This window comes from Hippoglossus stenolepis, chromosome 24, assembly GCF_022539355.2.
Source record: "Hippoglossus stenolepis isolate QCI-W04-F060 chromosome 24, HSTE1.2, whole genome shotgun sequence".
In the NCBI taxonomy this organism is placed as follows: domain Eukaryota; kingdom Metazoa; phylum Chordata; class Actinopteri; order Pleuronectiformes; family Pleuronectidae; genus Hippoglossus; species Hippoglossus stenolepis.
In genome coordinates, this window is record NC_061506.1 from 2,299,454 (window position 1) to 2,580,762 (window position 281,309).

Below are 281,309 nucleotides of genomic sequence, written 5' to 3' on the forward strand. Positions count from 1 at the left end.
TGTTAAACCATAGCATAAAATATATATATCTCTGTACAGCGTCCCTGAGCAGACGCAGATGGTCGAGTCGTGTATTGTGTTACTTTTCAACCCTTCAACACAGGCAGGGCTCAAACGAAACTTTGATTTAACTTACAAAACAAATCCTTTGCACAGTAGTCTGCATAATACTGTATAATTTACCATGGCAGTTCAATTTAGTGTGAAAAAACTAAATAATATAGTGAGGCATACAATATTTTTATAAGTATAGACTAAGTCAAAGTATAAAGTATATTATAGTAAAACATAAAAGGGTGCTAGTAAAGTAAAATATTATAATGTGATTGTATAGTAAAACCTAAAAACATGAAATATTAGTTTAAATACTGCATTTAAAACCCTCACAGTTTTGGATATTACTCTGATTGAACAATACTTGAAATCCTTCTCCCCTCAGACGACTATCGGACTCTCTGCAGGCACAGACGCATCTTTACTCGTCTGTATTTGTCTGTGGAAACACAGCACATATTTGAATTGGGCATCATGTGCAAAGTAAAGTCTGATGAGTGACGGCTGGGATTACTTTATGTTGCTAGGCTACTGTGGTTTGTCGTGCAAGTGCATACTATATATTTGCTAGATAAGTCAACACCTCTGAATGTCACCTAATGGCAAAAATCTTTTTCGAGTTTCAAAATTCTCATTATTTATCTCATAGCCGACATTCCTGCACGCTGTGTCTGAAACACTTCATTTGAGCTCTTTTGATTTGTCACAATCACAACATTTCCCCTTCAGGAGGTGAGCATGTTGCACGTTTTAGAGAAAAAGCCAGAGATGCAAACGAGGCGTTAGGAAGTGAGCAGAACTTTCACAAGCAGAAACAGCTGTGACACACAAACGGAAAGGGAAAAACCAAAAAGCACGAATCAAGCACTGACGAGGTCATTTGATAGTGTGTCCTTAAAGTTTGTGTGTATTTGTATATGCATGTTTCTCTGTGTTTAGACAGGTTGTGATTGTGTTGAGCTGCTGTTACTGTAGCTACAACGATTAAGTCAAATTATCTCACAACGGTGTGCGAGGCCAAGTTATACAAGTATCAACACGTTCCCTCGAATGATCCAGTGCAGTGGAGCCTGGTTTGGTCTCATTTGCCTCAAGAAAAGTTTGATGACCCACATTATGAAGAAACCTGTGGAACTTGCTCTGGATCCACAAAAATACCCATTTTTGGGAAATATTGCAGAAACAAATGCTCCACCTGTGGAAGGTCTATGTCCGTTTCTACAAAGTCCTCCTTCATCCTACTTGGGACAGTCTGGACGTTTATAGTCACACATGCAGCCACTCCGGAGAATGTCCAGAGGTTTCCTGGAGTTCAGTGCAAGTCAGAAAACAGGGAAAGTGCCTTGAGACATGCTGCTGTCCATAATGGGGACACATGGCGTGGCTGCCCACTCCACTGAAGATCAGGTGTTGTTCAAGTTCTCTGTGCTGCTTAAGAACATGCATTATCTAGTAACAACAGTGGTTAAGCCAAATGTCATAGGTAAGATACCTGGAGGGGTTTAGGGAATATCAAAGAGTTAAGTGGGGGTTTCTGCAACGTCTTCAAAGAAAGAATGACTCTTGTTTGGTTGCCCCTCCTCTCCTCATGCCACCTCTTCCAGGGAAAGTATTTGCACATAAAGATTCAAATGCACAACAACAACAAAATCACCTTATTGCTCCTTATTGATTGTCTTTTAATGGCGTGTGCAGCTTCTCAGAACGTCACTGTTTGGGTCATTTATTCCCACATACTCACTGATTGAATATCACAGACTCACTGTGGCGTCTGGCCTGTTAACTCCCACAATGCAGTAGGGCCAACGTGTGGACTCATTATTTCAGAATTAGAGAGTTAGATAAGTTGTGTTTTTTGGCCGTGATCATTTCACCTACGTCCCACTGCAGACTAGATCAAAACAGACACAAGGTTAAGATAAATATAACATATTGTTCTTGCTTTGCTTAATCAACAGGCCACATGAAGGAGAGGGAGCTGAACCGGGTCTAAGCTGCTCCATCTTTCACTGGGAGCATTCTTGACTGACAGCTCACCTGCCCTCGCTTTCAGTAACGCAGCAGGCAGTAAAAACACACATTGTCATCCCTGTTGTAGAGTTATGTGATTCCATCTCCAGCTTTTATGGTTGCAGACCATCTCACGGGAGTTTAGGGCTCCTCTGATTCAGGGCTACAGGAATGATAATGATAAGAAAAAGGAGTTATGAGGCTTTTCTTTGGTGCTAAAAAAGGAAACGCACCAGGTTTCAATAAACAGTGGACTGATTCAAAAGGAACGCACGGTTACAACCTGTTACATCCGCCTTTGAGGAAAAGAAACTTCACCTCGTGTTAATGTTCAGAATCTGACTTCAGGTGGACAGGATATAAAATAAACACATTCTGGGCAGATGCCTGATCTCCGAGCAACATGACTGGATGAACAAAATGTAAGAATTCCATTCAAATGTCTGTATTTGGCTGTAAATGCTCCGGTGGCACTAACACGAACAGCATCTGTAATGTTTACAGTAAATCAGTGAACAAATAACAAGTGGCTGCTCTGGTTGTTTTCACAGGTGAATCATGGAATGCAGCTCTTGCAAGGTGTGTTGCCTCAAGGTATGAAATCTCCAATCCAACGTTTTCCGTGTGTCTGGATCACTCTGAGGGCAAAGCCAAAAAGACACTGATGTGTAATGTGAACAGTGTTTGTAGTGATGCACCCACAGAGATGCTTTATCACCCACTTGGCTGGACTGCAGAGTCATGGCCTGCTTCAGCTCATTATGGCCCATAACTATATCTGTTTTTAGCCAAAAGAAAACGCTCAAGCTGCCCTGCACCAAACAGCAGAGCAGCAGTTCACAGGAGCCAGATATTTGGTGCAGAACAAAGAGAGATAAGAACAATCCACATGAATGTTGCTGCATATCGTCAGTGTTGATTTCACAGCTTGTTACTGTTGCCCCCAAGTGGCAAAGTTCACAAGTCTACCTGCAGGAAAACGAGCTGCCAGGCAGAGATACAACCAGGAGCTGAAATCCGGAGGTGATTGACTTACACATTGTTCAGGAGCTTGTGTTTTCATTGCTTCCTTGTAGCAGGATTACACAGAACTGATTTTCTTGAAACTTGGTGGAAAGATGGGACATGGGCCAAGGAAGAAGTAATTAAAGTTTGGCACATTCTGTAACATTAATTGCATGAAAGCTTTTTTGCCAGGTAATAATTCATGGATCTTGATGAAAATAAAGGAGGACAGATATGAATTTGTTCACTTTGTTGCAGCTGGACCTTGGCGGAGAGATATGCACTCAACTGAATTATCTGCATAAAGTCTGAGGTGGTTAGCTTAGCTTAGTGTAAAGGAAAGCAGGGGAACGAGCCGGACTCGGCCTTATATTCAAAAACCACAGAACAACACAAGGAAGGAAAAGGCTCTGCTCACTTCCTTTCCACCTGATCTCTTGAATCCTTGCAGGTGCTACCAGCTGATTGAGCTCACACTGAGTGGATCCCAAATGAGTGAACACATCTTGTTTATTTCATTTATATTTGCACAGAAATATAAGAATAATTTCAGGTGTAGTTGCTGTGACTCTCTCAGGTTCCAGCCTGTGTCAATCAGTGAAACCAGGGTTTTGGTCTCTGCAGGATTCTGGCAGCGACTCGCTGGTGTGCCTGGCTGCTGTTCATGAGGAAATTGTTGGAGCTGTTTTATCTGTGTCCAGAAGAACACAGTTCAGATAGATTTTATGACCTCCTCTACGTACGGAGGAATGCGTTCATTGCCATTTGTCTGGCTGTTTGCAGGATTATGCAGGTGCGGGATTTCTTTTCACTTTCTTTAACATTTTTCGACAATTCAAACAATAATATCTATGAACAGGTGAAATTTGGTGCAGATCTGGATGATGATCTGTATGAATCTGATCTCAATACAAACTGTAAATATGCAATATGGTGATAAAGTGCCCAACAAAGGTTTTGAGTGTGTGTGTGTGTGTGTGTGTGTGTGTGTGTGTGTTGAGGGCTCTGTCTTCTCAAGTGATTTCTCCCACACTCTGCCCCAAAATGGGAGTGATCTTTAAAAAGGGCTGGCCTTCCTTTCGTTTACTGCGAGCGCAGAATGGCTCCACTTATGAGAACCAGGATCCAGCCCAAACCTCTGACTCCGCTCTGCTGCTGCTGCCTCCTCCACTGAGCAGCCTCTTCCCTTGACCTCACACTCTCGATGACTTTGACGCTCGGCACATGGAAGCAAACTAACTTTGAATGAAGAGCCTCGCCTGCCTGTTTGCACTTTCTGTCTGAATCCCTTCACAGCCAGGAGAGCTGTTCAGAGCTGATCACATTGGAGACCTAAGTCAGCAACATTGTGAGTTATGCATGCCTGAGTCTCCAATACGCAAGCTTGTTAAAGCTTGTTCTCTGAGTAGGTGCAGGTTTTGCAGAGGGTAATAAAATGTGAGGACTTGTCTGGGTATTTTTTTTAATCCATCTCTGTCTTTTCTTTATCTCTTAGGGGAATCATGGTCCCCTCACTGCTCTGGCTCCTGATGCTGGGGGGACTTCAGGGTCTTTGGGCACAGGACTATGATGAAGACTATGAAGAAGAGGTGGTGACCATCAAGAAAAAGAACAAACTATATCCATCCAACTCCATACCAGAAAAATCCAAAAGTAAGTCTGAAATACTCTATTTTTAACATATGATTCTCTGCAGAACCTTAAAGTTGTTGTGTTGTTATTTAGAAAAAGTGCAGAATTTCAATCTGTGTAAAAAAGGTGAATAAGTAGAACATGAAACTCAACAAGGACTGAAAGATGCACGTGGACTGATCGTATCTCTCAGGCTTCTCAGAACCATTCATCTCCTGTGTGACTGCTCAGCGCTCTGCTACCCAAATGTTACACTCGCTCAGAATCCTGTTTCCCCAGGCACATTCTCCCTGGGACATATTTCCGTGAAGATTAATGTGATTTATCCTCAGCCTATATTAGATCTGCAACCTCCTTCCATTACTGAAGGTTGCTGCAGCAAGTTCAGTTACTTTTATTCCCACTTCAAAATGATATGTCACATTCATGAAAGCCTAAGTGGTCAGTAAATCACCTTTAGCTCCTCTGCAGAGAAAATGTCCCCCTGACTGAGAACATATGTTTGGCTATGATGCTATGAGTTGGGTCTTTGTGTTTCGCTGGATATGAGAGTAATGGTTTCCTATTATATCAGTTTAGCAACAGAAGATTGTGTGCAGTGAACTCATCAGTTAGTCAGATGTGTGGATGGAAACCAGTCTCATGCCAGAAGGTTTAAGTGATCACAAATGTGCAACTCCTCTTTCCTCTCAAGCGCTCAATGATGAGAACTGCGGATTGGAGTTAGCCTTCCTGATTGACAGCTCAGAGAGCGCCAAGGACAACCATGCCCAGGAGAAGGACTTCGCCTTGGAGGTGATGAACCGACTGCAGGGCCTCCGGCTGCAGACCGGCCGCAGCCTCACGTCCCGTGCGGCGCTCCTTCAGTACAGCAGCCATGTTATCATAGAGCAGACCTTTAAACAGTGGAGAGGAATCGAGGACTTCAAGGCCCGACTCGCTCCAATTGCGTACATCGGTCATGGCACCTACACGACCTACGCTATCACCAACCTCACCCGCATCTACCTGGAGGAGTCGGACGTCAGCAGCATCAAGGTGGCCATCCTGCTCTTCGACGGCGTCTCAAACCCCAGGAATCCAGACATATTTTCAGCTGTGGCTGATGCCAAGAACCAGGGCGTGCGTTTCTTCACCATAGGCATCACACCCGAAGCCAATGAGGCAGCCAACATAGCTCAGCTGCGGCTGGTTGCTAGCTCCCCCGCCTCCCGCTACCTTCACAACCTGCAGGACAGCGGCATCGTGGAGAAAGTCATTAAGGAGATCGTGAGTAAAAACAAACTTTGGTGTCAAATTGCATGTAAGAGTAGAGGTAGTGGCAGTTGTGTCTTGGATGCCCGACAAAGTTTGGTGTTCTAGATGTACTCTCTAAATACATTTTCATTGAAGGTAGATGACAGCGATAAATATACATTTTTTGGTGAACGTCACATGTTCAGACATGAATTCTGTATAATCATTTTTCTCGCATTAATGTGTCTACATTTGTTCGGCAGAGGAATTCCATGTATGTTTGATAATTGCTTTTTACCTGAGGATAGAAATTTATGACAGGAAGCTTCCAAAACGTTATTATGGAGACAGATATCTGTCAAATGATTCTTTGACCTCTCCATGCACCCCACTGGGCCAAAGGGTTAGTGAAGCTCTCATCACCCAAATCAACACAAGAATCGAATGTAAAGATATGAAATTCTTCTTCAGCCGCACACAGAGAGTGACGAAGACTAATGTAATTGTTATTTTCAATTCTTCCTCTCTACTGGTAATAAATTTCCCCCAAGACAACTCGAACATGTGCTGCACACACAACCGAGCACACAACACATGCTTTGAATTTAAACTCTTGTGTGTGAAAATTGGGTGCATTAAGTACATGAATCCAAGGAGAACATGTATGCACGCTACACTGTGTGGGCAGCAAGTTGAAAGTCAGGCTTCATGTTGACACAGGTGGTACAAACCTACGTGATAAGGGAAAACTTAATAGAAAACCACCACTGCAGCAGACAGACTGCACTGTGCTGGCATGCAGGACCCCAGCCGCGGCAGCTTCACTCAGACGTTCATCATTCCTTTGTACAGGCAGCATCTGTATGTCATAAGCACGAGTCTCCGTCCCTGAGACGAGGAAGCTGTCTTTTATCTTCGGTCGTAGCCCTCGACTGCGTTTCTCCATCCTCCAGGAATGGACAGACTGTCTGTTGTCTTCAGACACCCCAGGATGCTCAGGCTATTTTACTGAACATTGCATGTGGTTTGTATTTAGTCTCAGTGGAACATTCCCCCTTGTGTAAAGAATGTGGTCCGCTTTGAAGAGGAAAGCAACCACCGGGGTAAAAACCAGGGCTCCGGCGAGATCCGTCTGCTACAAGAGTTAGTGCAGGATCCCCGTCCATTCGCACAAGGCCATTTGATTTAGCGTCGCAGTGAACAAGTTTGATTGGGTGTATGTTTAGCAGCTCTATTCCAAATCGTGTAACTTTCACATCACAATAAAAGATGGGCTCACGTCATGTTTCTGTTCATCAACAATATGGAGCTTGACGTTGTTGTGTCTCTTGCTCTACAGACGGCGCTGGCAGATGAAGGGGTAAGTCTCAAGACTGCTGTCTCTCCGCACATATCTGGATTTGTGTCTCTGTGAGGCCTGTCTGACTCTCACCTGTGTTTTGAAGTGTCCCCTGGCCCTGAGCACGTGTGCGTGCGACAAGGGAGAGAGGGGCCCCGGCGGCCCTCCTGTAAGTATTTGTCTTACCCAGAATTCATATGTTCACTGGTAAACAGGAAAGAGATAAGTTAGAGGAAGTTATAAATCGTCCCCTGCCTCATAAGACAGGAAGTTCAGCTGATACCACATTGAGCCAGTTAGCTGACACATCAACTACACACAGTGACAACAGAGCACTTTAGTTACTGGATTATTCTCCATTTTAAAATAAATGATTATTGATAAATGATGAATGACTGAATGAGTAAAAAATAAGCGATTCAATTCAAATTCAGCAGTTGAATTGTAAATATCGTTTCACTTCCCTGCAGCAATGAAAGTAAAGCAAATGCCTCACATTCCTGGAACAGTTCAGTGAGAGCAGGCCTTAACACACACAGGATTTACATGGGCAATCAGCAGAATCATGAGACAACCCACTGGGGATTGTGTGAGGACGCATGCAGAAGAAGAAGAAGTTACATGCATGACTTTCTTCGCCTGCCAATGCCTTGTCGTGACTGAGAAGCTCGAGCACAATTAGACGTAGCGGTTTAGCTTTGATGTATTTTCGCTGGATGAGAGGCGAGTAATTACCCCCGTGAACCTAATGCTCTGAACAAAAGCTGTTTCCCATCAGGGGCAGCAGTGACGGAAGCAGCGGATGCAGACAGACATGCAGAGAGGGGCTTACTTGAAAGATGAGAACATTCACAGTCCACACCACACATGCATGAAAACAGAGAAGAGCCAGACGGCTGCTCGGGCTCCCAGACTCTGTGGCCTTTATCCAAGATGGACGTCAGATATATTGTTTTCATGATGCATGGGGAACAAGAGGAGCTCTTTCACTGCCGAGCACGAAGCAGCTGAGCTTACTGAAAAGAGTAGTTTGACATTTTGGGATATATTCACTGTCTTGCATCTCAGAACCAGGCTGTAAGTTGCATTTTAGCATCACACTGTTCAAAGACATTGTGAATCCGCTGCCGCTCCGGTTTGCACCTTCCACTGGCTCCTTCTCCATGGCAACGGCTTATGTTCGACTCCTCACCGCGTGGAGTCAAAACTGACTGAAACCGAGGAGGCTTATTGGACTGAGGTTGTATTTGAGGCTCATATTATCAAGGTTATCTACGTGAGCTGTTTTATTTACCCAACTAAACTGAAGAAGGTACAAATTCCCCAAAGCATCAGTCGGATGTGCTTCTTAATGTTTCATAACTTCAATCCTTCTCCTCACAGGGGAAGAAGGGCCGTCCTGGAGAAGACGGAAGTAATGGTTCAAAAGGACAGAAGGTGATGCCTGCTCATTAACCACCAGTTATTGTTAAATCAAACTGCATAATTCAAATCTGCTGCCAGATATATAATATATTTCCTGATTAAACTAGAATCCCTGTTTTTCTTAGGGTGAGGGTGGTCTCAGTGGACTTCCAGGTCGTGAAGGAACAGAGGTGAGATCGAGCGGTTGATAAGTTGTCAAGTGCAGAATAATACAAATTAAAAAATCATGTTCCACAGACAGGTCTCATGTGGTCTGTGTTTTGGTTGCTGCTTGTCTCCTCCTGACTTAACACGACTGTTTTGTACTCACAGGGGAAATCAGGATACAAAGGAGAGCAGGTATCGTATGGACTCTACTGTACATTCTCTCGATATCTGCTGAGGATTTGTCAAAGTGTAGAGTTCCCACGCTGAAGCTGGGAGAGAAAATGAAGAATTATTATGTTTTCCAGATGCTATGATAGAGATTAAACACACAATCATCACAGCAGCTTGTTCTCCTTCTTACATCTGTTTATAATGAACTACAAGTATCTCTAGGTTCTTTCCCTTTGAAGGAATTTAACCCTCAAGATCTGTATTACATGAATCCTATGTTAGTCTTGGCTAACCAGATCCTTCCTGGGATATTAAAACTCATTACTCCAAGATAACCAGTTGGAAATTGCACGCTGGTGTAAACTGGTAATTAGAAAGTATGAAACTATATTTATAACGTGTTTTTGTTCTCTTACAGGGGGAGAGAGGGGAGTGTGGGACACCTGGAATTAAAGGAGACAGAGTACGTGACCCTTTAACCCTGTTTTATGTTGACTTGAGTTTTATTTCATAATAAATAAATACACAATAAGACATTATAAGGTGATAACATTTATTTATGAAGTGAAATATTGTTTTATGACTAAAGTTAATCCTCCATACCATTTCAATCTATATCTGTGTTGATCACATTATCACCAAACCCTAAGAGAACCACTTAAAGATGAAAGTGTTGTTTGTGATCAACATGGACTCAATTTAATTTCTTCTCCTTTCCAGGGTCCTGAAGGAAATGTTGGCCCGAGAGGAAACCGTGGTCCTCAGGTGAAATCTACCTTCCATTTAGCATCAATTCCCGTTGACTGACATTTGACACCTGTCAGGCTTTCCATTCTAGCAGGGCACATAAACAGTTCACAATAAGATTCAGTTACTGAACTTTTTTTAAACAATGCGTGAGTGATTCATCGATTTTCACAACTGAAATGGCAGCTGGCACAAGCAGACTTTGGCAGATGTTTTTCCCTTTAAGTGGCCGTAATACTACAATAAACACGGCTGCAGCCTGCAAAGACATGTTTGACTGATTGACAGACCTGCTGTGGTTAGGAAGCTGTGATTGTACAGCCGCTGTGGGGGGGCACAGCATCATTTGTGCCAGTTTCATTTCAAATACTTGCTCTGCGTGTAACACTTGTTTACACTTCAGGGTTTGCCTGGTCCACATGGTGATATCGGACCTGAAGGAGTGATGGGTAAAAAAGTAAGTATTCCTCTGTTTGATGCTTTTGAAGTCAGTGTTGAATATGTATGAGGTGCGTACAAAAGATAGTGAGTCAGAGTTTCCTACGTGTGTTTCCCCTTCTCCTGTCCAAGTCCGTTGATGAAAGCCGACCTCCAACCTCCAAACCAGATGCATATCTGAAGGATATTGGGTTTTTGTTGGATGCAACTCTTTTCCAGTCTGGGTTGAATTAAGTCTCTTTTATAGCTGTGTGGAAAAAAAGTAAAAATCTCAAAGATAATGAAAACCACTGGCACCTGAGAGAGGTGACGAATTAAAAGTGTGGAATTAAAGTGGTAAAAAATACCTGTGACACATTAAAGTGTTCTCTCTGCTCTGGAGAGTTTTTCTCACAATAACATTACTCACGAAGTCGACATTTAAAATGAGTCGATCTATCACATAAATAATATCACAAATGTTAAGTAGCCCTACAAACTAATTGCTTGACCATATATTTAAACACATACTTGTGAGTTATGATCCATCCCCAGTGAAACATTTTGAAACCTTTCTGAAGTACCTCATCTGTTATTACCCTGTCAGCCTATTTGTCTGGCCCTACGTTTTCAGCCCCTTCTCCCGTCTTATAGCTGCCAATTCCGCCATGAGCGCACACTCCCCACCAAGTGTTCCCTCCTTAATTATTTTGGAAGAATGTTCACGTTGATTGTCTGGCTGTCATCCTATATCACTTGAATGGCAGACTAATGTCTGGCTTTAAACATTGTCCCAACCTGCCTGAAAGGGCAAGGGAAAGAGAAAAAACGTGTCGGTATGCACCTACGAACAATTCCACGCCCTCTCTGCGTGTCTTAAAGTGCCCGACTGCTGCTGTGATTTATAGCTTCTCTGGAAATAATTGCATTTTTTAACAATAAAGCCTTGAAGGAATGAAAAGGACCTATATTACGTTTCCAACCACCTTTAAAAATAGCTGAAAATTACAGGAAGGAACAGTAGTTTATGTAAGTGTGGAGCGGAGGAAAGTAGAAGAACCGGGGCAATTCTAATGTTGTCACCTATATCAAAATGAAGCCAAGAATCAGATGAACACAGCTACTGCTGCTCTCCATGCGTCTCTGTGTGTGTACTTGCCCACGTCTGTCCCTGCCTGTCTTTATAGGGGGAAAGGGGACTTCTTGGGCCACCTGGAATCCAAGGGGAAACTGGGATCGGCCTTCCGGGATCCAAGGTGAACTCTGCCACCCTTTTTGTTTTGGAAAATTATGTCATGAAAACATAATAATCCACCTCACACACGGTTGTGCAACCCTCTCATTCTCTCTGCTCCACAGGGTGATGTTGGTTTCCAGGGGCCACTAGGGCTCCCCGGTCCTCCAGGGCTCGGCGAGTTGGGACCACCGGTGAGTAAGATGAGCAGGGAGACTGAGGGTAATGCTGCAGGTGCCAGGCAACGTCCTCGTCTTCCGTGTAGAAGACACTGGAGCAGTGTTGTTGTTGTGCTGCACTGGGTGAAGCTAGTTAGTTTTTCTATGTTCCCCATTATTGATTTATATATCTTTTGTTTTAAATCAGGGACCTCAAGGGCAACAGGGAGTCCAAGGTGAGAGAGGATCACTGGGAGAAGGTCTCCCTGGCCCAAAGGTGAGTTAGGGTTCATGTCTTTTATGCCTCATGCTCATGCACTAAAACCTTTGAGCCCCCTTGACCCCATTTTCATGCATTACATTCTCACTTCACCCACCAACCCACTGACCTGCTCAAAGGCCTCATCTGGGCTCCAGATTGCAAGGTCGTCATGAAAGGAAATGGACAACGTGTACGGTTACATCGGCTGACAAGGTTTCATAAATTCACATAGAGCAGTGCAGCACGGCTCCCATTACCTCATGGGGTGACCTGGTCCATTGATCGTCCCCAGTAGAGGACACGAGCACAGACCAGCGCTGAGTGGATGTGGCAACAATGCAGGAAAAGAGCCAGGACACCTCGAGACATGACAGAGAGGGAGTGACTCAGAAAGAGAGGAAAGAATGAGTTTGTGCGTCTGTGTCTTCTCAGGATGTACACACACACACACACACACACACACACACACAGGTGCACATGGGCAGAGGGTCCAGAGATGAGACTGGAAACACAAGTGCAGTTTCCATTCTGCAATTAGGACACAATCCTTCCCCATCAAAGTGTCATTTGTTTTCGTGAAGAGGTTCTGAAACAAACATTCATGTGGGTTATCACACAGTTACATCAATTAATAATGAAATTAATTAAATCTATAACTTCTTTGTGGGTGGCGTCACAGAGCGAAGACAGATTACTTTGTAGGTTTTTATCAGCATCATCTGTAAATCAGACAAAACCCTTGTGTTGTTTGATCAACGCAGACGGTAAATGAAGTGTGATTAAGTCGGTGGAATTCCTTTAGGTCATGAGGAACCTAATCACTTGCTGGCTTTCTGACAGTATCAACAGATAGACGCAGTAACTTGAATTCAGGTTCCATCCTTATTCTCTCCACTCGCTCCAGGCCGTCATCCAATTTATCATTTCTCGACTTTCCTCGTGGGGATGGTAACAGCTCGTTTTCACCCTTGAACAGGCGGAGGTGCATCCCCCCCCTCCCCCTGTTAAAGATTGGCCTCGGGGGTGCTCGTTTTTTCCCTCAGCAGGAAATCTGACCGCAGATGGCGTTCTTGCTCCAAAGCAGCGTTCCTCGCATGACGTGTGTCGACAAGCTCCGGACTAACAGGAGCTCGTCAGCAGTATTATCCTTGTTTCCACATCATTAGCACCTGGGTGTGTGAGCCAAAGTGAGGCATCACAGAGTGAGCACAATACATCTATAGTTTGTGAAGAGAAGAAACAAACTCCTGTGTCTGACGCTGAATTTCTGTCGTCCTTGTGTGACCTCAGAAGACGGGGGGATTTTCTTCAGGGACATGAGACGTCTCTGCATTTTTTATTCTACTTACTGTCAACTGATCTAATTCCTCGCTGTATTTCCATACCTGCTTTTTATGTTTTCTATTCTGTGGATCCTCTCCAGACACTTGAAGACAGATGCAGTGTGAAACTTTGCCTGGAATCATATTTTAATAATTATTCTCTTTATTATGAATTCATGAATTAGTCAATAAAGCACTGAGAACACCCCCGCTACTTGTTCTCCCTCTGTACAAAAACTATCATGCAGATATAAATATGCTTCAGGCTTTTGGCCCAGTTACACACACGTAACAACCACACACCTACAGCGAGACCGAGTTCAAACCAGAGACTGTAAATAACGATGACAGTTTCCCAAAAGTGAAGCCTAAACATCCCCATTGACATCTGGTGGCAGCCTCCTCCGTGTTAGTGCATGGGACGTGGACCAAACCTTATTGCTGTTTGCTGCGTAATGTGAATTAAACTTCCTCATCCGTGAACACGCTTTGCACCGAAGTCCTAATACTGATTGTTGCTGATTCCTCACCTTTCTCCAGTGATGCTGTGACTGTGATTACATTCTTAAATTCAGTATCTTCTGATTTTCTTCTCTTCCAATTGGTGAAACCTTTCTGTGTCTTCACAGGGAGAGCGAGGCCTGGACGGGCCACGAGGGCCCAGAGGACAGCCGGGCGCTGGAATTAAAGGAGACAAGGTAGAACAGAGTGGCTGTGAAAAAGACGCCTCGCTGAAAGAAGGCCAAACATTTGGCAGAATCACCAACGAACGCTTTCAGCTCTGTGTTATATAGGAGGTCACAATCTACAGGTGATGAATCAAGGTTCGAGCTCGGGTGGTGTAGGAGGAGTGAGGCTTCCTGGTGTGTACTGATGAATGTGGGAACGTTTGCAGTGGCAGTCTGCAGCTGTATTCTCTCCATCGCTCAGATCTTTGTAGACATCTGGGAATCTTCCAGCTGACAGGGACTTGACTGGGAGAGTTAAAAATGAGTTTTTAAGTTTCGTCATTCATCTAAAGTCACTGGAAGATGACGTGAACATTGAGAAGTGAATGAATCCGTCTCCCAGAGAAAATATGGGTCTGTTAAAATAGTGTTGTGATGACAGTTTTATCGTAGCTGCGAGTGGAAGTTCATCGGGATAATTGCAATGTTTTCACGTGGTAATGACAAACCACGTTTTTTTCTGTGCGTTAGCAAAATGCATTTACAATGTCGCTGCTGCTTGTGACAGATGCAAGTATTGAAACACGCAAATTGAGTTATGTGTATATAAAGATTTTACTGCGTGAAAGTACTCATGCTGTGCAATAAACAGCACATATTCATTACTGAGCCATAAGGAAACGCACAGGATGTTGGCAAAGGAAACAGGTGCTTTCCACACGCAGTAAATCACTGGAATGTGAGTACCATTCTCTGTCAAGCTTTCAACATTAACGTGCAGTTGTTATTATTATCTATTCTTTTATCTAAAGGGGGATTTTGGATCTCCAGGTCTTCCAGGACCCCGCGGACTTCCGGGCCTGGGCATACAGGGTGAGAAGGCAAGTACTTTCCTCATAAAGTGGCTCCTGCTGCTCGTTATTACTAAACTCCTTCAACCTATTGGACTTTTCACTTCACTGCAGCTTATATGAAGCAGAACTCTTTTGGTCGCTAAAAACTGTAACGATTTTCATATGGATTCTTTCAATAGATGCTTTTTTCTTTTATTAGAAATAATATTTTATTCATCACTTCATCTGTTTATCCTTCCAGGGGGTAGAAGGACCAAGGGGGCCACTAGGAGGCAGGGGCCCACAAGGAGAGGGCATGCCTGGATCCAAGGTGTGTACACACATTAAATAATACTGTTTCAGGGGCTCCTGGAAATTGTCACCACTCCCCTGAGCCCATTGTGAAATATATAATAAGTATTTTGTCTTCTGAACAGGGAGACCAAGGGTTGCCAGGCGAAGTTGGCGCTCCAGGGGAGAGAGGGTCTGGAGACCCAGGAGCTAAGGTCGGTCAAAGCACTGTGGCTAAATTTAGCATCAGCAACAATCGTCGATACTTTTTTTAGACCTAAAAATGTCAACGTATCCACAAATGTGTCCCCAGGGTGAGCCGGGATCGACAGGGACGTCGGGTCTGCCCGGGCTGCCAGGAGAGGACGGGGCCCCTGGACAGAAAGTAGTTTGGACGTTGTTACCTCCAATATGAAGCCTGTATAAGTGAACTCAAGTCAGTCCAGTGAATGCATACGTGTGTTTCTGTCGTCAGGGGGAGCCAGGAGCTTCAGGTCTCAGGGGCCTAGAGGGGGCAACTGGGATCGGCACTCAGGGGGAAAAGGTACAAAATACACAAGGGACATTCCCTGCACACTGTTTTGCTCGTCTTGCAGGAAACCTTTGCTGCTCTATGCAGGATAAGTGAAGCCACTGCTGACAGAGCACTGATTGTGTTCCATCTTTTAAGGGTGACCAAGGCCAAAGAGGAATAAGAGGTTTGACGGGTCCACCTGGCATCGCTGGACCCTCAGGACCAAAGGTGAGATGCCACTGAGACCCTGTTCTGTGTCTGTTGGAATATAAATGGTTCAGTTAATAAGTTTAACAACTTGACTTCCATCCTTCTTCCTCAGGGAGAACCAGGAACACAAGGCAGGGGGGGTCCTCCTGGTCCACAAGGACGTTTCGTTGTTGGACCCAAGGTGACTACGATCGGAGCGTCTCCAGGGACTTTAGGAAACAGGCTCCCTGTTACATGCACATTTCATATTTCTAAGAGTTGGCATGTTCATTGTTTATTTCTTGAAACAGTTTAAATTCATATGGAACTGTTGTATTTAATGGCATTAGCAACAATTTCCATCCATTACAGTGTGTAATTGCAGGATAATTAAAATGAACGCGTGTGAATGGGTGAATGTTCATTTACCATTTCACTTAATTTGGCTCTTCCTTGTGATGAATAAATGTAAACTGTGTTCCAGGGGGATCTCGGCCCCAATGGTCCTGCTGGTCCGGTTGGGGAAAATGGCTATGGACTTCCTGGTCCGAAGGTGAAGCTCATTATAAACAACAATGAAAACACACACTTGAAGTTTTCATTTTCAACCAACAAGTCCAAGCATGTTGTCATAGCCTGTGTTTGGAAAATCTATTATCCAGTGAAACGTAATGAGCGGCAGGTCTAGCAGCACATGTGTGCAATTTTCACCCCTGAGTTCATTTCCCACGAGAACAGAGACGATGACAAAAAGGATCAAAAAGGATCGTAAACGTGAAGTTACATCCTGTGTTTCTATTTTTCGTTAATTACGCTGACGCACACAAAATGGCAAAAACAGCACTTGTACTTGTCACAATGTCTTTGTGTTTGTTTTGTTGTCAAATGATGGACTCCTCTGTGTCTGTGTGCTGCAGGGGGACCGTGGAGATTCAGGCCCTGCAGGTCCATTTGGTCCCAAAGGAGACGGCTACCCCGGCCCCACAGTGAGGAAGCGATCCAGTCACTCACTGTCCACTCCTAAATCTCGACATATTTAGATGAATACTCTGATGGCTGTGTTCTAACGTCGTGTCCTGTGTTCTTTAGGGCCCTCCTGGTCTGCCTGGACTCACAGGAGAACCTGGCCAAGAAGGAGTGGGCGTCCCGGGACCAAAGGTGACGTCTTAGTTCGGAGCATGGTGGTGGCAGAAAGTGATGCTTTTCATTTTCATTGTGTTTCATGTGAGGCCAAAAGTAGAATCCAGTGTGTTCCAACTGGAACCTGAGCCAAACCAAATGTCAGATACTGTAAGATCAATTAGAAAGCTCCTATGAAAGGTTTGGTCATTTGTTAGAGGAAAGTAATTAAAGGAAACCAGATTTATAGGAGTTCATTTGGCTGATGGATTGTGCCGCGTGGAGGTGGTGATATATCTTCTGTGTTCCTTCCTCTTTGCAGGGGGATATTGGTTTCCGGGGGCTGCCTGGTTTACCAGGACCTCCGGGCGAAGGACTCCAAGGACCTCTGGTACTTGATACAGATTTTTCTTGTGTCTAAAATGATTTCAGTTTCGACTTTTCATTTATGTTTGTAACTCGTGAAAAACAGTATATTCTGTTTCTGCAAACACAAAGACAATATTCACAGGGAAGCCTTCAGTCATTTCATCTGACACGCGAGCAGATGGTCGTGATTGAGTCATACTCTCTGCAGAAATGTGTTTTAGCTGCAGTCAGAGTGAAAAACGGTTCTTCATCTGCTGTTTGAACATGCCCACCACAGGGGCCTTATATTCAAAGGCTGCCACTGCATTCGCTCCGGGTATTTATCATGATTTTCCCGCAGCACTCTGACACATCGGTGCAGAGTGAGAATCTCCACAGACATATGTGTCTGATGAGAAGCACTTGGCCTAACGGGTCGAAACGAGGCGACTCTCAGCGCCCATATGTCCACAGATATCACATCCACATTCCCTGCAGGCTTCAGACCAGCGTCTCTGCAGGACCGAGCCCTGTCACAGCCGGGCAGCAGCAGGCAGGATTTAATTGAGGACTCAACTGATGACGTAATATGAGGCAAAATGAAAAAAGCTGAGAAAACGGTGGTGTCAGAAATGACTCAGTATTATACACGAGGGGTAATCATCACCTCGTAAATGATATTCTCTAGAAAAGGCTTTTCAAAGATTTATTTTACATCTGTCCACACCTCTCACGTCGCCTGGGGCAGGTTTGCTCATGGGCCCCTGAGTCGGAAACCAAACCATGGAGGAGCACCAGCCAGGTTTCATCCACATAATGAATCTGAAAAAACGTCTTTTAAATCAAGGCAGAAGGATATTTATTCATATTCTCTTTCATTTTATTTATTTTCAAATCCTGTTCATGTCAGTGTTTGTGGTGCTGTACAGTTAAACTCGTGTTTCCTTGCAGGGTAACCCTGGGCGACCTGGGCCATCGGGGCCAATGGGGCCACATGGACAAGGAGTTCAAGGGCCAAAGGTTTGTTTATAATAATCAATGAATAATAATGGAGTTTATCAGAGTCTCATTTTCTCATATTGCTGTCAGTCATTAGATATATTAGCATTCTGCTGTATCTCTGTGTTTCTGTCCCTGATATAGTTGAACTGTGTTTGATTCAGGGGGAACACGGGCCCCAGGGCGTGACCGGGCCGAGGGGGCTGCCTGGAGAGGGCTTTCCTGGAGCTAAAGTGAGTTTTAGACTTTTGAACGTGGGGTTGTGTGTACGGATTCATCTCTGATCACTGACATGTCGCCACGCAGGGGGACCGTGGCTCGGCCGGGGAGAGAGGGTTGAAGGGAATCGGAGGTGATATGGGAGATCCTGGAACCCCGGGGCAAACAGTGAGTGATGCTTTTATCTGTAGATTGACTGTGAGCTGCTTTGTGAGCAGCAGAAACAGGTTCAAATGTAAGAGAATAATGTTCTGACACTCGTTATCACTCGTTTGAGCAAATACCTGTCTGTTAAATTGAGAAATGTTGGAAGATTGCTCTTGTTTCTTTTTTAAATATCTGTTTCTAGGGCCGATCTGGTATCAAAGGTGAAGCTGGACTCACCGTGAGTCTTCTCATATGTTCATACACATTTTCATTCATTTTCATGTTTATCAATGTGCTCATAGCATGTTGCTGTGTTGGTTTCAGAGAGAGGACATCATCCGAATGATCAAAGAGATCTGTGGTAAGGCGTCTTCTGCACTGTTCATTGACTGAGCCGCTGTCTCATGTTATCTGTGGATCACTGGATCAGATTCCACAGGCTGAACCTTGTCAAAGTGACATTTCACTCATGATCTCATTGTGTGGTTCCAGGATGTGGGATCAAGTGTAAGGAGAGGCCCATGGAGCTGGTGTTCGTCATCGACAGCTCAGAGAGCGTGGGCCCAGAGAACTTTGAGATCATCAAGAACTTTGTGAGCGCGCTAGTCGACCGGGTCACGGTGGGACGCAACGCCACCAGGATCGGCCTGGTGCTGTACAGCCTGGAGGCGAAGCTGATGTTCAACCTGGCTCGCTACGTCTCCAAACAGGACATCAAGCAGGCCATCGGAACCATCCCGTACATGGGAGAGGGCACAAACACGGGCACGGCCATTCGTAAGGCCACACAGGAAGCCTTCTACAGTTCGCGTGCGGGAGTCAGCAAAGTGGCCATTGTGATTACTGACGGCCAGACGGACAAACGGGAGCCGGTCAAGCTGGATATCGCGGTTCGAGAAGCACACGCCGCCAATATTGAGATGTTTGCTCTGGGGATAGTGAACACCACAGACCCAACACAGGCCGAGTTCCTCAGAGAGCTGAACCTGATCGCGTCTGACCCGGACGCCGAGCACATGTTCCCCATCGACGACTTCAACACTCTGCCAGGTGAGACGACTTCTCTACAGTCGGTGTTTATCATTACCACACCCCCCCTTGTTCAAATGACTGTATAAAAAGTGACAGGCCGACTAAACATAAAGTGTATTTGAGGCTAATGGGAAAGTCCCATTCAGAGACCCCACAGGAATCCTGCAGCTTTGACCTCTGACCTCTCTCTGTGTCTGTGTGTCTCAGCTCTGGAATCCAAGCTGGTCAGCCGGTTCTGTGAGGACGAGAACGGAGCCCTGATATACAACAGAATAACGAACGGCTACAACGGCTATGGAAACAACGGCTACAACGGCAACAGGAATGGCATTAATGGGAAGTTCGCCAACGGCGGCTATGGAAACCGGCCTGTGACCGAGGAGGGAGCAGCGAGCGGCCGACAGACTGGCACCGGCAGCCACAGCCATGGAGGCGGAGTGGACAGCACACGACACGGCATTAAAGGATCCAGCACAGCACATGTACGGAAGATAAGAATGTACATTCATTTAATATTATATCTGTTAAAAGGGACAAAGAGTTTCACAGTGTTGTCTTGTTTCAGGGCGGAGGAGGAGGAGGAGGAGGAAGAGGGCAGCATGTGCACACTGAAACAACAAACAGGGGAACAGAGCGTGGGGACACATTTAACCGTGAAACAATAGATCCTTCCGGAGGGGACTCCACCAGGAGGCGAGGATCATCTTCATCATCGTCGTCTTCTACAAACGTAACCACATCATCCTCAGGTGGATCTGTATCTGCCCCAAGGCCGGCGCTCCCCAAAGGTACAGAAACTCTATCATACTTCTATACTTGTTTTCTTTTTAACAGCCGACCTGAAACACGCTCCGACATGAAACACTTACAAATCCATTCCAGCCACAACAGAGAGTTTCATCAGTCAAGAGAAACACCATCAATTAAAGAAAATGAACGAGTGAAGCTGTTGCCAAATGATGCAGAAGCTTCCGAGGCTACAGACACAAAACCACTCGAACCTCAGGGATTTAATTAAATCAGTAAAAGAATTTGTGTTTCATTACTGCACCTGCACGGAGGTCAGGACATTTTCTTGAAATGTTACAGGGGGCTGTGCGAAGATCTGAGTCTGACATTTTCTGAAACTTGTCCTGCCAGACTCTTGAAAAATGTCCAAACTCTGGAAGATGTCCACACAAGTTCGGGTCTGAGGTCGTTGCCTCTGATTAGAGATGGAAAAAGAAATGATATCATGAGGAGTTAACATCCCAGTGACAAGTGTCGACAGTGAAGATCCATGGAAAGAAACTTATTTTAACCCTTGAGATGCACGATCCTTCCATGATTAGTCAAAATCTGAACACGCTAAAGTGAAGGTGTGTTGGGATGAACACCTTCATTCCTTCAAACGTGGAGGAGCTTCCTGCAGCAGCCCCAGTGAAGGAGTGTGAATCTTCTGCCTCCAGGTTTGTGATGAGTGCTTCGTGATTGACAGGCTCTGTAATGAGGTCACGTAGGTGAGGAGCAGCGAGGCCAATTATTTCTGATGCCGTGTGGATGATTTGATAGAATGTGCTCCTTCCTCAGAGCGCTGTCAGGGAACAGGTGTAGCCTCAAAAGAGAACAACTTAGCAGCGCCACTATTTGGACGTTTTTTTCATTTGTTTCCCCATCGTCCTCCTGCAGAGACCGTCCCCTTGGACCCCCGCTGTGGCCTGGCTCTGGACCAGGGCACGTGTCGGGATTATAACATCCGCTGGTACTACGACAAGCAAGCCAACGCCTGCGCCCAGTTCTGGTACGGAGGCTGCAACGGCAACAAGAACCGCTTCGACACGGAGGAGGAGTGCAAGAGGACGTGCGTGATCCCCAGATCCACCGGTACGCTCTCGTGACTCATCCCCGCCATATTTTCATTATGTCATTCACACCTACCGTGTCCGCCAGCAGGTCTGACATCACCTCTTCATTTCCTCCTCTCAGCTTTAGAGTTGTTTCTTGTGTTTGTGTCTTCCAGGCGGCTGAGAGGAAGCGTCTGCTGTAGATACCTCACGGAGGAGCAGCTAAAACCAGCCTTTCTCGCTGGGTTATGTAAAGTTCTTGCATCACTGATGTTCCATATCACCACCACGTAATCGTTCCTGTCGTGTCCTCCTGTCAGATCCGATGAAGCGACGCTTCGTTTGATAGATACCTCCATTGTTTTTATTGTTTAATATTAGCAAATACTGCAGGAGAAACTCCATCGCTCTTTTCTCAGGAATACAGATGATCAGTGTGTTTCCAAATCTCCAGGGATCACACACAGTGCATCAATCTATCAATCAACAAACCGTTTCTTTACTCGTCACTGTCGGATCGGTCGCTGCTCAAGCGTGAATCACAAGAACCAATTAGACACGGCTGAGACTGAGCCTCTCATCACGTAAATCAATACAATATACTTACTGTAAGTTACTGACGCTCTTTGGGATCATTTTGTGCATTTGAATGTTTTGTTTTTCGTGTTTACATCGTTTCACTTGTTTCCTCCTCTACATGTCTACACACACACACACACACACACACACACACACACACACACACACACACACACACACACACACACACACACACACACACACACTGCCCTCTACTGGCCAACACATCCTGTGAACTGAACCAAGCTGTACTGACTGGATGAATTCATATTGTGTTGTTTTTTTCACGTGGTCAATAGATCAACTATTTGTAATAAATGGGATCCAAACTAATATGTGATTATTATATTATGTATTATTAGAATGAATATACTTTATGCATTAACTTCAAATTAAGGGACTGTATGAAAACCCAAGCAAACAGACGTGTGTGTAAATCCGCTCATTAGTCGAAGGAGTTGAACCAAAGCAACAATATTATTAATGTAATATCACTTTTAAAAAATAAAGAGGAGAGAAAGGAGGTGTTTATGTTTTTAAGGAGGATAAAATATGAATAACTCAGAGGTTTCCTTTTTTTAACTAGTCCCAAGCTTCCTGAAAATGTTCAAATTCCACTAAAACACGAATATAGTTGAGCTTTGCTTCATTTATCAGCTTCAGGGAAGTGGCAGAGCTGCTCTCCTGCTTAAATTAGATGTTAGACGCTCCTCCACAAGTGGGATCTATCTTTAGAGACGTGAGCTAACTCTACACACTCCTCACACTTCACCAGCAGCCAGACTCAACAATATAAACTCTGATTCATCTGCATACATCAGTCATGGCCTTTTCCTGATGGACAGTTTCAACATCTTGCATTGAAACGCTCGGCCGTAGAAAACGTTAAACCGTAAGAAGGAGGAAAACGTTTAGTGACGGGAGTGAACGTTTTAAAATGCAGACAAACACACACACACACGTACACACACACACACGCACACAGAAGCAGCTGGGCTATGATCCATCCAGCAGGGAGGAGCGTTCTGATTGGTGGAGAGAGCTGCTCGTAGCGGTGGTCGTCACCTGTTTCTTCAGACAGCTGCTGCGTTCAAACTTTACTACGTTTCTACGACCACTTTTAGTGCAAAGTGATTTTGTGTCTCATTTCAGTAACAATAAGATAAGATCAAATAGATTAGAATTAGAATTAAATAGGTAGAATGATTAAAGACAGAATTCGTGTCACAGAAATAGAAGAAATCAAATATTCCTTGGACTTTAAAAGTTAAAACACAATAGATTTTCTCGAGGGTTATTCGCTGGAATCCATATTTGAGCTAAAGACCAGATCTATAGGATGAAAGTGACTGAGGTGATAAAAGTGAATGAGAGTATGTTCTAAATGAAAAGATGATCTGCAGCCGCAGCTCTAAATACACCATCATTGGTTCAGAAGCTATTTGAGGACGTTGACAGCATTGTCTCCGTCCCCCTCCTGCCACATGACACTGTGTGAGCTGAATCATGGTGGCTCCTCTCCGGGCCCAGCGGCCAGTTGCTTCCTTCAGTCTGTGGCAGCAGCTGCTCCAGTCGAGGCCTGCGCTGTGATTCGGCCCAGTCGGATTCCTCCGGAGCTGCAGCGGGCAGGGGGCTATATTTAGAGCGGGACAGGATTAAATGTCAGGGTCTTCACACCGGGAACCTTTTCTCTGCTCTCCCTTTTCCAGCCAGGACCGACTGCCAGCAGGACCTGTGGCCGTCACCTCCTTCCTCTCTCCACAGACCCCTCGTTCGCCTGCCGTGTCCCCTCCTGACGCACCATGGACCCCAACGCCATCAAGGAGGAGCTGCGCCTGTTTCAGAGCACGCTGCTCCAGGACGGGCTGAAGGAGCTGCTGAATGAGAACAAGTTTGTGGACTGCACCCTGAAGGTGGGCGACCGCAGCTTCCCCTGCCACCGGCTGATCATGGCCGCCTGTAGCCCCTACTTCAGGGAGCTCTTCTTCACAGAGGACGGCAAGGAAGTGGAGAACACCAAGGAGGTGGTCCTGGAAGACGTCAACCCCTCCATCCTGGACATGATCGTCCAGTACCTCTACTCGGCCGAGATCGATCTCACAGACGACAACGTTCAGGATATAATCGCTATGGCGAACAGGTTCCAGATCCCTTCTGTGTTCACCGTGTGCGTGAACTACCTCCAGAAGAAGATGTCCCTGATCAACTGCATGGCCATTTTCAGGATGGGCCTGGTGCTCAACTGTCCCAGGCTCGCCGTGGCCGCACGCAATTACATCGCTGACCGCTTCGAGGCCCTCTACAAAGACCAGGAGTTCCTCAGGCTCGCCCCCCATGAACTCTTCGCCATCATCGGTGGCGACTCGCTGAACGTGGAGAAGGAGGAGCTGGTGTTCGAGGCCGTCATGGCCTGGGTCCGCCACGAAAAAGACAAGCGCATCAATGTCCTGAAGGACGCTTTTGACTGCATCCGCTTCCGTCTGCTCCCGGAGAAGTACTTCAAAGACCGAGTGGAGACGGATGACATCATCAAGGCCGACCCGGAGCTGCAGAAGACGATCCAGGTCATCAGGGACGCCTTCAAGGGGAAGCTCCCGGAGAAACCCCTGAAGAAGGAAGGGGAGGAGGGAGCCGACAAGGAGGAAGGTGAGGAGGAGGACAGCCCGTTCCCCGGGTTCCTGAATGAAAACCGCAGACATGGCATGTTTACCCGTGACTTCATCGTCATGATCAACGACGCGGCGGCGGTGGCGTATGATGTCAACGAGAACGAGTGCTTCCTGGCGGCCATGTCAGAGCAGGTGCCTCGTAACCACGTGAGCCTGGCGTCACAGAAGAACCAGCTCTACATCATCGGCGGACTGTTTGTGGACGAGGAGAACAAGGACGTGCCTCTGCAGTGTTACTTCTACTTGGTGAGCAGCTCCTTCGTCCAAACTCTGGAGAAGAAGCTGAAGAAGACTTCGGCAAATCTTGATGAGAAGATAGAGATCACTCTCGTATCTTAAATTAACCATCACACGTACCTTTAATACGAAGCTGTCGTCATTGGATAGACCCTTTCAAACATTGGGAATATAAAGCATTTACGAAAAAGAAGCAGGGTGAACGCGAAAAGTGTGTGTGATTATTTATTCACCACACAACTCACAGCAGTTATTTTAAACTAAATTAAATATAAACCCAGTGCAGTAAAAGGTCTGAGGCGTCATCATCAACTGATCAGCAAAACCGACAAGCAACCAAAATCTGAGATTCTTCAGGATGCATCTAATTCTCAATAAAACTGAATCTTAGTTTTTCTATTATTAAGAAATGTCCCAACATGTTTCTCCTCTTAAGTGAACATGAAACTAGTAGGTCTGTCTCAAAGATGTGTGAGAATAATCTTTCATCCTTTATTTCGGACGATTCTCCTACGAGAATAATTGGATATTTCTTTAGTATTTAACAGCCTGATCAATAAGTTGATAGCATGTAGGACGGTGATTCACTTCCTTCCTTACGAGGACACAAAGAGCTAATGGCCACTAAGAGGGTGTTTTATTGTGTTTCTTATTATCGTCTCTCTCTCTCTCTCCAGTTGGACCAGCTCACCTCTGACTGGGTCGCTCTGCCGCCCATGCCCTCCCCCAGGTGCCTCTTCAACATCGGAGAGAGCGAGAACCTGCTGTTCGCCGTGGCTGGAAAAGACCTGCAGACCAACGAGTCTCTGGATTCTGTCATGTGCTACGATGTGGAGTCAGTGTTCTCTCCTCCCTCCTTCCATGCTTCTTACTTTCTGTCTGAGTCAGCCGATAATTAACTGCAGGAAGAGTCTTCAAAAAGTAAAGATGTGTAGTTCAGGTTTAATGAACCATGATGTGATCTCAGCTGCTGTGGTTGTTTGTTCAGTCATTATCGACACATTCAGATTGATTTGGCTCATGATCACATGTATGAAGCATGTTCCAGACTAAAGAGCCTCTAGTGACGGTGTGACCTCCTTTCTTCAGGAAGATGAGGTGGAGTGAGAGCAAGAAACTTCCTCTGAAGATCCACGGCCACGCTGTCCTCTCCCACGGAGGACTGGTCTACTGCATCGGAGGAAAGACGGACGACAAGTGAGTGTGTGTGTGTGTGTGTGTGTGTGTGTGTGTGTGTGTGTGTGTGTGTGTGTGTGTGTGTGTGTGTGTGTGTGTGTGTGTGTGTGTGTGTGTGTGCAGCAGCTGTTTGTCGTATATCACAATTCCACTGCTGCCGTCCATGATGATCTGACATGTTACTACCAGGGACTTTTAAAGATGGAGGACGCCTCCTCCGTGTTAGTGAATGGGACATGGACCAAATGTCAAATATGTTATATTGAAGAGTTGTTATTCTTCTTCTCCGCAGCAAAGCTCTCAATAAGATGTTTGTGTACAACCACAAACAGTCGGAGTGGAGGGAGCAGGCGGCCATGAAGACGCCCAGAGCCATGTTCGGAGCCGTCGTCCATGACGGCAGGATCGTGGTCGCCGGGGGGGTCAACGAGGAAGGACTCACTGCGACGTGTGAAGCCTACGACTTCGCAACAAACAAGTAGGATTCTGCTTCCAACTTTCTTTTCTCTTCTTAGTCTGGTTAGGACATTTTATTTGGTAAACCAGTTATTTAATAATCATGTTTCCTGTTGTACCTTTTATGATGAAAAGTTATTCTATAAAGTATTTCGATAAAGTTTTATAATAAAACAAATTCTTTATAATGAAATATATAGTGTATATAATGAAAAAGACTGTTTCAGCATTAAATCATTATGTCTTATTTATTTATTCAATATAACCTTGGTCGCTTTGAGCCTCCGTATTTTGTGTCTCATCCACTAAATATAAAAGGCTGAATTTCAGTGAATACACCAAAGTTCAAAAGACGCAGTGAAGGCTCCATCTTCCACTTGACCTTCTCTGAATGCCACCTCTCCTCAGGTGGGAGACCTTCACAGAGTTTCCCCAGGACCGGAGCTCCGTCAACCTGGTGAGCACCGGTGGCGCTCTGTTCGCGGTGGGCGGCTTCGCCATGATCCAGATGGAGAACAAGGAGGTGGCTCCCACAGAGGTCACTGACGTCTGGCAGTAAGTCTGAGTTCTGGGTCTGATGTCTCCTCTGTGTCGTTGTGCTGGATCTGACTCTGCTGTGTCTGTCCTCAGGTACGAGGACGATAAGAAGCAGTGGAGCGGGATGCTGAGGGAGATGCGTTACGCTGCCGGCTCCTCCTGCGCCTCCATGCGCCTCAACGCCGCCAGGATGGCCAAGCTGTAAACAGAGTCGCTGCAGAAACCTCCTCCTCCTCCTCCTCCTCCTCCTCCTCTTCCTCCTCCTCTCTCCTTCCATCTTATCCCTGTCAAGTTGACCTTTGACACTGAACTCAAACATTTCTTATCTGCACTGTAAACACTCGGCTCTGCACCGTCCCCACAGTATCAGAAGAGAAGCCCCAGTTTAGATGAAACCTCGCAGCTCTGTTTACGTCCTTTCTAGCTCTTCTTTTGTAAAATAAACTTCTTTGATTGTTTTGATTTCGTCTCATCTATAAAAATCATAAAAATCATAAAACACACCTGCACTGTGTAGATTCTTTGTCCTTTTAGGTAAACAAGGAAGTGGGTTTACAGCAGGTTTACTCTCTGTATTTTAAACCCAGGTTGATAATATTCAAACACGTCACACACTCATTCATGTGTGTGTAAACAACTCTGCAGGTCGTAGAGAGAGGAGTGAGCTAACTCGCTGCACTTTTAACTTCACTGTGTTTTCATTGGTGCTAAAAGTGAATAATTAGGGTTAAAAAGGAGAAGCAAGTTGTTATTTGATGCACGATTCTGGATCCTGATCCAACATCATGATCCAGGATGTGGCCGCAGCAGCAAATCTAGATCTGCACCATAAATCACAAGTGTATTTTGTGAGACATTAATGTGATGAAGAGGAAGAGGAGGAAGGAGAAGCTCCATGTGTTGTTGTTGAGCCCCATGAGACAAACTGTGATTTGTGAATCTCGGCTACACAAATAAAGTTTATATGTTTCATACGTGTCTAATATAAGATAAATTCTGTCACCAGTTCTTTCACATAACTAAGAACAAGTCCAGAACAATACGCTGCGTCGGGACGAACATGACGGATCCCCAGAATATCTTCTGTCTTGTAGGATCCTTGTAGGTAAATGTGACAGCAAAGGAATTTGATTGAAAATGGGTGGATTCCTAGTTGAAGAACATACGTCTGTGTTCAGGGTTTAAAACACTTCATGACACGATGTGTAATCTGAAACCAGGGCCTGTCTGTGCCAGATTCAGGTAATGACCTGGTGAATCTGTTACTGGACTTCACCTCAAACCAGATCTGAGCAGAATCTTTCAAAACACAGAACCGACCCTTGCACTTTATTGGCTCATGCATGACACCAGGAAGTCGGAACAATGGGCTTTCACAGTGAAATGAGCTGGAGTTCCCCCCTGGGTGTGGAAACTGGCTGAGTGGGAGGAGGAGTGACGGAGGAATGGATCTGGACAAGAGACCAGGAGACGCAGAAGGTTTGGACTGAAGACGCTGTCACTCACAGTGAGTAGAAAATGATTTTTTAACTTTATCTTTATCTTATGATGCTTTTTATGTTTACAGGTGAAATTGTTTGAAGGGGAACAAGCTCCCACAGAGTGTAAATGTCACCTCACATCCATAATGAGAGCAGCACTGACAGCTGAGGATGCCAGAGGTGCTGTCATATCCACATTCTGTTTGTTTCTTTCCCACTGAGTTCGCTTGATTGTTTGTTTCTGTGCTCGTCTGCTCGCCTCCGGGTTGTTTCCTCCTTCCTGCAGCAGTAATCACCTCCGACAGTCATGAGGGAGGTGAGGGGGAGAGGGAAGGAGGATTCGCTTGAAGCCTCCTTGTTATCTCATATATTCTTCCACTCAAAACTTCCATTATGAAAAAGCACAAATACAGAATTTGTTCATTATACTTGAAAATGCAAATGAATATTCTGAAATCTACAAATTCCACCAAGGTCTGTCTGTCTGTCTGTTTGTCTCCTGAACCTCTTTTCTTCACACTCAACATATTCCCAGACACTTCAGCCACATGTGTGAACCTAAAGTTCCCACTTGTGGCCCAAAAAGCACAAAACAAACTCGGGCCGCCCCTGGTAGCTTTGGCTGACCTGCGGTTTAGTTATGGCCCAGATCTGGATAACGTCATTCCACTCAGCATGTGGGTCAAACAAAGTTTGCTATTTGTGTTTAATGTTTAATGATCTAGCTCCAAAAAGCTTAGTTATTCTACAGAGATTTAAAAAATACTTACATTCAGCAATAGGACGTGTTTTCTATTTGTATTTTTTATAAAGAATTCAATGTGATTTAAATGTCAAGGCCATTAAGCAATTTGAATAAAATCTATAATTTCCTGTTCTATTAATCTTCAGATTGTATTTTATTGTAAATTTAAAAAATGTCATAATGTGTTTGAGTTTATAATCTGTTTGAAAATGAATCAGTTAAATTGTTTTAGTAAAAACGTTTTAAATCATTTTAGTGAAATTGTTTTTCAAACAGGGCTCCAGAATGGCGACCAGCCTCTACTATGGAGACGACCACAACTGCACGTTTGTGGACCGACTGTTGACACGTTATTTCCTGCCCGTCTCCTACTCCGTCATCTTCATCGTGGGCCTGGTGGGAAACGTGACCTCCATCGGCATCTACCTGACGAAGCTGCGTCCCTGGAAGAGCAGCAGCATCATCATGGTCAACCTGGCGCTGACCGACCTCCTGTACGTCCTCAGCATGCCCTTCCTGGTTTACTACTACAGCAACGGGGACTCGTGGACGCTCGGCGACCTCATGTGCCGCTTTGTGCGCTTCGGGTTTCACTTCAACTTGTACGGCAGCATCCTCTTCCTCACGTGTCACGCAGTTTTCCGCTACGTGGTGGTGACGAGGCCTTTGAGGGCCGCGCAGGTGCAGCAGACGTGTTGGGGAATCGTTGCGTGTTCGTCTGTTTGGATCATCACCGCCGCTGAGATAACCCCCATGTTGACGATGAAAATGTTGGAGGAACACGACAACAAGACGTACTGTATGGACTTCGCGAGCGCCATACGTGATAGCGTGGGCTCTTCTGATCAGCGCTGGTATAGCTGGCTGCTCACTACGCTCGGATTTTTACTCCCCCTAGTGGTGGTGTTCATCTGTTACATCGGTATCGTGAGAAAGCTCGCAGAAGGGCCCGGCGCGAGCACTTCCAGTCGGATGCGAGCGAGTCGTGTGACCGTGCTGATCCTGGTGGTGTTCGTTGTGTGTTTCCTGCCGTACCACATCTTGCGTGTGTTGCGAATAGAAAGTCGAGGTACGTCAGAGACACCGTGCATGGTGGAGCGGGTCATCCACGCCGCGTACATCATCTCCAGGCCTCTGGCTGGACTCAACACGTGTTTTAACCTGGCTCTGTACACTCTGTCAGGTGACAAGTTCAAGGGAGCTTTCCTCAGCACGTTCCACTGGAAGGGTTGGCTGACCAAGGCCCGGCCGCTGCTGCACAAGGCCTTCGTCAGCAGAGCAGGCGCTGACACGGCTGCTGTGTGAGCAACAACTGTCCAACACCTGATTCACTCCAGCTGCTGTCAGACAGGAGGTTCTGCAGACTTTCTCCACTTGGCTATAAAAAAAAAAGAAAATCTAGAGGAGCCGATGTGAGAATGAACACGTTACATCTTACGCTCTGGAGATTTCTGTGTTGGTGTGAACGCGTCTCAGCGGAGAATCTCCTGCTGCGTTGTTCAAGTGAGAAAGACAAACTCTGTCCTGAAACTAGTTCTGCTGAGGTCATGTCTCAATGCGGCTTCAGTGGACAAACAGTGACTCACTCTGATGTGTGGAATCACAGATTGTAAATAAACTGACCTATTAGTGTCGGGCAGAAAGCGTGTGTCAACCCCTACGTGGAAATATACATAAAGGTAAAAGTTTGCATGTTAGATTAGACTCTGTCTTTAACTGTCAGAGTGATTTACCTGAATATGATGATAATCTTCTGTTTCCTATTCTAATCAATAAAGTAAAGTTGTGCTGGTTTTGATGACTAAACTTTTAATGATCCCTCTTGACGTATAATGTGTGTATGTCCTTTGCATATAGAGGCAATATCCTAGGTTATACTTTATTGTTTGTGTGAATAAAGTGATAACAGAGCTATAACCTGGGCCGAGCTGCGTAAATATAGAAACAACAGTTTTTTTCTTGTGACGCGATGCAAACTGATGGAAATCCTCATTGACTCCAACCCATAAATATCTGTGTCTCACCTGTCGTGTGGAACAATGAGCGGATTCAGCACATTTACGATTCAGACATTCAAACAGCTGCAAACAAATAAACTAAGAAAAACAATACACAAGACCCATATAAAGTAGCATTGTTTCTTATTGATGAACCTCAAATTATTCCTTTTTAACTTGTGAAGCACCTTCTTACTGTATTTTTAAAGCTGCGATATAAATAAAGTTTATTTTAGAAGGTTTTTTATACGGTGGAAAATATGTTGTTCATACTGAGGCCACTAGGTGTCACTGTGGCCCCTGTATGAAGAAATGGCGCGGGACACAGCCGGAAATGGAAAATCAAACCCGGAAGTGTAGAACCGCCCCTTTCTACTAATGGAGCTGGATGTTTTCTAAATGGGTAAATATGCTTTAAAACGTGATTATTAATAATAATGATAGTAATTAAAAGTGTAAAATGTGAACTGTTTGCTTCCTCTCTGTTTTCAGATCCAGAACATGTTCAGTGAATAAACTGGAGAAACTTTTACCGTCTGAAAACATTGTAAGTTCACTTTTAAGACTTTGTTATTGTTCCTGTTGTAGAACTTTCTCTAATAGAAGCTAAGTTCATGTGCTGAGATTTAACAGTTCCATGAACCAAGTACTGAGGTCAGTTTGTTTTTAAAATGAAACTTTAGTTTCTGTACTCTTGTGACAACTACACATTTATTTCAGCTTCATTTTCAAAAACATATGTAACTTTGGCCACTAGGGGTCGCTGAGCAGCGGTTAAGCAGCGTGGGATCATGGGAGTTGTTGTCTTCACCACCACTGCCCAGAAAATCCACCAGCAAACGCCAATGAATGTTCATGTATCTGAGAAGCTTGGTTTTAATTAGTTAATTGATGATATAAAAACAGAACGAATCCTCATGATTGACAGCTGAGTCTGACTCGTGATTGGTCGAGGGCCAGTATCAGTGGGACCTTGCCACTGCGCAGGTTCCCAAGATGGCAGCGTTTTATATTCTGGCCTCATTATGGATAGTGGGAGGAAGTGGAGACATGTCGTCCATCTTGATCTGCAGTGTGATGTTGCATCAGATGTTACTTTCTTGAATTTAGAATTAATCATGTCTCACATTGTGAATTTCCTTCATTCAAAATCCTCTGGAAACAGGTGGAAGCTCAGAAGCAGCAGTGTGATTAAACATCTCCTGCAGCTACTGGTCTGTGGAACAGTCTGAGCTTGTGTCGAAGCACTTAGCTGCGTTTCTCTGTGCAAATGGATTTATCTTCCCCATGAACTAACATTTCTCATTTCCAAAGCCGACATGTGCTGACAACTCAGGAACCAGTGGGTTAGAATCCGACTTGATGGCTTCGATACTGCGATGTACGAATCTTAGTGAAACAGCCATTTGAAACCTCCTGGAACAAAGTCTCCCTGTCAACACAGACACATCCCGCGGAGATAACGGAAGCTTTTACGTTATTTGTCTTTCACTGGCTGCTTCATCCTTGATTACGGAAGTTTCTGCTGCGCCGACTTCTCCTGGTTTATGGCTGCGATCAAATCAAATATGAAGCTGTGTCAAATAACAAAGATGGAATTGGCGTAACATTTAAGGAGTTTGTGTCCAGAGAGTCGTTATCGCAGGCTCATATAATTCTAATCTTTATCTGTTCCATGTTGTGCAAGTAGAATGTCGACTGCAGCTGGGGATAGAAAGGCTATTTCAGTCTGTGGACATCACCGTTTCCCTTTCTGCCCCTGATCTCATCGTCACGAACCAAACGTCAGGTGGAAGAAACAATTCTTTAATGTTCTCCAGTGTCTGTGGGAATGTGTTGAAACAGATTGCTTTTCTACTCGAGTGCAAATGGAAGCGTCAGTCGAGCTGCGTACTGTATGTTTGTGGGATTATGAGAGTAGAAGGCATTCAGCCAGCCACCGGGCTGCTTCTGTTCTCTGCTGCACCAGAGTCACGGTCAATTGAACTTTAAACGATCAATTTGTGAGCGAAGAGCCTGTGATCAATGTCCTAATGGTGGAAATACCAATGTTCCATCACAGTGATGTAAGAGCGCTGGAGCTGGCTCTGACAGGCTGTCTTTCAGGCCTGCGGCGCTGCTCTCCTCCAGAGCAAGCCTCCGTGTGTGTCAGTGTGTGCGTGTGTGCGTGGTTATGGGAAGAAGTTGTCACACTGTGTGAGGATTTCAGATTTTTATGGTGAGAACATGCTGTGAAAAAAGGAGCAAAGCAAGAACATGTGCATGTACACTTGCGTACCACAGAGGCGGTCAGGGACAAATTTACATCACTGGATACTGCATGTTTTTTATTTTTACAACACATTTCCTGCAAGAAATCGACGCCTTGATTGTTTCTGCAGCTTCGTCAGTCAGAAAGAAAAACACAGCGCAGACTATAGCGCCAAGTTTGTGCTTTGATATTCTTATGAAGCCAAACACCACAGAGCAACTACAAGATTCCACTGCTCGACACGGCGCTAGATCACAGACATGACACAGATCATCCAAAGAGTCCTTCGCCATTTTGATAAGATACTAAATCTGCCCTTCGTCATGAGACACCTTATTTTTTTCAGTTATTTCTTAGCGAAATTTAGGAAACATTCTCGCTGCTTTGAGAACATTCAAAGCACTGGCTAACAAATAAATAAATACATTTCACAACTGCACTGCCAGAACAAAGAAACCAAATACAAAATGTTTATGTTGCCATGACAAATACATCCATCATAAATATTAAGACACCATTGGGCAGTCCAACAAAGCGTCATGAGAGCAGGAGGTTTGGCAGATTTACAGCAGAGGTGAGACAAGGAGACGGAGGGAGGAGCACGATGAATCAGACAGCGACCAGTCAGCGCCTCTGTGGTTTTAGTTCTGTGTTCTCCTCACCACTGCACCACCTGGCTGCTGTAATCCTCTGTGGTGGCCGCATTTTCAAGCACCTTCACCACGTCCTGCTCCTCGTCTTCCTCCTCTCCTCCTCCTCCTCCTCCTAGTCTCCAGAGCTCAGCCAGATAAGTCCTGTGCAGCTTCTGCCTGTGCTGCCTCTCCTGCCTCCTCCTCAGCCGCTCCTCCTGGTGCTGCCTCTGGCGGTTGTACTGGTAGCGCCGCAGGAACAGCTCCTTGGCGTACTCGTACAGCTCCATGTCGAGGGCGTTCAGCCCCTCGATGCGCCAACGCACCTTCTCACTGATTCCCACGCTGGCCGCGCGCGTGCTGTTGATCTGCGTGAAGGCCCGGATGAAGCGCAGGCCAAACGTCCGCTCGAAGAGGTACTGCGTCTTGCGCTGGAACTCCGTCAGGCCATAGAAAGCCATGTTGCGCAGGTTGGCCTTGGCGCTGGCGAGCAGCACGTGGCCTCGCTCCAGCTCGCTCATGGAGGACATGTTGTAGCAGCCCACCAGGCTGAGGTCGGCCAGCATGCGGACCTGGCGGTTGTTGGCGAGGTTAGACGGGCAGTTCATGAAGTCTGCCAGAGGCACGCCGGTCCAGTCGTCGCCATTGTAGCACGCGGGGAGCTCCTCCTGAGTGGGCGCGTGGCCATCACACATGTGGAGAGCTGTTTTCCAAGTGGCCCCACGCTGCACGTGCTTCCACTCACTGAGGTAGCGGGACACGGGGTCACGTAGCATGGTGATGTAGTAGAAATTCCTGCAGAGACAAATAAAGAGATACATAAGATGAGATGTCCAGCATGCACTGGTGGGGTCAGTGGTTCTATTCCTGACAATTGGGCAAGGCATTAAACCCTGAACTATGGGATAAGTGAGTGATGGACAAAGCACCATGTATGAATGTGGAGTGGGAATGGGTGAAGCTGATCTGTAATGTGATGCACTTTTAGTGCGTGTGAAGCGAGAAAAACACTTCCACCCGGTGAAGGAGGATGAAACTATACATCAAATATCTCATATCCTGCTGCAGTTAAAACCGAAATACAGAGCAGAAGAAATATCACAACCCTGGAGGTATATGGAGCGACTGAAAGTGTGATTAGGGTTTAAATGAAAAACATCGTCGAGTGCGTCTGTGGGTGTTAGAGAGCAATGCAGAACAAGCGTGTATGTCATTTAATATCCTGCAGATGTGAAATTATTTTCGTTTTTGTCTCACCCATTTTCTCCTGTCTACCTCTGGTAATATGTTTTTTCCCCTCTCCATCTCCAGCACCTTTCGTGTTTCTGAGTCACTCTGATCTGCCTCAAACGGCGCCTCACAAATTGCTGTAACGCAGCCGCATGGAAACCTTTCAGCTAACAAACAGCTTTCTGCTCTCATCTATTGAGTTCAGTGATGACCGGCAGCGCGGCGAGGTGACTGAAGGAGTCGGCGGCGGTAGAATAAAAAAAAAAAAGAAAAGTTTTTCAAAAATGAAAACAACATGGATGAAAGGGAAATTGAAAAGGTTCATCTCGTGTGCAAAGATCACCACGACCTCACGGCGTCAGACAGAAACCAGATATTAAGTTCACATGAAAAGCCAAACATTTGATTTCTTTCGGGTTTACTTTCTGCGAGCTTTCAGTTAACAGCTAAATAAAGAATTTGGATTCAAGGACGTTTTGCTGCAATGCTGCTGTGGAAGCTTCTCTTATAAACCCTATTCCATGAATGCTCAGTGCATGATGCAGTCTCCTTCCCACTTGTTACCAGTATAAAGCAACACGGTGAAGTTCGTGATAACAGATCAAAATTAATCAACTTCCTGTGTTTATTCTCAGTCTATTATCGAGTGTATCAAGTGTTTCTCTTTATTCTAGTTCACGCTGAGATGTCGCTGTAACCAGAGTTCCCAGCAGATATCAGCGTTTTTTTCCTCAGAACTGTAGATGCAGATGGACAATGTTGGGTTCAGTGCAGCCAGACAAAGAACAGATGTCCGAGGTGTATTGAACTGTTGAGTACAGGCCGTGGATGAGGGAGAGTTCGGACTGTCGGTGTTGACAAAATCTGGATATTTACAAAACGGAGGATAAAAAGGAGCGGCTGTTGTGGTAAAATACATCGATCTCTATAAGTTAAATCTTCCATTTCTAAATCTGACGTGTATTAGATGTAAAAAGCATCAACCATGAAACCCGGAGCTTTTACAATGAGAGCATCAATGCATCAGCTTTTCAGGTTCGCTGCTAAACTGAGAAATTAGATTTATTGAGGGAGTTGTGTTGGTGAGGAAAGCCTGCACCACCAAACAGCCGTAAAAGCTCCATAATTCAGCAATTATCGGCAGGCGGCAGATATCAATCAGCTGTGATGTTTACTCAAGTGAGTGGCATGATGATATCATGGCAGAGCTCGTCCGCAGACAGGCACACCACCCACAGATAATGGCCTTCAGCAGTGGAAGCTAAGTGAATTACCCTGCCATCTTCGCTGGCTTGAATGGACAGCACGAGATGGATGGATGCACACGAGCGCCTCACAAAGCGGCCTTTGTTGTACTTCCTGGAAAACAGCTCACCCTCTTCCTCCTCCCGTGCCTATCGTCTATCTGTGCAGCTCATCGCCAGACAGCCAGATCAATAAATGTCCGTGCAGCCCCACCTCTCTGCGTCTGCGCTTTCATTGACAAAGAGCAGCAAATGTCAGGGACAGAGGCAGGGTCAGATTATGAAGGTCAGCAATAATTACTCAGTGGAGGAATTGCTGAGGGTAAAGCAGTGCTTTGCCTTTTGCCTGAAACAGTTTGTGAGTTGAGGAGGATTTCCTGAGCTAAAACAACTCCCACCATGCATCTCTCTTAAACATTATGTGTCACCCGTCCCACTTTATTCCACGCCGGTGCCTCAGCTCTTTGCTCGTCTGCTAAATGGCTTCTAAGTCGTTTAGGCCTGATAAGGACAAAGTGGGAACGTTTTCTGCGTTCTCGTATACCTGATCGATCGAGCCCAAATCCCATGTTCTCTGGCAGACCAGCAGCGTCTCCGTCATCGCACACCCATGCATGTGTATGTGATCATGCAAAGCTGTTCCCTGAAGGTAAAGTTAAATCAGCTTGTCGCATTCTGCCACCGATCAATCCCGAGGCCTCGTTCGTGCCCTTCTCCCCGTCAGTCACCTTTCTCCACACGGCAAACCTGCAAACAATATTGATCGCCCTCTCTCCGTCTCTCTGCCTGATTGTCTCTCTCTCACTCTCTAAATCACCATCAGAAAGCTACAGAGGAAACTCGCTGCGAAAGATCGATATCTGCCTTGTTAATTCACTCACTAGCATCAAGGACATTGCCAGTCTCGTGATAAAAGCCCTGATGGAAACTATTTATGCTGCTGAAGCCGCCCATACAAAAAGTCTGTGGATCGACAACAATCTCATTCATCTTATCCTTGTGAAAAATGAAAGTACATCATGTTGCTTTTAGTTGTTTCTGAGGAGCAGTTTCACGGCTCCGGCTTTTCCAATGAGACTCGTCAATGAAGTTTCTCTAAGTATCACATCTCAAGGCTTTTCTAGCAGCCAAGTCCCAAGAAGAAACAACTTTGAGAACAAGCACAGGACTGCACATGGATTTCACACCAAAGTCAGGGTGTTGATAACTGGCACAGTTGGAGCAAATCCATTATAAAGGTGTTTCTGTGCCCAAGAGGGATCCCTTAACCACTCCCTACTGTCAATACAAGGAAAATCTAAACCCCTCAGTCATTAACGCTTCAGGCTTATCTCCCTAAAATCTCTTTTTAATGTCCTGTTGGTTGTGATAATGATGGATTTGCTAAATGTTTTATTATGTGAGTCAGAACAATTCAGGGAGCGCACTTAATAATTCTGTATGAAATACTAACGTCCTGTCGTCATCAGCTACGTGTGCTGCGTCTTTTATCTGTCCATAGTTCAGGCTCCCATCCTAAACGTTACCCAGTTGTGAGCAATATTATCAGCTCACAATACTAGATTAAATATACAGAGAGTGAGGAGAGGAGCGATGAGCACCGAGACCGGCACTGTGATCTTCATCGGTCGCACATATGAGATGCTATTTTGGGCAAATAAAGGAAAGCCCCAGGGATGCTGGTGCGGAGACGAGGGAGCAGAGAACGCTTGCAGAAGGATGAAGTGTCCAGGCATGCACGGTGTGAAGCTGTGGTTTCACTGACAACTAGGTGACAGACTGTGTTCCGGCTGTAGCCAGCAAACACTTCAACAAATTGAATTATGCAGAGTATTTCAGGGTTCAAAACAAAGTGAGGTATCATCTTTGCATCTTCCTCTGGAGACGGAATCATCCATCTGTATTTATTCCCTTTTGGCTGCCTTTCAGGTAGAGACGTTCTCCAAGAGTTCCTGGAGTTCATTTGGTTTTCAAACACACCCACGGCGAGCGCAGCGCGGAGGACGTCCACGCACACAACAACCTGGCGTGTGCAGCTTTAGTAGCTTTGGCGTCTTAGCCTTAACCTTTGCTTGACATCTTAATCTTTGCAGCTTTGTGAAGTGTCAGTCCTCTAGGTCCGTGCAGCGATGGAAAGGATAAATGGGAGACCGAGCTCTGCAAAGGTCACTTCAACCCATACAAACTGTATTTCTGAAAGGCAATCCTCAGTTTAGAAATACCTGAAGGCTGCGTCCAACCGTGTGCTGTTTGTTTGACATTGACGCTTTGAAAGTGATTTACAGCTTTCATCCTTCCAATAACTCTGTAAAATCACAAAAAATAAGATTCTCATCACACAGCAGCTGATATCATACATTTATATAAGACGTACTTGGTCAATAACAACCTAGAAATCCAGTGGAATAAATGAGTTTCCTCTCATTCAATTCAACAGTTCTATAATAATCTATCATCCGTGCAGTAACTCGGCCCAAGATAGAAACCGTGAGGCCTTTTGATTGATGGCACATATTGATCTGTCCAACAGAAATTGTTTTCTTGTCTTCAACCAAAACTAACACGATGTTCTGTATTTTAAAAAGAAAGGAATTTTCCATTCAGCCGACAGGTTTTGTACAAATCTGGAGTTGTGGATTAATCGCCCCCTTCCTCCACCCTTGTGTAATAAAACCTGTCTTCAACTGCCCCTAATCCCCCCAGGGACTGTGGAGATTACCCAGATCCTCAGAATATCTCACATTTCTCAATGCCAGACGTTCCTCACTGTCATGAGGGAGAGAGGGTTTGATTTACCTCTTTATCTAATTCCTCTAACTCCATCCAATATCCCACCACAATGAACCACCTCTGCAGAAGGTGATTGAAGACGTTCTTCAATGATTTCAATAGTATCTTTCATTCCTGCTCGTTTCTGCCCCAAAAACTTAAATGATTGTTGATTGTATTTTCCCGTCATATAAGGTATTTAAAACATAATCTCTTACTCTTATCTACAGACTTTCTTGAAGAGGTGATGATAGTTTGAAAGCATTAAAGGTCAAAATAACAATATCATAGTTTAGTATATAATTGTCATCAATAGCAATATTACAAGGTTCAAGGTTGTTGTGGTTACTGGGAGGATTTGAGGGAATTTCCGTTCCCACATCTCACCAGTGTGTCAACAGCAGCAGTACAAATAAAAATAGTTAGTGCTGGCAGAGCCAGGCTTTATCAGTTCATTATCGTATTCACACACGTCTCCACACTCTGGTCTGTTGTTTGAAATGTGTCTGATCCAATTACTTGTACTGTAAACAGGAAGGATATGCTGTGTCTTCAGATGGGGCTTTAACACTGACAAATGATTCAGTTGCCAGAAGCCATGACACCAAAGCAACGTGTCAGTGTCGTGTGACAATTATTGTCAGAGGATGTGTTTCATTGCTTTCTGCAGTTAGAAACAAACATAAATTAATACCATATTGAAGAGAAGCAGAAGAGAGTCGTCGTATCACAAGAAGACTATAAACTCCATAAAATCTACAAAACACAAACTCCCTTCTTCCTGTCCCCCCCTACAGGAAGTTCAGAGGTCATTCAACGATGGATGACGCGTCTCTTTTCTACAGATATCCAGAGATGCAGCCAAAACATCCCGGATACGAACGCTGCCATCTTGCCCACTTGGAGCCAGAGTCTGTGCAGCAGCGTGTTGAGGATCATGGAGCTGCGGTATCCAGATCCCACTGATACATGTGCTCGGCCATCAGTGAGTCAATTAAGATGTTTATATCATCAAATATCTAATAACCAAAGTTATCAGGAACATGAAACCGATTAGAATAAAGATCTATCTAATTTATGACCTATACTGCAGCCAGCCACCAGGGGCCGCTCCAGAGGCCATATATATATCATCCATCTTTATATATCGGCGTATATTTATTAATATTATTCTCATGCTGCTGTAAATCATGAGATGGAGGTGCTCGCTTTAATACTGACACAGTTAAATAACCAAAGGTCAAGTCATGCAGGCTGATATTTCTGATGCAGTCGGACTTCATCAACAGGCCGATGAAGATTTACTGTTGCATGAGTGTGAAGTGACGTACTGCAGCACCCCCGATTGAGCACGCTGAACATCCACACCTCATGAGCAACATGCAATGTCCCGCCTTCTTCACAGAGGTAAACCTGGGTCGTGTAACCATGAGAAATATTGACCAAAATCTAAAAGTATTCTCCACCTGAGGAGAGTTTTCAGATTTATCAGCCCACAGTATATCACAACATCAGGCTGCAGCACAGGCTCCCTCCAAGGACCCGTACATTCACTCCCCGCTAAAAATAAAACCCTGGTGTCAGGTACTGTACATACTCCCACAAGAAGTGACGAATCAGAACTGTCTCCTAATGCAAGACAAGGATCTAATTCACCAGCTTCACATCTTCAGGAGAAGATTACATGATTGTTACAGCAGCACTTCGTCAAACTGAGGTGATGACAAGATGGAATAGATTAAAAATAGACAAGAAAATACAGAGAACATGTACAGATTCACTGCAGACAGAATATTATGTGAGGAGAGAGAAGTACAGGAGGATTGCACGAGGATAAACGCATTTATATTTATATATACTGATTCAAGTACACACTGCACTAGCCATACCAGACACCAGAGTGTTTTAAATAGAGCCGCGGTACATTTACTGCAGAGTCATTCAACTTTTCCTTGCTCGGAGTAAGAAGGTGTTATTTACAGTCTGATTTGAAGGCATCAGATCCACAGGGAGCAGTTCCTTTGACTTCTGGTCACCGAGGGTCACATTATTCACACAATCACTGTTCTTGTCACTTGTAGTTTCAACAATACTGTGCGGTTGTCAGCAGCATAAAAACAACCCATGTGTAAGCTGAGAGTCTGACTCCACAGTCAAAAGAAACGGTGACAGCACCGCGGCAGCATTACGCCCAGAGCATTAAGAAATTCTCTCTGCTTCTAACACGTTTTCTCAATTACATACATCCCTTTCTGAAATCTCTGCATATGTCTCTCTGAAGCCGAGGATTTAAAGTGACTCACAGAAACTGCAAAGGCAGATTAACGTCAGAAAGTTGCAACCAGACTTTTTCTTTCCAATGGTCTGATGTGAATTTCAGAGAAAAATGGAGGAAACAGAAAATCAAATATCTCGAGAACTGCGTTTAGATAAAACCGTGTTTTTTTTATCATATTTCCTCCCTGTTTTACTACTGAAGCTGCTTATTTCTGCATATTTTCAGGCCCATTATACCATTATCATCATTAGTAACAGGGAACCGTCGCCAAATTAATAGCAGGACCCATTTTGACTGTGCCCAGAATGAACTGAGCTAATTGGACTGGTCCTGAGGCGTGTTTCGGCCGGCCTGCGTTCTCTGCCCTAATCTGAAATAATGAGGTCAGTAATAAGGTTACACTCTCTGACTGCACAGTGTGAGACCAGCTGCCAAGGACGAACAGCGCAGACCGGCAATTGAAGCAGGTTTGACGTCTGGCCTTACAGCAATTTTGTAGCCCGCTGCGATGTGAATGCTGTAGCCACATGCTGCGAGCAAAGCCCTGCAGGAGCCTCTGACCAGTGGCGTGCCAATCAAAAGCTACTTGAACCGGCCACGTATTTTCTTAGAGTTTCGGGGGAATCTGCCAGACGTGTGATTGAATGCAGCATGTGCTTCTTATGTTAGTCAGTCCGTTTTAACAAAATTAAAACTGGTTGCTATGCGAACTCGTTTGGTTTCCAAGGAGCTTAGTGCTGATCGTCCTCTCATTTTCTTTCTTGGTGGAAGTTTCTAAGACACATTTACCCACAATCATGACACAAGTATTGTACAATTAAAGAAAATGACATTGCAACTAATGCCGTGTTTTTGCACTATCATGCTCCACTTAGTGTAATTGTGTATTTGTGTTACTAGTTGTTACACTGGCAGGGTGTGTAGCAGAGAGGTGAAAACTATTGATCCAGGTAAAAGTCATTATTTGTTACTGATACACTGATCATGCAGGAGGACAGATGTTCTTTACAGAGCACAGATGCAGATTGTTAGAAGCCTTTGTAATATTCTGCACATTCAGTGCACACACGACCTGATCTCACAACGGGCTGAGACGCAGATCTATTTCATCTGGGGACAGAAAGTAGTGGACTGAGGCAGAGGCAGCCAGCTACAGTGAGGGGGTTCAGTGGACGATAAATACAGTCTCACTAAGGGTAATTACACACCTGAACGTCCCGAGCAGTGTCCGGCCCACAGCTTAATGCTTGTTATACTGTTTACATTCAGTTTCACATTGTCATTTAGGGAGCGCACTAAAGAATTGTGTAGACATACGTGCCACCTGTCGTCATCACCACGTGGGCTGCGTCTGCCGATACTTGACTCTGACGTTCTCTACAGAAATGTAATCAGTCAACTTAAGTTAAGTAAAAACTGTGCTGTTAGTTCAAGAGGGATTTTTAGGAATTCCAAATGTTATATCTTGTGCCGGAGAGTTAAATATCCCAGTGAAGAGTCTGAGGGCTGAGATAAGACTCTGGAACACGTCACACCCTGCTGCATGTAGCCTGAAGGTGAGCGTGGGCGTCTTCCAGTCCCATGATGTTTTATCCCTGACTGTCTGCACTCCTGTTGCTATATGTGACTCGTATCAGACGAGTCAGTGTCGCCATGCTATTACTAAGTTGGATTGTCTTTGGGAGTCAAACTAGGAACAAATGTTATGAGCACTTTTTGAAAAACACTTTGAACGATTATGTCTTAACCTCAGGTACCGAGTATAAAACAATCTGGATTATAAATATATAAAAAACTCTCTCAAGAGCAGTGGGATCAGGGCTGAAATCCAAACAAGCGACTTTTAAATGGTCGATCGGAGAAGAATTAAATATTGTATTAAGCTGAGCTGTAGCGTAAGTTGATAAAACTCACTGATGTGCACAACAAGCACAGACTCAGCTCCATCACTGCCTCGTGTGCGTCACAGTCCATCATGGTGGGGCCAGTGACGACAACCAGGTCGGACAGAACTGCAGCATGAATAAACTGCTAGAATGAAACTAAAACTAAAGGAGGGTCCAGTCAGCGCAGCGTCATGGACCCCTGATCATTTTCTTAAGTAAACAGACAGAAAATCCACAAAGCATTGGGATGAGAACACTTAATGTGACAGATCTGTGGCTGTTGAACAAGTTATGACTCACAACTCGTGTGATAAATGCATGGGGACAGAGTGAGTTGTGACTCAGGGGGCGTTTGGCTCCAATTGAGCCATTTCTTGAGCCTTTCCTCTAAAATATATAAACCTAGCATCTGGTCACATGTGAAGACTTCACTTGTAAAAGCTGTAAGTACTTATGAGTCATCACAGACGAAATATTTCCTTTATGTTAGAAGGATTTAAATGACGACATCACAGCCTGTGTGGTCAGACAGAGCAGATAGAGAATCGTCCCTGATCGAGGACGACCCTGACCTCTGTGTAGAAAGAGCACTGCCCGGATCAATGAAGTATCACGTTATCAGGGAGTACTTTTCAAGATGGCCCGGTGCAGTATCGTATTATATCAGATCTGTCTGTGCTGCGGTAAGCCACAGACGCGTCCTTCTCGGTAAACACCTACAGGAGTTTATACGGCTCTCATTAGCTCAGTGAATGGAAACACGAGTCTGTAATTGACGTTTTATAGCAGGGAATTTGGTGCAGAGCCCAGATTTGGTCCCATGTTTAGAAATGACGCCAGCCCATGTCAGCAAAGTGCCGATGTTACTGACCGCTGATTTCTCACTAACTATTATATTGAGTTGACAAGTGGTGACTGGAGTGTTGTCGATTCTCTCACAGTGCTGACACGGCTCCGAGGCGCCTCTTCAAAACGATTTAAAAGTGTTAAATTAAGTCTGATGGCTGCCGTTAATGGACTGGAAGGATTCTTGAAGGCACTCCCGCTCCGTGTCGACCCCCTTAATGCTCTCGGTAACATATGGAGATTTGCTCTCTGAACCGACTCCGAGGCAAATTGGCTTCAACACGCGGGCGGCACACCTCGGAGGACCCTGCCCTTCTTAAGTGATTTACTCACTTAAGCTTAGCTCTGCTGGTTCTGTAATTACAGGAAATTGAATCAGACCTTCAGGCGAGGAAACGCTCTGTCTGCTGGCTGCTTCCACATGCCAGGTGGCGAGCATGTTAACACCACGGCTTTAACACCCTCTGCACCCTGCATTACATATAATTAAGAGGAACTCGCATGTGTGGCAGAGCCCTGAGGAAACAGAAAGACCAGGAGAGACGGTTCCACAGAGATACCTCTGGTTTCATGTTGACAGAAGAAACCCTCAGTTACATGAGTTCTAACAATGATCACTGTCCATCACTTGTTCCTCAACACATCAGAGAACTGTGAACAATGCCCAAGGTTGTGTCGTCAAAGAGCTTTTGTCAAACCAACAACCCAGAACCTAAAGTGTGTGTGTGTGTGTGTGTGTGTGTGTGTGTGTGTGTGTGTGTGTGTGTGTGTGTGTGTGTGTGTGTGTGTGTGTGTGTGTGTGTGTGTGTGTGTGTGTGTGTGTGTGTGTGTGTGTGTGTGTGTGTGTGTGTGTGAAATTCAGTGAGTGAACAGGTGAAGGAGATGGTTTCCTCCAGTCTCATGTCCTTCATTGACGAAGGTGAAGTGTATGAATGAATGAAGGTGCAGGGGACACCTCACCTCTTCCTCCTCTGAGCGCTCTTCTTGTCCCTCTTGTTCATCACCACCGGGACACAGCTCGTCAGCTCGGTCCAGTCTGCGTGCAGCCCGCAGCTCCAGCCGGTGGAGAACCGGGAGAAGAGCCACGACTCGGCCTTCCCGGGCCGGTGGCAGGTGCACTTCCTCTGGCCGGGCATGCAGTCGCAGGGCTGCTCCAGCTGGATGTTCTTCACCAGGTGCCGCCCGAACGTGGTGCCGCCGGTCTTCTGGATGTGGAGGAACACCATCACGTCGTCTCCTCGGATGTTGAAGTCGACGTGTCGGTCCAGGTCTCGCTCCGTGAAGTTGAATCTGGCGGTGATTTTCGAGGGCAGGTCCTCGTCCGCCTCCAGCTCCGGGTAAACTAACTCGAACCCGGACGAGTAGCGCTGGAACAGCCCCTGGTCCTCGCTCCTGAAGTAGCAGGTGTTGGAGTCCGCCGGGCACACGTACTGGTACCCGATCATGAGGAAGAGCACCGCCGCGATGGGGATGAAGATGAGTCGGTTGAACTTCTCCTCCATGGTGGGAAACTGTGAATCACGAAGACGGTGATGTGATGTCCGAGTCGTGCTCCTCTTCCCCGCGTCTCATCCTGCGCGCCCGCTCCTCTCCAGACGCGCGGAGCTCCGGTTCGTGTCCCGCACTCCGGCCTCGTCCTGCACCGCAACACGTCCACTTTCCAAACTTCAGCTGCCTCTGAACACTCACCTACTCCGTGGAGGGTGAAGACATCTTGTTTTGAACCGGGTCACTCAGAAGTCGCCTGCGTAAACACAACCACCAGAGGCGTCGGTGCGTAACGGAGCATCCCCCCCGAGCGGTGCGTTCGGGCTCGGCTGTCCTGTCAGACACAACCGCTGATCGGTATCTGAGCCCGGAGCGCCCCCCACAAGCAGAGTAGAGCCAACACACCGCGACTTCCTGTCCTCACTGTCAGAATAAAACACAAGCATGTGGAAATAGGGTCAATCCAGGGGCGGATCTAGAGGATCACTGGCCCCATCTGAAATCTGACTGGCCCCTGAAATGCCCTCGTTCTGTCATTAGTCAGAGATTTTAATCAACTAGTCACTTAAGCTGTTTTCAGACATGCCCTGAACTCTGGGGAATCTCCTGACGTTCTCCAAAGGGGCTGCATGTGTGAACGCAAACGTCCAAGGGAGACTTTCTCCGGCCAGCCCCCCCCAGTAAAAACCCCAGAATGTCCGAAGGAGGCGATGTGAGAACACAGCTGGAGAAAGGAAATAAAAAGAAAGTCTAGTTTAAGGCTGAAGCAAAGAGAAATGTTTAAAGTTTAAAGAAAAACACATTTTACGGAATGTGGACTAATACTAACCTTTACTTTACTGGTCTAATCAACCAGAGTGATGCACCCCAAGTCTATACTTGGCTCTGGACAAGCTCAGTGTCTTCAACCTATGAAGTCCGATTGAAGTCAGGCGTGCTTTTATTTTGATGACCAGGTAGCCTCATGTTTTATTCTGGGCAGCTTGATTCTGCATCCACCAGTCAGCTGTCCTGGCAGCCTCATCCTCAAACACACACACACACACACACACACACACACACACACACACACACACACACACACACACACACACACACACACACACACACACACACAGAGGTAATTATTAGAGTGGCCTGGAACAAGTGGTGGAAGAAAATTACAACAGCATTACAACAGTATAGGAAATTAAAAGAACCACGAAATGACATAAACAGGTATTATTAATGATTTTTAAATTCTTATTATTGGGGCATCAGGACTAAAAGAGCTCTATATTGATACAGACCATTTACCTTTCAATTGTTATGAATTATTTTTAATATATAATTAGTTACTTGCAAATATAAAAGAGTGACTTTAGAGTAGGAGATGTACTGTTACAGCGGTGTTATTTCCTTAGTGTTATATTTATATTGCTTTATACAGGTGGTTGTTTGTCGATCATTAATAGAGAGGAGAGTGATTTCAGCACCACGGACAGTGATCAGGGACAGATTCCACAGATTCCAGAGGTGTGTGTGTGTGTGTGTGTGTGTGTGTGTGTGTGTGTGTGTGTGTGTGTGTGCGTGTGCGGACGTCGACACTAACAGACCTGAACACGTGATGCAGTACAGTTGAATTTACAGCAGACACTACAGGCTACAACTAAAGGCATGTGAGCTCCAGTAATGGACGTCCTTTAAGCCTGCTCTCATCAAAAGCTTTTGTTATTTTGCTTTAAGATGCCCCCCCCCCCCATCAAGGGATTTAACCAGGGTGTGCTTTGGAATGTATTCTGTTCAATCCTCTTTCAGCACTCTGACAACACATTCCTCTGTCTCGAGTTTAGTCCGCGGCTCACCTCTCTTTATGTGTGAGGGGACTCGGCATCCCTCATCCTAAGAGAGGGTGAGGGGGGGTGAGAGGACTCTGTGTCATGACAAGAAATATCTCATTTTCAAAAGGTCGTGCACATGTGGACACAATGTTTTTAGGCTCAGTGATGATAACGTCCTGTGTCAGCCTGCTCTTTCCCTGTAAGGCCTCTTCCACATACGATACGATGCAGTCAAAAAACAATCCATCCCTACAAATGGCATGTGGATTCAAATATGAGCAGAATCCCTGATGGGAAAGAACCTGCATTAATATTTTGTGCAGTGAAGCAAGACTTGTGTTGTACTGGCTGTGCGGCTGGGATATTTATGAGGTCCCTGACGCTCACTACACAAGCCTTGTGAGAAATAACCCCGGGAAAGTGCTGATTCAGCCGGTGGAGCAGTGTACAGGCCTCGCATTCATGGAGCTGAAGCTACCTGGAAATAATGATTGGATTGGTTTGTGATTTCTCTTCATCGGGTTTTGTCTTTTTCATTTTCAGCGAGGCCCGTGTGACGCGGCCACAAATGCGTGTATGTATTTTGTGGTTATTGGAATAAGTAATGATTTTATAATGAAGTTTAGAGACTTTCCGACAGTTCACTTTTGGACTCTTGCAGTGGGACTGCCGGTGAGCGGAGAGTTTCTGAGCATTTCTCTCAAATGAGCAGCCTGAGACATTATTAATGAAAGCAAGTGGAATGTAAAGCTGCTGCACAAGAAAACTTGAGGAAAATCTTAAGTATGAAAGAGAACATCCTGTTCTGCTGCTGCAGATTCATTCTGTAGTAGAGCATGAAAACTGATCCTAAACTTTACAGTCTCGTAGCATCAAGAACCCATCTTGTATGAGACTGTCCTGTCTTCTTATGACCCATATGTTTAGCAACATGTTGTAGTCGTGTTAGGCATCTTCAGTCTAATAAGCCGATGGTAGATGTTGATTTCTCAGCCTCATTCTCAGCCAAATTTGTGTTCACAAGAAAGAGACGGACGGACAACCTGAAGCATTATAATAAACATCATGATGCCGTGTTGGAATTAACAAACAGAAGCAGCAAACTGTCTGGATAAGTGTTTTATGATTTATATATGACTTGAATTATTGATGAGTCAAAATATTTTGAACTGATTTGATTTGAAAAAGGCCAAATCCAAAATATAAACCATCTTTCAACTCCTCTGTTAAAAAAGCTCTTATCTCTTTGCAAATATTAATATTTAATATAATAAGTGTTTCATGGAGAAACTCTTCACCTTTGTTGACCGTCCTCTAATTAGACATCACATTAAATAGTAACATCTTGACATCAGTAGAGATCTGTCCCTGTTGTTGCTGGATCTGAGAGGAGTTAACTTAACTTCACCTTGAAGTCTGTTCAAAAGGGTTTTCAGTACTTTCCTGTTTAGAAAGATGAGATGCTGTGTGTTTACGACCTTCATCTGATAATTGTTGTTCACATTGAAAAGAAACACCTTGGCCGTCGGGGCTCATTGGCAGAAATGTACTTTCTTTATTTCCAGGATGGAACGTTTTGCTTGTAAGTCCCATTACTAGATGCCATGCAGCACTTTTGGCCGTTTTCCTTGGCTGCATGCGGAGCGAGTGTCTGAAGAAGTGTGAACTCTCCACCGCAGGGATCCACCAGCAGTCCCCAACACCTGCAGCGTGGTGTCGGCCCCATGCCAACCTGTGCCGGGCTCTCACCACAGCCTCATCCAAAAACACTTAATCAAAAGGGACACGCTCTGCACTTGGTCCAACATAAAAAGGAAGCTGCTGTCCCACACTGTGCACTTTGGCAGCTCGACAGAGAATAACCCAGATTGGTGTGCTATCCACTACGCTGCGAGGACATGGGAGAGGAGGCCGGCGATACAATCTGCGTTTTGGAGCAGGTAATTGAAGCCTTGGGGACACATTTGATAGTGATGTGTCGTGCCGTGGCCTAATCAGCCTTCCTGTCTCCACCATCAGCACTGATGGATGTTTATTGCCTGCTCCAACACAGCCTGCATGTCACTTCCTGCAGAAGTTGATACGAGCCCCTGAATGAATGTCAGCGGTAGAATTACTGTAATTTCTCTCATCAAGCTTTATTGCTTGTACCCCAATATTAAGGTCACCTTTCTCTGCCTTTGCTGATTCATTCAGAAACTGCTGTGCAAGTTCACTACCACTACTAAAAGGATTGTATTTATATAGTGCATAGTTCATACAGCACTTCTATATGAAGCACTTCTCTATCACGCGTCTTTAGCACTCCTACACTCCTGCGGAGGATCCCTGGAGATTTAGGTCCGGACTGTCTCCGCAGTTTGTCTTTCACACATAAACAACGCAGCGGGACGTTCAGGTGAGGTGAGGGGGGGGGTAGAGACAGGATGTAACGGAGATCAGGTGGTTTAGTTTACAGCACATCGACACCGGTGTCGGCTCTTGACATCTTTGTCGGTGTTAGGCTCCACTTTTTTTCCTTTACTCGCTGATATTAATTAATATAAAATGTAAAAATATCTCTATGCTTGCTTTCATAATGAGAGTTCAATTGAAAGACATTAATTTCTCACATTAACTGAATAAATGTGGCTGATTCAGGAGGAGGCTTTAATGCTGACAGTCCCAAGGACAGAATAAATGTGTGGAGTGAGATTTAAAGGATCCAACGAGGCAGCAAACAGAAAAATAATTAGGGAAGATCAAAATGAACCACCTCGCAATGAAATGACCTCAGTGTGACTTTTATTAAGAGCAAACAGAGCGTTTCATTCATGTCATTGTTCTTTTATCGGAAAGTAATCAGATTTAGACCAAAGGAATAAGATAATAAGGGCAAGAATCTCACCTCAACCTCGCCTGTAAATATCTATTAATTAACATTCCGTCTTCATTCTTGAGAAAACCTTTCAAACACGCTTCTCGTGCTGCAGGATATAAAAGCCTTCAAAGTGAAATCCTGAAGTTATTGATGTGTGAACTCGGTTTGTGATCAAGACCAACAAATCATAAAGGAATCATATGGAATATCTGACAGCCACCAAGGCTTTGTTATCTCTTATTTATCTTCCTATTTTTGTTCACATGTACCTTCAGTAAGTTGTCATGTAAAACGGGATCAGCAGGTTAAACTAGCGTGAACGGTGCTTTTCTCTTTGAACTTAACTGCGTCTAAAAGCTGTTCAATGTTAAAAAGACCAATCTGTGAAGTGAAGTATTCTTTTGAAGGGAAGAAAGTGTTTATATAGATTCAGCTCCATGTGGGGAGAGCATGAGAGAATTCACTCATTTTGTCAGTGTGGAAATACAAAGGCGGACTGTCCATCCATCCATCCATCCATAACCAGAAAGATAAGTTGATTATCAAGTTGGGTGATGTTTTTGTCTTCTTTATATTAATTACATTATTAAGCACCAGATCGTCATCGCTTGGTATTGATTCCATCTTTCTTTTCCCAATGCTCGTTTTTTTGTTCTGTCCCTATAATTTATTCGCTAAATCACGTTGAGGTTAAAGTGAATGGTCAGCCGTGTTGAAATTCACCTCTGAATCATTTGCAATTTTTTACTGTTTAAATTCAAAGGTCTTTACACTGCACAGCTCCCTGGCTGCTGCACAGCTACCTGGCAGCCAGAGAGATTGAATTAGTAATGTATGGCCTTGTCTGCGCAGTTATAATTTATTTCATGTCACAACAGTTGCAAGTAAGTAAGAGTAAGCAAGTAATATATATTTTTTAAAGTGCTGCAGTCTTTGGGTAAAGTGTGAATTGAATTAAGTCATTATCTACAGAAAACACCTTCACGAGAGGCAGCGAGGAAACGCTTCAAAAGGAGGCTTCATTGTCACAGACACATAGGAGAAGCGTGCAGGGAGAATCTCTGAGAGGCCGGTTACAGCAAACTGCTTAGGTAACTGCATTAGACACCAAACATCAAAGCCGTAAATATTCAAGGAGCCACGCAAAGGCAAGAGAAGTAAAAATGGATTATTCCTCAAGTGAACACACAGAATATCAGAGCGAGAAAGAGCTTCTTCGAGGCAGCGTTTGGAAAACTCAAGTGGTCCCTGATGACGGCAAATGGTCAAATGTGATGGGAGAAATAAAAATGAATGTGTTTCCGAGACAAGAGGGGATTTCACCGCTGTACAAACACGTTTCTCCACTTGCTCGTACCAGTAAGATGAATTCAGCTCCTCACAATATCCCACCGTCACTAACACTGTGATGCTTGTCGTACTCTCTTACCACTTTAGGTGTCATTCCTAAGGAAACTAATCAACAAGGCTGTGACGAGGCATAAAACCCCGGGCCCATGGAAGCAAGTGACCGTCTCTGAGACAAATGGAAAAAACGAGTGGAGGTGTGGAAGATCTGCGGACGGGTAGGATGTCTTGTGACGAACAGCTGACCTTGTTTCCAAAGCTCCCGTGTAGGTGCTTCATCACTATGCACACACACATCAAACTCACTGCCTGATGTATTGGAGGCAATCGCCGTCGCTGGACCTTTTGTGCACATATAAACATGCTTCTATAGACTGTGTAAAGAAAGATGCATTCGCGAGATTGATGAACGCGTCGTATTTGAATTGCAAAATACTGAGATGCTTGTTTTTGATTTAAATCTGTTTTGATGGTGGCAACATTCTCTCTAATCCAAACTGATTCCACACAGAAATGATGATTGATGAGTTCAGTCTCAGTATGCACACCAGAAGATTGACCTTTCTTCACCTGTTAAATATTCATGCTGTCTTGTTGTGGGGGTCCCTTCAGGATGAACCCACATCAATAACAGATACTTAGTCTTGTATTAATGGAAAGGAGATTTCACAAATTATTCAGGGAGTGAGATTCTTCAAAAAAAGAAAAGGCTTTGAATCACAGTCGTGATGTGTATTATGACCATCTGGTTAAGATTCAAAATCCCAGAAAGCTTGTGTCGCCCACCTGCTAAAATTCAGTCTGTGGCCGAGTCTTTAAAATGCACCGTGCATGTGTGGATTTCTTCTGAGGATAACAGCGGCCCTAATGTACAATCTAAGAAGATTGCTCTGTAAGCCCTCTGTGAGATCATATCTGATAGAAACCAGATTAAACCATTTCAGACAAAGCTTCAGAACTGGTGCAAGAGGTGCAGGACCAGAGGCTGGAGGGTTATTCTCTTATCTTTGTGGCCAAAGCTCTCTGGTAAAGCACCCTTCCTGGCATTTAAAACACATGTCTGCGATAACATCATCGCTTCTTTTCTCCCCCCCTCTGGCCTCCGGAGAGAATCTCTGAGCGTCTCTAAATGTCACGTTAAGTGCTTCTCTTGTCCCGCGCTGACACAAAAACCAGTCGCCCCCTGAATACAAAGGAGGCCGTGCGATAGCTCAAAGAGAGCGACAGTTATCTGCTCTCCTCGTTCCTGCTCTCGTCCTCATCTGTTCAAACTGTCAAGCGTAACATTTAGTCTCTAATATGGCAAAGACCTCTAACTGCATTTAGGTGCTGGACTAGGCATTGTTTACACTGAGTTAGATTCAAGGTGCTGTAAAGGGACATTGAAAACAACACAGAGACGAGTATAACAAGAGGTGCAAGAAAATCGAAAGAATAAATCTGAATCAAAATTTCAAAATAAGCTGTTATTTAGTTATTAAATAGTTTCACTTTGACTCTATATTTCTGAAAATAAGGGATGATCGCAGAGAGGAAATGTGCAGTTTGGTAATGATGCAGACACCAGTAGGAGTTTATTCTGTCTTACAATAAAGTCTGAGTTTAGTTTTATACCCACGAGCACATTCATCATACATTACTCTCCCTCTATATTTTATATATCTATTACCTGTGTTCTCTCCAAAAGATCCACCACTGCTGCTGTGGCTAATTTGCCCTGTAGAGCCCGGGCCTCCTCGCCCAGTGGGAGGATGAGAAACAGATCGGTGCAGACCTCATCGTTTGTCTCTATATATAATTCTTCAGTGCTGGTACATCTTCTGACCTGTGCAACATTCATATGGGACAATGAAAGGAAACGGTGGGATGCTTCTCTCCTTCTCCCCTCCCCAGTGCTGCACTCTCTCATCTCTCCTTCCCACAAGGCTGATTCACCACTTGTGACCCCTGCGGCAGCCTCGTTGAAAATAGACAACAAAGTGTCTGAGATGAAAACCAGTGGGCAGTTGCAGGCGAGATTGCCGTTTGGCTTCCAGTTGCTTGGGCAGTGCAGAGCTCTTGCTGAGCTGACACTTCCAATCGTCTGGATTTTAGTCATAAACGGGAGCAGGCTGGCACCGCGAGGCCCCCCCACTGCAAGCACGCCCTAAAACCAACAACCAACCAATCGGGAGTCAGTCTCAGCTGTCAATCGTGACGTCTCATAGCAACAAGTAACTCATTAATACCGAACTTGTTAGACAACGAGCAAGCTGGTGACGCAATAAGGAGACCAGACTGTCTCATTTCGGTTTGTCAGACGTGGTCTATGGCTGCGTCCTTCATCTGCTGCGTGAGGATGCACCCCCCCGAAATGAGAGCAATCATTCATTTACCTATGAAGAAGGTCAAAGAGGAAGTACCTATACCAGGTAGACACTTTAAATCTTCCATATTTTCCCCCTTGTCACAAACGCTCATGCGCTTTTAAGAAAGTTGTTTTTACTGTGATGTCAGTCACTCTAGCAAACTCCTTTAAATTGCTTTGAAAACTAAAAATCCCCATTTGAATTTATAAATTTCATCTACACTCATACGCACAGACAGAGAAGTAATTAATGTCTCTTTTCACCTCTCTATCATCTGATTCTTCGAAACATCTCAAGACGCTTATCAGAGAGCAGCAGTACAGTCACTGTAACTGTACACATCATTTCAGCATATGTCTGAATCCTTCTGGTCCTCTGCAGCGGAAGATAAGAACCTCCTTCATGAATAAAGATGTTTAGGCGTCCGCTCCGCTCTGTGTTCAATGTGTACTTGTTACAGAGGCCATTATTTATAGTCCCACGAAGGCCCGGAGTTGTGCGAGTGGGTCTCATGGGGGATTGGGAAGTGGAGCCACTGCTACCTATAGTCGGAGAGATATACCACCTCACCCCCGCTGAGAACTTGGAGCAGGAAATGAACTCATAAATCAAGCAGTAAATTGAGTGTAGAGCTGTGCTTACTCATCTCAAGAGGTCTGCTCCTCTTCCTCCACATACCCCTGCTCCTTTTTACTGCCTGACTAATGCAGCGCCGCCACTTCTCTGCCCCGCATGGGTGTCTCTCCCTCTGCTATCCACAAAGTGTTATTTTCAAGTAAGCGCCACAACTTCAGCCTGGAGGCTCCAGGAGAAACACTGCAGGGAGATGAGAGTGAGGCTGGGATTTGAGCTCCAGAAACAAGCACATCAGCATCTTGTCCTACAGCTGAACTTCACAGCCTCATTGTGATGCCACTGGCAGGAGTCTTTACTGCGGGCACAGCTTGTGAGGAGCGTCTCTCCTGCTCGCCCCAGGCTATCCCGACAGTTACAGACCCTGTCCGCAGGAATTAAAGTCTCTATTTATCAGAAGTCGACTGACGTTGTCTGGGGACTGGCCGGGGAAATGGCACGCCGTCAGCCTCCTCCAGCAGTGGGACGCTGATGGAGAGGTCCACATGCTGGGATGTGCACATACAGGGTTTCTTAACAGGATGTGTAATGTTGAAACACACACACACACACACACACACACACACACACACACACACACACACACACACACACACTTATGCATCACACTTTATGTCACCTTGTTCTATTGCTGCAGCAATGTCCAAAATGTGAATCATCCTTTTATCTTGTGCTTAAAAGAAACTATGTGAGACTGATCCTGGAATACAGACACTATGCATGCATATATACCTGTGTGTGTGTGTGTGTGTGTGTGTGTGTGTGTGTGTGTGTGTGTGTGTGTGTGTGTGTGTCCTCCTGCAGCTGCTTTCCATCACAGCAGCATTTCCTCTAACCATCATCTCTCCTCAACAGTAAAACCACAGGGTCTGCAAAGCTGAGCTACACTGACCTCTGCTGGTAGAATCATCATCTACATGTTTGTACGGCTGCCTCAATAATCCACTGAATCATAAAGACGTAGTCCAGCATAGATTGTAATAGTTTTCAAACTTCTCTACAAACCTTCACTTGTGTCCCTGCAGCTGCGTTCATGGTTATTTCAGTTATTCAACATGTTCATTACTTCAAACAACTTCATGATGTTTTAAGCTATTTAACTTACAACTGTAGCCTGATAGAGATCTGGACAACCTCACTCCTTCATTCCTGTTTCCATGTTCCCCTGTTTCAATGAGCAGTGGTGTGCTCCCCCTCATTCCAAAGTGTCTCCCTCACCACAATAACACAAGAAGTGCAGGGATTGTCCTTTCAGAATTAAAGCTGCTCGGTGGTAGTGTTCCACTCCGAGCATTTCATCATTTTAAATTGTTCATGTCAAATAAGATGAAATTATATCCTGATGGAATCATTGCAATAAAGTAACCAGATTGAAAAAGGGAGGGAAATAGATGAGGCATAAATTATACAGCAACAAATGGAGAACGTTAGGGATTTCTGAACATTTTTTAATAGATACAAATATTCTAATATATGCAAAATGGCAATATCACAAAACTCCATAATATAAGGGCATTGAAAAAGCAATGTGGCTACAGTTATGTAAATGAGTTCACTTCTGCAAAAAACGATTCCATTGTAAAGAATCCCAGTGTTTGCAGAATGAGGTCTCATTTTCACCCATAGTTTAGAAATACATACAGGAGAAGATACTTCATTCCACTACAGGGACATTTGCCAGGTTACAGTAGCAAAGAGGACAGTGCAAATAAATAGGTCACATGCATTATGCTAACAAGCAATATTAATATTAATAATAATAAATAAATTGTATTTGTATAGCACCATTCATACAAGAAATGCAGCTCAAAGTGCTTCACATACAATATCATTCTAATGTAATTCGTATTTCCTGCAGGTTTACTTTATTACTTCTTACTAAATACTCAGGGTTTTTTCTCACTGTCCTCTTTGCTGTTTGATTTTAACCCTTTGATTCACAACATGGGTCATAAAGTTTTTATTTAATATATCTTTGCAGTGAATGAATTTCATCATTCAGTATTTCAGGTATCCACCAATTCACTTGTTTTTGAACATCACAAATCTTATTTAAATGTTTCCTTTGTTACTTTCATCTTTGTATCACTTCCCTTCTAATGCACAACATGGGTCAAAAATGACCCGTATTCATTTCCTGCCATTCCATGCTTTTAATAATCTTCTATATCATCAGAGGAGCCTTCGATGAAATAGAAGACTCATCTTCTATTCATCAGAGGCTCCTTCGATGACTCCTCCAGGACTGCAGCAGTGTCAGAGGTGGATCAGTGAATCAGTCTGTGATTATGTCTGTTATCGTCTCTCTCGAGGAGAGGCTGGAGGCGGCGAGCATATATAGGTGCTGTAAAGGGACATTGAAAACAACACAGAGACGAGTATAACAAGAGGTGCAAGAAAATCTAAAGAATAAATCTGAATCAAAATTTCAAAATAAGCTGTTATTTAGTTATTAGTGATGTTGGAAAGGTTCTCTTACTTCTTGAAGTTTCACTTTGACTCTATATTTCTGAAAATAAGGGATGATCGCAGAGAGGAAATGTGCAGTTTGGTAATGATGCAGACACAAGTAGGAGTTTATTCTGTCTTACAAGAAAGTCTGAGTTTAGTTTTATACCCACGAGCACATTCATCATACATTACTCTCCCTCTATATTTTATATATCTATTACCTGTGTTCTCTCCAAAAGATCCACCACTGCTGCTGTGGCTAATTTGCCCTGTAGAGCCCGGGCCTCCTCGCCCAGTGGGAGGATGAGAAACAGATCGGTGCAGACCTCATCGTTTGTCTCTATATATAATTCTTCAGTGCTGGTACATCTTCTGACCTGTGCAACATTCATATGGGACAATGAAAGGAAACGGTGGGATGCTTCTCTCCTTCTCCCCTCCCCAGTGCTGCACTCTCTCATCTCTCCTTCCCACAAGGCTGATTCACCACTTGTGACCCCTGCGGCAGCCTCGTTGAAAATAGACAACAAAGTGTCTGAGATGAAAACCAGTGGGCAGTTGCAGGCGAGATTGCCGTTTGGCTTCCAGTTGCTTGGGCAGTGCAGAGCTCTTGCTGAGCTGACACTTCCAATCGTCTGGATTTTAGTCAGGCTGGCACTGTGAGGCCCCCCCACTGCAAGCACGCCCTAAAACCAACAACCAACCAATCGGGAGTCAGTCTCAGCTGTCAATCATGACGTCTCATAGCAACAAGTAACTCATTAATACCGAACTTGTTAGACAACGAGCATTTCGGTTTGTCAGACGTGGTCTATGGCTGCGTCCTTCATCTGCTGCGTAAGGATGCACCCCCCCCGAAATGAGACAAATCATTCATTTACCTATGAAGAAGGTCAAAGAGGAAGTACCTATACCAGGTAGACACTTTACATCTTCCATATTTTCCCCCTTGTCACAAACGCTCATGCGCTTTTTAGAAAGTTGTCTTTACTGTTTTTAGTGTGTCCTCTCTTACTGTGAAGGTCCTGACCGGAAGCGTAGCCTTGGTTACTCTCCTCCCTCAGGAATGTGGAGTCGTTACCCCTGAACCTCCTGGAGCCCCGTCGACTGGAAACACAACACAACACAACACAACACCGCCACGACACAACACGGACCCCCGCAGTGAGTAGCTGTGTGTCCGCGCTGCGGCTTCAAACTTCATATGTAACTGTTCCACTGGTTTGTCGGTGGATTAAACTGGTTTTCTTTAAGTTTTCATCCCAGACGATGAGTTAAGAAACTCCGTTAGCTAGCGGACCTTAGCCTCCTGAGCTAGCTGGCCCCGGGGCTACATGTTGTGTTTCACTCGTTAACACGTTCAAACATGTGCGCCATTGTTTCTTTTAGGGGATTAACTTCCCGCCCTAACTTGAAATGGCTGTTTCTGGAAACGAGACACCGACGCACGAGCGGTTGTGTTGTTGTCTGAGAGTCAACCAGTGGTAAACGTTTTAAAACGTGTCCCCTCTCCCCAGGGACGCTGGCCCGGGTCTCCATGGTAACGTGGCCGACGCACAGCCGCGACCAGGGGGCGGAACCAGAGAGCAGCAGCCGCTCATCGATCCCCTTCTCCCGGTAGAGGCGCAGGAATCCGCCGGAGATGGTAAGAGGAGCTCCAGGGCTGCAGCAGTCTGCTTCACTCTCTGTCTGTGACTCACATTATGTCTGTTGTCGTCTCTCTCTTGTCTTTGTTGCAGCCATTTCACAACGACGACTACTACCCCTACAGGAGTGACACCCAAGGGACCCACTCATCAGCGGGGATCCAGTCCCTCCTGAACTCCCCGCTCAGCCACTACTCTGTACCCGCAGCGGGGATGACTCCTTCCAGGGGCACCTCCACCGTCCACCTCCCCTTCAAATTCCGCCGTCGCAGGGAGACGGTGGACTGGCAGCGGATCAACGCGGTGGACATAAACCTGGTGATGAGCCAGCTGGACATAAACGCCCTCCAGGATCACATCAGCACAGTGACGTTCTGCAACCTGGACGGGGAGCGGTGCCAGCAGTGCCGGAGCCCTGTGGACCCGGGTCTGCTCAAGCTCCTGCAGCTGGCGCAGCTCACCGTGGAGTGGCTGCTCCACTGCCAGGAATTCCTCAGCCTCAACCTGCATGCGTTGGAGGAGAGGTTGGAGGCGGCGAGCAAGGAGCACAAGCAGCTGCTGGAGCAGCAGAGCGAGCAGGAGGAGAAGGTGAAGGCGCTGAAAGAAGCGCTCCTGCTGAAGGGGAAGGAGGTGCACGACCTGCAGTCCAAGCTGCTCCTCAGTAGCCATAAGGTACAGCTGACACAGCGATATTGGTCACCACTGGCATGTCACACATGCATCTCCATCACCCCCGCACCTCCCCTCACTCCTCCTCCTCAGGGACCCCCGCTCCTTCATTGTTCCCAAGATCTATTCACAGCTCCGGCTTTGTGCGTTTCAGAGCAGGGTTCGGAGAGAAAAGGGGAAAGCGACGAAGGCTTTTATCAGAGCTTGACAAAACGTTTCCCTCAAACCGATTACGATGCGTACTATGAAACCATGGGTTCTAATAAGCTTTGTTTTCAGACCGAAAGAATAGGATTTAGAGCCCGAGAGCAGATGGTGGTGATTAGTTTTATTAATCCAAGAGCATTCATCATGGTGACTGGCTCCCACCCTCATATACTGGCTCTGTGTCCTTGTCCAGCATTTTGTCCTTCGACTCTGCTGCTGAAGACGTTTCTGTATCTGCCTGTTAATGTTGTGGAGGTAGGCAGTGCTGCTCAGTTGCCATTAGGTTATTTATAGCACAAATCAAAAATCTACCCCCCTGTTCTTTGAGTGTATGGCTGCCGCTGACCTGGCCAAGCGGTTGCCAGGGCAACAGATATAGTGTGTCATGACAGCGTGTGGTTGCTAGGTGTGCGCTACCAGCTCAGCTAACAGAGGTGGCTCAATAATTGATAGAGAGGGTTTGTGTTTGGCATTTGTTGCTCGTCCACACGTCTACAAGGCAAACACACGCTGCTTTCTTCAACTTCTCTGTTGCACCAAAGCAGACGTGTAATTGTGTCTCACTCACCTTTCAATCTTTGCTACCGTACGGTGTGGCAAGATATCAGCAGCAGCAGTCTGAACTTTTGAGTGAAGTCAAGTGCACAATGAGCGGCAGGCTCAGACGCAGCGTGTAATATGTGTGGAGAAGAAGCAGCATCTCTCCCGGTTGTGAAGCGACAGTGAGCTGCAGCGTGTTGACGCCTGCCGCACGGAGCAAATCAACATCGCTCTCGCCAAGTGTTTAGTAACAAACGCCTGAACTCAGAGGATGCTCCTGTTGTCAGCTGCATCGCCATGGGATGTGTTTAAAACTTCATTTACTATTCCCCATGTAAAAGACTCTCAGTAGTTTACTCCACAACTAGAGCACGGCAGATATATTTGGTTTTATTGTTTAACGATGTGAGTTGATGAATTTCTTCATCTTAAAGTTCTATATATTATTATCTGTTTCTTATTTATTTGACAGGGAAAGTGCTTATTAATCAACAGACTAAATACTGTGAGGAGTTAGCTGAATCATCTTATTTTCATCTGTTGTCCCTCTAGCCAGTTTTTACAAGGCAACCTTTAATAAACCCAAGACACAGCCCTGAGTTAACTGATTGCGTTTTGATCAATAAACTAGTTGTGCAAAGATTTTATATATACATTTTATGAAAATACTGTATGATGCCATCTTTAATAAGTATAAATAATCATCAGGTTCAGACCGAAGCCTGATCTAAACTGTCCTGTTTCCTCAGTAATGGGAGTTGCCTCATACAATGTAATAAATAATGTTTTCTCTTTCTTTCTTTTAGTGTCAAATTTGTAAAAAAGGCTTCCTTACTCCCCAATTCCTCCAGAGTCACATGCAACGCCGTCATCCTGAGGACCACGAGAGCCGTAAGTCAACCTGACACAGAGAGAGAGAGAGGAACAGAAGTAAAGTCAGATACACGTAACGTTGCGTCTTCTACCTCAACATGATGAGGTAGAAGACAGAGCCCTTGGCTTTCTGCTGCTAAAAGACTGAATGTTGTAGTTATTATAGTTTTTGTTTTGGACCGATTTGAACACCATCATGTAAACAACAATCCCTTGTGGGCAGATGAGGGAAATCCCTCTGGTGCCACCACCTGTTGTTGCCACTGCATGTAACGTAATGACGTGATCATGAGCATAATGAGGTCAAATACAGACGTCTTAGCTTTCTGGTACAAAAATAATGTATCTTCTAGCTGTTAAAGTTTTTATTTAAGATGGATTTAAACAGGATCAAGCAAACAACGATCTCCTGTGGCCACTTAGGGGCGGCCCGCGGGACGTCTGCTTTCAAAAGGGTTCAGAACAGAGTCTTGTCTTTCACCTGTAGATGAACGTTTAATTAATGCAAGTGATCTGACTCTTATTCTTTCCTCCAGAGCTGCAGTCGGACAGTGAAAAGAAATGCCAGATTGAAATTCTCAAGATGGAGATCAGCGGCCTGAGGGAGCAGAACGTTCAACTGCAGCAGAACCTGCAGCTCAAAACAGCTCAGGTAAGAAAAGCAGAACATGTACAGAGATAGATACCAACTCATCTGAAGTGAGGTGGATCAGATAGTTTACATTTTGAAAACTGATGTTGGTAACTAAACTTGTTGAAGCTTCCTCTGTTATAACAGGCTCTTGTGATTTCACTGTTTTTTTGTGTAATTCCAGGAGAAGGAGCTGCTGTCCACCCACAAAGACCTTCAGAGAGAGCTGGACCGTTTTAAAGCTGAGGAGATGACTCGGATGGAAAGAAAAATCGAAGACACCAAGGACGGCATGCGTAGAGAGATGGAATCTATGTACAACCGAAATGTTCAGGCTGTCAATGTACGGAAAGGATACGTGGATGTTGTTTATACACATTATTTATTTGCTCCTCAGGATATCTTCATAATCATACCATGTATATTCCCATTCATAGGCATTGAATCAGAATCAGATATCCAAGCTTGAAACCTCAGCCGACTCTGCTCACTCGCAGAAACAAATCATCCAAAAGCTGGAGCAGCAGCTGAAGAAGCAGGTCAGTGGCGCAGGGAGCTGATATTTTACAACCTAGAAACGAGTGAAGTGTTGGGGTAACCCAAAATGCTAAAAATATTTCTCTCCAGGATAAAATGTGGGAATCCATGCTGCAAAAAAACAAGGAACAACACGAGTCTGAAAAGAATCAGGTACGGTTCTGTCAGAGTTGGCACATGTGAAATATTAAACAAGCAGTCTAGGGACGGCCCTGTTGTAAAACACATCCTCTTCATGTTCTCCAGCTGCTGGACGAGCTGAGCAGAACTCAGTCGTCTGTGTCCGAGCAGCAGGAGCGAAGCCAGCAGCTGCAGCAGGAGATGGGACGGAGGCTGCAGGAGAAGCAGCAAACCATCAAGGCTCAGAGGGAGCAGGTTAATAACACACACTCTCACTCTCAGTCACCGCTGCCCAGTGCGATTATGTCGGGAGAGGAAGTGAGGCGGAGGTTCAGGCCTTGTTCAGGATTTCCTGTATTTGCTGCACTGGCTCAGATTGAGTTGCACTGATGTGATGATACGGCCGAGTCTCTTGCTGTCATGAAAATCTCAAAGATTGTTTATCTTTTTCATGCATGATCGTGAGGTATAACTTGTGATTATTTGTTCCACTTGCAGATAAGAAATATTTCCTCAAATACACCCACCAAAGTAGTGGAGGTACCAGGTATGGATCCATCTCACATGTCTTCTTCAGAACAGAAACTGCACATATGATCCTGATGCATTCATCTCATTGTGTTTTCCAGTGGTGGTCAGCGCACCAGCACCAGAGCCCAAACCAAAGAGGGTTGTTCTTGGTGAGTAAATCCTCAAACTAAAATGAGAACATTAAAACATGGTCACTCCCAGACAGGCTGAGCATGTGCTTCCCTGCATGAAGGATTTAATGCAGTTTAACAGCTGCACTGTTACCACATCCCTCCCCTCTCTGTTAACGCCTCCTGTTTTATCTGACTCCCTCACTCCCACTGACCTCACGTGCCCGGCCAATTAGAGGAGCCAGTCTTTGCTCTTAACCTGGAGCCTATACAGGAGCTGTCAGAAGAGGAGAAAGGTAAAACAGACAATACAAGCAGCCGAGCCGGTTCACTGCCTGCATGGATGCATCGGCCTGTTGTTGGCAGCCTTTTCTTTTACCAGACTGAGATCGTCTTATTGCACCCTGACATGAAAAGGCCTCACGATGAGCTTATCACATAGAAGCTTTGTGAAAGCCAGCTCATGGTCTGTGATATTCCATCATGCCTGCCACATCAGTTCAGTGATCATTACGTCCGTCTGTCTTCCTGCAGCCGTCACATCCACGCAACTCAACCTGTGGCATGGATCTTGCTTTGAAAATTGCCAAATGCATGCTCATTTTATTTAATTTTATTTTGGCATTTACTGTATAACGCCCAACACGTGTGATTGTCAACACAAGACTGACCGAGTGAGGTTTCTTTTACAGACTCGAGCAGCGCCTCTGAGAGGAGGCCCGCGGAGAGGAGGCCCGCGGAGAGGAGGCCTGAGCCGGTTCCAGAGAAAAAACCGAGTCCGAGCGTGACGGCCACTGCTCTGAAGAGGAACCCCAGCATCAAGAAGGCGATGCGACGAGAGCTGGAGCAGGCCGTCATAAAGAAGCTGGAGGACCTGGGGGTCAAGCCCGTATGGACTCACTATTAACGCCTCCTCTCCACACTGTTTGGTTTTCGTGTCCGCGATTCTGTTTCATATACGGACTACACCCTATGAGTATCAGGATAAAGTCACAATATTAGGAGAACAAAATCGTTATTTAATGAGAAAAAGTAGCCTCTATTCCTCACCTCCGGTTGACTTGCATACGGACACAGGGCTGCGTGGAAATGATCTATGAAAAAATAATAATAATCTATGAAGAAACTCTTTCTCTAGACCTTCTTCCTTCTGCTTCTTCTCAGAATCAAAGAGGTCTGACGAACAGGGAGCTCACTTCCATCATGGCCAAGGTGCATTCAGAGCGGGACCGAGTTGCAAAGGGGATGCCTGAATACTGGCGCTGTCGGGAGGAGATCACCCGCAGCGTGGACGAGAAGATGAGCGATCAGACGAGAGAAGCTCCTCCAGAGACTCCGGCTCGACCCAGACACTCGGTTCGAGGTGCTTCCTCAGACTTCGTCATCAGAAATCCTCTTTTAATTCTTATTCTGCTCACAGACCAATTTAAACCACACCACACTGGACTTTCTATCTCCACTCATGGCCTTTCATGACTGATTTGAAATGAAATATTAGTTTCATTTTGATAAAGTGTAATTGGTTTTGACTGTGTATATCCAACACTCTCAGTCTGATCTGTAAAAGCTTGTTTGCCGTCACACAAGCGGATTAAGGCTCCGACACACTGTCAGTGACTCATCCGCTAATTGTGGCGTTTGTGTGAAGTGTTTGTGTCTGGACCTGCAGGCAGACAGTCCAAGACCCCCCAGCCAGCGCCGAGGGCCAAGAGCACCACCCAACCCAAGACGTCCACGCCCAACAGCAAGGCTGCTCCGAGGACCTTCACACTCAAGTAAAAATACAAAACACACTGTGTTATTTAGAGATTCATTATCACTCATACATCCCACTCTCATGGGCAATTTGGGCTTCAGTGTCCTGCCTGAGGAGGAATTTAACCACTGGATAAATCAATTCTAGTAGGTTTGAGGAACACTAACAAACAAACTACTTTTCCCATTATGCATTTCACCTTTCCTGCAAGTATTTCAGCGAATCACAATGTACATGTCTTGAAAATGATAACATCAAAAGTGTTTCAAATGGAATGATGATGGTTTTAAAACACGACGTTTCTGTGATTTTGAAGGACTCCTCCTTTCAGCTCCGATGAGGACTCTGAAGAGGAGGACACGGAGGAGAAACAGCCCCCGAAACACCAGAGGGGCAGATCACCACCGACCAGAATGAACCAGGCGACTCCGGTCCACATCAGAGCCGGCAAAGCCAGTCCGGTCCAGGCCAGGCAGGCCGTTACCAGGCAGACGTTCTCCTCCAGCACCCAGCCGCCGTGGGGGTCAGTGGGGGTGGTGACCAAGACGGCAGTGAAAAAGATGGAGAGTGACGATGATGAAGATGAAGATGAAGATGATGATGATAAGGAGGAGTGGTCTGAAGTCAGCGAGCTGCAGGAGATCGACTCCAAACAGCTGCAGGGATACAGAGACCAGAACGGCAACGTGGATAAGAGGAACTTCAAGAAAGGTTCGTGCTCAGTTTCCTGAACTGCAAAGAAGTGAGATGATTCTCTTCAGCCATGAAACTTCATCTGATAACAGTGAAAACATTTGTTTGAAATGATTTACATGTCGATGTTAGTCACAGAAGCTGTGTTGTTTATATTCAAGGCGCCAACAAGTTATTTTAAAAGTCTCAAATGTTATTTTTAAAATGAAACGTTTTTAATCAGGTTAGGTCTTAAATATGATGCACTCACCGCGTGTGTCAATATGATCTGCGCTGTTTGTTTCTAGATAAGAAAATCACTGTCCTGGCCAGAAAGGTGGAGCAGAAGTTTGCAGCGAGAACAGCAAAGAGACCAGCAGGGGGCGTCAGCATTTTGACAGAGAGGAGAGACGAGGTGCAGGAGCTGACGGTGAGAGGAGGAGGAGGAGGAGGAGGAGGAGGAGGAGGAGGAGGAGGAGGACGGGACCTCGGTGCATAGAGTCGCCAGTTCATTGATATAATTATTACTCTAAAAAGAAAGTTGAAATGTTTGTCTTGTTTGTGTGTGGGGACAGTACACAGATCTGGAGGAGAGCCAGGATTGGTTGGTCTCCTCCTTAGAGGACGGACAGGAAGTGTCTAAACCAGCTCAGGGCTCTGGACCAATGAGGAAGAGTCTGGACTCATCCAGCACCAGCGTGTGGGGGACCTCCACAGGAAAGGCTCCCAGATCAGGTCAGTTCAAGGAGACGTTGGGAAGAACTTTCTCGTTTGTTCCACAGAACCCAGCGGTGTCATCAAACCTCCTTTTAAGGTGTAAGATGTAAATGCGTCTGTCTGGTTCCCAGCAGGTCTGACTGAAGCCGGGACAGGAAGCACCCTGAAGAGCAGCCTGTGCTCCCTCGGCGACTTCAGCGACTCCGAGGACACGAGCAATAAACCCAGTGGACGCTACAGCTGATCAGGTGCCGTAACGCTCCGCCAGCACCGGTGCAAAGACCTCAGTCTCCTCTGACGTCTGCAGCCGACGCCAGAACAGCCATATTTTATACTTCTGCTTATAGAGACATGAGCAGTACGTCACAAACACAAGTTCAGATTTTTTCTATCATCATCTAGAAAATATAACAGTTTCATAGACTTTTCTTGTTTTTAAGTCCCACTTCATATCTTGTGCCAAGTGTTTGTTCGCCTCGCACCTTTAAATCCATCCTGACTCCTCCCACACTCCGTGAGGTAGTGGATGTAGTTTGTGTAAAAGCATGTGTACTTCAGATTTTATATTGTTCCTTCTTATGTGGTTTTGTATCGAAAATATTTATACCAGCAATAAAAGACCCCCCAGGTTCTTGACTTCACTTTCTTTCTGTCTTTCTTCAACCGAACCGAGACCTCAGAGCTTTTCTGACACCAGAGAGTCACCTTGTTGTTTCCCACAAGCTTCAGACTCGTCAGGGTTCAACACAGACTGTGTTTCTGTTTTATTCCAACTGGTGCATGTGAGGACGTCCCAGTGAGAAGAGCCTCCGCAGAGTCTCACTGAGAGAATGGAAACAAAGGAAGGACCCGTTCTAAAGGAAACCACTTTGTTTTAATCATTAAAAACACAAAACCAAACCAGAAACTGTACAAAGAAAAGCTAACAGTCATAATGAGACGAGGAGAATGTGGCTCACAGGGAAGGAGGGAAAGGAAAAGCATCAAATCAAAGAACATTAACGTTTTGTAAGATTTCAAAAAAGATCCATCCAGTTTCTTCTTCTTTCAAATATGTAAACACGAGGAAAACTTTGACATTCAGGGAAAATACACGTATGACTGTGGTGAATATGAGTAATGAGCTTCTGTGGGACGATAACAAACTCCACCCGACTGAAGACCTGCTCTCATCACTGCTGTTTGGGGTCTGATGAGGGTTTCATCTCCTCGTCTCTCGTTCAGAGAACCAGTCAGAGACTCTCCCAGAAGGTCAAACTGTTCCTGTGAAGTCCCTCAGGTCCCCCTGTGAGCTCAGGACTTCCTGTGGGACTCAGACGAAGCTGTCCCTGCTGAAGGTGCGGCCCCCCCTCGACGCCGTGGCCCCGGCCCCTCGGCTCTTCCTGCCCTCGTAGAACAGCGGCGGCCCCAGCGTGAGTCTGGAGGACGTGGCCGGCAGCATGTAGGTCCGTCGGGTCCGGGCCGTGGCGTACGTGCCGGGTCTCAGGGGCCGTTTAGGGGAACTGGTATTTAGATACAAGAGGGAACATGGTCAGTATCACTGGTTGTACAAACACATAAAAGTACATATAGATATATTTGTGTGTATATATCATTATATATGTACATAGTAAATGGTATATTTGTATTTCTATGGGTTGTATATACTCATATAGCCCTGTACCTTGATGGCAGACCTTCTTTTCCAGAGAAGTAGCTCTGCACCGTGCCTCCACTCAGCAGGAGCACGGATCCCCCCCAGCCAATGAAGATCGCAGCTCCCAGTTCAAACCTGCACAGTGAATATTCAGGTTTGTTACTCATCCCACTCTTTATGAACTACTTTCATATCATGTTATATATGTTGTAATACTTTAAAAAGTACTCACTTCTGAGCCCTGAAATGTGGATCCAAGTATTCTCGGATGACTTTGTTGGCCCACCACGAGTAGGTGATCATCCCGCAGCATCCTGACAGAACACACGTTGGACTTTGGACTCACTTCACACATTGATCAGACTCTTCTGTGGTTCTTACCTGACACCAGGTACGTGATCCCGCCGGCGAAGGTCACTCTGGCGTTGGCGATCTCTGAGCCTCCGATCTTAGTGCACTTCATCCCAACGAGGGTGAGGACGCCTCCGAAGAAGCCGGTGATGACGGAGCAGACCGCCAGCGCCCTGCAGGCGTGGAGGAACACTGAGGGACGACAGGTGGAGGGTTATCTATAACTTCAGATTATCTTACCACAGGATTCTTACGTTACAGTTTGATATTTGCAACATGACCTGTGACCTTGTGACTAAAGCTTCATATAACTGTAATTCCCATTTAAATATATCTAATATACATCTCAGTGGACTTGTTTGTCCCTAAACCAGAGCTCAACCCACTGGGACCAGTTTGACAGCTGTTTTCAGACGGGCGTACCCGGCAGGCCCAGCATGGAGGGGTAGTCCTTGCAGTCGGACACCCCCGTGGTGTCGGAGATGCAGTCCTTCCACAGGTTGGAGTAGTAGTTGGAGGTGGTCAGCACGATGCTGCCCACCTCGGAGAAGGTCCAGTACTCCGTCGGCAGCGTGGAGCACACCAGGATCCAGCCGAACAGACAGGACACGAAGCAGCCGATCTCCAGGTACATCACCACCGTCCGGTACGTCATGGTGAGTCAGTCCGAGCCGTGGTGAGAGCTGCGAGGCGAAGGGACCTGGACGAGCTCCCTGCTGATCTGGAGGCGTCACACCAGCACTTTGGGTGTTTGTCTCATCTTATCTTTTCAGGAGGTTTTGCCAACTCAGCATCCTTCATGTTCCCAGGACTCAGGCGAGTGAGTCATTCCACCAGATTCAGATTTCACCTCCTCCTCCTCCTCCTCCTCCTCCTCTCTGCTCCTTCCTCTTTAGATCCCAAAGTGCAGAGAAGTCATGAGACTGATTTTCCTCTGTGAGATGAAAAATACAGAAATTACAATCAAGCAGGGGCCAAAATATTTTATTATATAAGACAAATATAAATCTTTTCCTCGTTAATTATCCTGCAGATTATTTTCCCAGATGCAGCGCCGCTCCAGTTTCCTGTCTGAGGAGCTGATCAGATGCATTGAGCCACATGTTATTTGTTGGTGACGTTATTCAAAGGATGAAAGTGGACGGATCTGTTTCCTGTGAAGAGAAGCTGCCGACACAGTGTTGATGTGTAAACAAGCAGCCGCATGAGGGAGAGCCGTGGAAAACCAGTCTGTGAGAACCAGTTTGAACCCAGTGAAGCCAAAGGGCCTCGATCGCCAACTGGTGGCTGGATGCGGTACAGGTCTGAAACCCGGCCTCCTCCATGTTAGTTCCCTGGGACTCAGGCTACATCCACATTATTACATTTTGTCCTCAGCTCTGCTTCCGATTCGCCGGCGTCCTCACAGCAGCTGAGACGTTTGGAAACTATGACGCAGACTTTACGAGGCCTCCGCTGATTCGTCAGATTCTCATCACATGACCCCTCCAGCATCAGCCTCACTTTCCAGAGCAGAATTACAAGAAGGTTTATAAGACCTTTACTATTCAGCTTTTATTTGTATTATCCAGCAGTTGATCCTCACAGCCGAGGATTCTTCTGTCTCCTCGTCCTGACAGACCTTTTACCTTCGCTGTGATGAAGATAGTGATGAAGAGTAGAAGTAACCAAACATTAATCTGTTGCACTATCTGAGGTTCCAGTGTAGAGAGACGACTCACAGCTCATTTCACTGATAAACGACTTTATTACGAGACACGTCTCAGGAATGAACGAAACAGACAGAAGATTTAACACATTTATTCTTTTTAAAACACAGGATTTCATCAGTTTTTATTCACACGAAACATCCAGTTGAATTTAAAGCTTCATGAACTGTCCAGTTTGTTTCTCCTCAGATAAAAGAGTTTCTGATGAACGGCGTCGTCTCGCTCCTCGAGCTGCTGGACAGAGACGAGACCGTCTGGCTGCTGCTGCTGCTCCTCGACTCGGACAGAGTCGGAATGCTGGACCTCAACGAGAGGCCGGACTCTGACCCCTCCCCCGACCCCGACCCTGACCCCGACCCTGACCCTGACCCCGACCCTGACCCCGACCCCAGCCCCGACCCTGCAGACTTAATACTTCGCCCTGTCTTCGTCGACCGTCCTGACTTGGCCGTGCGTCTTGATTTGGACGTGCGCTCTGATCTTGAGGAGATGGCCGACACGTCTGAGCGCTCGGACCTGGACGACAGCTCAGAGACGGACGACACTTTGGTCTTAGACGTGATCTCTGACACTGAAGACAGAGCCGTGGTGGACTTGTTTTGTTCTGGGTCGGCTATTGGCTGAATGTTGATTACCCTGGACAGAGAGAGATGCATTATGGTCAAATGTGACAGAATAGACACAAATGGAATAGGATAGAATATAATATTATTCTATTCTATTCTATTCTATTCTATTCTATTTTGTTCTATTCTATTCTATTCTATAATACTCTAATCTATCAGTTCAATTTATTGTATTCTATTATACTCTATTCTATTAATTCTATCCTGTTCTCTTATTTTATTATATTATACTCTTTTCTATTCTATCTTATTCTATTCTATCTTTTTCTATTCTACCTTATTCTATTCTATATCATTCAATTCATTCTATTATACTCTATTCTATAATACTCTATTCTATCCTATTCTATCTTGTCCTATTCTATCTTGTTCTATTCTATCTTGTTCTATTCTATAATGCTCTAAACTATTATATTCTATTATACTCTATTCTATAACACTCTATTCTATCCTATTCTATCTTGTTCTATTCTATAATATTATAGAATAGAGTATAATAGAATAGAATGATATCTTATTCGATTCAATCTATTCTATCTTGTTCTATTCTATAATATTATAGAATAGAGTTAAATATAATAGATTTAGAGTTTAGTTTAGAGTATTATAGAATAGAACAAGATAGAATAGGATAGTTTAGAGCATTATAGAATAGAACAAGATAGAATAGGATAGAATAGAGCATTATAGAATAGAACAAGATAGAATAGGATAGAATAGAGTATTATAGAATAGAACAAGATAGAACAGAATAGTTTAGAGCATTATAGAATAGAATAAGATAGAATAGAGTATTATAGAATAGAACAAGATAGAACAGAATAGTTTAGAGCATTATAGAATAGAACAAGATAGAATAGGATAGAATAGAGTATTATAGAATAGAACAAGATAGAATAGGATAGTTTAGAGCATTATAGAATAGAACAAGATAGAATAGGATAAAATAGAGTATTATAGAATAGAACAAGATAGAATAGAATAGTTTAGAGCATTATAGAATAGAACAAGATAGAATAGGATAGAATAGAGTATTATAGAATAGAACAAGATAGAATAGAATAGTTTAGAGCATTATAGAATAGAACAAGAGAGAATGGGATAGAATAGAGTATTATAGAATAGAACAAGATAGAATAGGATAGAATAGAGCATTATAGAATAGAACAAGATAGAACAGAATAGTTTAGAGCATTATAGAATAGAACAAGATAGAATAGGATAGAATAGAGCATTATAGAATAGAACAAGATAGAATAGAATAGTTTAGAGCATTATAGAATAGAACAAGATAGAACAGAATAGTTTAGAGCATTATAGAATAGAACAAGATAGAATAGGATAGAATAGAGCATTATAGAATAGAACAAGATAGAACAGAATAGTTTAGAGCATTATAGAATAGAACAAGATAGAATAGGATAGTTTAGAGTATTATAGAATAGAACAAGATAGAATAGGATAAAATAGAGTATTATAGAATAGAACAAGATAGAATAGGATAAAATAGAGTATTATAGAATAGAACAAGATAGAATAGAATAGTTTAGAGCATTATAGAATAGAACAAGATAGAATAGGATAGTTTAGAGCATTATAGAATAGAACAAGATAGAATAGTACACGTCTGTACTCACGTGTTTGTTCCTCCACAGAGCGGCGTGCACACAGACCACAGATAGAAAAACCCTCCGGTCATGTGGAAAGCTGAGCCGACCCAGCCCAGGAACAGAGGAGTGCCCAGGTCGTACCTGTGGAGCAGAGAAATGATTCAGGTTTCATTAAGTCTCTTTGTAGCTGATACACAATGTGTGAGGTTGAACTTACTTCAGTCCATCAAAGTCGGGGTTGAAGTATTCGACTGAAACATACTGAGCGTAAACAGCGTAGCCGCAGACAGACAGAGAACCTGCAGACAAAGATGTTACAGAAACAAACTTATTCAGTTTGACACGATTCAAATGAGATTCAAAATAAAATATTGTATTTTTCAGTGAACGATATTGTGGCTAAAGTTCACTGGAGACTTTAAAAAGTCTCTAGAAAGAATCTAAAAATATTTATATGCAAGAATGTTTTTTAAGAAACTTCAAATTCAAATATTCTGCTGTCAAACTTTTTATTTAAATGTTTTCAGTAGAAAATAACCATGAAATATTTGATGACAGGAGAAAATAGAAGATATTTGATATTTTGATTTTGAGAATAAGTTGTAATATTAGGACATTTACCACCGACGATGTGGCAGCACCCTCCAGCGTAGATCTTCTTGTACTTGGAACGGTCTTTTCCTCCGAGGAAGGTGCACTCCATCCCCAGCAGACTGAGCACGAAGCCCAGCATCCCCAGGCTGAGAGCCGCCATCAGCAGGCCCCTCACGATCTGGATGTAACCTGCAGGGACACAGAAGATGGTGGAAGGGTTCTGGGTCGGTGAGACGCAGCAGAGGACGAGTGGGACCTACCCTCCACAGACCACAGCACCGGGTAGTCGTAACAGTTACTGACGGCAGTGGAGTCGGTGAAACAGGATCTCCACAGGCTGGACCAGTACCAGGCCACCTTGATGATGGAGGAGCCCCCCATGCCCCCGATGGAGGTGATCTTCCAGCCCTCCATGGCCATCGTGCACGCCACAAAGATCCAGCCCAGCACCGTCAGCAGGAAACCCCAGATCTGGATCACACGGGTCTGCATCTCAGGGCCTCAGTCGCCTCAGATCCAAGGAAGCTGTCGTTTTTATCATAAATCACGTTTCCACTGTGGAACTCTGACGATTTCCCTTTGCTTTGTTTTCAGTTTGAATCAAGAGGGTGAAGCTTTAATCCTAAAACATGAGGCCGAGGCGTCGCTGCTCGTCTCAGAAGAAGAAGACTGATCCCAGGAAAAGAGAGGGGGGGGGGGCACATGTGGCTGAGAGGAAAGTGTCTCTTTGGTTCCCACAGGTGAAAGTTGTCTGACTCCAGATCTGCTGACCTCAGTGTGTCTCAGGTTACAGGTGAGCTCATCACACTGTCACTGAGTCAGTTTCATCAAATCATCTGTTTATCTGCGTTCACAGCGAAATGTCCAGAAAACTAGAAACTGACCAACACAATAAGATCTTAGTTAAAGGGACATTCCACCAGTAACACAGAGAGAGACCAGTAACACAGAGAGAGACCAGTAACACAGAGAGAGACCAGTAACACAGAGAGAGACCAGTAACACAGAGAGAGACCAGTAACCCTGACTCACATGTTCTCTGGTACTGTGAGTTTAGACTGTGAGAGTTTTGTCTGTTCAGTAGTTTTACCATCGTACGACCTGATTTGCAGGTCTGACCTCTGCAGGTGAAATGTGTAATAACCAGGACAGAAGCTGCTGGACGCCGCCTGCGGCTCTAAGCTGCTGCTTATGAGTCAGTTCACTGAGGGTCTCATAATAACATCTCTTGTAATTAGACTTAAATCTGAGGTAATGAGATTTACTGGGAGTGATGAATGTTCTCTGGGATGAAAGAGCTTCTCTTTGTCCTCTGGGCTTAGGACTCACTTATTGGTGGTGGTGGTGGTGGGGACGTACTGGTGCAGCACCGGGGCCTTCATTTGTTTAGTGAAAAGAAAAAGGAAGAACAAAGACATGCTTTTGTTAGGCTGACCTGTTTTTAAATAACTTAACTCATCTTATCTTAACTTATCTTATCTTAACGGCAAATGACTTATCTGAATTATTACTGTATTTAGTTTTCTCTCTTATCTGTGACATGTTGTGCAGCGTCTGCAGATCCGCTGAGTGTGGAGGAATGCTGCTCTCTGGTGGTTACACTCATGGACGGAGGGACGGAGGGATGGAGGGATGAAGGGATGGATGGATGGATGGAGAGAGAGATGGATGAAGGGATGGCTCAGGCTTCATCCTTTTTCTGCACCCTTTTCCCAACAGAGGTCAATAAAAGGTCAGTCGTTCCCAACGTTTTCACTCATGACCCCGTCTTCTTGTATCTATCCATCTATCTATCTATCTATCTATCTATCTATCCATCTATCTATCTATCTATCTATCTATCCATCTATCTATCTATCCATCCATCCATCTATCCATCTATCTATCTATCCATCTATCCATCTATCCATCTATCCATCTATCCATCTATCCATCTATCCATCTATCCATCTATCTATCTCTTCTTACAACATCTCATTTGGAGGTGATTCACACTTGCACACATTTTATTAACTAGTTTTATTAAGTTATTGTCAATACACACAGTACACACAGTACTCACAGTACTCACAGTACTCACAGTACTCACAGTAAACACATGGACATTCCAGGTATTTATGTGCAGTATCTCTCCTTCTTTTCTTTATTAAAACTTTGCAGTATTTCTCCACAGTAGCAGAAACAGCCGGATGCAGTTCCCTCTCCGGCCACTAGAAGGTCAAATCCTCACAATGAAACATTTGAATCAATTAGAATTGTTTTTAAAATATTCATGTTCCCAGATGATGCTAAAGTAAAACTACACAGAATTAGAAAATGTAAACGTTATGTGGTCAAGCACAATATATAATTACACTCATTGTAACCTGGATTTAAATTTAACTTCTGTGTCGATCCGGTTGAATTATTCTTTAAAAAAAAGAAAATATAGAGACAGTTGGTTTACATGTGTGTTTTAATGATCTCTGATAAGGAAGTCATGCAGACACAATACTAGCTTTATATCAGGGAGCGTCACCTGACACTTCTTCACGACGCAGCGCCGAGCGACTCTCTGCCAGCTCCCGGCTGCAGCCGCTGTAACTTAGCCTGAGGTCCCTGGTGATGATAATTCCCAGGTGGAGACGGATGGCTGATGTGAGGGAAACCTCCGGCCTCCAGCTCCGTCTCAGGTCAGATGGGATGTAGTGACCCTCAGATCCTGAGAAATATTAATGTTCCCTTTGAAGCGATCAGAGAAGATCAACTGCAATCACCGCTGATCAACTGAGAGCAAGTTTAAAATCTTTTAATTACTTCATTTGGTCACATTTGCACAATTTTTTAGTTTACAAAACAAGTGTCTAATAATAAAAAAAACATTGGAAAAGTCTGAGCTGCTATAAATTATTTACAAACCCTTTTCTCCTCTAGTTATAAAGAAATAAATGATTTAAAATCTACTTCCCTGACTAAAGAATTATTAAATACAGATTTAAAGGGGAGGCCGGCTTGTTGAAGGTGACCTCAGAGTTTTGGAGCCAAATCAAATGTCCTGCCCCAAAAGAAAAACAAGTTTATCTCTTGCTTACGGAAGGATTTCCCCAGAGTTCCCAGAGTTCCTGCCCAAAGTTCCTAAAGTGAACGTCTGTGTTTTACTGGTGAGTTTCTCGCGACCACAGAATATTGAAATAAATATCACAACCATCGATGTAACTGTAATTGAATAAAGTCCAATTTCACACGTAGGCGTTTCTTCCAAACTGCCTGGACGGCTCCACTGGTTCCTTGTGAAGGCCAGTGGCTGTCGGGCCGCTGGCTGTCGGGCCGCTGGTGGTTTTGCTGCACTTGTTGCGCGCTGTGACCAGTGACGCTGGTCCTCTGTAGGAATATTCAGCTCTGCAAAAAAACAGTTTGATTTAGAGCAGGAATAAACCATCATCTTTTTTTAGTGTTGCCTTTTATTACATTTGCTCATCGGTAAATATTGGGAATCATCAGAGTTTATTACAGTTCATCCTCTGGGGACAGAAACGTCTTGATAATCCATCAGAGACACTTTAGAGACAGAGTTACTTTTTAAAAGATGAGGGACATGACAAAGTGATCTTTTCAAATCATGTTCTTTATCTTTCTTGCTTCATCCAGAATCTAAAGATATTCAGAGTTTTCTCAGCCTGTCTGATGTAGCTGCTCTCAGTCAAGGTGACTTTCATTTCCTCAAGTCCTTATTGTAACAAAGGAAACATTGAGTCGTTAACTTATCAAAAGGACAATCACACGATTTGTCCTGTAGGTTAAACAATCACGAGACAAGATGTTGACAAAGATAAGTGGATGTTTTTCCAGCGTCTCGCTCTCCGTTGCTCTTCAAGTCATTATTTCAATTGCATGCGTTTGCAGCTCAGTGCAGTTTAGTTAAGTCCTTGACGCCGATGACAGATGTGGGATCACGTGTCGGAAACCAAGCTACTTGCCTCATATTGAATCCTTCAGACAGCGAGAGGCAGAACACAAGTCCTCCCAGGATGCACAGCACGGATCCGGCCCAGCCGATGAAGAGAGCTGCCCCGAGCTCAAACCTGCACAGAATACAGAGTTGTGACCGGACTTCATTTGGTCTGATGTGCCTTCACACAATCATTTTAATCCTGAAGACTTACTTCTGGGCCACGAAGAAGGGATCAAAGAAGTCACTTGTGACCCTGTGAGCGTATATGGAGCATGCCGTCATGCAGCACAGGCCTACGGAGGGAAAAAGAAGATTTCTACTTCAAGTTGGGCCTGAAATCCAAACGTGCTGATAATACGATGTAGCTTCGAGGTGTCAGATTCCTAAAAGGCAGATATTACCGCCGAGGATGAAGTGGAAGCCCGACAGGACGGTCAGACGAGCTTTGGTCGTCTCTGAGCCCCCGATTTTCGTGCACTTCATCCCCACGAGAGCGAGAATGGCGCCAAAGAAACCCAGACACACGGCGGCGATCATCAGGCCCCGACACACCTGGATATAGGCTTCATGACAGGAGGAGAGAGCTTGAACCAGCGGCTACAAACATTTTTGATTTACACATTTGTGATATAAAGCAAAAGAAGAAAGAGAATCTGGTAATACACAAGATAACGAAATAAATAATCCAAAATGATGACGTCTGGTGACCCCTGGGATTCGTCTGAGAATTACTGCTTTGAAAACCACAGATTTAAACATTTTGAAGAAGGCCTTTAAGTTTGAGTCATACAGTGAAAAGCCTCGATAGAAATTAGTGCCATTAGATTTCCAATCCCTCAGCACATTTGAGAATTGTGCTCTTCTAAAGACGGATGGTGGCCTGTTTGTCCCGAGCAGGAAATGGGAAGTGACCACTGCATGACTGTGTGACTTTCTCAGATTGCTTCTTCTGGACACATTAGGACACCGATCGGCCTCTGGTGGCCTTTAGCTTTAAAAGTGGCCGTTGTTGACGGCCTGGAGTCGGAGTCCGAAAGAGGAAAGATCGAGTTGCTAAATGCATTTGATTACAATGGTTGTCATTCATCCAGAAACAACAGGTATCCATCTTCAGTCAGATGGATTTTCACGAAAAGAAAGATGCTCTCAGCAGCGTTCACCACAATCCCACAACTCACCATCCAGAGCCAGCATTGAAGGAAAGTCTTTGCAGTTTGACACGCCAGTGGAATCAGTGACGCAGGTTTTCCAGAGGTTGGACCAGAAGGTGGCTGTGGTAATAACCGTCCCATCCACGGAGGACACCTTCCAGTAGTCTGTCGGCAGGGTGGACGACACCAGGATCCACCCAGAGATGGTCAGGAGGAAGGCAACGATCTCTGTTGCCATGTTGCCCATTTTCCCTCTGGCTCGGAGGTCCGGGCTGGGAGAGGGTAGAAGTGTCAGGGAGGAGGTGGGAGGGTCGATGCCGGACAGGTACGTCAGCAGTGGCAGCTCTGCACAGTTCTGCTTCTCTTTTACCTGCTCAGCCAAGCATCTCAGTCCGGGAGCCAACACTTTTCAATGCACATCATTCACTGACACACAATCAGTTGTTGTGTGTTGTGTTTGTGCGGTGGGAGGGTGAAGGCGCACACACACACACACACACACACACACACACACACACACACACACACACACACACACACACACACACACACACACACACACGGGTCATCACTCTGCACGGTGTCCATGGGGTCTGCAAGGAGATCTGCAGGAGCAGGAAGTCTTTAATTGAAAGGATCTGAAAAGTCTTTGACAGAAGAGGAAGACAAGATGGGAGAGATTGTGAATGAATGACTGACGTGTGCACGTTTCCCACTTTTGTCCTCGGCACCAATGAGTGCAGCTTTTGCAAAAAGTTAGAATGCAGTTTGATTCTACCTGAACTGGAGTCACACTGCTACAGCGCTATCAAGTGGCAGGAAGGAGGAACTGCTTGTGTTTAAATTTATTAAAGCCATTCGTGGTCCCCAGAGGATGAAACTCTGCTGGCTTTGGCGATTCCCTTATTGTCGATACTGAAGTGGGAGAACAAAGTGTGAATCCTTTCTTACAGTTAATTCTGTTCTTGTTCTCAGGGAACTTTGATCTATTTGGTTTTATCAGTGTTTCTGTTCTGTGGCGTTTTAAGTCAGAACACACACTTTGTGATTAGCTTGTTCCTTTAGGATCACAGGAGTCATTTGGCTGTGAAGTAGCCGGAGCTAAAAATCACATTTAGTGGAGAGACAAGCTAATCAGAGACTCTAACAGCAGCAGAGACAGAGAAAGAGCAGAACACTGTGAACACAATGAGGCAGGTGGGTAAGTAATAATTAAATCAATTCACAACCTTTATACTGACAAACTGGCTTGCCCTGTCTTGGTACAGGTATTTTTCAAACAAGGATTAGATCTAATCGCTGTGGAGAACGAGGGATAGTTTCCAGAGGAAATAATTACCAGAAGGATTTTCTGAACCGTCCAGGTTGAGCCTTTGCTTGCCCCCACTGACCCTGTACCTGGGCTCGTAAACCTGTTCACAGGTTAAGTGTTCACATCGTCAGCATTCCAGCAAATCTAAACAGGGTGTTTTACTGTTAGCAGCAGCGAGACGATGCTGAGAGCACTGCTCCGTAAATCCCTGGGTAGTTGAAGCCTGGATGTCGTGTTCCCATGGCTGCTGTTGCTGAGTAAACTCAGAGGGGATCCTCATCCTGGAAGTCTGCTAATGACTGAGGCAGCTGGAGCAGGCTGTTGTCTATGTCAACCTGTTGATGAAACCCCATTAAGGCCGAGAATATGATGATCTGGTGATTTTCCTCCTTGGCTGGGAAAACACCGCCTGGTAATGGCATCACAGCTGCTTTTGCTTGACTGTGATGTGCATTATTTTAGAGGAAAAAGATGGTTAATTAACTCTAAGACTCAACTCTTTCTGTCTCTTTAGGACTTTATTTGTATAATGTTATTACTGTCTTCTTAATAACACTATATTATTGTAATTGTTGTTTTCAATATGTCCCTCATACTTGTGTACAAACTAGGCAGCACTCTAAATTTCATTATGAAGTGTTAAAAGTCCGTCTGTGTCCTCTTGACCTCTCCTGTAACTTTTAATGTTTGCAATTTAAAAAAGGAACTTTACTCTGTCACGTGTTTCCTCACTTATTCACACATGAAGAGCGTTTAATCAAACTGACAAATGTACAACACGTGGCAGCTTTTCACAGAACAATAACACATGCAACCTGGATCTTGACTGAAAGTTGAACAAAGGAAGCACTTCCTCTCTAGTTCTCTGTGTGAGGAGAAAACAGGCCTCTGCAGGTTTAACATGGGAAAGGTCTGTTGATCCCCCACAGTCCGATTCCTGGTATTGGGCTGAGTTCAGCTGCCTGTAATAATCTCCTGCTGGCTTCTCTCCTTCAGCCCTTCTCCCCCTCGGTGCTGGCTGAACATCAACAGGAGGATAACGTGCAGGGTGAGAGGGCAGAAGACCATCCAGTGTGTTATCATTAGATTGTTGGTCTCGGGATAATATTTCATCTTCTTTACATGTGACTGGATTTCTCTCCAACTCGCCTTGGACGTGGAAAAGAGAGGAGGAGGCTTCAGGTCTTTTATGTCATTTCAGGAAACACCTGTGGTGCCGGAGGGCGTCTGTCATCGAACACACAGGGTTTATTTATAGTGAGTTATCACATGTGTCTGTTTGTGTAAGAGACCAGAAAGACAAAAGCACAAAGAAAACTTAACTTGACAGGATATTTTATGTTAAGACTCAGAAAACCTCCTCGTTTCAGGCCTGGAACTTTAGAATCCCTCTTATCACGGCACTGTCGTAACATGAATGAGTCAGTGACTATATTTCCAAACATGAGTGTGAGCGTGTGAAATAAACTGACTCACGCAAAAACAGGAAGCTGGCGATTTCGCTGTGTAATAGTGACAAGTTTACCAAAGGTCACATGTCCCTCATACCTGAGTTCACTTTGACACCGTTGGACCGTTTGAATGTTTGGTCAAATGTTTCACTTTGAGATAACCATCTTTTAGAGAATTGTATTGACGTGTACCGTTACTTTTTATTTTGTTCCATCCACTAACATGAAGGAGGCAGGATTTATAACCTGCACTGCAGCCAGCCACCAGGGGGCAATCAAGACACCTTGGCTTCATGTTGGGGAGCTGTTGTGTCATCTGTCTTTATTTCTGCGATTTGAACACACGTTTAATTTTGTATTTTCAATAACACTTGAATACATTAAGTGAAATTGAAACTAAAATGTCAGCTGTTTTTTTTGTTTTTTTGAACTTCCTTCTTACTTGTGGGACAGAGTTTATATATATATATATATATATATGTGTGTATGTAAATCTTATAGAGGAAGGAGAGGTTGAGAAAATGTTTAGTTAATACCTCAACTGTAAATCTATGACCATTGTGTCATATTCCCCTGATGAACTGGATCCCTCTGGTTACATGTATTATTGATAAGGAGACACACTTCAAGATATATGTATTTATTGTATTTGTATATATATATATATTTGTTTTATTCTATATCTTTTGTATAGTTTTTAATCCTATTTGTACATCCTGTTTGGTGTGTTGTGTGTCTTGTTTGTTTGCGCTTCCCGACCAGGACCAATAGCGACGGCCCATAAATTCTGAGCCAATCCCGTGAAAGACGAGTAGAGGGCTGAGCCAATCAGGTGGGGAGAGCGGGTGCCGTCCCGGCCAATCGGGTGTGAGGGGCGTGTCTCCAGGTCCAGCGGTGCCTCCACCTCGCGTGTTCTGAGAAACACGTAACACACCTTGAAGGTTCCGACCTCCGGGTACCACCGATGTGAGAGACCGGGAGCAGCAGCCGCGAGACGGGCACCGAAGAGAAGAGAGTCCGCTGCCACCGGAGGAGCCACCATGGAGAAAGTCGGCAAAGAAGCCAAGACCAACCCGATGGTGACGGCGGGGGTTTGGTCGAAGATGTTGTTCTGGTGAGTTCCTGGATATCACGTTAGCTGGAGTTAGCGGGGGATTTCAAACCGGGAGGAACCCACCGACCCAAGGTGACCACTGCCCCCCCCCCTCTGACACACGGGCTGCGTGGGAACCGGCAAGAGGAACCACCAGCTGGTTCCACACCGATCAACACGTGGAAACATCTGGATTCAGCCACTGGGTTTATGTAACCTCAGTTTCCGGTTGAATCACCGACTCTGCCCGGTCCAGACTGGTGATTGAGTTTTAGAAGGAGCACGTGCGGCACCAGAACTTCCCCCTGCACCAGAGCAACAACCAAGACACACTCTGGTTCTGTTCAAATGTGTGAAGAGGAGTCCAGAGCTGAGAGGAACTCTTCTTATAAACGATCTGTGAAGAGGACAGATCACAGATAAACTTCAGTAAAAGTTCTGTTCAGTCAACATGTGTGTTTCTAATAGTTCTGTCCAGGCTTCTTAACGTGCAGCAGTGATATCTGTACATGTGTTGGGTGCATGAGAGCAAGTGGCACCACATGCATAACTGTGTTTATAGCTGCAGGTAAGATATGATGAGATGTTGAAATGCTGGACAAACGCTGCACAGATCCTCCACGTCTACTGAATACCTTCTGTTTACACTGGTTATATCATCTCTGTTGCATTTGTATTGGGATGTTTCCTCGCGTTTATATCGCAGGTTTACTTATTATTACATTTGTTGGTGCTATAACACAGAAATAGGAAAATATCCCCTTTCTGGGAATAATACATTATTGTCTATTAACTACTTGCACTCCATATATGCCAGTTATATTATTATATCATAATAACCCATATTGACACAAGGTCCTTTTCTCCTTCTTCTTCTCCAAACCTCCCTCCAACCTCCTCGTCCAGGTGGCTCAACCCTCTGTTCCGCACTGGATACAAACGCAGGCTGGAGGAGAAGGACATGTTCCGAGTGATACCAGAGGACAGCTCGGAGACACTGGGTCAGGAAATGCAGAGGTATGGACCGGACTTATTTAAACGTCCCAGTCAGTTGGTGGGACAGTTTGCACAGTTTCCGATATCCCCACTCAACTTAGTGCAGTGTAAGTCCTGACTCGTCATAGATGAGAGACACTTGATTCCTTGTGGTTAGAGATATTTACATGATTGCTATATACATGGAGTTCTCATGACTGAACTCTGTTGTAGATTTCAGAGTCGTTGTTTATCAGGAGACTAAAGACGTGTCCTAATCAGTGGATATCTCAACCGGCGAACAAAATGAAACACGCAGTCACCAAACACAAATTCCTTGAAGATTAGCTCCCTTCAATTCACAGCACGTCCATGCAGTTGTTGGCAGAACAGCCGCTTCCATTACGAAAAACAAAACTGCCCTTATCTGTAAAGCAAGGCATCACAGCACTACGATGCAGAAGGAAAGGTCGCTTTTGATCAATGAAAACATACTTACACATTATTTTCTGTCGTATGTGAGAAGTGAAACATCAGATTGATGTTTGTGACTTGTTATAGATACTTTACACCACCTGATTTTCCAACACCTGGTTTTGGAAAATCACTTTTTACAGATGTTATGGACTTTAAGGCTCGTTTTTGTTGGAAGTTTCCCTTAAAGCTTTTGGTCAGAGCAGAGCCCTCATCCTTGAATCCCTTTCTGAATATATGCGCTTGTCTTTATCCTGCCACACTTTCACAATATTAACATTTTCTACACAACATATACGATCTTTAACTTGGTGTTTTGCACCATTGGTTCATTGTGTCGCCGTGTGCAGCGCTCTTTGCCCCACTGCTCTCTCTCTCTCTCTCTCTCAGACAAACACTCACAACATTTATGACCCATAATTCTTTTACCGACCAGATTCTGCGTAAATTCACAAGATACCCCGAGATATTCTCCCAAGTCAAAACAGTTTGTTTAGAATCCGTCTATGTGAGAACTAAACCATGCGTGGAACTTGACGATCAGGGGAATGTTGGGTCCTGGAGAAGATCCACGCTTCGCTGAGTGTCATTCTAGTTCTCATTTGAAATTAGATTCATTCACTGTTCCCTGGGAAAATATTGAAAGTGTCCCAAGTCCCAGGAAGCATAGCCTTATATGATGTTCTGGGGGCTTGAGGTTGGTGTTGAAGAAGTGGTTGAACTGGTTTGCTCCCACCACCTGCTGTGCTGCTGTTCTTCTCCTTGCAGATGGGATGGTTTTCACCCCTTCCCAGACCTCGTGTGGTTCTCCTGAAGCTTCTGCCTACTCTCTGTATGACTCCTCTGTCTCGGTCGGACCTAGATTTCCCCCCTGCAGGCGCTTCAGCCCAATCTCCACCTTTTAACACCCTCTCATTCCTATTGAGGAGATGCTTGACTTCAGTGCTGATCCCAGGCTTATTAGGAAAGCAGTGCACGGTTTTAATGGGAACAACAACATCCATGCAGAGGTGAAGATAGTCAGTGGTGTGACCCCCTCCAATGTCCTGACCGTGGGGATCCACTCAGTCGACCCCCCGAGCTGCCTCAGCCTCCTCTGCCTCAGGAGGCCAGGGCTGCTTTGGTAGCCTTGGCTTGTGCTGAGACAGAAGAAGGAGCAGATTGTGGTCCGGTTGCTCCCGGCGGGCGCAGAGTTCTGGTGCTGAATGCTTCCCTCACGTCAACAAACAGGAGATCTATTGTCATGTTCTTCCTGGTAAAAAAGTCTGAGAGGGTCGAGTCTAACTTTGCGTGAAAGGCGGCCTCAGGGAGTTTGTAACCTCTGCATGTGGAGGCGCCATTTCATGTCAGAAATAGTTCTGTGTGGTTCTTTCCTCTTCCAATGTGATCGTATTATTTATATTTCCCTATTCATCAATGCGTCAGGGTGGTGAGGGGCTGGGGGCTTGTTTATTCATGCATTAGAACGGAATCTGAAAATAATCAGAAAAGTAGAAGAGCGCTCGGAGAGTTCCTACCTCCTGCGTTAATGCCCAATCTCAGAAAGATCCTGGATCCATCCGTTTATATGGACCAGCTCCAAAATGTAATGAGTTCTAACTGGAGTCTGCAGACAGCAATGAAAACACAACCTCCTTGGCAGAGGTAACCTGTTCTCGCTAACGCAGCTTCCTCCTTCCTTTCATTTACCGGCCCGCCCCTGACCTTTGCTGCTCTTTCACTCTCTTATGTTAGTAAGAGAGTGAAAGAGTTTAGTTTTTAGTTTTTTCTCTCCCCTGTTGTCATCAGAATATTTAGAGGCCTGAAGACGCATGACAACCTAAGTTAATATTTTTTTTTTTTTTTTAAAACAAGAAGCAAACAAAAGGGGCCAGTGTCTTCGCTGGTTTCACACCACAAAGGTTAACCCTTTACACTCATCAACTACACCGGTGTAGATGTCTTATCTCTAAACTCTGTACAACCTAAGATAAAATGTTATGAAAGTCAGTAAAGAGTAATAAACGATCAAAGTAAAGTTTTTTGAAGGGCCAGACTAAAGCTATAATAGTCTTTTATTTGAGATGGATTTAAAACGGATCATGTAAATCTCCTGCAGCTGAATAAGGGACGGCCTGTGGCACCGTAGGCACCCGTCCAAGCCAACATGGTCGGTTGGTCTCTAAATGAAGCGGAAAGCAATTGTGTTGTTTCTGAAAAGTTGGTCAAAAGGCGTCGCAGTGATGTTTTATCTAATGGTGAACTAGCAGCAGTGGATTTGGGAACATCTTCACTGCACTTTGACCCTGAGCTGCACGCTTTGCTCTTACATGGGGAAAATAGAGCCACTGTAGTTGAACAGAGCAAGCACACAATTCCAACCTCATGACTAAGCACAATTGAAGTTTAACTTCACTAATAAAGAACAAGTGGAAAACAGTGTCAGAGTAAATGTGTAACTCTGGAGCTGCTAACAGGAACAGACACTGGAGAGAGTGTGTCATAATATCAGTGTAAACTCTGGGTCTCTACATAGATATGCACTGGTTGTGTCTTCCAGGAAACACTTGTTGGCTCATTGTTCACTTTAGAACTGAGAGAGTAGAGTTTTCCACACACCTTCCGATACAGGGCTGTTTCATGTGTCTATCAGTGGTCGTGTGGCCGCTTATCATCATCCGTTAAATTGACTTTATCTGTGGAATGAGCATGAAATCCTGTATTTAAGCGTCTCAGCTCAGTTAGTCACCAGTCAAGTGGCTTTTGGTTTCTCCCGTGTTGGAAAGAGCTGAGATAAGATTTCTTCTGGGTCACTCTTGAAAAAGGAGTAAGCAGTCGTGGTGTTTCCCACATTTATGGAAACCATACCTCCGCTGAGCAGTTGTGAAGCTTGGGATCTTAAACAATAACTTAGTGCACTTCTGGTGTGTTGTTATTTTATAGTTTTTACGTGTCAGTTATTTCATGACTGGATCCTTGATGCTACCTCAGGAGGAACAGCAGCTTTTCCAAACTTCTCCGTTTCAGGCGTTGATACGTTCTCTGCTATTAAGTGAAAGGGAAGCCTCTCTTTGATTCCGACTCCCCTGGATGCAAGGCTTGACTTCTTATGACTGGTTTTTACACGACAGATACTGGGACCATGAGATCCAGAAGGCCTCCAAAGAGATGCGGACTCCGAACCTCGGGAAAGCCATCATCCTTTGCCACTGGAAACCATACGCCCTGCTGGGACTCTTTACTGTCGTTGAGGTCAGTATTCAGCCTGTGAAGTGAAGCTTGGTCCGTCAGTGAGGGGATGTAAGAGCCTGATAGATGAATACAACTCAGGTTATTGTAGGAGTATTGTAGTTCTCTTCAGTAATGAATCTTATTGTTTCTTATACTTTCTGCTCTCCCACATCACAGGAGACCATCAAAGTGACCCAGCCCATCCTCTTGGGGAAGATGATTCAGTACTTTGAATTTTACGACCCAAACGACAGCCGGGCTTTGCACGAAGCCCTCGGCTACGCATCTGGTTTGTCTCTGTTCGCCATCATCCTGGCGGTGCTCCATCACTACTACTTCTACCAGCTCCAGAGAGTGGGCAGTAAGATCCGAGTGGCCCTGTGTCACATGATCTTCAAGAAGGTCAGCAGCTCCTTCTTGATGAATATTCAGTTCTGCTTGGTTGTCATTGAACGCTGCTCATTTTGCATATCAAGGGTACAAAGGGGCATTCTTGTGCTTTTACTTTACTTTGATGATTTGTATTTAATGTATAACTGAATGATGGGATAGTGTTTGTGAGGTTTAAGATGTAGATGTTGCTTCACTGATGATGATCCTGCTCTTTTTCCAGGCTCTGTGTCTCAATAACCATGCCATGGGAAAGACCACCACGGGCCAGATTGTCAACCTCCTTTCCAATGACGTCAACAAGTTTGATGATGTACGTGAACTTTGACAAGCACACAGGTTATTTTTGCTGCAGGGGCAAGGCAGTGCAAAATAGCTGGCTGACGGTTTTATAAACCCCACAGTGCATTCCTCTCCCTTACAAAAATGTTGAAATAATTACAACTTAAAGTGTAATCAGATAGATCAAAGATGAGTAAATGGAGAGCTATGTGCCTCCTCTTTGCTTTTTCATTCTCACACAACTGAGAGCAGCTTGAGTGAGGACACGGATTGTTATCTCTCCTCTGGATCTTACAGGGCACACAAGTTGATGGGAGTAATCTGATCTCTCTAGATCCTGTCAGAACTTGCATTGCAGCATTTTGCATTAACTGAAGGCTTTTCACAGACTGATCATAAAGAATTACAATAATCCAGTCTAGAGCTAACAAATACGTGGACTAGTTTCCCAGCACCCTTTGAGACAGGAGGTTTCTAATTTATAATATTCTGCAGGTGTCCTGGTGAACTGTAAGGTTCAAAAGTAACTATATGATCAAGTGTTTAGTGCAGGTACTTCAGTTTACAGGTCATCAGGCCGTGACTGCCTGAGTACTTTCCTTTGTCTTTATAGATGATCGCAGCCGAGTGGTGTCTCTGTGGAAGTACATCGGTCACAGCACTGAATTCTCTGGAGTACAGTAACTAACTTGAGTGTGCACAGAAGAGTCATTGTTAATGTGAACGTGTGTGTGACTAAAGCTAGTGTGGTTCCTTTTAATCCCAACAACATTCATCGTGAGATCTTGCAGAACGAGTACAAACGTCTCTCCACTGACGCTGTGATAAGATGCCAATCACCTGTTTCTTAGCTATGATGTACTGAAAATCTTCAGACATTTTAATTTCGTTTAATTTATTGTATGAAAAGAACGACTCGTGATTTAAACCCAAGGAATGCATCGGACCTCATTTTGCAAGTCAGCGCCGATGAAGCGTTTAAATTCTTGGCCCGATTCAGGTGTGACTTGCTCTCCTAATTTTTCCAGAGAAACTGGCTGTGCTCTCTTCGCCTGAGTTCAGACTTGATTGGCCCTGAGCCTTCCTGGCACCGGCCCCAGTTTGTCTCTTTGGGGTTTTGGGTTTCAGTTATATCAGTAGGTCCGAGCCTGCTGTGAAAACTCCTGAGCTGATAATTACCCAGTGCTGGTTTGGATTGAAGCCTTTAGAAAGTTCCTGTTGAGAGACTCTGCCGCTCATACCGGTCTAATGCTCGATGACAGGGATGAGGCACCGGCCCCCGAGGAAAACACTTTGATCACTGGGACACATATCTATGTTGATAAATTGTGTCCTGCACCTCCATGTTCTTTTATGGCTTGTTCATTGTACATTCTCTCCAACAGATGACCATCTTCTTGCACTTCCTTTGGGTTGGGCCCCTCCAGGCAGCTGTGGTTGTCGGGCTGCTGTGGGTGGAGATTGGTCCGTCGTGCTTGGCAGGCATGGTGGTCCTCTTGTTCCTGATGCCCGTGCAGTCTCTGTTTGGAAGGTTCTTTGCGAAGTACAGGTAATTACACACTGGCGTCGACCCTTATCACCAAAAACTCTCTTGACGAGTAAATATTTGTTTTCTTTTTGTTATTTAAATGTTGAGTCAGACGCCCTAAGTGACTCCTGAGAAGGATCTCCTGCTGTCTTCTCACATGGGGGCTGACCCAATAAACACATCAGAAAGTCCGGAGGTTCCCACTTGGACATTCGTGTTCTCACATACGTCCGCTCCTGTAAAATGTCCGCAGGTTCTCCAGAGTTCAGTGCAGGTCTGGAAGCAGCTCATTTCAAACTAACTGAGGATTAGTGTCCAGCCCTCACAGGAGGAGCCGGATAACTGAGGAATGGACCATTACCCAACTAAACGAAAGAAGGAGGGATTAAAGGTTTTTTGATTATTCCATTAAATGACGTGGAAACACTCATTTGAATTCAAATACGTTCAGAAAACATTGTTTCACAAATTACATGGTTACCAGCTGTTTTACATAATGGCTACATTCATGCTAAAAGACTCCGGTTACAGGTCTCCTGTTTCAGATTGCAGCCTTTGTACAAAGTCAATGAACCCATTGTGTCATGCACAGGTTATACTGGACAAGGTTCAAGTTACAGGGTTGTAAATCTGCCTGAATCCTTCGTTATGAACGACTCACAACACAAACAGCCTGGAGCTGTCTGGTTACAGACTGCAGTCTCAAATCCAAAGGGATTTCACTTGTCTATAAAGCCTGAAGAAGAAATAATTTCACATTTGCATCCACATAAAAACTAAATATGAATGATATGAAGCTTGTGTTTGTGTTCGACTTTATGCAACCTGCAGTAGTTAATCACTGTGAATGTTCTCCTCTCTTTACAGGACTCTGACAGCAGCTCTGACCGACAGCAGAATCCGTACCATGAATGAAGTGGTGTCTGGAATGAGGATCATCAAAATGTACGCCTGGGAGAAACCATTTGCTGCTCTGGTCTCTGAGGTCAGAAGGTAAAAACATCTCATCGTTTTAACGCTCTGCGATGTTTGATAAAGGAATTTGAAAGTGCTCAAATCAAAAGTCAACAAATCTTGGAGGCCAACTCTTTAACTAGTAGTTTGGATTATTAGTTACCGAGCTCAGTTACAGCATCTCTATTATTTACTGTTGGTTCTGGTATACTGTGGGCTGTTGAAGAGATAAACTGACAGTTGCTGACCTCATGCAAATATTCATTCAGGCAGAGGATGTGTCCTTCAAGTCCTTTACACTGCTGCTGCTGGCTGGAAACCTACGGAAAGCCACGGCGCAGTGGAGGAAGAAAAGGCAGTTTCATTCTCAGGAAAACCAAAACATGGACAGTTTGAGCCCTAAGGGCCTGCCCCCCAGCGCGCGTCACAGCAGGTGTCAGTGTTGACAATTATCATGATAAAGTGGAGATAGGCTTCAGGCCACAAACAGAAAGCAGAGAATGAGTTGCAGGAACAGTCGTCAGAAGGAAATGCTGAGTCATCATGCAGCAGAGTTATGTTTATTATTTTCTACGCTTCCTTATCTATATTAACGTTGATAATATTGAGAAAACTTTCTATAAATGTTCTGTGTTTCTACCTCATTGTGGTTTGTCGACATGTTGCTGCACTGGCAGAGGGAACAAACAGTTGTAAAGGAGAGGGTTGTTGCTGAAGCCCAGGAGTGTCAGTAGAAAGTAGCTTATGTGTCTCAAGGGTCGTTTTCTTGTTCTTTTTCTAAGATACAAAGGGAAGAAAAGGGATATATGTCTTGAGTGCAACGTTTAACCAGAAATGGTTATAAAACACACATGTGCCAGTGACAGCCAGTGGTTGAAGGAATTCCGTTCTCGGGTTGTGTGTCAGGGTTGATTCCGCTGTGGTTCTTCACTGCTGAAGATGATGAAGAGTTTTATTCAGGTAATTCATTAATCAGTGAAATGAAGACTTCTAATAAAGCCCCATTTAAATTAGTTCCTCTTCATTATTATGAGGACATTTCGCTGCACACGTTGGTCACCATCAGCCTTTTCCCACACACAGTGTTCAGTGGCAGCCTGACACAATCTGTTTCTACCTAAATCTGCATACGATGCACTTATGGGACATTGGTAAATGGCAGACACCTTCCCTCGTTACAGGCACATCAGTCCCACAGGAACTCTGAGTGCTCGCAGACAAATCAGATTGATGTGATTGGTGCAACTGTTGTTTTTAGGAAGGAGATCTCCACGATCCTGAGCAGCTCCTACCTGCGAGGTCTCAACATGGCCTCCTTCTTCTGCGCCAACAAGGTCATCCTCTTCTGCACCTTCACCGTCTACGTGCTCCTGGGAAACACCATGTCGGCCACGCGTGTGTTTGTGACGGTGTCGCTCTACACCGCTGTGCGGCTCAACGTCACGCTCTTCTTCCCCGCAGCCATCGAGCGGCTGTTTGAGGCCCGTGTCAGCATCTCCAGGATCCAGGTACTTTTTAACACAGCCTGATATGGATGTTTGGTGCCTGAAATCCATATTAGGGATTGAAACATTTACCATATATGATATATATATACATATATACATATATTTAATATGAAATTGCAATATATTGAATGACAGCAGGAATATATGGATTAAACCTTAAATAAACATTGATTATATGGATTAAACCTTGAATTTCTGGAGTAAAACGTTTGAAAATCTAGAATAAACCTTTGAATGTATGGAATGAACTTTCAATATATAAAATGAATTTTATGATGAATGAAATATTTGAATACACGGAATGAAATCTGACGTCATCAGACAGAGAGAGAGGAAACCGAGCACACACATGCTCCTCTATAGTCAAACGTCCCGTGTAATCGGTGACATGGTGTTGTCATGGATGTCTTTCCACGCCGCCGCTCCCCTAGTTACTTTAATTCAGTCACAGGTTCATCAAGCAGATCAGAGTTGGCAGCGTGTGACTGCATTCAGTTCTGCTGCTGATATTACAGATTTGGCTGCTAGTGACTTATCTCTTATTGTCAGAGTTGCTCTATCACATGGCAACAGTTGTAATGTCTGGTTCTGTAAAGGCACCACCTCCATCTTTTGTCTCCTAAAGAAATGTAGCAGAAGCAAATGTGCTGCATAATGCATGTGGAGACAGTAGTGGAAACAATTTCACTTCATGACTCTCATGCTCTCTGTATTTTTTTGTCCAGGTGTTCTTGATGCTCGGTGAGATCGAGAGACGCAGCGTTGCTCTGCCACAGGAGGAGAAGAAGGACGGATCTGTTGAAATCCAGGATCTGTTCTGCTACTGGGACAAGGTCACATAGTTTGTTCTCGCTCGTTCACATACTCGCAATAGTTGTTTTTATTTCCTTTTATGGACATTGGCTCCTGGGTTAATGTTTGAATCCGTTTTGTGCCTCCTACAGAGTCTGGATTCTCCATCTCTGCAGAACGTCTCTTTCAATCTGAATTCAAATCAGCTGTTGGCTGTAATCGGACCAGTAGGAGCTGGAAAGGTCAGTTATCACATGTCATGGTTTCAGGCAGAGGGGAGACACGGTGGTGACTTGTAGGAAAATGATGGAGTTTGAGTATATTAGCTCATGTGTTTCCTCTTCATGTCTCATTCAGTCGTCCCTGCTGTGCTCCATCCTGGGAGAGCTGCCCGTTGAAAAGGGTTTGCTGAAGGTCAACGGTAAGCTGACGTACGCTTCTCAGCAGCCCTGGGTGTTTCCTGGAACCATCCGCAGCAACATCCTGTTTGGGAAAGAGATAAACCCTCAGAAGTATGAGAGAGTCCTGAAAGCCTGCGCTCTAAAGAGGGTGAGACACGGTTTGTTTACTGTCTTCGAATAGATGAAGAATTGACTCATACGTAGAAATAAAAAGGTTCTAATATGATTTCACACTTCAGACAAATGACAGATGGTTGAACAAATAACACAAGAGATATAAATACAGAACATCTGGTGACCAGAGGGAGAGTTTTTAATTACAAACACGGAACACCACAGAATATAGATAAGACATGTTTCTACAAGCCGTCTCATTGTGCAACAGTAGTGACAACGTCAACACATAGCAGCGTGTTAAATGAGATAAGATAAAGTCAAGGGTTTCCTTCAAATGCTTTCATTGCAGCCATAAACAGTCATGATTCAGTGGGTGAAAAGTTTCAAACACAGAGAGAGTGGTGTGTGAGATTCGGTGCTCTGTAGCGTTTTATGGTTCAGGTGTGGGAAACATTCCTCCTGCACAGCTACACATGAACCAAATGATTCACAAGTAACTCATTGACTGAAGAGATGCTGAGAGTTCAGTGAAATCACAATTCTATCAGGATTCTTGTATTTTATGTTGAGCAACTAACGTCACATGAACCAAACTGGATCAAATAAAACTCAGTCATACACTATAAACCTGGTGCATTTTTTATATGCCGTCATAACGTGGGCCTCTATCAGCAACAACATTCTCATCATGATATCAATACTGTCCATATGGATATAAATATGGATTATATAAATATTCTGAGCATAAGCTACTTACACTTCTCTCTTCTTTCTGTATGTGACACTTTCTCGTGCAGATGTTACTCAAAGTCGTGCCTTTTATTTTGTGTTTACACTTTTTTTTAGACATGTTCCTCCACGAGCACCACTGTCATACGTGCTAACAGCTACAGAGGTAATGTGTAATATTCTGCAGTTCAGTATGATCACTCCTCTGTTTCTGTGCTGCTCTGATGTGCAGGACCTGGAGCTGCTTCCAGACGGAGACCTGACGCTGATCGGAGACCGAGGAGCCACGCTCAGCGGGGGGCAGAAGGCTCGAGTCAACCTGGCGAGGTAAGAGAGCGGTCACCTGGAGGTCTGACCAATGACAGATCTCATTTTGATTCACTTACAGAAAGGTCTGCTCCTGTGTTTCAATGAAGGTGTTGTTCGGGGGAGCCTTATTTTCCAGTAGCACTGCGAACATGTCACATCCCATCAACTTAATGTCACCAAATGTGTGCCTCGTCCGTATGCTTGTTGAAATCACTGTGACTGAAATGTCCCTGGTTGTGAGTCGCTGATAGAACGTTTGTTTTCAGGGCCGTGTATCAGGAGGCGGATGTTTACCTCCTGGACGATCCGTTAAGTGCTGTGGATGCTGAGGTCGGGAGACACCTCTTTGAACAGTGAGTGACCTCAGAAGTAAACTCTGTGTTTTCAGGAATAAACTCTTCCTCTCTCCAGGCCAACAGTTCTGAAGGGGGCGTATCTGCAGGGTTACTGTTTATGTTTTTAGCTTTGTAGTTTACACTGCACTCAGCCGTGTATATCAGCCGTGGTTCAGCTTTTGACTCAAGTGAGTCCGAGCTGAAGGAAAGTTTAAGAACTGAGCCAGGAAGAGGTGCGGTGCTGCTGGGGTCAGACAATTCAACTTGGTCCCTTTCTTCCTGTCACTGTTCCTCTGGATAACACAGCCCGTTACATAACAGCCGTAATAAGGACTTGAAAGGTTCACTGAGTTTTGTGAGGGTTTTTTATGCCCTTTCATGTTCTCAGGTTTAACATTTGTCCTGTGTTTGTAAAAACGATATCTCCAGATATCTCCTTTAGGGCATTTCTGTACTGATGCTGAGACATGCAACCACAGGTGTGTAGTTCTGACATCCTCTTTCCTCTGTGTCCATGAATCAGGTGCATCTGTGGCCTGCTGAAGAACAAGCCCCGGATCCTGGTCACCCACCAGCTGCAGTACCTGCAGAAAGCTGATGAGATCCTGGTCCTCAAGGAGGTTTGTGTCTCTACACATTACGTTACACACTCACAAAAACAGGCAACAAGTGGACAGCACATTTAAAATACCTTTTAATTTGTGTATTAACAGTTAAACAATAAAATACATACTTTACACTTGTATCACATGAATACATTTTTAGTTTAGAATATTCCACAATAATCAACTGAAATATTTTTTTTAAATTATTTTGGCTTTACAACTTATTTGCTTTTATAGAAGACTCTCTCTCTCCAACAGCTGCGTCAGGGTCTTTATTCAGGTCTGTTTCCGGGGGAACTTCTTTGTTGTAACACCTGTCAGTGTAACCTCATCTGCTGTATAAAGTCTCATCCTTCCTGTGACTGTCTCATCCCCCCCGACCACCTTCATAAAGAATCTTTGTTTTTCCATTTAGCTGATCCCTCCTCCTCTGTTGTTGTCGTCCTGAAGCCCTGAACTCATGACGCATCATCACACTCTCTTATCATTGTCTTTAGTAACTAATACAACTGGCAGTGATTCATTATCAATTATTAAGATTTAAATTAAAACGATATCTCCTCAGCATTTGCTTAATTTGGCATCTGGACTTGCTTTAAGACTTTTTCCCTCATTCCAGATGTTTCTTTTCTCTGGCAAGGTTGTCTTGAACTTTGATTGGATTTTAATGGAGCTTTCCTATAGCGCCATCCTCAGGTCAATTGGTGACATTTCACATATTTCATTAAGAGATAAATGGGCAGGGTTTTTATTTATTCCAGTGAAATAAAACCCTTACTGCTTTTAGGATTTCCTTATTTTCACCCACAGGACAAATGCAGAACTTTTTGTAGAGAAGTCACCAAAATAATGGACATTACACCTTGTACATGTTATCAGGAGGTTTTTAGTGTGTTCTTACTGTGTGTGTACGTGTGTGTGTGTGTGTGTGTGTGTGTGTCAGGGTTTCATGGTGGCCAAAGGGACGTACACAGAGCTGCAGCAGTCTGGAGTGGACTTCACCTCCCTGCTGAATAATGAGGAGGAGGAGCAGCAGGCTCCTCAAGACGTCCACAGCAGGATCAGAACTCTGTCCCAGAACTCTGCGGTCTCTCGCACCTCCTCTATGCATTCGATCAAAGATGGCGACCAGTTACCGGTTTGTTACATCGTCTCTTCTCTAGAAACTTATAGACAAATATTCTGCGTTTGTTTCTCCCGAGCATGGCTGTGTTTGACGGTTTATTATGGAGATGCAGTCAGGGAAGGAATTTCATGGCCGTCATTGCTGTAATGACCCAGAGACCATACAACCCGCACAGAGATGAGTTGTCTTCAGCCTTCTCACTCTCTCTGTGGCTGATTAAAACATCCACATATGTCTCACCGTCCTCTGGATTCAGGATTCAGTACGAACTCTGCACCGCTTTTGTGCTTCTTTCTGTGACGACTAAAAACCATCCTTCATGGGGCCCGTCTTCTAAAACATGCTGTGTCATCTCTGGAACTGTGCACGTTGATCACGATGTTTGTCCAAATCCTCCCGACAGGCAGAGGCTGTGCAGACCATGGCAGAGGAGAGTCGATCTCAGGGAACCATTGCAGTGAGCCTGTACGTCAACTATCTTAAAGCTGGAGCCCACACCGTGTTTGTAGTTTTTATCCTAGGGATCAACATTTTGGCTCAGGTACAGTTTTATTTCACCTCGTACATATTTGTGCAGATTATTATTTAATGTAGCTGTGCACATAAAATCACTGCCTGTGTCTCCTAGGTAGCGTACATTATGCAGGACTGGTGGCTGGCATACTGGTCAGTATACATACAAAAATCTCACAAGTCCTTTCGTGCTTGTTTTTTTGCACTTGTTTAATTTGCACCATTTCTTCTGATCAGGGCTGATGAGCAAGATAAGCTCAAAACTAACAGCACGATCATCATAAACGGACAGAACGTCACGGCAGAGCTGGATATCAATTTCTACCTGGGCATTTATGCAGGTAAAAAACAACGTGTTGCTCTTCACTGGGCTCGACATGTGTCCTGCACTGTGGCCGCTGCGTGATTCCTCAGTGAGGTGAAGGGCAATGTGCTGCTGCGTTCACAGGTCTGACTGCAACCACCATCATCCTCGGCTTCGCCAGGAACATTTTCATGTTCAACGTGCTGGTGAGGTGTGCCCAGGCTCTGCACGACAAAATGTTCAGGTCCATACTGCGAGCGCCTGTGCGCTTCTTTGACACGAATCCCATCGGTGAGTGAAAACGTCGTTAAATTTAGCAGAAAAGCAAAGAAATGTGAGAAAATACTAACTTTTCTGTTCTCACTCTAATGATGGGCCTTGCTTTTCCTCTGTGACATCATTTGTGCATTTCTCATGTCTGTGATGTTTGACTTGTGTCCTCAGGAAGAGTTCTGAACAGGTTTACAAAGGACATGGGTCAGCTGGACTCCAACATGCCCTGGACTTTTGTGGATTTTACTCAGGTGAGGACAGATGTCATCGCAATGTCTTCTGTCCCGCTACAGTATTTTTACACTTCTGGGTGCCGACTCATTGATTTATATGTGGCCGCCACAACACAGTGACTTCATATGATTCTCGAAGAATTCTGTAAATTGCAAATGTGAAAACGTTGATTCTACTTATTTTTTCTTCAAATGAGTAAAATCTTTCATTGTAAAACTGTGCTCTTTAATTCACTGAGCCCCCACCTCATGGTTTAAAAACCCCAAAGTGATATTACATGAACATCTTCACTTGATTAAAAGCAGTTTGAGTGTCGGTGGTTCAGATGTGGCGGTAGCTGCTCTCTCTGACGCCCTCTGCTGGACGCCTCCTGTGGCACGTTTACACAAGAGAATGGCAGAAAGACGACGATGAAAAGCAGAAATGTTTCATGTCTTTAATATTTCAGTGACTTCATGTGAATGATTGTGCTTCATCTCGGAGCAGGTGTTCTTGCAGATTCTCGGGGTGATCTGTGTGGCGGTGGCGGTGCTCCCCTGGATCCTCATCCCTGTGGTGCTCCTGCTGATCGTCTTCTTCTACCTCCGCCGCTACTTCCTGCAGACCTCCAGAGACATCAAACGCCTCGAGGCCACCAGTGAGTGTCCCACAATGCAACAGTGTGTGCAGCACAGCTCAAAGACTTCTTTAGTTTCCACTTAAACTATAAACTCAGGCTCCCTCTGTTGTCTGTCCTGCAGCTCGGAGTCCCGTCTTCTCCCATCTGTCCTCGTCTCTCAATGGTCTATGGACGATCCGAGCCTTTGGAGCTGAGCAGAGGTTCCAGGATGTGTTTGACGCCCATCAGGACCTCCACTCAGGTTTCCCTCAACACTTTTCATCAGTGAGAAGCTCTCGTGTGTCTCCAGCGTCTGTAACATATCTATCCTCATCCTGAACAGAGTCCTGGTTCCTGTTCCTGACCATCTCTCGCTGGTTCGCTGTCCGTCTCGACGGCATTTGCTCCGTCTTTGTTATCATGGTCCTGTTTGGCTGCTTGCTGCTCAGAGACCGTAAGGCACATTTCTTACCTTCTAACACTAAACAGTGGTTTTGTACTGTCATCCACCAAAGGCCTAATGTGGGCTAATGTGCAGATGTTGACTGAATAGAAATAAAAAGTGATTTCCTTCGTCATAGAGCTGGACGCTGGCTCTGTGGGTTTGGTTCTGACGTACTCGGTCACACTGATCGGCATGTTCCAGTGGGGGATCAGGCAGAGTACAGAGGTGGAGAACATGGTAAGATATTCACTTTCTTTCCTTTTTATTTAGGGGAGATACTTAAAACATATATACATTTGATTTATTGAGTTGAATGTGTCTCACATGAGAGAAAATGTGTATTTTATGGACACTACCACCAGCAGAGAGTATTGGAGGAGAGACAGTTAGGATTGAGCTGAAGTTCACTTATGTACACATACATATGTATGAATATAGTACGTATACGTATGTATGTCTATTTCTATTCTAAAGACAGCGGTGAGTGTTGATTTGATGTCCTGGTTACTTGCTTCAGTCTAAGTTTTCATATACATGTGACCTATTCCTGTCTTCAGATGACGTCAGTGGAGAGAGCAATGGAGTACACTGAACTGGAGAGTGAAGCACCCTGGGAAACCCAGAAGCGACCTCCTCCCGATTGGCCGAAAAAAGGGCTGGTGACCTTTGACCAGGTCAGCTTCTCCTATGGCGGCGACGGACCGAAGGTGCTGCAGGACCTGAAAGTGATGTTCAGACCCAAAGAGAAGGTCCGACATGTTTGTCATCAAATAGAGATTTTACATGAGTTTTCTTTATTTATTCTTAAAGCTAAGCTGATGTGTTTCCTGGGTGTCAGGTTGGTATCGTTGGGAGAACAGGTGCTGGGAAAAGCTCCCTGGTCTCGGCTCTGTTCCGTCTGGCAGAGCCTGAGGGAGAGATCTACATCGATGGGGTTCTCACCTCTGAGATCGGCCTCCATGACCTGCGCCAGAAGATGTCCATCATTCCTCAGGTAAAGAAAAGGATACGTTCACTTTGCCACGATTCAACCAGATTCAAAAAAATCACTCAACACATACACAACAGATCTGTAAGGATCCATTTATACAGTGAGAAGTGGGTTCTAAAAGCTGAGGTGTGTTGTGGTTGGCCAGTCTGAAATAATTCGGCCTCTCCTCCGTGTTGTTTTCCAGGACCCGGTGCTGTTCACTGGCTCCATGAGAAAGAACCTGGACCCTTTTAACCAACATGAAGACGAGGAGCTGTGGTGCGCTCTGGAAGAGGTCAGTGACCACAACAGTGTTTACAACAAACTCAGGAGGACATTATGTTACACACAATGAAGAGAAACATGATGTAATAATCAGTTAAAACGTTGCAGAGATCATCTGGATTCTTTAGTCTCCAAGTTTACTCCTCATGACACGGAGCAGTAGATATTTATTGTAGGAGACGTGTTCACATGAACAGTACAACAGTCAGAACGTGTCAATCTGATTCTCTCTCTCCGTGTTTTTCCAGGTGCAGCTGAAGTCAGTGGTGGAGGACCTGCCTGGTAAGTTGGAGATGGTTCTGGCTGAGTCGGGCTCTAACTTCAGTGTGGGTCAGAGGCAGCTGGTGTGTCTGGCCCGAGCGCTGCTGAGGAAGAACCGCATCCTCATCGTCGACGAGGCCACGGCCAACGTGGACCCCAGGTACTAAACCACCACCCTGCATCACACGTCTACACATCTCTGGCGGGAGTTTTCTAAACATGATGTCTTCTCTCTTGTTGCCGTCGTCCTGCAGGACAGATGAACTGATCCAACAGACCATACGAGACAAGTTCAGAGAATGCACCGTGCTCACCATCGCTCATCGACTCAACACCATCATAGACAGCGACCGGATACTGGTGAGTCCTGCTGCTGCTATTTTCTGATCAGTAAAAGCTTAAGATTGTCTCTCTATTATTTACTATATCACTCTAGTTTCCAGGGTAATAATCCCAAACGTGATTTTGCCTCCAGGTTCTAGATGCAGGGAAGGTCCACGCCTACGACGAACCCTACACTCTCCTTCAAGATCCTCAGGGCATCTTCTCTAAAATGGTGCAGCAGACTGGTAAACAGGAGGCAGCAGCTCTACTGGAGGCTGCTAAATTGGTGAGTTTCTCTCCCAGTGTACGTCATATACTGTGAGAAGCTTCTCTTTGTATGTAACGTTGAACTGACACTTGGTGGTTGATGTACTTTCAGGCATATGAGAACAGAAACCGCACCAGCATACCGAACGGACACGAAGATAGTTTGGTCATCTGTGAGACGGCCATGTGAGCTCAGGGAGAAAAGCCAGAGAACTTCACAAAGTGCCTGAGCCAGTACATGGTGCTGTTTCCTTCAAGCTGGGAGCCTTGAAACCACTGCTGTAAAAACTTGATATAGACACTATTTATTTTCTATGCCTCCTATTTATATGTAAACAAATTGAGGCTTCAGAGAAACTGCTGTAAAATGGCCTCGTAATCCTTTTTAAATACTATACAAGATATTGTACATGTTAATGTTGACATATAACTGTTCGAAGTTGCCTTTGTAAATATGAGTGATCGCACAGGATTAATGAACAGATCTGAATTTACAAAGGTGGAAACAGCTGCTACGACGGAGCTGGAGTGTGTTGAATTATCCTCGTTGTTGTTCAAATTGACACTTTTAGTTTGTCAGTGTTTTTACACGTGTTTCGACGATCTGACATGTTTGTGCTTTGTTGTTTCAAATGCTACATAAACACATACATGTCCTTCTTTTAATCAGAGTGTACTGCGTTTATATTTACTCTGCTTCTTCTTACTGAGATTTGACTTAAGAGCCATTTTCAGACAGCGGGAGATTCTCCCAACAGCACAGAAACATCTGGAGCTAAAGCTTTTTTCTGATAACAGATTAAAAAAAACACGGTTTCAATGAGACAGGAACTCAGTTGTACATGAAAAACTTTATCAAAACTAAAGAGGATATGTGACAGTTTTGATCACAAGGTCGTGTTTAAAACAAAATATTTAATAAAACAGTGTCAGGTAGATCAGTTGTTCTCTGGTACTTCTTTCATCTGGAGTGTGTTGGTTTAAAATCTGCTGTCAGGTTGTCAGGATGGCTTTGATGCCTGGAAACAGATGAAAACAAAACCTTTAATATTCAACACTTGTGTGAAGACATTGAGTTAAAGACGGGAACACGTGGACCTCACCTGTCTGGCTGACTCCAGCAGGGCGGCTGCCTCAGTCGGACCCATCTGCTGCACCATTCTGTAAAGAGCCCCCTCTTTGTTTTGAAGCAGTGTGAAGGGCCGGTCTAATTCCTGGATGGTGCCGCTGTTGAGAACCTTAGAGCAGAAAAAATCAACAACAATTAAAATGTATCACTAAACACTAAAATATTTATCTTGATATCTCAAACACATGGGGGACTCACCAGTATCCGGTCGCTGTCTATGATGGTGTTGAGTCGATGAGCGATGGTGAGCACGGTGCATTCTCTGAACTTGTCTCGTATGGTCTGTTGGATCAGTTCATCTGTCCTGCAGGACGACGGCAACAAGAGAGAAGACATCATGTTTAGAAAACTCCCGCCAGAGATGTGTAGACGTGTGATGCAGGGTGGTGGTTTAGTACCTGGGGTCCACGTTGGCCGTGGCCTCGTCGACGATGAGGATGCGGTTCTTCCTCAGCAGCGCTCGGGCCAGACACACCAGCTGCCTCTGACCCACACTGAAGTTAGAGCCCGACTCAGCCAGAACCATCTCCAACTTACCAGGCAGCCGCTCCACCACGGACTTCAGCTGCACCTGCACACAACACAGAGACGTGAACATGAGCAACAACGACTAACGCATCTCTTGAAGCAGCTGATTGGACACTTGCCTCCTCCAGAGCCGTCCACAGGTCTTCATCAGTGTGCTGGTTGAAAGGGTCCAGGTTTTTCCTCACGGTGTCTGTAAACAGCACTGGGTCCTGAAGCACAGAGCAGAGTCATCATTTATTCAGTTGTTATTCGGTATTTCTAAATTTCTGAAACATACGATTTTACCAGGGGTGTTTCTCATGGGTCCAACAATTTGTTGAGTGATTTTTTTGAAGATGGTTGAATCGTGGCAAAGTGAACGTATCCTTTTCTTTACCTGAGGAATGATGGACATCTTCTGGCGCAGGTCATGGAGGCCGATCTCAGAGGTGAGAACCCCATCGATGTAGATCTCTCCCTCAGGCTCTGCCAGACGGAACAGAGCCGAGACCAGGGAGCTTTTCCCAGCACCTGTTCTCCCAACGATACCAACCTGACACCCAGGAAACACAGAAAAGCAATCATCTCCCAGCGTGTGCAGTGTAAAAACAGATTGTGGCTTGATGCAGACTCGCACATCTCACCTTCTCGTTGGGTTGGAAGGTGATGCTGATGTCTTTGAGGACCACTGGTCCGTCGCAGCTGTAGGAGAAGTTTAACTTGTTGAAGGTCACCATTCCTTGACTCGGCCAATCGGATGGAAGTTGCTTTTGGGTTTCCCAGGATGCTTCACTCTTTAGCTGTGTATACTCTACCACCCTCTCCACTGATGTCATCTGAGGAGAGGAAAGATTTCACACTTCCAGCCTCTTTGTAATTTGTGTCTATCTAATTCCCTCTCCCCACCATACAGGTTCTTCCACAAAAACCCTGACATGCAAGCTTGGATCTGTTAGGATAATTCTGTCTGACCTCAACACTGAGCCTGATGCACAAACAGCAGGTTCTTACCATGTTCTCCACCTCAGCACTTTGCCTCACGGTCCACTGGAAGTTTCCCGTTAGCGTCACAACATAAGTGAGCACCAGGCCCACTGCTCCAGCCTCAAGCCCTTTTGAACAACACAAAACATAATGAAAATGAGATGCTGCATTTGGATAATCTTCTACTACAAACAAACAAAATGATTCAACGGCTGACTACTAGTCAGGGTGTGTAGTTTTTGCGAAATCAATTTTCAACGTTGGTAGCCAATGCAAAAAATCAAATGCTCTAAAAAAGAGCAAACGTCTGTTAGAATAGTTCAGACAGTAAGAGTCTCACCTCAGGTGTTGGGACATGGGTTCAACTCTTACAAAGTACAATTAATGTATTTATTTTTTAGGTTCTAGGTTCATATCCAATCAGAAACCTCTTTGCTGCCTTTTTTCTGAAGTGAACATTCACTGGATCTTGATCTTTGTGCTTCTCCCAGAGAACTTTATTCCTCCCCCGCGAGTCCACCTGACTTGGTATAGTCCAAGTCCCCCCCTCCTTCTCCATATATCCCATTGGACTCCTCCAGAGAACAGATTACTAAAATATTGTAATTTTCAGTTAGTTGAATAGGCTATTCTCAAAGCCTTGTTCCAGCAGGAGACACATTGTTGGACTCACCTTTGCATGGAGACTGGTGAGGGCTGGGTTCTTTCATACAACTATGCATCATCCACCTGCTCCCCTACACTCAACATTTGACACCCTGCTCCAAAGCCAAAGCCAAGGCCAGTTTGGCTCTGGTCAGATTTGAACCAAGAACCTTCAGGAGCCAAGTCCTGCAGCATCTCCTCTAGGCTAGTGGAGGTCTCCTTTAGTCCTTTGAACAGATGTTCTATTTGTCTTGTTCATTTGTATCATGTTAACAATACAAAATTGCCCCCGAATGGATTTGAATGGGAGAATGGAAAACACACGTCTCTTTCTTTGGCTTCTCAAGTCTTTCATGTGTATAATTTCATAATTTCACTGAGTGTCAGTGAGTTGGACTTGAGAACTTTTCAGATATTTTAGATGACACTGTACTATGACATTTTTAACAAATATTAGACCATATCGTTTTCTATCAGAATCAGAATCGAAGTTCACCATCATCGACTTTGGCAGGTTGAACGTCTTCAACTGCAAAGTGCTCCCTCTGCTGGGCTTTTCTGGTGAAGGATCCAGTGTTCAGTTCCCACTTCAGGTCCTGGGTGATGAAGGTGCCCAGGAGACAGTTACTCCATGCATAAGACATGATTTTAAAAAGGGTTAGACTTAGGGGTAGGTTAGTATGTCGTCTGAAAACTGGTAAAAAAGTCCTGCTCCAACAGACTGAGCTACTTGACCAGACACCTGCTGTTTCCTTCTTAGAAGCTTCTTCTCTAAAGTCCAGCTCCCAATGCAAACACCCAATGATCTGTTGAAGTCCAACGCTCAGATTAAAGACTTGAGGACCCAAAGAGAAAGGATTGTCTGTCTGGTCAAGTAGCTCAGTCCTATAGAGGATGGACTTGCAACTGAAAGTCATGAGTTCGATTCTTATGAAAGTCCATCCTTTAAAAAACTGAGCTACTTGACCAGAGACACACAAGCCTCCTTCTTTGAGTTCTCAAGTCCAACTCACTGACACTCAGTGAAATTATGAAGTTATACACATGAAAGACTTTAGAACCCAAAGAAGGAGACTTGTGAGTCTCTGGTCAATAACTCAGCTTCTTAGAAGACGGACTCTCATAAGAATCGAACCCACCACTTCAGACTGCTTAGTCCATCCTCAATCAGACTGAGCAACTTGGTGAGGATAAAGAATGTTCTGGGTCCAACGCTCATTAAACTCGTTCTCTCAAGTGAAAACGCACTGTACATATAGAACATCCGTTAAAAACATTCCATCATCCTCCTGTAGCGTAGAGGAAAGGCTGCAGGTCTTGCTAGCAGAATGTTCTTGGTTCAAAACCCGCTTAGGTTAGTTTTAAGTTCTCTTGTGAAAATGCACTATACATATAGAACGTCCGTTAAAATTATTCTGTTGTCCTTCTGTAGCGTAGAGGAGAGGCTACAGGTCTTGATGGCAGAAGGTTCTTGGTTCAAATCCCACTGAGTTTAGCTTTAAGTTCTCTTGTGTAGATGTACTCTTCATATAGTACGTCCGTTCATTTAAAACCATCATCCTCCTGCAGTGTAGTGGGAAGGCTACAGGTCTTGATAGCAGAAGGTTCCTGGTTCAAAACCTACAGTGAGCTTTAAGAGCTTTAAGATCTCTTGTGAAAATTGTACTCTACACATAGAATGTTTGTTAAAGTAATGTCATTGTCCTTCTGTAATGTGGAGGTAATGCTACAGGTCTTTGGATCTGAAGGTTCTTGGTTCAAATCTGACAAAAGACACTTTACCATTCTCCCATGATCCATGCAATTTAAAAGAAGTAATTAAAATAAAATATACAAAAAGTGACTTAATTAAACTTAAAAATAAAAAAAAGACTTAATTATACTCTGTCTTTATTGCACTCTGAACAATACTTATAATACTTATATTACTAAAAATATATATTGCATTCTCCCATGCTTCGCATGGGAGAATGCTTTTAAGCTAGTTGAATAGTTGCATTCTCCCATGCTTCGCATGCTGCGCATGCGAAGCATGTGGAGAATGCAACTATTCAACTAGTCATGGGAGCCTTGTTCCTTGTTGCCTTGTTCTGGCAGGAGACACATTGTTGGACTCACCCATCATTGTGAGGACTGGGTTCATTCATACAGCTATGCATCATCCACCTGCTCCCCTGGATCATCCACCTGCTCCCCTACACTCAACACTCGACACCCTGCTCCAAAGCCAAAGCCAAAGCCAAAGCCAAGGCCAGTTTGGCTCTGGTCAGATTTGAACCAAGAACCTTCAGGATCCAAGTCCTGCAGCATCTCCTCTAGGCTAGCGGAGGTCTCCTTTAGTCCTTTGAACAGATGTTCTATTTGTCTTGTTCATTTGTATCATGTTAACAATACAAAATTGCCTCCGAATGGATTTGAATGGGAGAACGGAAAACTGTCTGTGTCCAGATTTGAACCAAGAACCTTCTGGTTGTAAGACCTGTAGCGTTTCCTCAACACTGCAGAAGGACGATGGAATAATCTTACCGGACGTTCTATATGTATAGTGCATTTTCACAAGAGAACTTAAAACTAACCTAAGCAGGTTTTGAACCAAGAACATTCTGCTAGCGAGACCTGCAGCCTTTCCTCTACGCTACAGGAGGACGATGGAATGTTTTAACGGATGTTCTATATGTACAGTGCGTTTTCACTTGACGAGTTTAATGAGCGTTGGACCCAGAACATTCTTTATCCTGACCAAGTTGCTCAGTCTGATAGAGGATGGACTAAGCAGTCTGAAGTGGTGGGTTCGATTCTTATGAGAGTCCATCTTCTAAGAAGCTGAGTTATTGACCAGAGACACACAAGTCTCCTTCTTTGGGTTCTAAAGTCTTTCATGTGTATAACTTCATAATTTCACTGAGTGTCAGTGAGTTGGACTTGAGAACTCAAGAAGGAGGCTTGTGTGTCTCTGGTCAAGCTCTGTTTTTAAGGATGGACTTTCATAAGAATCGAACTCATGACTTTCAGTTGCAAGTCCATCCTCTATAGGACTGAGCTGCAACCAGACAGACAATCCTTTCTCTTTGGGTCCTCAAGTCTTTAATCTGAGCGTTGGACTTCAACAGATCATTGGGTGTTTGCATTGGGAGCTGGACTTTAGAGGAAGCTTCAAGAAGGAAACAGCAGTGTCTGGTCAAGTAGCTCAGTCTGTTGGAGCAGGACTTTACCAGTTTTCAGACGACATACTAACCTACCCCTAAGTCTAACCCTTTTTCAATATGTCTTATGCATGGAGTAACTGTCTCCTGGGCACCTTCATCACCCAGGACCTGAAGTGGGAACTGAACACTGGATCCTTCACCAGAAAAGCCCAGCAGAGGGAGCACTTTGCAGTTGAAGACGTTCAACCTGCCAAAGTCGATGATGGTGAACTTCAATTCTGAGTCTGATAGAAAACTATGTGCTCTAAAATGTGATTTAAAAAGTCACAGTATAGTATGTGGTCTAAAACCTCTCCAGGACCTGAACGTCTCCAGGACCTGAACGTCTCCGGGACTCTGAGGTGCAGGTCAGATTGGGGCCGACCCCTCCCTCCCTGCTCATGGACTCTGGCAGGAGGCTGCAGGTCATCAGAACCACAAGCTCCCACCACAAAACCAGTTTGTTCCTCGGCTGCTCATCAACAAGACCTGAGACCTTATCACTGGACTGGTGATGACACTGTACTATGACATTTTTAACAAATATTAGACCATATCGTTTTCTATCAGAATCAGAATCGAAGTTCACCATCATCGTCTTTGGCAGGTTGAACGTCTTCAGCTGCAAAGTGCCCTCTGCTGGGCTTTGTGGTGAAGGATCCAGTGTTCAGTTCCCACTTCAGGTCCTGGGTGATGAAGGTGCCCAGGAGACAGTTACTCCATGCATAAGACATGATTTAAAAAGGGTTAGGGTAGGGGTAGGTTAGTATGTCGTGGAAACTGGTAAAAGTCCTGCTCCAACAGACTGAGCTACTTGACCAGACACCTGCTGTTTCCTTCTTAAACTTCTTCTCAAAGTCCAGCTCCCAATGCAAACATGGTCTGTTGAAGTCCAACGCTCAGATTAAAGACTTGAGGACCCAAAGAGAAAGGATTGGCTGTCTGGTCAAGTAGCTCAGTCCTATAGAGGATGGACTTGCAACTGAAAGTCATGAGTTCGATTCTTATGAAAGTCCATCCTTTAAAAACTGAGCTACTTGACCAGAGACACACAAGCCTCTTTCTTTGAGTTCTCAAGTCCAACTCACTGACACTCAGTGAAATTATGAAGTACACATGAAAGACTTTAGAACCCAAAGAGAGAGACTTGTGTGTCTCTGGTCAATAACTCAGCTTCTTAGAAGATGGACTCTCATAAGAATCGAACCCACCACTTCAGACTGCTTAGTCCATCCTCTATCACACTGAGCAACTTGGTGAGGATAAAGAATGTTCTGGGTCCAACGCTCATTAAACTCGTTCTCTCAAGTGAAAACGCACTGTACATATAGAACATCCGTTAAAACAATTCCATCATTCTCCTGCAGTGCAGAGGAAAGGCCATAGGTCTCGATAGCAGATTGTTGGTTCAATACCCACTGAGGTTTGGTTTTAAGTTCTCTTGTGAAAATGTACTCAACATATAGAACGTCCGTTAAAAGTATTCCGTTGTCCTTCTGTAGCGTAGAGGAGAGGTTACAGGTCTTAATAGCAGAATGTTCTTGGTTCAAAACCCGCTGTTGTTAGCTTTAAGTTCTCTTGTGAAAATGCACTATACATATAGAACGTCCGGTAAAATTATTCCATCGTCCTTCTGCAGTGTTGAGGAAACGCTACAGGTCTTACAACCAGAAGGTTCTTGGTTCAAATCTGGCCACAGACAGTTTTCCATTCTCCCATTCAAATCCATTCGGGGGCAATTTTGTATTGTTAACATGATACAAATGAACAAGACAAATAGAACATCTGTTCAAAGGACTAAAGGAGACCTCCGCTAGCCTAGAGGAGATGCTGCAGGACTTGGCTCCTGAAGGTTCTTGGTTCAAATCTGACCAGAGCCAAACTGGCCTTGGCTTTGGCTTTGGAGAGCAGGGTGTCAGGTGTCGAGTGTTGAGTGTAGGGGAGCAGGTGGATGATGCATAGCTGTATGAATGAACCCAGTCCTCACCAGTCTCCGTGCGAAGCACGGAGTCTGGGTGAGTCCAACAATGTGTCTCCTGCCAGAACAAGGCAACAAGGAACAAGGCTCCCATGACTAGTTGAATAGTTGCATTCTCCACATGCTTCGCATGCGCAGCATGCGAAGCATGGGAGAATGCAACTATTCAACTAGCTTAAAAGCATTCTCCCATGCGAAGCATGGGAGAATGCAATATATACTTTTAGTAATATAAGTATTATAAGTATTGTGCAGAGTGCAATAAAGACAGAGTATAATTAAGTCTTTTTTTATTTTTAAGTTTAATTAAGTCACTTTTTGTATATTTTATTTTAATTAATTCTTTTAAATTGCATGGATCATGGGAGAATGGTAAAGTGTCTTTTGTCAGATTTGAACCAAGAACCTTCTGGTCCAAAGACCTGTAGCATTACCTCCACACTACAGAAGCACAATGACATTACTTTAACAGACGTTCTATATGTAGAGTACAATTTTCACAAGAGATCTTAAAGCTCACCATAGCAGGTTTTGAACCAAGAACCTTCTGCTATCAAGACCTGTAGCCTTTCCACTACACTGCAGGAGGATGATGGCTTTAAATGAACGGACGTACTATATGAAGAGTGCATCTACACAAGAGAACCTAAAGCTAAACTCAGTGGGATTTGAACCAAGAACCTTCTGCCATCAAGACCTGTAGCCTTTCCTCTACGCTACAGGATGATGGCAAAGTTTTAACGGACGTTCTATATGTATAGAGCGTTGGACTTAAACAGATCATTGGGTGTTTGCATTGGGGCTGGACTTTAAAGAAAACCTTCTAAGAAGGAATCAGCAGGTGTCTGACCAAGTAGCTCAGTCTGTTGGAGCAGGACTTAGACCTCTGAGGTTGCTGGTTCGATTCTTATGAGTCCAACTTCTAAGAGGCTGAGCTACTTGACCAGAGACACACAAGTCTCTTTCTTTGGCTTCTCAAGTCTTTCATGTGTATAACTTCTTAATTTCACTGAGTGTCAGTGAGTTGGACTTGAGAACTCAAAGAAAGAGGCTTGTGTGTCTCTGGTCAAGTAGCTCAGCCTCAGATTGTAATAAGAATCGAACCAGCGACCTCAGGTGTAGCAGTGTATCCTTTAACAGACTGAGCTACTTGGTCAGACACCTGTCATTTCTTTTAGAAGCTTCTTCTTCTATGTCCAGCCCCAATGCAAACACTCAGAGCTGGTGAAGTCCTCCACTCACATTAAAGAGCCAAGAACCCAGAGACAGAGGCTGAAGTGTGTCTGGTCAAGTATCTCAGTCTGTTAGAGGAAGGACTTGCAGACCTGGAGTCGTGGGTTCAATTCTTATGGGACCCAGTGAATTTATGAAGTCAAACAGTCTGATGAGACAGTTGAAAGCTTCATGAGAGGAACTTTGTTTGTGTTGGGTCAAGTAGCTCAGTCAGATGACAGTAGTCTGGTGATTCTGTAGCTGTGAGTTCAAGTCTTGTTCATGGAAACAGAACAAGACTGAGGTTTGATTCTTATGCTCTGGGAGATTGAAGTGAAAGATAAAGACGCCACGAAGGTTGGTGAACGCAAAGGGGACTCGGTGGGTGGTGGATTGGTTCACATCTGCAAGGATGTACCTGTAGGAGCTGGTTCGAATCCTCACCGTGGCTGATAACAGCAGCGTGTGTTGTGTGTGTGTCTGTCTGTATGTGGGTGTTGGTAACGGGTGTGTTTGTGTGTCTGTATGCATGTGGGTGTTGGTAACGGTGGCACTGGTGGTGGGGGTGAGTACCAGGGGGAGGCCGTGTCTCCCCCGGCCCTCCAGAGAATCAGGAACAAGTGGTTATCGAAGGAAACACAGAAACCGGCTGAATTTTACTGAAACATTTATTTAATATTATTATCTGTAAACCGCATACACAGAAAAAAGGTTTGTGGGGTCTCCTCTCGGTAACTACCACCTGAAATAGCAACCCATTGATTAGATCTTCTGATTGTTTGATGAGTCACAGCAGTTTCCACTATTAACATGTTAACAATGAAAAAGCTGCGGCGACACGTCAAACACGCAGAAGATCCAATAAATGTGTTGATATTTTAAGCAGTAGTCACCAAATGATGGGTCCATGGGCTCCGGCGGCTCCAGCGGCTCTGGCTCCCTCTACCTCCATCTCTGGCTAATGACAGTAGCAAACAAAACAAACTAATGAGACGAGTTTTCCTCAACAACACATGTTAACAATGAAAAAGCTGCAGAAACACATGAACACACAGAATATCTAATAAATGTTGAGCTATTTTATGCAATAGTCACCTCATGGTGGCCCCGGCAGCAGCTCCGGCTCCTGGTGGCTCCGTGGGGGGGGGGGGTCTCCTCTCTGTAACTGCTGCCTAAAATAACAAACCATTGATTTGAGATTATTATTAACTGACTTTTCATGCTTCAGATAATCTAACAATCTCACATACAATTAGAATCATACAATTAGAATATAATTCAAATCCAAATGTTACAGTTGAATTTTACTTTTACAAGCAAACACAAATCAACATAATGTATATGCATTGTTCAAACACAGTGAGGACGAATATCACATCATTGATCTGCATCAGATTTGTGTTTGTCGTTCTCTGCTCATAAAGAAGAACTAATATAAAACTGTCTCAATGATTTGCTCTGTTGATGGAAACAGAAGAAACAATAAACCAGAAAGTCAGGGAGACAATTGTTGCTTCAGTTTGTCAACTGTGATGTTTATTATGATCATTATTATCTATATCTATAGATATATTGGTATTTATGATGGTAAATTATATATATTATGGGTTTGGTAGGGCTGGGTGATAAAACACTATCAATGCAATGTGTAGACTTTAGTGACATCTAGTGGTGAAGTTGCATATTGCAGCCTCCACTTCCAAACTTCAGCTTCAGTTGTCCTAGAAACTCAAAAGATGTTTAGTTTGTCCAGTCTGGGCTACTGTAAAAAAAAATTCTAATAGATCCTTTCAGCTGAATCTTACACACTGAACCTTTAATTGTCGTCACTAGCAATATAACAAAGGTTCTGCTCTCGAGTTCATACAGATTTCTTGAAATAGAATCATCTATTCAGAGTTTTACTTTGGTTGTACAACCGGAGGTGGAAAGTGGAGCAGCCTACAGATGAGTTGACTTAGTCAATTGAATGAATTGAATGGATCCTGTGTTATTTCTCCTCACTGAGTTCACACAATACAAATCTATTAAATCAACATGTATTGAACTTGTTACTTTGATATTGATGAAAATTAAAAGCTGATCATTATTGTCACAGTTTTGTTTCCCAGCCTGAAGATAAATATCCAGATGTTTCAAGTCAAAGTCAACTGGACGTACTTTAGCTCGTTTAGGACAAAACAAGTGATCAAGTCTTTGACATGAGAATTTAAAACACGCTCAGTTTTCTCGGTTCATGTTTAAAAGGTGAAAACTTTAGAAACAGCTTCTTTCTGCTCCAGACACAAGTTTCTCTCTTTTACTTCCCATGGCTGAACAACTGGTGCCAGGTGAGGTTAGCTTGTGATGCTAGCTTAGCTTAGCATTCCCATTAGAAACTAACGAGACGAGTTTTCCTTTCAAACACAAGTTAACAATGAAGAATGTGCAGCGACACGTCCAACACACAGAAGATGTAATAAATGTGTTGATGTTTTAAACAGTATTCACCTCATGATGGATCTATGGGTCCGGATCCTGCATCTCCGGCTCCATGCGGAAGTACCGACTGGCAAACCGGAAGTAGAGGAGTCCAATGGGATATATGGAGAGGGGGGACTTGGACTATACCAAGTCAGGTGGACTCGCGGGGGAGGAGTTTGTATATGTCGTTATAAGTAATTATATCTAAGATTTGAATGAGTGATTTGTCAGTTTGAAGATGTTTTTTAAATAAAATTAAAACCACACTAGATATACTAAGATGTTTTTACGTAATTTTGGATATCATACTATACTATGACATTTTCATGATGACTATGAGCATTTGATACTATATTCAATCAGAATAGATTAAATATTATTTTATATTTCAGTTACTGTCATCCCCTTTTTTAAACATTAGCATGTAATATTAAAATTATTTTAGGAATAAACTTCTAAAGTGAAGTTCTCTGAAGCACAAAGATCAAGAGAACGAACGTGGATTCTGTATGCTCCAGTGAATGTTCACTTAAGAAAACAAAACATAGATGTTTCATGTTGGATTCGAACCAAAAACCTTCTGTTTTGTAAAGCTCAGTGGTACAATAGATGAACTGTACTGTCTGTGTGCATATAGAGGATCCTCACCATCTCTGAGGAAGATGCAAGCAAATGCTGTGCAAGTGATAAATATGGCACAAATGCTGTCAAGGCAAAGTGCAAACCAGCGGGAGGTCATCAGGAATAAAAACCATGCCTCTAAGAACAGGAGAAAAGAGCATATGCATAAACAGCATAGAAACACTGTGCACCATGTGCCAATGTTACCGGACACAGCAGAGCCTTGCTGCGGTCACACTTTCCTTTGCCAACTGCAGTCAAGCTTTAAATCAGCTTAAACGTCAAAACAGCAACTCAAACAGTAAAGGTGAACCTGAATGCAGGTCCTGATGAGCATCGAAGGCTTTCTTCAACCTGTCCTCAGCTCTGAAGGCTCGAATTGTCCACAGGCCTTGAAGAGACGTAGACAGATGGGACATGCAGGGACATACTTGTAGACTCCAGACGTTTGACGTCTCGTGATGTGCTGAGGTAGAAACGCCTCAAGTACAAGAAGAGAAGAATCAGTGGGATGATGGGGATCAGGATGAGAGGGATGACCGAGGCTGCCACCGCCACCACGCCAGTATTCTGCAGAAATAACTGAAAGCAACAAAGTGAGGGATGATGAAAAGGTTCTGAAAAATAAGACGGCCAATAAAAACAGTCTAATGGTGCATGTACAGTGGTCTACATGAAGAAGTTCTAAAAGCTCACCTGATAGAAGTCCACAAAGGTGATGGGTAACATCGAGTCCATCTGGCTGATGTCTTTGGAAAACCTGTTAAGAATTCTTCCTACAACGAAGACAAAGTCAGTTACGAGTTCCTCTCACACACTCACTGCTCTGGTTCAGCCATAATTAACTAAACAGACTCTCAGTTATTAAGAGATATGACAGGAAGTGAATTCTGAGTGGGGATCACCTATAGGGTTGATGTCAAAGAAGTGAACCGGCGTGCGGAGGACAGCGTGGAACATGCTGTTGTGCAGCGTCTGAGCCGATCTCACCAGCCCATGAAAGATCACCAAACTCCTGGCATAGCCAAAGACCACGGCAGCTGCTGTCAGACCTGAAAACACAAGCAACAGGGCCACAGAATATAAGGGCCATGTTGAAGAAAACAAATCTGGTAACATTAAGACTTTATCCTTTTAATATGGAGATTTTATTCTTATAATATTACTTTATTCTCCTTATATTTCGACTTTATTGGTAATATTATGACTTTATTTACAGTAATCTTACCTGAGTAAATGCTGAGGTAAAACGTGAGTGTGAACTGTTGATCTGTGTGAGTCATGTTGATTCCATTTGAGAAGCTAACAGTGGCTGTGCTGTTCAAACACGTGGCTCTCGCCCTGTCAGGGGACAAGATAAACACATCAGACCAACAGCAAATGATGAAACTGTAAAATCGACATCTGATGAAGTACTCACCAGTACACGAGCCACCAGTCCTGAAGAATGTATGCAACCTGTTATGGGAAACAAAGTTCAGTTGGCTTCTCGTTGGACATTTTGTAGCTGAGACACAAACTGTGGTTGAAAGGTTTAAGGCTTGGAAGTTTGTTCAGGTACGAGTGTGAATGTCCGAGGCCTCTGAGCCACATCTCACCTCAGCTATGACACTGAGCAGGACTACGACCAGAAGGACCAGGAGGTTGGAGCCTGCAGTGAAGTACTTGAGATAGATGTGGCCACTGACGTCTCCTTCTTCTCGTGTTTCCTCGGCCATGGTGCCAACTGTTTCAGCCTGAAAAACAAGTCATTACTGATCCGCATTTTAAACCATCATTCAGTGAATTACTCAAATCACATACTAACTGATTGGAATGGTGGTAAAACAATGCTGGATTACTTTTGGACGTTCAGACTTTATTTAGAAAATGTACCTACAGGAAGTTGGTCTGTCCAGTTGCTCTCTGGCGGCAGGAGGCTGCTGTGAGAGCAGTTTGTCGTCTGGCTGCGCAGCGACAGTTTGTCTGAGTCACCTGACTGGGGCCATTGCTCGTGCTCCTCGTCGCTCCTCATCAGCGACGTCATGTCCAGACCAGTCGAATGCAGCTCCTTGTAGGTTCCCTGCGCCATGACATGACCCTGAGAGACACACACAAATGTGTTGTGTTAAACGTCTGAATAAAGTAGAATTATAGTAAATAAACTGCACAAGGTGGGCTCATCCGTTACCTCTTCAACAGAGGTTATGTTTTCACACGTTTCATTTTGGTGCAGATGTGGATCACGAGGCTGGATTTTTTCAATATTTTTGTTGGTTTCGAGATTTCCAACCCATTTCTCCTCTCACACTAAAAGCACTGTCTCTTGATTTATTTCCATGTGTTGGGGCACAAACCTCTTTAAGGACCAGAACCTGGTCATTTGGCTTGAGATGCTGCAGCTGGTGGGTGACCAGGACACGAGACTTGTTCTTCAGCAGGCCACAGATGCACCTGATGTGTGGACACATTTAAAATAGCACTAATATTCCATCGGTGCATCACAACATGTACATCTGTTATTCTTCACTTAACAATTTGAACAATCTGGTGGAGACTCACTGCTCGAAAAGATGTTTCCCAACCTCAGCATCCACGGCACTTAGGGGGTCGTCCAGGAGGTAGATATCTGCATCCTGATACACAGCCCTGAAAATAAAACACACACATTCAAGAGGAGACAGCGGCTGTGACACACACCAAACTGACAGGGTGACAAACATGCTTTAGGTCTAATAAATGTTCCCTCTCCACATTGTGACTGAACCTCGCCAGGTTGATTCGAGCTTTCTGCCCCCCGCTGAGTGTGGCTCCTCGGTCCCCGATCAGAGTCAGGTCTCCATCCGGGAGCAGCTCCAGGTCCTGCACGCAAACACAATGAAACCTTACAAAGACGCGTGCTTGCAAGAACGTGAGATCTTGATAATTGTGTTTTGGATTGGTTAACAACTCAGAATAATGTTTGACGTCTGTTCGATGTCGGAAAACGAGTCAGTGGTTGTGCAGCAGTTGCTATTTCTCACCTTCTTCAGAGCACAGGCCCTGATGACTCTCTCATACTTCTGGGGGTTGAGTTCTCCCCCAAACAGGATGTTGCTGCGGATGGTTCCCGGGAACACCCAGGGCTGCTGGGATACGTAGGTCAGCTGACCTTTGACCTGCAGCGTCCCGGTGTAGCGAGGCAGCTCTCTCAGGATCGCACTCAGCAGGGATGACTGGTGGAAACATGGGACTCATGAACATGTGACACAGTGAATAGAGAACTTTGTTGTTGAAGCTCAGCTACTTCACACTTCATATTTTTCTCCACTCAGGTTTTCTCCTGGTTTGTTCCTCATCTTATTCAGAGTTACTGACCTTTCCAGAACCCACTGGTCCAATTACAGTCAGGAGTTGGTGCGACTTCACAGTGACGGAGACATTCTGGAGCGATGGAGCGTCCAAACTCTGACAGGAAGCAAACAAACCCTATGTTGTATCATGTCAAATCCCAAACTGGTCATTCTCAGCCTGAGCCTTTGAAAACAATGTTTAACACCTATTACTAATCCAGTTTAATAGTATATAAAAGCACGTATTCACCTTATCCCAGTGGCAGGTCATCTTCTTAATCTCAATGGAGATCGGATTCTTTTCATCCAGAGGCAGCCCAGAGCTTTTTCTCTCAACCTCTTCGAGCAGAAGGAAATTCTGGGAGGAGGAGAATCACAAACATCAACACTGAACCCCCGTTTACAGCCGTTTGGTTTGAACTTAACTACAACGCCAAATAAATCTTGAAAATAACATTTATAATATCAATGAAATGTTTGTCATGTTATCACTGATTTGACTCAACTGAAACTGACATTCCAACCAAGTATGGCCAGACAATGAAGACATTATGCCACCGGCCACCAGGTGTCACTGGCGTGCAGCATAAACATGATGGAAGGTACCGACATGTAACAGCAGCATTTTCAAATCAATGTTTGACACAGTCCCGTAACCAGTCGCTCAGAAGTTTGATCATTAAACGCATCAGCTCGCTAATGTCACGCGAACTCCTTCGTTCCTGAAAGTTCTAAACTATGACACCGTCTTGTGGTTATGGGATTTTTCTTGGGAGCTCCAGCAATTACCACGCTTGAGTAGACACAGCTCAGAGAACAGCTTCAGCAACTTCTAGGAAAGAATCATCAAGAGTGTTCGAAATTCCTGGAGAGATGTTTAAATGACAAATGGAGTCAGTGGAGTTTCATTTTTAACTGAAATACCTGGATCCTCCGGATGCTGACTATCGTCTCTGACAGCTTCTCCACAGCCAGAGGGAAGAACAGCGTGACTGTGAGCTTGATTGTTCCGTAGAAGGACACGGTGACGAACACACTGCTGGCTGTGATGGTGTTTCCCAGCAGGACGTAGACCGTGAAGGTGACGAAGACGATGATCTTGCTGCTGGCAAAGAAGGACGCCATGTTGATTCCTCGTAGATAAGAGCTCTTCAGTATCTGACTGATTTCTTTCCTGGGAACAGAAGACAACAAATGGAGAGAAGTGGTGACTTCCAGTTGCAGGAGGTTTCTGATTCTGCAGTGGTTCATTCTACAGGAAGTTTGTATCCAGACTCATGAGGTCACTGTGGCCTTCCACCCCTGACATCTAATTAGTTCACCTTTGAGCCCAAATTTGAAGAAATGTCATTTTCCCAATTTGGAAGAATACAAATTCCTTCAGGTTTATTCCCTGTGCAGTGGAGACAACATCACAGCAGAGCAACACAGTTCTGTCTCCTGCTCGACAGCCAGGAGAGTTCAAACCATCACATTAATGGTAAATCAGCAGTTGTGGATTGGGCTAAAACCACCAAAAGGTGAATGCAAGGTCCAGGACAAACTGATTTACATTGAAAGGGTCTGCCAGTAACACATGAGGTCTCCTCGCCCTCGGCCGACCTGATGTCTCTGCTCCGGGGTCTACTGCATACACACAGACAAGTCGACACATTATCTACCGACTAATTCCAAAGAGCTCATCTTATCGGCCTCACACTTGGCACATGTGGGTTGTAACTTGGGTTTGGTGATTTGGACACGTGATACTTTAAACATTAATGAAAACTGATGTGACCAGCGCCTATGTGACTTGACCTAGGGTGAATGATTTCTTAGAAAGGAGGTGTTGTGTAACTGGGGATATCTTGACAGGTGTGTTACAGACACACTATCTTTCATTTCCCTATTTCCACCCCTCTGCACGTTAAAATGCTGTGAAAAGGTTTTTAAAAAGTCACAGTTTAACCAAAACAAAGATGAGACTTCAGGCAGAGCCTCTGTCCTCGGAGAAAAGCCAAAACACAAAAGTTTAAATAAAGTGTCATTTTTAAAGAGGTTTCATAGTTTAGATCGGTTTAAGATTTTGGATCCAGAAGGAGAAAAACTCCGGAAAACACAGATTCTCTTCCTTGCTTATTCCCTTTTTATAAATTGAATTAGGAGTTAATTCTCATAATATAATGACTTTTCTTGAACTATTCTGAATTGTATCTAATTGATTTAATTGACTTCTGGACTTTGGATGCAGAGGCCATCGCTTTCTCCAACATGGCCCTTCTAGATATCTTATATTTTACAGCAGAGGTATTTCTTCTTACCTTCTGACTTCAGTAACCAGAGCAGAGAAAGGTTTCTCCCAGGCGTACATCTTGATGATCCTGATGCCAGACACCACTTCGTTCATGATACGAATTCTGTTGTCGGTGAGGACGATCGTTCTGCTCCTGCAAAGGTTGAAAAATGTGCACGTCATATTTTTCATCATTATTCTGTTTGGCAGCATGAGAAATCCTTCCCTCTGCCAGGGAGGTGTTTTAATTGCTGTTTGTCTGTCAGCATGATTACGCAAAAACTTCTGACTCAATTATATTGGAACTTGCTGGAAAGATGGGACATGGGCCAAGGAAGTACTTTCACTTTGGCACAGATCTACTCTCCCAGTGCCCTTTTAGTTTCCTCTGCTAGGAGGTTATGTGTTCATCTGGTTGTCTGTTCATTTGCAGGATTATGCAAAATCTACACGAAGGATTTCCATGAAACTTGTGATATGTGTCTTATTACCTTCTTTAACATTGCGAGAGGTTTTTTTTTGGCCATAGTTTGATTTAGTTCTCTGTGTCGTGGTTGTTATTTCCTACCTGAAGATGCCAAAGAGTTTTCCAAACACGGTCTGCACAGGCAGCATGAGGGCGACGACTGCGACGCCTGCCAGACACGACTGGCCGATCTCATACCAAAGGAAAACGATGATCACCATCGCCTGCAGAGGTCCCACCCACAGGTAGTGCAGATTGAGTGTTATCTACAGAAACAACAGTTCATCATCAGTGCTCGAAAAACTTTAAATATTGTCTTTTACATACAAACAGACAAAAACTATGACTACTAGACTAAAGTCTGCAGAATGTCTGAATGAGCCGAGGAAACCACAGGAGATCCTCCGCAGGATTCACAGTGAGCGTGTGGGTGGGTTGGTGATAATTCTGACACGGGAAAGACGCAAAAATTAAAAAAGAAAAAAATATCTCTACATGACCAAAGCGGGGTCATAAGTCAAAAGAGTTTTTGGAGATTAGAGCCGATTAAAAGCTGATAAAATGCCTTCTGCTCATTCAGATTTCTATTTGTTGTTGTAGCTCTCGTTACCTCATCGAGGCGATTGGCATCATTTGAAATGAGGTTGACGATTTGTCCAGTGGTGGTTTGTCCCATGGATTCACTGCTGAGACTCAGAGCCTGAGGAGAGAGATGAAACCTGTCGACATATTTCCACGTCGTTAAATCCACAGAATCTGAATCTCCACCCACCTTCCTGTATATCATGTGACATGTGGCCACTCGCATCTTCATGCCCTCGATCTGGACGCAGTAGTAGTAGATGTGTTGGAGGACAGTCAGTCCAAAGCTGGAGAGGCACATTCCAGCGGCGTAACAACACACCAGGTACAGACTCCTGCTGTCGTCTGGGTTGTAATTCTCAAAGTAAAGGATTATTTTCCCCAGGAGAAGTGGCTGGATCACTTTAATGGCCTCCTTTATGACAAAGAGATAGAAATACACACATTACTGATGCTGCACCCGGGAAAAACTGCATTAGACACAAAACTTGCTGCAAATTCTCGTAAAAAGAAAATACAACAAGGTCTTAAACGTGGCCAAGGTTGAAATTCATCATAAAAGAATCCTGCAGCTCACAGGATCCAACGTAAACACAAACAATGACTAACTTTTATTAAATTTATTAAAATGTATATTCTTATTCTTTATTATTAGGCTGTCGTCTAAAACGTCTATATCAGGGTGGGAGACATCCTGCCTTCATGTCTCTGTGGTAGACCCCTAGAGTGAGACCCCAGATGTGAGATCCCAACCATTTGCTCAGAGACAACATAAAGTTCAGGCTTCAATTTAAAGTCCCTGAGCAATAATCGTAAACCTAAAGTTAAACCTAAAGTTAAACCTAAAGTTGCCCTTTTAGATAAACAATCTGGTCAATCATCAATCTTCGTCTGTTCATGCAACATCATTACACAAATGCAAAATTTCCATTCCACCACTGATTCCAGTGCAATGTGCTAATCTGACAAAGTAGCGACAACATACCATTGAAAATGCAATCGCCCCAACCAGAGCAAACGACTTCCCGTAGCACTGAGTCAGGATCCTGGTGAAGTTCGGTTTCCTAAGTTCCTTCGTAGCTTTTCTGACTTCATGATCCCACAACCTGTGACGGAGACCACGTGAGTGACAGTCACTGTCAAACCATAACTGCTTAGTGGTGTTTCCATGACAACTAGGTTTAATATCATTAAAATGTTAATTACAAGTCAATTCATTTGAAAACATTAAATGTTTTAACTAGTGCATTTATAGAATTTATACTATTTTTCTCCTTTTTCAAACTTTTGTGCGTCTGGAGACATGGGCCATGTTTTCACTTCACTACCATCACAACAGAACTGTGACGCTTCATTAAAAAACAAAAGTGGTTTTCCAGTTGAACGGATGAAACGAATGAAGGCTTTGTTATCATTGTACAAGACGATACAACGAGTGCTACGTCTAATGAGGTCAGTTTCAAACAATGAATGATATAACAATAGTTTTCTAGATCTGACAGGCCCCTGGATGAAAACTGCTCTAGAGTTCTAACAGTACTGATCACTTCTGCTTTAGAACACACTGTAACTCAGTAACACAGTTATTGTAACATGGGATTTGAATGATCAGCTGCCATGGAAACATCAAGACGTAGAACTGTGTAAACGTGTGTGATTGAACATGTATAGATGTGTCAGTACCTCTGCAGCGTCTCTCCGAGGGCCTCAGACCGGAGCTCTGGCAGAAGGTCGTACATGTCACTCTCCTCCAGCCTGCGTTTGCGGCCGAGGCGCAGCAGGGGGGTCAACCAGCTGGAGCACACAGTAAGAGATGCAGTTAGTGAGCATGTGTCAGAGCAACAGCAATTTATTGTCTTTTTGTCATTGTGAGAGATGGAGAGGCAAACCCCAACAATAACTGTGGGGGGTGGGGGGCATCCTTCTGAAGGCTTGGAATGGGAGAACCAGGTCAGTCATGCAGACTGCGCCCCCTGCAGACCACCAGCCTGTCACTAACAGGAGGACCTCTCAACACAACATCCCTCCAATCGGATCACACAACTCCTGTGCACACTGGACAACCTGCAGACCCCACTGACCACACACGGCATCTACATTACACACAAAGGACAAATCTCAAAGTTTACAGTGCAGGACAAATATGTCCAAAAGTAATCGGTATGGAGCAGGAAGCATTTGAAGGGAGTTTGGGGTCCCAGAGCAAAAGGCCCCTGGGCTCTCTACATGGCACAGCAACAAAGAGGATCTCCTCACTTTGGTTTTCATTGAGTTTGATCAAGTTTTGGGACGTCCAGCTTTTTATTACACAAACACAAGATAAAAGGCCTTATATCTTTTAAATAAGTACCTCTTAAACTACTTGTACAAATACTATGAAGTACTTTAATTGTGTAGTTTTGGAGTAATCTACTGCCAAAATCCCTTCTATTGAACAAAATTCACTTTGTCTAATTATGATGTGGAATAAAAAGTATTTCCTACGTTTGTGAGCCTTGTAGCCTTGACAGTTAATCAATAAATCAATCAATTAAATGTTATTTGTATAGCCCATATTCACAAATCACAGTTTGTCTCATAGGGCTTTAACAAGAGTCAGGAAAAACTACTAAACTCCCTCTAACAGGGTAAAAAGAAGGTAGAAACCTCAGAGAGAGACAGATGTGAGGGTCCCCCAGGACGGACAGAAGTGCAACAGATGTCCCGTGTAAAGGAGAACATCCGCCAGATAAGGGTTTCATCAGCATTGATAAGAATACACAACACAGTAGAACACTCTGGGTCACACGGTGTCCTCTCTGGATTGGTCCCATTCAAACTTCACTGTAATGAAAGCAAATGGACCCGCAGCGGCAGCGGGACTTACCACAAGAAGAGCCGGGGCAGGAAGCCGGCAGCGGCCATGGGGTTGAGTCTGTGCCCGGTGTCTGCGGACATGTCTGCGGATGTGTGTCTTCAGGTGTCCCGGCGCTTCACTCACACTGGATCTACTCCGCGAGGAGTTAGATCACAGCGAGGAAACCTGAAACTCGACCAATGGCAGAGTCGGAGCTGGGGGGGTCGGTGTGGAGCTGTGTGCAGGTGTTGCAGCTGCTGCAGAGGAGACTCCATATACTCTGTAAATACTCACTTTATATATAACAACAACACATGCACAAGTATCTCAGTGTACAAGTATTTAGTGTTTAGACAAGCTACTTTGAAGGTTGTTCTGCAAAGCCCTAAAGTACCCTGAGTACCTGCACTCCCATTACAACCGTCCCTGATAGTATCAGTGTTATTGATCAATCATTGTTTACTATGGTTGTGTAACGTTCAGGTACAGTCGGATCTCAGGCGTTTCTTCTGTGATCTCAGCGTCCACCTTTCAATCTCACAGAAAACTGTCGCGCGCCTGAGTGAGAAGAGATTCGAATCCCGAGTGTCGTTATGAAAACAGGTATAAACCAGTTCAAACGAAACCGGTTGAGCAGAAGTTTAAAGTGTACTTCACCCGCAGCTTCCTGAAGTGTGGTGTTTCCAGAGCTGTCCGTGAAGGCACCACCACGTGCATGCGCAGAGGTCTTAAGATATAGACCCGCGGGGGGGTTCTATAGAGTCTATAGAGTTCATTCAGCCTCTGTTCTCGTTCCGCACATGTCACATGTTAGCACCATACACTACTTCTATAGATGATGGAGAACAGGACCACATTCAGCCTCACGTTGCGTCACTGTTCACATGTTTGATTCCCCAGCAACACTAGCGCTGACTGTAAGAGCAACAAGGGCCGACGACAGCGTCTCTTCTCAAGTGTTGGCTCCTGTTTTCTATTATATTCGTTATTGGTATTTTAGACACTTTTTTAAAACCACACAGATAAATCAAGTATCATGTTCTCAGAACATGTCTTCTTATTCAAAGTACATCTGCAGTTGCACAAAGCCACCAGTAGAGGGTGTCATTGTGCATTAATCTAGTTCTGGTGATACTGACTGCTTTTTTATTATTTCATGTTTTATTGTATTTTATTCACTCTTTTCTCATCTGTAACTTTTTATTTGTGCTCTAATGTTGTGTGATCTTCAAATAGCCTTTCATTGTAACACTTTGTAATTGTGTTTTGTTATTACAACAACTTGTACTTGTATTACTGATAATATGCTTACATTTGTATTCTTTTATTTGTGAAGCACTTTGTAACTGCTATATAAATAAACTATTATTATTATAATGAGAAAATGAACAGAAAAACTGTTTCCCTGTCCAAATGTTGTGGTTCTTCTCTTTTTATGATTTGATCTTTTAAAATGTCTTCCACACAGGAAGGGACACACACACAGCCACAGTCCCAATGTGATTGAACAGCTCCAGTGTGGACCTGCAGCAGCTCACAACTCAAACACTAGCTTCAGGGGGAAATAACCAATGTGTTTACCTGAAGTAATCACTGCACAAGCTGAGCCCCATTTCCTCCGAGCCTTTCTATTGGCCGTCCATCTGCGCGTCAGCAGTCACTGCTGCATCCGAGGCCGCAGCTGCTGCTGTGTCACATCTTGTTTACACCAGGGGCCACGGCTTTGTTTGACCTAGTTGCTGAAAAGCCCAAGAGGCAAAGTCAAAAGCAAACTACACATTGACGGACACGGGGAAAAGAAAGAAGCCGTTTTCTAAACAGACGAGGTTTGACATTTGTTGGTTTAATATCAAAAACAACAACATGATACATATCAGTTATTGTTCCAGTTACTTTTGCTCGTTTTCATTTTTGTCTTGAGTTAGAAATGTCACATCAACGTGAGGCTTTACCGGAGAAACCAGAGAAAGCTGGGAGTATCTCAGTGGGACATTTGTGTCTCTCTCCAGAGAACGTCCAGAGGTTCAGTTATACAGGTGAGGACAGTGTAAGTGAAGCACGATCACACTGGGACAGAGTTGCCTTGATAATCGTTTAATAAGAAGATCACGTTCACTTTTCTTGGAGCAAAGACTGAAAACAAGCTGAGAACTTCAAGCGAGAAGAAACTTCATGTAGAGACGAACAGACAGTGAAACAAGGCGTGTTTGTCTCTGAGTCAATAAGTGCAGAAGCTCAACGTCACTGAATCCTGTACGAACATGAATATCATGTCTGTCAGGAATCCACAGTCTAATATGACAGAATGACACAATCTAAACAGTTTCTGTGTTTTACAAATGAGTTCTTCCCTCTCAACTTTCCTGAGCAGCTCACTGATGCTACTCGAGGACCCTTGACAGTGTGAAGAGCAGCAGTGTCTTTTCATTTCAGCGTGAATCCGGTTCCGTTCTGCTGGAGTAACGCTGAGTGACGGAGTCCAGGCGAAGCAGTGACCTGTTTATCCTCAGAGTTGGATTTAGTCCCACCTCAACGTCCTGCGGAGCACAGGCGGCTCCTGTCATTGGCTGCTTGAGTCCTGAGCCACGTCCTTGTTCTGTGGTGAACTGAGCAGCTCCTGAATCCTCTGCATGTCCTTATTGGTTTCCTCTGCCTGACAGCTGACGTTCAGATCTCCAATCAGCTCGTCCGTCAACTGCAAACGGGCCGCCCTGGTGATTTGAGAGGAGGAGGAGGAGTTAACCAAACAAAAAGAAACTTCACTGTCTCCTTTTCATTATTCTTGGTGAATGATCCTGTGAGATAACGTCATTAAAAATCTTCTTTAAATTACCATTCTGCCAGTTTGAGCTCGTACAGCTCCCTGCGCTCTCTCCTCCTCCTCTCTCGGACCGTCTCTCCAGCCAGAGACTGCATGCTGACGATCAGAGCCCCAGTGGGAATCCTGAACACAAGTTGTACATTATAAACATAGTCCTGTATATTTACACATTTCGAGAGGATCCGTCCAGTAGTTTTTGTGGAATCTTCGCTAACAAACATGAAAACTGAACTTCCTTGGCGAAGGTAATAAAATAGACCAGTTAACACTCAACACTTTACTATCACATATAATCTGTTGTTTATTTGCCTCGTTGGCACAAGCACATTCTGCTCCAGAAGCTGCTTCAGCTGTTTTAACCTTCCCTCTCTGACTGAGTCCGGCTCCAGCTCCCTGTCACACCACCACGTGCAGGACGAGGGGACGATTGGGAGGTGAGATCTGGAGCGTGATGTGCTTTTCCGATTTGCTGCCTTCTTTCATTTCAACCCCGTCTGCCCCAACTGCACCTGGCACAGCCGGGGCCGGGGCTGTTTGCACACATCAAACGCTCCAGGTGGCCGGTCACTGAGGCAGACAGCGAGGGGGGGAGCAGAAGGAGGAGGCGACGCTAGTGTGGAGCCAAGAGGAGAGGAGACGAGGGCCGAGCCAACACGGAGCTGATGATCTCACATAATCCAAACCGGCCCCTCCGGTCCGCTACGCCCATCAAACACCTCGCACTCAATCTCCATCATACGATCAAAATCTGCTCTTGGCTCCGCGCACTCGGTTGAAAGTGGCCACAGGAAGGAGTGAAAAGTGGAACGGAGGAGAGGAGTGAGGAGCGAGGAGCGAGAGTGGAGCACAAGAGCAGATCAGACGTGGTCGATGGAGATCAGAGGCTGGAATCACAGCAGTGGTGTAAAATGGAGAGGGGCAGTTGCCGTCTTGGCCTGGCTCCTCGCTCTAGTACCCAAAACACGGCCCTCTGTGCTGCACATGAATCCCATTGGCACCGTGAACAGGGCTGAGGGGCTCAGCTGGGCGACAGAGGGTAGCTGGGAGGGGTGCAGCTGGCTGCCAGAGTGCTCACTGCTCTGGAGCACACAGGCACCAATGTGGACACACATGAGCGAATGTGCACAAGGAAGAATATATACCTAGCGGTTCCTGACGACATAACTCCGACCAAGATTCTTCTCTGAGATCAGTTACGATAAAACGTTAGTTACGATGACCAGTGGATGTTTGCACAAGCAGAACTTTACCCCAGCACGGCTCCGATGATCGTCCCCGCCACCAGCCCACCCAGGCCCAGGTTGAGTCTGAAGAGGCCTCCAGTGACAGCTGCTCTCACACACACACACACACAGACAGACACAGACACACACAGAGTTTTATTAACATCATAGAACGAAATGAAGTGTCCCAGTGCTACAGATAATAACATAACTCACAGACAAGTCGACACATTATCTACCGACTAATTCCAAAGAGCTCATCTTATCGGCCTCACACTTGGCACATGTGGGTTGTAACTTGGGTTTGGTGATTTGGACACGTGATACTTTAAACATTAATGAAAACTGATGTGACCAGCGCTCTGTAGAAGTCAGTGGGGGCGGGGCAGCGGGCTAAGAGTCAGTCTGAGGATGAAGTTGATCAACTGGTGCAGTGTGGAGTGTGATGCGGAGCCCTCAGTATAAAGGCTGGCTTGTGAGTGTGACGCAGACTTGTTGTGACACGGTGTCGGGCTCAGCTGACGTCCGCTGGATAAATAAAGAGGAAATAAAAAGGTGTGACTCACCTCCAGCTGCAGCGTAATGACTGAGTGTGTATTTGTCTCGGTACACAGACAGACCCGTGCTGACGGAACTACAGAGGGAAACACACACATGTGATTTAACACATTTCATTTAAGTACGAGCTGCTTTCAGATCTAGTCAGCAACTAATGATCCAACATCATTGTTGTTTTATATTTACTTGAACAAGGTGACGAACGCGGCGACTCTCCAGCTCCACCTCCATCCATATCTCACAAAACCACGGATAGCAGCGTTGTGGGCCGAGCGCTGAGTCCAACACAAAGACACAGAGACAAGGACTTTTCTATGGGAATTAAATCTTCTCGTATGAGGTTGTGTCTCAATTACAGCCCAACTGATATAATAACAATAACTTAATTTGTATCATTTCTATTTCTCTCTTATGTTTTCTAAATCCTCTCCATGTATTCACATATCAAACAAACAGAGACGACAGACTTCACTCACCACTGCTTCCACTCGACTAGTATAGATTTCCGCCTGGCTGTTTTGGATGTAGCGCTGCCTGGCGTGGCGTGCAGCTGGCAGGCCTCCGTAGATCAAGCCTGCGAATGCGGCCACCGCGCCGCTCTTTATCACGTTGGTCAGCTCCTCTGGGTACCGCTGTGTCACGCTGCCGGGACACGAGAGGGATGAAGCACAGCTCATTCAACAACACACAGAGATATGTTTAGAAGAAATATAAAACAATGGATGGGTGGTTTGTTCTAGTTTTATTTTACAAGCCACTGATTGTTATTTGATCACATCTCACAAAGGTGAGGTTCACTTACAAGGTGGATGATTTACAAAAAAATATCACAATTCAGGGAGATGTGGGCTAATGAAACTAAAGACAGACGAGTAAGAGACAAACACTAACTTTCTGTCAAAGAGGTCCTTGATGCGATCCCATCCTGTGTCTGGGAATTCTGGCTTTCCCAAGTTGCTTGGCATAGAGCGTGAAGATGAGCTGGGTGCAGGAGCAGGGCTGGTTGAGGAGGAGGAGGAGGAGGAGGAGGAGGAGAGCATCTGTGGCGGCTGGGCAGCAGCCACATCAGCTGCGTGGACCCTGGGGAGCAGGAAGCAGAAGGATGGAGGCCTGGCTCTCTGGATGAAGCCCTGCAGTAGGCCGGTGCTCAGCATGCCCCGGGGTGCTGAACACGCCTGCCATCTCTGTGGGGTGATGCCTGTTGTGTGTGGCTCTGGATGCATCACTCTTCATCTGGCGTCGGACTGCAGAGCAGAGGCAGAGACACATGGCCATGAGTTGGGATGTTGCACTCGCTGCCTCGACTTGAGCTCCAGCCCCAAAACAAATAGCCCGAGGGCAGATGAAGCCCTGGCAGGGCTGCACGGGCTGCCAGATGCAGCAGCTGTTAAATGGTGCAGTCTCACCAACACACACAAGCAGATTCTGTCTTTCTCTACTTCAAACTAATCACAAAGCTTCCAACGCGCTGCAGGGACCCGCAGGTCGTCTGAGCAGGTGAAGAGGTGAAGAAACAGACCTGAGATCTGATCACAAGTGGACAGCTGTATCCGTCTGTCTGTCTGTCTATCTGTCTATCTGTCTGTCTGTCTGTCTGTCTGTCTGTCTGTCTGTCTATCTATTCATCCATGCATCTATCTGAAGATGCAGTGAACGTCATTGGACTCATGTTAATGCTGCAGCACAAACACAATCACAGTCATATTACATGTTAATTCCATGTGCAGGTCCTCATCAGACTAATGTCACACAGCTACATTAGCTTAGCCTGTCTCTTCCCGTGCTAAGCTAAGCTAACGTCTCGCTCCTGCACACGAATAACCAACTGCTTTACTTTTAATCTCTATGTTCGCAGAACGTGAATAATGTGTTTGTGAGTCGTCCGTCCGACAATGGGTGCATTAGCGCTAGCAGTTAGCATTAGCCAGTAGCCTGTGTAAGTCAGTGGAGAAAAGCAGGTTAGCATCTGACAACAGTTTGTGTAGTGAGCGAGTGAAGCTCTGGATCATTAACGATCATCACAAACACTGTAAACACGTCAGCTTGTTGTTGTTGTTGTTGTTTCACTGATGCTGTTTGTTTCTGTTTCTCTGTTTCTGATGCTCACCTTCAGCTGCCGGTGTCCTGACCTCTGCAGAGATAACAGCGCCACTACACAACAGCGCCACCCAGCGGTGTGGAGGACTGGACATGAGAGAGAGAGAGAGAGAGAGAGAGAGAGAGAGAGAGAGAGAGAGAGAGAGAGAGAGAGAGAGAGAGAGAGAGAGAGAGAGAGAGAGAGAGAGAGAGAGAGAGAGAGAGCCACTCCTGACCAACAACAACAGTGGAGTGATAACAATCTCTCCTCGACACAGTGAGTGAAAGAAGCTTCTTGTACAGAAACAGACATCATCCCTTCTTTAATAAATCAGATATTTTGTTATAATTATATAAACTGTAGCTTGTGATGAGAGTGGTCGGGAGTTTATGAGTTTAGGGGGCTTTTTGGTAAATAGGAGACAAATGAAAGCATGTAAAAATGAAGACGAAGGGGGGACGAGGTGCCGTTTATGAGACCACACGCATGAACGCAGAGAAAGAGAGATTAATGAGTTTCCAGTCGTCCAGCCTACCTAACTTGGCCAGAAGAATAATATATTAATAAATAAAAAAGAAGTTACACATTAATGACAAAGCAATGACAGGAAACATCTGATTGAATATAAATTGCAGGTGAAGCAAAGGTTGGACTGGATACAACAGAGATCAGTTAAAACGTGTAGGTTTAGGAAACGTCACAGTAATAATAAAAAACTTCAGCAGGACATTTTGAGAACCAAACAGTTTATTGGCACAAAAACAAAACTGCAACACAACAACATGGACGTCACGTGATCACAGCGTGTTGGTCAACATTGGCACGTACCGTCTTTACCACACGTCTGTACAAAAGGACACAGACTTCTGCTGGTTCACAGAACAACGTGAATACTACAACATATTCACCCCTGTCCTGTGTCATTCACACGTCATCTCTCAACACACACAAAGATTCTGTATAAAAGGCCACATTTCAAAATAAAAGACTTCTTCTGTGACTGTTGACACTTTGTGTGGAATGTCACATTCCTTTGTGCTTTCAAGTTATGAACCAAGTTGTGTCAGAGCCACTTTAATAATAGACAGTGACATTGGTATTGCATCGTTTGCATAAATAACATTTATGCAGTGTAAGGATGTGATGGTGACAGTTGTCTGCAGTGTCTCCAGTTGTCCAGCAGAGGGGGACGTTGCATCAAGTAAAGATATATAGGCCTTAAACACTCACCAGAACAAATTCAACAGGCAGAAATCAACTTATCAAGACTTTTACTAACTTTAAAAGTGGAATCCTGCATTTCCCATAATGTAACTGTTGTTTTTTCATTCGACTCCTACTGCCACATATTTCACACCTTCCACTCCGAGTTTATAAATACACTCTGCAGTAAAAAGAGTACTGTAGAGTATTTTCTCCTCCTCCAGAGCCACAGAAAACATATAACTGTTTTACTGTCTTACACGAGAAGTAAACTGCCTTAAATCGACTGGTAAAATTGGTGGAATGTTCCTTTAACGTGGACGTTTCTTTGCTGGTGACAGTCGACAGAAAAACAACCAGAAAAACGGTCGATGAAGTTTTGGCAAAAGAGTGGCACTTGAAGGTAAACTCAGTAAACTACATTCACGACATCTATGAGACTAAAACACTGACGTCATCAGAAATAAATGTGTCTAAAAATACTGTAGTGTGATTTCATTCAATCATATGTTGTGCTGGAGGAATTACATTCACTATCTGGAGATTCTCTCTGCAGAACCTCACAGCTCCGTCCTCCTGGGTCTGTGGACGATCTGGTTGTAGTCGCTCTTTCTCTTGGGTTTGTAGGTGAGAAGACGGCTGAACTCGGTGAGAAGTTTCTCCCAGTAGCAGGAAACATCCTCCATCCGCAGATGGTTGAGGATGAATTCTTTACCCCTGTAGGGAGGAGGAGAAACAGATTCAGACACAGATTGGATTTGTGACAGGAGCTTAAGTAGATGTAGCTCCAGGAGGAGAATATGCTTCAGTAAAGCCTTTATCAGACATGAACTCTGGAGGAGCTCATTTCTGAAAGCAGCAACAATCCATCAAAACCCTTTCATTAAATATGATGTGTTACCTTGAGGCGATCTCCTGTGCGATGGCATCGTTCTCTCTGACAAACTGTAGAAGCTCCCTGAGGACACAGATCATGGAAATACACATCACACCTTCAGTATTGATTACATTCATCCAAATACTACATTTCTTTATGAATTTAATGAAGTGCCTGTTTAACTGAGACGAGTCGAGGTACCTGACATCTGAGAGGTCCTGCTTGACGGGGATGTAGTGAACCCAGGGCTTGAGCTGAGCGTAAAAAAACTCCTGCCACTCATCCCCCACGTGAAACACCAGAGAACCACAGAGGAAGAGATGTTTGAGGCGGAAGCTGGCTGCCACGCCGCGGAAGTTGAATAAATACCTGAGAGACGTGGAAAGAAGCTGCGTCATATCGTTGATTCTTCACAAAGCTACACAAACATTTCAGCAGGTAACATGTTGTGTTTAGAAATTCCTGCTTTACAACGTGGTCACTTACTTGTATTTGCAGTGATCGACCAATGGGATTTCTTTGGCTGCAGGACTCCCTAGTGTGTCCTATGGCAGAGAGGCAACATGATGAGTGAACTATCAGCGCTGATCGCCTGTGACATCCTATAGCTTTATAACTAATATGACTGTATTTGGCCTCAGTGTAGTTTCAGTGTGTCTGACCTTCTCAGACTTCCAGGCCTGGTTCTTCGTGTACTCTGCATCCACCAGGTCTGGAGCGTCTCTGGACAGGAGGATCAGCGGGTCTCGCTCTGGACTGGTCCTGTCAACGAGACAGAAAGAAGACAAATCAGCTCGGAAAACACAAATGGTAGAAAACCTCAGATAACTGACACAAACTAGTGAATTTCCAGGACTGACCGGGAGCCTCTGAAGAATCCTTTAGACTCTTTCTTCGTCCACGGCCACTGAGCTGCTGACCTGGAAATGCACAACATTTTAATTAAGCAAAACCCAAAAATATTCTTTTAATAACTAAATCTCATATATATATATATATATATATGTAGATATCCAAATAAAATTTAACATATTACCTAAAAAACTACTTGGCAATTATTCTGCCAAATAATTGATCTTCTAATTAATTAACCTGTGAGATCATCTGTCTCTAAAATGCAGAAGTTGGTGATAAATGTCCATCACATTTGTTTTGTTTGATTATTAATCCAAACACAAAGAAAACTTGCACACACTGATTCTGTTATCTACTTCATTGGCATATTCATTTTTCTGGTCGTCTCCTTGATAAGTGATGAATCTTACTTTTTGAGGTCGTCCCTCATCAGGTCCCACCTCCCCAGACCTGTGGGGTATATGGGCCACACGGCAGGTCCGCCCTCCCAAAACGTCCACGCAGGATACATGATGTCCTGGTAGTCGGAGGTCTACTCACATCAAACATACACATGAGCAGTTACTGCATCTAGTCAATAAATATTCCTGAATACGTGCATGTAAGTACTGTTCCAGTCTGACCTTACTGAAAGAGAAGACAGGCAGGGTCGGCTGCACCCACTTGGGGACTTGAGGGTAATCTCTGACGTTTACCACCATCTCTAAATCAGGTAACCTATCGATCAGCTCCAGGATGAAATGCTCCACTCCACTGCACCTGAACACCATGAGCACACACATGTACACATGTAGAAGAGCTGCTGGTCTGAAAACAGCATTTAAGTAGGTTTTAACAAATTGGAAGTACGTCTGTTTAATTTAAACTTGATCTTTACCTGGCGGGGAACATGCAGTTGTGTTCCCTGTACAACTTGTGGTCGATGATCTGGTAGTGTGTGCCCACTCCTCTCTGGACAGTCGCAGCCATGAAGTCCTCAGAGATGCGTCCTTTAAAGGGCCGCAGGTCCTGCTGTAGGACACTGGAACAGAAACCACAGACACGTGTCCCGGATCACAATCAAGGGAAACATGGGCTGATGAGGTGTGAAGGGAGGATTCCGGAGGTTTCCCATGTGACCAAACCAGCAGGAAAATGATATTAATATATCTGTGTCTGTGCAAAACAAAAGTGTGGTGACTTGACAGGTAATGACCACTTTGCTTTACAGACTTATTGGTAGTTCTTGTTTCGTTGTGATTAGAAGAACCTAAGTGTGAAGTCCTGTAATGGATGATAACAGCCTGATTATTAACATTGAGCTGGACACTCACGTCAGGTGGCAGCTGCAGTTCACAGGGCTGCAGGCAGCGAATCCTCCCACAGCCTCAGATACGGTTTCTCTCATCTTCCTCCACTCTTTGCCTGAGACAGTAACAAACACACGTGAGCGGAGGTTTTCAAATGGTACCAACACTGATCCGGATCCACTTTCTATTCTAATGTCTTCCTGTATCCTGCCTGCCTCATGTCATCTTTAAGAAACGAAACAACACGAACACAAATCTCATTTTCTCTGCTGCTTTTAGCGGAAGCTCCAACTTTTTCCCACAACTTAGCTCGCAGGCTAGCTAGCATGTTAGCTCGCAGGCTAGCTGGTGAGCCCGTAGAGTGGAGTTATCTCGGGGGGGAACAGTCCAACACAGCGCGGCGGAGTCTCGCTGTTCCTGTGAACGTGTTGACGAGTTGTTCACGTGTTCGTTACCTGCAGCAGCGACCGAGAATAAACCGTAAATCAGCCACAGCGTTGAAAAGCTGCACAGCCAAACCCGCTCCATGTTTCTGTTGATCCTCTACTTCTGTCTGAGGAGCAGGACGAAACCTGCCATCTGCGATCTGTCAGTTCTGCCTGGAGCCGTCAGTACGGTAATGCGCAACAAAATTAATTTACCGTAATCTTTATATATGTTTCTGTTTTTTTCTATCTCTCCCTTTTCATCACTATTGAACACTGACTTGTTCTTGTGATGAATGCAGTGAATGCAGGACCATCTTCTCTGGTCTGTTGAGTATTAAACACACTCATGTGTATTTAAATGAATACATGTGGAACTAAAAGATGTGCAACTGTATTGAACTTTATTTTTATGAATAATTCTGAGCCCCTGCCCCCCACAATGTCTGTGCAAAGCATAAAACATCATTTCCCACTGCCCAGCCAAAGATCCTAATTATTCTCCCTGATAGACACTGACACTGCTGATGAAACAGCTGATTCCAAAGCTTCTCTCATTTCTGAAATGATTTCAGGGCACGAGCCTCATGAAGGAGCGTCCTTTAAACGTTCTCGAGAAAAAGAGGCGATGGAGTCTCCTGAGATTTGTCCAGTGATGGTGTGTGACGGAGAGAGGAGGAGACAGGCGACAGGTGGAGGAGAAATGATGTCAAAGGAGCAAGAGAGAGAGAAACTATGAGAGAGGGTATTTCATGTTTGATAAAGAGATAGTGGAGATCAAACCTGAGGGAAGATTTCAACTTGGATCTTTTCAAGTTCCACAGCTTCTTTGATTTCTCCATCTTACAAACACCTGGATCAACAATGCTGCACATCTGGCTTCTTCTCCTCTCCGGCCTCTGCCTCCACCAGTTCTTCCTCTGCAGGGCCGAGGAAGGTCTGGAGTTCCCCAACTTCGACGGGAAGGACAGAGTGCTGGACGTGAGCGAGCGCAACTACAAGAAGGCTCTGAAGAGGTTCGACCTGCTGTGTCTGTTCTACCACGAGCCGCTGCCGGCCAACAAGGGTCTGCAGAAGAGGTTCCAGATGACGGAGCTGGTGCTGGAGGTAAGAGGAGAATCCTTTCCAACGAGTCCCCCTTTATATATTATTATTATAAGTAGTATCTAACTTTATATATGATGAATTAATCATGTACTGATGTTTTAAAGATCAATTAATGAAGTTAAAGAGTTAAATTCAGTCCAGGAACCAGGTCAAGCTGACGTATACCTTGTCAACAATGTTCCCTTTGTCTTAGATTCTTCCAGCCATCTTTTTCCTACAGACATTCCATTCATCCTCCCTCCCTCCCTCAACTCTTCATCCCTTATCCTAACCCTCATCCCTTCATCCTCCCTCCCTCCCTCCCTCCCTCATCCATTCATCCCACCTCACTCAACTCTTCATCCCTTACTTTAACCCTCATCCCTTCATCCTCCCTCCCTCATCCCTGTCACAACTGCCATGATAAAGGCAACCTTTAATGTCACAGATAATCTATAACACTCAGATACAACTCTAACTTGTCATAAGTCATTTTGTTTTCATTTGTTTTCTCATTGTTCGTTTCACAGAGTCAGTGTTTTACCTTCACACTCTCTGAAACTGCAGCAGTGGTTTTATTCCCATTATTCTCGCTCCTCTGTGGTTCACAAACATCCAGGGATATGGATTCTAGGTCAATCTGTTAATTAGAGCTCGACATCCATCAAGGATGTCAAAGACTAGTTTCTGTGGATCAGTGTATTAAACAAGATAATATTTATGGCTCAGTTTGTTAATCGCTCTGACGTTTTTCTGTGTGAACAACAGCTCACAGCTCAGGTCCTGGAGAACAAGGACATCGGTTTTGGGATGGTCGACTCCCAGAGGGACGCCAAGGTCGCCAGAAAACTGGGTATGAGTAGAACTCGGTCTCTATTCTACGACAAAAACTTTTATCATTATGGCAGTAACATCTTTCTTAAAGACTCAGACGTCTCCTGTCTTTAGGTCTGGAGGAGGTGGGCAGCTTGTACATTTTCAAGGACGACCGCGTCATTGAGTTCGACGGCGAGCTCTCAGCAGACACACTGGTGGAGTTCCTGTTGGATGTGAGTGGAGAATGGATTCTCTCATGAAGTGAAGGAATCCTCAGGCAGTTAAGAGCTGCAGCCTCATTAAATACTTATAAATGATGTAATTCACAGTAACTCAACTTCCAGCAGGAAAAACATTCATGTTCTTTTACCCAAAAAAGAAGATCTGACATTTCATACAAGTAAAGAAATGGTTGCCCAGAGGTAGACTGGTAGGCTGGACTCTTTGCTGCCCTCTAGTGGATGTGTTGCTTAACAACCATGCCAGCGTAAAGGACGTATAAAGATATTTTCATTTGTAAAGGTAAAAATTAGTCTTTAGCAGTTTCCTGCTGTTTCATTTTGCTAAACCGATTGAAATCGCTCCTGGTTGGGGCTTCACACATGGGAGCGGTGTTACTTCCGTCAAGAACACAAATATACGTGTATTTCCCAAAATGTGGAACCATTGCTTTGAGCCTTACTGTGTTTCTTCTGCATACATCCTACCTGTGTTGTACTGCCCCCCAGGTGCTGGAGGACCCGGTGGAAATGATCAACAATGCCATGGAGCTGCGAGCCTTTGAGAGAATGGAGGAGGACATCCGCCTCATCGGCTACTTTAAGGGAGAAGACTCATGTTAGTTTATCTCCATGTGGTGTGTGTCTCGAGCTGTGTCTCAGTTCGGAGACGGTGACTCCGATCATGGAAATCCTCCGGACCGTCTCATTTGGGCCTTAGCGGTCTATATGGGCTGGGTAGACCGCGTCCTCCACAGGATGCAGCCCCTGAATCGAGACCCTGCAAACGAGTAAATTAATGCACTTGTGTTTGCATTTCCACAGACGGAGAACGTGTAATGGATCAGAAATACATCTCGCTCTCCACTAAAGTCGCCTCCATTGCTTCCCTCGGCTCTAATGGGGTCTGGAGGCTAATGCGGCTCCATCAGCCTCTAGATGGCCATTAGTGCCATGTATCCTAACTGGGTACTAAAGGGAAACCTGATTCCAGACTCTCGCTCGGCCCCATGAGAAGCTCTAAATAGCTCCTGCCTAGTGGGTCAAACTGCAATTATAGCTCCTCTCAAAAAAAGGTAGAAAAAGTGAGATTCTGTGCAGGACGATGTTATCTGGTCCAATATGACAGAGGCATGAAGTTTCATTAGGGAGCCTATCTCTGCCCTGTGATAGGTCGGCCCTTGGCGGTGACCTTGTTGAGCCACGAGCGAGTTACCAGCGTATAAAACTGTATTGAGGGAGACTTTGTTACAAGGGTGACGACAGTTCAATCATGACGGGAAATTGAATGAAAAGAGTTCCCCTCCCTGATAATACTGGAGATTCTGTGAAGAACGCGAGCAGAATGTGAATGAACGTGTTTCTCACTGAGTTTCTCTCTCTCCCTCGCAGACTTCAGAGCTTTCCAGGAGGCCTCAGAGCGTTTTCAACCTTACATCAAGTTCTTTGCTACGTTTGATAAATCTGTAAGTCTTCATGAACAGAATTAAATCCTTTGATTTGTCTCACGTACACATCGCTTTCCAACAGTATTAACATTATGGGGAATATGACTATTTGCTTTCTTGCCAAAGGCTCAATGAGACGATTTACTGCTCTTATATTTGTACAGAAAATGTGAAGCTGTTAATCCTATATCCATTCTCTCCATCCATTATCCATCCATTATCTATACCGCTTATCCTCCGAGGGTCGGGGGATCTAATCCCTGCTGCCAGCGGGCGAGAGGCGGGATACGACCCCCCCAAGTCACCAGCGTGTAGCAGGGTCAACACACAGACACAAGCATTTACACTTACTCAGGAGTGCTCATAGAAAAACCCACAAAGACACGAGGACAACAACTCCACAATAAAACACAGGAACCTCGTCAACAACTGTCCCCCGACACCTTTTTATCCACCATCAGCACTTTATTGTTTTTGCTCTAGGTTTCCAAACATCTCTCTCTCAAGATGAACGAGGTGAATTTCTATGAGCCGTTTATGGAGGAGCCTGCCGTCCTGCCGGGCCGACCTCTGACAGAGATGGAGATCGTCGAGTTCGTCAACCAGCACCGAAGGTTGATTTCTAACCGTTTCTATCATTTAAGGGAGATTTTAAATAGCTATAAACAGAAGCTCACACATTGTGGTGTGTATTGATGAGAAGGTGTTGTTCACAGGGCGACACTGAGGAAGCTCCGGGCAGAGAATATGTTTGAGACGTGGGTGAGTCATTGCTTAGTGTATTTTCACTGAATTAATTCAAACTTGTTAGAGCTGCCACATGATGATGAGTTTGGAGAATATTCTCAGACTGTGAATCAGATCTTTTACTGTAAACTCTGTTTCCAGGAAGACGACATGGATGGAATACATATCGTTGCATTTGCTGAGGAAGAAGATCCAGGTCTGGACCTCGAGCTCAGAGCTTTTAGCCTTTTGGTTCCACTGTTAATTGTCTTTTTATTTTGCCTCTGTGTAGCAGTCGGAGGCATTTTGATTCAGGTTTTCTGAATGTATGTACGTTGGTGCTTTCATCTGTTCCTCCTGCTCTTGTGAACCTGATATCTCTTGAGGAAATTTCTATAAATTTGGTACAAACATTCAGTTCAGGACTCAAAGATGAATTAATTGGGCTTCGGTGGTTGAAGGTCTTGTGAACATGTAATCTTTTCAGTTTTTGACTTAGACTCACGGATTAACTGTTGAGATCTGGGTGGTCAAAGGTTAAAGGTCAAGGTCACGGCTGAGGTTCCTCTGCTCTGTTATTCACAGATGGTTATGAGTTCCTGGAGATCCTGAAAGACGTAGCCAGAGACAACACCAACAACCCAGAACTCAGCATCGTCTGGATCGACCCTGACGACTTTCCTCTGGTTCTGCCTCATCATTAGATCACATTTCTAAAGATACATCTGTACTCTGTGTGAACCTGGCTTGTCTTGTCCCTCCAGCTGACCACCTACTGGGAGAAAACCTTCAAGTTGGACCTGTTTCGTCCTCAAATCGGTGTTGTCAATGTAACAGATGTAAGTTAAGAGTAAGAATCTCACTGCATCAAGTGTTTTTATTGTCTGCGTTGACCCTCCTGTGTGTTCCAGGCGGACAGCGTGTGGCTGGACATGTCCAACGATGAGGACTTGCCCACAGCGGAGGAGCTGGAGGACTGGATAGAGGACGTCCTGTCAGGGAGGGTGAACACCGAGGACGATGACGAGTCTGCCGATGACCAGGAAGACTCCGACAGCTACGTCGAGGAGGACATCTACGAAAGTCACGACCAAGAAGGTGACGATGACGGTGACGACTAAACTGAAAGTCCTCACGGTTCAGACATGGGTCAACTTGACTGGCACATTAGAAACAGATTGTTGATAGTAGATGAATTAGTTAGGCTGTTAAAACAGAACCGATTAAAGGTCATAAGTGTTGTGATTAACTCAGTAAATATATGAAACTTTAACAGAACATAAAACTGCATTGAAGGAAAGTATCTAAAGTACTTTTTGTGATTGCAGCCAATAAAAGTACATCTTTTACTGTGATTTACATCTGATGTGTGAGTGAGAATCAATCAGACTCTATTTGTATAAAACCTACATACAATTAATATAATGTGCTTATGTGCTATAAGGGCTCTCTGCTCTAAGGTGGGTTCTCCAGGGTTCATGTGGTAAAAGCAAATTTATAAAGCAGTAAGAGTCTAAATAAATATTCTACGAACACACACTTCACTTCTCTCCCTCATTACCAAGCTGCACACTGACGCTAGAGACGGCAGATTGGCAGATTTTCTCCCCCTTGGATTGATCACCTTGAATTATTCAAACACCAGTGAATAATTCAGCGCTGTTTTGCCCCCTAATGGGAGCAGGGACGTGGACAGTGAGGCTGGGGGATCACAGGGTGTCCACCGGGGGTCCTACACGCTGCTGAACCACTGGACGGGAATAAATGATAAAACAGGGGCCATGCAAGAGGATGGGATGCAGCGCGGTGCAGCGTTCACACATAATCCACAGACAGATCAGTGGGTGTCGATCTGTGCATTTAACTGGGACTTGAGGACATGTCACACTGTCATGAGGAAGAAGAAGCAGACGTGTGAGCATCAAGTGTGAGGGTGTCTTACATGTGCACTGCGTTTACAGAGGGCATTAACACTGATCCCTCTCTCACACACTTGACAGGTTCAATGTAAAACAGCAAAGAACCAGGACAAGAGAAGGTGTCAGGTGTGACACAACTAAACCCCAAAGAAGCTGCAGCCATTTCTGTTCATGCCTTGATCTGCACATAACCAACTCATTACCCAAGAGATAGAGAGGGAGGAATGAAGGGAAGGAAAAACATTCCATTTAGATGCAAATGCTCCTCATTTCCCTCTCCGTCCGTCTCCCTCCTCCTCGCCTCGGCCCAGAATGCATCAGGTGGGCACGGGAGGGGGAATAAACCGAGGACAGATGAGCTCCGACAGCCGGCCTCGCCGCCTCCGGGCTCACGCAGGGATGAGCTTGTTCGTTTTCGGCGCAGGACACTGACACTGACTTTCATTTATCCACGAGGCCTGGCCGCGCAGCTCTGACAGCCAATTACCACCTGAGCTGGATGACAACAAAACGCCACCTAACAGGGGCCCAAAGAGGAGAAGGGGAAGTTCTGCTCTGGCGTGTCAGACGGCGGCAGCAGACACTTAATGGGCAGCGACAGAGGTGAGCGTGAGCAGCCTCGAGCTGGAGCGAGAGACGAGTGCATACAGAGATGCTGAGGATTACGACCGGAGGAAAGAAACTGTACAAGGGAAACTGAGCCATTAAAAGAGAAAAATCGATTTGAAATACACACATTTTAAAACAACTATTGGTGCTGTAGACTTTCTCACTTCAGCTTCACAGTTTATCGTTTGTTTGGAGGGAAAATGCAACAAATACAATCATCAATCGTAAAAGTCAGTTTTCTGTGGAAGCTGAAAAGTTTGTTATCTCATTATCTCAGGATATAAATGTCAGTTTTCTGGGATAATGGGATAAATTAAATAGCAAATGAATGTATTATTATGTATTATGAACTGTGAACTACAGATAAACAGTCTTAGGTTAAGTTAACTTCCACTAACTAACCATGTTGTCAGCGTAGTACAACTTTTTCTCTATCGGACGTATTTGCTGCACAATACAACGACATACTGCAGTTTTACAAATGTTCATAAAAATGTTTATTTTCTTAACAAATGCTGAGAGTGTGAAACATGTCTTACATTGCAACGTCACATGATCATCATCAAGCTGTCCGACGTAAACGTGACACGGGACTGTAACCTGGCAACGGCGTGACAGATGGTGGGGATGAGGAGGGAGGGTGGTGGGGGTGGGGGTGTCGTCATATGGAAACACACACACACACACACACACACACATATACATACATACATACAAACGTGCATGTTTACATAAATAGATACAGTGTAAAAACAGGAGGTTTCATACAAAGTTGACGTGTCAGTAGGTTCAAAATACGACCAGTGGCAGGTGCAGGTCAAAGAGATTGAAGAGGAAACAGCAGGACGTGCTTTGTCCAGTTGTTTCCAGATGTTTTGACAGCTGCAGGGAACAGAGAGACTGGGTTTCTGTGTGAATCTTCACCTTAAAGCTTCCCTCAGGCAGATAGACCGACAGTACTCTGTTTACCAGCCAGGGGGCAGTAGGGCACAGCCAGACAGCATAAGCATGTTTATCAGAGGGATTCTCTTCTGCTGAGTTGACAGATTGAGTCATTCTATTGGGTCAAACTATTCGGATGATAAAGTGTCTTTTAAGTGCCATTAGCTTCATTTCTCTGTGTTCTGGTGAAAGAAATAATAACAACAACAGAGGAAATCCCTCCTGAATGGAGAGATTCCCTGTGAGCGTGTTTGTTGTGGGAGACGGGCGGAGAGGAAAACCAGCCGGTCCAGTTGCGAGGCAGGTTCCACCCTGTTTCCACCCAGCTCCGACTGTTCAGCCATTATCATCTCTTACATATTTTACAGGTTTGCCCCCAAACATTAAAATCCTACTTTAAATACAGTAAATTCTCTTGTTGTCTCAGTGGGAGAGAGAAACAGGTGTTTAGTTTCCTTTGTCTTGATAAACCCAGTATAAACTCAACTTGATCTCTGAGGATCTGTCATCTCTCTGGCTCTCGTCCTGTACTTCCTGTTTCTCTGTGAAATAAAAGGTATAAATATCTGGCAGAACCTATTTTATAAGCGGGCTTTTAATGTGAAAATCATCAGGAAGTCTTTCATTACTGAGAGCAGAATGATGAAGGGAACACGATTCTGTTGTTATTGTGGAAATATATTAAAATTGACCATATTAATCCTCTAGACTGGACAGTATTCAAATAACAGGCTCTGGTCTGGAGTCGTCAGTAGTTTTTGACATTGTTGTGTCGCTCGTCCTCGCTGCCCCCCCCCATCATGTCGGGCAGGTGCGTTGGACGTGAAGGCCCTGAGCAGGTCACTGAACCGAGGAGGCAGGGCAAACGTTTGTGGCCACGTATCCAAGTGTGTCTCTTCTGGTTCATTTTGCGTTCACCCAGGTGTTTGAACTCAGCGTGTTGTTTCCCCACTGGAGTGGAAATACTTCCGTTGCACCTGGAGAGGAATCGTGCACCAAAACAAACCAAGTCATCCAAATAAAAGGGTGGAAGTGTTCTACATGTCGAAGGCTGACATCTCAAGTGTGGCACGAAAGCCGATCCAGAGCAGTGAAGACGTCCTGAAGGAGTCACGACAAAAGGAAAACAGTCCAACGTCCTTTCAGAGCAGGATGAGACGATTCATTCCAGAACTTGAAATGAAAAGCCTTTACTTCTCATTCACAAACACACATCAATGTGCATTTAATGCAAAATCTGATTGATTTTTTTGGGGGGGTTTTCAAGAGGAAGAAATCCATTTAAAGCATCCAGATACTTTCAAATGTTGTAGACGAGATGGCAGAGGAGGGGAGATATTTGTCGTGCGCTTCAAATATGAAAATCCGAGTCTTTTCCATCCAGTTCTTTGAGATTCTTTCTGTCTGTCCCCTGGATATAAAGTGACAGAGGCAAAACAAACAAGTCTCTGTGGGGACGTCAGAATCCTCCAATGTTCCCATCTCGTTTGACTCCAGCATCTCAAACACAAAAGGAATGAGTGATTGTGACACACACACACACACACACACACACATACATACATAAAGTACGTGCACACAAGTCCACGCATCCAAACTCCTGTGAACACAGTCCTGTGCTGATTCTTCTTTTCATCCCAATCAAACGTAAAAAGATCAATATATTCAAACATGTGTGTGATATATAGATTCATATATAATATATAAAAATTCCAAAAAAGTAAAAATAAAAACTGCAAACCCAAAATGAAAACATTTGAGAGCAATACAAAAAAAAAGTGAGGAGTTAAAGCGTGGTCCTACACGGAGGTTTCAGACTGTAGCCGCAGCACAAACTTGTGAGACTTGGGGTCGATGAATTCCTCCGACATCTGGATGTAGGGGATCCTCTTGCACGTCACCACCAAGCTGAAGTCCACACACTTGAGCAGGAAGATGGTGCCGTCGTTCAGGCCGCTGGTGACCGACACCTCGCTGACCAGCGTCCACTGGCGCGCCATCCAGTGGTCGCGGCTGTACTGCAGGGTCGGACCCGGGTTCAGGTAGCTCTCCAGAAAGGCCTGAGAGGGAGGAATGGAGAGAAACACGACGGTGTCACGTCTAAGAACAAGAACACGTGTCAGTGAGAACGTTTACATGAGCACTAGTTTCCTGGTTATGAGGATTATCCAGAACAAGGCCGATTGCGTCACAGCGGCGCGATTGGACATTTATAATATTGTGAGCGTCGTGTGGTCCTGACCTTGGGCGTCATGTTGTTGGTGATGCAGAAGGCCAGGTGCTGCTGGATGCTCTCCATGCTGTGGCAGTGCTGCTGCTTGGTGGTCCGCAGGTACTTCTGCAGGGCCCGAGCCATGGAGGGGAAGATGGCCTGCGCCGCCTCCCGCGGGTCCATCACGTCCCCGGGAGCCTTCTTCTGCTCCTCCTCCTGCATGCGCTTGATATGTGTGAACGCCTCCTCTACTGCCACCACCAGACTGGGAGGAAACGAAGCTTAGATTAGGATTTGAACTTGAAACACGATGCTTCCTCTGCCCTGGGCTAAAGCCTCTGTCACAGTGTCACTCACCGTGCTTTGCGTTTGCGGACACGCCTCTCGTGCTCCGCATCCTCGTAGTACAGCTCGTTGTGGCTGGAGTCTCTGCGACGGGCAGCGGCCGCGATCATCGCTCGGGACTGGGAGTGGGCGAGACCCGCTGCTGCGTTGTTCCCCGGGCCTGTCGGGGGAAAAAGACACAGTTAGATGCTGGAAAGGAGTGAAGAGGACAGAAAGTGCAATGTGAGGAAACAAGCTACATTCAGAGCAGAGGGGGAGATTACTACTGCACATCTGTAAATCCTAATATCACAAACCCAGCAGCTGAAAGGAAAAGCCACACAAAGCTGTAGTTTGTAAATTGACCCGAGCACGAAAACACTGATATTCAAACACTCCCATTACTCGGCCGCTCGGGGCCTTCGGGAGGAGCCGGCCCTCGTTTTAAATAAATGTGAACTTCAGAAGTTTAGGTTTTTGGAATGAGGACGGGGGGCTGCTGATGAACTCTGTCTGATGTTGATGCAGGTTAAGAGACGGCTGAGCAGCTGAATTATTAATGTGGGGTAGAGATCGTTCATAAACAGAATAATTCATGAACGGAGAGGGGGGAGTTCTCAGCCGTCCCTGTTCTCAGTGTTCCTGCAGCTGGATGAGATTTATGGGTGATTAATGTTACGGTGAGAGGCCATAGAGGTAAACTTTGAATTTCTCATATATGCGTTTTGTTTAAACCCCCACTGGTCGGAAGGATTTAGAAATAGATACTAGGACAGTTCATCTTGTTGGGCATCATAAAATGAGATAAACCCATTTGGATTCAGTGTTATTGAGACTTCACCACTCTTCAGTTAAGGAAAGGCTTTAGTCTGTCCTCGGGTTTGAGTCGTGCGGCTTGAGAACGACAAGTAGGAGCGGGAAGTAAGAGAGAAGCGGGAGAACGAGATTGAGAGAATGAGACTGAGAGAAAGAGATGGAGAGGTCCCTGCAGAAGGATGAAAATGAAGGAGGAACTGACACGAGAGAAATAGATGAGACGGGCGGAGTAATAGCTATTGATTCATCAGCCTTCTCCACCAGCGTCTCCCACTCATATTTGCGAGGAGGTTGAAGAAAGGAGGGAGACAAATGGCAGCAGAAAAAAGGACGAGCGAGTCAAGTTAGTGCACTTAACCGAAGCTTGAGTACACTTAAGGGAGAGCAATCATTTCCTGGAGGGGTTGTGTTACACTCTGCCAGCTGTTGCAAGGACGACTTTGAACTTTTGTGTCCACCTGTGGCATGCAGAGGGTGAGGAGGGAGGGTGAGGAGGGAGGGTGAGGAGGGAGGGTGAGGAGGGGCGATTCACGGTGTGTTATCAGTGAGCGTTTCCCTCGGTGACATCATATCTGTGCAGACAGGCCTCTTGTTGTGCGTCGAGGTGAACAGCAGCAGGCTGTGAGGATGCGTCACTTACTGTCCAACAGGTAACGTTTCAGTTTAGCCCGAAAGAAATCTTTCAGGGTTAGCGTCAGTGTGAAGAGACACATGAGGAGAAAGTCAGCGTTTGTAGCTTGAATCTCTTTCACACCTGCTGCTCACGTACCAGAGGGTGAACGGGTGAGCCACATCTCAAATTCCCACACTTCCATTTCTGCATGGTGTCGCCCATTTACTACAAATCACCTCTGCTTCAGTTTACTGTTGACAGTTGTCTAATCATGTTTGCAGATTGGTTTCCTTCCTTCCAGGCAGACACTTGTTTCAGCACATTCCAGTAAAGAGAGTTTAACAGACGGGAGAGCTATCTCACAAAATGTCTTTTTATTCTTGTGTGATAATGTAAAGACGGAGATTTCAAGATTAAAATCATAATTTTCATATTCAAAGAGGTTTTGTAGTTTCTCAAGAAACAATGACAAGAATTTGGATCCAGAACAAGTTGAAGTTACGAGCACAAGCTCTACTTGCAGTTTTCTTTCTAAAATATATATTATTTCTTTATTCGTGCAATAATGTGACTTTTTCTCATTAAATCAAATCTTTATTCTTGTAATATTTCAACTTTCTTCTACAACAAAACAATCCACAGTTTAACAGGTAATCAATACACTTATATTCTGTCCAAAACGACAAGCAACACACAGAGACACACAAAGCACAGACACACAACGTGGAGTTCAAAGAGCATCCCACTCACCCTCAGCCGGGGCTGCTGGGAACTCACCATCCACGTTGTAGACCTTGAGGCCGGCCAGGTGCTTGGCGGCGCGGGACTTGGAGGCGGAGAGCAGCGCCGGGTTGTGGACCGAGAAGTCGCAGTAGTAGTGCTCTAAGATGGCCAGAGCTGCCCGCTGGACGCTGGAGAGGAGAGAAGTCTTTGTTCCTTTGTTTCCATTTCATCTGCTTAGTTTCAGTTTTCTATTGACATGCACTTCATTTTATTCCATTAACAACACACTATACAGTCTTAATTCTTTATTGTTCCATTCTACTCTGTACTGTAATCTTGGAGCAAGCTGGCACAGGAATTTCCTTGGGGATTAATAAAGTCTTATCTTTAAACGTATTGTGTTGGTTTTACGACCTGCAGCTCCCCCGGTGTCAGCTGGGATTCACTCCACCTCCCCGGTGACCTTTCCAGGGATTAGCAGCACAGCTAATGGATGAAGGGCCTGCAACTCGAACGTTTTGATTCATTACCTCCGCAGAGGAGATTATGTTTTCATCAGCGTGTGTTTGTCTGTTAGTTAGCAGCATTACACAATAACTACTGGACGGATTATCATGCTGGTTCGGATCCAGATCAGGGGGCGGATCCAGGAATTGAGAGAGAGGGCGTTTTTCTTCAATTTCACAGGTATGAAGTGATATGAAGTGATATCTGCTTCAGATTTAGTTCGAGATCTTTAATGTTATGTTATGTTAGGAATAAATCAAGTTTTGAATGCCTGGGTGGTTAATATCTGTATGTGGTCATGTTAATGACCCAGTATTTACAGTCACATTTGTTCTGGGAGCAACGAGAGGTCAGAACCTCAGAGGTCGCAGCCTCCCCATCGTTCCTCTGTAGAGTAACACGAAGCGCATGCAGCAGGTTAGGATGTTTGTTGGAGTTTATTGACTTATCTCTTCACGTGGCTTTAAGAACGACACGCTGAGGAATCACAAGTTGATGGACGCAGCCACACACAAAGTCGTACTGTTGGTCAGTTAACAGCTGTCGGCGTCTGCTGAGCTGCTGGCAGCCAACTTTATTTGAACATTTTGAACATTCAGCAGCAGCCAGTGTGATAGAAACTATCTTATTTAACTCAAGAAACGCAGACAGCTCCTACGTTAAACTTTCAACACCCCAACAGACAGGACCATTGTTCAGGGGCCCAACTCTGATCAATTATTAAGCCGAGCAAACATGACCCAAAACCATTAACACATCTGTGTTGGGTGTGTAAACCTGGGGTGGGACACAATATCGATAAGGCAACGTGTCGCTGAGCTCACTCCTGAGATACGATTATCGATATGCTGGTGGCATTTATCGTCATCGTGGGCCTTGTTTCGCGTATCGTGAGTCCCCCTGAGATTCCCACCTCTAATGTAAACCCAGTTACAAAGACCAGTTACTGTCCAGAGCAGAGTAACAGACCACTGAGGCTGCTGCTCGGGACTGACCAGTCCTGGAATGTAAACTGGGAAGTTCCCAGCAGTGAATGTGTTTAACCCCCAGCCAGCCCTCGGCAACAACTCTCCCAGGCAATGAGGAATGTGTTTGTTTTCAACTTGTCGGCTCTGATGAGGGGACAAAGAAAGGATTCCACTGGCCCTCAGATCGGCATCAAACGCCCCGCAGACAGAGACAAGCCTTCAGGACCCCAGAGCCCGAGCAGGGTCTCGCTATGATGAAGCCGAGGATGAAGCCAAGTAAACAGGAATGTGAGCGGCGGCTTGTTCATGGAGGAGATACATGAGACATTGGCTGAGAAAACACAACACCCACTGGTGTCTGGGTTTCTCTGCACGATACATTCATTCATGTTCATGATTGTGGCGACATGTGCGCGCATCATTTGCATGTATATTGTGCAATTACCCACGCACACACACGTGTGTCTGTGCGTGTCCATGCGGGTGTGTCAGGCTGACCAGATGCTCGACCGCGGTCTGCAGGGAGCGCTAATTAGCCGAGTGTTTACAGTCACAGGCGGACAACAGAGCGAGGCCGGGCCTGCTGCCGGCCAAGCAGGGATGAATGGCAGCGCTCACAAAGGACAACACGCCCAAGGCAGCCAGCGAACACACCAACCAGACCGTTACACACACGTTCACTTGTCTGCCCGCTTTCTACTGATACAAAATCAATAATTAAATCAATGCTTTTTCAGCACTTTGATCGTTTTTACACATTTTTGGAACAATTCATCGAATCAACGAGTCTCTGCCAACAGGAAACAATGCAAGGCTTGATTATCGTGGACTGACTTAACTGCATGAGGGAGGTACCTTTTATGAGGTGGTGCATTCTGCCTCAAAAAATGGAGAGCGACACACAATCTATTGCTCAGACTATTTTGAAGTGGAGGACGTTAGCCCTCCAGAAGCCCCTGAAGTGGGGATTAGGGTGGTGGAGCACTGGTGGTCCCGGAGCTGGAGCTCTGGTGGCCGGAGCAGCAGAGAGAGTGGAGGCCTGAGTGGTGATGTCAATTAATCCTCAAAAAAGGGAAGAGTAAAACTCAAAATCAAGCAGCCACTGAGGCACTTTGGACGTGAATCCTTTCAAAACACGAGTAAATATCTGTGTTCATTGGTTTTCAGCTGAGAGAAGAGGTTTAGTTTCTCTTGAAATACTGACAGGACACTTACAAACCTTACAAAATCACCACTACCCTAAAGAAGTAGGATAATGTTTCATCCACCCTGTCATAGAGCTGTCATCTATAAATCCATCAGCTTTTATTAGTTATTCATAAGCAGGGGGGCATGTGAGGCTGGCGGCTGTGTATTGATCCCGGGGAGCAGCAGGAGAGCTCTTGTGTTTGGCTAAAAATGGGATCTTCCTGTTTTCCCTCAGAGACGGTGAGGTCGTTAAAAACCTGGCTGGTCTCGTCCGAGCTTTTCTTTTCTCACACGTACGCTCACACGCACAATCCCTTTCTTTCATTCCCACGTACATCTTAGGATTCTTCAACACACTATCCTCCCATTAACTATTAATCCCTCCTTCTCCATTCTCTCTTTGGCTCGCTCCCGTACTCTTCTCCGTGCTCCGGTCTCCTGGGTCTTTCCTCTGTTCTCCGCCCTCTGTCTGCAGCTCTGAAGTCTTCCTCGCCTTTTTTCCCGTTGTTCTGGCACGGTTTCCTCTCCCTATCAGCCTTTTTGTCTGCTGCATTTTCCTCCATCTCTGGTTTTAACATTTCATCTCTGTTTCAGCTTCATCAACATTCCTTTCCTTCGGGCACATCCCACATCTTTCTTGACTTTTGCGAACCTTTCCTGGACGATTTCCTTCCTCTAGTCTGAATGAAACCAGTCATTTCTCTGGTACTTTCTCGTCTCTCACTTAAGGTGTCCCACTTTCCGTCTGTCCCTTTATCGCACCCACACATCCTTCGTTTTTCCTCTATTTCATCCCCCCATGTTTCCCTTTCTATTCCCTGCAGGCTCAAATCAACGCAGCTCCTTCTAACTCTACTTCTTCTGTCCTCCATCTCTACACGCACAGAGGTCATGTCACTTGTTGTTTCTCACCTGAGCTGTCCCAGGTTGTATTGCCTCGTCTCTCCGTCCGTGTTGCGGGTGACGCACACAGAGAAGCAGGGCTGGAGCTGCCGGAGCTCCAGTAGGACGATGGCCAGGTAGTGGATGAAGAGCAGAGCGTCCACCAGCGACACGGCGTACTGCACGATTCCCTGGTAGTTCTCGTCCTGCAGGGGCAGCGAGGAAGTGGGGGGCATAAAAAGTCAAAATTCAGAAAAATGCTCTTTGTACCACATGCAAATACAGTTAATACGTGCAAAGATATTTCAAAACATAAAATAAGGCATAAAATACTCCTGGGGCGTAAAAAAAAGAGAACATGAACATGTAAGACAAGATGTAGAGCATATGAATATTTAGAGATCTTTCAAAGGATGGCAGGCTTTCTAGACCCCCCCGCCATTCCTGTGTGTGTGTGTGTGTGTGTGTGTGTGTGTGTGTGTGTGTGTGTGTGTGTGTGTGTGTGTGTGTGTGTGAATTCTGAATGAGCGATCAACAGGCATTTTAAATTATGACTCACAGTAAACACACGGCCCTGGAGAAGCCAAATATCTGTGTTTTGGTTGTGTGATTTTGTTGAGCTTTTAAAGGCATTAAAAATAAATGTGTCTGAAACGTCTCCCACTGCACACATGTCTGTAGAGTCCCTTGAGTTTCCACTTAAGTGTGCACTTACAAGCAAGGATCGCTCACCTGAGATTCAAGTATTCTCACTCCGTAGAACAGCCAATAGGAGACCACAAAGAGCAGCACCAGCACGGCGAGCAGCGCCCTGAAGACGAAGACCCGCGGGAGGCCGGCCCGTGGCGACCTGAAGAAGAGGGCCCACACGGCCAGCAGCAGTATGAGCAGCTTGAAGGCCACGGAGATGAAGAGGCCCTCGCAGGCCGTGCCGCAGCTCAGCAGCTTCTCCGGCCACAGGAGGTGGGGGAGCACCAGGAAGGCCAGCGGCGTCAGGAACACCAGGAGCCCCAGGATCACAGCGAGGGTCAGGGTGAAGTAGCGGCGGCAGTCGAGCCCCACGCTGTCCTCCAGGTCTTTGGTGATGCGAACGATATCCTCCTGAGAGAGGCTGTGCTCTGATGTGCCGGTGACGGCTGTGGTGGTCTCGCCCCAGTTGTCATCCTGGACATGAGGGAAGGAGGAAACAAGAAACTGATTTAAGATCAGATTTAAGCTAAATATTTGTATAATTTCTAGCTTTTTAAAAAGTATTGAGGCAACTAAATTATTTCTGCAAATTATGACACATTCTTATCATGAGCTGGATTATTAAATAATGACTCTACAAACAAAATGAACTGACACATTTATAAAAGTGTTACGTGAGTGGACTGCCCTGACCTCAACATTTTCCTCTCTCTGGATGTCATGTAGTGACGTTGCATTATAACAGTGTTCTGCTTTTCACCGAAGCGTCAGCTCAACAAAAGCCAGCGAGGTTATTTCCATGCACGTGAGAAAGAAAGGAACAGAAGATGGGAAGTGGAAAAAGCAAACAGAGGGCGCTGCCCACTGGGCTGTATGCTGACGTCTGGGCCGGACTGCATCCGCAGATAGTGAAGGTCAGCGGTGTCGGAGCAGAGCCATTAGAACAACAGAGATAAGGACTCTTTACACTGCAGTCATAACAAGCCGCCAGCGTCGCCCTGCCAGCCGCCGCCGGTGAGAGCAGGTCAGATAATGAGGATTCAATAACGGCAAAGACATCGTTACCAAAATGTAATTCTCAGTGTGGATGAGCACTACTTTAAGGGTGTTTCAATGACATTAGCTCCACACCAGCAGAGAAGGGATCACGGCCGGGTCACGGAGATGCATTATGATCAGTTTTAACTGGGGGGGATGGGAGGAGGAGGGGGAGGAGGAGGATGGTGCACTGGGACAGAGAACATCCCACTGGCCTCAGGGTTAAAACAGCAGAGAAGAAGCAGAACAATAGAAGGATCCGGGCAGAATGCTTAGCTTGTCTTTGAAAGCAGCTACTGTGTGTGTACACTAATAATAGATTCCTCGCTGCTACACACAATATCAATACTTCATGTGCTGGAGGAGAATGAACAGGAAACCTGGAAACCACTTTTTACAATATCTTTTTTAAAGGATCATTTTAAAGAACGAGGCTAAAACTTGTTTGACTAACAAATATTACCCAGACAGACGTGATCTGAAACATATAACTTCCCTGAGCCGTAATAAAAACACATTCATGACCCTCAGTGTTGCATTCTATCATTGACAGCTGTAAACTAGTATCACTGCAGTTGTAAACCTCCACCAACCAGTGTAGTTTCAGTCCACAAACATTTGTAGTCATATGAGGTCACTGGGACCTTTGACCTTTGACCACTGAAATCTAACCAGTTCATCTTTGGTCAAAATGTGAAGAAATCCCCTGAAGGCAGACTTGAGACATCACGTTAAACAAAAACATGTTTTGTGACCTTGACCTTTGACCAACAACTTCTAATCAGCTCATCTTTGAGGCGCTCTTATGTTCACAAGGCCACCCAAATGTAATCAGTTCATCCTTGAGTCCAACTGAACTTTCCCTCAAGGCGTTCTTTAGATATTTTGTTCACAGGACGGACAGATGTATGAAGTGGAATGTGGATACCTGAGCCAGGCGGGTTCGGACAAATCTTTTAAATGATATTCAGTCACGTTGTCTACGTGAAAACATCAGGCTCATGTTGGGTTTGGACACAAAGAGCTGTCAAGTGTGGACAGAAAATTGTGTCTGGAGCCGTTAGGATGGACTCAACCTGAAAACATATTTGCACAGAGACTTAATAATTTTTTCAAACGTGCAAGTACATTTAGTATTTGTGAAGCGACCTAATAAATCTTTGTTTCAGGATCCTGACTGTAGCACCGCGGTTTTGCAGTTTGGGTTACAGCTCCGCCTGTTGCTTCGGTATGCTCTTAGCTTCACAGCTGCTGTTGTGTCCTCGTGTTGAGTTTCAAATCTCTAGTTCTCTTTGATAACATCAAATATTAATGAGCAGAACAAAGTCTATGAAGAGTTCATCAGTCAAAACCTCAGATAATCTACTGCAGGACCATGAGGTCAAACTTTGCTGAATCTTTTTATAAATATATTATTAAAGTATTTTGTTTTGTAGCAGAAAACCCAATCAACTAAATATAATGAGCCTTAAACGCGAGGTAACATTTCAGTTTACTGCAGCACTATCATTCACAGCAGCTGACATGTGAGCAGATGACTTGTTGGTATAGGTTTCCCCAGACAGGCCCTTTGATGAGGTCCAGCACCGAGAGCTGTGTCAGTTTCATGTGACCTTTGACATGACATGCACAGTCGTAAATACTCGTCCCACTGTCTGCAGAGATTCAGCCCGAGTGGAGCATCACGACTGACCCAGCCCACGAGCTGTAAACCAGACGGTGGAATGCACGACGCGGGTTCAGAAGGTCAAAGAGGGAAAGTGTACCCGCGTCCCCGTGGAGACAGAACCTGACATCTATCTGTGGTGGAAACAGCTACGTCTGTTCATATACAGGAAACACTACACAAATAATATACAAGTGAAATGAAAATTCAGTGTAGATGCTCCTGACTGCAGCTGTTGACAGACTCTGGTCTTAATCCTGTCGGACCACTAACTACCTGCTGATGCTAAGTGTGTGTTTTACAGAGGAGATCAATAGGCATTAGTTGTAAAGACGAGCGTCTCCCTGAGCCCAATGTAGCATGAGGGCACCCGAGGGAGACGTGAGTCCTGCTGCTCTGCCTTGGAGCAGTCATCGCTCGTTGCCTTTGTTTTACAGCCTGAATCCCACACTGGACTCTGAAGAACTCCATCATCAGGGACATAGCATCAACACATCAAGGTAAATTCAATCATGTGAAGTCTGCTTATCCTCATGTCTCCACCAGCCTCTGCAGCACGTTTCATGTGCTCTGCTTCAATTTGGGGAATTGCTGTTGTTTGATCAGTACTACTCTACCTGGGCTTTCCCGCTGCCGACACAAGTAAAAATAGACATTGGCGACCCACATTTCCTCCTGGGATAAGCCAATCAGCACAGCCCTGACCTGGTTCAGTACCAGCAGCCCTGCAGGAGGCACAGTCCCATTCATCACATGAAAGTAGGTGAAACTGAGAGGAGCAGCGGAGGAGAGGGGGAGCGAATGTCCGATAACAAGACGGCCAATTACAGGGAAGAGAGGCACTGAGCCGGAGAGGGAGGGACGTGTGAAATCCTCCGCTCACAGCAACACGTGTGTCATGACAATACAGACTGAAACTAAACACACGTCAGGTCGATTCTTGTTCTGCGTCTGCAGTGATTTATTCGAGGCCAGACAAGGTTTTACAAGCGATTCCTCAGAGCTGGGAGTTACAGAGGCGTTCCTGTAGAAAGTAAACAGCTGAATAATGGAAACATCTGACATGACGTGTTCTCACACACCACTAAACAAAAAGGAGAGGAGAGATATAAATTCTCTCATTGAAAAACTTCCCCCCTCATCCCTTAGGGATCAGTCCATTTTAGTTTGAATAGTTACGATTCTGTATGAAGGAAGAATAACTGGACTTCATTCGTGATCCTATGAGAAGGACCTGAAGGCAGCATGACTCAGCGATGACAGTACAACTGGGCTTATATGACAAATCTGTCCATGAACAGGGTTTGATTCATCCTGGAGATGGATGTGGTTTCATTACACTGCCCTCAGTCATTGTGTATCACTGCTTTATTGACTTTGTGACAGAGCGGCGGTGGACTACACAAACAGACACACACACACACACAGACACACAGACACACACACACACACACACACACACACACACACACACACACACACAGAAATAAATCTAATCAGTTCATGTTTAGGTCCAAGTGACAACTGGTCAAACTTTGAAGAAATGAGCTGAAATATGTCCAAGAGGCCAACAACATGATTTGTGAGGCCACCTTGATCTTGACCTTTGACCTATTGCCACCAAAATCAAATCACGTCATCCTTAAGTCCAACTGAACGTTTGTAACTATTTGAAGAAGTTCCTTCAAGGTGTTCCAGAGACATCGTGTCCATAAGAATGGGACGGACGGACAGACAACCTGATTAGAGTGATTCTTTGATGACGTTCAGACGCGGCTGCAAACTGACGCCTGCAACACGACACAGTCGCTGCTGAGCAGAGCAGCATTTGAACTGCCCATGGGTTCTGGTTGGGATGCATCATATTACAGGATTAAAGGGATGGCGGTTTGGGCTCCCACTCAAAAGGCCTTCAGGCTGGTTTTGATGAGAAATTGTGTGAAAGCTGCCAAATGAACCACCCAAGTTAATCCATTTTGAATGTTCCTGCTAACTTACAATCAAACATCAAGGAACTACAAGAACTGGTATAATCCTGTGATCTGTTCACTTTGCCAACTCCCTATCAACCTGGGCCCTGAGCCACTGAATAACTCAAATAGCTGAACAGTCATAAAACGATTAGTGGGATCATCATCACAGCAGAAGATGCTTGTTTTCATGTGTATGCAGGTATTTACGGCTCACTGGCTGAGAACAGTAGCACGCAATGTCAGCCATTGTGCATTAACAAAGCTTTCAGGAGAATATTCTTGCCTTCATTCTCCACCAGAATATAAACAACAGCCATTGTCTCGCACCGTAAATCTAACGTCCACTAAAAGCCTGTTTTGTGTTGTTCGCCGAGTGCACTTCACTCACTCCTGGGAGGCAAAGTGTGTGTGTGCAAAGCACAGCAGGCGTGCATCCCATAAGACATCTGCACAGCCATTTAAAACCACCTTTGTTTAGGCCGGCGGACAGCGAGCCAGGCTGCCAAGGACTTGTCAGGACGAGGAAGGGAAGCAGAAAAAGTTTCCTCGGTTAATTTGCAGGATAGACGAGTGAGTGTGGGACAATGAGAGGCTGACAAGCGAGCAGCAGCCGATGAAAGAGGCAAATTAAGGTGGTTTAAATGGATTGTGTTCAGATATGTCAGTTAACCAGAAGAGGCACACAGACATTTAGCTGTTGGCGTGTTGTGAATTTGAATGTTGCTGAGCAGCATCACCAGCTTCAGACGTAGTATTCCTGGTTCAAACGTTAAACATATAAGATAATAATAGTGTTTATTCATATACCACCTTTCAAAACACAGTGAGAAGGTGCTTTACAAGTTGTAAAGTTGAAGGGTATCCCACGACAAACACTGAGTGTTACTGTAGATCAGAATGAATGAAACTAAAAAGTCGTACATTTCAGATGTGAGGCTCAGAACAGTGGCGTTAACATCAGTGTCTCCTCCTACATTTAATCACACGGCCCCAAGGAGCACTTTGAAAAGACCACAAATGATTTCTACAAACAGAAAGCAGGACAGCTCCACATATTGGATTACCTGACTGGGTTTAGTCCCTGGTCCACAGCTGGCCACTGGAGTGGAGTTAGTATTTGAGTCTTCTTCTATGGTGGTGACAATCACTTCCTTTATCTCCTCTACCGCCTCATAAACCTCAAAGACCTGCAGCACTTCATCTCCGACCTCCATCACTGTCGAGGGACTGAAATCCTCCACCACCAAACTTTACCTCCGCTCAGCAAACATCCTCTCTACACCCACGGCTCTCCATCCCAGAGTGTGTGAGTGTGTGAGACCTCCCTGACTTCCTGCTGATCTGCAGCACGGCCCCCTGCTTCATCCGTCTTTATATCAAAATATTTCCCATCATGCCTCAGGAGGTATTGTATGGGACTGTGCGCTCACTTGCCACATAATGTAAGGGGCAGAGAGAGAGGGAGGGAGGGAGGGAGGGAGGGAAGAGGGGAGGGAGGGAAGAGGGGATAAAAGGATGGATGGAGAGATGAGGGGGGAGAGAGAGTAAACAAATAACAAACCAATGAGGTGACAGAGCCATCCACCCAAGGATGTCTTTCTTCTCTCCTCCTCCACTCTCCCTCCCTCGCTTCCTTTTATCCCCCTCTCCCTCCGGGCATCCTCCGCTCATTCTGCACTCGTCTCTTGCCTCAGCACCACTCACCCTCCATCGCTTCTGACTCAGTGAGCACTGTGGTGTCGTCGTGCTGACACAACAGACACAACTCTGCTTATACGTTTCTCATCGTCATCATCACATGGACGTTTCATATATAATATATATGATCTGTGCCATAGATCCACTGTGGCCCCTGAACTATTAACCCTGTGAACTCCGCAATAGAAAAGCTCCTCCTTTCTTTCTCACTGTGAAGTCATTTCCTGGAGAATCTTCACATGCTTCATATCCTTAAACTCTGTGCAACCTAAGCTTCAAGGTTTTGTAAGTCAAATAAACATTATAAAGGAAAAAGGTGCTGTAATTGTGCTATAAATAAAACAAATACAAAAATCTGACATGTTTTTTTATTTAATCTATTGAATGTGGACACTGCAGTCACAGTATTAACAGCAGCTTGGTATATAAAGTTCCCTTTAACTCTACTTTGAGTTGGGCTGAAGAAAACACCAGCAAAGTGCTGTAGCAACAGAGGAAATATGTCAAAGTTTAAATTTGATGTTTTAGAGACATGCAACAAGAAGTTGGTGTGAGAACATCAGTGCATCTGGAGCCAAATCCCTTTTCACTACTTCCCTGCCAGAAACCAGCTGAACTCTCACTCGAGTGCAGGAACAACACCGGGAGCTACCTGTGGCCACACCCTGCTGATCCACCGAGGCAAATCCCAATCACACAAGGTTCTCTCTCAAATCTGCAGGTAATCATCTCAAAAATAATCCCAGCTCTACTTTCTCTCCCTCACTTGCAGGAGAGAGGTACGTGCTAATACTCAGAGAATTCTTTATGGTTTCAACAGATCACGTTTCTCCTGTTTGACACCTCACACAATGCCACACCACAACATTCTCCTGAGCTGCAAAGCTGGCATGCTGCAGCGAACTCCAATCGCTCTATCCACTCCGATATCCAGTTACCCACAACAATACAAGCAGGGCAAACTGACCTAATTACTCAGATGACTTAGTGTGAGTCCAGGTTATACTCACCTCCATTGTCCTTCACAAGCCCCACACCAGCTCAATAAGGCCAAGGCAGACTTGTGAAAGACATGTACTGGTACCACTCGTTCCCACCTTGAGACGTTAGTGACGAACGAGCACTTGAAGTGTAATGTTCACATTCACATACAGCCCGGCCTCCTTTTGGGTTATGATCAACTATCTTCACACATCTGACAATCTTCTGTTCTGGAAAATGACCGGACCCAATTTCCCTGACATTTTGAGTTTACGTCTGAAAACGTCTGAAACAACAGTGTGTCTCAACAGCAGGTAAATCCTCTGAGCAGTTCTCTGAATGAAGCAAACACTCCTCTTTTAGAATTCATGTGGGGCGGCTTCACAGAAGCATCACAGCCATGAGAAACTTTTGTGCTGGATTGTGAGGACATCCCTGCCCGGAGCGATGTGCTGCTCTGTCAGCCAAGACTCTGATTAAGTCCCAGCAGTGGAGTAATGAGCGCAGCACTGCACAGTCAGAGTCTCAGACGAGACTGACGCACTCACACAGGAGCATATGTGAGACGGCAGACCGGAATGCTAAATCAAACACACACACACACAGCATACGGATTTGTGCTGAGCCCCCCTCTCTCAGTAGAATTGGTGGCCCTGATTACTCCAACTAAAGCCAAACCCTCCCCACCCTGTCAGCAGCACTCCTGCAGGCCACAGCATGAATAAGACATGAGGAGCAGAATAGTAAGGATGGCTGTGCGCTCTGTGGCAAATCCTGTCATGTGGCAAAATTAGACGCAGACAATACAACACACAGTCACACGGGCAGTGCCATCGAGTCCTGCCACAAGGGAAAGTGAGCGCCAAGTAGGTCAGTAAACGATGGTGCATGTAGGTTTGTCTGTGCATGTTTGTGTTTGTCGTCTTCTCCCTTCAGCGGGTTAAGCGGAGCACTTGATGAAGGCCACAGTGCCAGACGGTTGTTTGTCTTGGTTAAGCCAAGGCTGAAACTGTGCTGAAATCTCCATCTCATCTTTCATTAAATACACGTGAGCCTTGCCAGCAGCGAGTCGTTAAAATTCCTGCTCTCTGAACATGAAGGAGGAACGACGGCCCACATTTCACGAAACAGACAACAGATCAGCTGCTCATCAAAATGCAATGAAGTCCCTCCTCTTAGTTAGATATCAGAAAGCATCTGGATGGTTCTGAACAATAAACTGCATCCGCTCAGACAAAAGCTTTTGAATATTAAGATAGAAAGTTTCAAATCTACATTCTTAAATCACTACGCTCAACAGAAAAGTGTCAGACTGAAATATATTTAGCTATTTCACAAATAAAGTAAAGGGATCGAAAGCTGTCATGTTTTGCCTCAACAACACAAATTAGCTGTTACTCATGTTGTTGGACCAAGAACTTGAAACCCCTGAAGTGCTACCAGGAGTTTCAGGTCTAAACATGCCAGCTTGCAGCACAACCTGCCCAGATAACACGCTGCTATCTGATCCACCTGTCTTTTATCTGCTCTGCCTTTTATATCACTCCAACAAGCATCCACTGTCTGGTGTATTCATCTCAACATGAGTCAGTAGACAAACCAAAACACATCCTGATGGAGCTGCTGAAACAAGAGCTGTGATAGAGTTTGACTGCAGCAGCCCAAATATTAAATAATGAATACCTTATATTTCTCTTTGACCAAATAATCTATCACATAATCCATCTGATCTTGCATATAGAGAAATAAAAGTCTGACTGAAATAACAGAAAGAGCAGCAAAGCCCCTGTTGTGGCTTGGCCTGGTCCACTTGTGCGGGGGTCCTTGTGGCCGTCTCTTCATCCTGCACTGGACCGTTCTGAACACTTGACCCCCTGCAGTCAAACATGGGTAATGGGATAAAGCAAAGTTGCACTGACTAGAGAAGCAATCTGCTGCATCCATATCCTGTTGAAATAGATTTCCTGAAAGTGACGGCCCAGACCTCGCCAAAAGTGGACTGGCCCTGTGGAAATACCAGATGGCCTGTCCCAGCCCAGGCTGATGAACACAATTATCATTCCAACTCCTATTGACTAGTAACTGATAAATCTCCAGTGCTCCAAATCCTTTGGAAATTGGATAAACCAGTATAATCGTATCCTACATTTGAGGGAACTTGTGGGAACATTGTTCAGTAATTGTGGGTCATTGTGTATACGTGTCTTCTGGCTTTGTAAGGCATGTGTGTGTTTATGTGATATTTATGCTCCGCCCTACCTGGACCTGCTCCCCCCTCACAGCCGAGTCCCCCAGCAGCGGCTCTGCAGGCGGCGTGTTGATTGTCACAGACTTCTCTGAGCGGCTGTCTTTGCTGCGCGGCTTGTGGCGGTCCCGGCTGCGCTCCCTGGAGAGAAAGAGCAAAAGAGTAGAAAATGATGGTTAGAGAAATCACGAGCCACAAGACATAAAGGGTTCCTCTTGGATGTAGAGAGTTGTGGGGTTCTCAGGGGACAGGATAAAAAAAATGGACACATTCAAAGCAGCAGAGACAAGCCTGCAGAAAGACACAGAGAGTTACATAGTGTATATGAACATACTGAGGGATCAGGGACAATGTGAAAGCCGGCAGTGGCTGGTTGAGTCAGATAAGACCAGAGCTGCCCCCTGTGGAGAACTTACCCCTCCCCACTTCACTGTCTCTACCAGGCCCTCCGTCCCTAACATATGAGCTCCATTAGCCAGACTGACCCCTGCACTTACAGCCCTAATCTGTGCGGAGCGTGAACGCTGGGTCTCCCCATCCTCCGCTCCAGCATCACCATGGGCACATGGCGCCGTGCCCACTCTGCAGCTCCATTACCACAGACGAGCTCAGCAGCCCCAGTTAATCCCTCATCTGTCTCCTTCCCCCTCCGGCTGCTGACATCTTGAACATGGTACATACAGTATTCTATACTTTTAACAGAACACACACACACACACACACTGCTACACTGCTAAATGCCTCATATTTAAATTTGTATTGGAGCTTTGAGAGCTGTTGGAGGAAACTGGGACAGACAGACCCCAAAGAAAAGATCTGATACAGATATAAAATACTAAATATTTCCTAAAGAGATTAAGCATCAGGCAAAAAACCTGTATGTAAGGTCTGCGTGGCCTTGACCTTTGACCTTCAATCACCAAAATCAAATCGATTCATCAGATTAGTGATCACAGCCATGACTTTTATATTTATTACTGGACAAACATGGTGGGCATCAGATGAATAGAAGACGTCATGTGGTTCCTTTGCAGCTGCAACGTAGAACTGGATCTTTACAGATGCTGTTCTCTTTGTTTTGTTAAATCCTAATTGAGTTTCCTGCTGCCTCCGAGCATTTTGTTTCACAGTAATCACTCCTTTTGTAGGAGTGACATTACACAGAAGTGAAACTAATCTAATTTACACAACACAGGAGGGGTGTTTTGCATGAAGCTCTCCATTGAGACACTGGAGCAAACACAGGGCAACACGAGCATTATTTTGTAGACATCTGAATAGTCATTCTCCTTCTGCCTCAGGTGTGGTCTCCACAAACCCCCGAGGGAATGTCTGGCTGCCTGCTGCACACTTAGAGGGTTTTCAAGCCTTAGCTGATTAAAAACGTGGGAGACCGTAGACATGACCACAGATTTCTAACATTTCACACACTGGACGAGCCACACACGCTCCGTACAGCAGAGCTTTATACATCCTCATGTGATCGTTTGTTAATACAAATATTGAGAAGAACTTTCATCTATTCAAAGTAAGGTGACAAAGTGTGACAAGTCTAAAAAGTTCCTCATAAATACTGAACTATAGACGACAAACTGGAATTAAATGCATCCTGCACCATAACAGCCCATAACCATAATGAACAGGATATCCTGCCTGCAGGGGAATCAGTAAATCATCAGTATGATGTATGAGAGTGTGACAGTAGTGGATATGTTCCAGTATAATAGAGCTGAATTGATTCCAAGTGTTAGAGGGTGTTGACCAGTCTGCTTTCCGACACTATTCTTGTACTTCCTTTAGAATGTGGACACGATTTCCTCGAGAAAGTCGCGACAGAAACGTTTCACACAGGGAGAGAAAGTCTCCAGTCGCCAGCAGAAACCTCCTCCAGCGACAGAGACACATAATGTGATCTAATACATCCGGGAAGTGGATGTAAGCCTTTCAAATATATTACAGCCATCATTACTGCGATAAATGTTATTAGAGCTATCAGCGCTACTGCAGCAATGGTTATTCCAGGGAGAGAGATCATCAGTCAGCGGTTGTCACTGATTAGGATTATTAATTGGGGAGGGGGGGGAACTGGGAGGAGACGAGCACAGAGCAGTGATTCTAATATAGAGAGGCAGAGTGTGGTTGACACGCTGCCGTCAAGAACAAGAAGGTGAGGGAACACCTGGTTCTCACCGAGCTGGCGTGACGGAAAGTGTGTGAGAAAAAGCTGCAAAGACGATTTAAGTGCGACAGATTTACAAAGAGCACAAAAAGCATTTTGAAATGAGAGAAGCGATTGTAGATGCACAAGCAGAACCTGTGGGGAACGGCTTGAATAGATCAGCCCCTCTGCCCCGGCCTGCTTTCTCATTCTCCCCCCAGGAAGCTTCTGGGGCGATCGCACTGCACAGAAACCTCAGTCCCAACACACCTTCTCCTCCGTCTCCCCCCTTTCCCACAGACTCCCTCTGCCTCATTAGCATGCAGCCGCCTCGTTGGTATTCCAACAGTGCGCCGCGCCATGATCTGATTAATGGAATTTGACTTCCAGCGTGGATCCCTGAATCGGGTGAGGCTTGTTGGAGCCGTGAGGATTGTGGGGGAGGCGGGTTGGGGAAGGGGGCTGCCTGGCAAAAGTGGGGCAGGGTCTTGCCAATTAGGCTGCGAGAGCGCCATTTCCACCGAACACCTGAGGATGAGAGCGGCCGTGATCACAGTCTCCACCTCCACACAGAGGGAGGCTGCTGAGGAAACACAGCCAGCTCGGCACGTCAACGTGTCCACGGTCCAATTTGGTCTCTGTTTGTGGCCTGCGGAGCTTAGTGTCAATGCTCCAGAGCTCGGAGGGGTCAGGAGGCCAAATCAAAAATGACCACCCTCACACTCAGCTCGTCGTCTCAAACCGGTAAATAATATTCAGGGTTTCAACATTTCTCTTAATCACAAACTCATTTTAAAAAGAAAACATCCTCGGCTGCAAATTTAGCAATGACTGGTCCGACCTGGTGTCAACATCCGTCCTGGGTGATCACATGTCCACGTCTGAACGGGGCCTTTGCTACTTTAAAGTGTCCGATAAGCTCCAGCAGTCATGGTGACGGCTGGAGGACGTGTGATGTGAACCAGGTTGAAGCAGCTCTGGGTGTGAGGAGCGGCCCCGTGGCTCGGCTGCTGCCCAGGATCAGCTTCATACATGTAACACGACAATGAGGTGACACATTCCAGAGACAAATAACACGTTCCCACTGTCAAACTACCACCGTGTCCCCACAGCTCAGGCCAGACCTAGTTATTACACAAACAGGACTGCAGTCGGATGCTGATCACTGGTTTCACTGCTGATAATAATCTAGATTTTCACAAGTGTCATGTTTTTGTTCCCAGTCGTCCAAAACTAACAGATACTCAGTTAAGTATATTATCTAACAAAGAAAATCTTCAAATCCTCATCTTTAATAAACTGGGTGTGTTTGTCATTATCGCTTTCAATGATTATTTCATTTCTACAATATCTGCCGACCACAAACAAATTCACGAAGCGAGACCAAAAAGTTTCTGTTTTATTACAGAATTAGAGTAATTCAGTCAATAAAAACTGAACATTAAATTCTCTAAGAGGACTTTCATCTGGGAACCTATAAATTATATGACTGAATTATCTTAAATTACACACTAAGTCCTGCGCATATGCTGCGTGCTGCTCTATAATTGGAGCTTTACCCATTAAATGAACCAATTTTCCACATGAGCGGCTGCTAATACGTGATTTGCTATTTAATAATCATTGAAATGCAAAAAATTGACAGTGGCAGATGCAGGATTTGGTTCAATACTCAGCGATCAGGCTCATCTGAGTGGATTAAAATAAGGAATAGAATAAAAAAGGTGAATAAGTACGATACCAGTACTGAAAAGACTATTTTGTTAAGCAGTGATTAAACAAGCTCTTAATTCAGTTTGAATGGCCACAGACAGAGCAGCCGCTCTCTGCTCTTACTGCAGAACCACAGGAACATGTGTCTATCTTGGACACTAGTTGATGATTACTTGGAACATGATGGGGGCAAAATGTAAAGTAGGAAATATCCAAATCCACAAACTCTCCACTTCCGTTAATGAAAATCCAAACCAATCCGATTCAATTCTTCTATTATAATCTGATAAATTCACACATGCACAAACACAATACAGGGTAATGTTCTTGTGTGTGTGTATTTGTACACATGCCTAAATCTGTTCCCAATCCCAGCATCAGTGTAATTAGACAACAGACTCACGCGCAGCACTACCTCGGCGTGAAAAGATTCAGACGAGGAAAGCAGAGCGGTTTCAAAGACACCAATTTAGTTTTTGTGTGTGTGAATCAAACCGCCAGCTGGTTGCTTTGGAGCCGTCATGGTGAGAGCGGTTGGGCAGGGGAGTGAAAAGCGTTTGGCGTGGATGACCGCATGCTCCCTTTCCAAATTTCACTCATTTGAGAGGCTGAGAGAGCAGAGAAAATAAAGGACCAGGAGCTCGCACCCTCCTCATCTTTGATTCCACTCTTGCTCCACATTACTTTGAGCTAACTGGACACATTCCTGCCCTGGGGAATGCCAGCCAGTGGGGAACCAGTGATACGCCTGCGCCTCCGCATCCTAAGAGGGTAGAGACCAATCCATTCAAGACGTGGGAGGAGAGAAGCTGATACAGAGACGAGGTCAAGAATCAGCCAGAAAGGGGGCAGCTGCTGCGTTCATATCACGATGGACACATGGGAGCAAAAGAAACGAGGGTAGGACGAGAGGAACGAGAGTAAAGAGGGCGAGAAGGATAAAGAGAGAGGGGATAGAAAGTGACCGATGACATGAGAGAGGAGACGATGACAGGCGTGCACTGAGGGCCGAGCGTCACGTTTCAGGACCACGCAAAGTCCCTCAAACAGGTGGCAGCGAGAGTGGGAGCGGCCACGGCGAACCAGGGGAGATGTATGGCGAGCGAGCTGGAGGGGGCCGCCCGTGACAAGGAAGGGGCTGTTGTTGAACAGGAATGCCCTCCTCTCATCTCCACTCGGGCTCTCAACGTATCCGCTGAGCCATCAGTCAGTCAGGCCTCTTCAGCACCTGTCTTCCACTGCCTTCCTGACGCCTGTCAACCACAGCCATTTCAATGCTGACAGATTAATGCGCCTACACGGGCTGTGGCCCCCACACATGCTCAGCTAGAGAGGAGGGGATCACGGAGGTGGACGGAGAAGGTTGAGGAAGCAGAAAACCCAGGCACACAAATTAGAATCACGATAAACTCACATAAAGTAAAACATCTGCAGCAAATACGTAAAAACTAGTGAATGGTCTCAGCACATCTGGATGTTTGCACACATTCTGTGCCCTGCAGGGCGACGTGCAAGTTCAGCTACAGATCAGCAGTCTCTTAAATGACATAACCGTACGCTACATAAAACCCTCCAGCCCTGCAGGTAGAAGCAGACGGAAGGAAACTGAATTATTTAGCAGGATCAAGTCTTACCCATGCCTGTGGGAACCCCGGGAGCGTCCAGAGTAGTAGGAATAGCCCGAGTAGGTGGACTCAGTGTCCATGGTGGAGCAGTCCTGCCCAGGCAGGGCTCAGCGGAACCTGTGCGCTGTCTCGCTGAGCTGGGGGCGACCAATCGACTCGCTCAAGAGGCTAACAGAGGTGGCGAGCGATCAGCAGTCAGGCTTGAAAGCGACCCTGGGGGCGCTCGGTGAGGAGACATCAACCTGGAGGGCGGAGAAGACAGAGAATTTAAATTCAAAACGTGGGATGTCTGGGAAAACTGCCCACGTCTGTCTGTGTCTGGCACAGACAAGAGCATTACAGACTCAATCACTTATTTTCTGCATCACATCTATTTTTACTAAAGTATTGTTGGCACCTGCCAAACACAAGTTTGCTTATGGGCCTGGATTCATCTGCGGCTGCATCACAATCAGCTTCTCCTCCGTACAGCGGCTCTCAGGGGGCTTCGTTCCAGCTCAGTGTTCCAGGTAAATGAATCATCGCTGCAGTCAAACAGCAATTTGCTCTTATTCCCACGTGGCTGACGACTGTTGTTCTGACTCACAGCAGACGATTTGAGCCTGAGACTGACGAGCAAACTGTGAAAATAAAATACCCTTAATAGTGGAGGTGTCTCTGTGATGTTAACTACAATAACAGGACATGCACAGAGCTGATGTCCTTGTTTTACCTCAACACTTAATTGTGTCACTATACCATGAAGACGCATGTTCTAACAGTGCTTAAAACATTCAACAACGCTTCACATTTACTATCATAGAAAACATCGCTCCCTGCAGCAGGTGGGGGGGTGAAAGCTGCATTAGGAGAAAATACTGGCTGTTTATTGACAGCTCTTGATTCTGTGAGGTCAGAGTGAGCTGTGTTTGAATGAGATAAATTTGGCTCTGTCAGATTAAAAGCACATGTCTGAGTACCCCCTCTTGTGGGAGGAAGAGAATGAGAGATGTGAGTCACAAGTAGCTTCAGGCGTGTTGTAAATACACTTGTGTAAGGTACACACACACACACACACACACACACACACACACACACACACACACACACACACACACACACACACACACACACACACACACACACACACACACACACACACACACACACACACACACACACAACCTTTCAGGCTCCTCCGGGCGAGATGGAAAATGGTAAACGTGAAATACACCAACTCAAAATACCTAAATCAAATATGTGCTCAGTCCCCTGTACACAAGCACTTTGAGTCTGTCCATCTATTACACAGCCGCAACCCTGATGGGGAGCTGATATAAAACAGGAGACTGGATCTAACACCTGAAAGTCTGAACCAAGCTTCATGTCTTTGTTAAGTTTTCAAGGTGAAGACTGAAGCAATCCTGCAAGCTGCTTCTACTTCTTTCTGTTCTTCTACTCTTTAAAGCTTTCTCAACTTCACAACAGAAAAAGTCAGACGTGGCGAGAAGCTGCAGTTTATCGTCCTGAGTGAAACCTGCACTGAATCTCTCAGGCCTGGCTCCCGGCGCAGACACAAAGATTTACGGCTGATTTATGGCTCCAGTAGCAATTGATCAAATCGTCTCCCTTTCAAGACGCCCCTGCTTTTCTGCATTCACAACCCCAGGGGGAAGAAAAGGAGTCGTTCAGAGCAACTACACTTCTTATCTGCGTCTTGGAGGGAAACACACACATCACTCGGTCCAAACTACACTGTAGCACATAACATCTAGAATGACCCACTTCTGAGGAGTGTGGTGTCAGCAGATCTGTGTGTGTGTGTACATGCATGATTGCATGACTGTCACAGATACCTGGAAATGCTTTGAAGGTTGCGCAGCTGCATATTTATATATTCTCATTCTGCAAATCATTTCAAACACCTGAATCATCCTCACACGCTGACAAATGCTTCCTCCGCTGGTTCTCTGCAGTCTCACCAGCAGCGGCGTGGCTGATCCTGAGCGATCGTGGAAAAGTACATTTTCCAGAGTTTGTCTGTGACCCATGAAGAACACGGCAGGAGATTGTCCGAGTCAGACTCGTTCACAACAACAGGGAAATGTCCGGAACATCCAGGCGAGGGGTGGAGCCTGCAGAGCAGCAAGAGGCAGGACATGACGTGTAAATCACAGTTTTATTTATGGCAAATCAGCGTCGGCCCTTATCACCGAAACCTCTTAAATCTTGTCATCTTTCAAGAAAGCGAATATTTGCCAAAGCATCACACTTTAAAACTGTGGGATAAAATCCCAGCTGTTAACCCAGGCCTTCTGCTCTACTGCAGGAATTCACCTGTTAACTAGCGGCTGCTAAACAAGCTGGACACCATCACAGAGGCATTTCCATCACCTGGTTAATCCTCTTAAAAGAAGGGCATGTGGCTAAATGAGGGATTAATAGGGTTGAATGAGTGCGTGGTCCAGGTTCAGTCAGAGTGCAGCCGCGTTAGAAGCTGATTGATTATTTCCTACTTTAGTGCTTCTCCTCTTAACAAGCAGGACTCGCTATCTTCACACTTCATCTCGAACTACTTCAGATGCTTCACACTGAGCCAGCCCGTCCAGAGGCCTGGCCCTGAGCTCTATATTCACATGAAACTGGATACGCGGGTGTTCTCACAAGTGGTTTCTGTCTTTGCCATGCCGGGGGAAATTGGAAAGCGGAACCACTTCAAGTTTGCAGGGAGAATCCAAAGCTGAAATAGAAATCCCTGTGACTGGGTGGGAGGGGGCCATGGCAGGTTCTTCACAGTAATCCCAGACCCCTGCTGAGCTGCCGGCTTGTCTGCTTGTCCTGGTAAACAGTGGCAGCAAGCAGCGTGAGAGGAGACTCAAGCATGAAGGATCATTTCATACATTTTGAGAATTTTCTGAGTGCCAACACTGTCGTAAAAATTCCTTGAACATAGCACCAGGGTGTTATGACTTTCAGCTACAGAAAATAAAACTGTAAAGACGCAAATGTCCCGACATAACTGAACAGGAGTGAAGAACTGAGCGAAGAATCCACATTCAGGTTCCTGGACACGAAGGTAAACAGCCCCCGAGAACATAGCTCCATCTCTGAGCAGAGAGCTGGAGCAACTTTACACTGCAGCCACAAGACAAGTGCTGTCAGCCAGCGGACACCGATCAGCACCGCTCCGCTGCACCTTTCACATCACGTCCAATAAACACAGCGAGCGGCGCCACGCGGCCAGACTCAAGTCAGTGGCCGATGTGGACATATAAACATACCAACACGTTGACACCCGAGCTGTGGAGGAGATGTTTTGTGGAGTAAATGGAACATGTGAGACATCAGGAGTCAAAAGATTATGCATGGTTGCTTTTGAGTTGGAGAAAAGAGGGAAACAAAGGAGGGAGAGTCGCCTTCATGTCCAATTTAGAGAATAAAACCATGGAAGCTCGTAAACAGTGGAGATAAAGGAAGGACTGTACTGTTGCACGATAATTATAATTATATCAATATATCAAAAATTGCAGTTGCACGCTGCTCCAAAGATGTAAAGGTCAGTAAATACACAAACATTCATGGATGTTTATGCGCCAACTCCCAGAAGTTCAATGCACGTCATGATGTCGCACTGGAAAAGGTGCAGCATCAGCATCTAGACTGCCAACATAAAGAAGAAGAAGAAGAAATTAGCAAAGAGAGGAACAGTGAGCGTTAAGCGAGCTTCTCTGAGTCGCTGCCCTGCTTCTGATCTTCTGAAGAAACACTTGAGTAGGAGTCAAGCAAGGAGCACAAACAGTGCTTCCACTTTCTGTGTGAAACAGCAAATTAAGCATCTAACGACCCAGAGAAAATGACCCGTGATGTTTTCATTCCAAACCTCCTCTCAGGCAAGTCGCTCATCCGTTCTTCCTTTTCAGCAGAATAGAAGAGAGGCCCCCTGCAGCTCACTGACACTCAGCAGTGATTAATCCTAAAGTCCCACAGCCTTTTATTCCACATCTTTGATTCCAGCACAACGACTGTTCCTCTCCTTTTAGAGAATAATCCAATCTGTGACTAAGAGACAAATGTTTAGAAAAAGCACCGCTTCTCTCCTGCGCCCTGATTGGAATCACCAGGCCTGAGTTAGTTGACAACAAATGGTCTTGGAGTAATGACCGTTGATGCAATTAAAAGCTCATCAGCATTTAGAGATAATGGAGTATTATACGATGTATGTTTCCTGGGTGGAAAAGCTCTGACTTGACATTTAGCACAATCTGCAGATCACGTCTGTTTTTGATCGATCGTAAAAATGAAATTAGCCTCCTGGGTTAATTCGTCAGCGTGCCCCCGCTCGTCTGTCCCCCCACCTTTCGGCCTCCTCCCTCCGTAACCATGACGCCCTCGTGGCACTGCCTCTATTATCACCGTGATAACACATCTCCTCACACCAACCGGCTCATGCAGAATAATGATTTCACTCCGACGAGAGAGGAGGCAGCAGCGCGACGGTCACAGGACAAGTCGGGACGGGAGGGAACATGACAAGTCGGTGTGGAAGTTAGGGCCGGTCACATGCTCGCAGTGTTGCTGTCAATGACGGAGTGAATGAGGGCCTTTCTGTCTGAGGAATTCCATCCCATGTGTCGGTGAAAACACACAGAGCAACAACAACAGCTGCTTATTACTGACCAACACACCTTCGATCACTGCACAAGCATCCACCTGCAGTGAGGGAGGGAGGTCCGACTATCACAGACTCATACACCTTGTTCACATCTGACCTTAACCTGATGTGCTGCTGTTACCAGGCAACCAGAGGACGTGGGTCACTGGTGGTGAGGAGATAAACCAGCTGTTGATCACAACCAGGGGTATCAAAGTCTGACCCTTGGACAAAATCAAGAAAAACTACACTACACCTCAAGTTGATCCCCATAGCAACACGTTAGGCAGTTTGCTGCTGGAGTTGACTCACATGCTGCAGTTCACCGCCCCGAGGCCACAAGTGACGTGTCTGGAAAAACTCCCACGTCCAAATAAAAAATAAACATCACTTCGATGTCCACATTCTTTTTCCCCCTGGAACGAGTCAAATCAAATGTTTTTTTACGTGCTCTGCAAGCAAGCACCCCCATGTTAGTAAGTAGCACACGCTCCCTAAACTCAAGCACACACACACCTCACATCTGAGAGCTCCTGACAGCCGCTCTCATCATCGCTGTCAATATTATCTGCAGCTGTCACGCAAACCAGAGCCGCTCTCCTGGGACGGGGGGGCCAAGAGGAATCGGAATCACACAACATTCGGATGCTTGTTCCTCCAGAACATAAAAGTCCGTACGATAACGACGCCCTTGCATAATTTATGGAGGGAAGACATTGCTCCAGACACAGTTTAATGTCAGCCCACGCTGTCGTGCACTGCTTCCTCACACAGCTACACAGATCTGAGATAAGCTGTGTGTATTTATAGTTAGATGTATGTGTAGTCACAGTGCAGGTCACACACGCTTTCAATGAGGTCCTCAGTTAAGAATAATCTGATTTTAACTTTCAGGTGATAAAGCCATTCATCGTGTTAATATTGTTATTATCAACAAGTAGAGTTGGAAATAACTAATCTGTTAAATATCTGTCAGTGGAAATTTAAAAAATGCCTTTAGGACACCTTGCTGGGAGGCGGGGCTCCGACTCTTGGTCAGCATTGGTCCTTCAAGGTCCTGGACAGTTTGAAACACTTCATCATACATTAAAGTAAATGGCAAACTACACAATATTATATATTGTATAGATTGCATAAATTAAAATGATATAATTGGTATTTATATATGATGGATGCAAGTATGGATGGATGCATGGATACATAAATACATAGATAGAAAGATAGATAGATAGATAGATAGATAGATAGATAATGATAGAAAGATAGATAGATAGATTTAGGTTATTAAATCATAAATCATATATATGTGCAGCAGTAGCACCTGTTCAGATCTATTTTAAATGGAGGAAACTGACTTATTCTCCATGTTGGTGAGTCACACAGGTAATAAAGTGCTGCGGTGACACACTGGAGCAAACAGGCGGAGGTTGTGCTACGTTATAACCGGTTTGTGTGAAGTTTCTCCGGGCGGCTCCGGAGCAGGTTTACCCGGCCTGCCCCCACCTGTGACCCGGCAGGCTGGCGGGGCTGGAGCCAGGAAACTCCCTGGTTGTCACCGTGGCCTCCCGCCTCCCCTCACCCGCTCCCTCTGCTTCACTTTGACAACACGTTAGAAGAACTGGTTCAAACCCCTCTTTGTTTTTAGCGGGTTGTGTTTTAAAGGGATCCGGCTGTGGAGCCTCCTGCAGCAGGTTGCGGCTCCCTGCGGGGCTGCGGCGCTCGGCAGCCGGGTACTGCGGCTCCGGTCCGGCGGGAGGACCACCGCGGACTGTCCTCCGCTGGTTCTGGGAGTTCGAGGCTCGGAAACACACGGAAGTGGCCGTGAAGCGGACGTGAAGTGTGGCCATGAATGAACACGGAGACGGCTCCAGGGAAGGAGTCGGTGCGGGAGAGTGCGTGGATGTGACCGCAGTTCGGAGGAAGTTGTTCCCGCAGCAGATCCAGGGCGTGTTCCGTGTTTCTTTATGGAACCAGCACTGTTTATCATGGTGTTGGTCACCAGGTACAACACACTGTTACACACTGCGTCTGACACAGGACTGTAAGGAACACAACACAACAACACTCACCTGTCCCTGGCGGTGCAGGTTCGATTCCCGTGGCTGATGGTGTACCCAGCGGCTGCAGCGGAGTGAGTCCCGCAGCTGGCGGTGCGTGGAGGAGGAAGCAGCGGGGAGAAGCAGAGGATCGGTCCGGTCCTCAGGAAGCTCCAGGGGGCTGAGCCTCTGCTCGGCACTACCCGCACCTGCCGCCAGGGGGCCGTGTTCAGCACAGGAGGAGACCCTGGTCACATAAAATCAACTTTATTGTTCCAAACACAGGGAGACAAAATATTACACAAATAAATCATGTACACAATATTCACTGTATTACAGAGTATTATACTAGAATATACACCTACACAGACAGACAGAGATAAATAGATAGATAGATAGATAGAGAGAGAGAGAGATAGATAGACAGACATATTGATAGAGAGAGAGATAGATAGATAGATAGAGAGAGAGAGAGATAGAGAGAGAGATAGAGAGAGAGAGAGAGAGAGAGATAGATAGGATAGAGAGAGATAGATAGATAGATAGATAGAGATAGAGGAGAGAGAGAGAGATATATAACATAGAAGAGAGAGATAGATAGATAGATGAGAGAGAGAGAGAGAGAGAGAGAGATAGATAGACATTGATAGAGAGAGATAGATAGATAGATGAGAGAGAGAGAGAGAGAGAGAGAGAGAGAGAGATAGATAGACATATTGATAGAGAGAGAGATAGATAGATAGAGAGATAGATAGATAGAAGAGAGAGAGAGAGAGAGAGAGAGAGAGAGAGAGATAGATAGGAGGAGAGAGATGATAGATAGAAGAGAGAGAGAGAGAGAGAGAGAGAGAGAGAGAGAGAGAGAAGAGAGAGAATAGATATTGATAGAGAGAGATAGATAGATGAGAGATAGATAGAAAGAGAGAGAGAGAGAGAGAGAGAGAGAGAGAGAGAGATAGATAGACATATTGATAGAAGAGAGATAGATAGAGAATAGATAGATAGATGAAGCTGAAAAAGGTCAACAGAGACACAACCACTCCTGACACAACAACAACAGCGGAGTGATAACAATCTCTCCTCGACACAGTGAGTGAAAGAAGCTTCTTGTACAGAAACAGACATCATCCCTTCTTTAATAAATCAGATATTTTGTTATAATTATATAAACTGTAGCTTGTGATGAGAGTGGACGTGCTCATGGCGACGGGTTGGGAATACAAACAGTGATTAAAGGAGTGAAGCGAGACCTGAGGTTGGGATTTCCCCAGAGATAAATCATGAGGCTCTCAAAGCTTGTTAATCCTGTTAGGTGGTTCTTATCACTCTGAGGTTTATTTTTCGGATAAGTTTGGTTCTACTTAGTTTGAAACATCATTATTGACAGCTGAGACCGACTCCTGATTGGTCGAGAGGGTGTAACGGCGGGACCGCAGACTCCAAATGAGCAAGATGGTCGGTGTTTGTATTAGACCACCTCCGAATGGGGTTGGATCAGAACGCAGGACACACTGGGGCGTACATGTCTGACCAGACCACTCAGGACAGATGTTAATACCAGAGATTTAGAGGAGATCTTCTTTAAAGACATTCCAGACGTTGGACTCTGATTGGCTGACAGCATCAGATTGTGCGATGCATTATTATAATTGCACAGTAAATAAAGGAGCAGCTTATCATCAATGAAACACGTCCTCTTCAGACCTTTTCCCAGACACGATGCCGACATTAATAATGTTTTGCAGGCTGCAGCACCTTTAACCTCAATAAGTATTCGTTTAAATAAAGGTTACACAAAATCAATTCAAACGTATATATCTATCCCCACCGATTGATCTCACATTTCTCTGTTGTTGCTGGCATTCTCCCTGTATTGTGTGACGGGACAAAAGAGGGTGCGGACGGTTCGTTCACACCACAAACACGTGAAGGTTCAAACCACAAGGCAACAGATGCCTCCAGCAATTACACGGCTGTGTAATCAATACTTTCTCCTGCTCTGCGCTGCGTCCTCGGCCCGGTGCAGATACACTCACTCTTAGATATAGCTCATCCCCTCCAGAACACAATGGAGGTCATGACTGGGACACGACCCCTGGGCCTCCCCGTGGAGAGCCAAATAAACACCAGGGCCGTGCCAAGGATGGGGAGGGAGGATATGTTCAATTCTCTATCAGTATCTCTATATAAACTACCCCCCCCCCCATATTAACAATACACACATGGACAATATAAGATACAGACATTAATACTAATACTACTAATAATAATCTATATTGCACCTTTCAAAACAGCCATTAAACAAAAATAATAATTATAAAATGTCATTTTAAATCAAAGACGAATAAAATGATACAGTGACAATTAATATCCAAGAGAACTTAAAATAATATATTATTAAAATAAAAGACAACAAGCAAAATAATATAGTAACATCTTTTTGAGAGATGATTTAAAAGGTTCCTCAGATATTTACCTTTTTTAATTTAACCGTTTTTATTTTAAGAGAATTAAAATTCACAAAACATTTATTTACTCATTTTTCCTAATTTAATTTCCCAGTCGAATATAAATAAACATATTTTTCACTCGTGTTCATTTGCTGCCCTCAAACTTCATACTTTTATATTAGTGCGCCCCCATGTGGCCACTTTCCGTCATTACTTGGCCTGAAAGTTTTAAATTGCACATCCAAACTATTCCATCTGTCAGACATGAGCATTATTATTATTATTGTAGGTTACATATAAATGTATCTAAAATAAAAAATAAAGCTTTAAATGAACTTTTACAGTTATCTGTGTTTGTCACCATCCACTGTTTGTTCTGCAATTAATTCACCTCCAGGTTAAAAACACAAAGTTGATATATGTAACTGATGAATTAAAACACATTTTAAAAATCCATACAGCATTTACAAGTTAACAAAAGACCCCTCTGCCCTGGTGTGGGAATCAATCAGCTGCAGTGAAATCACATTACACAGCTGAATGGGAGCCCGGTAGGCACGTGCATCGTGTGGCCGCCATGCAGCCGCAGCACGTGCTGACAGATTCTCAAGTTTATTCAAAGCGGGAAGCGCAGATGGCTCCTATTGAGGAAGGCAAGGTAGGTGGTGGAGGAGGGGGGGGCCGCGAGATCAATTCAATTTGGTGTCCGGAAGATGGATGGATTCCTCCCCAAAGACACGGAGTTTATGAGTTTAGGGGGCTTTTTGGTAAATAGAGGAGAAAAATGAAAGCATGTAAAAATGAAGACGAAGGGGGGACGAGGTGCCGTTTATGAGACCACACGCATGCACGCAGAGAAAGAGAGAGAGAGATGAATGAGTTTCCAGAGTTTCCAGTCGTCCAGATGAGATTCTCTGTTCAGGGGCCTGTTTCAAGCAGCTGTGACGAATCAGCCTCAAAGGCCCAAAATGACTTCTTTTCTTTTAACGTATGTGGTTGACGGTGGGTTGTGCACATGGAAAGAATGAAAGCTCGACAAACATTGTGTTAATGTGAAGATGCAAAACAACTGGAGGCCCTGAAGTGCAAAACACAACTTCTAATGGATTTTCATCGTATTGCAATCCTGGATTTTACCTAATTACTGGATTTCAGAATTTGCTTCGTGACTCAAACCTAAATCAGACATTTGAATCTGGATTTAGGAGTTTCCTCTCTGCTTGACTATCAGTTGCTCCCCTTTGATACTTGGAGCAGCAAAAGATCAGAAATAAATGCGTAGATAAGTAACTTTAATATTCAAGTTTATTGTGTTTAAACCGAAAAAAGCTTGGTTACTAACCAAAAACAGCCTGGTTTTGCTGTTTGACTTCGTTTAGTCGGCGGCCCACAGTTCACTTTTGCCCCGGGACCTCCTGGCAGTTTGAGCATCCCTGCAAATAACGTGAGGAGAAAAGAAAAACAACATCACATTGATGCATTTTAAATAGAAAGTGGAGTTAGGAAAGAGTCAGAAGCAAAACTAAAGATAAATGATGAGAAGTTTCTCTATTTTTAAGCAGACAAATCCACTGGTTTCCTTTTGATATGATCCTTTTTGTCTTTTACGATAATAAACTGAGTATCTCTATCTTTCCTGTTATAAAGCAAATGATTCATCAGTCCATCAGGAAAATAATCATTTCTGGAAATAGCCATCAATCTAATAGCAACTATTCTGTTTTTTAATCATGATAAAATGGAGAATGATGAAATATTTGGGGGGATTCAGTAATTATAAATCCTGTGTGTGTGTGTGTGTGTTTGTGCGTGTGTGTGTGTGACAGCAGGATGTTGAATAAACTCACCTCATGACTCACAGTGACTCACAACCACTGAGGCGTCACCAACAAAGGGCCCCGAAATTGGATTGTGCAGAGATCTTAACCAAATTGAAGCCCAATGAATGTCAGCGTTTTAACTCAGCAGATTGGGCCGAGCGCCGCGGCCCTAATGCATGCACACACACCTTCTGACAGGGCCGCGCTACAGATGGTCCGAGCGTGAGTCTGAATGAGAGGGGGGACCGGCCACGGCTGCTGACGCATTGTGGGGGGACGTTGCCTTCAATGCAGCACTTAATGAGAACAGACTGACTCTTTCTCCCCTTCCCCTCCCCTTTCTCCATTCTTGGTCCATTCTATTCCTCCCCCACCTCCTCCTCCTCTCTGATTCTCCACTTGTCCGCTCCTCTGCCCATTTCCATCTGTTTGGAGACAAAGGGCCACGAGCCAGCTCGAGCCCCGGGACCCTGCTGGTGAAGTAGGCAGGGATAATACGGCCCATCCCGGGGGCTGCATTTCAACACATGGACCGGGCTTTGTGCTTCCACACACACACACCTCCATGAGAGAGGGAAGGGAGGAGGATGGGGGGGTGCAGGAGTTCTCGCCTTGAACATGAAGACTTGCATGATACCCGACGACGTGGAGAATAAAAGAGAGGGCGAAAAAATGAGGCAGCACAAAAAGCCCCAAATGTTGTTCCTCGTACTGTGAACATATGGCTGTTTGTTGTCATACTCCATCTCCCCGTCCAATTTACACAGAGCGAGGGAGCTCTCAGAATTAAATGGGTGTGTAGACTAGTGTGTGTGTGTGTGTGTGTGTGTGTGTGTGTGTGCTCCTCCTGGCTTTGAGTATACCTGAATGATGATGAGGAGGATGTCCAAACGCTGATAATGGCTGCTGCATAATCCCCTGCCGTCTGCGTGCACCTCCTGACATATGGTCACTCCTCGGCCTCCACCGTTACATAAGCCCACAGTGCAGACGGGGGGGTTGTGGTGAAACGTGGTACTTTCCCACACACACACACACACACACACACACACACACACACACACACACACACACACACACACACGGAGAAAACACACACCGGCCACACTGTCAGCCAGGCTGTTCAGTGCCCTCAGCAGTTTGGGCTTCGCCTGTCACTTTCCTCTCCCCTGCCCCTTCTGGGGGTTTGTAAAGAATAAACTGAAGAGGACTGATGCTACGGAAGCTTTTGGGATGAGGAGCACAAATGGCCTTGTAGTGCTTCACAGCCGTGTACAGATGGACCCCTCCATTCAATAAGCTCGAGCAGAAGTCTGTCTCCGCGCCCTGCCAGGATCGCAGAGCTTGTTTTGTGTTCTGGAGACGGCAATCTGTTGATGCGACATATTGGCGTTCTCTTCTTTTCTTTCTTGTTCTACTTGTAAACGCATTGATGGAGCGGTCGTAAGTATTGGACCTGTCCGGTTTGAGCGTTGTACGACAGATGAGCTCATGAAAATCAAACGATTTAAACATTTCAACGTGATTCTTACCTGATTCAAAGTGTTGACAACACAGTGAATCCGCTGCCTTCAGAGACTCGTCACGTTTCTGTTTTCAGACAGAACACAAAGTGAATTTTAGTGTCAACGTGACGACGCACAAATTCAACAGAGACATGGGAAGATGGGAATTTCCCCTTTAGTGAAACACGTGTCCTGCAGCTTAATGAGTAGACTTAAATCTACACAAACAACACAAGAAGAACGAGGGAAAGAACCAGAACCATAGCAGCTTGTCTACACGACTGCGGATATTTTTTAGAACGGATATTTTCCCCTCACAAAACAACCACAAACACCCAAACAAGCGAATATCCAGATATTCACTTTACTCTTTCTCCAGATGTGCTGTATCTAAGAAAGCAAATTGAGCTTTTGGAACATTTTCTGGAGCTCTTCCTGCCAGGCCCCTTGGTAAAGGGACAGGATCCCATCCTTTAATGCAAATCTCGGAAAACAACAGTCCAAAAGATAGCAGAGGTATCAAACCCCTTCAGGCGGATCAGGGTTCAAACACACAGGAACTGAACATAACAAAGTGCTGGAACTAAAAAGGTGTCGAGATGAACTGGTGAGAACTGAACAGAAACTCAGAGACTTAAGGACTGAACACGAAAAGAAGAGGGGAGACAGTGAGACACAGGTGAGACACATTGACTATCTCCTGCTGCAACTCTTGAAAATGACAAACCTGTTTCCAGGGTTCATGTCTGAAAACGGTGTATAGGTCACAGGTAAAAACAAGAAAGAAACAACAAAGACATCAGTGCCATGTCCGTGGAGAGTTCCAAACAGTGCAGCATACTACAATGAAAGGGTAAGAGAAGTGTATATGAATGTAAAGGATGGTGAACAGGATAACGGCGGTGGAAACTGATTGTACGAACGTAGATAGTTGAAGGTGAAGCCAGAAAGTCAGGCAGGAGACTGGAAGATGACTAATAGAAAAGAAAGGAAACGACACAGGAGGCCCTGAGCTGAAAAGGAAAGAACATTTCATGCCACCTTCAGTCTCCACAGAAAAACCTCCCTGCAGCTGCTACCTGACAGTGAAAGGACACAGATATATGTGGATATACAGATATATTTGTTGTGTATAATCCTGTGTGTTGGACATAATGTGTGCTGTTGCTCAATTGGAGCAGCTTAACTCTTGAATTTCAAGGCTAAGGGGTTGGATTCCCGCCGGGGCCACCCATGCTTGAGCAGAAAACCAGGTTCACTCATGATAATCTAATGTAGCTCAGATAAAAGCGTTCACACATCCTCCACATCTCCTGTTCTCTAACTGGGCTACAAGCTTTTTATAGCACAATCGATGGGAATAGGCGTATATATCACAAATGAATATAAATATTTGGATCTTTCTTGCTCATACCATTTGGCGATATTACATCTCGACACTCGGTCGCTCATAAATTTCCATCTCTCCCATCCCTCCTCTCTCCCAGGGTTTCCCACGGGAGGTGCCAGACGGCCAGTAATTTGGTTGTCTTGGCTCGTCTGGAGTAACACCTGCCCCCTCTCTGGGGACGGAGAGAGCCTTTCAGCCAGCAGCACACACGTAGGCTACCACTGCCTTTAGCTGCTGACCACTGTGTGTGTGTGTGTGTGTGTGTGTGTGTGTGTGTGTGTGTGTGTGTGTGAGAGAGAGACACAGAGAGAGATGTGTGTGTACAGGGTGAGTTGTCTTTATCTGCATGGGTTAGCACTTATTTCCTCTCACACTGTTTAGACCCATGTGTGTTTACAGCTAAATGTAAGTGGACGTGTGTGAGAGAGAGTGTGTGTGTGTGTGAGAGAGAGATAGATGTGTGCATGTATGTGTGATAGAGGGAGACAGGGAGAGAAAGAGAGAGAGAGAGATGTGTGTGTGTGTGTATGAGAGATATATAGATAGATGGAGAGAGAGAGAGCGAGAGAGATGTGTGCATGTGTGTGTGTGTGGATGAGAGAGATAGATAAGAGAGAGAGAGAGAGAGAGAGAGAGAGAGAGAGAGAGAGAGGTGCTTGTGTGTGTGTTTGCATGTTTATGTGTGTAAAGTAAAGTGAGTTTTCATCTGTATGCTAAACTGGGTTCGCACGTCTCACCCTTAATTGTGTGCGTGTGCACTAGGCTGCATGCTTGTGTACATGCGTGCGTGTGCGCGTGCGTGCACGTGTGTATGCGCGCATGTAATCACAACAGCCCATCCAAACGGCTCTGTGCAGACGTGCACGTGCCGAGCTGCTGATTTGCATGCGCACTTACATGACCCCCCGCGCGTTTGCGTGCGTGCTCGCGCCTACATGAGCGTCATCCATCACTCATCTCAGTGTGAGTCGCTATTATCAGTTTTTTATCCACATTACAAAGTCAAAAACAACTTTATTCCCTTTAGAATAAACATCTGAAAACAGGAGAATGATTTTTTTATCCAAGTTTTTCAGTTTTTAATGAAAAATAACACCAGAAAATATGAAAGTCTGTCCATTAGAAACCAGCTGTCACACGACACCTCTACTACAAAAGATCTGCATAAAGCAACAAGTAGCTACACAACCCTGAAGAGACAGAAAATCTTTGGATAGAGGATATGTGGTTTTTCTTCACTATAAAATTACTTGTTGAATTCATAACACAAAGCAGAGACAGATAAATAAATCAACCAGGAAATAATAATCACATCAAAAACATTGAAGATAATAAATTAACGAGTATTTTCGAAATTATTATTATTATCATTCTTCTTCTTATTATTATTATTTGGTCACAGCAAAAAAAAGAGGTTTAACTCTGAACCTAAAGGATTTGACTTTATTCTGTCAAGAGAAATTTTATATTGAGTGTAAATTATTATTATTTCTTTTAGCAGCCTAATTCTTATTCCCAGAGCAACCTCTTAACACAACAGATCAGGGAAATAAACATTTATGGGGCTGGACCCCATCTCGAAGTGCTTATCGTTTTGCTATTGATAAATAATAGATTTGAAATCCAACATAAATCCATAAATTAAAAACAATGACATACATGGAAAACAATAGGTTTTGCTATGGATCAACAGAAAGTGCCTTTTTTTTTTTCAAGAGTAGAACACCATCACTTTCCAAATTTCACAGCCTAAAATATAGAAGCGACAAACAATATACATTTATACAAAAAGAGACGCCAGCCTATGATAACAACATAAATAAATTAGCCTTAAATATTAAACACAATTAAATAAATAATCCCATACACTTTTTAAAAAATGATTAAGGTCACAATTTTATATGTCATAAGTGGCACTTACGCAGTGAATCTTTTTTTTTTTTATTCCTTGATGGAAAATAACTAAACTAGATCTAAAGCAGCTATGTCGTTTACATCCTTTCATTTCCATCTGGGAAATTCCCCACAAGTGTTTTTCTTAGCATTGGAAATTAAAAATTGAAAGAGTGAGGAGAGGACTCACTCCTTTATTTATATAAATTTATGACTTTAAATGTAGGATTGAAATTATTTTAAAAAGGGGGGCGACTCAATGTGGAAAATGAAAGTTTCTCTGAAAACCAGATCCTTGATATTCCTGACGACCCTTCCTCATATCTCCCCTCCTCTTCCTCCATCCCTCTCGTCATTATTGCATCTAACACAAACGCCTGTGCGCTTGTTGCTTCTGTTTTGTTCAGTGAGCGGTCGGGGACTGAAAGTTGAGGCTTTTTTTTTTTTTTTACTTGGAGCAACTTTGCACCAACACTGCCATCAATAAAAACACACAACAGAAACAACACTGGACTCACACATGTACAGCTGAGGTATGGCAGAGTCCCAGTATCCAGGGTGTTTTAGGACCATTTTTAATTTCTATTATTTCAAGGTGTTGTCCTAAAACTCTCACAGATATTGAGCCAATATGGATTTTTCTCTGAAATGCATTTTTCTGCACATTCCCCCAAAAAACTGTGCATGGATGGATTTTCATAAAAACACCGCACGTGTGCTTTTCTCCTTCAGGACTCTACTGCCAACAATGCCATACCCAGCTGATGCCAGCATGCGCCTCTGGAGTCCAGCACCAACCCAACCAACCCTGCTGTCACCCCGGGTGGTGGGGGAGTCCGGGTGGCTCTCACACATCCAACACGTGGTTGAGATAGGAGATGTAACAGATAGCCAGTCTGAGGATCTCGATCTTGGAGAGTTTCTTGTCGGGGGGCAAGGTGGGCAGCAGCTTCCTCAGCTCCGCGAAGGCCACGTTGAACGCCTCCACCCGGATCCTCTCCCGGGTGGCGTGGGCCGAGCGGTACTTGGCCGTGGCCCTCCGCCGCCGCCGCTTCTCCTCCCGGCTCAGCGGCTGGTCGGATTTGCACTTGGCCCGTTCCTCTCCCTCCGTCGGGTCGTCCGAGGTGCAGCCGGCCGACCTGAGGCCGTTGAGCATGGTCTCCGGGTCGGACTGAGTCCAGGAGAGGTCCGACTCGGCCTGGTCCGGGCTCAGCATCATTTTGATTCTCCGGTGTTGGTTTTCTCTTCTGCTGAAGAACCTGCGTGAAGCAAAACGACCGTATTGATTTTATTAGATTTAGAAAAATCATGAAAAATCCTCACATCCACAGAAGTGTTGCGCACCGCGAGGCCCCAGGTGGAGAATTCCCTGAGCGGCTGCGTGTTTGGTGCCAGGACCCCCCATAAATCCAATCATTGCATAATAACATTCAACTCCATAAATAATGAATGGCTTCAAATTCGAGGAATTGTTAATTTATTAAAGCCCGAGGCCTTAAAACACGGACCGAGAAAACAATTCTTCAAGTGTCACATTTAAGTTTAATGTCCAATGATCTTGTTGAATTTGAAACGTGTCATTTTTTCCAAATTCAGTTATTTTTTTGTTGGGACTATTTTTGAAGGAGAAAGCCCCTGTTCTCCTTCTTCTCCTTCTTCTCCTTCCTCTTCTATTCTTTTTTTGTGAATTAACATAATCAGAACTGGCCATCTGTCACAGTGTGATGAACACATCTGCTTGGCTGAGGCCACAGTGACTTGACAGCATGGAGGCAGAGGAGAGCACACATAATGTGGACGTCTGCTGGACGATGGGATCAAAAAATACAGAAATGGAAGCTAAATAATATTAATAATTATGATAATTATAACATTTATGTATTAAGCATCTTTTAAAACAGCCGTTACAAAGAAATACAAAACATTAAAGGCAAATAACACGATGACATTTAAAATCTAAGGCAACAAGTAAAACAATATCAAAAACTATACTAAACGAACTAGTGAATACGCGGATATGATTTATTTATTTAAAGGTATTTTTTGTCACTCACCTTGACAAAGAGTTGAGGTGTAGATTTGTCTTGAAACGAACTTAAAGACGCTCTTGAGCGGAGCCTCGACTCCAATTTAACTCATATTCCACCGGACAAACACTCATCAGACGATTCGAGGAAAGAAAGAAATAAAAGAAAAGCAAGAAAGTAGTTGTTTGACTTCTTTCAGCCGCGGGAGCTCGGAACATGGGATTGACTCGAGGGGTCAAACGTCAAGCAGGGAAGTGTTTTGCAAATCAAAGGCTGGAGATGGAGATCGGCCGATTAGGAAGCGGAGACAGAAGGAGGAGGGCTGATGCTGCTGGTGCTGATGCTGCGGGGACCAGGCAGCCTCCCGTGTGATCCCAGCGACGCGGAGACAAAAGATGGGCAGATAGTGGTGCAAGTGCGGCCAGGGCTCCTCGTCCGTGCGCCCCTGGAAAGATGGAAGATAAAGGGGGCGAGGTGTGCGCGGGGCTCTCCCGTGTCAGGACGCGGCGGATCGGGGGGCAGCTCTCGGATAATCCCCTTCTCTGTGTGGCCCCTCCAGCCTTTTCTTCCAGCGAGTGTCACATAGATAAGATAAGATCCAAACGATCCCGACTAATAAAGGCTCACTTCAGGGACGGAGGGATCGGAATATGTTTGAGGAATGGTATTGTCTAACGCCGCCCCCTCCCTCCCTCATCCTCCCTCATCCTCCCTCTCTCTCTCTCTCACACACACCTCCCTCTCTCTCCTCACACCCCTCAGCCCTCAAGCGCTCCCTCTCCCACGGGAGTATAGTGGGCAAAGCAAAAGCAGAGATGTGTGTGTGCATGAGGAGGGATGGAAAAATAAATAATAGACAAATAAATACGTTTCTTTTGGTGAATAGCGACGATTTGAAAATACAACTAACAGGTGTTTTCAAAGTTGAGGTGAAGGGAGATGTAACACAAGGCCTTAAAGTCGCAAGTCATTTATTTTCCAAAGGGTTTAGATTCAAAGTCACTGAAGTGAGAGGTATGGAAAAATACAAAAACCCAGACAGGCCTTAATAGTCCACTTGTTTCGCTTCCTTTGACCCTTTGGAAACAAATATACACATTTTTGTAAATATGATGTGCACAGCAGCAGCTTCGGCTCCGTCACGTCACATTTAAATTCATTTGTCTTTTCTTTTTGATTCCTTGTTGTTTCAATTTTTTTTTTATGAATCCCACATTATGGTTTAAGTTGACTCTATATCACCACACTTATGCATAAAGGACTAAAGTATTACTCAATACATCGGTAATGACAGATGAAATTCTCCTTTTGGTTTCAAATACTACAAGTGGAAAAGTTCTCTACTTATTCAACAAGAGGTTTCAGTCAAAACATCAAAGATCCAGGTCAAATTTAAGCACTTTAATCTTTTTCTTTTTTTTACTGAATTTATTTTATTCCTTTGTCCTTAAGAAAGATTCAGTTCAGACTCAATGAGGATTTGTCTTTTAAAATACCTTAATTTAAACAGGAGGAGTGAGAAGAGTGTGAGAAGCTGTCTAACGTAATGCAGATTTATTAGACATATTTTTCATATATTCATTGTTACAGCTTCAATCCAACTTCTCCTGCCTGTTGTTGCCAGATGTGCAAAGACGAAGATTTTATCGCTCCCCCCAAAAAATAGATGAAATTTTAAACATTTCAAGTGGTGTAATAACATCGATTTATGGGCTGGCGATGCTCCCTATATGTACATTTGGCATATTGACATAAACCTGCATCTCCAAAGCTTAAACTTGATGGATGATCTGAAGTTGTCCTCTCTCTTCCCTCCTCCCATCATGCATCTGTGTGCCTGGTGGCACCACCAGCACCGGGTCAGGAGGGCATGGTTCCAGAGGAGGGACAGTGGCCAGTAAGTGTGGAGACTAGCTGCGCCTAACGAGGTGATTAAAACGATCAGGGGAAGCACGGATGACTTGCCGTGGCCTACAGCCACCACTGTGCTTATTGCCACCACACACACACACACACACACACACACAGACACACACACACACACACACTCAGACACACACAAACACACACTATCAGAGCAATAGAGAGAGAAGTACTACAACAGTGCCAGAAGGACCATAATCACTAAAAACATGTGTGTGTGTGTGTGTGTGTGTGTGTGTGTGAGAGAGAGGAATGTGCGTATGTGTGTGAGATGACGGACAGCTCGCCCAGGGCTCCGACCGGGTCCGTGCAGTGTGTATGACACAGAGAGACTCACAGCGGGGTGTATCAGAGACATGTCAGGACCAGGAGACAGAGGCGTCCTGAACACACACACACACACACACACACAACACACACACACACACACACACACACACACACACACACACACACACACACACACACACACACACACACACACACACACACACACGCCACCACAACTAATTGCTCCGCAGACGGAGAGGTGGAGATGGTCTATGCTCGGAGGTCTGCGTCGCCCAGACCCCTCCTCATTCTGTAAGGCCCTTGGCCAAAGACATGAAGGACCCCTCCAAGGCTGTTTTGTTTGTGCCTGCTGCAATTACATCCCACAGCTGATGTACTGACTCTGGAGACAGGGAGGCAAGCAGCAGGGCGGTGTGGTCACCAGACCACCACACGTTTGGTCATGACGATGAGGGTAAAAGCCTTTGCTGCGTTGGTTTATATGATTATACAACATACATTTCTCTTATGTGTTATGCATCTGCTTCACAAACATACTGAGGCGACATGAAACATACACTGGAGGGAAATAACAGAGAAAAGTTTCTGCTGATCATTCAGAGGCTGAGATGAACACAAACACACACACAGGCACGGTCAATGCTGCCGCTGCTAATTAGCCGGCAGATAAGTTTGTAAATTAAGGCATAAAATATGAAAATTAGCTTCTTTTGTTGGAAAAAAGGCTTCTTTTAGTTATTTTAGGTGATATATCCCTTTAAAAAATATACCAGTTGAAGAACATGAGTGTAGTCTGGGATAAGACTGGTTCCTGTAATCATTGAGAACCAGCAGACACACAGGAAGGAAGGACATCACTGATTTATGGTTATGATTATTCTTCCTAGTGCTTATATCACCAATCCAGCTGAGGCCTAATATTGCAGAGTTTCAGAGGTAATAAGATGAATATTTGAAGCCGGATTTTTCAAATACAAGGATACAACTTTAATTCCAGGCTACAGAAAAAAGTCGAGATCTTTAAAGACATGAAAATATAATAATTTTAAAGAAGATGTCAGGAAGTGTTGCAACGTCTGTAATGAAGTTATTTCTCTAATCAGCCGGCGCCCAGGAGACGCGGCAGCTGTCTGAGCAACAAGGGAACACCTTGAACTCAGGTGACATATTCCCACCTGTCACCTATCACACACCGCAGACACACAGACATACAACATTCCCAGGGAGCAGTGGGATGGAGCTGTGAAATGGGAAGGATTAGTCACTTTGTCAGGAGATGTATGAGGCGTCTCTCAGGTGGATGGCGAGCCACAGGGGGCATCTGTGCGAGAGGGGAGAGGCGAGAGAGGAAACCAGGGACCTGAGAGAGAAGACGGTGGAGACAAATGAAAGTGAGCAAAAATGAAGACGGAGAGAGGGGAAGTGCAGTTTGCACAGGCACAAAAAGGAGTGAGTGGAAGTTGTGGCGACTGATCATTTAGCCCCAGAAAAACAGAATGCGATGACAGTGATGTAAGTGGGCTCTTCTCACATTTGCATCATCACGGTGACACAGACTCACGCACAGGGAAACACTCTGGGACGAGTGTGTGAACGCCAACTTGTCCATGTGTTGTGTTGTGTCTTTTCTTCCAGGGTAACGAAAGAGGCAGTGGCCCGGACCCTGTGTGTGTGTGTGTGTGTGTGTGTGTGTGTGTGTGTGTGTGTGTGTGTGGGGGGGGGTGTTGGTTCAGCCCTGAACAGGAGGTGTGGGATCCAGAAAGCTGGGGGTCCCATGTGAGAATGTGGCCATCGTCAGCGATGCTGTGGCAGGCCTCGGCACCATCTGTGCTCCCAGCAGGACGCCCAGCGCGCTCTCCGCCACCCAGACACATATGGACACACAAAGGTGCTCTCTCTCTCTCTCTCTCTCTCTCTCTCTCTCTCTCTCTCTCTCTCTCTCTCTCTCTCTCTCTCCTGGGAGCAGGAAGAAACACACTCGGGAGTGAGCAGTGAGATGATAGGAATGATGATAGCGTCTTGTCGATGATGCTGACATAAGTGTGATGACTTCAGAGAGCAAGAGGAGGCAATATTAGTTATAGCTCACAACCCAGCTGTGTTCTCACACAAGAAACAAAAAACTCTTCTTTATTCTTTGGGTCAAATAAGAAGAGAAAAGATGAGAGAGTCAGAGTCTTATTTGATCATATGATGTATAATCGATATACAGTATTAGGGTTAGGGGTTGATGGAGATTCTTCATCCAGATGAATCCCGTCCTCGTCTCCCTCCCATCCTGTTCAGCACAGACCTACATTTTCTGTTTCCACAGCCTCCCTCATCCCTTCCTCCTGCCGTCTGACCCCCTCCTTGGCCCCCAACGCCCCTCTGAAGCTGCACCTGCCTCATTTACTTTGTTGGTGAGCTACCTTCAGCTGCCCCACACCTCCTACTTCCTATACCTACAGCCCCCTGGCCCTCTGCCCCCTGTCTCTCTCGCTCCCTTTGGTCCCACACCTCCCCCAAGTGGCCCCTGTCCCTGCGTCCATGGCCTCCAGCTGGCTGATGAGTTCATTAGGCCCAGAGCTCTGCCAAGGAGCGTGGCGCTGTTTGGGCCAAACCGGGAGGCCATCGGGGGGCCCCTGGTGGCCATTGGGCACAGGCCACGGTCATTGGAGGTGGGACAGAAAAGTCCCAGAATGTCCCACATGTCGATATTTGCACTCGGTGTCCATCGGTGTAATTTCGTACATTAGCAATCTGGTTCGAAGTGTCTTTCTCTCACTGAAACTTCAGCGGGAAGAGCGCGGGGCATTGTGGTTTGAAGAGATCCACATAAACAATGAGGGAAACAGATTTCTAATAATCCCCACAGGTCGCAGTGACATCTGGCCTCACACTTGAGCGTTGGCTCAATTAATTCGGAAAACACAAAACAAAAAGCGCCGGGGGCAAAGATCTGGAGGACTTAACAAGCTGCTCTGTATGTGTCCATCAGTGTGTGTGTGTGTGTGTGTTGATTGTGGCATTTGATCAAGTCAACTGCATGTGAATTTTGTTCAAATTAGTCGAGGTAAGCAGTTGCTTCACAGAGAAATTAATAATTCTCTAAATCCAAGTCAGTGTAAAAATCTGCCGTTAAAACACCAGAGCAGTATTTTACCTGCAGTTTCATCTTGAGTTCTTGTTTCCTCCACTCGCACCTTTTCCCTCCTCCGTCCTCCGCTTCCTTCCTCTTGGTGGTGGGTCAGCTGGGGTCGGGGCCTCAGTGGCTGGGCTCAGGTGTAGCCTCAGCTGGGCTGGATGGGGGAGGAGAGGAGAGGAGAGGTGATGAAGAGGAAGAGGAAGAGGAGACGATGATAGCTCTGTCCCACAGGCGATCTAAGCCAGAGTCTGTCAAAAAAAAAAAAAAAAGGAAGCAAACTCATGCATTCACGCATGTAAAAAAAAAAAAAAAAAGACAACAGCTTTGTTCCTCACCCCTCTTTTCCACACCACCCCCATCTTCTCTCTTTCTCTCTCACTCTTTCTCTCCTGGGAGAGGCCTGGCCGGGCTTGGCCTGAACGCCATCTGCTGCATAATGTAACGGGATGGAACTCCAAATCCTTCATTTCCACTCACTGCCTGTCATGTGTGTGTGCATGCATGTGTGTGTGTGTGTATAGTTGCATATGCTCACATACAGGGAAAGGGTGTGAATGTTTGCGTGTGATGTTTTTACAGATGTTGTGACGTTAGTTCGTTCTCAATGATGTTGAGTTATGATGAAATAAAAGGTGATGACATACATGTGTGTGCGTTTGTTTTGAACACGTAGGTCCAGTCGTCCAGAGGAAAAAGAGAAACTCCTCCTCAGAGACGACATCACGGCCGAGTTGTTGATTCATTCTCTGACGTCACAATAAACCCGTCTTTAACCACAAACTCTGGAGGAACATTAACTCCACGTGGAGCTCAGAGTGGCAGCTCACCAGGGAGGTCGAACATTCGGTTTCCGTGTGCAAGTTAACCAAAAAAGTGCACGCACACAGAGTTGTGTTTAAGCACCCCACCCCTCTCTGCAGCGCTGGTAACCCGGAGGTGCAAAGAGTTGTCCCTCCAGGTCCCCATGGGGCCACTGTGAATCGGGGGGCCATCTGTTTTCTGGTAATAAGCTTTCTCTTCATTCACCCTTTCCCTCTCTTTCCCTCTCCTCCACCTCTTCTGTATCACAGGTTTGATTCTACCTCAGTTTCAGGAGGTTTTCTCTCTGTCTTCATGCACAAAGACATAAAACGATGGAGAGAGTGGTGGAGGAAACATTTCACTAAAAGAACAAATAAATAGATGACTAACGGCATCAGAAGAGCTCGTACCTCCGTCGGGGCCCAACAGGCCTCTTATCAAGCTGCACCACATTTCACACACTCATAGATACCAGTCCTCTTAATGGGCCGGATTTTATTCACTGGGAAACTAGAGAAAATGTTGAAAAATCTGAAAAAAGTGAAAACCAACTCTAGCTTTAAAGTATTAAAGGTAAAGTACTTACAGAGTGTAGCCCATTGTTTTGTTTAGTACAAGAATAAAACAGACTGTCAGACTTAGTAAAGTACAGATAATTTAAAAATGTACTGAAGTACTGTAGAGTATAAACTGGATTTAGTCACATGACACCACTGGAGGACATGGAGCTCTGGTTGCTTGTGGACACAAACACTGGCTTGAATGTTGAAATATCACAGTGTGAACTCTAAACCCCGACCGGCTCCATGGCTGCTGACATAAAGTAAATGTGACACATCCTTCCCCACACAAACCCATACACCCCCTCCAGCTGCTGGCAGCCACTAAAGTCTGCATTACATTTTCTTTGTTGCATTGTTTCTATCCATCCATCTATCTATCTATCTATCCATCCATCTATCTATCTATCTATCTATCCATCTATCTATCTATCTATCTACCCATCCACCCTCTACCTGCCTACCTACCATCATTTTATTTTATTTTATATTCCACTGATTTACAATTCGCCTCAGAAAGCCAAAGTAAAACTCACTTCACTCCACCCCCCCCCCCCGCTGCCGGAGCCGCATCACCTCGGCGGCAAGTTGCTGGCGAGCGATTTGCCTGATTGTCTAAGTTTCGATTTGGAGAAACATTTGGTATTAGGTGGCACTGGATTGATCAGAATAGTTGCCATGGCTACGGTGCGACGTGATGGGGAGCGGCTCTTGAGTCTGAATGGAGCGCTGTCCAAGGTCCTGGTGTAAAAGTGCACGGCTCCTTTGCTTTCACAAGTTCCCCCGCGCGCTGTGTGGAGCCGTGATGAGGACGAACAGAAAAGCCAACGTGTTTCCAGCTGTGTGTCTGCTCCTGCATGTGTGTACTGATTCAACCCGCACGCCACACAACACACACCGTTATGTTTCATTACAGGCTGTGCATGACAACATCAATATGTCATCTGATATTGTTCATTATCCAGGCTACTGCATTATCCGATTTATGCCTTTCTATGGCAGGTTTCAATACGGCCCAGTGTTATATCATGATTATGAGCGGTATGGGCGCTGAGATGCTGTCTGCATCTCATTGAGGCAGATGAAGAGGATCAATATACCAGAGGGGGCTGAATTGAGGGGCTCTGCATGTGTAGGAGACAGTGTGTGTACTTGTACTCATATCTTTGTGAGGACCACAGACCTGACAGAGGGAGCACATGTTAACCCCCCCTCACTTTTTCAAAGGGCTGTTTGAGGGTTAAGACTAAGGAATTAGATTTGGGTTATATGGTAAAGGTTTGGTGTTTAGTTGTGATAGTTCAGGTAATGTCTGAGCTACTGGTTACGGTTAATGGGAAGATGTGGATTGTGGTTCGGCTGTGGTTAGGGTTAGTCATGAATTGGTCATGGTTAATAAACAGGGTCATTGATTAACAAACTATTCGATAAGTTGAAATTAGGCCGTCAGTTTAAGTCATTGTCCTTGTCCCCGGCCTCCTGGATCATGATTACATGGGATAAATATGAATTCTATTGCAGTACTTTTTGTAGTTTTTCCTATGAACACTGATTGAGAACAGCCTGGTTTGTATTGCTGGACATTTTCCAGGATTTATACACGAAAATTGGACGTGTTTACTTATGGGGACAAAAAGAGAAAGTCCCCTTGATATAAATCATTGTATTAATCAGTCAAGATTGAGTTTAGATTAAGGGCAAAGGAAGTAGTAGTTGTGGTTGAGTAGGTCTCCTAAAATGAATGTAAGTCATGGAGACGCATCTGTGTGTGTGTGTGTGTGTGTGTGTGTGTGTGTGTGTGTGTGTGTGTAGACAGCCTTGAGAGATCACATCTGTTTTCGGCTTCAAACAGTGGCTCTCTCTCTCTGTCCTCACACACACACACACACACACACACACACACACACAGCTGTTTTTGCTGCGTGCAGAGGCTCAAAGTGGACGTTTCTGTCTGAAGCAACGTTCAGGTGTAGCTACAATAAAAACACGAGGTTCATCCGCCTGCGGCTGCGTCTTTCTCTCCCTCGTGTTGGTTGCAAACTTCACGAAGCCACATCTCCTCAGAGAGCAGGCAGGCTCACAGGCAGGAGTCGGGCTCGCTCTCATTTAAGTGCAGATTTACAAGCTGTTTGCAAAGAGCCTTTTCGGGATGTGTTGTGCCGAGGTGGCGGGAAGAAGCCGTGCGAATACATCTGTTGTTTCATCCTAAGTGAAGCAAACAAGCTGTCAGGCTTTCTGTGTTATGAAATTGAAAAATCTGAGCCGTCTAATCGCTCAGGTGCTTTGTTGGTTTCCTTCTTGTTGGCAGGATATTTTTATTACCTTTATGCACACACACACTCTCTCACACACACACACACACACACACAGACACACACAACACTGTTACCTCACAGTTACACTAATTTAATGCACCATTCCCCCTATTAATCTCACATTCTGTCCACATTTTTATTGTTGCTTTAAATGAAGGGGCTGCCACATGCTCCGCTCCAAACAAAAGGGAGGTTAGATTTATTCTTCATTTGGGCCAATGTGGGTGGGTGGTGGAGGAGGAGGGTTGTGTGTGTGTGTGTGTGTGTGTGTGTGTGTGTTGGGGGTTCATGCACGGGCACAACCCGGCCCCTAAAGGAAGGCCCCCGCTGCCAGCTGCCAGCCATAATTAAGCAGCCCTGCCGTGTCTATCACTGATTATGTTTGACCTGGCTAATAAGGCAAGTGTGTGCCACCTACGTGTGGCAGGGGAGCGCCGCGGCCTCCATCACAGCTTCCACCGTCCTCGTTCAGATAAGATTATTAATGTGATTTATCGCCGATGACAATAAATGTGCGTGTTGCTCAAACAGTTGATACAGCTGTGCTCAGTGGGAGGTGGGACGGTGAGGATGTAGAAGTTCTTGTTGATTGTGAGCGACTGGCAGGAGTTCAAGAGGAGGCCCAAGCCCTGTGGATTCACACAGGCGAGCATTACACGTGTTACCGATCATAACAGCCATGTCCGGAGCTACAGCCGAGAATTAACATCTGTTGGGCTGATTTTAAAGTCCCAATAACTTTAAAGTCTGAACTTTTAAAATAAATCTAAGGGGCCAAATTCCAATTTTTCTCCACCAGACTTTAAATAAAGATGGCTGACACCTTTTCCACTTCCTCTCACTATCCAGAACTGAGGCTGAAACATCACGAACGTCGACCTTCTTGCGGATTTGGATCCAGAAGGGAGCCTGGTATCAGGGTAAATACAAGATAAGGTCACAGACACACAAAAGTAATTGTTAGGATACATTTATTGTTGTTGTTAGTGGAGTATTAAAGTCCTTTTCCATGACGTGTCTGAATAACCTCTGCACGTTGGCCTTAAAGAAAGCTCGTCCTCACAGGGTGAGTGTCCTCAGAGGTTGTGTATCAATTTCCTCCTGTTTATTTTGTGTCTGGATGCCACAAAGCCAAGAAACTGTCAGAAAGGACAACACGAATTATTTCAAGTGATACGTCCGCAGACCGCTGCATAGATGCCCTTTAGGAGTTGTCAGTTTGATATCTCACCCAGTCGTGCACACACACAATACATGCACAGCGTCCAGAGTGCGGCTCGGCAAGAAATTCCTCATATAAGAGGACAATTAGAGTGTCTCATTTTCTCCTAATATCAATCACTCGGCTCATGAATAAAGACAATTAGGTCCTCACAATTCCATACAATTGCATCTGCCCTTTGAGCTCCCCCCTCTGATTTGGGAGCGACGCCTCTTGGGTATCTGGCGCTCTCATCGCCGCGACTCAGTGTGAGCCAGTGCACTCAATAACAAGAGACACAACAGAGGAGGCCTGGTTTCAGACTGGATCAGATCCTGCGGACGCGTGTCACTCTTCATTAGGAAGGCGGGGTAGCAGGGGACGCCCTTAAGGTGAGGATGGCCACAGAGTGAAGGCGGCGAGGGAGGGAGGGGCGGAGTGGCAGCTGTGGAACAATGACAGAATCTGTGTCCAACGCCCCCTCAGGCCAAACACCAGCTCCTCTCCACCCTGAACTGATCTCTCGCCTCTAGACCCAGCGAGGAGGGAGGGAGGGAGGGGAGGGGGGAGGAGACAGAAATAGACCAGTCACACTCAGTGGACTTTCTATCCAGACGTTCTGAACACCAGACCTGGGCTGACATTGATGGAACACATCACATCAATGTGTCTAATGTCATATTCATAGAACTGTGATTGGTTTACCTCGGGCATGGGTGGTTCCTCTTGCAGCACAGCAGTCTGGATAATGTCAGGTATTAATCTTTCATAGCCTCCATTAAATTAAGCACTTTGATTCACTTATTATTAATTTACACTGATTGCTGCAATGTTGCCGTACATGCAGGCGAGGGCACTTACTAAAGGATATCCCTCCCTGGGGTTGACATTTAGGAGGACTGATCTTTTCACACGTAGGAGTAAACATTTCTTAGCGGAATAATTCGCACAAACAGCTGCAAGTTGGTGTTTTCTATACTTTTCATAGATCACATGATCCTCTGCTGGCTTCTGACCTTATTGAATAATCCTAAAATGAATTTACAAGGCTGGAGCTGCAGCTAATCTGTATTTGCACGGTTTGGTCCATAAAATGTCAGAAAATTGTAAAAGAAAAGAAAAAGCCACATGACCAACAAGGCAAAACCCCAAAGATACACAATTTGCTATCACACAAGACAAAGATGATCACAACATTTTTTAAATCCACTGATCATTAGAGCTCCTCCAAACCTAAGAGAAGGCTCAGCCACAAATAGCAATTAACTCAATCGATCAATCAATTCATTTTCTACAGCTCATATTCACAGATCACGATTTGCCTCATAGGACTTCACAAGGTGCAACAATTCACGAGAGCATTCGCATCACACATACAGCGTCTCCGGAGAATGTGTGGAGTCAGATTCACATTTAAAAGTATTTAAATCAAGTCAACACACGTCGGTTCTCCTCTAATCATGTTTTAATCCTCCTGAGAAGAACCTGAAAGTCCTTCAGTGACAGTAACAGGTCCTGGATGAGTCTCTGTTGATCTATCCAACAACCTACATGTAGCTCACCACCTATTTGATGCACAGGAGGGGAAACACCTTGACTGGCTCAGGTAAGTGTAAATTAATGTGTGGGTCCACGTGCAAACACAAACACACACACACACAAATGAAGATGAGAGTCGGGTGTGTATGTTTATGCATGCGTGTGTGTGTGTGTGCATGTATGTGTGCACCCACCAGTGTAATGTGATAAGCTCCAGCAAAGCACATACCTGATGCCATTAAATGCAATTTCCCCTGTGTGTCCGCCGAGCCATTTGTCAGCTGCTAACACTGCACGCTTTATTAAAAACCTCATCCGCTTCAATTAACTGCGCCCGCAAAGCAGTTTAACTCCGCTCTAATCCTGTCAAGATGTTTAAACAGGCCTCGACTACAGTAGGTACATCATTTCAAATCCTGTCAGTGAGTTTTTCACACCGTTTCCATTCTTTAAGCCCCTTCGCTCATCACTTAAAACCTGGTTCAGCTCAGGAGGGAGCAGGTTTGATGGGAGTGTGCAGATTTCTTTTTTCCAGAGTCGCAGGTTTGGCCTCCACAGTGACGGAGAAAGTTATTGGCCGTCATACTGGTGCAGAAATAAGTAGTTTTCAGACATGCAGACTGGAAAATTGAGTCCGGACATTTTCCAGAGATTGCTTTTCGCATATAAAGCAGGAGATTGTCCGAGTCAGACTTGTTTACAACAGGAACCAGTCGGGAGCCTCCAGGTGAGGGAGGTTCCTGGGTAGAGCAGCAGGAGGAAGGTCAGATGTTTAAATTCAGGCCCTTATCGTCAAAAGCTCTCGAATCTCATCGCCTTCCCAAGTTGACGTCTTCTTTGACGTCTTCTACGTGTACGGCTCCTTTTTCCATCCTGACATATTTGTATTTGTTTTGTTCGTTTCCGAGTTGAATGACATGTTTGCTGGAAATGGCTTCGAGGTACATTTCCTCCTCATCCTCATCTTCATTTAAATCTTAAACTTCTTATTCTACGCTCGTCTATACAAGTCTGAAGAGCTGCTTCTTACCAGGATACTACTCACTGCCACTCTCTCTTGCACACACACACACACACACACACACAAACACACACAGTCATGCCAGCGAGGAGGTGATGTTCGCATGGCGCTGTCACCAGGGGATCCTATGTGGGTTTGCAGGAAAGGGAGAGGTGTAAATTGGGTGATCGCTGGGTGCAAAGACTTGTGAGTGAAGGCTTGGTTCTCTTCCTCTTGATGCTTTGTCACTCACACACACACCCTGAGCAATACAGGTGGTGGGTGAGGTGAAGATGGGGAGGGGGGGGGAGTTGTCTGTTCTGTTTTGTGTTTGCATCAGGATGCTGAGGGTCCATTTTGTCTTTCACGGCTGCTTCTTCTTTAACCCGTCCCTCCTCTCCTGGTTTGATGCGCCGCTGGATGTTACTCCCAGTCCAGGAGATAGACGGGACTTTAGATTGTGATGGTGTTGACAACGAGTAAACAGGCTTATCCCATAATTTCTCTTCTATCAACTTGACGCTGATGAAATTTGAAAGTGTAATCAGCAAAACGAAAGCTAAAGGCGAGCAGGTGGGACTTGCCTTTGATCATAACGGAGACCAATTGCAATTAGACCCAAACTGGCTTGACGGCAGTATCAGGGGGCCGCTCACAGATTATGTATTTTTAATCAGAGTTGTTAGCATCTGTGATGGATGCCCATTTTACTCAGACCAGCCTCTGACGGCATACGTCATGTTTGCTCGCCGTGAATCATCGCCACATGTGCGCCGTCCATTAACTGCACCAGGAGCTGCACATTCCCACCGTGTCAATCACGAGATATAAACATGTTGAGTTTGTACGTATCGTTTCACCACAATGTGAAGTGAGGGGCCGTCTGGCTTCCAGAAAATAAAAGGTTGCCAGGTTTACTGTTGCAAATAAAACATACAGAATGTAAAAGTCCAAAGTCTGATATCGAGGTTGAGGATGATGAGAACGAGGATGAAGCTTCACACAGTGTTTATTTTGTGCACTTGTTAAAACATACTTTATGTTAAGCATAAAGAAAATAGCATTTTTGGATGCGTTTTACAAATAATACCAAGAAAATATCCTCATTAAAGCTCAAACTATTACAGTTAACGCAAATTCCATATTTACCAAGCCTGTGTTTGTCGGTCTGTGTGTGTGTGTGTGTGTGGCCCCTAACTCGACCGTGTGCTAACCCCACACAGCTGCACAGTCCCCTTGAGGGTTTGTCGCACAGGCAACAGAGGCCGGGCGGAGGAGGGATGGGCACGGACTGAACACTCTCATTTCCATGCCACGCTGTTCTGGCAGAGACCTCGTACACTGCTGCTGATCTGCGTCTCCGGTGCTGTTGCTCAATCTTCTTAGGCCTGTCAGTTAGCGTTTCCATCACACGAGTCTCTGGGCGCGGAGCCGACTCTGTACATGCATGTACACTGGGAGACGGAGAGAGTTTTCAAATTGAATATTTTCTTGTTTCCACTGCAGATGTTTGGGATTTAAATTGATTGAAATGTTCTTTTTATGTGTTTTAGCCGCATTATTCGGCCATTTGCCGTTTTTCAGACTGCATCTCGCCGACAAAACACAGTAATGGAGAAACCGAGGAGTCTCAGGTTCCTCAAATATCCCTGTCAATCAAACGCCGTTTCCTCTGAGTGCGTTTTCTATCTGTCAAGGGTCATAGAGAGTGAGGATGAGACCCATTCCCTCCCTCCCTCCCCGTGGTCCTCCATCTCCTCCACCTCCATCCCTCCCTCCTCTCCCCGCTCCTTAGAGGTGTATCTCTACCTTGTGCATCACGTCTGGGCATGACCTGTTGCTAGGTAACCCTGGGTCACAGCTGCACACTATGGCAGACCCTTTTTTTTATTTATCAGTGAGTTATGTGGGAGACGGGGGCTGTAATTTATTAGTTTGATATTGGGCAGGCAGCGCAAGTTTGGGATTGTAAAAAGAAGAGATGGCCTATAGCTCATCAAAATGCTTATTCCGATCCCCGGGCCTCGGCTCCGCTGAAGAGATTCACAACAGAGGGGATCACAACATTATAAATTCATCCGCTTTTTACTAAGAAAATCAAGCATCTCCAACAACAAAGCCAATGGTAATGCACTTTCCATGCTGGTAATTGAACAGATGTGGTCAGACCTGAGAGGAGCAAGCAAAAAGGATTCATCTCCGTACAGTATGTGACTGATTCATGTCCAAAAAATGAAGTGGCTGCAGATAAATAGCGTTATGCAGCTTTGTAGTCACGACAGATTAACCTCCTGCGATACGTTTATGCAACACTTGCATCAGACGGATTGAATGGAAAAGAGAGAAATATATAATAACACAGCAACAACAAGGAAAATGTGAAATAAAAGCAGGATATGATAAAAGTCTGGGGCCTCATTTATAACCGATGACGAGTTTTGGATGTTTAAAATGAGAATAAGCAACACGACAAAGTTCCCATTCTGACTTTAAATCTGACCACTTTCTTATTTTGTCTTTCTTCACCTCCACCTCAGTCACAAGAAGAAGAGTCGCCCTTCTTCTCGCTTGAAGCCGTGATTCACCACCAGAAAGTGTGGAGCTGCAGGGTCACTGGAGTGTGGGTGTAGAGGACGGGAGGCGGCGCTCAGGTCCACATCGATCGGGTTTATTAATCTGATCAGTATTTGACGTACGACATTTTCTGCTTTTGTGATAATGTCATACATTAAGTTAAGTACGGTGCAAAACCTGCGATAAACATGTGGTGGCGCTAGAGAGTAGCGGGGTATGTTTTATTTGTCATTTGAGCAAAAATGTAGGAAAAAACATCAGATTTTTGTCTTTTTTTTAAATGTCTCACACAATTTCAGTACTTTTATCATTAATTATGGTTATTGACTGACAAAACCTTCTCTTAGGTTGTACAGAGTTTAGAGATATGAAGGATTTAAAGATTCTCCAAGAAATGACATGTGAATTAAGCCAAAATACCAATTCAGGCACAAAGGGTTAATAAGAAGTTTCCTAAATGTTTCTAACATGTAGGTCTATTTGTAAAATAAGACATTTTTTAAATACATTTTAATTTCTTGGAGGAAGATATCAATACCAGGCAGGAATTTGAAAGGTGGCATGACAGTTTAGTGCCACTAAAAATAAGAATTTGCGCTTTATTTAAGCTTTCCTTAAAATATCTAGTTATTCCAAAGTTTTCTTGCTAATTTTAAAGGTGGTACTTCCTCATTATATATGAAAGTTTAGCAGTTTTTCCTCATTTCCTTCAGAGCAACAACCTCCCATCTTCCTCTGAGCCCAGACGAGAGCTCACCACCACATCCCAGCTCTTAGCCACAACACTTTTGTAAAATTCCTCTCCCTAATGTGCGTGTGATGAATATTTTTCAGATGCTTCCTCTAGGCCATATCTGATCAAAACAAATGCACCTGCACTTTTCTCTCCCCCCCCTTCTTGCAACTGCAACTCCCCCAGGACGGGTAAAAATTGACTCCCTGGCTTCCTCCACCAGGCAATTACGTGCCATCTGTTCCCGTCTTGGTTGTTCCAGCTCGTTTTGTTTCTGCGATTGTTCGTCTAATATCATCGGCCTGAAAGTGTTAGAGAGGATGGGGCGGGGGTGAGAGCAGAGGGGGACACCAAAATGAGGAGTGGCATGAGGAGGAATTAATCGAATCTAACGGTAGAACTGGATCTTCCCCTCTGAAAGGAGAGAGTCCCACCAGAATGGGGACCATTAGCATATTCATCACCTAATATTGCTTGCTGTATGCAAAGTGGGAGAGAAGAGCACAATATGACTTTCTTGACCACCTCTGATTGCATCTGTGAGAGCGAGCAGACTTTATTTTTAATTGTTTGTTTGCACCTGATTCCCTGTGATGTTTCCATTTGTTTAGGAGCTTTAATAATAACCCATTAACTTCCTTGTCTTACGATATATATACATACAGTACATGTGTGGTTCTCGTGCTGCCATGCTGAATCACGTTATTGTTCTGTTACAGTAACTATTGGGCCTATTACTCTCTGCCACACACACGGGCTCGGAGCGGCGTGCAGATTTAATTGTGGTGATGTTGCAGGGGCGAGGCGAGCAGCTGGATCTGGGAGTTTTAACAGTGATATCAATAACGGAGCGCCACCTTAGGCCCATATAATTTCCCATCTCTCCTGACAGAGCGGAAGATAGAAATAATCAGTCACAACACCAGAGCCGGCCGGGCCTGTAGGACCCTGTGTGACATGCAGCAACACTGATGGCTCAAGACCCGTCTGTGTCCAGGGGGCAACGCTGCATTTGGGCGTGTGATAATTGGTGGGACGAAGTTGGATCTTAAGACAAGAGAAATATCGGTGACACTGCTTCATCTAAAAAGCCTGAAAGTTAAAATCTGAGGAGGCTCGGAAACAGTCTGATAACAGAGGATACAAATAAAAAAAGGAGATAAATGTACTTTCCTCTTGTGCTTAAAGGGGAAAGAAGCCACCATTTCTACATAGAAAGAACATTACACTGATAATTATACTGAAAATGCTCTTTTCAACGTCATTATTTTTCCGTGTCACATCTCAAACCTCCACCAAAGGAAAAAGAAAGATTTCTTTTTATATAACAAAGTCAGGGACATAGAGTGAATGTTGCCGTGAAAGCTGCACATCACATATACCCGGTGTTTCTTCTTCTTCATAGCTTCCACCAGTGAGGTTGAAATTACACGTTCGAACATATGAAGGTAAAATAAACGTGTGATTCTCTAATTGGGAGCGAACCTTGCTCAGTGCGTTGTGAGTGTCCTGTGCAGACCTGCAACAGATTGCACACGGATTCCTCTGAAATAAAGCGACGTGAACACACTCAGCCATCTGCAGAACAGTGACGTGTGGGAAATTAACCTTAATTTAACTCAATGCATTTGATGCGTCTCTTCATTTCGCTCCAGGTTCTATTTTAAGATTCAGGCCTGGACATAAATAAAGAAGATGAATACGATAACATTAAGGATTAAAATCCCTCAGTATCCCTGTACTTTGTTTCTATGTAGTAAGTTAGTTAGATGGATTGTCGTTATATATATATATATATATTTACTACAGTATAAGATGTATTCTCTTATTTTAAGAACATTTAATTTGAAAGACTGTTGAGGTCCTCTTCATTTTGATGCTTTGTATTTACTGACATCTAGTGGCGAAACATTGTAACGTCATGATTAGAAAAACAAACTTTATAATTTTAATTAACAGGCTGAATTAGTAATATTGTTCTGTACAAAATATGAATTAAATAATAAATCTGTCATTTTACACATCAGAGGTATTATCAGTGCACATTCACACGCACAGCAGCTCAATTTAAACTGTGAATATTTTACTGGAAATTAGTTGTTTTAGAAATAACTAATAAGATATATTTATATTCACACATATACTGTATACACACACACACACACTTTTTATTCTTATCTTATTTTATTATTTCTTATTCTATTTTTATTCTGTATTTCTTTTACTAAGAACATGTTAATATATAAACATCCCTTAATTGTTAATCTTATTTATCTTTTCCCTCTTTTTAATCTCTTTGGTTTTTCTGCACAGAAACAGAAACCGAGCCCTTCACACGTTTCACTGCAGGTTTTACCTTGAATCTCTGAGCAGCTGACAAATAAAAGACCTTGAATATTTTCAACGTTCTTCCACAAGGACTTGGGGAAAACAGGTTTATGATTTTTCAGTGACCTCAAAAGAATAAACTTGCAAAATGTGTGGATGTTAATGTACATGTGCAGTAGACATCAACTAAAGCAACACTATTCATCTTTAGCTATTGTTTGTAACAGGGAATTAAACCGACCTACATATTTAATCAATATACGTGTACAGGGAAAAATGGATTTGTAAACCTGCACAACAACCTGCGAGGAAAGCAATGACAGAAAGAGGGAGGGGAGAACGGAGGGATGGGGGAGTGACAGACAGAGGTGGTGGGAGGAAGAACGACAGGTCGGGGGGGACAGAAGAGAGAGAGAGAGCAGCGGAGGAAGAAGCACGCACCTTGAGTTCAGGTAGGACAGTCCCTTCTTTAAAATTTGAAATACAATATCTCATAATGCTCTGATACAATCTCACATTTCTGATGAAAATGATGGATCCTTAAAGCTAAAGTTTAAAAATGACTAAAAGGTTTTCTAGAGATTTGCTGTTTACAGATTTCTTTTTGCAGCCGAGTGCGGTGGTTTCATTTCAAAGTTCAAAGAGCTCTCTACCTGTGATGTTCCAGCTCTGTTACTTGTGCTGAATGTCTCCATTGTTCAGCTCAGAAACGCTGGAATGCTCCTGGACATCCTGCATAATCCTCTCAATTATGAATGCTATCATTTATTCTAAGGTCCCAGCACCTCAGCAAAGGCCGACCGGTAACTTAGCAACTTGTGCCTCTCATTCAACATTAAAGTGGGGGAACACGAGACGGCCCAGAGGCCTCGGACAGTGACCGGGATTTGTTTCTGAGACGTAGCCGACATTCGCCCTCATTCCGACCAACAGGTCGATGCCTCACCTCCACCTGAGCATCGCCTCCATCCATCTCCAACTTTCTCCTGTTGTTGAGCTGTTTTTTAAACTTTAAAACTGTCCTGAATTACAACAAATGTCACAAGAATGATAACATCTTTCTCAAACATGGGAACAAGATTCTGTCCATTCACTGACACTCTGAGGGGCCATGTTTCCAGAGGGACCTAATTGTGACCCAGGTAAACTGACACCTCTCCACGTTGTCCTTGTTGTTTAGCTCCAGGGGGAATAAACGGCTCTTCACCTCCAGGCCCACACCGATAACATACAGTACGACCACAATTGTCGCCTCAGAATATGATCCATTTTAAAGGGCGGGTGGAGAACAGCCAGACGTGACCCCTGTCCTGGCAGCCGCTCACATACCTGGTGCCGGTGATGAAAGACGCAGCTCAGTTTCAATGCCCTGAGCAGAGAAGCTCTCCTGTTTCCACCGACAGGGACAATGGGCGTCTGTGCTGCATTTGGAAGCAACTATCTGGGACTTTTAGGGTTCAAAGATGTGGAGGTAACGACACAACTTAGCCTTGATGTCGTAAATATCTATAAATACTGATGAATTCATATAATTCTGACTCTTCCCCATCCATTTGAGGACGTTGTTGTTACAGAGATCAGTCTGAATACAACACTGACCTGGGGACAGTGGTTACCTGAGAGCACTTAGGAGTCTGGTGAGAAACTGAATATTGTGCAGGTGAGATAAAGTTGCAATGAAAGGGAACCGTGTGTGTCCCAGTTTTAAAACAGCGACACAAATGTTCACTGGGTTTATGTGTCACACACAAAGAGTTGGATTACAAAACATTACAAGGTGGCGATCATGGCGAGGACTGAGATTCAGGACCCAAGTGTCCTTTTCCCCAAAGCTACAAAACAAATGTTGTAACACTGAACCTTTCATTCGGGTTCTGATGGGTTCTTTTGCATTTCCTCTCTTTCCAGACAAAAGCAACAGAACCCCATTAGAGGCAGCAGGACTTTTCAGAGCACGATGTTGATGCGGTCTCATTCAGAGAGAAGACCCCTCCCTGGGTTCTCAGCCCTGCTCACACAAACCACTCCACAGCGCAGAGATGCGACCTCCCCACCTCCCCCATCTTTCACCCCACGGCAGTCGGTCTTCTCCCCCGTGTCTCTTACTTCACCACCTCCCTGGGTGACTCAGGCGCTCTCCAACCTGGAGCAAGGAGAGAAAGAACTGCAGGGCCTCCGGGAGCGACAGCAGGCCGAGGTGGAGGAGGTGAACCGCCAGTTGGACAATGCGGCGATTGAGGCTCAGAGGGAGGAGGGGCGTCTTCTTGAGAAGATCGAGCAGGACCACAGAGAAGCCCAGCGGCATCTCAGTCAGGTGAAGAGGGAGAATGCTGCAGCCGTGCGGGTCGTGCAGTCACTTGTTGACCAGCAGTTTAGAAAGATGGGACAACTGAAGGAACAGATCCACAGATGGGGAAGTTCTGCTGCTGGATCCAACAAGAGTCAGCTGCAGAGAGGCGTGGCAGAGGTCACCCAGCCGTGGGAAATCTCTCTGACACTGAAAAGAGTCAGTTTCCTACCAAGTCCTGAGTCCAAGACCCTGAGCTTAGGGGAAGTTGTTGTTTGTGAACAAGGCATGACGTATCCCATCGGTGTCTGTGGAGTCCAGGGACAGAAGTGTGCCCTGCACTCAGGGGACACGGCCTTTTTAAACCTTACCCCTCTGGAAATCCGAAAGGAGCCACAACCACCCAGAGGTGGACAGAGGTCCAGTCCAGATGGGACAAAAATACGCGTTGTCCGGAAACTACACTCATCAAGCTCCACAGAGAATGAGGATGAGCTGAAGTCGCCCGTTCTAAGACACCGAGGAGTGTCGGAGTCGTCTCAAGATGAAGACCTGGAGTCCGTGGGCTCAGACATACAGGGGCAGGATTTCTTCCTCTCCATCCCACCAGTGTCCAGTCAAGGAGAATCTGAAGGTGATGAATCTGATGGCAGACACAGTGGAACACAGAGGTGCTCCTCACTGAAGGGGAGGAGGAAACAAAAGACCCTGGTCTCATGTGAGGAACCGTCCTGTTCTCCTGAAGGAACCGATGACAGACGCTGTGATGTGGCAACATCTCCAAAGCAGAGAAGGAAAGTTTCACTCTCCACTCACAGTCTCGTAGATCTCTCCACCGGACGTCGTCCTCGGTCTCTAAAAGCCAAGATCTCCAGTGAATCATCAGTGGATGTGGGAAGCCCTCCATCACCAGTGGACAGTGAGGATTCCAGTTACACATATACTGTGAATACACCTGTTAATGGATCTCTGAAGCAGCAGCAGAGCCGCTCGATGTCCACTGCTGATCTCTCTGGTAAACTACGCCCTTTGTTCAACAAGAGTGACAGCAGAGGATTCAGGAAGGTGAACAGAATGCGACTCGCCTCTGAACCTTCAGCTCGTGAAGGAGTCCGAGGAAACGCCACAGAATCTGAGAGGAACAACATCAGCTCTGATAAACAACAGCTGAGATCCCAGGCTCGTGTTCCACAGGGTTCAGGTTTAACCCGTGTGAGCAGATCTCTGTCTATGTCGGCTATTGAAGGGGATGAATTACAAGTTAAGGAATCACAACCACACAACAAAGAGAAGGAGAAAGTGGTGCCAGCTTTGAGGGACCTGGAGGAGGAGGGCGGCTCGACTGCTCTGGACTCAGCTTATCTGGTCAAACAGTTTGGAAAACAAGGATCCGGCCGCACTGACTTCAACCTGCCGAGCGGCGTCCATGCATCGGCCAAAGGGCAGCTGTTTGTGGTGGACTGTGGAAACGCCCGCATCCAGGTGACTGACCTCCAGAAGAATGTGGTGCAGCAGGTGTCTCCTTCAGGATCAGAACGATCTTCTCGTATCTGTAACTACTTTGACGTGGCTGTGAACTCAAAGGGCCTCATCGCTCTGACCTGCGCTGCTGAACGGGCTGTGCTGGTGTTCAGCCGTCACGGACGCCTCCTGCAAACGTTCGGAGGCACAACGATTGGTTCCACCAACGAAGAGCTGGACGCTCCCCGAGGCGTGACAGTCAACCGTCAAGATGAGTTCATCGTGGCTGACATAAAGCGCGGGACTTTAACTGCCCTCAAACTGGAGGCCAAAACCGGGTCCAGGCTAGAACGCACAGTGGTGACCGGGTACCACCGACCCTACCTGGTGGCGGCCTGTCTCTCCACCGGGCTCATGGCAGTGTCAGAGCGAGGCAACGAGAGTGGACGCGTCCCGTGCATTCGAGTCCTGGAGCCTGGATGGAAGACTATCCGAATCCTGGGCGTGTGCTCTGGCCTGGGGCCCGTCCTCACCTGCCCCTGGGGCCTCTGCATCGACGGCGAGGGGGACGTCCTGGTGGCAGATTGGGGAAAGCAGCACCACCGAGTCCTTTACTACCCGTCTAAGGGTTTGGGCTGGCCTCTGGTGAGCGAGCACCTGAGCAGTCCGAGGGGTCTGGCTCTGCTGCCTGACGGACACGTGGTGGTGTCGGACAGTATGAACCACTGCGTCAAGATCTACCGCTACAAATAAACCACAGAGGAAGACAGAGAGAGATGTGGATGGATCTCAGACTAATCACTAACAAGAGAGGGATTATATTTGTATCAGAAATGTATGATGTGATTTTCTTTGAGTTGAATTTACAGCCTCTACCTCTTACATGTTATAATCTGAGATTTATAGAGATACTGGGTCATGATTTTATTCATTATGATAATCAAGCGTAGAAGCACAAATTGTTTTCTTACACCTATTCAGCACAGAAACAATACAAGTAGTAGATAAATAATACTATTGCATGTTTTTAAATTGACCCTGAGTGTTTCCAACATTTGGTGAATCCTGATTCTTTGTACCTGATTGATAGTTGATTGTTTAGTGAATCACGCTCATGTTGCAAAAGATTGAATTAATCAGTAATCGAGACAAATGTGAGAACTTTGTATAACCTGCAAATCAAACTTTTCAGTTGACTGTGGGAGGAGCTGAAGGATTTTTGACTGTTTCTCTGAGTAAAAAGAATTAAACTTTGTTATGTTTAATCCAATTTTGCACGATTTTGTTTTTACTGGCTACTGATACTTGGCAAATAGAAAGTTAAATTCTGAAATTATTGTAAATACAAAACTATAATGTGTTAAATAGTATTAATCTAAACTGATAAGTGGTTTAACAAGTACAAATTCTAAATATCTATTACATCTATATTGAAAAGACTTTTTAGAAGTTGTATCTGTTATTGACACATTACCACACAATCTCAAAGGTTATGTGCATGAGCTTTTGGATATTTGTCCAAAAAAACATGTTAGACACAAATAAATGATAAATTCATTTGAAATATACAGATTTCCTGAAGCATTAATATTTAACATTAAATACAGATACCAACATTATTCTATAGCTGCACATGAAATTTCCACTTTTATAAAATAAAGAAATCATCAAATGGGTAAATTGGAACGAACGATTCTGAATCATCATGAAATCCCCTGTTTTTGCAACAACACAATTCCCGGCAGCCCCATCATCATCTACGCAAACAAACACACACGGAGTTACCTAACATGTTCACACACACACTTCAGTATAAAAGTGCAGATCCAGCTGCTGCACAGCTACTCGTCCACAGTGACTCATCAGGACCACAGCATGAACCTGTTCACCAGATTTCTGCTTCTGGGTTTGGCACTAGCCTCCGTGAGTGGAGCACCAGCGTGAGTATTAATCATCTTACTTGAATTAATTATCACTCACGATATGTCATTTAGACTGGAAGGCTGTGACACAATTTCTCATTGGATTTAGTTTCACATTTTTAAGTTTCTCACATATTTTCCTGTTCTGTAAAACAGCAACAAACACACGTATAAATAAAGGGATAGAAAAACAAATGGGTTTATGAACATACATGTTAATAAGGAGATGTTTTTTAAAGATATAATCTTTTTGGTGGATTAGGGTTAGGGTTAACCTGCTGCTCTCTTATCAGTTTGAAACCAGTGCAGAATGTAAAGTAAAGTTGCAAGTCACTGACCAGTAGTTTGAAGAACTCTGTTTGCTGGTTCAAAGTTCAATCTGTGGATCAGTTGAACAAACACAAGAGAAGCTGTGTTGTCATGTTTCCTGAATCACTGGTTGTTCCCCTGTTCTCTGACTGGAGGATTTTGGAAAATGAAAAGTAACTCTGATCTTTTTGCTCCTTCACAGGCCTCCACACGATCCAGCCGCTGACGGTGGGTTTTTAAATGATCATATATCTCTGCAACAAGCCTCACACGTTTAGAAAAAACATAATTTCATGAGCATTAGTGGTTATTTAAGTTGTATTATTTCTAATTGTGGAATAAAGATGGAGCTGCTGTTCCAGACCGGTGTGAAGGGATCGAGTTTGATGCCATCACTCCTGACGAGAAAGGAAGCCATTTCTTCTTTAAAGGTGAATCTTAAATTAAGCTTGAACCCCCTCAGTTTATCAGCCTCTTTATCAAAGAACCTTTTTGTAATGTTTATAAAAAGTATAACAATAGAAGGTTCTCTCAGGCGCCCACCTGTGGAAGGGTTTCCGTGCTCCAGCTCAGCTCTCCAGCGAGTTGTTCAAGGAGCTGGACGACGTCCATCACATCGGCCATGTAGACGCTGCGTTCCGCATGCACAACACAAAGAACCCAGAGGAACATGATCACATCTATTTCTTCCTGGTACGACCCTCAGATGAATTTAGTGCAAGTCTGTTAAAGAAAAACAAAGATCAGATGGAGAGACAGATGTTTCTTTTCTAACCTCCAGGATGACAAAGTGTTCAGCTACTACAACCACACTCTGGTGGAGGGTTATCCGAAGGCGATCCAGGAGGACTTCCCAGGAGTCCCCTCTCACCTGGATGCTGCTGCGGAGTGTCCGACCGGAGAGTGCATGGCGGACTCAGTTCTGTTCTTCAAGGGTGTGTTTGCATTCAGATTCATTATTATATGGCAGAGAAATCTCAGTGTTTGAGAAAGAGAACACACCTAAAGGTCGAAGGATTTAATGTCCCGAACATTTCCATGTTTGAAAGGTTTAAATCGGTTGAAGTCTGCAGAAGATGTTGCTGAACGAAGCCCAACATCATCAAATATTATCAAATCCAATGTGTTCTAATTACAGTAGATGAATGACCGAGTGGTGGAGATGATTGAAAGCCTCTCTCTCTCTCCTCACAGGACACGATGTGCACGTGTACGACATTGCCACGAAGACGGTGAAGACCAAGACGTGGTCCCATCTGCCCGTCTGCACCTCGGCTTTACGCTGGCTGGAGCACTACTACTGTTTCAATGGGCACAACTTCACCAGGTTCGACCCGGTGACTGGAGTGGTGAGAGGCTTGTACCCCAAAGACGCCCGCAGTTACTTCATGAAGTGTGACAACTTCGGTGAGTCAGGGAAAGATGTCTGGTTCAAATCCTACATCATTTAGATTCAAGTATTTACTTTATAAATGTGTCCTCTCTGTTTTTCACTGCAGGACACGGAGGAGATTACAAAATCCCTAAATGCAGTGAGATCAAATTAGACGCCATCACCACTGACGTCACGGGGAAAACATATTTGTTTGCAGGTATGATTCACGTAAGCAGCATTTTTAGTAACTTTAGGAAAAGGAAATCGTGAAAACGACACTGGAAATGTTTCCAGGGGACCGAAAAGAGTGATGGACCTGGCTGCTACTAGTCGGTGGTGATGGAACAGCTGTTTCTCAGTGTATTTCTGCTAAGCTAAGCTAAGCAACTGCTGACTGTTCTTACCATAGACACTGTGTGAAAGCAGCTTGTACAAACAGGAGCCAGAAGGTGATTGTTTCCATGGACTAAAAATAAAGATGGACGATGTGTCTCCACTTCCTCCAACAAACAGGAAATGAAATCAAGCCGACACCCACCACAAACCACGCCCATGTAGACCACGCCCGTTTAGACACGCCCATGTACATTTTTTTTAACTTTATTGTCCAAATTTTACAAAACAAAAGTGGGAGATGCAGAGCTTTATTTTGAAAATAAACTTTATTCTCCACATTGTCCCCACTGTGCTCAGGCCCAATCTACATGCGTCTGGACACTCGCCGTGACGGGCTTCACGCCTTCCCCATCACCAGGTCGTGGAGCCAGGTGGCCAACGGGGTGGACGCCGTCTTCTCTTACACTGACAAATTCTACATGATTAAGGTAGATCTTCAGGTGGCCGTCACGTCCTCGTGCTGTCTTCAGAAAGGTGTTGAATGTCCTTTTTGGTTCCCCCTGCAGGACGAGGAGGTTTACATCTATAAAGCAGGAGCTCACTACACCCTGGTTGAAGGCTACCCCAAATCCCTGAAGGAGGAGCTGGGCATCGAAGGACGCGTGGACGCTGCTTTCGTCTGTCCCGACGACCAGAAGGTCCACATCATCCAAGGTAAAATAAATTCAACTGTAAATAAGTTCGATGTTTGCCTGCATGTGATCAACAAACATCTCATTTTCCTTTCAACAGGACGAGTGATGCATGACATCGACCTCACCGCCACGCCCAGGGTGGTGACCGAAACATTCCCCTTGCCTTTATCCGACTTGGATGCTGGTTTGTGTGGTCCAAACGGAGTTGATGTTTTCAAGGGCTCCCAGTATTACCACTATGACAGCCCCATGTTACTGGCTATGGGCAGAATGGCTCCTGTGGCTGAGGATATCACCACAGAGATGATGGGGTGTCAGTCATAGGAGGCAGGGATCTTACCAAACAAAACAGGGAGACAGTGTTTGCATCAAATGCTGACGTCTACACCATCATCATCAAAATCTGAGGCATGGAATCATCTCGCTTCTTCACTGGAAGGTTTGACGAATAAAATGTGGAAAGAATCTGAATCTGTCAGTTGTAGTTATTATAAACTTTATTTAACACCTTTAAACACACAGTAACAAGGTGCTTTACACATTAAAGAGGAAAAACTGAAGCCAAACAATAGTTAACATTTAAAAAGAAATCAAGAAACAATTAAAAGCGTTTCTAAAATTTACTGGAAGCATTTATTTCTGGTTTGTTACTTTAACTCATTGAAAACCGAACAAAGACCCCAGGGAGGTTCACAAAATAATTCCAGAGTTTGGCCACTAGAGGGCCTACTGCTCAAATGAATGTGATAAGGGCCGAATCAGATTCCCTGTAAAACCAAGACGAGCTCTGTAACAAGATGAATTATCATTTCTAAATGAGCAGGCAACAGAACGATCAGTCATTAATTAAAAATGTATAAAAGCACGTGCACACATCTGCATATATAATTAATGTGTTGAAATCCAAGTTGGTATTTTGCATTTAATACACGATGCAAAGGAACCTGCCTTAAACTAGCTGCAATGCAAGTTTCATGCAAGTGTGGATGCAAGCACTTTATTTCCTGCAAGAAAAAGGTTTAATAAACATAAAAGGCTTCGTGGAAATGGAGTAATATTCCACAGCTGAGCCACAACAGAGTCACAGACACGTTTCCTGCCAATAAAAACCAAGCGTTCATCACAAAATACATCTAAACACGTCCATGTTCCCTCTGGATGAATCAGAGTGTTACTGGGAGCTCGTGTCTTCATTCAGGTTCAATTTCCTGCTCATTTATGGATCTTGATGTAAAACAATCACACATATTTATACAATTTAAATCTATGAGGTTGTATATTTTGATGTGAATTACAATAATACTCCTAATCTGGCCTTGGTGCCGGTTGCTTTACTGAGTGAGTCCTGGTCCCTCTCAGCAGTATAATATACAGTACTTATACAAGCCGTCACGTTGGACCATACAGACACGTACGCAGCGGCCTGCAGGAGTCCAGAGGTCGGGACGGTATTAGTCGGCATTCAAGGCCTTTTCACTCCCTGCAGAGGTTTTGTTCAACCAAAATCCCCGGGACATTGAGCAGACATAAAAGAAGAGCTGGCCTCAGCACAGCCTGATGGGCGAGGCCATGGACACACACACACACACTCACACACACAAAACACACATGCAAGTGCACATAGAAACACCAGTGCACGTGCACGCATGCATAGCAGACAGTATGGACAGTTCTCATCGTACACTCACAGCTAACAAGTATTATTAATGAGTGGAGCTGAGATCATTCTAATGTATTATTAGGTCAATTTAATCAACATGCATTCTTTTATTTATTCTATTTAATTGTATTTTCTTGAGAGTCTGAGATGTTTTTTCCAAATCGTAGATACTTAGATTTGTATTTGTTTGATCCCAACAGATACGATAGTTTTGAACCTTTTGATGCATTTCGCTTGTTTCTTGAGTTCTTTCCCAAGCGGAGAACAAAACTCTTCTTCCACAACAAACACAGCTGAGAGATGAAAGTTAACTGTAGTGAATCTATTCTTCAAACAGTTCCAGTGTCATTTCATTCTACAATCGAGTCCCCACAGGATCGAGTGTTTGGGTTTATTTATCCTCAAAGAAAACACGAACCATGACAGAAAACCAGTGTGATACAAAAAGTTTATTCAGTAACAGTTCTGTAAACATCTGAGGTAAATGAACATTTACATCAACATGTTCTTTCACATAAGGTTCCGACGCAAGGCACTTCTCTTCAAAGACACTTTTTTTACAGTGGGAGTAACAGCGGGGGGGCTTGTCCCAGTTTGTAAAAAAATCCCACCACACAACATCTGTATTCCAAAGTGTTTATGTCTCCCAATCCATTTTCAGTACAGAAAACTTTCTTGTCCATTCCAAGTGTCAATCCCATCGTATTATTCCCATGAAAAAACACAAATATGTTAAAATCCTTCATATCCTCCCTCCTGGGACACTATTTGTTATTTTGTCTTTTCTATTTATATCTTCACATCTTCATAACAACGCCCCTAACTATCTAAATGTGCAAATCTTTATCTACATTTTAAAGGTAATAGGAACAGCTCGGAAACAACAAGATTCTGAAAAATAATCAGCAATAAAAATAAAGAAAAATTAGTTTAGAGACAAAGTTCAACATAATGTCTTTTTGTGGAATTCTCTCTTCACAGTAGATTCATGAAAATGTTGTAAAACTGATCTCGGGGTTGGAGCCATGATTGTTAGGGTTCAGGGGTCAGATCTTCAAAAATGTATATATAAAGATATATATATATATGCTTTATAATAATACTTTATTAACTAATGTTTATGATGGTGTGTAGAAGTGGTTGCATTCATGACAACATTAAAACTAAGGAAACAATTAGGATTTGTAGAACTACACCTTGAGGGGCCAATGATCTCAGTGCCAAAGGTTCTGATGCAGAAAGAAGTTCATGGATCAGCAGATGCTTCGTGTAAACGCTGTTGGGAAGTTGCTGCAACACAACTGAATTTATATCGGCCATTTTAAATAAAAAATATATTTTTTCTTTCTTTTTGGCAGGAATTAAAGAACAGGAAAATGAACATTTTATGTGGGATATCAGTAAAGAACTAACAGAAGAATAAAATCACTTTGGTAGATCATACTGCTCTTGTTTTGAAAAGGCTCTAAAAGCTACTGTTCATTCTACAGCTCTATAAGTATATAACTTGGAGTCCGCCTGCACCGAGGAGAGCTCGACACTTCTGCAACACACTGCAAACACAAGCACCAGAAAGAAGCTGAACTGATCGTTGTGCTCTGTTCAAGTTGCAACGCTTCAATACTTTAGATTTCTTGATTTGCATCAACTGTTCCAACATTGGATTTTTGTATAAAGTGACCAGTGGAGCCAATGGGAGGAAACGCTGAAGCATCTTTGGATTTCTGAGTCAAATCTTTCTGCAGCTTGATCACAACTTTTTTTTAAAACATATGTAGTTTAGTTAAATATCCTGTTGCATCTATTAATACTTTAATCATTATATATTTACATATTTATAAACTTTGCATAGTTAACCCTGATATAACTGCAGAGATGTCATCTAGTAAACACGGAAACAACTGAAGGTACACACACACACACACACACACACACACACACACACACACACACACACACACACACACACACACACACACACACACACACACACACACACACACACACACACACACACACACACACACACAGCCTGGGAAGCCTAAGGACTATGTCTCAGGGTGGGACAGCTTCAGTCGGAGCATCCCTCTCTTCATTGAAATGACAGGCCGGGTCAACGCTGTGCACACAAACGCACAGTTGGACAAACACACAGCTCCACCGTCACGCAACAAAAAGAAAAAAGAAAGAAAGAAACAAAAGTGCAAACCTCTCGTGTGATGTCGCCGCAAAGAGATAAAAGTAAAAAGATGAAAATGAAAGAATATCGCTGCCTCTCCGCTTCCAAACCTATCATCATCACCTTTATACTGGTTTTATATATATATATATGTACTGTGAGTGTGTGTGTCTGTGATTCCCATTTCATGGGCCTGTACCTTCCTGCAACTCCTTTACAAAGAGTGTGTGTGTGTGTGTGTGTGTGTGTGTGAGAGGGAGTGTGGCCAGAACAGTGAGTTTACAGATGTGTCGCTGTAATCTGGCCAAACTCCTTCCTCTGCTTGGTAATTCTGAGATAGAGACGAGCAGCCGACTCCAGCTGCTTCTCAACATCTGCCTCAGAGCGTCAGTCTTCTTCTGGAGGATGTGCTTGTGGAGTTTCATGAGAAAAACTGCATATGAACTGTAGGTTTTTAAGGCGTGTGTGTACGGTTGTGCACGTGTGTGTTGCAGCTACACTGCCAGGTCATCCGGGCGAGCTCGGACGCAGCCGCTCTTGCCGGCCCGACTTGGCTTCCGAATGTCTGTCGCCGCAGCACATGGAGGCTGATGCATCTCCGCCCTGGTAACCACGGTGAAGTCGTCGTGCGGGACCATCCAAGGAGCTGTGGCGACAGTGTTTTCCTCATCCAACGCCCTCTCCTCCACCATGAGGGGGTACAGAGGGGTATTACGAGGAAGCGTGGGACACATGGAGCGTTGCACCTCTTGAGGAGGCGGTGGGGTCATCTCCCCCTGAGGGGAGGAGGAGGCCGAGGTGGGAGGAGAGGGAGGAGGAGGAGGGTAGAAGGAGTCTTTTCCATTCAGATTCTGCAGCTCCAGTGCCATGTTGCTCCAGTTCTGCTCCATCGCCCTCAGCTGCCCGCGGCTTCCAACGCTCACTGTGTCTCCATTGCCATAAAAGGAAGTGGGCAGCCTCTCCAACAGGAAGTCGTCTGGGTGGAACGGGGCGCCATCCATCTTGAGCTCAGCCGGCAAAGATTCGGCGGCCATGTTTGGGCTCAAACCTCTGGAGGCTTCTTCTGTTGGACTGTAGGCTCCTCCCTCAGCGTCTCCGCCCCCCGCCGCGCCCACACTGGCATACGCCGACAAACAGTTGAGCACCGATGGCGAGGTCTGCTCGGGTATCGTCTGTGCGTCTCTGCGCCGGGCCGCACACAGCAGCAGCGACTCGCTGTCGGACACAAACTCGTTGGTGACGCCCTGCTTGACCTTCTTCCAGCCCAGGTGGTAGATCTCCAGCAGGTTGAGCAGCAGAGAGACGCAGGCGACCACCAGCATGAAGATGATGAAGATGGTCTTCTCAGTCGGCCTCGGAGGAGAAACAAAAACAGATTAAACTCACAGGTGACAGGAAACTGTATAACAGAGGTATTCTGTTTCATTTGAGATACGAGCCGACAGGTGAGGGGGGCAGCACCAAAAGATCACATATTTTGTGTTAACAATTTCACCCTGAGATATTTATATTGTTTTATTTTGCATCCTGTTAGAAACGTCATCAACCCGCCCACTCGCTCGCGGTGAATCTCCGGAGTTCCAAAGTAGTTTTAGTGAAGACACTCACTGACAGATTGGCTTCATACCCAGACCTTAACTATCAGGAGTAAATACATGACCCCAACATTCACCTTAACTCTCCAACACAAGGGTCAAATGTCCTGTGATCAACTCCTCTCACCTGGAGATGAAGCAGTCCACAGTGTTGGGGCAGGGCCAGCGGCCACATTTGTAGAGCGGCCTCAGGTGGAAGCCGTACAGGAAGTACTGTCCCAGGATGAAGCCCACCTCAAACAGAGTTTTGAAGATGATGTTGAAGATGTACGTCCTCAGTAACGCCCCGCGGATCCTGATCTTCCCGTGCTCATCACGAATCGGTGGCTTCTCCTTCTTCCCACCTCCTCCGTCACCCACTCCGTTGTGATAGAGGTTGTCATGGTCCTCCTGGTGTTGTCCGGCCTTCCTGACCTCCTCCTCCCTCTCCCTCCTCTTCTCCTCCATGCGGACGATGTGCAGCACGTGCCCCAGGTAGATGAGCGTGGGCGTGGAGACGAAGATGATCTGCAGCACCCAGAAGCGGATGTGGGAGATGGGGAAGGCCTCGTCATAGCAGACGTTCTCGCAACCGGGCTGCTGCGTGTTACAGGTGAAGTCGGACTGCTCGTCTCCCCACACCTCCTCTGCTGCTGCCCCCAGCACCAGGATGCGGAAGATGAAGAGGACGGTCAGCCAAACCTGGGTGGGAGAGACGGAGGGGTTAAGATTCATGAGCTCACTCAGTTTGTTTTCATCGCGTTTGACCGTCAGTCACCTTTCCGATCACAGTGGAGTGTTCCTGAGCATTCTCCAGCAGCCGCCCTAGAAAGCTCCAGTCACCCATGCTTCACTCGAGTTTCTAGCCTGCAGAGAGAGAGGAGAGACGCAACAGTTTGATAAATCCAACAAGTCCACAACACAGACAACAGAGCATAACAAAGATGAACAGATTTACCAAAATATTCTTGTATCGTCAGTGATAAATCCATCGACCAGAGATCAGAAGAAAATCGATATCTGGAAGAGAGAGATCACAGAATATTCTCATTTATATTCAAAGGTCACGTATATGAATTGAATCTCACTGCTTTTAATGAATCCTCTAAATACTCTGATAGTCAAGTCATGGTCCAACACAATCAGAACTTTAGCTCGACTGAAACAAAACTTTAATCACATGAAGAGAACAATACAATCTGTGTCATTCTTACAACATTAGTCTGGAGAAAGAGGAAAGAAAAGGTCGACCTCACCCACATCCATTCATCCTCTTTCACTTATCTCTACCCTCATCCCTTCTTCCACTCTTCCATCATCCCAACCTGCATCCCCTCATACCCTTCATCCCTAATCTCTGCCCTTCTTCCTCACGTCCCTCCCTCATCCCTTCTTCTTCAGTTTGGTGAATACCTCTCACATCTTGCATGTCTAGTTCAAGGTACTGACTCCTGAGACAGAACCTCCACAACTTATCAATTTCCATTCAAACCTTTAAATCACAAATATTTGGGGTGTGGTCCTTCTGGTGAACAGATTTTTGACTTGATAATGCAAACCTGCTGGCATTTGTGCACGTAAGGAGAGACTGATATGTGCCTGCTTCGTAATTTATATGTGTACATTTACATGCAGACGTGCACGTATTTGTGTGTGTGTGTGTGTGTGTGTGTGTGTGCACTGCAGGGCCGGCTGGCTGTGGACACAATGGTTTGTGATCTGGGGGAAGTGAATGAGTGGATAACAGGTTGTGCCGGTCGAATGCTGGACTCATCACATCCCAGGAATGCTGAGGAGGGCAAATGTTTGCCTGGGATCAACGGATACACACACACACACACACGCACACGCACACACACACACACACACACACACACACACACACACACACACACACACACACGCACAGACACACACACACACAGAGAGAGAGACACACACACACACAGTTACAGTAGCACAGATTGATCCTCAGCCACCAAACTGCCCTCAAAACAAGAGCATACACATGTTATAGACAAATACCAGCTCCCTTTAGAAGCACTATAATAAAACCAAAGAGTGAAATTTCATCAAGGTCTAATGCAGCTGTTCCATGACCCATTTATACAGTAACACACCTCGTTAAATAATGTAAAGCATCTTTACCAAAGCAGTTTATACAGAAACTTAAAAAAAACAATCCTACAGCTCAGCTAACAACACGAAAACACCAATAAACCATGAAGCTGACGCTTGGATCTAGTGTCACAGTGGCATGTGTACATATACATGATGTGTTGACGTGATGAAATACCGTCTGTCACCACAGACAATAGAGAAGCTGCCAGATGGATGTTGTCCTGGCCGGCCGGTGCTTCTGATGGATCAGAGGTCTTTGTGCTAAAACACACCAAATAGTTCACGTGCGGCCGGACGCGTGCACCCGAAAACTTTGTAAGATGTTCAGAGAGTGGAGCAGTGTTCATGTGAACTGAATCACATCCATTAATATTATAAATCAGTTATTTGAACCAGGGTTAGCTCACATACTTCATGTGAACACGGCCAGTGGTGACTTTATGATGCTAAATGTCCAAATGCACACAGGAACACAGGGAGTGTACAAAGTGGATACAAGTGCATATAAAGTGAGTAGAGGTTGTGTATGAAGGTGCATGAAGTAGCATGAACATATAAAAACGTGTGTAATGCTGCTTTCAATCATTTTAAAAATAAGATATTAATAAATGAGGGAGAAAAATCTGTGTTAACTGTGCAGTGATGTGAAGTATAAGAGAATAAACTTGTCCAATGTAAAAAACAACCTGCATTCACTACATTGACAGTTGTATAAATATATAATGATGCATGATTAAACATTAATATAACTGTCAATGCAGTTTTTAATATTTATGGAAACTTTTAACATGTAAATATGCACTTTATACACATTATACACTTCATGTAGTAAAATGTAAATAGGGTGAGTGGTAGAAAAAGTATTTAGGCTGTTGAGATAACTCATTTTTCACAGTTAAAAAATACTACATGCAGATAAATTAGTTATTTTTATTTAAAGGTAGCAATATTGTTAATGTAACTTGTGAAGTTGAACATGTATGAATAAATATATTGACATGTTAAGTGTATAAGAGAAACTTTAAGGCAAGTATCTATCTTACTTATCTTAAACACCTCAGGTTGTAACTTATCAAGTAGAAAACTTGTAGAAAAGCTTTTAAAGCCAATCAACAGTGTTTAAATGACTGTTTCGGTTTTAAATGGGTTTAAAATGACAGAAAAGTCTCAAGTCTAAAAAGGGTTCATTAAAGTCAGATATTCGATGCAGCCTACTTCATCAGCCTATTAGTGGCCTCCTGTCCTCCTTTTTTCCCACGGGGTCAGGACGCATCATGTGAGGTGCTGATAATCCAGCAGGTGGAAGGATGATAATCCCTCCTCTTCCCTCCCTCATCACTCCATCCTCCTCCTCCTCCTCCTCCTGATGATGCTGCTGCCTCTTACCCCTCTCCTCCTCTGGACCACGGATCCCTCCACTTCTCTTCCTCCTCTTCTTCTCTCCTTCTTTCTCTCTTCTGTCTCTTTTTTAACTCCCACCCGTGGGCTCCAGGCGACTAAAAGTGAGGAGTGGGTGAGATTAGTGTGAGAGAGGAGGGAGAGAGAGAGAGAGAGAGAGAGAGAGAGAGAGAGAGAGAGAGAGAGTAAAAAGAAGAGGGGTTAGTCTAGTCTAAAAAAGGGAGGGGGGGGGTGAGGAACCGATCCCACTGTCACTGTGTCCCTGTGCAGGGGGCGCACAAGGGGGGTGGGTGTATGTGCTCGTGAGAGTGCACGTGTGGGCAGAAGCTGCTGTACTCAGGGTTAGGGTTGGGGGGGGGTTTCACTCTAGTGACAATTTCTGTGCTGGTCACCACTAGAGGTCAGTACACAGCATGGGGCGCAGGTCAAGTATAACATCAACAACATAACTTTCAACTTTTCCAAACATCAAATGTAACATTGATCAGACACACGAAATATAAACTATGTTTTTGCCCCTGATCCTTTTCATCAATGTACTTTTACAACTCCACTAACAACTGTTACGATCAACAACAAATAATCACAAAAAGCTTTGTGTGAAAATACACTTTTCAGTTGTTGACATCATCTCCACAATTCAAGTATCATAGAAAATGTCTTTTGGCTGCATTTCACTCAACTTCACATTTATTCCACGTATTTGCAGCCTTGAATAGTTTTGAGTCTTTGGGACGTGGTTCTCTCGTGTGTGTGTCGTCCACCTTGTGGCTGCGACCTCAGGTTGAGATAAGTAAATTCTGGTTTGTCTTATTCTGCGTCTTCTCTCTTCTGGATCTGCGGAATGATTTCCTTTCCCTCCGACCACCGACACCCCTGAAACACAAGAGGACGGACATGGAAGAACGAAGAAGAGGAAGAGTGGAGTTTCAGACACGTGGAATATACTTGTTACAAACTAATGACTGACTAAACAACTGATAAATGTTTTCACTGATTAATTACCACCGAGTATTAGATTAATTTAAAGGAAAAAAACATCTGGGACTCATCAGCAAAGGGAAAGTCTTCAGGAACATCTTGTACCTAGTGACGGCCTTGGCAACCAGATAGACCAGCTCCACCATGTTGAGGATGACGCAGATGGACGAGGCGGTGGCCATGAAGACGATGAAGATGGTTTTCTCTGTGGGCCGTGAGATGAAGCAGTCCACCAGGTTGGGACAAGGCCACTGGTCGCACTGCACCAGCCGTGGCATCTGGAAACCGTCGTACACCACGTACAGGGCGAACCTGCAGGGAGACACACACATGCTGTTGTACTTATACTAAATCTGCAGTATTCTGTGGAGGACTGAGAGAAAATCACATATTACATGAAGCCTCCCTCAAACAGCAGCCTGAACACCAGGCTGCACGCGTACGTCCACCAGAGAGCGCCAGATATCGGGAGTCTCCTCTTCTTCAGGACCTCCAACTCTTCCTCCTTGGTTCTGTTGTTGAGAAAAGATCTTCCAGAACCCTGTCACACACCCAAGACAAGAAGTACAACACAGTATGAGGAGGTGTAAAACCACATATTGACACTTGTGAGTACACACTCACCTGCAGCAGCCTCTTCTTGTCCTTGTAGTTGCGATAGGACACATACATGACGAGCAGAAGAGTTGGAGAGGAGACGAAGACGAGCTGGAGACACCAGAGACGCACGTGGGAGACAGGGAAGAACTGATCGTAGCAGACGTTCTCACAGCCCGGCTGAAACACACACACACACACACACACACACACACACACACACACACACACACACACACACACACACACACACACACACACACACACACACACACACAGAATAAAACAGTTTATGGGCTTTATGTGTGTGTGTGTGTGTGAGGTTCTGTTGTGTTGTTCCTGCTGCTGTGACGTCAAAGAACAAAATCTAATCTGGTCACATTACCAAACAGCTTTTACTAATGATGAATTTGACTTTTTATTCGTTCTGTAATGAGGCTGGGACAGTGACATTAGTTAGAACATAATATGTCCACGTGGTGTAAGTGATGCTGGTGCTGTACCTGCAGTGTGTTACAGGTGAAGTCCGTCTGCTCGTCCCCCCACACGCTGTCTGCAGCCACCACCAGCACCAGGACCCGAAAGATGAAGAGCACAGAGAGCCACACTTTACCCAGACTGGTGGAGTGATGGTTGGCCCGGAGCAGCTGAGTGTACAGAGCAGGCCAAGACATGCTGGACACACACACACACACACACACACACACACACACACACACACACACACACACACACACACACGATGAAACAAAAGACAAGTTTGACGGAGGACGAGGATGAAAAGGAAAGAAAGTGAGAGAGGAGGAGGAGAGAAGGGCCAGTGCCAACATTCATGTGATTCACTAATGAACCTCTCTGCCCACTGTGGACGCTACACAACTCTACACACTGCACTAATAACAATGATAGTAATAATAGTAATAATTATAATAATAATAGTAATCTTTATTCATATAGAACAGTTATAAAACACAGTTACCAGGTGCTTTACAGGTTAAAAATGAAACATTTCATTAGGTAAACAATAGAAAACAAAACAGCAACAACACACAAACCCATAATACTACAGTAACCTACAGGTACTATACTGATGTGAATACTATAATATATATATATTACAACTGCAGTAATGCATATTACATAGTTTTTATTTGTAAAAAGTTTCACAAATCATTGTTTCATTGCATACTCCTTTGCAGCACTAAAACATCCACCCACACACACACACACACTTACAATGAGATCTAATAAAGTGAAGTAATCACAAACCTGCAGCTGCTGCTTCTTCTGCATGAAGCCAAAGATTTGCCTCCAGATGTAAAGATCACCAGAATAAAATATGTTGTTTTCCTGTTGAGACTTTCAAAATAAAGCCTCACAGACAACGTTTGAGAGGAAGTGACCAGACTCATAGCACAGAAGTAAAAATGGGATAAATGGGGATATATTTTATATTTATAGTGTTTGTTTTTATCTGTTTTTTTGATTTCTTAGTGTCTTGGGGCATTATTAAAAGCACTATAGAAATAAAACCCTATTATTATTGCTGTTATTATTATTCTATAGCCTTTGCTTGTGGGGACCATCAGGACTAAAAAGTATTCAGTGCAGATAAACCAGGTAGGATGAACAGAAAGTTTTCTAACTTTACTCTGCACCATAGACACAAAAAATAAAAAGTGACAGAATATTGTAGAAGTGTTTGAAGACGACTCATCAAAGACTAAAGAAGTAGCTCTGCAGCATCAACACATGACAAACAGGCAGAACATATTAGTGTGTGTGTGTGTGTGTGTGTGTGTGTGTGTGTGTGTGTGTGTGTGTGTGTGTGTGTGTGTGTAACTGGACACAGGTAGTGAGTCGGAGGCCGCTCAGAGTCAAACTGGGACTTGGCAGCAGTCCTCCTGCAGCACAGTGTCGCTCTGTGTGCCACTAATGACTGTGACCAACCAGCTTCTCCCACTGTTTACTGAAGTGTGGGCGCAAAAAAACAACTTCCTCACTTTACCACAGGGTGTTGGTGATTCTGATGAAGTCCTTAAGGGTAAAATAACAGTAACTCATGTTCCTGATGCATATCAATGAATGGATATCAGTGTCAGGAGCAGACACAAAGAGCCACTGTTGGATTCTCCAGGCAGAACAAGGCCCAGGCCAGACGTTCTGATGAAGTGGTCAGATCCCTGGTCAGACGGCTCGTGGGAGAACAGAGGAAACCAGTGTGAGGATACAACCACAACCACATACTGTACAAACACATGCAGTAATGAGTGAGGGGGAGAGCAGCATGTGACTGAATGGCAGGTTTCAGTCGTGTAGGTGGAACTCGGCCGACTGATCCTTGAAGATCTGCAGACGATCATCAGCCGGATCATTTTAGTGAATTTCCTTCACAATACTAAACCATATTAGTTATATTATTAATATATTAATGTATGTGTGTGTACAAAAAGTGATAAAATACATAATTATCAACATAAATGAATGAATCAATTTATTATTTGTTATTTATTTGTTTGGTTTGTTAGTAATCACTTGAAATAATTTGATGGTGAAACGATGCGTTAACACTCCACAGCAGCAGGGGGCGACAATCATATCATACAAATTAAAACCGGAAACGGAAACCGTCTCTGCATTAGCGGTGCGTCGCTGTTTGCTGCCGCAGAGGAAACAAGACGTTGCAAGTGATCGATACTCGATCTTCGACAGTGAATCAGGAACAACAGCGATGGCTCTGGAGTCGCGGATCACACAGGAGGAAATCAAGAAGGAGCCGGAGAAGCCCATCGACCGGGAGAAGGTCAGAGTTAGCGCGTTAGCCCCGTTAGCGCCAAGCTAACGTGGTCCGGTAGCCATGCTAACAGCTCCATGCCAGCAGCTCCATGCTAGCATCTTTACGACTGGAGCTGCTAAATTAAACCTATCAACGTTGATAGATCAACATCAGTATCGACTTTAAGTTGTTTTAAGATGTAGAAAACAGTGGAGGATGGAACCTGGATAAAAATAAATTCTCTGTAGGTTAGCAGTGCTAACGTGTTGCTAACCACAGTCCTCTGTTCACCAAACAACAACTCGTTTGTTAAGAATGAAAGATTTTTACGTTTTGTTTGTCAAAGTTAACAAACTAAAAAGTCTGGTCTCGTTCGATTTGAAACCAGAAAACCTCCATTTGTGACTCTGCACAATTTGTCCTTATATTAATGTACAAACCGGTGTTTTCTACTTGATCCTCTACGTTACTGCACAACAGTTCTATGCAAAGCTGCTGGTGATGCATTTTAAACCCCGTTTTGAATCTGCTGCTTGTTTCAGACCTGCCCTCTTCTGCTGCGAGTGTTCACCACCAACAGCGGCCGACACCACAGACCAGATGAGTTCTCTCGTGGCAACGTTCCCTCCAGCGAACTGCAGATATACACCTGGTGAGGCTGCGGGCGCCTCGCTCTTTCTCTTTACTGTTGAATGGATTCAGTTCTTGAGGCAACATGTGAATGTATGTGATTGTCTGTGCTTCAGGATGGATGCGACTCTGAAGGAGCTGACCTGCCTGGTGAAGGAAGTGTATCCAGAGGCCAGGAAGAAGGGAACTAATTTCAGCTTCGCTATAGTCTTCCCTGACACCAGAGGGAAACTATACAAGTGAGTACCACACTTCAGAAGGTTCATGGAGCAGGATGATGCATCTCCACGTGCTGTATATTAAAACTTCTCCCTCTGTTAGGTTGAAAGACATCGGCAGCACTCTATCGGGCAGGAAGGGAGCAGATGACTCCATGACACTGCAGTCTCAACGCTTCCAGATCGGGGACTACCTGGACATCGCTATCACGCCACCGAACAGAGCCCCGCCCCTTAGCACACGCATGAGGCCATTCTAAAAACACACACACAAGCAAGCAACACACTTAATTCCCATCACTTTAGTTTTCTCTTTCGCATCGTCCTGACTGATTTTTGCATCATTTTGTAAATTGTGACGTGTAATAAAAGTTTTTTCCAAAGTCTGTGTGACAGCCTGAGATGATTTAAAGTGTCTGAACGTTCAACTGTCAGTCAACTTGTGGAAAAACCCACAGAAACATCTGAGATGAGACGTTTTGACGTGTGAAGTAAATTCGGGCAGAAACATTAATGTAATCAACAACGCTATCTTATTTATTATACTAAATATAACTATATAAAGATGGAAGTATAATTATATTTATATATAGGTATAAATTCAGAATAATATACAATATGATACATAACATATTGCAAGTATGTATTCATATATTGCTACTTTTAAGTTGAATGCATAGATTTTTTTTAATCAACTTTATTTTAAATCAAGTATTAAAATAAAATAGGACTTTAAACCATAAAAATAAGAGACTGATTAAGGTTCTGTGGTTTAGTGAAGAGAGTTCACTTCTGGGTACATTCTACAATGGGGAGGATTTGAAGTATAGTATAATGTGGTATGAATTTAGTATGATGTATAATAGAATATGATGCAGTATAATGTGGGATTAATGTAGAATAATGTAATATTTATGTTCGTAGTATGATGTAGTATGCTGTAGTATAATATAGCATAATGTAGTATAATCTATAATATAGTTACATAGTGAATTTTACTTTGACAGTCCCCACAGGAAGCTGCAGTCCGCGCATGCTCAGTTCCACGCTGACAGCTAGGAGGAGGAAGTAGCTAAAGCTAACGTGCTGCGGGACACACAACGCGGTAGTTTGCGGTTAACCACCGCAGAAATGTTCCGGAGGAAGCTCACAGCTCTGGACTATCACAACCCCGCAGGCTGCGACTTCTCAGGTGGGAACCGTCTCCTGCAGGAGCCGCTTGTGTGATGCTAACGTGGAGCTAACGTGGAGCTAACGTGTCCTGTCACTGTTAGCGACCAGACTCCTGCAGCTGAACTTTACTTTCACGTTCCTCTTCGTGCGTGTTGCTTAAAAACACGAGATAAACAACAGCTCAGACTTTCACCTCCACTTTCTACTATTCGGCTTCGTTCTAATGTTCATATCAAAGCTAATGTCGCCTGTGTTTAATGTTTTATCTCAACTAGTTTAAACGTCTATTTGGAAGTTAGCTGTTTAGCACTGAGTTGTTAACATTGTGTGTAGTTACATGAACTGTATCTATGTTACTGTCACTATGCACATTCTATATCATATGAATCTATATTATCCCACATGTATGAATCTTATTGTGCAAATTCACCCATTTACACATCCAGTATGTATTGTATACTGCTGTTAATTTATACCTTTATATATACACATCTCTACACAGTTATACTATGTTGTATGTGGTATTTATACCCATTCATACATGTTTGTAGCACATTGCATTTTACACTCATTCATTTTGCATACAGAACCTGCCTATATACTTATACTATAACCTATAAATACTTATATACTATAACAGTCTATTTGCATGGATACGTTTTCTTGAATATCTCCACACACACATCCTCCTGCATCACTGCCCTTTCCTGGAGTCGTTGATGCAGCTGCTGGTACTGACGTGTCTGTGATCTGTGGTCTGTGCTCAGATGAGACTCAGTACAGGAACTGCATCGTGTGGCTGGAGGACCAGAAGATCCGACACTACAAGATCGAGGACCGGGGGAATCTGAGGAACATCCCCGGCTCCGACTGGCCATCGGCCTTCCAGAAGGTGACACCAGCAGCTGCAGCCTGTTGCACGGCAGACACACACACACACACACACACACACACACACTCTGGGCCGACGCCAAAGTCGCAGAGTCTGACATGAGCTGTGTTCTAATCAACCAGAACTTGAATGTTGTGTTTGTGTGCAGTACCTGCAGGACGTCAACTGTCCGTTCGGGTCTCAGGAGAAGCACGAGGCTCTGGACTGGCTACTGGGCCTGGCTGTGCGCTACGAGTATGGAGACAACGGTGAGAGAGAAACACACGCTGGGCTTTTTAAGGAGCTGTTTGGTTCATTCAGAAGAACAGAGCAGTATACGCTGCAATACCCAGGAAGACCACTAGATGTAGCTGTTGGATAAGGAATGGTTCCTGCTCGTTCCAGCTCACCACGACTTTTCTCTGCTGCAAAACCGAATCATTCTTTTTGGAACTTTTACAGAAATTTAAACCCTTTAAAAGCCAAAGATGTCATTTCTGAAGATGAATAACCTGCATCTCTGTTTCTATCACGTGTCCCCAGTGGAGAAGTATAAGAACTGTCAGCCGCTGGCAGCCTCCAGTAACAGCGACGTACCGGTCGACCCGCTGGTCAACCTCGACAGTAATCACAAACTCTTCATCGCACCTCACATCCTCTCTTTCCTCCTCCTCCTCGTTATGAACATAATCGGTTTTGTTTTTTCAGTTAATTCACCAGATTTCAAAGCAGGAGTGACGGCTCTGTCCAGCATCCTCAAAATCCAGCGGCACGACGACTACCTGGTCATGCTCAAGGTGAGAGAGTGGAACACGCTGCTTTGTACTTTATAACTTTAATATTTCACATGAATCCAGCATTATATACAAGAATAGTACAAATATTGTGACTTTATACTGAATCTGATTATTTTTATTCACCTTTAAAAGTCACTAATAGTCGTCGTAATGTTCCTCGATGAGGTTTATAACCCAAAGACTCTATAAATGCTTCATTTCCTCTCAGGCCATTCGTATTCTGATCCAAGAGAGACTTTCGCCAGAAGCCATCGCTAAAGCCAGCCAGAGCCGAGAGGTAACTTTAACATGTCCACATTATATTATGATATATATTATAATATACCTTTAACATTTTGAATGAGAATAACCATTGACTGCGTTCTCACTCACGTCTGTTTTCCTCTTGGTTCCAGGGAATTCCAGTGACTTTAGACAAACACACCTTGGGTTTCGACACTGGAGGTGAGCGCTCCATTTTCCACATCATGGCATAAAACGTACACGGGGGGAAAGCGGGTTTGTTTGGGTGTGTTGACATGAGGTGGTGTTGTGGTGTGATCGTCTGTGGGAAAGTAAAAACACGCTCTGGCTCCTCAGACGCGACCCTGAACGAAGCGGCTCAGATCCTGCGCCTCCTGCACATCGAGGAGCTGCGGGAGCTTCAGACCAAGATCAACGAGGCCATCGTCGCCGTGCAGGCCATCATCGCCGACCCCAAGACCGACCACCGGCTGGGCAAGGTGGGCAGATGAGGGCGAGGATGAAGAGGGACGTTAGAGGAAGGGCGGGACTGAAACATGGTTTAAATTGGTTTAGAAGAAAATAAGTTTTTAATTTTTTTTGGACAGTTTGTTTTCTCTATTTTTGGGGATTTGGAGCCAACGCTTTTCAGACGCTGTCTCGAAGACGAGCTGTGTAAGACACACTGAGTTGAATGGTTAATTTCTTTAGGTTGAACCTTCTGATCCTCCTCCAGCTGCTGTAACCGCCCACAAATCAATGCAAACCTCAGAAATATTCAAAAAACCTGTTTTTCAGATGGAAGTAAATGTTATTTTGAGACGGTTTTCACTGACGCTGTATAAAAGTTAAATCCATCTGAACGCACTTTGTCTCCTGAGCTTCCTGTTTGAAATCCTCACAATACAATGTCAAGCACCAAATCACATTTTTATTGTTATAAATATCACATTTTATAAAAAGATAGATTTCGAATGTAGTGGAAGTAGTAAAAGTATTTTTGTGAAAAACAAGAAAAGGTGTGAAGTACAGATAAGTAGTGCAGAGAGATCTGTCGTGATCTGATCATGGCAAACAGATTATCACTGATAGTCAGATTATAGAATATAATTCACTCACTGATGGTTTATATTTTTGTTGAGTTTGATACTAAAAAGCTAATTTTCTATAACCTCACACAGTTTTTTAATCTGTTTTCTAACTGATAAAAACACGTTGACATTAAAAACCACTGTGACCAGAAGCCGACGCTGAAGAAAAGAAGAAACTCATACATTTAAAATCCGATTTCATCGTTGTGTAGCTTTTTATCAATGGAACAAAACAAGTCACGTAAAAAAATACAGTAGAAGAAAAACAAACTAAAAATGAGGTATAAAACAAATTTACAAAACACTTATTTTGGGGTTATATCTTTAGGGTCGAGGTACGTGGAGGGGGGGTTGTAAATTTGCTCCGACGTTCAATCTGCCAACGGGAAGACGCGTCTCCCCCTTTCCTCCGAGGGAACCTGGAAAGCTGAGGTGTGTTCAGGAATCACCCCCAGAAGTTTAGCACCAAAAGACTCCTGCGCCTGCCAGTCCGTCGTTAGTGGCTCCCTGTGAAAACACAGCTCGCACGTTCAGAGCACCGAGTGGAAGGAGCTGAGGCTCCAGGTGGAGACGGAGCGGTAAAGCTCTAATTGTCTCTTCCTGTGTGAATCCGAATGTGAAAGGATGAAAGCTTTACGGCTGCAGCGGCCTAATGACAGAACAAACAGACGCTGCTTAAGTGCAGGGCTTCGCTTCTCAGTTATCTCAGTGAGGAGCGCGTGTGTGTGTGTGTTGGCGTGTTGAACAATAACAGCTTTTAAGCCTCTTACAACCTGCCTAACAAGTGTGTTTCACAACTGTCATCATGGTCAGAATTACACCACACATCCACGGCTTTGAAGCGGGCGGCTGTTATTACGTCTGAGAACACGCAGACACGACAGTCATCGAACAAACGGACAAACTTTTGTGAAACGTCTGACTCTGTCGTGAGCAGATTTCACGCTCGTCAGAAGTGCGACGCTTTGACATCTGCTGGGGGACTTTGAGGATTATCCTGTGTTTAGAGCGAGACTTTGTACTTTAAAAGTGTTTTAACGCTTCGGCTTTGAAACGACTCCATCTGCACACATCACCACATCAAACGGGACAAACACAAAATACAGGTAGAGGGCGGCAGCTGTGTAATCATTGTGTTCTGGTCTCACTGGGTCACAAGTTGAGGGTCGCACACAGCTTTATAATCATTGTTCTCTTTCATTGAGTGTGTGTCAAGTCACCGCAGACACACAAAGAGGAAGAGACGTGAGGTGGGACAAACACAAACTCTGTTAAAACTACGTTAGCTCTCATCCTGCTTCACGGAAAATCTCCAAATCACTGAAAACAAATATATAAATGTGTAGAAACTCGATTGTGACCCTGTGACCACAACAAGTATTTTTAAAACTTCATATCTATTTTCTTTGACTATTGTGTTTGTGTGTGAATGTGCCTGAATGCATCCTGTGTAAACACCGATGCAGCTGCTTCCACGTAAGAGAAGTTCATATTTCCTGTGTGTCCATTGTGCTTGAACACAGCATTCTCCTCCATGTGTCCCTGTGTCGGGTTTACTGTGTTGTCTGTGGCGTAAACGCTGTGTTCCTGTTAAGGTGACATCTGGTGGGAGATGACTGATGCGATGACATCACTGCACACACACCGATGAGCTCACTGTCTGTGTGTGTCTGTCTGTGTGTGTGTGTGTGTGTGAGACACGTCTGAACAGACAGCACGTAGTTGAAACGCAGTGATTGTGTGTTTCCGTATTAAATCAAACATCTGACAAAGTGCCTCTGTTGACACAACACACACACATCTCACCTGATAGACAGCCGTTAGTTGCTATGGCGATGCCGTAAAGGTGTGAGCGCTGGTCGGGCAGGTACTCGTCTGTGAACTGACTGCTGTCCTTGCTCACTGCGATCACACCGTCCCTGTGAGGCAGAGAGAGAGAGAGAGAGAGGCACTGAGGACGAGCACGGTTCAGACAGAGCGGCTTCATGTTTATTATGATCTGTCGTGGTTCACATCAACACAGAATCAAGATGGCTACCTCCTCCAGTCGGAGTAGTAGAAGTGGTTCCTGTAGTAAACCAAGCTGAACGGGTAGTTGAGGTTGGAGTGGATCCCTCTGCGACCTGAGCCGTCTGGAGATATGCACTCTAAACGCTTTGTCCCTGAAACCAGGAGCAAAACACTGTGTGATGCTACATCCTGCATTTCAATACATTCAAATCAATCCATCAAACACATGCATCTGGACGGATTGATGCACGAACCTGCGTCGGCCCAGCAGACTTGTCCAGATGAGTAGTCGTATGTGAGAGCGTTGGGCAAACCGATCCCATCGGACACCACCACCCGGCGGTTCTGACCGTCCACTGACCCGCTCTCGATCTTCGGAGCCTCTCGGTTCCAGTCTGTCCAGTACAGAGTTCTGCAGGAGACACAGAGAAGAGGTCAGATTCCAGAATGTACTGGTTTGTAAGTGTTCAACATCATCTCGGGTGAGTTTGACCCGTTTGTGCCGCTGCTCTGACGTGTTCTTGATTCGGTGATGAGCTCTGGGATCTGGCTAATATGAGGAGACAGGAGGAAAACCACACACCAGCCTGCATTCAGCCGCTCGCACACAAGTGGGTACACAAGAGCACAAGAGCGCAGGGCTCCGGGGAGCAGCTGTCTCACGTTGATGAGGTCACGGTCAGGTTACTCTGAGCAACGTGCGACCTCTGACCTCAGCTCTTCCACAGCTGTTTCGGGGGGGTTGTTTCATGTGTATACATCAGAAAACATCAGCCACACTGAGGCAGACGTGTTTCCAGCGTAGAATAAACTATATTTCCTTTTTATTTATTTTGTGACGTGTTTCTGTGAAAGAATAGAATCCTATTTAATTATTTAAAACATTTAAATCATTTGCTCAGGACGATGATAAGTGTGAGTGTGTGTGGGCTCCTCATTACGCTGCTTCTCATCTGTAGATGATGGTGCACATGTGGGCCGTCCACTGGGAACTACAGGTAATACACACCACATGAGCAATCAACACACACACATGCACACACACACACACACCATGGGTTTATGAGTGTGTAAATCAAGTTAACTTTTTAATGTATAGTTGAGCAGATGGTGATGGATGAGATGCCTTTATAATGTGTGTACTTGTAACTTTTGTGTGTTTACTGTGTGTGTATGTGTGTGTGTCTGTAAGGGGAACATGTGCAGGCGCAGAAATCCCAGAGCATGTGCTTATTCATAAGTGTACCCGTGTGAAGCAGTAATTACCTTTAGGACTTCAGAACGCACACACACACACACACACACACACACACACACACACACACACACACACACACACACACACACACACACACACACACACACACTGTACCTGTTGATTATGTGATTAGTTGCAATGATGAACAGCAGATGTTATTCCTGGAGAGCCGACCAACGAAGACCTCATATATTCTGTGTGTGTGTGTGTGTGTGTCCGGGGTTAATAGCATCGGTAAATCCAGTACAGTTTCCTTGGCTCAACACCGACAGTGAAAGCACTAAATGTCACAAACTAATGACTAATGACTAAATTATCAAAAGTACCCGACCAGAGAAGAGCTCCTCCCTGAAACCTGAACCGGTGGATGTTCCCCGGATGGCCCGTCTCACCCTGACGTGTTTATCTCAGTGTCTCTGCTGCAGAAACCAGACTCAACAAAGTCCCTTCTGTCAAATGGCTTTAAAAAGAGCGTTTACTGTGCTAATGAATTAGTTACAGGCCTTGTTGCTCCGTCTGAGGACGTGTGTGTTTGATTTCATGCTTGTGCTAATGGACTGAAAACCATCTGGGCCCTGATATAAAAACAGAGCAGACGCAGTGAAGGCTGCATCTCATTCTGCAGGGCGGAGCATCTGCAGCACGTTACGCTCCATCGCCAACGGTGTGTGTGGGCTCTTGTTTGTGTCTATGTCTGGGAGGAGATTTGTAAAGCGGCTTTCAGACCTGCACTCAGGACGTTTTCTGGAATTTTCCCAGAGGGGCTGAACGTGAGAGTAACTCTGGAGAACGTCCGGACCCAATATTCCGCTCATTTCCGTGTCTGAAAACGACTTTGATAACAAAGTGCTATGAATAAGTAACACAACAATATCGGCTCCTTCAGGCCATCTCGGGTGTCACTAGAAGATCAGCACCACCACACTGGAAAAGGTCCAGAAAAGGGCGTTTACCCAGTTGAAGAGACCACGATGATGGCCCGGGGGTTGACCAGGTCTTTGTCAAACAGCGTCTTCCTCCCGCTGCCGTCCAGGTTGGCGCTCTCGATCAGGTCAGGCGTCGAGTCCACCCAGAACATCAGCCTACGTTTGACGTCCACGGCCAAACCCTCTGGACTGACCAGATCTACAGAGAGCACATAGAAAGTATTAGTTTTAAACACTGCAGTTATAATTGGAGTGTGATGAGTGTAAGTGTGGGATTTACTGGTGTTAATGAGAATCTCCGGCTCGGCTCCCTGCACCACTGAAGCTCTGTTGATTGTTCTTGCAGACAAATCTGTCCAGAAGACCTGGTTGTCTTTGCAGTCATAAGCCAGACCGACAACTATGGAACCCTGGAGACACACAAGCACACAAATCAGATACATGAACACATTTTAACTACATCAGAGGTTCTATTCGTTTCCACCACAGATAACTGATTCAAAAGTTGATGCAAAGTTACGAGCAAATTCATCTCTCACATGCAGAGTGAGCAGTGTTTTAGAGCGAGTGGCATCGAGCTTGGTCCCATTGAGAGGCAGCGCCCCGATTTTCTGTCCCTGAGCGTACAGCAGCGTGACGTCGGCGCTGGGCGGAGGGGTGACGTTCGGGCGGGGCAGTGGCCGCACGGTGGGAGGGGCCACTGAGGGGAGGCCTGGATTGGAGGATTAAATGGATAAAGAATATATTATTTTCAGGATGCAAACAGAGAAGAGGTGTGTGTTCCAGGAGGTGAGATACTCACAGGCAGGTTTGACAACGTCGTGCGATCGTGTACCAGGAACCTCTCGTCCGTCCTGGTCCACACACCAGCAGTAGGTGGTCTCCCCGTAACACTGCACTGGGCTGAGGGGGGCGAAGAAGTGAAATAAGCAGAACTGAGTAATTTCATTTCAACCACTGTGTGTGTTTGTGTGTGTGTGTGTGTGTTGTTGTGTACCTGAATTGTCCATCGGACTCGCACTGAGGCACGTATTGTTTTGGGTCTGGTTTTCCACCGTAGTGCTCAATCAAACTGATCCTCCATCGCTCACACACGCTCTCAGGATGCTGGGTCGGAGCAACAGAGACTGAGAGGGACACGAATCAAACAAACATTTACATTGTTAAGATAAATATAATCTTACATGGTTGTAAAATCCTATTCGGTTGGAATTCATGGTTATTTATTCAACTGTATGTTCATTTTCTTTTCATTGAGCATTTAGAGATGTTTTCCAGGTGTTGAAACCTTTATTGATCTGGTAGATTAGGCGTGAAAGGGGGAGAGAGAGAGTGGGCTGGAGGTTTATATGACAGTGATAGTTAGAGCGCTTGATAAATGGTGGGAGGAGACCCTGTGTTTAAAAAGGCACAAACACGTCTACACATTTTGCTTTTGTCAAAACAGTTTACCTTGTTAAATCCCTTTAATAACTCACTTGATAACAGAGCTTTAAAACTGAACCCGAAACCACTTTAGACTTCCACTCATGTTTACACAGGCCTCCCTCTCTCCCTCTGGGTGTAACGTTCTAATATGAGACTGACCAGCTTCTACACTGAGAACAAAATCTGGATGATATTCGTAGTGAGAGATCGGACAAGTTAAGAGCTACTTTGAGCAGGAGGACCTCCCTTAAGAAACCCAAAGCTGAGCAGGAAATGCTGCTGCCTCCCGCATCCTGACCCATTACTGAGAAATCCCTGAATAACTTCCCAGTGCAGAGGCCCCAGATAGAAAGACGACTGTGGTTGCACTGGGCAGCTTCCAGGTGTGAATGAGTGCAACTGAATCTGAAGCTAAATATGTTTGGTTCCTAAACAGCAGAGAACACGTACATATCTACAAGTCCTTAAGATTACATGTGTGTGTGTGTGTCTGAGCAGCATCTGTTGGGGGGGTGAAACAACGTGCTGTCACTCCACTAGTCATGGAAGCCCGGCTTGTTTTCGTTTGGTTGCACGGCAACAGCCTGCAGCTCATCACACCACAAAGTGACCGCGTCAGATGTTTGGAAGCTCACAAGTGGAATTTATAGCCCTGACTGAATTTAAAGAGCGGCCTCCGTGTGTATATTAGAGAACGAGAGAGAGAGAGAGAGAGAGAGAGAGAGAGAGAGAGAGAGAGAGGCAGGAATATCTCAACCAGAGTCCTGCACCAACGGGTACAGATAGATTTATACTGATTCACTGGGTAAAAATTAACTAAACATGTGTGGTCAGGAGAACTTAAGTGTATTTTTAAGGGGAATTAGGGATTAAAATGACGATGCAGTATATAACGGTCTCACCTGGTCGGTCACAGTCGACAGGTGATGAACCAGGTGGAGTCCTGGTTCCTCCTCTCTCCTGCCCCCTACTGTCCACGCACCAACAATGTCCAGAGGAGCCGTGACACTAAATACATAAAAAAAATGAAATATTATTACCAGTAAAAATACACACAAACACACAAAGAAACGTGTAGAGAAATCCCAGTGTTACCTGCTGAGGTAGAAACTGTCCCTGGGCATCACACTGAGGGACGTGAGCTCCGACTATGGGATACCCCTCTGGACTGGTGGTCTGAACGCTGTCTCTGTGGTGCTCACAGTGAGTTTTAGGACGCTCGGGTTCAACTGGAGAGAATGGAGTCATTAGGAAACACAAAGGAGTGAATGTGTGCGTCATTAAACTTCACCGTCATGAACTAACGCTGATGAATCTTCACTTTGGGCTTTTTTCATCCCCCTCTATGCCGATGACACTCCACTTTCTGTTCCTGCTTCAGGCTCATGGAAGATGGAATGTGTGCATCCCAATCTATCACCTCCATGCATTTGTGTCAAAATTATATTCTTTCTTAATAATATTAACCTCTGTGTGTGTGTCTGTAACACTTGCATGATATTCTACTGGATCTTTAGCACGAGAAAACTGCCTCACCTGGTTTGTCGCAGTCGACAGGTGATGAGCCAGGTGGAGTCCTGGTTCCTCCTCTCTCCTGCCCCCTACTGTCCACGCACCAACAATGTCCAGAGGAGCCGTGGCACTAACGCAATAATGAAAAATCATTTTAGTATTATGTCTTGAATGTCTTTAATCCAGAGTAAACACAATCTCATCTGTCAGTGAGTGCTGACCTGCAGTGGTGTGTACTGTCCGTTAGCGTCACACTGAGGGACGTAAGCTCCGACTATGGGATATCCGTCTGGACTGGTGGTCTGCGATCTTTCTCGGTGGTGCTCACAGTGAGTTTTCGGACGCTCTGGTTCGTCTGGAAAACATTAACGAGGTTACACAAGTTAATCACGGACCAACAAAGTGTTTGGAGCGTATCGTATGTCTCAGGTCTGGGTCGCATCATCTAAATGATCCTTCACTGAGTCAACATAAAGTTTCATGGGCTGTTTAACTGGACCTCAACGTGATTGAGTGGCCGACTAACCTGGAATCCTTCTCCTGTCCCACTATGCTGGTGAGAATCAATTCTCTTGACAAATTCTCCATCCTCTCTGATGCTGTAATGACTGTGGTGTTGATCTGACCTCTGATGTGAACCTGGCATTCATCATGGACATTTCCCAACATGTAGGTCCTTTATAAACTTCTACTGTAACTTCCCTCTGGCTAAGCTCGTCAAGTGTTCTCATCTGCAGCTAAAGCTTCTAACGATCCAGTATTCTGCAGAACGCTTGAGTCCAACTCCCAGAAATGTTACGTTAACATCCTGCAACCTGAACATTTGAGTTTTCAGCTATAAACTGCAGCCTCACCTGGTCGGTCACAGTCTTTGGGTTGTGTACCAGGTGGAGTCCTGGTTCCTCCTCTCTCCTGCCCCCTACTGTCCACGCACCAACAGTGACCCGTAGAGCTGTGGCACTGAAGTAATAATGAATGATGATTTAAGCATTAGGTATAATAATAGCCATAATTCTTTTCAGTGCAAGTCAAAGAAATATTTAAACATCAATACAACACATTTAGATCAGTAGGATGCTGACCTGCAGTGGTGCGTACTGTCCATTAGCATCGCACTGAGGGACGTAGGCTCCTGGTGGAGGGTACCCCTCTGGACCGGTGGTCCGAACACTGTCTCTGTGCTGCTCACAGTGAGTTTTAGGAAGCTCTGGCAGGAAATATACAGACATGAGTCATTTTAGACCAATTTGACACAAACTCCTTACAGTTCATCCAGAGAGTTGCACAAAATACATTTTGGGATTGTTTAGAATCATCTATCCTCTTCACTTTGCCCCCCCCCTCCCCATATTATTATGAGACCCATTATTGAGTACCTGCCCTGACAAGTTTACATGCAGCAGGACTAGAGCAGCTACAAATTGCAGTGTTACCTGGTGTGTCACAGTCTTTAGGTTGTGTTCCAGGTGGAGTCCTGGTTTCTGTTCTCTCCTGCCCACTGTTGTCCACGCACCAACAGTAACCAGTAGAAACATGGCACTAGAACACACAACAGGTGTATGAACAACAACACAAATAGGGAATAAAGCAGTATTTCTCATTTACAACCCAATCAGAATGATACCTGTTGAGATGTGTACCCTCCATTAGCATCACACTGAGGTACGTAGGCTCCGAGTAGAGGGTACCCCTCTGGACTGGTGGTCTGAACTCCGTCTCTGTGCTGCTCACAGTGAGTTTTAGGACGCACGGGTTCATCTGAGGAGATTTCAAAAAAAGAAAGAAAGCTAGAAAATGGAGGTGATTTTATTTGTGAAGCAAAGTTCTTGGACTCATGCATCACGACATGAATGAAGACATGAAGGAACATTGTGAAAGATCTCTCCCCTCACCTGGTTGGTCACAGTCTTTAGGTTGTGTACCAGGTGAAGTCCTGGTTCCTCCTCTCTCCTGCCCCCTATTGTCCACGCACCAGCAGTGACCAGTAGAGCCGTGGCACTGAAGAAATAATGAATTATAATTTAGGTCAAACTCATATCAAACATCAATAAAACCCATTTAAACAAGTAGGATGCTGACCTGCAGTGGAGTGTAGTGACCATTGGCATCACACTGAGGTACATAAGCTCCGACTATGGGATACCCCTCTGGACTGGTGGTCTGAACTCCGTCTCTGTGGTGCTCACAGTGAGTTTGAGGACGCTCTGGTTCCACTGGATGGGACAAATGAACAATAACAGGATTATATAAATGTTAAATTAGCAGATATGAAACCCTCATTCCAAAAATTGATTTGTAGGGATTTAAATACACATGATAATCAATAAAGTTATTGATTGTGCCCTGAAGTGTAAGATGTATGTGATCCACCTAATATACGGTAAAACCTTTTGTTCATAAAACCTTGACACCACATTTCTTCCTCATGTTGTTCAGCTTCACGTTAGCCTTGCACTCGGGCGTAATTAACTTTCAACTTACACACACACACACACACACACACACACACACACACACACACACACACACACACACACACACACACACCGTCTCACAGTGATATCACCTGTTTTTCCGTGCATTCCAAGGCTGTGACCCAATGACCTCAACAGTGCACCACTCACAAGGTTAGACACACACTCACCTAAATGTGGTGTCTGTTTGACTTGCCATTGACTTGAGAAATTGGGGTCTCACAGGTTCACTGAGAAAGCCTCAGAGAGCCATGACATCATACACGTGCTGACGCTGGTCATAACAAATATGTTTCAGACGCTCGTGTGGAGTCGAAGCGAGGAAGAGGTTTGTGTATTTTTTCTTTTCACCTGGTCTGTCACAGTCTGTCGGTGTCGCACCAGGCGGTGTCCTGGTACCCGCTCTTTCCTGTCCTCTACTGTCCACACACCAACAATGTCCAATAGAACCATGGCACTGAAAAGTATTTTAATGTTATTTTAGGTTAAATTAAAAAAGAACATCAGTTTATCTGTCAGTTCTCTGATGAGTCACCAGGTGCTGACCTGCAGGGATGTGTACTGTCCATTAGCATCACACTCAGGCACAAACCCTCCGAGTAGAGGGTACCCCTCTGGACTGGTGGTCTGAACTCCGTCTCTGTGCTGCTCACAGTGAGTTTTAGGACGCTCTGGTTCAACTGGGGAGGAAAACATCCCATGTGTTTACACTATAAATAAATGTCTTCTTCACATTTCCTCAAAAATAGCAAAAATATAAGCATAGAAATCAATAGAAATGTACTGTAAAATAAAGTATAATGAAATAAAAAATAAAACATTGTGTTTTAAAAGGAAAATAATCAAAAAATATGTTAATTTAAAGGGATATATCCAATAGGAAAACAGGCTAAAATATAAATACAAGGGAAACTGAAGTATGAAGTGTCCTGAGATTAAATAAAGTGCGTACAGCCAATCAAACATCTGGAAAGTCTCTCAAAGCAGACTCACCTGGTCGGTCACAGTCGACAGGTGATGAACCAGGTGGAGTCCGGGTTCCTGCTCTCTCCTGCCCCCTACTGTCCACGCACCAACAATGTCCAGTGGAGCCGTGGCACTAAAATCGAAAACCAAAATTAATTTGTTTTAATTTCAATACAAGGTCAGATTACAGGTATGCAAATAATGATTGTAAAGGAAAACAAGCGCTGACCTGTAATTGCCTGTACTGTCCATTAGCATCACACTCAGGCACAAACCCTCCGAGTAGAGGGTACCCCTCTGGACTGGTGGTCTGGACACCGTCTCTGTGGTGCTCACAGTGAGTTTTAGGACGCTCTGGTTCATCTGAGGAGATAAAACACAAGAACATTTAAACATATACACCAATCTTTAAATTTAACACCCACGTGTAGGATAAGGACGAGTTAATACCTGGTCTGTCGCAGTCTCTGGGGGCCGTACCAGGTGGAGTCCTGGTTCCTCCTCTTTCCTGTCCCCTAATGTCCACGCACCAGCAATGTCCAGTGGAGCCGTGGCACTGGAATAAATAATGAACACTGTCAGAATCTGCATGTTTTTTACTGAGGGCATGAGTCGGCCGTGCGCTCTGTGAGTCAGTGATCACCTGCAGTTGTCGGTAGCGTCCGTCAGAGTCACACTGAGGGATGAAGGCTCCGACACTTGGCTGTCCACTCAGATCCACTCCACTCTGCAGACTGTCTCTGTGCTGCTCACACTGGCTCCTCGGACGGACTGTCTGTCCTGTAGAGAAACAATCATTACAACATATCCCTATTTTATCATTTGTATTTTAGGTTTTACCATTTTACATCTTATATCTGCCAGTAAAACCTTCAGATTCTTTCCATTCATGAGTTAATTTGCTTTCCCCTGGTAAAAATGAACAAATCTCCTCCTGCTTATCTGAATACAAATGTCAGCATGATAGTTAAAATCTATATATTTGATTTACTGACCTTCCTGTGGGGAACAGAAGAAGCCGTCACCATGAAGGCCAGGCTGGCACTGACACTGGAAAGATCCCAGTCCATTGATGCATCTGGCGTTGGCGTGACAGGGAGAGGAGCTGCACTCGTCCACGTCTACATAAGTAAACACAGCGACAGAAAGAAATCAACAACCACAGATGCAGAAAGGAAAGAAAGAAAGAAAGATGATATCTGGCTGCCGGCTGGAAATAATTCAATTCAATTATATCTTATCAGTATTTGGTTAATTTCAAGACCTCATGCAAAGTGTTTCCTATCAGTCAAGGAGGGATGTGGGGGTATTGAGAAGTTCATCAGAAGTTCACACTGATGGGTGAAAGGAGGATACACACACACTGGCAGGGCCGTGCTCCTCCACACATTCCAAAGCAACACACACTGTGTCATTTCTCCATTTGTTGTTCACTTTCACCCCCTGTCCTGTCTAATCTCACTCTCCTGTTCTCACACTCGTCCTCTGGTTCCCACCCCTGTTCTCACATTCGTCACCCATCCTCCCCTCTCGCTGTGTTTCCTCGCTTTTGCAGCTGTGCCTCACTGTTATGGAAGAAATGTTATTCCTGCGCTCAGACAAATATGCGGGTCTCCTCCTGACGTTCGGCTCTTTTTGGAAAAAGCAGCTCCAACATGCAGCTTATGGGACAAACTAGTGCAACTTATGGTAAGTGGGCTGCATTTATATTTATTTTCCTCATCTTAATAACTTCTCAAAGTGCTTTACAGTACAGTTTTAAGACACTTTTATTAATGTATTCACTTACCAACACAGGTGCGGCCGTCGTAGCCAAACTCGTAGCCGCTCTGGCACTGACAGCGGTGGCTGCCAGGTAGGTTCATGCACTGAGCGTGAGCGCCGCATGAACTCAAGCCCTCGGCACACTCATCTATGTCTGCAGTGAGGTAAAGGAGAGGAAGTGAGACATGAACCCAATGGCTTGTAAAGCAGGAATCCTCTATATGACAACACAGAGGGCTGCATGTGTCAAAGCTGTAATTAAGGGTCATTACTGGTGCTTTTAGTGTGTATACATCGAGTGTCTGCTTGTTTGTGTTATTATAACATGCGCCCCACACCTGGATTCTCTAACCACATTGTGCAAGAGAGTGGACGAAAACCACACATAGACTATGTGACCAGAGAGCGCTGCCGAGGCCCGGCCATGGAAACTGAGGCTAAGCCTGGGGCTTTCCTAGTGCTGTCAGCAGGAGAGAGAGACCGGCTGCTGGGCTAATGACAGGCCCTGCACCAGCTTAAAGGCCCAGAACTCCCTGTTAACTGACTGTGGAAGATGAGGAGGGAGACGTGGGGGGGAGAGAACGGAGAGAGGGTGCAGATGATTCCTTACATCCAGCCTGTACTTGACCCCTGACGTTCACTGGACACATGTTGATGAAACACAGACACGCAGCCTTGAACTGTCTTTACCTTGGTCTGCATGTGTTTGTGTGTAAGTGTCAGAGTGAGGAAGACGCTATTGAACCAAGCCAAAGAGAGGAAAGCACATAAAACAGATTGGGAAACAGATTCAGCTCCTCTGTGTGCGGGGAACTCTCCGATTTCGTCTCTGCTGTCGGATTTTTTCTTCAACCAGGGTTCTGAGTGAAAGCTGTACAAAGTCTAAATACACATAAATATATATGTCAAGTTACCATAGCAGTTGCGTCCGTCCCCTCTGTAACCAGTCGCACACTGGCACTGGAAGGCCTGGCCCTCTTGTGGGATGCACTGGGCTGTGGTGTCACAGTCGTGGTTCCCGGCATAGCAGGGGTTGATCCCTTCTGTTCCCGTTGGCTCAGCTGCAGACAGACAGATGTGAGACAGATAGAATGACATGAGGGATGAGAGAGACAGATTTGCTTACTACTGGATGGATTACCATGAAACCTGGTGGAAGGATGTGTGTGTGTGTGTGGATCAGTGAGGAAACATTGTTTTTTGCTGCAGAGCCACTAATTCTGTTTCTCTCTCTCTGCAGCATTTCCCACAGAATTCATTCAGTCTACGGTGGAAGCAGGGGTGCAACATACGCCTGCTTATGTGTGACCATGACATGAAGAGTGAGATGAGAACTGTAATTCATGCCACTTGCAGGTATGTGCACAACTGGAGCTGATTCAAAATCTCACTTTACTAAACATGATGAAAACATCTCTGTAGGAGCCAGAGGTCAAGAAAACTCTACCACACAGACTCTGCAACACTCCACATGTCCTGAACTGAGATGAATTGAGACGTGGATTATTCAACAGTTAAAGTCCGATGATTACAACGATGATTACAGGACAGACTAACCAAATGCACATGGAAAAATCACTCCAGACAAATTCCCATAGAGCGGTTTCCTCCCCGAAAATGCCTCCCTTCATGTTCTCAATATTGAACATATGGACGAGGTTAGACACACATATACATGAGAGAGACACACAGACGGAGGGATGAGTGAGCGGATGTGTGTTCAGAGTCCCCCCCCCCCCACCGATACCGACGCATGTCTCAGACACACAAGACACTTTAAACAACAGACTAATTTCTGGAAAATCTGAGAGAAACAAAGCAGAGGAAAGAAAACAATGGAATCTAAAAATTACTCATCTGAACATCTGGGAAACCTATTTTAATTCTAAATATGGCTTTTAAACACACAATGTGTAACATCGAACACTGGAGGTGTCTAAATCAAAACAATAACAACAGCTTTTATGACCTCGTGAAGCAGTGTGGGATCATGGGAGATGTGGTTTTCTACCTCACATGACAGGATATTTTATCTTTATAATGGATCCAGCTGTTCATAATGTCGACATGTGGTCAGTTAGGCACAAAGCACGAGAGGGAATAAAATGAACATGAAAAATATCTGTACTTAATGATGTTTATCTGTCTCAACCATCAGGGCCATAATCCCAGATAAACAGCAACACACACACACACACCTAAACTAAATCAAACACACAGAGAGACACAGCTTGCTTCCATCTCCTGAGGCCAAGAACAATTTGGTTCATTATCAGAGAGAGAGGGAGAGAGAGAGAGAGAGGGAGAGAGAGGGAGAGAGAGAGAGAGAGAGACTCTTCAAAGTGCTGATTGTGGCCGGGAGAGAGAGAGAGAGAGATGAGAGGGTGAGATGCAACATGCACATGGACGGGAGAGAAGACTGAAGGATAATTAAAGAGAGAGCGAGAGAGGGAAAGAGAGCGAGAGAAGGCGGGCGGGAGAGAGGGGTGGAGAACACACACACACACACACACACACACACACACACACACACACACACACACACACACACACACACACACACACACACACACGCCAAAAACCAAGTCTTAACCCTCAAACATGCCTTTGAAAAAGTGAAGACTGTCCAAAATGTCCTAAGTGCAAGTCCACATACACACAGACCGGTGGCACAGGGGCGTAATAACTCTACACGATGACCAAGGTGCACTGGGGATGATCGCTGGACTCCGAGGAACCACCCTGAGTGCAACGTAGAATTATCCGTCACCACCGACTTTTACTGACACGACGGAATGACCTGGAATTTACCAGAGTATGATGTTTAAAGTGGTGAAAGCTGCGTCTCGGAGGGCGTGCAGACTGAACATGCAAGAGGCGCGTGATGTCCAGTCTGAGTAATACAACTTGGAAAGGTCATTTTACTCATTCTACTCTTGCAGGACGTCTCGGCCTCTGCTCTGTCCACTTTAATCCTGCGGAGGGACGGCGACGAAAACTCCTCAGAGGAGGTGATGAAAGAATTTAACTTTCATTAGTCGTTCTCTCTCTCTCTCACCCGCTCCCTCTCTCTCTCTTTCTACCACTTCGTGGGATTCTCATGACATCAATGGGCAGCTATTCTGCACGGCAACCCCCCTCCACCCCCACTAAAAAAATCTGTCATTGGCTGGGATATTATTTCCAAGAAAGTGTAAGAACACGCACGCGCACACACACAGACACACAGACACACAGACACACACACCACTTAACCCGTGTTTACAAAACCCCTGATCCCCAAAAGCTCTTCCAGCTGTGCACTGGGTGTATCGGTGTGTGTCTTCATGTGCATGTGCGAGATGTGTCATCGTAACCTTCTTAATCAACGTGTTGAGATCCAAATGACAGAAACTTGGTCTGAATTCAAAACACGGGGGGGGGGAATCCAGCCTCTCATTCTTTCTGTCTCAAACTCTTTATTTTCCTCTCCATCTTCCGAGGGCTCTCGTCTCTGCCTCTCTCTCTATCTGGTTCTCATCAGATAAAGAAAGTATGACCACTGTGTGCGGACAGAAAAACACACAGATGTGCACAGTGTTTCTGTCGGTATCTGGAGAAAAGATGAGCTCAACTAGCGGTTGATTGTGCTGGATTTATCGTTCACGTGGGGGCGATGAAGAGTGAACAACCACGAAAACATAAATAGAACCGGAAACATTCAATAAGACTGTGTGTCACACAAACACAGAGATGATATGTGGGGGTTGGTTTGTACGGCTGCTGTTTGTGAGGTACCAACAAATCAAACCTCTATTATGAGAACAAAGAAAAATAATGTAGGATAAAAGCAATCCGGAGAAATCGATTCCATTTATTCAGTCCCATTCACTTCAGTCCTTCCAACAAGCTCTTGGTTGAATTTGAGCTGCAGCAGAGACACAAAGCTGAGATTTTTCAAGTGCCTGTAAAAGGCAAATTGAAAAAGACATAAGAAAATAAACCTCAAAATTGCATCAACTCTGATTCTGAACCATCAGCAGGATGCAGTGCCCCCCCCCATATCAAAGTTCTAAAGCCACAGAAAATGTTGTGGCTTTGGTTTTGTGTTCTGGCCCCAACAAATATTTACAGATCCCAAAGTCAACAATGAATCTGGAAGTTTTCTCTTCACCCTCATATTGACTTATTTGTTCGAGTCTCTGTTCACATTGAACTGTTTAACCAGCTCAATCAGTCGGTGTCAACACTCTGTCTGTACGTCTGTCATCAGCAAACCAAACTGTTCACATATTCAACGTCAGCTGTTGTGTAAGTCATGGTGCTGTAATCCCCACAGTGGTGTCGTGTGTCTAATAAACCCAGCGGAGGGGAACCCGGACATTATGACATTGTTTTCTATGGTTTCAATGTATAATTATGCCCTCAGCCTGCAGCGTGTGGTGAAACAAACTCTGTTCAGCTCTGTGCCGTGGTTTGGCGTGTGAGGTTTCTGTGGCGGCTCTACAACAACTACCAGGCGAGTTGGGTCTGAAAAACCTCACGTTTTCAACGCCTCGCTTGTGCTTGCCGACTTAAAGACCGACAGTGACGGCCTGTCAATCAGATGTTCAGTTATCATTTCCACTGACTGGACCCTGTGGTTGTAAAGAAAGTTTGCTTGTTGTGTGTCTGACTCACCTCCGACTGGGCTGATCTTGTTGGTGATGGCGTATCTCAGGATCCGCTCCTCCTTGACGTACATCACAAACACCCTCTCCATGGTGATCTGCAGCGTCTCCACGGCAGCGGCTCGGTTGCCATGTGTGCAATCGCGGTAGGAGATGTTTTGTTTGAGCTGGAAGGAGAAGGACTCTGAGCCTCGCTCCGCCGAAACCACTGAGAACTCCCTCACGGATGAGGAGGTGGCGACTGCACAAACAGAAAATCAATTTCAGGGAAAAGATGCCAGGAAATGTTACATTACGTATTCGTCTCTTGTGGTTGTCATGGTTACCGGATGGGTAGTACTGGTAGGTCTCCTTGAAGGGGTCCATGGTAACTTCGGAACCAGGAGGAAGGAAGGGCACGCTGCCACTGACGACAGTATCCACAGTGAGGTGGTTGTGGTCGTCAAGGCCACGGCCGGTCTGAAGGATTGACAGATGCTCGTTGCCGGGGTAAAAAATTATCTCTGCACGCCGCGTGAACTCAGCACCTGGAGACACATTTAGTCAACGATTCAATCAATCAATCAACCAATCAGTACTTCTTTTGTTTAAAAAAACAACGCTACAGCAAACCTCCGCCAAGGCTCAACGCTTATCTCGCCATAATAAAGAATTAGAAAAGAAAATCCTGCATCCGCCAATTTATTCCCTTTCACTTAATTGGACTCTTCCTTGGACTTCCTTCCACCAAGTTTCACTAAAATCTGTAGTTCCTTTGTCATCCTGCTAAGAGACAGACAAACGGACTAACGCAAGAAAAACATAACCTTCTTGGCGGAGGTAAAAAGTTGAATGTTTGCAATAGATACATTTACACAGAGCACATAAACACAATCACGTGTGTATGTGCCTGCACACACACACACACACACACACACACACACACACACACACACACACACACACACACACACACACACACAGATGTTTCCTATTAGACAGGGGAGGTGGAAGCCTGATATCACATCATGTCCCTGGAGACATGCAGCTGGCTGGGAGACTGAAAGCTCACATACACACTCATGATGTCCTCGCTGTAGAGGAGTTTCCTCATCTGTGCACAGATGTGCTCAAGAGTCAAGATGTACAAGGCAGTACACGCACACACGCACGCACGCACACACACACACACACACACACACACACACACACACACACACACACACACACACACACACACACACACTGTTTACCTGCAGTCTTGAACCCAGCTTGACTGTTGGGCAGCTCCAGAGCAAACAGCCATCCAAAGAGCTCTCCTATTGGTGCAACTGGCATCAGAGCCCAGCCCACTGGCTCAGGTACCTGACCAATCAGCACAAAGTTAAATATGTATAGATAATGGATGGATACACAATGATGCAACATAAATTCTAAAAACCCAGATATAAAACTGCAGATCCTACCTCACTGATAGCGGTGTACGCTCTCCCATCTCCCACCACGATGTACGCATGCAGATCGATGTTGTTCAGTTTCACTGGAGTCGAACCCACGGTCACGGTGCCGCTCACCTTACCGCTGACGCGCTGGGGAGCACCTGGAGGAGCAGCACGGGGACGACACCAAAGATAAAACAACTCTGACATGTTCATGACTGGATAATAAAAGTAGAAATAGGGATAACATGTACGTTACCCTCAGGTAGACAGTGGCGTCCGTTTCCATAGAAGCCAGGCTGGCAGTGACAGCAGAAGCCTGTGGCGTAGTCGGAGCAGAATGCATTCTGGGAGCATTGTTGCTGGAATCTGCAACAAGAAGGAGACGGAAAAACAATTCACATTTATTAATGGATACTTTGAAAATTTGTACGATTGTGTTAACATGAGCATCAGATGTAGTTTCCACAAACCTGGCACATGTTTCCTTATTCTCTGTGGTGTATTGAATCACTGAGAGAAGAGAGAGAGCAGAAGACATTTATATCATTACTATGCTTCACATATACAATGAATATATAGTTAATATCCTATTGTCTCCTATACAAGAATATACCAAAGTATGATGAGGACACTAAATACAGAAGACCAGAATCAAAATAGAGACCAAATTAACAATCTGTACAAGGTGCAACATCCTCTGTCCGTACTGTTGATAAAACTGTTGATAAATAATATGTTGATAAAACTTGAGGAGGACTTGTGCTGGACTCAGATTCACCACATGGATCTTGCACAATACATACACTCATTTTTATGACTTTGGAAAAGGATAATTGTTGTGTTCCAGTTATTTTTTGTGCTCAGTAAACAGTTGAACTTTACAGAGTGGTCCTGTGGATTATTTTGTAACCGGGAAAGACTGAGAACACATTCTTATTTACAGCAAAAGCTTGTGGGAGCAGTTGCAGAGGAGGGAGTGTTGAACACACACACACACACACCTGGGAGCTGCCCAGCACAACGGCAGTATTGTACTACCAGCTGCTGAGGCGCTCTGCAGCAGAGGGCGAGGTAGTCGTACCGTCCTCTTTCTCCCAGTCACCAGCATTCATGCATTTGCACGGTTTGTTTGTCTGCATATGCATTTGGTTTGTCTCTTACCTCCTGTGTCAAAATCAACATCCTCCTCTTCCACGCTGACCACATGACCTCCGGGGGAAAGACGTGGTTCATTTCTGTGAGGCGGGTACACGTCCACCACCTCCAGAGGAACCTACAGAGGCAGATACAGGGGAAACACGCTTGTAACTTCAAATATGTGTTACTCAGAGCCAAGCCAATACTTTTTAAACTCTCTCCAGATGCTACAACCAGAGGGCTGTGATCTGCACATACTCTACAAATTGTATACACAGTATGGAGAGTATCATGATCATCAGCTTTGCCAGCATTTGTTGATGCTTCGATAACGTCTCCAAAACTGCATTCCACCATAACCTCAGATGAAAGAGTGACTTCAATTTTAAATCATTACTACAAACCTCTGACTGCACTGTCAGTAGAAAATTCTGCTTTTTTTTTCATAACCATTGCAATAAGTAACGTTTTCATATTTAAACATGTTTTACAGAAATAATACTTTCAGGGAAATGTTACCTGTGGTTGCTGTTCTGGAGTCTGCTGAGCGCCTCTCTCTTCCACTGCCTCTGGAGCATAGGGAGCGTACTGCCTCTCTGCTGGCTCCACACTGTACCTGGGGTCAGAGGGCTGCGGTGCATCTTGGTTGCCATGCGACCCCTGACGGCCATAGTCTTGTGAAGGAGAGGAGGGAGCGTCAGGACTCGCTGGTCGAAGAGACTCTGAGCGGTCACCACCAGCAGGGGCGGGCTGGAATTCAGCGTCCTCCCCTGTCAGAGGGTAATCGGGCTCAAACGTATTGTATGGATATCCCTCAAACTCCCCATACTCAGGGGTGGTGGTTTCCTAGAAGCACAAACCATGACTCGAGATCAGAGGAGTTTCCTGCCGATTTTATCACAAGAACAAATGGTGACTGAGAACTAGGATAAATGAGAGCAACAGTATTACCCGGAGGAGGCCTCCGGTTGGCAAGGTGGCAAGGAGGCCACCGACGGACGCAGGAACTATGTTGTCGAAAGAGTAACCGTTTCCAGTGTGGAAGAGCCATATACCTGGAATTCCTGTGTTACCGACCCTGGAGAGAAAGATACCTTAGTCTTAGGCTTAGTCTCAGGTTAGTTACAGTGTTGTGTTCTAGATTTGAAAGGAAGTTTGATACTTACTGGTAAAGGTTTTTAACACTCTGCTCGTCCCCTGTGACGCTGTAGTGAGGTCCCTCCGTTCGGGAAAAGATTAAAAATGTAACTTCTCCTCTGCTGAATCCAACTCTGGCAGGAAGCTCTATCTCAACATTATAGGACTCCTAAAAGCAGAAGAAGAGTCAAATAAACAGTGTAAAAAAGTGTGTGACTGTAGTCGTACAATGGCCAAGCTCAAATTAAAGACTTGTATCTAGAAACTTCACCTTGGGTCGTGTGCCGAAGAAGTTCAGGCCCCCTTCAGGATAGAGGAAGAGAACGTACGAGTTTGTCTCATCATAACCGATAACTGCCTGGAACGTATTGACCTGAAGGGAAAGACAAGAGACAACAGTGTGAGACAGACGGGGACCAAATCTAGGAAACCATTGCAATGTGGCTTCAAAAGTAAGCTTTGGAAAAAACACGATGGATTGGAATGACTTTTTTTTCTCATATTACGACTTTATCCTCATAAATTTGCGACTTCTATTCGGCTCTGCTCGTCCCCTCCTGTGTTCAGAGTCAGCCTCAAATTATTCTAACACTCACTCCTCATATTTAAACTTCACACCCCCTCCTCCTCCTCCCCGTGTCTCCTTCCCTTCCTCTCTCATCACTCGCTCCGCTGGGATTCCTGTTTAGACTTCTCACCCTTTACCGCACCCACCTCCAGTCACCAGCGTTTCCTGACACAATGACCCGAGGGATGGGACTCCACAAACATCTGTTTAACACTGATTAGGGTGAATTAAATAAACTGATGGATCCACTAACTTTTTCTAGCAGAGCCTCTTTTTTTTAAATGGATGATTGTGACTTGCAGAACTTTATTTCCCCACATGTGTCATCCAACCCACTCTGCCTCGCAAAACCACAGTTCAGTGAATGAAGGGACAACTGGGAGTGAGCCCATGTTGTTTTCCTTTGGGACACAATCAGATTATCTCTCTACACACACACACACACAAACCGAGACAGACACACACCTCGCTCTCTCAACCCCCCAGCCCAGATGTTCATCTCCACAGCTGTCTTCCTGTGTGTCTGCTTTTCTTTCACGACGATGTTACAACATACACACATTTCTCATTACAGCGTGCGATATCGGGTGAGCGCACACACACATACACAAACACAGATGTCCCTCCACCTATGTTCAGTTCGTTCCTAATTGTTTACATCAACATCTTTAAACAATCTTGTTGTTTGTGGGCTAAGAGGACTTTGTGGCCTCTGGGCTCTGTCTAATTACTGGTGGTGGTGGGGGGGGTCTTTCTTTTTTTCAGTCTGTCTTCAGGGAATGAGGAGAAGACGCTGGAGCTACGAGAGAGGATCTGCTTTTTCTTTGTCGTTAATATTCCCTCTGGATGTTTGCATTCTCCTCTCCCGCCATCCCCCCTTCTTCTCGGAGAAGGAGAGGTACACCCAGATAGAGAGATGGAAGAAAAGAGAGTCATGTGGAGAAAAATGAGGAGATACAGTTTCCATCCAAAAAGAATATGCGAGTCGTGTGTTGGTAATTCTTCGTTTCCCCGTCTCAACCATGGTATTTAAGTTCCTTTCCTGTGTTTATTTTTCTCTGTCCTCAGATAACATTAGTCCTGGTAGTTAAAGTGGCTGCATGGAGGCCAATGGCCATCACCACCAGTTGAACTCTGCAGACACTCGTGTTCCCTCAGGTTGATAATTTAATTAGTGGAAATCAGTTTCAGAGCCAGACGTCTCTTTTATTTTCATATTGACCTACAGATGTGAGAGTGGAACTGCTCCTTACATCTAACACTTAGTAAGAAAGCAGAGCTGTGAAAATGTTGCACTATTCCTTTAATTTGTGTCTTCTTCTTCTTCTTCTCCTCCTTTTCCACCCCCTCCTCTCTCTGTGTGGTCACGCGCTGCGTCTGTCTCTGTGTGTAAAGTCGTCCTGGTGTTTTAAAGACTCACAGCTGGAAGACAACAAATTGCGGCCAACATACATCAAAGGAATGTGTGCAGCTTCAGTATGTACTTGAATGTGTGTGTGCTGTGTGCTCTGACACCCCCCCACCCACCCACCCACACACCCACACAACCCTTGACCTCCCTAGAGGCACTGTGTCACACCTTTTTTAATTAGCGTCCTCACACCGATCAGACACAAGCGTTAATCGTCTCCAGGACCAACAAACGTTTGTTGTCGGGGTCGTCCTCCTCATCGTCAGTCTGCTGCACGGTGGGGGTGTGACCGTCTGGAAATACCCAGCATCTCACATGAGAACACTGTGAGCTCAGTTGGATCATCGAAGAGCTGCCAGTGACAAAGCTACTTGTTGTTGTTGTAAGATTTTATTGGAGGAGACAATTTTCAAAGTCCCACGTTGTTTAACCTCATTTCTCTCTCCTCCATTAGCTCAGATATGCACTCAACTCTTTCTCCGACCTGCCACCTAATAAAAAGTCAGCAGAATGTCCGAAGGGGCACTAACCTGAACTTCTCGTTTTTTATTCTTTATATTTTTCATGTGAGCAACCAAATGCAACACTATGAATGTTTAACACACCCTGTTCCCTGTGAGGGAGCGTGGCCATTTGGAACAGCTCCGAGCACTTTCACCTCGTCGTCCGCTCTCGTTCCTTTTGACTGCACCGCTGCTTCAACTCCAAAAGTTACTGCCACAGAACCCCAGATTAGAAAAAAACTGACAAATAAAGTTGGGTTTCAAAGTCGGACACCTCTTCTGCGTCTCAAACTTGTGGATCCCAGTGTGTGTGTGTTTATACATTAGACAGTTTTAATGTGGACGTGCTCTGATTAAACTGAATAAACCAAACATCACCACATCGGAAAGAGCTGCAACATGTATTCAGTTTCGCTTGTGAAAAAACATTAAAATTGTTTCTGCTGAACAACAGATGCTGTCAGACTCACTGCAAAACAATTTCATGGAGCAAACCGAAAATAGAAGTTTAGCTTTTTTAGTAGTGTTCTTTGCCAAAACGAAATCAAGCTGAACACAGTTACGTTCTTGTCTCCATGAACGACACTCGCTGCAACAAATGCTCTGTGTCACGTTATAATTATCTGGAGCTGGATTAGCTGGATCCCTCTCTGGTGATCCCCGAACATTCCCAGGAAGAGCTCAGGATGAGTTAATGTACTACACTTGTCTGTTGGTTTCTGGTTTTCCAGCTTGTCGGCCACAAAACAGCTGCAAACAGGCAGCGAGAGACGGAGACCAGCTGCAGTCCAGTTGCCAGCCTCACCAAAGTGCTACAAACGGAACTGCCTACAGCGTGGGAACTGGCATGCACACACATACACACACACACCTACACACACACAATACAGCCCAGGCTTGTGGCCAGGAACAGTCCAGTCAGTATTTCGCTGTTGCCATATGAAAATCCCTTCCTCCTCCTTTCCCCCCTGATATAACTTCAGTTGAAAAGGATCCTCTGCTCGTCTGAAGCTTGAGGAAATTGTTCGACATGAGGCTTCAAGATCAAGAGCACATTTTCTTGGATACTGAAATTTAACGTGAACATCTTTCTTGCATCTTTCAGACGGGTAAGACTGAGCTATTAGTTAAGCCATCCAGATTTTTAAGTCTCAAATTTGCTCAGAGGACTTTTCGACTACTCCTAAAACGTCGCTTTGAACCAAAACAATCTCTCTCCACGCGAGCGTTTTAACTCGGTTTCCGTTTAAATCCACATCAGTACTAACACGCCATGTGCGTCCCGCTCAGGTCCCGCTGGACACAGGAATAGTCACAGATTGCTTGAAAAACATCTCGTCTCCTGCACGTATGTCTGTTTCCGTCCAGACTAAAACGCAGCCCTGTAGCAGAGCTGATGCGTTCTCAAACTAAAACGCTGAGATGTGGATGTAACCTGAGCTGCACAGCCACAAGGTGAGGTCACCTCCTCTGTTTCTGCTACAGACGTTTGCTCCGTGTCACTGATAAACAGAAACGGTCTCATGGCATGTGGACAGAATAACATATTATGAAAGCTGAAGTTCAGTAAGGGTCTGCTTTGAACCAGGATGACCACAGTTCAAGGGATACCCCCGCTGCAAGGGGGCCACAGAAACAACAAATAACGAGAGGAGAACAGAAGAGAACAGAAGATGTCTGCAAAGTTCACGTCCTGCCTCCTGTACGGTTCACTCACCTCTAAATGTTCCAGGTATTTTCCTGCAGCGTTGGAAAACTAAAGAAAATGTCCCGATGTTAACTCTTGCCAAATATTTCTGAGACATCAAACTATTCCTTTTATGTAATGATGAATTATTCTGATGTGGATGAAACCACGTTTATTTACTACCTCAAAAAAGTGGATTTAGTTTTAAGTTACTTTTTTAGAATAATGGAATTAATGGTAGTGGAAGATTAACATTGTAAGAGCATGGAGCAATATGGGAGGATTAGTATGTAGCTCAGTGTAAATCCTGGTCAACATCAACATACAGAGGGTCATATTCTCCGTGTAAATGACTCTGGTCATTAGTAAATTCAGCGACATGGTAGCAGACACAGTGTGTGTGTGTGTGTTTAAGGTTTCAAGTGAAGCAATTACATTCCAATTATGATAATAGCTTCTTAATTTCATAGAAAACACAACCCCACTTCTCAGCAAGTGAACCTTTGGCTGTTTTTCTGTTATTTCTCCGCTCGCTGCTCCTCTCATCTCCATATGCGACCCCCAAACACTACACACTCTGTCCCCCTCCCCCCCTCCCGTCACCCCTAATACACATCCTGACAAACACACACCTCAGGTTAATCAGTTCACACACACATACCACTCTACTCCCAGCGCACCCCACCCAGCACCTCTGGCTAATCACTTCAAAGGAAGATGCTATCAGTCCGGAGAAAGACCCACTGGAGCAAATCCCGGCCGAGATCCGGACTGCTTCCATCTGACAAACTGCACACACTCTTTAAATAACCAAACAGGTTCCCTCCTTCCACATGTGAAGACACATTGGATTTAAAGACGTGGGCATCATCCTCTAATCAGCGTTTGGCCAACAGTGGAATGGGACTTAAAGTCTCTGAGGCTCGGAGAAGCTGCAGTCACCAAATTGTCCATTTGGCCGCAAAGCAATCAGATTATTAGGAATTTTGTAAGAGGCCTAATGCTGCTTATCCTTTCTGGAGCTATTTGCATGTTTAGCTTTTGATCAATCAGGGAGAAAGATGAAGGCATAAAAGAGAGCAGGCGATGGGAGTAAAGAAAAGGACAAACCCAGATGAGAGGGAGGGACAGATGCAGAGATCCCCTGGCATTCTCACACTCCCTCCATCCCACATGCTGCACACCAGGAACAACACAGCACGGCTTCTTTGATCGATAAGTTCACTGGAACTGGAACTGGTAGAAGGCGTCTTTCCCATTGTTTAACCTATACAATGGGATTAATTAACCTCCTCTAGCTAAGCCTGTATTCTGCAGGTCTGTAATCATTATTTACAGGGAACCTTTCTTTACAGAACAATGAAGTGTGGTTGTTAAGAAAACAAAGTGTTAAGTAGCTTCAATTCCAATTCCACTAATTTAAGTTTACTTTACTAAAGACTTAAATATCAAAGACATTTCAGATACATTAAATCAGGATATTTCAGCTTCTGCTGCTTTGACTGTGTTTTTGTGACAACACAACAAATATAGGAAGATAAATGAATAATTGATAGATATTTACTTAAATCCTGCTTTTACAGGCACGTGGAGATATTTTCAATCTGCGAGTAACTTCTGTCAAACATGTCCCTTCCTCTCAGAGTCCTAACTGAATCACGTCTGAACACAATCTATGTAGTTCTTAGACTTACACTTTCTGAAGAAGTTCCATTCATTCACTTAAAAAAAGAAGAGTTCCAGTCACAGATGTCTGTAAGTAGATGGATACTGTTAATTGCTAATTTTCATAAATAAAAACCTGGGCTCAGGGTGTAGCCCACGGCTGACCGACACCACAGCAACATTATACTTCCTGTTTACATTTCCCTAAGCCCACTAATTGTGGGAGCTATAATTAGAAAACGGAGCACGATTGTGCCCTAAATCCAAGTCAAACAAAAATAAAAGAACAATAGGAGTTTAAAAGCATTTTAAGAGGCATTTGTCTCAATTCTGCCTGAGGCCCTAAGAAACATATTCAAACTTTGATTGGTGAAATCCCCACCAAGGTGAAATTCCTTTAGCGGGACCTTTTTATTGAAATCCAAGTTATTGATTAAATGTTTGACAAACAGGGAGGGAAGTAATGTCCAACAGAGCGTGACAACACGAAGGGTCGAGGCATGTTTGTGTCTACCTGTGTGTGAATTGCAGGGCGGGGGGGATAACGAGTTGGGAAGGGAGGGGACACTTTGATGACCCTGAGAGATGACCTCTAACCCCTTCAAAAGGTTAAGAGGCAGATTAGGAGGGGAAGGGGGATTACAAATAGACCCCCCACCCAAGGCTGATTACAAGTGATGCACAACCTCCAGGAATTTGGGGCTGCGTGTTTCACAAGACAACACATTAGCAGAATATCTTGAGGTGTTGGCGTGACTTCTATTGGTAAATGAATACACATAAAGACAAGGAGGCCTCATCCCTCCACGGTCTTACCTTGTTTGAAGGACCATTGGTTCGGGTTTGCTCCTCATACGGCGCCACGTTCTCCCATGTTGCCACCACAGCGTGTGTGGGAGTGAACCATGCATCTGGAAACCCTCGGTGTACTTCCTGGGTGAGCAGATGAATGAATGAATGAATGAGCGATGGAGGGAAGGAAGGAGAAAAGAAAAAAGGAAACATGGAGTGAACAATGGATGGAGAACTGAAAGAAAGGAAGAATCCAAATCTGGAGTTAAGCACTGCACAAGAATACTCTCAGAACTGATTTCTCTCTTTGCTGTGGATAGACAGACCTGGGCCACTTTGTTGAGCACGCTGGGTGTTTCTGTCACCCGGTAGTAGATCTGTCCTCGTCCTCCGCTGGTGTCGATGTCGGCAAGGAACGGAGCCACCACAGGGAAATCTGTGGGGAAGCCGTCGTCAACGTATTGCTTTTCCATCGGCAAGTCCTTGGCAGATATGATTCCATTGGTGGCCACCTAGAAGCACAGAGAGCCACAGATTGATGAATCCTGCAGAACCACTATCAGGAAACCCTCATGAACTTGTATCCCCTAATAAAGTAATTGTTTGATGCTACTATTATGCTAATCCACACATTAATTAGAAATTTACACAAACAAAACATCTGATTTGATAGAATGTGATGCAAAGTAGTTGAATGTAGCTCAAAGTGCAACAGCTACAGGATTAAAATGCTGCAAACACATCAGTAATAATAATAATAACATAATAACTAAATATAAAACATCGGAGGCAAGAAGTAAATTAATACATTAGCATCTAAAGGGTAAAGACAACAAACTGCTAAAATAATGCAACAACATTTAAAGTGTAAAGTACAAACATCCTTTAATTCTACTTATGCGATAATGATTTTTACAATTCTTTCTTTACTATCAGCCTGTTTGACGTTTGCAGATATTTGAGCATATAGGAGATACATGAATGCTGAATGAAACATGCAGGGAATGTAAATATGTAAATACACTGTAGAGGGGGGAGTTTAGATGTGAGTGAAATCTAATGCACACATAAGGAAGAAACAATAGAAACATCTGCATCAGCTCATATTGAACCAAGAGTCACTGCTGTGATTTAACAGAATAATAAAAGCTCTGCTCAGCTGCACACATCACCTGCAAAATAACGATGTTAGAAACTAGTTGCACAGCCGGAGAATAAAGTTCAGAGCATTCAAAGGAGTGTGAATGGACGTGTACTTACATAGAGCTGAGTGAAGAGGGAGTTGTAGAAGTATAAGGGTTTGGTCAGGGTCAGAACTCTGGAGGTTTCATCGTCGCCCTCAGTCAGAATAGAGTCTCCACTTAAAAGGCCATAAGGGAACATGTCAGCCCTCTGGATGGCTGAAACCACACTGCAGCTCCAGCACAGCAGACACACGGCCAACGTTGCCCCTCTCTCCATGACTGTAGAGCTCTGCACTGTGAGGGATCAGAAGCAGAGAGGCTCAGATGGACACTGAGAGAGAGAGGGAGCAGAAAGAAGAAGGAGAACTCAGTGCTCCTCTGCACAAGCCCCAGAGGAGGGAGGGAGGGAGGAGTCTGGACTCGCTCTGATTGGTCGGAGGAGGGTTGAGTGACAGCGGGCCCACTGCTGGATGCAACATCTGGCTCGTATTAAAGAAAAGACAAATAGAGCATTTTTAATCCGGATGTAACTCTATCTGTTTCACAACAATGAATAAGACACATTGTGAAACCTCTGCTTCACACACACACACAGGTTTGTTCAGCTGTACTTGTCAGGACTTTTTACATTGACTTCCATTCATTGTGGGGAGTCTAACTAAACCTTTATCCATAACTTTAACCATGACCACTTCATAACTAACCCCCACCGTAACCTCACCACAATCCACATGTCACCACTAACCTTAACCAGGACCTCAGACATTATGTTAAACCTCATTAGGACCATGAGCTTTGGTCCCCATGAGGTCTACTGGTCCTGACAAGGTTAGTGTTTCATACTGGAAAAGGCCATAACGAGGAGAGAGAGATTTATAGATAGATTATTCATTAGTGTACAAAACATTACAGCAGCTTTTCATTTGATTTTATATGATTCACTTATTGAAAGTTAGTGAACCTTTGAACACTTGTTGTTGTGTGCCACCTGCTGTCTGAAACAGTGTACTGCAGGATGCACAAACTATTTAAAAAATGTAATCTACAACTGAAATATTAAAATGGCATCGACATATGGTATTACATTATAATCTTATTGATTAAATATTTTCATTTTTTAACATATATTTTAATTTATCTGTACTCTTTTTACTCGGTGTATAATGTTTAGTCTTTCCTTAATTTGAGGAAGTTGTGCGTTTCCCCTTGTATAATTACAACCTGAACATCACACAACACCCAGAAAATCACTTCAACAGTGACCAAACATGGAAGAAACCAGGAAGAGAAACGTTTTTTTAACTGAATGGACAAACTTAATAAATTTACTTTATTATTGTGGCTATAGCATGGAAAATATTTTAAAAAATGCACCTACTGGTTGTGGCATCCTGTCCTTCATCAGGGCGACTGACCAGAAGTGAAGGATGAACAAGACATCGGCCTGGGAGAAAACAGGAAGTGACATCGTGGGCTCTTTATCTTAACAGACAGAGCAGGTGACTGAAATGAGAAGAAAATCCAAAAAGTGTTTTGTTAAAATACTTATACTAATACAAATGTTCACATATTAACTGACTAGATTTCAGTGGTCAAAGTTCAAAGGTCATCGTGACCTCATGAGACTGGAAATACAAATGTCTGTGGACCTGCACGGGTTGTCTGAGGCAAACAGCTGCTGGGCGTTGATTCCAGTTCTATTTTACGACAGTGGGCTGTGATTCAAACCAGACAGAGATGTTCAGCTAAGTGTCGAGTTCTTCACTGGCCACGTCAGTCACCTGACTTCAGTCCAGCTCGGCATGTGTTGAACTGACTGGGGACCAGACTCGGGGGAACGAAGCCCAGACGGCTGCAGTGCAGGTTTCAGATCGTTCTCTGCTGCAGAGGAACCCCCCCAGGCAGGTGGCTACAGGTTGAGTCAAACAGAGTTCAAGACATATCTCAAAGATAATCAAAGATAAGGGCAGAGGCAAAGGGTCTGTTTCAGTTTACTTGCATATATTACTTTGCTTGCTAAAAAAATTATAAACATTAAATTAAAAAATATTGAAATAAAAAACATGTATGTACATAAATTGTATAAACATAAACCAAAATATTCATATTCATCCTAAATTCAACTTCTGTATGTTTGTACTTACACAGAGTGACCACAAGGTGGAGGCAAAGGCCAAGTGAATGGCAGCAAAGTATATTATAGAAAACTGTATTTAGTTAGTGTGTTAACGCTAAAATCTATATTTTACTACGTATAAATATGGATAATTTGTAACATGATAAACTCTAATAACAAAATTAATTTATTGCCATTCTTGTGAACCTGATGCTTTGCTGACATTGTTTTTTGCAACAGAGAGAGAGACACTAACAATAAATCCAGCCCCTGTCAGCACTCTGACTGACGCCAGGCCTCAACAAAGGCTGTTTACCAACTACTGTAGGATTAGTGAGCTGAGCCCTGATCGATAACAGAAGAGACAGTGAGGATCACTATCTACAACTCAAGCTTTTATATCATTAACGTTCAAAAATCAAGTGGCAGAGATTTTAGCTTTTGGATAAAAAAAACAATGATGGAAGGAAACTAAATCCTAGGAAAAGGAAGAGAAACTAAGGGAACGGTCGGGAAAAGAGAAAATCTAGGGAAGGATAGAAACAAGAGAGGAAGGCAAGAGAAACAGACGTTTTTTTGTCTGTGAGGGCAAAGAACAAGGTCAATCAGGCATGGAGAGAAATATAGAGCAAGGGTAAAAGGAGAAAGACGAATAGGGAGAAAGAAAAGCAACAGGAGGAGAGAGGAGGAATGAAGCAGGGTGTAAAAATAACCTTCAGAATGAGTCCGGTTGTAGAATGTGACCCTGTTCTGTAAGCACCGCTGTGTGTTTGTACCAGTAATGTGAGTAATATGAAAACGTGCACGGTCGTGGTGGAGCAGGAAGAGAGAAGGGCGGAGTGGGACAGGAAGAAGCGATGGCATCATAATAATATGTCATAATTAAGAATTCGTTAATGGAATAAAAGCCCTCGAGTGTAAGTGTCGGCATCATTTCCAGCTTTCAGCGTAAATCCAGATAATTTATTCAATTAGATTAATTTATATTATTGTTATCGTGTGCTCAGCCTAAAACATCCTGACAAGACAACTTCCATTAAAAGAAAAAGAAGAGAGAAGTTACAAAACTAATAAAAAGTTTTCTCCAAGAAAAAACGTTTAAGCACAACATAAATTTAAAAAAACCTTCTACTCTGTCATCATCAGTGCAAAAGAACATTTATGGATTGTGACATCATTTAATGTCATTCTCAACCTATTAAATCACAACTTGTCGTCCTCAGGGATGATTATAAATCCTCTTCCAGGGAAAGGATTTGACTCATAGATTTACTGTAATATAAGATTCCAAGCCATGAGTGTGCTTGATTTGAATACATGTCAGAATTTTGATGTCTTTTTAGCCATTTTTAACCATTATAATAAAATAATATACTAATACATGAGCAGATGTTGCAGTATGATCTTCTGGAGGGATTGATTAAATAATAAGAAACGCACAGAACAACCCTGAAGGTAAATGTGTTGTATTGGCCATGTAGTAATCATAAGGGAGAGGAGATGCTGTCGGTTAGAAGACGGGCAGACATGTTGGATCTGTCACCGCTTTATGAAGTCAACTGCCAAAGACCAACTCACATTCATCCCAATGGGAGATCCTCACATATAGGAACTCAAACACACATCTTTCACACTGGAGTCAAAACCCATACTTTGGATGCCATGGTTGCACAGACACACACACACACACACACACACACACACACAATCATGTGCACAGGTCACTGAGGGTTGCATATTCCCCAGAATATCCCGGTTCACATAAACAGTTTCTATTTCACTTCTTTTTTCCCACCATTGTTATTTTTAGTAACTGAATTTATTTAAAATAAGTTCAACTTAAAGGGATGTGAAGGCGTATAAATATAATAAAATGGTCAAAGGCAACTTACTTGTCAATTCTGCAAGATGTGCAGGATGTGGATTGAAATACAGTTTCTCTCTAATGCCCGGTGTAAACATAAAAGTAAAGAAAACATGTAAGTATGCAACATATGAAGTACTCAAGTGACACAAGTACACAACACAGTGAACAGTCTAAAGACTCAGGGAATAGACAGGATGTGAGTGAACTAGTGCACTAAAGGGATTGAGACGTGCAACAACACACTAATGAGGATAAAGTGGTGATTAAAGAAACTTGTGTCTTTGGTAATTTACACCAACTGCAGCCATGTGAGGGTTGGGTGTACCTGTGACGTCACTGCCTCGGTCCCTGTACCCCGGGTCCAGTCATGGCTCGTCCCAGTGCCGCGCGCCTCTCCGCTCACACACCGCACCTTTTAAACCGGAGTGACTCCACAAGGGAAACTAACGCATTTATTTTTAACTGTTGGTCCCGTGCGACTCGAGTCTGGACCGCGAGACCGAAACAAAGCGTCTGCATCCCGGGAGCAGGTTGAACAAAAGGTGAGAACGGTTTTTTTCCGGTGCGTAATGCGGATGTGTAATTCGTAAAAACAATAGCCCGTTTCGAAATCTTCCGGTATAGCTTCTCCTCGCGCACTGCAACACGCGTGTGAGCGCTTGTGCAGTCTACATGAAGTCAAGTCGTGTGTTATTGGTCGATCTTCAATTCGGCATCAATCTCATACATTTATTCTGTATATAACTTTGCCTGTTGTCCGGAGAACGCAGCGCGCAACGTGAATCCAGGAGAGTCTCGCATTTTGTGCCAAAACCTCAATTTCTTACTTTTTAAAGTTTTTTTTTAAACGTAATCTGGTGTCGTTTGCGGTCACACCTGCGTGTCTCAACCGCAGCTTTTCTACCAAACACGTGCAACAGCTGGACACATCTGTCCCAGCTCTCTCGTCGTGTTTTGGAGGCGCGCAGCGGACGTGTAACCCGGGACAGTTATTGTGCGTGTCAATGACATTTGGAGCCATTGAACGCATCACCTGAGTGGAAACAAAGTGCTGCGGACACAGCATGTGGGTGAGTAACACACACACACACACACACACAGATGATTATGTAGGACTGTAATAGATGGATGGCTGGATAGATGGATGAATGAAGAAGAGAAACTTGGGCTTTCACATCAGGAGCAAAGTTCAAGCGCAGGAATCTTTCAGTTTACGCAGAGGTAATCCCCCTGCTCTGTGTAAATGGGATCAGAGGAGCGACATGTTGGTGTTTAGTCAGCGATGTTGACAAAAGAGTCTGAAATAAGAAACACTTGCAAACATCCTCCACAAAAGATGCTGCATCTCATCTCAGTAAGTGGCCATCAATCAAATGTTGTTGCCAGCTTCTCATCTGCAGCAAAGCATAACAACAAAATCAGGCTTTAGCTTCTGATTTGAAAGTAAAGAGTTTAAAATCACAATCTTCACTCAGGAGCAAAAATCTGTCATTTTCAATAACAATGTGATGTTTTATACATTTTTAAGGCTTATGTCAAGTTATCATTTTTTTTGATTAATTTGGGAATTGTATTTTTGTAATTTGTTGTTGAAATGCCAGACATTTTACCGAAGGTATTTATCTTACGATGGTATATGACAAAGAAAAGCATAACATTTTTGGAAAGTGGAATCAGCAAATGTTCGACATGATCAGTTAATCAATCATTGCAATTTTCTCCTGATCAACTAATCAATCAATCGATGGTGACAGGTCTGAATCTCACACATGTTCTCTCTTCCTCTTTTTAAAGGATGGCTGCAGACAACTACTTGATGACACCTTTGTGACACTCTTTTGGGATCAGAGACAGATTTCCTGAATAACATCAGTCAGTCTTCAGCCATAATGCCTTCAAAGTTCGAGCTGTGCCACACCCAGGAACACATCGACTCAGCCGAAAGCCCGTTGATCAGCGCCATCATGTTCGCCATGGGCATCTTTGGCAACGTAGCTGCACTGGTGATCCTGGAGATCCGGCGGCGCAGAGAAACAAGGAGCGGGGGCGCGTCGCGGCGAGCACTGTTTCACGTTCTCATCACGGTGCTGGTGCTCACGGACTTGGCTGGGACCTGCCTGGTCAGCCCACTGGTGCAGGTGGCATATTCACGCAACACCACCATGGTGGGGATGTCGTCTAAAACTATTAATTTGTGCTCGTACTTTGGTGTCAGCATGACCTTCTTCAGTCTGGCCACCCTGTCGCTCCTCTTCATGATGGCATTAGAGCGATGCTTTGCCATTGGATACCCCTACCTGTACACCCGACATGTCACCAAGAAATGTGCCTATATCACCATCCCATCAGTGTTTATGTTATGTGTGATATTCTGTCTCCTGCCTTTTGCCGGGCTTGGTACTTATGTTCAGTACTGCCCTGGCACGTGGTGCTTCATTGACATGAACCCAGAGCCAAGTAAGCACCGCGCGTACGCCAACCTGTACGCCACTATCATGTTTTTGCTGGTGTTGGCCATTGTGGCGTGCAACGGTTTCGTGGTGTACCAGCTTTTCAAGATGTACCAACGCCGCAAGAGGAACGGCGGCTCGGTGATGGGAACCATAAGATCCAACAATGACCGCAGAGTGATGTCCATGGCCGAGGAGGTGGAGCATCTCATCCTGCTGGTGTTTATGACCATCATCTTCATCATATGCACGCTGCCCCTAGTGGTAAGATGACATGACACACACATGCTTTATTCTTGATGTGTTACTGTAGTTTGGGTGAACTGACCCTCATAAATCCCATAAATCCTTAAGTGCAACAGCAATTAGCAATTAGGTTAAATGAGCTCAATGGGTCAATAGGTCAAAAAGAAGAAATTGATTTTCAAGTTCCATGGTACAGGGAGTGAGAGCATTACTTCCCAGTAACCTCAAACCTGCTAGCGCCACCCAAACAAACTTAGAATATATATTTGTTTAATTACTACAGAAAATAATCCTTAAAAATAACATTGACTTTGTGTTTTGACCGAGTAGCAGCATGTACAGAGAGAAAAGTGAAGGAGGCATGATGCTGACTCCTGTTTTCATCTGTAACCACCCACTGTAGATTCTGAAAGTGTCACTGTGGACTTCTAATAGGAAATCAATAGCTTCCCCTGCTGTTAATGATGCTTTGCACTTTACTGCAGACAACAATTATGGGCAATTTGGTTTGTTGTTGCATCGCAGTTGTGGCTTGAAATGCAGAGAAACCATCATCTCTGCCAAATTGTGCATCACACTGAATTTAATATTTAGGAAAGAGCTGTTTCCTCAGGAAACGGCTCTTTAGACGAAGAGCAGCTACTTTACTTTTCACTGTTAAGCTGATGTTCTAAGTATCTAAACTGAGCTCCAGTGTGTGAGCAGAGCAGCAAGGACCTGAGTTTCCTGTGCAGAGGAGCTGTGTCTATAAACAGATACAGACACAAGAGCCTGATCGATACTGTTTTGTTGGGTGAAGGAAATAATGACTTCAAAAAGGTTTTAAACCAACATGAGTCAGCCAGAAACATTCAAATCTAGATACGGCATTTCAACGAATTCATAAATGTCAACATGAATTATCTTGATAGCCAGTTGTCATTTCAGGTAAAAAAAAAAACTAAATTAGAAGCCAGCTTGTGTTTCCCTCTGTCTGGAAGGAAAGACTAATTGTTTTAAAGATCATGATGAGGAGTCATCTTTTGACAGACGTAGCAACAGTGACAAATGAGTCTTTCACCTCACATCTGCTTTGAGGTCGCACGGCTTCTCGACGCTACACATTCAAACACACTAAATAATAAGAGAATTGCATAATTTATTAAGAGCATTAAATGTAACTCTCACGGGTGTCCAGCAATGTGATACCACAATCTGAGACACTACACACACACACACAAGGTCATATTACATTTTTTCTGCCAATATGAAACTGATGTTTTCTCTGACAGCATTAAAAATTGAAAAGGCCAGACTGTTCACCCAGACATTGATGGAGAGGTAGAGAAAGACAAATTCAGCTACAGTAGCAGGATGTGGTTCAGTCGACTGTTCCATATACACTCACACGGGTCATGTATCACGTATCGTATCATGTCGTGAGTTACAGAAAAGCATTCATCTTCGACAGCAGAGGAAAGTGAGTGGGAGTTCACAGTTTTTGTCTAACACACATGCGAAGGTCTGTCACTTATCACAGGATTGATCACATGTGGATTCGTTTAGATTGTCACTGGGGTTGTTATGACTCATCTTTTATTCCAAAGGTCTTTGACTTGTATTGTTCGTTGTTGATTTTGGTGTCACAGTGATGTAACGTTTCCTAAACCAGTCATGGAACTAATTGCCATTTTAATGCAGTGAGAAAATGTGGAAAAGTGAGTGTTTAAAGAGCTGAGATGGAAGGATGGAGATTTGGGACAGTTGTTAAAGTCTGAAAGGGAATGATTCCACCATCGTTTTGTGTGACTGCAAATTGACCGTTTCCGTCATTGCCATCCCAGGAAGTTTTTACAGGAATCAAACCTGAGCAAGTTCAGAAGAAAAGCTTCATAGTGGAGAACAGGAAACAGAGAATGAATAAATAGCAGTGAAAAGCTAGAAGACAAGAATGGGTGGAAGGTGGTAAAATGTCAGAGAAAAGAATATAAACAGTTGCAAGGTGGTTTCTTCCTGTCACATTTAACTGGATATTGTTCCTCTGCGACCCCCAGAGAGAACAGCAGCGCAACTTTCTAAACCCGTGATTGAGTCACAGCTTCCATGGATTGTCTTAATGCACTGGCTCCAAACCTTCACAGCTTCTCCTTCCAGCCCGTCACTGCAGTAGCTGATATCACTGACATACTTTAACCACAGAGAGGGAAACAATCCGTGAAGTCTGCTGCTCTTGGTCCATATGCTACGAGTAAAAACAGCTGGAACTGAAGCCTGTTTCCACTTGTTCCATGTGTAGGAGAGCAAGGTGGAGGTTGATGTGCATCTTCAATTTATTTCAGTCTTATTCATTACTACGTTTACCTCAGAGCAGCAGCCATGCCTGCTAACATGCTGATGTTCTGACCCATGAGCACACACGTACACACACAAACAGAGGGCAGCTGTGGCTCAGGAGGTCGGTCGTCCTCTAATCGATCCCCAGCTCCTCCCATCTGCATTCTGAAGTGTCCTTGGGCAAGACACTGAACCCTTAATTATCCCTGACGGCTGTGTTTGCAGCGTCTGAATGATGTGTGGTAGAAAAAGTGCTGTGTGTAGAAGTTGTAGATGGTTTAGTGTGGGATTTATTATCAGGATGCAAACTAGGATGTGGCTGATGCTGATGTTAAGAGTGGGATTAAACCCTGAGAGCCAATTTAACACGCCGCTTCTCTTTTCTCACTCCCCTCCGCTCAGATCCGGGTGTACATGAACTCCATAAACCCTGGTACAGAGTCTCACGGAATGGACCTGATTGCCCTGCGCTTCATCTCCATCAACTCCATCATCGACCCCTGGGTGTTCATCCTCCTCTCCCCCAGCGTGCTGCACTTTTTCTGGGCGTCGGCGTGCCGGGCCCCCATAGGAGCCTCCAGGGGCTCCATATGTCAACCATCTATCAGTAAAACCAATACCCCTAACATCGAACTGTCTCGCAAAACGCTGGACTACACCGCCCATTTTCAATCTGTGGAAAATCTATGACCATAACACCACGTTATGATTTGATATGTGTATTTATTGGACACGTGAACGGACAGTGTGATTTCTGCTTTCCTAGTAGTGGGTGTTTTATTTATTTTTGGGGCGTTTCCATGAGATAACGGATCTTACTGTCTTACTTATCAGGCTCTGTCAGCTGGAGGCCAACTGCTTCTAGCATTTCAGTACATTGTATGCATGTGGAATGCACAGTGACTTCTCTAGAGCTGTAGGGCTGCATCCATACTTTGATGTTTTAATTTGAAAACACATCAACTCAGCCACAGATAGGCCTGATGTCCACACTACTCTCTCTTTTACAGACGAAAAGGTAACAGTGTGGATGGAGCTAAAGTATTAAGTATAAAAGCTCAACATTGTGTCTCCTTTGCTGCTTGTGTGATATATCAGTGAATCTGTTAAATGGAAAAGGTTGCTGATGGGAAAGAATTACTTCTGGAATTGGGAAACTGTAAGTGGTATCTCGACTTTATCTCTACGCTTCAGGACAAACCCCAAAGGGAGGGAGAGGTAACTGCTGCTTGGACATGTCCTCACACGTCTCTGATTCAAATGCTGCTTTTTCAAACCATTCTCACTTGCCATTAATATGTAATTGTATAGAGATGCATATAAAATCAAGTAAATAGAAACAGAGCTAAATGTGGCACGTTCAGGTCACTTGGGATCACAATGATAGAAGATAGAATGGTGGGATGACACAGGTGTAGAGATATCTGAGGCACGTCTTTCTCTTCTCAACACTTCAGTGATCATGGGGTCATCATCTTGAGAACATTATCTTTTCACTTGACCTTTGACCTTAACCTCTGCTCTGCTTTGGAAACCCTAACCCTTCGCATTCCTACCAGATCCCTGCTGGATGAAAGGGAAAGAACCACTTCTGGTACGATATGGTCACGACTTCCATCAGAGCGGTAAAGGTTGCTCATCATTTCATTCATCAGTATGTAGCATATGATATAAGATATCATTAGATGAGACTGCAATTCCCTTTGGACTTGAAAACGTCTACTTGTTGTATTGTTAAATGAGGGCAGATAAAACGCACACATAAAAGTTTCATTTAATTAGCTCACACTAACTTATTTATACAATTTGAAGTGTTAGTCCTCGAGGCGTTGGACATACACGGTTTATTAGGTACAACCAGCTAAAACTAGTCTAATACAACAACACTATACTGCAAAAATGTTTCCTTTCATTAGGCCTTAAATGTCAATGATATAAACAGGGTGGATGAAATAATCGTAGCACGTGACAGTATTACGCAAAGAATTGGACAAATTGCACAGTCACACTTGTATCTTTATATTGCACATTTATAGAACAGCCTAATGTTGTATATAGTCTTTTTTATCTTATGTTATTTATTCTAGATTCTGTTTGTTCATAGTAAACTTTAAACTAATGCAGGACTGCATTATTATTACCTAATAAACTGAGCAGCGGAGTGTAAATCCTCTGTTACTCTGTGAAAAGCGCCATTGTTGACTTTCAAATTGTGCCAAAGATCAGATCTCAGTTAGTCGACACGTCAACGTGGGGAAAAAAAAGGACGGTTCATCTGGAACCAATGATTTCCCCATTTCACAGCTCATATTAAAAGAACATCATGATTACAGTCTCTGATTATATCCTCGTGCTGATTGTTCAAATAGCAAGTTAAACAAGGCCAGAAACTGGAGGCCCACCAATAAAGCTCCACGTGTAAAATCTCCCCTCCCGTACTATATCCGTCAGTATTAAAGCGTATTAGTGGACAGTTACACTTGGTGGATTGAATTACACAACACTGTGGGGAAAGGGAACTGCTTCTATTTTTCAGAGAGAAATCCAAACTGTCTGGCAAGAAAATCCTCCGCCGGAGATTTTCACAGGATGTCAAGTCATGAGGCTCTAAAATAAAACCACCCATAATGGAGTTGTCCTGGTTACGCAAGATCCAGTTTGAATTGAGAGAGTTTTGTCCTCAAGTGTGAGAAAAATAGATTACAAGTTCTCAACAAGCCAGGATTTTTAGAGGAAAGCAGAAAACGTAAAAAAAGATCTATGAGCATCAGGTAAACTTTGTGGATGAATGACTTATTATTATATATGTGTGTGTGCCAGTGTTTTTTTGTGAATGTATTTTTTGCAAATATCCCACATATGTGCCTACAATAGGTTTTGTGTGTGTGTGTGTGTGTGTGTGTGTGTGTGTGTGTGTGTGTGTGTGTGTGTGTGTGTGTGTGTGTGTGTTGATCCTGATCTCATATTCAAGATTTCTCACGTGGTTGATACAATACAAACAAGCAGGAAGGCTCCATTAGCAAAATAAAAACAAGTAGTTAAGTAAGTAATAAAGACTCAGGTCTATTTTGTTCATTTAGTTTTATTCTATTTAACTTATTATGCATCGTCATAGTAAAAGAGAATAAAACTAAATCAACAAAATTGGTCTGAATCACAGAAGTTTCCATTACAGACAGTCTTAGTTATAAAATACACACAGTGATAATAGTAAAATAAAATAAAATGTGTATTTACAATAGTAGGATTGTGCACAATGCTTCCTGCCTGTATGTCTTGTATTTTGTTCAATACTGTCGATGAAACTGAATGCACTGAGTACCCCGTGTGAATGTGTGTGTTTTATGGCTTGTGTAAATAAACTTCTCATCCACCAAATATTCTCCCCGACCTGTTTCCTGCTGTTTTCAAACACTCACACACACACATACACAGAGAAAGTGGATGGGTTCCAGATGTGGAGAATATAGCTGCACCTTCTCTTAGACGAGTGTTTCATTTTCTGTATGTCGGCCTGGAACAAAACACATGTTTTAGGTTTTCCTTTTTCATGTTTTCCACACGATCCTAACAAAAAAACCCTGCTCTCTTTTTCTACTATTAATGAAACAGCTCAACATTTACTTTACTTTACATCTGAACAATCACAAACTCTTGACGTGCACAAAGCCAACAAACAAACAACAATGCCATTTATAGAATCTCGTAAAATAAACCAAAATAAAAGGGGATCTAACTACACGGGCGGGTGATGTTTGCTTCGGTGCTCTCACAGTAGTTAAATGAAAACTTCTCTTGGGATTTTTTGAGGTTGAATATCTCGTAAATTCTGGAAAACAAGATCTACCCCTCAAGTGCATTTCACGGACACGCTCTGGGGATGCGTTTCTGAACACGTGCACAACCGATGTAGGAAACGCGAGGCAGCGATGATGCAAACACGTAGTTAAAAGCAAGTATATCTCCGGCTTTGAAGTCACATGCATGCCTATGACTTGATAATAACAGCACCCCCTGCTCCATATCTGCTGCAGACGCATTGCCACCGTGCGAAATCCACAACTGGACGACTAGTCTCTGCTCAGTGTCAACTAGTGGTCTGAACAAGGCCTGAGTCTCAATCAGAATGAAGTGTGTTGCCTCCATGTTGCAGCCACACAACTGTTCAGATTTAACTCTGACGGTGGGCGAGAGGAAGGGTACACCCTGAACAGGTCACCAGCGGAACACCAGGCCAACAACCATTCAGACTCACATTCACGGTTCAAATAACAGGAAGCACGCAGACATGGGGAGAACATGAAAACTCCACACGCAAAGACCCCAGCTGAACCCGAGATTCAAACCATGAACCTTCTTTCTGCGATTCAAGCAGTGCGGACCACTTCACCACCGTGCCACCCCCAGATTTAAGAGTCCAGGGATTCAGATTTCATGAAGAGCTCCTCTCTTCCTCCGCCCTTCCCTTCTCTCCGCTCCTTCCACCATTAGCCAGTGACTATGAGATAATCCAATAGTCGGGAGTCATGGTCCAGGATTAAACACATTAAATGACACCACCCATTTATATGCTCATCGCTCTTCTCTCTCTCAATCTGTTCTTCAAATAAACCTCTCTCCCTCCCTCTTGTCACCTTTCTCTCCAACACCACTGAGGTAAGAGCGACTACATCTGTCTGTTGATGTGTGTGTTTCTCGTATAATGTGAATATATCAGTTTGTGATGTAATGGGGACTTCCTGTGTCTGGTGTGGTTTTCAGATGATGATAAGTGTAAAAAAGAACCTTGATAAAGATTTGAATTCACTTCAGCCCCAGCCCACAGCCTCCCTGTAGCACAACTTATCCTCCACAATGAGTCCTCAGGGTGTCTACAGCTGTTTTCAAAACCAAACTTGCACACAGAAGTGAAAATATACTTGCACACCGCAGCACTTCCAGACTTTAACCACCACCAGTACTTGTTATGCTTATTGGCCACTTATCGTTAAACTTGCATTTCCCCATGTTCATAAACGAACTAGCGGGAAAGGGTTTCGTTTAGTGTGTTAACTTAACTACAGGTGGCCTGAGAAAATTTGAAAGCCATCCAATCTGAATTTGAGACATTTCAAGACTCTTTAAAGACCGTGACTCAAATTAAATCAAGCGTTGCAGGCAGAATACTCAGTGTTGAGATGCAGACTCGAACCTGCACCATTGAAACACACGTCATTTTATTGCAATTAGACAGGAATGTAATTTCCTGCAATAATTGCCCATAGTTCCCCAACATATCCTACTCACTGGCTGCGTGACTCACTAATAAACAATTACATCCAAACATCAGGAGCATATCAGCGCTAACCGAGTTTAATCAACATAATTGATTTGTTGATTAATTAACCCTGTCTAGTTAATGAGGTAATTTGTTCTCTTCTTGTGTTGTGATTGGGTCAGAGGAAGGAAGGAGCTGACATGTGTGTGTAAGATTTGTATTTGACAGTGTGCAGATTACGCTGCTGTTTCCAGAGAGTGGCGCCATAATAGTAAAGGCTGGAGGGACTTCAGAAAAGGAGATGCAGCTTTTGAAAAATATCGAACATGAAACTATTTCAGGTTTTAAAACTGGCAGAATGGAATATTCTATTATCTACTCATGTAAACATCACAAAGGAGTTTGGTGTCCATGTAAATGGATCTGATATAAGATCCAATTGATGAAACTGGTATAAGTCATTGTGTTTTCATATTCATCCTCATGGTTACAGCTGTGGTTTGCGTTTAACAAAGAATAAGTTGCTTTTGCTCATAATTGGTTAATTGAATAATTTAGTTTTCAAACTAAAAACAATATATTACATTAGGATTATTATTTCAAGCCTTCAATAAAATACAACTTGTAGATAAAAAACCCAAATAAGGTATAAATATCAGTTTCCTGTACAACACAACCTCTCTCATACTTCTACTTCATACTTCTGCTCATCAATCTTTTTTAATATAGTTTGAAACTACTTCATTACTAAGAGACAAGAAAGAAAACAGTTGCTCTTATCTTCTGTGTGCAGCCAACAGCTCCCAAGCAGGAGTTCAGAGGTTAGAAGAGAGGCTTTTGATCAGGTCATCAGAAGGTCATGGAGCAGGAAGGCGTAGCTTCAGGGGAAGTGGACGAGTCAGAACGAGAAGCAGAGTCACTTGCTGGTTGACCTTATTTACCAAAGGGGGTTCCACAGATTGAGCTGAGAGCTGTGTTTTCCAAATTCTCATCAGAGCCAAAATCAACCGAAGATCTTTGACATTTTGAAAAGAGAAAAATATTTGCGTATTTTATATTAATGCAGATGTTTGGGAACATAGAGCTGCAGCAAAATGAGTCATGTTTTCCATCGTGTTTGCAAGTATGGTCGAAACAAGAGCGCATTCTCCAAAACACACTTTTAACAAGCAGGTGACGCTATCTCGACTGTCACATCCCAGCTAAGCTGACATAAGCCAATAGAAAGTCAGGTCTCTCCTCCTTTGTTGCAATGCTTTTCCAGCCTGACAACAGATTTCCATTTGAAAATTAACAACTCATCTCCTGCACGCTCTCTGTAATGAGGGAACATTCTTCTGGTAATAGCCTTTAAAACGGCTTCATTTGTGTGCGAGGCCTTTCTCACAGAAATCACAGTCACATTGTGTACATATTTCAAAACCACAAAATTGAAGGGTGAGGACCGTTCAGATTTATTTGAAGAGCTTCTCTCCACCCCCCCCTCGAAATCAAAACAAGGGGCTTCAGTTGAGATACCTCAGTTCAAATATAAAAGACTGTAAAGGGCAAACAACTGGATAATAAGGGTGGAATTTTTTTAAAGGGCCTGTATGTGGGATTTAAGGGGATTTTTACATTTATTCAGAGTTTCTGGTCATTTTGAATTTGACAGGAAACCCCCTGGGGTCGAAACACTGGTGGGTGTTGATAAGATCTAGAAAATGTCGAGAATCTGAACGTGATGAGATGAGGGGACTCACCTGGGCTTGAGAGACTGGAGGGGACTGAGGGAGGAGGACGGTCACAGCGAATGTCTGAAATGATATTTGACAGAGACAGAGAGAAGAGATTTGAATGTCAGACACTCATCTGTAATTCAATCAATGACAAGTATAGACACAGCCCACACAGATGATGATGACAGGACGTACTGTCATGTTTCAACAAAAGCTGCTGTCTATGTTGCAGATCGTAAAACACTTCAACGTGTCGCTGCTCAGAAGCTTTGGTGGCGTGATTGTCAGCTCAGAACGGCTTTAATTACCACAAGATTACTTACTTTAGTGACAATAGGTCAATAGGTCAATAGGTCAAGCTGATAGTGAGCGCACCCTGCTGGATCAGGAGGCAAACTACTCCAGGTGCACTTCTAGACTGCATGTTTTGAATTGGTTTGAATGCGAACCCCTCCCCACACTTGAATGAATGAAGAATATTTGTTTGGTTCAGTGACTCCATCTGTAGATGCCACTAAATCCTGCTCACTGAACTTTTATTGCAGGCTCTATTGTCCTCCATTATCAGCTCAAATTGGGATCAATAACATTTGGATCTACACTGAGAGGCTCTTGTGAAGGCAGCTGGAAGAGAGAGGTGACTGTAAGTTAATCTGTCAGAAAAGAAAAATCATCGTCCACATCTCCAGCAGCTGCAGTGCCAGAGAAAGTGACACACGAGACGGTTCTGGTGATGTTGTCCTGCAGCTCAGCGTGAGCTGGCATCCATCAGTTACCGACTGAAGGACACTTTGACTTTGGGCCACCCTGCTGCTCCAGTATCAACATGACAGGGGAGGAGGAGATGGGATGAGTGAGGAATGTCTCCCTCTCTGCAACTAGTGTAAACAGGGATTAGTTTATTTGCTTAAAACGCATCTCAGTGGCTTCATCAGTCACGCTAGAAGGATTTAAAAAGAACCTATATAAGCCAAACATTGTGTTTTCCTCCATATCTTGACCATGAGAGAAGCATTTTAGACTCACAGTCAAAACCCACATGCAGTAAAACACAGGAAACACATTGGGATCAGGTGCAGAGAATCACAGGGATGGAAACAGAACAAAGACAGGAAGTAAAGCAAGATAGACACACAAGGAATGAATACAAAATAAAACAGGAAACAAAAATTCAAAGTGCAAACAAATAACCACAGAAATTCAAAACACAATAGGGAGAATAAGCCAATTATGCCTTTACTATTCAGATACGAACTTTTTTACAATTACTATAGATTTTGCTCAAACAAGTTATTTATCTTCTTCTACTTATCACAAGGTTGGGACTTTAGGGGCTCCTCACAATTCAGGATCAAATTGCTGAAGCTATCTTTAGAGTTACTTAATATGAATCTTGGGAACATCTGAGTTTCATCCACCCTCTGGAGGCCTGTTAAGCTGGATTCCAGACTCACTGACTGTTGCATAAAGTATGAATCAGACAGGAGGGAGAACTGATCTCTCCCAAAACTCACGAAAGCAGTTCCTCTGCAAACCACAGCTCCCTCACTGTTACATCATCTCAACTCTCATGGCTCACTTGCATACAAACAGTGACACGGAAAGGGAGAATAACAGCGAAGTGGAGGGAGGCAGTGAGAAAAGGATGGATGACCTGCGGAGGGATTTCCCCTTTGGTCAGAGGGAGTTTTGCCTGATGCGTAAATGTCCGGCATCTCACACAGCAGTGTCTGGACATCTAAAATAGGTTAAATATAGCAACACAGACGCTTTCCTCGGTTCACGCAGCTGGGAGCACGTGAGGCCCCAGCGTTAATCACATTTTCCATAATTTCAGCTCTGTTTACACAACTTGAAGATGTAATATTGTATAAGGCTGCAAACTGCTGGGGGGTCAAGTGATGTGCACTCTGAGCTTGAGAAATACTTAAGTATGGCACTTTCAAGCACGCACACACACACTTTTACTGCACTTAGCTTGGCAATGCATTTGACGGTACATTAGGTAGTTAAGTTGGCGGCCAAGTAAACGACATAAACTTGATGTGCTCTACAGAGGGTATAAAGTTTTTAGCAGAGTCAGCAGGAGAAGCTTTAGGCGAACGCATGGCACGTAGGCTTGTCATCATTTGGTCCAGGACTCTCAAATAAACAAGTCAAATTAATAAATCAGGCAAACTGAGCAGTATTTGGTTTATCAGGCTCCAGGTGATCTGACATCAGGTGGGATTTCTAACAGTGGCTCTATTTGTGCAGAAGTGATCCCAGAACTGTCAAACTCAGCTGACAGAAGCCAGAGGCCATGTGTGTAATGTTAATAAAGTAAAACCACAGATATGACATGACTTCCTCTGGCCTCAGAGTTGATGATAAGCCGTGTGGTTTGCAGCTGTAAGATACTATTTGTTCTTTGAGGTATTTTATCAGAAAAGATGGGGTCTGGGTATCCTCCCTCTCCCAGGACACAGGAAACTACAAAACCAGTATCTCAAATGTCCGAAGTCGACGAGATAAAAGAGTCCAAGGCAGCGTCAGACATATTTTGTTGATTTTGTAAGCGTATGAGAAGGAAGAGATGCCCACATGTTGTCTTCACTTGCTCAATAAAGAACATAAAAGATCTAACATGTTCTTGTCAGTGAGGACATTGTGCAGGTGTCACCTGTTTCATCCCTATGTGCAGGACAGACTAAAGATATCGAGCATATAGGAAGAGCAGGTGAGAATTTATTCATCATATCATTGTTCATCATAATCCCTGGAAACATCCTGGGGTGTCTTGAAGGAGCAGTAAGTTATAGTTTGTCTGCAACATGTGTGCAACATCAACATCACTTCCAGACAGCTGCATATACTGTGTATATATCACAGTATAGGTCTTAAATCCTGCTTCCAGTCCAGTCATCCAGTTTACTACAGAGATGTAGCAGCTGAATACCTAATGTCAGCAGGAACAATTCCTGGCACTTGTCATCCATTGTCAGCTGAGTAGATATCAGACCCTTTTCAGTGTGCAATGAAAACATCTGCCACATTACTACCTTGCTCCTTTAGGGTTTTCTTGCGACAGAGAGATGAAGTAAGAGTTTGTTTTCTTTCATCTCGTGTCTGAGCACGTCCCGTTACAGTAGCTGCCTCCGTGCCCTCCCCTGCTCCGTCTCTCAGAGCTGCACTTGCTACGTTCAAGTCCCTCCGAGCAACTAAAAATGTCAAATACTCAACTGGGACGTGCACAAGACACACACACACACACACACACACACGCAGCGCACGCACGCCACTTTTGGCTTTACTCTCCTTGCACACAATTATGGCTTGCCTGTTGTACTCTGTTAATCCCTGAGTGTGATATCTGCTGCGTGGTCAGCTCAGGTTAGCTGTCCTCATACCTGATCTTTGTGAACAGCAATGAGCTAATCGCTGGAGCCTCGCCATCTTCTTTCTATGGGAAACCAAACTCTGACCTCCAACAGAACTTTTGGTTCTGCGAACCAGCAATCCCTCAGAGATTCCCTGTGAGGCCGAGAGCACAACCAAAGAAACACAAATCAACACAAACAGTACAACTCATGATATGGCACATTATAAGTTGTCTTTCTCACAGGGTGCACATTCTTATGTACATGGGTGTGTGTTAGTGCTGTATGTAAGCCAACGCTGAGCCCTGTCAGGACTTGTTATAAGAAACGTGTTTTTGAATAAACCCGACAAACAGGCAAAATCAAAGCAGCGTGCACTCAGAATTATAGATGTGGGAGTCTTGAATAAACTAATGCTCGAGCTCCAATTCACTTCCACTGAGCAGCCAAACTAAACCTGTTAGTCGAGCACTCACAGTCAAATTCTACCAATAAACGGATGATAAATTCGAGCATTACAGCGAGAGTTTGTTTTTCAGAGACTGACGGTGGACGGATGCTGCTGTGGTTTTCCTGCTGATGTTTTCGTGACCATGCTGAGCCTGAATCACCGTCACTGATTGCAAGTTGTGTCTCGTCTCCAAAACTAAACCGCAAATGAGCATAAAGTAAATGAAGCTGCAGAGATTTTCATGTCACAATTATGCTTTAGGTATGTAAAATGCAGTTTTAGATTCTCAAGATGAATATTGTTTTAAGCTATAACCAAAACACTTTGGACATTTCATATTAGCTTTTTAGTTTATAATTTATAACTTATTTAGACTGACTTAAAAATCGCTCTGAAATTATATTACAAATCAAATAATTTTTGAGTCAATATTTGAAGAAATCTCTTTGAAGCAGACTTGAAATATCGTGTTCAAGAGGCTAAACACACGTTTTGTGAAGCCGCCGAGTCCTTGACCTTTGACCTTTTCCCACCCTGGTCTTAATGAATGTTTAGATTCCCTCGGAACAAGGGTTCTCTTGAGGCGTTCTCATCACAACTGTCATGAATCCTGACTATTTATATACCATATTATCAGACAAAAAACAAAATGAAAATCATAGAATATCCCCACTGATTTAAAAAGGAACCACAGAGAGCTGGGAATTATTTGGGGATGATCTCCTTGATAGCAGGCTGTTATTACAGGCCTGAGATGTGACCGGCTCAGACTTTACTGCTAACTCACAACAGCAGGCTGCATCTGTTTTCAAGTGTCTTACTGCACGCTAACGTGTTCCCTGACTGGAGGAGAACGCAGCCTCGCAGCCATCAGATGCTGTGCCTTGTGTGTGAGTGCGTGAACGAAGCTTTGTGACTTGTCGTGTGTGGGCAAACCAGTGTCTGGTTTCAATATCACACTCGTATTCACTTTGGCTCCATCTTTGTTTTTATGCTGTAATGTTTTTATACTGCATTTCCCAGAAATCACCTGTCAATTTGACAACTTCTGCTTCGATTCTGTCTGAAGCTGCTTTCAGAGACGCACCGGACTCCAGAGAACCTCCGGACATTCTCCAGAGAGGCTGGATGTGAGAACACCAACGTCCCAGTGAGAACCTCTGGACTCTCTGCTGAGTTTCTACGGCCGGACCCCGAGTAGGAACACCACATAAAGGCATTCATAATAAAAACAGGATTTTTATTGAAGCCTGCCTCCGTATGAGAAAAACAAAAACTCCTTTTACAACAAAATGACGAGATACTAAGTCAATTTTATTACAAACCAAGTCACAGTTCTAACTAATTTAGTTGCAACATCTTCTTTGTTATTACAAATTTGAGATGTTCATGTTTCCTCATTTTGACCATTTAATCGGTTTACGATGACATACAAGTATTTCTATTTTTGCTTTCTCTCCATGCTGTCACCATATTTCGTGCCACCGGAGCAGGATTCGTTAGAAATCTTGTTTTGCAGAGAGTACCTCCATTGATCGGGCAGTTTTTTTATCTGGGTATTTGTTGCATAATGAGGCACTCTGTCATTTTGTTGTGATGAGAAAATGCTTTTCAACAGAAAGCTTTCTGGGGGTGGTTTGCAGCGGATCAATAGAATGAAGGTCGATGAGCCCTGAGAGGCTCACAGCTAAAGGGAAAATCCACCGCAGAGCCTGTGATATTTCTCCTCGTGAGCTCGGCCACTTCAATTACAATTTGGCAGCCTCATCAGATTTCTTCCTAAAAAGCAGTAATCAAAGCTCCACAATAAGAACTTCTGTTTAGAAGAAGTAAATCAAGTGTTGTGGAGATTACGCTGCTCACAAGGGCAACGGTGCATCAATCAAAAGATTATGTGACAGCAGCTCAACCTGATATTGGCAGAGGAAAGTAAGACAGTTTGATGAATGTAAGCTTTTTATTTTATTATGACCATATGTCACAGGGCTTCGATCAGACCTGCTGCTCGGGCTCTTTTATTGCACAGAGCATGTTCTGGGATTTAAGGAAATGGTCCTTAAACAACAAAAATGTCCCCTGATGAAACATGCATTCATTTAGTTGAGCAATGTGATGTTCTGCGGTAAATGCCGCTGATACAAACCATTAATATTGGTGCATACTCTTCTTTTTACCCGCTATACTATTTCTAAACATCTAAACTATCTCCAGTTATCTGTTTATCCACTCCCATCCAACTGCTTCCTCTGTTCTCCCCTTATAATCTACCTTCTTCTGATCGCTTTCCTTGTCAAACAACCTTTCCCTCCGATCCCTTGCCGTCCATACATTGCGATAGCCCTCTCCTTATCTCTGCGTTTCTGTTTTGTCTCTACTAAACTTAACTTACAGCCACTCACTCTCTCTCTCAGTATATTTGTGTCTGTGTCATTTCTCAAGGACACGGTGAAGCAAATGGTTCCATACACCAACACATCAGCTGAAATAGAGAAGTCACCTGAACTCTCCACCTCCATTCATCATCCACCTTTTATAAATACAGTCCATCACTTGGAAGATGAACTGAGCAGTCACCACACATGAGCTCTTTAACGTCCTGCCCTGTTCAGACGTGGTATTAACATCCCTCCTGAGAGATTTGATCACCAGTGAACATCTCCAGGTCTCGTCTGTTCACATTTGGTGTTAAAATGTGTCCTGAATGCGTCTCTGCACATGGAATAAACCCATTGTTTCATACAGAGTTTAGATTGAGCATTTATCGATCAGATTAATGAAGGCTGGGGACAGGACTCGGATGCAAGGCTCCGTAAATGACCTATGGAGGATTTGCATCGATCAACACGCTGGTATTGATCTACCGCCCCCCCCTCTTATATGCCCCAGAGGGTCTCATACATGACAGAAATAACCTATTTGTGCTGCATAACTTAACCCCTCACCCCATACATCAATGGCTGAGTCAGTGAATGGGTCCGTCAGTCAGCTGTTACTGGGCGCTCACACGTGCACGTTGCTTTAACTCGCTGACGCCACGGCCCCTAAGTGGCTTCAGAACACTGTTGTTTACATGATCCTGTTTAAATCGATTTAATATAAAAGAGTTTAATAGATAAACCTTCCATATGGAAAAGGCTGTGGTTTGGTTTCTCTCTGGCTCTGATGGGTTCTAATAGAGATGCTCAGCAAATAAATCTGTATCCAGATGTTTATACAAGAAAAAACGGATTCGGTCACACTGGCCAACACATGACATGCTAAAACACAACACTGTATCAATAGAGCGTTTTAATATGTGTGTGTGTGAGGCTGAACAGGAATGTGGACACAAAAGAGAGGTGAGAGCTCTGACGTCATTAAACACACCCGTTACCACACACATATGTGATTCTGACAAGAGTGTTGTCTAGGCTTATCAAGGGTGGCAGGCACACACACACAGACACACACAGACACACACAGACACACACACGCTCGCTCTCATCAGGAACATAAACAGTGTAGGACATTCCTGAGAAGCAGAGACAGAGGAGGATGTTTACCAGGTCCTACATGTGGAGACAGAGAGAGGCACCAAGAGGAGGATGTTTTCTCTGCTGCAGGTTCATTTACTGGTTCTAAGTAAAACTGTGACTGAGCCATGACCTTGTGTGTCACTCTTGCTTTACTTCCTGTCTCCTGTGCACCTGCCCTGATGTGTCTCACCTGAGTTGAACTATCCCGCTGACATTGGTTCAATTTAAATTTGAACATGACTATGTCAAGAAAAATTCAAATAAAACTCCCTTTGACCTCATTGCTGATTATTTCAAAGCCGTACTTCTTTAGAAGGTAAACACGTATACGTATAATCCCACTAACACACCTTATCTGACTCTAAAATGTCAAAGTGGACAACAAAACAACAAACACACAGCTTTAACCGCTTCAAACTGTCAGTAATGAAATCCCTATAAAGTATCTGTGGAAGGTCAACAGATGTCTGGCATTTACCATCATTATCTTTAAGCACACAACACGTGTTTGGATAAATTCATCATCCTGCCATTTAAAACTTATTTTGGATAAGAGCCATTTCTCAGAGACTAACGAGGTAAATGAATCTTCTTCAGGATTACAGTAGAGTACGCCCACTGAACCAGAAACAGCAGGAGTCCGTTCTTGGCAAAGACTGTTTTATGTGCAAGGATAGAAAAGAACATATGGATGTTTTTTAGTCAGATCTATAAAGCTGGTACTTAAGCTGGGTATGTATGGTTCTGTTTTATAAATCTCTAAAATCTCTAAAATATTTAATTTACTGCACATTAGCTAAAAATGTGGAAGAAAATCATCAAAAATACCATGTATGGAAAATGACGTGCATGTTTTTTATTCACGTGCAAACATAAATGATGTTAAAAATTAGTTATAAACTAATAAACAGATGACTTACAGGGCTGTGATCTTTACCAGCCGCCCAGATGATAAACCTCAACACCGGGGGAAAGGAACTGAAGACACATTCCTCTGTGGAAGCTGCTGATGCAGGAGTGATGCTAAATGGTTTGGTCAACGCAGGTGGAGAATATTCCCTCAGTGAGCCACTGTCGGCCACAGATCTCCTGCCAGCGAGGTACTCGTGAGTTTTATGGCCAAAATTCCCTTTTTTACAGTTTCATTTATCAGATTTTTATTGGATGGTGGATTTCTTGTGATTACGATGCATGAAAAGTTGGACTGGGAGTAACTTCTCTGTTATCACATTCAGAATTAAAACATTACCTCCTGCCTCTGCCTCCCTCACCTGAACACTCAGGAGATGTCTGTGTTGTTGTGAACACGTCTTACTGGAGAATCTCCTGCTGCGTTGTCCATGTGGGAAAGGAAACAGCAGAAAGTCAGGCCCCGATTCTGCGGACATCCTCTGGAGGCCATGTCTGAAAACAGCTTGGTCTATAG

General features: G+C 44.6%; 22 protein-coding genes and 1 long non-coding RNA gene across 29 annotated transcripts; 10 read left to right on the forward strand and 13 right to left on the reverse strand.

Moving 5' to 3' along the window:
* The first annotated feature begins 4,092 nt into the window (after window positions 1-4,092).
* On the forward strand, window positions 4,093-22,441 carry LOC118103205 (collagen alpha-1(XXVIII) chain). Its single transcript, XM_047339044.1, has 36 exons — window positions 4,093-4,417; window positions 4,565-4,722; window positions 5,396-5,970; window positions 7,277-7,297; window positions 7,383-7,445; window positions 8,660-8,713; window positions 8,827-8,871; window positions 9,014-9,040; window positions 9,438-9,482; window positions 9,740-9,784; window positions 10,170-10,223; window positions 11,371-11,439; window positions 11,543-11,611; window positions 11,784-11,852; window positions 13,789-13,857; window positions 14,640-14,708; window positions 14,923-14,991; window positions 15,098-15,166; window positions 15,265-15,336; window positions 15,427-15,495; window positions 15,622-15,693; window positions 15,788-15,856; window positions 16,139-16,207; window positions 16,572-16,640; window positions 16,744-16,812; window positions 17,096-17,164; window positions 18,073-18,141; window positions 18,285-18,353; window positions 18,427-18,507; window positions 18,689-18,724; window positions 18,811-18,847; window positions 18,979-19,536; window positions 19,726-20,000; window positions 20,060-20,306; window positions 21,187-21,381; window positions 21,518-22,441. The coding sequence occupies exons 2-36, from the start codon at window positions 4,572-4,574 to the stop codon at window positions 21,523-21,525; spliced, it is 3,696 nt and encodes a 1,231-aa protein (XP_047195000.1). The 5' UTR covers window positions 4,093-4,417; window positions 4,565-4,571; the 3' UTR covers window positions 21,526-22,441.
* A 1,101-nt stretch (window positions 22,442-23,542) lies between these two features.
* Window positions 23,543-27,457, forward strand: LOC118103232 (kelch-like protein 41b). Its single transcript, XM_035149955.2, has 6 exons — window positions 23,543-24,835; window positions 25,504-25,661; window positions 25,916-26,023; window positions 26,295-26,480; window positions 26,867-27,013; window positions 27,089-27,457. Exons 1-6 carry the CDS (start codon window positions 23,723-23,725, stop codon window positions 27,198-27,200), a joined length of 1,824 nt encoding a protein of 607 aa, XP_035005846.1. The 5' UTR covers window positions 23,543-23,722; the 3' UTR covers window positions 27,201-27,457.
* A 185-nt stretch (window positions 27,458-27,642) lies between these two features.
* On the forward strand, window positions 27,643-31,014 carry LOC118103264 (2-oxoglutarate receptor 1). Of its 2 annotated transcripts, none has more exons than XM_035150010.2 (2): window positions 27,643-28,502; window positions 29,498-31,014. In XM_035150010.2, the coding sequence occupies exon 2, from the start codon at window positions 29,507-29,509 to the stop codon at window positions 30,524-30,526; it is 1,020 nt and encodes a 339-aa protein (XP_035005901.2). In that variant the 5' UTR covers window positions 27,643-28,502; window positions 29,498-29,506; the 3' UTR covers window positions 30,527-31,014. The 2 variants fall into 2 exon arrangements, with proteins under 2 accessions (XP_035005901.2, XP_035005900.2); XM_035150009.2 differs by lacking the exon at window positions 27,643-28,502 and adding an exon at window positions 28,515-28,656.
* Window positions 31,015-33,415: 2,401 nt separating this feature from the next.
* On the reverse strand, window positions 33,416-46,232 carry LOC118103250 (heparan-sulfate 6-O-sulfotransferase 3-B). The gene is made up of 2 exons (XM_035149986.2): window positions 45,312-46,232; window positions 33,416-34,893 (listed from the first exon to the last, which is right to left on the reverse strand). The coding sequence occupies exons 1-2, from the start codon at window positions 45,851-45,853 to the stop codon at window positions 34,128-34,130; spliced, it is 1,308 nt and encodes a 435-aa protein (XP_035005877.1). The 5' UTR covers window positions 45,854-46,232; the 3' UTR covers window positions 33,416-34,127.
* Window positions 46,233-57,025: 10,793 nt separating this feature from the next.
* On the forward strand, window positions 57,026-66,948 carry dzip1 (DAZ interacting zinc finger protein 1). Of its 4 annotated transcripts, none has more exons than XM_035149926.2 (19): window positions 57,026-58,215; window positions 58,299-58,462; window positions 58,816-58,943; window positions 59,038-59,616; window positions 61,167-61,251; window positions 61,770-61,885; window positions 62,049-62,207; window positions 62,302-62,403; window positions 62,492-62,554; window positions 62,648-62,776; window positions 63,020-63,068; window positions 63,151-63,201; window positions 63,855-64,051; window positions 64,327-64,525; window positions 64,811-64,937; window positions 65,235-65,629; window positions 65,899-66,020; window positions 66,166-66,325; window positions 66,442-66,948. In XM_035149926.2, the coding sequence occupies exons 3-19, from the start codon at window positions 58,941-58,943 to the stop codon at window positions 66,549-66,551; spliced, it is 2,646 nt and encodes an 881-aa protein (XP_035005817.1). In that variant the 5' UTR covers window positions 57,026-58,215; window positions 58,299-58,462; window positions 58,816-58,940; the 3' UTR covers window positions 66,552-66,948. The 4 variants fall into 4 exon arrangements, with proteins under 4 accessions (XP_035005817.1, XP_035005816.1, XP_035005815.1 ...); XM_035149925.2 differs by having other exon boundaries at window positions 57,028-58,215; window positions 66,439-66,948; XM_035149924.2 differs by having other exon boundaries at window positions 57,028-58,215; window positions 58,321-58,462; window positions 66,439-66,948.
* Window positions 66,949-67,140: 192 nt separating this feature from the next.
* Window positions 67,141-69,030, reverse strand: LOC118103269 (claudin-10). Its single transcript, XM_035150018.2, has 5 exons — window positions 68,718-69,030; window positions 68,325-68,486; window positions 68,176-68,257; window positions 67,971-68,078; window positions 67,141-67,809 (listed from the first exon to the last, which is right to left on the reverse strand). Exons 1-5 carry the CDS (start codon window positions 68,947-68,949, stop codon window positions 67,620-67,622), a joined length of 774 nt encoding a protein of 257 aa, XP_035005909.1. The 5' UTR covers window positions 68,950-69,030; the 3' UTR covers window positions 67,141-67,619.
* A 988-nt stretch (window positions 69,031-70,018) lies between these two features.
* On the reverse strand, window positions 70,019-73,611 carry cldn10e (claudin 10e). Its single transcript, XM_035150812.2, has 5 exons — window positions 73,094-73,611; window positions 72,861-73,022; window positions 72,457-72,538; window positions 72,267-72,380; window positions 70,019-70,639 (listed from the first exon to the last, which is right to left on the reverse strand). The coding sequence occupies exons 1-5, from the start codon at window positions 73,323-73,325 to the stop codon at window positions 70,189-70,191; spliced, it is 1,041 nt and encodes a 346-aa protein (XP_035006703.2). The 5' UTR covers window positions 73,326-73,611; the 3' UTR covers window positions 70,019-70,188.
* Window positions 73,612-76,051: 2,440 nt separating this feature from the next.
* On the reverse strand, window positions 76,052-78,162 carry cldn10a (claudin 10a). The gene is made up of 6 exons (XM_047339042.1): window positions 77,943-78,162; window positions 77,166-77,327; window positions 76,976-77,057; window positions 76,847-76,894; window positions 76,133-76,211; window positions 76,052-76,099 (listed from the first exon to the last, which is right to left on the reverse strand). The coding sequence occupies exons 1-6, from the start codon at window positions 78,160-78,162 to the stop codon at window positions 76,052-76,054; spliced, it is 639 nt and encodes a 212-aa protein (XP_047194998.1).
* Window positions 78,163-81,553: 3,391 nt separating this feature from the next.
* Window positions 81,554-100,646, forward strand: LOC118103203 (ATP-binding cassette sub-family C member 4). Its single transcript, XM_035149878.2, has 31 exons — window positions 81,554-81,792; window positions 82,678-82,788; window positions 86,331-86,451; window positions 86,608-86,832; window positions 87,044-87,133; window positions 88,488-88,651; window positions 89,498-89,623; window positions 90,843-91,092; window positions 91,818-91,925; window positions 92,037-92,126; window positions 92,242-92,433; window positions 93,364-93,458; window positions 93,707-93,793; window positions 94,299-94,395; window positions 95,324-95,518; window positions 95,910-96,047; window positions 96,135-96,172; window positions 96,257-96,360; window positions 96,468-96,614; window positions 96,768-96,847; window positions 97,317-97,467; window positions 97,571-97,690; window positions 97,772-97,882; window positions 98,010-98,110; window positions 98,431-98,622; window positions 98,712-98,867; window positions 99,049-99,138; window positions 99,377-99,549; window positions 99,644-99,749; window positions 99,865-99,999; window positions 100,093-100,646. Exons 1-31 carry the CDS (start codon window positions 81,719-81,721, stop codon window positions 100,168-100,170), a joined length of 3,945 nt encoding a protein of 1,314 aa, XP_035005769.2. The 5' UTR covers window positions 81,554-81,718; the 3' UTR covers window positions 100,171-100,646.
* A 173-nt stretch (window positions 100,647-100,819) lies between these two features.
* Window positions 100,820-122,802, reverse strand: LOC118103202 (ATP-binding cassette sub-family C member 4). The gene is given in 31 exon segments (XM_047339025.1): window positions 100,820-100,999; window positions 101,084-101,218; window positions 101,308-101,413; window positions 101,508-101,680; window positions 101,757-101,846; window positions 102,014-102,169; window positions 102,261-102,452; window positions 102,628-102,728; window positions 112,732-112,842; window positions 113,018-113,133; window positions 113,135-113,286; window positions 113,401-113,480; window positions 113,610-113,756; window positions 113,933-114,045; window positions 114,125-114,162; window positions 114,303-114,440; window positions 114,584-114,784; window positions 115,041-115,137; window positions 115,246-115,332; window positions 115,451-115,545; window positions 115,707-115,898; window positions 116,041-116,130; window positions 116,266-116,373; window positions 116,940-117,189; window positions 118,316-118,441; window positions 118,856-119,019; window positions 119,364-119,453; window positions 119,526-119,750; window positions 120,321-120,441; window positions 121,019-121,129; window positions 122,202-122,802. Coding segments are annotated over 31 exon segments (3,894 nt in total). The 5' UTR covers window positions 122,273-122,802; the 3' UTR covers window positions 100,820-100,981.
* On the reverse strand, window positions 110,271-111,922 carry LOC124851399. Its single transcript, XR_007032434.1, has 2 exons — window positions 110,716-111,922; window positions 110,271-110,578 (listed from the first exon to the last, which is right to left on the reverse strand). It is a non-coding gene; the product is annotated as an uncharacterized LOC124851399 (long non-coding RNA).
* Window positions 122,803-123,994: 1,192 nt separating the features above from the next.
* On the reverse strand, window positions 123,995-128,964 carry timmdc1 (translocase of inner mitochondrial membrane domain containing 1). The gene is made up of 8 exons (XM_035150011.2): window positions 128,881-128,964; window positions 127,665-128,017; window positions 127,250-127,415; window positions 126,960-127,048; window positions 126,782-126,849; window positions 126,243-126,321; window positions 125,005-125,115; window positions 123,995-124,882 (listed from the first exon to the last, which is right to left on the reverse strand). Exons 2-8 carry the CDS (start codon window positions 127,994-127,996, stop codon window positions 124,732-124,734), a joined length of 996 nt encoding a protein of 331 aa, XP_035005902.2. The 5' UTR covers window positions 127,997-128,017; window positions 128,881-128,964; the 3' UTR covers window positions 123,995-124,731.
* Window positions 128,965-129,579: 615 nt separating this feature from the next.
* Window positions 129,580-133,680, reverse strand: poglut1 (protein O-glucosyltransferase 1). Its single transcript, XM_035149992.2, has 11 exons — window positions 133,530-133,680; window positions 133,099-133,189; window positions 132,663-132,806; window positions 132,409-132,544; window positions 132,196-132,317; window positions 131,791-131,850; window positions 131,593-131,692; window positions 131,417-131,475; window positions 131,132-131,299; window positions 130,955-131,011; window positions 129,580-130,770 (listed from the first exon to the last, which is right to left on the reverse strand). Exons 1-11 carry the CDS (start codon window positions 133,600-133,602, stop codon window positions 130,614-130,616), a joined length of 1,167 nt encoding a protein of 388 aa, XP_035005883.2. The 5' UTR covers window positions 133,603-133,680; the 3' UTR covers window positions 129,580-130,613.
* Window positions 133,681-134,019: 339 nt separating this feature from the next.
* Window positions 134,020-139,085, forward strand: LOC118103254 (calsequestrin-2). Its single transcript, XM_035149990.2, has 11 exons — window positions 134,020-134,606; window positions 135,354-135,438; window positions 135,534-135,634; window positions 136,130-136,238; window positions 137,012-137,085; window positions 137,551-137,681; window positions 137,784-137,829; window positions 137,956-138,010; window positions 138,379-138,479; window positions 138,558-138,632; window positions 138,705-139,085. The coding sequence occupies exons 1-11, from the start codon at window positions 134,364-134,366 to the stop codon at window positions 138,912-138,914; spliced, it is 1,230 nt and encodes a 409-aa protein (XP_035005881.2). The 5' UTR covers window positions 134,020-134,363; the 3' UTR covers window positions 138,915-139,085.
* Window positions 139,086-140,794: 1,709 nt separating this feature from the next.
* LOC118103239 (vang-like protein 1) lies at window positions 140,795-172,158 on the reverse strand. 3 transcript variants are annotated; one of them, XM_035149967.2, is made up of 9 exons: window positions 171,983-172,158; window positions 165,293-165,525; window positions 159,802-159,928; window positions 150,229-150,660; window positions 149,527-149,702; window positions 145,979-146,139; window positions 143,833-143,980; window positions 143,506-143,740; window positions 140,795-143,323 (listed from the first exon to the last, which is right to left on the reverse strand). In XM_035149967.2, the coding sequence occupies exons 2-9, from the start codon at window positions 165,361-165,363 to the stop codon at window positions 143,063-143,065; spliced, it is 1,611 nt and encodes a 536-aa protein (XP_035005858.1). In that variant the 5' UTR covers window positions 165,364-165,525; window positions 171,983-172,158; the 3' UTR covers window positions 140,795-143,062. The 3 variants fall into 3 exon arrangements, with proteins under 3 accessions (XP_035005858.1, XP_035005862.1, XP_035005859.1); XM_035149971.2 differs by having other exon boundaries at window positions 146,006-146,139; window positions 171,983-172,157; XM_035149968.2 differs by lacking the exon at window positions 171,983-172,158 and adding an exon at window positions 165,681-166,205.
* Window positions 172,159-181,833: 9,675 nt separating this feature from the next.
* On the reverse strand, window positions 181,834-183,706 carry LOC118103276 (helix-loop-helix protein 2). Its single transcript, XM_035150029.2, has 2 exons — window positions 183,062-183,706; window positions 181,834-182,266 (listed from the first exon to the last, which is right to left on the reverse strand). Exon 2 carries the CDS (start codon window positions 182,224-182,226, stop codon window positions 181,855-181,857), a length of 372 nt encoding a protein of 123 aa, XP_035005920.1. The 5' UTR covers window positions 182,227-182,266; window positions 183,062-183,706; the 3' UTR covers window positions 181,834-181,854.
* Window positions 183,707-207,007: 23,301 nt separating this feature from the next.
* Window positions 207,008-210,276, forward strand: hpxb (hemopexin b). Its single transcript, XM_035149987.2, has 10 exons — window positions 207,008-207,114; window positions 207,608-207,633; window positions 207,750-207,836; window positions 207,941-208,098; window positions 208,187-208,340; window positions 208,600-208,812; window positions 208,905-208,997; window positions 209,474-209,604; window positions 209,683-209,830; window positions 209,909-210,276. The coding sequence occupies exons 1-10, from the start codon at window positions 207,050-207,052 to the stop codon at window positions 210,133-210,135; spliced, it is 1,302 nt and encodes a 433-aa protein (XP_035005878.1). The 5' UTR covers window positions 207,008-207,049; the 3' UTR covers window positions 210,136-210,276.
* A 3,868-nt stretch (window positions 210,277-214,144) lies between these two features.
* LOC118103245 (gap junction alpha-3 protein) lies at window positions 214,145-216,071 on the reverse strand. The gene is made up of 3 exons (XM_035149980.2): window positions 216,003-216,071; window positions 215,373-215,926; window positions 214,145-215,003 (listed from the first exon to the last, which is right to left on the reverse strand). The coding sequence occupies exons 1-3, from the start codon at window positions 216,069-216,071 to the stop codon at window positions 214,145-214,147; spliced, it is 1,482 nt and encodes a 493-aa protein (XP_035005871.1).
* Window positions 216,072-219,415: 3,344 nt separating this feature from the next.
* LOC118103270 (gap junction beta-2 protein) lies at window positions 219,416-221,625 on the reverse strand. The gene is made up of 6 exons (XM_035150019.2): window positions 221,591-221,625; window positions 220,825-220,996; window positions 220,349-220,501; window positions 220,120-220,265; window positions 219,830-220,036; window positions 219,416-219,619 (listed from the first exon to the last, which is right to left on the reverse strand). Exons 2-6 carry the CDS (start codon window positions 220,993-220,995, stop codon window positions 219,523-219,525), a joined length of 774 nt encoding a protein of 257 aa, XP_035005910.1. The 5' UTR covers window position 220,996; window positions 221,591-221,625; the 3' UTR covers window positions 219,416-219,522.
* Window positions 221,626-222,925: 1,300 nt separating this feature from the next.
* Window positions 222,926-224,328, forward strand: sap18 (Sin3A-associated protein). The gene is made up of 4 exons (XM_035150027.2): window positions 222,926-223,124; window positions 223,640-223,749; window positions 223,844-223,966; window positions 224,049-224,328. Exons 1-4 carry the CDS (start codon window positions 223,053-223,055, stop codon window positions 224,203-224,205), a joined length of 462 nt encoding a protein of 153 aa, XP_035005918.1. The 5' UTR covers window positions 222,926-223,052; the 3' UTR covers window positions 224,206-224,328.
* A 635-nt stretch (window positions 224,329-224,963) lies between these two features.
* rtraf (RNA transcription, translation and transport factor) lies at window positions 224,964-227,875 on the forward strand. The gene is made up of 8 exons (XM_035150021.2): window positions 224,964-225,137; window positions 225,886-226,010; window positions 226,159-226,258; window positions 226,533-226,613; window positions 226,698-226,786; window positions 226,995-227,063; window positions 227,182-227,230; window positions 227,366-227,875. Exons 1-8 carry the CDS (start codon window positions 225,077-225,079, stop codon window positions 227,518-227,520), a joined length of 729 nt encoding a protein of 242 aa, XP_035005912.2. The 5' UTR covers window positions 224,964-225,076; the 3' UTR covers window positions 227,521-227,875.
* A 415-nt stretch (window positions 227,876-228,290) lies between these two features.
* Window positions 228,291-256,958, reverse strand: nid2a (nidogen 2a (osteonidogen)). Its single transcript, XM_047339021.1, has 42 exons — window positions 256,668-256,958; window positions 255,734-255,919; window positions 255,432-255,548; window positions 249,053-249,154; window positions 248,811-248,950; window positions 248,596-248,722; window positions 248,164-248,490; window positions 247,669-247,780; window positions 246,978-247,017; window positions 246,764-246,873; window positions 246,532-246,665; window positions 246,319-246,430; window positions 245,413-245,613; window positions 245,097-245,327; window positions 241,352-241,498; window positions 240,463-240,591; window positions 239,669-239,794; window positions 239,317-239,453; window positions 239,124-239,229; window positions 238,903-239,036; window positions 238,701-238,806; window positions 238,254-238,387; window positions 238,059-238,164; window positions 237,313-237,446; window positions 237,126-237,231; window positions 236,858-236,991; window positions 236,663-236,772; window positions 236,316-236,445; window positions 236,088-236,193; window positions 235,455-235,588; window positions 235,258-235,363; window positions 234,817-234,950; window positions 234,624-234,729; window positions 233,291-233,420; window positions 233,096-233,196; window positions 232,833-233,005; window positions 232,574-232,703; window positions 232,321-232,492; window positions 230,364-230,521; window positions 230,138-230,261; window positions 229,906-230,018; window positions 228,291-228,606 (listed from the first exon to the last, which is right to left on the reverse strand). Exons 1-42 carry the CDS (start codon window positions 256,866-256,868, stop codon window positions 228,596-228,598), a joined length of 5,577 nt encoding a protein of 1,858 aa, XP_047194977.1. The 5' UTR covers window positions 256,869-256,958; the 3' UTR covers window positions 228,291-228,595.
* A 3,978-nt stretch (window positions 256,959-260,936) lies between these two features.
* Window positions 260,937-267,690, forward strand: ptger2a (prostaglandin E receptor 2a (subtype EP2)). The gene is made up of 3 exons (XM_035149994.2): window positions 260,937-261,644; window positions 262,369-263,288; window positions 265,986-267,690. Exons 2-3 carry the CDS (start codon window positions 262,464-262,466, stop codon window positions 266,271-266,273), a joined length of 1,113 nt encoding a protein of 370 aa, XP_035005885.1. The 5' UTR covers window positions 260,937-261,644; window positions 262,369-262,463; the 3' UTR covers window positions 266,274-267,690.
* The last annotated feature ends 13,619 nt before the right edge of the window (window positions 267,691-281,309 follow it).

What these genes read in the sequence shown, in the direction of transcription:
- dzip1 (XM_035149925.2), top strand. An exon ending in CAAAGTAGTGGAGGTACCAG is followed by an intron (nt 63,069 to 63,150) that starts GTATGGATCCAT and finishes TGTGTTTTCCAG; the next exon opens with TGGTGGTCAGCGCACCAGCA. An exon ending in AGGACCTGGGGGTCAAGCCC is followed by an intron (nt 64,052 to 64,326) that starts GTATGGACTCAC and finishes GCTTCTTCTCAG; the next exon opens with AATCAAAGAGGTCTGACGAA.
- LOC118103250 (XM_035149986.2), bottom strand. Translation starts at nt 45,853, where the DNA reads ATGGAGGAGAAGTTCAACCGACTCATCTTCATCCCCATCGCGGCGGTG. An exon ending in AGCGCTCAGAGGAGGAAGAG is followed by an intron (nt 34,894 to 45,311) that starts GTGAGGTGTCCC and finishes TTGTCTCTGCAG; the next exon opens with GAATTTCTACTACATCACCA.
- nid2a (XM_047339021.1), bottom strand. Translation starts at nt 256,868, where the DNA reads ATGGAGAGAGGGGCAACGTTGGCCGTGTGTCTGCTGTGCTGGAGCTGC. An exon ending in CAGAGACTGCGACAGACCAG is followed by an intron (nt 239,037 to 239,123) that starts GTATTAACTCGT and finishes TTATCTCCTCAG; the next exon opens with ATGAACCAGAGCGTCCTAAA. An exon ending in GACAGACTGTGACAGACCAG is followed by an intron (nt 237,447 to 238,058) that starts GTGAAAAGAAAA and finishes TGTCCCATCCAG; the next exon opens with TGGAACCAGAGCGTCCTCAA.
- cldn10e (XM_035150812.2), bottom strand. Translation starts at nt 73,325, where the DNA reads ATGCAGACCCGTGTGATCCAGATCTGGGGTTTCCTGCTGACGGTGCTG. An exon ending in GGTGCTGTGGTCTGTGGAGG is followed by an intron (nt 73,023 to 73,093) that starts GTAGGTCCCACT and finishes GTGTCCCTGCAG; the next exon opens with GTTACATCCAGATCGTGAGG. An exon ending in CCCGACTTTGATGGACTGAA is followed by an intron (nt 72,381 to 72,456) that starts GTAAGTTCAACC and finishes TCTGCTCCACAG; the next exon opens with GTACGACCTGGGCACTCCTC.
- cldn10a (XM_047339042.1), bottom strand. Translation starts at nt 78,162, where the DNA reads ATGGGCAACATGGCAACAGAGATCGTTGCCTTCCTCCTGACCATCTCT. An exon ending in TTCAATGCTGGCTCTGGATG is followed by an intron (nt 77,328 to 77,942) that starts GTGAGTTGTGGG and finishes CCTGTCATGAAG; the next exon opens with CCTATATCCAGGTGTGTCGG. An exon ending in GGCTGGGCCGGATCCGTGCT is followed by an intron (nt 76,212 to 76,846) that starts GTGCATCCTGGG and finishes GTTTTTTTGCAG; the next exon opens with AGCTGAATATTCCTACAGAG.
- LOC118103276 (XM_035150029.2), bottom strand. Translation starts at nt 182,226, where the DNA reads ATGATGCTGAGCCCGGACCAGGCCGAGTCGGACCTCTCCTGGACTCAG.
- hpxb (XM_035149987.2), top strand. Translation starts at nt 207,050, where the DNA reads ATGAACCTGTTCACCAGATTTCTGCTTCTGGGTTTGGCACTAGCCTCC. An exon ending in AAGCCATTTCTTCTTTAAAG is followed by an intron (nt 207,837 to 207,940) that starts GTGAATCTTAAA and finishes AGGTTCTCTCAG; the next exon opens with GCGCCCACCTGTGGAAGGGT. An exon ending in CATGAAGTGTGACAACTTCG is followed by an intron (nt 208,813 to 208,904) that starts GTGAGTCAGGGA and finishes TTTTCACTGCAG; the next exon opens with GACACGGAGGAGATTACAAA.
- poglut1 (XM_035149992.2), bottom strand. Translation starts at nt 133,602, where the DNA reads ATGGAGCGGGTTTGGCTGTGCAGCTTTTCAACGCTGTGGCTGATTTAC. An exon ending in GGATTCTTCAGAGGCTCCCG is followed by an intron (nt 131,693 to 131,790) that starts GTCAGTCCTGGA and finishes TCTCGTTGACAG; the next exon opens with GACCAGTCCAGAGCGAGACC. An exon ending in CAGGACCTCTCAGATGTCAG is followed by an intron (nt 131,012 to 131,131) that starts GTACCTCGACTC and finishes CTGTGTCCTCAG; the next exon opens with GGAGCTTCTACAGTTTGTCA.
- ptger2a (XM_035149994.2), top strand. Translation starts at nt 262,464, where the DNA reads ATGCCTTCAAAGTTCGAGCTGTGCCACACCCAGGAACACATCGACTCA. An exon ending in TATGCACGCTGCCCCTAGTG is followed by an intron (nt 263,289 to 265,985) that starts GTAAGATGACAT and finishes CCCTCCGCTCAG; the next exon opens with ATCCGGGTGTACATGAACTC.
- sap18 (XM_035150027.2), top strand. Translation starts at nt 223,053, where the DNA reads ATGGCTCTGGAGTCGCGGATCACACAGGAGGAAATCAAGAAGGAGCCG. An exon ending in GAACTGCAGATATACACCTG is followed by an intron (nt 223,750 to 223,843) that starts GTGAGGCTGCGG and finishes TCTGTGCTTCAG; the next exon opens with GATGGATGCGACTCTGAAGG. An exon ending in ACCAGAGGGAAACTATACAA is followed by an intron (nt 223,967 to 224,048) that starts GTGAGTACCACA and finishes TCCCTCTGTTAG; the next exon opens with GTTGAAAGACATCGGCAGCA.
- LOC118103254 (XM_035149990.2), top strand. Translation starts at nt 134,364, where the DNA reads ATGCTGCACATCTGGCTTCTTCTCCTCTCCGGCCTCTGCCTCCACCAG. An exon ending in CAAGGTCGCCAGAAAACTGG is followed by an intron (nt 135,439 to 135,533) that starts GTATGAGTAGAA and finishes TCCTGTCTTTAG; the next exon opens with GTCTGGAGGAGGTGGGCAGC. An exon ending in TGCTGAGGAAGAAGATCCAG is followed by an intron (nt 138,011 to 138,378) that starts GTCTGGACCTCG and finishes TGTTATTCACAG; the next exon opens with ATGGTTATGAGTTCCTGGAG.
- LOC118103232 (XM_035149955.2), top strand. Translation starts at nt 23,723, where the DNA reads ATGGACCCCAACGCCATCAAGGAGGAGCTGCGCCTGTTTCAGAGCACG. An exon ending in GTCATGTGCTACGATGTGGA is followed by an intron (nt 25,662 to 25,915) that starts GTCAGTGTTCTC and finishes TCCTTTCTTCAG; the next exon opens with GAAGATGAGGTGGAGTGAGA. An exon ending in GAGGTCACTGACGTCTGGCA is followed by an intron (nt 27,014 to 27,088) that starts GTAAGTCTGAGT and finishes GTCTGTCCTCAG; the next exon opens with GTACGAGGACGATAAGAAGC.
- LOC118103245 (XM_035149980.2), bottom strand. Translation starts at nt 216,071, where the DNA reads ATGGGTGACTGGAGCTTTCTAGGGCGGCTGCTGGAGAATGCTCAGGAA. An exon ending in ACTCCACTGTGATCGGAAAG is followed by an intron (nt 215,927 to 216,002) that starts GTGACTGACGGT and finishes TCTCCCACCCAG; the next exon opens with GTTTGGCTGACCGTCCTCTT. An exon ending in GTGGACTGCTTCATCTCCAG is followed by an intron (nt 215,004 to 215,372) that starts GTGAGAGGAGTT and finishes TTCTCCTCCGAG; the next exon opens with GCCGACTGAGAAGACCATCT.
- LOC118103205 (XM_047339044.1), top strand. Translation starts at nt 4,572, where the DNA reads ATGGTCCCCTCACTGCTCTGGCTCCTGATGCTGGGGGGACTTCAGGGT. An exon ending in CTGGACCCTCAGGACCAAAG is followed by an intron (nt 15,694 to 15,787) that starts GTGAGATGCCAC and finishes CTTCTTCCTCAG; the next exon opens with GGAGAACCAGGAACACAAGG. An exon ending in ACGGCTACCCCGGCCCCACA is followed by an intron (nt 16,641 to 16,743) that starts GTGAGGAAGCGA and finishes TGTGTTCTTTAG; the next exon opens with GGCCCTCCTGGTCTGCCTGG.
- LOC118103239 (XM_035149967.2), bottom strand. Translation starts at nt 165,363, where the DNA reads ATGGACACTGAGTCCACCTACTCGGGCTATTCCTACTACTCTGGACGC. An exon ending in CGGGGTTCCCACAGGCATGG is followed by an intron (nt 159,929 to 165,292) that starts GTAAGACTTGAT and finishes CTTTCTCTCCAG; the next exon opens with GGAGCGCAGCCGGGACCGCC. An exon ending in TGAGGGGGGAGCAGGTCCAG is followed by an intron (nt 150,661 to 159,801) that starts GTAGGGCGGAGC and finishes CCTCATGTCCAG; the next exon opens with GATGACAACTGGGGCGAGAC.
- timmdc1 (XM_035150011.2), bottom strand. Translation starts at nt 127,996, where the DNA reads ATGCATCCAGAGCCACACACAACAGGCATCACCCCACAGAGATGGCAG. An exon ending in CTAGTCGAGTGGAAGCAGTG is followed by an intron (nt 127,049 to 127,249) that starts GTGAGTGAAGTC and finishes TGTTGGACTCAG; the next exon opens with CGCTCGGCCCACAACGCTGC. An exon ending in ATCATCGGAGCCGTGCTGGG is followed by an intron (nt 125,116 to 126,242) that starts GTAAAGTTCTGC and finishes ACTTGTGTTCAG; the next exon opens with GATTCCCACTGGGGCTCTGA.
- LOC118103269 (XM_035150018.2), bottom strand. Translation starts at nt 68,949, where the DNA reads ATGACGTACCGGACGGTGGTGATGTACCTGGAGATCGGCTGCTTCGTG. An exon ending in CTCCATGCTGGGCCTGCCGG is followed by an intron (nt 68,487 to 68,717) that starts GTACGCCCGTCT and finishes GTCGTCCCTCAG; the next exon opens with TGTTCCTCCACGCCTGCAGG. An exon ending in AAAGAAGGTCTGCCATCAAG is followed by an intron (nt 67,810 to 67,970) that starts GTACAGGGCTAT and finishes TCTAAATACCAG; the next exon opens with TTCCCCTAAACGGCCCCTGA.
- LOC118103270 (XM_035150019.2), bottom strand. Translation starts at nt 220,995, where the DNA reads ATGTCTTGGCCTGCTCTGTACACTCAGCTGCTCCGGGCCAACCATCAC. An exon ending in TCACCTGTAACACACTGCAG is followed by an intron (nt 220,502 to 220,824) that starts GTACAGCACCAG and finishes TGTGTGTTTCAG; the next exon opens with CCGGGCTGTGAGAACGTCTG. An exon ending in GTTGCCAAGGCCGTCACTAG is followed by an intron (nt 219,620 to 219,829) that starts GTACAAGATGTT and finishes CTTGTGTTTCAG; the next exon opens with GGGTGTCGGTGGTCGGAGGG.
- LOC118103203 (XM_035149878.2), top strand. Translation starts at nt 81,719, where the DNA reads ATGGAGAAAGTCGGCAAAGAAGCCAAGACCAACCCGATGGTGACGGCG. An exon ending in AAGATGGCGACCAGTTACCG is followed by an intron (nt 95,519 to 95,909) that starts GTTTGTTACATC and finishes TCCTCCCGACAG; the next exon opens with GCAGAGGCTGTGCAGACCAT. An exon ending in CTACCTGGGCATTTATGCAG is followed by an intron (nt 96,361 to 96,467) that starts GTAAAAAACAAC and finishes CTGCGTTCACAG; the next exon opens with GTCTGACTGCAACCACCATC.
- rtraf (XM_035150021.2), top strand. Translation starts at nt 225,077, where the DNA reads ATGTTCCGGAGGAAGCTCACAGCTCTGGACTATCACAACCCCGCAGGC. An exon ending in ACTACCTGGTCATGCTCAAG is followed by an intron (nt 226,787 to 226,994) that starts GTGAGAGAGTGG and finishes ATTTCCTCTCAG; the next exon opens with GCCATTCGTATTCTGATCCA. An exon ending in CTTGGGTTTCGACACTGGAG is followed by an intron (nt 227,231 to 227,365) that starts GTGAGCGCTCCA and finishes CTGGCTCCTCAG; the next exon opens with ACGCGACCCTGAACGAAGCG.